Below are 288358 nucleotides of genomic sequence, written 5' to 3'. Positions count from 1 at the left end.
TCAAGATACATAACTCAACATCAAGATATAAAACAAGATGAAGTACTACAAGCCTGTGCAGATACAGTGAAGATAACTTTTATTTCTTCCAAGTGTGATACTTTTCAATGGGTAATTTCTTGCATTTTTGTAATCTGAACCACTGAGTAGAGATATATTTACTTGGAAATGAGTCTCATTAAATAAAAGAACTTATTTTGTAGTGGTATTTATCAATGTATGTGAATCAGTCTTAAGTGCCTACAATTATTGCTGTTACAAAGTATTGAAAATAGATAGTCTGTAAAATTGACTTGGAGATTGGTAAAAAGTATGGAGTGTATTGTGAGATGAGAGGGAGGGAGGGGGAGAGAGAGGGAGGGAAGGGGAAGTGGGATGGCGGGAGAAAATATATTGTATATTTTCTCCAAAGAACAATCTTTTCTCAATCTGCAATATAAACTGCCTTTGAAACTGTAGGGAGGGATGTGGAATTAAAAAGGGATGTTCTGAAATATCAAATTATTGATATGGGGATGTGATTAGTGTGAACCAGTCTTTTGGACCTTTTGAATTCAAGCTGCAGTCTACCTGTATCTCTCAGGGGAGCAAGTCACATTGAATTTGAGTTGACATGCAGAAAATTGAACTGTCAGTCACATAAGGTGAATTTAGTTACCTGTAAAAAACAGTTTAGTTACTCTGCCTGTAGAGAACAAGTGGTGCATAACAAGTGGACCAAGATCAATAATTTATAACATTTGGCATCATTATGTCTGTGTTCTTAGAAGTGCAATTTTGTCATGAAAAGCTTTAGCACCAATGACTAATGCCTAATCACAAGATTAGATTACTGTGGTGCTCTTTCCAAGGGGCTCCCTTTAAATACCACTTGAGAACTGTGGTTGGAGCAGGGCAGCTGCCCGTATACTAGGAGGAGGCATCCATTACAGCTTATTACAGCCATATTACAGCATCTGTAGGTGGCATTGTGTTGACTTTCAGTAGGTGATTCAAAGTTCCAGTTTTAACATTTAAAGCTTTGTTTGGCTTCGCTGTCAGTCATCCTCAGAACTACTGCCTTCCTGTAGTGCCAGTTTACCTTGCATGCTCATTGTGAATAGGGATGTTTAGGGTATCCCATATATATGTGAGAGAAGGGGAGAGGTGTCCTGGAAGTAGTGGTTTCCAGTGGCAGCCCCATTTGGTAGAATAGTGTCAACAGTGGTCTGTTTAGTATTTACTCTTTTATCTACCTTTTTTATATTTATTCATTTCTTTTATTTACAGATAGTCCTCCGCTAACTGTAAGTGGGAGTGGGGACTTTGTTGTTAAGAGACACGGTTGTAAAGTGAAAAATCATGTGATGGTGGGAATGCTGCAAGGTCAGCATGGATGGACCAGTCATAGGTCTCCCCATTCAGCACCATCATAATTTTGAGTGGCTAATGAAAAAGTGTCGCTGAGGACTATCTGTATTTAGATTTTTAAAAAACATTTTAATGTTTGTGAAGATTAAATTTTTCTGGAAGATCTTTGAAATCCAATTGTTGCTGCTATTAATCTGTGTGATGTCAGGATTGTATTTTGTGATTTGCCATTTTTTGGTTACTTTAAATTACTTTAGTAATTGTTCTCCTACTTATTTCTAGTTTATTATGTGCTTGCTTTTAATTGTTTTGCAAAACCCTGAGAATAATCTGGTTACACCAGTCTGTAAATACAAGATATGAATAAACAAATCAGTTTAGTACAGCGGTAGTGTTGTATCTTCTCAAGAGTTACATTCCACTGTGCATGTGTACTATTTGAATTATATTTTGTACTGTCTACAGTCATAGCTAATTGATGTGCTTATTCTTGGGGAAAGGAATGTTGACAGCCTGTGGTGTATAATATTTTTAAAAATGGTCTGCCAATTTCTGGTCCTTTCGGTTTTTTAAAAAAGCTGTGGGGCCTTTCAGCTAAGCTTTTTGTAGTGTTCAGTAACTTGTAAACTAGGCTGAATCATTCTTTTTATGAGATTTGGTCTTAGCCTCTGAAAGCAAGATTTCTCTCCCCCCCCCCCCATTTTACTCCCTAAAGTGTAAGAGAATGGTGGGAAGAAAGTAGAGAGAAGATATATAGAAAAGGGAAGAAATACAAGAAATATACCGGTATGTGTTCATGCAGTTTCTCTGCATGTATGCATTGTGAAAGCACACAGAACAGAAGTAAAAGGGAATATAGATAGCATGTTTGTGAGTATTAAATATGGCAGTAGGTGGTAGATGTCATTCATTTCCCTTTTGTTTTTTTTGCTGTGCTCCTAAATCATGTATTTTGTGACAGGTAGAGAAGCGATGTGTCCCTCAGCGGTTTGAAGGGAGCCTGTGTGAGTGCTTGAAGGAAGAGGGGCAAATCCCAAGATGGATAACGATGGACTGTCGGTGGATGCAAATTAGTGGTCCCTTTAAAGAATCGCTTGATCAGTGGTTCAGGGACTTGTCGGACCCAGTACACAGCACAGATGAGAGAGCTGCAACCTGTCATCTAAGAGTGTTGGATGATGGGCCCACGGTCAGTCCATCTTGAAGGAACTCAAGAATGTGGCAAGTTATAGCCTGTGGAGGGGCTACCCTCTTGGGCCGACACTATGCACAGAAAGCTTTCCACATGGCATCGTAGATTCTATTTGTCCAGGGTCTCCTGACCACTTGAATTGCGTTGATGATCGCTGTGGAAAGGCTTTCTGCAGTCATTGAGCGCCGCTCAGCCTCTAAGCGGTCAACTTGGCCCACTGCGGATCTGGATGAGCTATGGCTCCCTGAGTGAGTGATGACTTGGATGTAGGGACCCGCCATGGGGGAGCGACTGACAGTGACAGGAAATCCGCAAACCATGGGTGGCGCGGCTAGTGAGGTGCTAGGAGAATCAACTCCGCCTGCTCTTCCAACATTTTTCTGATGACCTGTTGGATCAGGGGAAATGGTGGAAACGCATACAGGAGACCTGGAGGCAAGCGACATCGGAGGGTATCTGCCTCTTCCGCGCCCAGAAATGTGTACCTTGCGAAGAACCTGGGTACCTTTCTGTTGTTGCTGGCGGCGAAAAGGTTGATCACTGGCACTCTGAAACTCCTGGTCAGCGCCCGAAAGTGTGATTCATGAATCTCCCATTCTGCTTGATCCACCTGGGATCTTCTCAACCAGTCGGCCGTGATGTTGTCTGTGCCCGGCATGTCTGCCCATATGGAGAGGAGATGTGATTCCGCCCAGCATCCCAGTCACTGGGCCTCCATCATTAGCCGTCTTGATCAGGTCCCGCCTTGTCTGTTTACATGGGCTTTTGCCGTCATGTTGTCAGTGAGGATCAACACGTGTTTTCTGTCGATGGTCGCTTGGAAGTGCAGGAGTCCCAGGCGAATTGCCCTCAGCTCCAGAAAGTTGATGGTCTCTTGTCGTTCTGTGTGGGATTATTGGCCCCATGCTACGTCCTTTTCTGAATGAGCGCCCCAACCTTGTAGGCTGGTGTCAGTGGTTATTGTCACCTGATGGGGCTCCCGGAACAAGAACTCCTTCGCTATGGCGTGCAATGTCCACCAGGTCAGAGAGTTGCTCACCTTCGGAGACAAAAGGATCTTCGCTGATGAGCAGATGCTGTTGTACTTCTGGAATGGTAGGAGCAGTCACTGAAGTGGCCTGCTGTGCAGTCTGGCCCAGGGTACTATTGCAAAGCAAGAAACCACTTTGCCTAGCAATTGAGATAGCAGGAGAAGTTGGACTCGATGCCGTCTCTTTGCTTGTAGGGCTAACTCCCTAAGGCTCTTATGGCACTCCCTGGATAAGAAGATCCTGCCTGTCTGGTGTCTATGAAGGGGCCTGGGTGTACAATGTGTGTGGTCGGTACCAGGTGGCTCTTTTGATAGATTTATCTGAGGACGCTTAGTGTTTCCTCCAGATCCCGATGGGCCTGACTGGGGGACCTGGTCAACAGGAAAATGTCGTCCAGGTAACGCATTATTCTAATGGGGCGCACGCGCAGGTGGGCCGCTATCACGGCTAGCAGCTTGGTAAAAACCCTGGGCGCAGAGGGGAGGCCGAATGGCAGGGTCCGATATTGGTAATGGTTCCCCCGATAGCAAAATCGAAGGAACCGTCACTGTTCGAGACAGATTGGGACATGAAGGTAGGCCTCCGTCAGATCCACCGAAATGAAGAAGTCATCTCTCTAGATGCCGTCTAAGATGGTCAACCCTCTGGAATGACCTCCCCCCCGATATTAGAACCACCACGGACCTCCGCTCCTTCTGACAAAAATTGAAGACTCACCTGTTCCGATTAGCTGGCCTGGCATAATTAAAACTCTTATAACTGTTACCTCCTGGAAATTTACTTTTAACTGGTTTTTTAAGGGTATTGTTTTAAATTTAATTGATTTTAGGGGTTTTAAAGTCATATTTATATTCTTGCTGTACAGTTCTTTTAATTCTTTTAACCTCCTCCATATTCATATTTATATTTATTCATTATTCATCTGTTTATCTATTTAATGAATTTTATTGTGGATGATTTATTTGCTGTGTGGACTGTACACCGCCCCGAGTCCCTTTTGGGAGAGGGGGCGGTCTAGAAGTGCGAAGAAATAAATAATAATAATAATAATAATAATAATAATAATAATAATAATAATAATAATAATAATAATAATAATAATAATAGTGCATCTTGAACTGCCGGTAGACAATGTGGTGGATCAAGGCCTTGAGATCAAGGATCACTCTCCAGCCTACCGAGGCCTTTGGGACAATGAACTGTAGGGAGTAGAACCTTGTCCCTTTTGCTCCTCTGGAACTGGCTGAATGGCCTGGATGTCCAAGAGGTGCTGGATGGCCTGGTCTACTAGGCGCCTCTTTTCACGGTCCTGTGATAAGGGGCACAGGAGGAAACGCCTCAGGGGGTAGGAGAGAAACTCTAGGGAGAGGCCTAATTTTATTGTCTCCCTGACCCAGACATCTGTTGTTACGTCCTCCATCGGTCGGCAAAGAAGGCCAATCAACAGCCAATGAGAAAGTTCTCCATGCAGTCACTTTTGTCTGCGGAAGGGACGGGAGTTTCCCGCACCTCTGAAGGATCTTCTAGGGGGAGGGAAGCATTGGTAACCCCTACCTGTTCTGTTGTTGCAGTCCCTGTCTACCTGAGTAATGTCTGGCCACACAGGAGAACCTGTTTCCCTTGTCCGGGTTCCGAAAGGATGACCTGCAATAGTAGGGAGCAGACCTGTTCTCGGCCTTGAGGAAGATGGAAGGAAAAAATTTTCTCTTAACTTTTGATTCGATAGGTCTGGGCTCCAAAGGGACCCCAAACAATTTGTCCCCTGTGAATGGTCCTGAGGCTAGGCACCACTTATTCTTGGTATCAACCTGCCACGGGCACAACCAAAGTAAGGGCCTGGCCACTATAGGGGACCCAACGGACTTAGCCGCAAACCTGGCCACGTTAAGTGAGAAAATGGAAGAGCCACCTTCAACTTGTTGAGGTCCTGATAGGACCTCGAGTCACTGACTGGGATCCTGTCTCATAGCTGTTGAAGCCACAGGAGGGCGCGGTGAATGCCCTGAACGTGCAGGCGGCTAATTGGTGACCCTTAATGAGGACATGTTCTGATCTTTTATCCTCCGCCTTTAAGGCATCCTCCGTTTACCCAGTGATGGGTAAATGATGGTTGGCTCTCTGGTATGGCAGAAGTCGCCACTGAAGAGTCCTGGCATGCAAGAGTCCTGGTGGTGCCCACGGCATCACCTCAGTGCAGGAGATGAGCTTCCCCAACAAGCTGTAGAGAAGGGCTATGGGAATGTAATGGTCCCTGCAGACCTGCTTAACCATCTTAACCAAATTGGACCTATGGTCTGGAGAGAGGAAAACCTTACCCAGCGGGAATCGATAACTGCCTCCAGATGAAGAATCCTGGTTGGCGGGGAGAAGGAACTCTTCTCAAAGTTGACAGAGAACCCTAAGCGTTGAAGGGTATCTATGACCTGTGAGAGATGCACCCTCGTCTGGCCTGGTGACGCCCCCTGGACGAGGATGTCATCCAAGTAGCATTGTAACCTGATGGGGACCTCCCTCAGGTAGGCGGCCACCATCGCCAGGACTTTGGTGAAAGATTGAGGTGCCGAAGCCAGACCAAAGGGCAGGGCCCTACACTGGTAGTGGACTCCCAGGTACGAGAACCTGAGGAACCGTCTATGCTTCAGGAGGATGGGATTATGGAGGTAAGCCTCCGTTAAACCAATGGAAGCCAAGAAGTCCCCCTCCCGAATGCCTGCCAGAATAGACCTAAGGGAGGCCATCTTGAACCTTCGGTAAACTAAAAACTGATTCAAGAGCTTCAAGTCCAGAATGGCTCCCCAGCCCCCGAAGCTTTTGGCATGAGAAAAAGGTTCGACTAGAACCCCCAGCCCGCCTGGTCCGGCAGAACCAGCTCCACCGCAGCTATGTCAAGCAGGTGTTGTATAGCCTGACGCATCTGCCTGCATTTCTCTATGCGCTGAGCCGGGGAAAACGTGTGGAAGAAGTTTGGGGGGATGGAGAGAAACTCCAAACGAAGCCCAGAAGTAACAGTACTAAGGAGCCAGGTGTCTGAGGAAATTTCCGCCCAGGCGTCATAAAAGAGCGCCAGGCAGCCACCAATGGGTGCGGTCGAAGACGACCTACTTGCCCCAATGGCAAGGGTGACCATCTCCCCCTTGAAAGGGGCGCTTACTCTTGAGATTGGAAACGGGGCCTATCCCTGTTGTAACTCCTCTCGGGCTGCCTCTCTGACCTGGTGTAAGAATACCTGCTCTGCTGTGGCTCCTGCTCCTGAGGTCGATACGAGGGCATGTGGTAGAATGGCGTAGCCTTCTGCTCTGCCTTCTTGGCCGACGTGGGAAGGACTTTCTTTTTATTCTTGTCCTCCAGGAGGATCGGGTCAAGGTAAGTCCCGAAGAGGAAGTCCCCTGTGTAATCGGCCAACACCAGCTGCCATTTAGACTTGTTGTCCACCTGCCACCCCCAGAGCCATAGCAGGCGACGAGAGGTGATGGACGAATCCAGCGTCCTGGAGGCAAACTTCATTGCATTCAAGGTGGTGTCCGCCGAGAACTGCGACACCATTACCAACTTATTCAGGTCTTGGTGAAGGTGAACATCCTCGGTGAATGCGCTCCTGGATCTTCTCCATCCACAGGATAGCAGTACAGATCAAGAAAGACGTGGACGACGACACCTTGATGGCCCAGGCCGAGTGGAACATCTTCCTTAGCGTCATCTCCGCCTTCCTGTCATCTGCCTTCAAGTTGTCAGCCACATCCTTGGCCACCAGGGAAGTAGGGGATGCCAAAGTGACCACAGGAGGATCCACGGTGGGCAGCTGCAAGGTTTGGGAGACATCTGGCTTGATATTATAAAAATGCCAGTCATTGCTGCCTGGATTGGGAAAGGCCGTAGGCTTTTCCCACTGCTTTTTCACCACCTCCAGAAACAGGTGCAGGGCAGGAATCTCCTCCTTGGCAGACTTGGGCCCGGAAAAAACTGGGCCCTCGGGCTTTTTAGCCACAGTCCCTTCCTTAGCCCACTCTTTAGCCCCCTCACCACCCCCCTCGGCTGTGCAGTGGCCCATGCCTTGCGCAGAAGGGATTGGAATAAATTTGTTCGGGGGATCCGGTTTGGAATCCTCCTCATCCTCAGAAAGATCAGGGCCCCTCTGAGCCTTATCCCCTAAAAGTAAACCTCACTGGCCAGGGAGGGAGATACTGGGTGGCTCACGGGACGGGGGGGGGCACCCGAGTAGAACTGGTCGCAGGAATCTTGCCCTTATCAGATGCCAAGGACCGAGCAGCCTATTGCTGCAAACCTGCAGCAATGCCATTTGAAATGGCCCTCTCAGTAAGATTTTGCAACTCCACGGGCAGATCATCCGCCTCCAGGGAATCCCAGCTGGAATTCCCTGGGGCCCTATTCGCTTCAGCTTGGGGAGACAAAGGAGGCCAAGGTGAGGCCTGATCCCTAGGTGCACCCCCCTGCAATGCAGAAACCTCTATGTCCAAATCCTGGTCCTCCAAGTTAAGGGGTGGAGAAGGGGAAACCTCTCTAAAAAATCTCCCTAAGGAAGCTGGGGAGCCAGGAGGAGAAGTAGGCCTGGTCTGCGCCCCCCAAGGGGGATCTTGAACAAGAGGAAGAAGGGCTAAGCCTTGCTGGGCCTGCAGCTTCTATGCCCTAGAGAAGGTCTTTGTGAGGGCCTTATGCCTCCTAAGCTCACCCCTCTGAGTGGCACGAGAGAGGCAGGTGGCAGCAAAGGCCTTTTGCCTCCTGGCAGAGGCAGTAGGGCGCTGCCTTGAAGAGGTGCCCTCCCTAGGGGAAAGTGGAGAACGGGACCTACCAGCACCCTCCGCCATCTTGGATCCATGTGCAATGTACTGATGACCCTCCTTGACACCTCTGCATTATCCTCCCTCACCTCCTCTTCGGCTGCAGCAAACGAAAGAGAAACGATCTGTCCGAGATCTTGCAAGCAGTCCCCAGGTGAACGCCAAGCTCGGCGCGCTCCGGGGACCACCGCAAAAGCTTTTCCAGGCTCTCAGCTGTTTTGAGCCCTCCTGCCGCCGCCACGGCTCTTTCCAGCACGAAACAGCTCTTCACACTCTTCCCAGTGCTCCCTCGATGCCGCGGCTAGATCCTAGCCGTCATTCGCAGCCAGACGATTCTCGAGATCCTCAGAGAGACCGCAGGAGTGGAAATCCCAAACCCGTCAGCCTCCCAGCGTTTCCTCAGCTGTAGCCAGCTCCACGTGGCCGGGTGGCTCAAAATGGCCACCAGCATGGCGAACAAGCCACCCAAACCTCAACAGCAGCCTGCTCCCACCTAGTGGCCAGCCCCAGGCAGCTACAGCCAGGAAACTTACAATCAAGAAGGTAGCAAACTTAGAAGAGAGGCTGGAAAGGTAAGGAGGGTCCAGAAGGCTATAATCATGGAGTCCAATTTTATACGTCTTGTCACTTGCCGGACTGAGATGAACCTGGAGTCAGAAGGGTGGAGCACAGAGGCGTGGCTTCAGCTTCATCACAGTTTCGTGGCCAATTGGGCGTGATTATACCACAACTGGGGACTCCTGTCCCTCACTCCGGAAAATGCCACCATTTTTATATATGAATTAGATGTGTTTTGCAAGGAAAGGGGGAGAATCCAAAACCAAAAATAAGCTCTTAGTTGGCAAGCTGAAATATTTGGAAGCTGTTATTTTTTGCCAAAGAAGGTGTTACAAAGCACTGACCAGAAGGGTATCCAAATTTCTGCGCCTGCCATATTAAGTCCGTTTTATTCTTTTCAATCTGTAAACAAGTACACATAAATGTCAAATATGCATTCAAATTTGGAGAAAGATATTATATTTAACTTTGTACTTTTAGGTTACATATTGAATCATTATGAGTATAGAAAATATTATTCAAAAAGGCATCAAGACACAGCAAAAGACTACCACTCTTTAAAGAATAAGTTTTTTAAATTTTCTCAAGTGCAGTATAAAATCAGAATATATTTAGTGATACTGTTTACTGGAGAAAAGCTCCTGAAAAGGGTACATTGATTTTGAAGTATCATACAACAGTAAATAATTGTATGATACTTGACATTACATGGCTTATGTAGGCTGGTTCTCACATAAGGCTAACACCCAATACAGCATTACATGCCTAAACAGGAAGGAACACACACATAATGCTTGGCATTCTATCCCACCCACCTTTCCTCTTCCCCCATGCAACTGGGAGATGGATAAACTAGAGCTGCGTGGTTTATTTGCAGATTCCTGGTTTGCTTTCTTATATGCAGATTGGAAATTATGATTTTAAAATAATATTCTTTGCTCAATAAATCATCCATGGAAATCTTTTTTGTGGTTTATCTAAGTAAAGAGTTTATAGTTTCACATTCCAATATTGGTTTACCCAAAAATCACAAGCCAAGAATCTGCGGGACTAAAATGAAATCTGCTTTAGTTTGACTGTTGAAATAAATTCCTTTTGGCAGAATAAAAAAGGGGGAGGAATGCTCAAAACAAGAGAGACAGCAGAGCCCTTGAGCTCAACATTTCATGCAAGCACATAAGACTTGTTCAAGGAAACTAAATCATGGCTTAGAATCCACTTAGGAGTTGTGTGCTCGCGCATACCTAGGAATCTTTGGAATTTCTCTACATGTTAATTCTTGATTCTCTCTATAAAGACAGTTTAGAAATGATCCTTCTCGTATACAGTGTAAAGAAAAAAAAGCTATTATATTAATCCACAATATCTATATGTTTAGCCTATACTTTTTCCTTAGAAAGACAGAAAGTCTAGAATGCAATATGTCCAAACTGCTAATTTAATTTTAACTACATCTCATTATACTTCACCCTTGGCATTCAAACATCAGGAGCTTATTCCTCAAATAGTCTTTACATGTTCTTGAAGGGATATTAATATTCCCAAGAGTTAAATCTGCTGGTCAGCAGCATACCTGAAATATTTTATTAAAAGAGTTTTGTACAAACAAATTTTCCCCCTTTTCACCCCCCCCTCCACACAATATAAATCTCATACAAATGCTATACCCCCCCAACCCCCCCGCAAAAATTCACATTCAGATATTATACCAAACACTTTACCCCCTCCTCTCCCCCCATCTTAAAATAGATTACTCATAACCCCTCTCCTCCCAACAAAAACTATATAAATTACTCTTAAATTAATAATAACACATTGATCATTTTCTAAGCTAATTTAACATCTATAACTCTTAATATAAATTTCTCCTAGCCTAACAATGTTTCATTAGTCCCATCTTCTAATTTATTCATACATATATATTGCCCCACCCTCCACCCTAACCCTCCCCCACCTCCCACACAAACCCACCCCCCTGACTTCCGCTGTATACCACTCTAACAATTCCAAACATCCCATATACTATTTACTCAGATCATCTATCGGTCTAAACATTCTTACCTAAAGGCTAGGTAATAACTCCTAGTCTGGTATTTATTCTGTATATAATCAATCCATTTTGCCCATTCCTGTGTGTAATCCTCCTGTTTCTGAGCTTTTAAGAAAGCTGAAATTTTTGCCATTTCAGCGAACCCCGCCACCTTCTGAATCCATTGATCAATTGTCGGCAAAAAATCTTTTTTCCAATGTTGCGCAATCAACCACCTAGCTGCTGTAACCATATACAAGGCCAATTTTGTTTCCCCTTTGGTAAAATCCTTAACTATACCCAATAAAAACATTTGTGGAGTGAATTGTATTCTTTTCTTAAATACATTCTGCATAACCCACCATATTTTTATCCAAAAAGCTTTAACCTTGTTACAAGTCCACCATACATGAAAAAAGGTAGCATCTAGACACCCGCATCTCCAACATTTTGGTTGAACATTTGGGTACATGCATGATAATTTTTTAGGATCTAAATACCATCTGTAAAACATTTTATAAAAATTCTCCCTTAAATTCTGTGACTGTGTAAATTTAACATTCTGAACCCATATTTTTTCCCACGTTTCCAACATAACCACTTCACCAAAATTCTGAGCCCATTTAATCATACAATCCTTAACCAATTCACTTTCTGAGTCTCTTTCTAACAGTACATTATATATTCTTTTAACTTGTTTTGGACCAGTCTCTTTTATCTGCTTAATCAGTTCCACTTCTTTATCCATAAAGCCGACCCTGCGATCTTCTTCCCATCTCTTCTGAAGCTGTATGTAATGTAACCAATTTAAAGTAATTCCTTCTTCCAACAGCTGTTCCAAAGTTTTTAACTTCCATTCGCCCCCATCAGCAATAAGCACATCTTTATATAAACACCCCCCGAGTGACTTAATATTCATAATCCCCATGGTGTCTGCAAGATCCAACCAAAGCGGTATTTTATAATCCCAATTGGGCCGGTGCTTCTTCCATATTCTCATCAAGGCACTACGGAGAACATGGTTGTTGAACACTTTATCCACCCTGTCTTCATAAAAAAGATATGCATGCCATCCCAGAACAAGATCATGGCCTTCTATATTGAGCAATTCCATTTTTGTTTTCCCGAACCAATCTGCTACATGCGTTAATACCGCAGCTTCATAATACAATCGAAGGTTTGGGAGTCTAAGGCCGCCTCTTTCACGTGTATCTTGCATAATCTTCATCTTTACTCTCGGTTTTTTCTCCTTCCAAACAAATTTATTTAATGTTGTTTGCCAATTTAACAATTTAACATACCTGAAATATTAAGCCTATGTTAAAAATCAAGGGAGTGTTTAGTTAATCTGAGCACATCAAACAAGAAGAGAAACAAAACAACTTCAGTCACTTAGCACTCTGCTACTATCCATGTTAATATAATAGGGGGAATGTTTAATATGGAATGTCATAAATCTTTATGCTAAAAATGTTCATATGGGAAAGTATGTGCATAATATTCAAAACCTGCAAATCTGAACACAGGCTACCTGCATTCCTCTCAAGACATTGAAAATTTGAACAGTGAAAAGGACCACATATAACTTTATATGTATCACTCATATTTACACTAATCTATCTTAATTTCCAGTTTGGCTCAGTGGAAGTAGGAATATGAAGTCTGTGACACTGCATCATACACATAGTTTCTTTATTAGATCATTTCAATCACATGGTCCCCGAGGCTTAACATATCCTGAAACCATTTCTCCTCTGGCTGGATGGGGTCACATGGAGAAAGTGATTTACCTCTTTCTAAACTTGGCAGGTGGAACAAAGTGCTCTTTCTAGAGGGATGGGAAGATGAAGCTCACTTCAGCTGCCTCTTTTCTAGGCAATGGATGGGGGATCACGCTGGACTTCTTTTGCCTTTTCTTTGCCTCCAGGGAAGCTGGAGATGCTACCTGATCTGTCAGAAGCAGAAGTCAAGATGTACATAGTGTATATGTCTTCTGCTCATCTACGGTAGCATCAGGATGATGAAGCATATCTTCACTGCCCTGATCAGTTAGTCCTTAATAATGGTACCCATGGAAGACAATAATAGCAGAAGGCAATCAGTCAGCAGAGCAGAGGCCACAACCTTCTTTTAAACATCCCTAAAAGCACTTATGCAAAGTACATTATAATTCTGCAACATCTAAGTAAATTGAGGAACAGTATTTCTCTTACCTCAAATTGATGTCTTATTAGTAATTAGTAATATTTTTGTAGGGCTTCAGACACTTTTTACAGCCAATTATCTTAACTATTAAGTTAGCTACGTAATTCTTGAACATGGAATCTGACCACAGAACTTTCAGAAGCATCATCTTTCAAGAATGAAAGAAAATTTCACGCCATAAGTTTGTTTCCCTCTCTCCCCCCAGCATGCTTTCTTCACTGTGTTATGTATTTGCAAGTCTGAACACAGTGATGTAAGTTGCAATGGCAATCTCTTTCCTAAACATAACAAGGAGAGGGAGAGAGAGAGAGAGAGAGGGCGGGAGGGAGGTAGAGAGAGAGAGAAAGAGAGAGAGAGGGAGAAGGAGAAAGAGACCCTCCTCAACTGTGCAAAGGCTATCGGAGCAGTTAATGTCTAGAGAAAAACAAAGTTTGTGGGGGAAAGGGGAGATTCACTGAGCACCACATCCAACATCTTTTGAATTCAGGGCAATTACCTCTGCATGAAAACATTTTTCTCACTTCAGCAACTGAGCAAAGTAATGTCTCTTGCACAGTAAACTGAAGCATGTTAACTCAAAGGTTCTAAATGTTAAAAAAAATAAATATTGACCCCCCCCTTTTTTTTTGATCCAGCAGCTGAGGGCACAAATCAGACACACAGAAAAGGATATCAAGGAAATATTATTGTTTGAATATGCAAATTTCTGTTTGCAGGGGGCTATATCTAAGAAGAGCAACAGTAATAGCACTTATATACCGTTTCATATTGCTTTACAGCCCTCTCTAAGCAATTTACAGAATTAGCATATTGCCCCCAACAATCTTGTTCCTCCTTTTACCAACCTCAGAAGGATGGAAGTTTGAGTCAACCTGAAGCCAGTCCGGATCTAAGTCAACCTTGAATAGTGGCCAAGACTGAGGTTGAGATGATGATCTAGAGTTGAACCAAGATTTTCTGAATTTAGAGAGGAGAAAGATGAGGGTCCCCTTTTGTTTAAAGTTAAACCATTTCAAAGCTTATTGTACACTCTATTTGTCTACATATCACTTCCATTGCAAAATGAATAGGAAAGAATGTTACTAATTTTTGGCAACTATAGACAGCAGAGATTTGGGGAAATGCAAAAAAGGGGTACAGGCCCACTCAGATTGCCCACTCCTAACCTAACCTAAGAAGAGTTAATGGGTGGAAAGCAAGGTATTTCAGTCTCTTTTTTTCTTTCCTGTGCTGTGCCTTAAAAATCTTTTAACAGAAAAATAAAATAATAAATAAAATAAAATGCAACAGGATTCATGGGAGTCTGGACTGATATTTGTGGACAATATTATGAATGTCTTAAACCAATGCCTACTTTCATTGAGAAAGAAGGTGCCATCTTCTGAATGAGCCCTGACATTATTTTACTAGATGAATATTGAAATCACGCTGCTGTAATTCTAAAGTGCTTCCAAATAAACTAATTTGAGCATGGCTTCTTCATGCAGATGCACCATCAAATATTAAGTCAAGATATCCTTAACAAATGTGACCCCAGAACTTGCACTATATCTACAGGCCTGGAATTGAGTGACTTAATTGAATTTGAGGATGAGAAAAGTGGCCAGTTATCTTTCAGCATTCTTATGTCTTTTATGCAAAATCACACTTTAAGCAGAGTTTTTCAAACTATGTTCTGGGAGAGTCTAAGGGCAAAAACAAAACAAAAAATTCACTAAATCATACAGTCACTAATTTTCTTATTACTAGAATTTTGCCTCTTATTCCAGGATGTACAGTTTATATTTAAACTAACAAATTCTGTAGTCTAAAAAAGTTTGAAAACTCCTACCTTAGAAAGTGATTTTTTTGGTGGCCATTACATCTGCCCACTGGTTTTCGGAACTAGCGGCTCTTTCTATGCATCTAGATCTATGCACCTTTTATTCAGACTGGGTAATCCTAAGAGTGGAGCCAACATTCATTCCTAAGGTGAACTCCATCTTCCACCGCACCCAAGAATTGGTATTATCAAATTTCTGTCCAGATCTGGTGCACCATCTGGAGTGTAGATGAAACACGCTAGATGTTTGAAGGGCACTACGAATTTTCCTTCGCAGAACTTCTCCTTTCCGGCGCACAAAAGTGACGTTCATTTCATTTCAACTGGACACTATGGGCCACAAGGCATCATCTTCTCTACTGGGGTGGTAGATCAGGACTTGCATTGCGAAAGCTTATTCTTCACAAGCTCAGCCTGTTCCAGAGCACATTGCAGCCCACTCAACACATAGCGCAGCCACTTCAGCAGCTTGGGGTGTGCGAACTCCTCTACATGAGATTTTCAGAGCAGCTATGTGGACGTTACCATCATCATTTATTAGACACTAACGGATCGACAGATACGCATCGGCCAATGCGGCATTTGGGAGGAGAGTCTTACAACAGGTTAGAATTAGTCAGCAAATAATGCCCCGGACAGTATCCTACCTGTAATAGTGGACAAGCTCTGGTATGTCCCACACATGGATGCTGTCTCCACTGACACAGGAGAATGGGTGTTGGTTTACCTGATGTGCTCCTTTCTCTGGAAAAGTGGAGACAGCATCCAGCCCCACCCTTAGTGGTCTGGTCCAAAGTTACTTGGAGAGATCATTTCAGCATGTGCAAGTCTGCATGTTAGTCTTCGTCAAAAAAGCTGGTTATGGCAGCAGGAAGAGGTGGGACTTAAACTCTGCAGACTCAGTTCTATTGGATGGCACATAACCCACACATGGATGCTGTCTCCGCTTTTCCAGAGAAAGGGCGTATCAGATAAGCCAACACACATTCTCATGGTTTGTCATATGAAATTCTATTTGATTTTCAAAGATTTAACCAACTTGATGTTTGTATGTGTATGTAGTAAAATGTTCTTATCAGGGTAATCTCTTATCATTTGTATTTCCACTTTGGCTGCCTTCTGTATCATGTAATTCACACTTTTTTATAATCCTGTATTTCTGGTTCCACTCTTTCATATTCCAGTGCTAACCAAAAACCAAAGGTAACATTCCCCCTTTTCTGCCTGGAATTGTTAGTCCCCTCTTATGTCCAATTTCTGAAACCATAAGATTCCAGATCTCTGTTATAAGATAGACAAAACAATTTGCTTCTTATGTAAAGGTAGTTACTTTCTTTAATTATTTCTAAAATCTTAAAGTAAAGCTGTCCTGAGGTCTCCTTGTGAGGAGCAACCATTCAGAACCACATGGATAATAATCTGTCCTTGTCTAGGCTATCTAATATTATAATTTGGAGAGTATTGAAATATTCCAAGGATGCAATTGTAAAATGAGTGGATGTGTCTGCCATAATAAATAGCAGTGTATTAACTTGTGATGATGTTTTGGACATACCTGGAACCTTCAGGAGAGACATAATTTTGGATTTCTTTTAGGATGAAAGTAACTGCCCTTCTGTAAGCTGGATATGTATAATGGGAATGAGCGGATCATGAGGATAGATAAAAGTCTTTGGTTTCATCATTTTCTCTTATCTCCTGAATTTCATTTTGTTGTTCTCTTTTCCTATTAGCAGCTCAAAACAGTAACAAATAGTTTAAACTGAGTTAGAATGTTTCCTGTGGTTTTCTCAGTCCTGCTAATTTTGCTGTTTTGTTGGTTCTTAATTGTCTATGCATCAGTAGAACAGCTGGAGAGTGTAGGGCTGGTACAATGATGTTCTTATTAAGTAGTAATGATAAGTAAGAATATTGATTTACACATTTCATTCTTCTTAGAAATAATTAGGAAAATTTCTAAATTAGGTTATAGGTGGTAAATATAAAAAGATATGTAAACTAGCTTTTGCTCATGTCTACATAAAATCATTGCTGCAGCCGAAGGGGAATTGATAAAAAAAACATTTCAACAAACTTAATTGGCATACAACATTTTTAGTAGTCTGCCTATTTGTATGATCTTTTAAGAATAAGGTTATAATAGTTTACTGTATAACCCTAATAAAAAATTAAAAAGCAGTTTTCATAATTTATGTATTTAATTTTTTTTGTAATTTTTATTTTTAGACAAATATAAACAAACATAAACTCTCTGGTACAGAGAGTCTTCCTGCAGCCAGCCCACAACCATAGAGCGTAGTCCCAGAGCGGCCGCTGCCGAAAGACTCGGCAGCGGATCTCCGGAGTTTGAAAGCCAGTTATGCTTGGAGCAGGGCCGCGGCAGCAGTGGGGCCGCAGCGGTCACAGCGCCCTGGCCTAGCCCTGCAAGGAGAGTTGGGCATGGTGAGGCAGGGAGGCACGCGAGCTGGAGGCAGAACAAGTGCTTGCGCAACCTCTCTTTCTAGCCGGGCAGAGCGCCACATGGCTTAGCGCCTTTGGGATATTACTGGGTTGGTGAGTGGCGCTCTGCCCAGCTGGAAAGGGGCATTGCTGGGCAACTGCTCATGAGCATGGTCACCTCATGGCGGCTTTGTTGCGCTGCTGCGACAGCGCAACACAGCCGTTTGCCCCTGAGGCTGTGCCCTGCTCTTCGGGTACCCGCTCACAATAGAGCAGCCACCTGGCAACCCCAAACCAATAAGCCCCCCCCCCCGATAATAATGCCCAAGCAAAATTTGGGGGGGGGGTCAAAAGAAAATAAGACCCTGTCTTATTTTCGGGGAAACACGGTAGCAGCAAAAAACAATCAAGCAATTGGATTGGATATATATGTGAAAATTATAAAGTGAATTCTTCATTTTATGTTCTTCTACCAAACTATCATTCTGTACTTGGTGGACTTCTGGGTTCTTCAATTAATACTTTTAAAAATAACTCAGCAAGCTTAAAGAAATCTGCCTGACCCATTTTTCAGTCAATCACCATGTTAATTAAGAACTAAATCAATGCCTTAGTAATTCCAAATTTGTATTTCTAAAGAACTGCAAAGTTCCAAATTCAATACAGCATTTTGAGGGAAAAATCAGTGTTTTATATATCCCGATAGCAATATAGAATCAGTTTGATTTAACTGCAAGTTTAAGGGAAGAAAGTACATTTAAATTTACTGATTTATCAGATATAGATTTACTCTAAAATGCTGGATAATTTTCAAAGAAAATAGCAACAAAAAATACCTTCTGTGAGTAAAACTGTAGTGTGAAATGAATGAAGCTAGGAAGCATAGCCATTGGATAACTATGAACTCTTTTCAGTTTTGATACATAAAGTAATTTGGTACTTGCCATTTCTTTATATATCTAAAGAAATAGCATTTTAGAAAAATAGAAAATGTAACTTATAGATGTAAATTTTGAGAAGATAACATTTTACATATTGATTGACACATTCCTTGGAGGATAATGAAAAATAGAACCCTGGTGAACTTTGACACTATTCAGAAATTGAATTTGCCACATCTTTCAAATGGCTGCAATGCATAATATATATGTTTTTGAAAGTAGGCGATTCAGGCATAATTTGATTCACTGTGTCTATAATATAAGTTGGGTTTCAGTTATGAGCACCAAGAAATATTTTTTTTTTCCAGGCCCATGAACAGACTATGTGATTAGAAACAAGTCAGATGATTTGTAAAAATAATGAAGTAAGTCTATGTTTGTATGAATGTCAAATAAGCTTTTATTGAATGCTGAATTGAATTTTGCTGAAATTCAGCCCCAGTTCATTAAAAACAGAAATAATTAAAAATGCATATATGCAAAGTATAATGTCCATTTGTTGCATTTAGTATTATTATTATTATATTGTCCATGAAGAGGTTGTTTTGCCATGTAATTCTTTTAATATCCATGAAACACATTAGGAAGTAATTGCCTCAAAAATAGCATTGATATGATATTTAAATGCTTTTCTTTAAAAAAACAGTAGACATATTTTTGGATTATAGGTATATCAGTAGTTAGCTGTTTAGGGTATTTTGCTGGTCCCCATTTGAAGATGGGCATGCTAAACAAGCCTTATAACACAGACTGGCTCCAATAATACTGTTGTTGCCTCCATTTCCAGCAAGTGCACAAACTCGGCTACAGTCCTCTGAAATAGGAAAAGATAAATAGAGATAAATGCAAGCATCAGCAATGCACTGTTGCTCATTTATCACTGGAGCTGTTTAGAAAAGATGAAAGAAGGATTTAAGGGGTTGGTGAAACTGGATTCCCACGTCCAAACATCTTTTCAAGGACAATATAGTACCCTCAGGATAGCTGGAATGCATGATCGCAGGAGAGAAGACAGAATAGAATATGTTTCCAATTCTAAGGCAATGACCATTGTCATTAGATGAAATGGAATGTTCCGGTGCTAGGGGCAAGCATGCCCACTTTTAGTTCAGTGCAAACAATGTACCCTGATTGTTTTTGTTACTCATTGTTCCAGAAAAATATCTTAAATATAAATATGTGCCCCAGAGGTTCCAGCGACTAGCCAACCTTGCCTGATTTCAGTTGATCAGCCCATGTTAGTATTTGAATGAAGGACTGCTTCAATTTTCCAGAGTTGTAAGCGAGACTGAGTATTTGTGGGAGGTGGGGATCCAGAAAATAACTGCAAAGCATTTTCATATTGTTGTCAGCAAAATTGGATTGTCTTGAGAGTGTCTTTATAATTTGAAACAAAATAATCAAATTCTATACTTGTCTAAACAAGATTTACAGATGTTTCTTTTAAAAATAATTAACCCTGTTAATGTAAGGGTTATTGTAATTATGGCCCTGAGTAGAAACATGGGTTTTAAATTGACTGGACAACCTTTTGGAGACAAGCAGCAGTTAAATTTTTGGTGGGGCTGAATGCACAGAACAATTATATCTGCTTCCCAAAAGGGAACTGCTATACATTTTTGCAATAACATTAGAGGGAGTCCCAGGGAACATATAAAAACATAAGCCTTCAGGCCTGCAGGTTTCTCTTCCCTGTGGCAGTAATACCTACTTAATATTACTTTATAGAAAGAGTCTACCACACCTTTCAATGAATTTCCATAGCTTTCTGCAGTTAAAAACAGTTTGCGGCAGAAAAATATTAATAAATGCTATGGCAGATAACATTCCTAAAGGATGGTCTTTGATTAAAATAAGGAGAAGGTATAATTAAAAATCTCATTGGCAAACCAACCTTCTAAGGGTTCTCCAATAAATAGGCTGCCACCAACACTGAATCTCCTGCCATGACTCTTGGGGAATTTATAGCCTTTCCATTAAGAATTTGTGCCTTCAACCATGCTGCTTTTTTTTTTTTTTTTTTTTTTGGTGATTGCTTAAAGAGGTCCTTGTAGTTTTCTTGGCAAGATTTCAGAGACTATTTGCCCTTTCAGCCTTCCTAGATTGACAAAGTGTAACTGGCCCAAGGGTGGATTTCAAATTTTTTTACTATCGGTTCAGTGTGCGTGGCTAAGTGGGGGGCATGTGACTGAGTAGGCGTGGCCAACTTGAACATTGCTGAAAATTTTTGACAAGGGGGGTGGGTGCCAGGCTGGGGCTCTTCGCTGTCTCCTTGACGGTGCTGGGGGTGAGCCGAGCAGCCGGCTCTTGAAGTGGCAGCTGTAGCTGATGAGCTTGGCCTTGGGCTCTCGCTCTGTCTGCCTGGGACGCACCATCTGCCCAGGAGATGAAGCCCAGGGAGGAAGGTAATGGCCTTTCAGGTGGTACCGCCTGGCATACTTTGGAGGCAACAGACCCAACAGAGGCAAGGGCTCCTCTTGGGGGGGCGGCCATGCTCGCCTGCTCCTGGCCCAAAGCCTCGTGCCCCCCCCGACGGGCCCAGCACGCTTGGCTGGGCGGGGAAGTTGCAAGGCTTTGGGCCAGGAGCAGGCGAGCACAGCCATGGCACCAAGAGGAGCACTTACCTCCATTGCCTCTGAAGGCAGAGGGCAGGTGCGTGGCAGTGGGGAGCAGCGGGCGCTGCTGCTACAGCTGTGAGTGGAAGGCGCTGGGTATCAGGAGCCACACGTCCACTTCGTAGAAGTTGCCCGGCTCCATCGAGTAGCTAAAGTGTACCGTGGCGCATGATTGGAGTCCGGCAGGTATCCAGTGGTGGCAGCACCCGAGGTCGGGATGGATTGGCTGATCTGACTGAGTCATCCTTGCCCGGCTATTTATACCTGCCAGTCGATGGGTGCCCCGTAATATCTGCCTCCTCCCCAGCCCAGCAGTTCCTCCCTGTCCCACCTCTGGCACCACTTCCGGGCCAGCTGCCTGGATGGGCCTTGGGAGGAGGCCATCCCTGCCCAGTTTGCAGCGGCACCAAGAGAGCCATAAGCCTAAAGACGTCCCGGGTGCAAGCTGGGATCTCCTCACCCCCTCAGTTGGGAGCCGCTGGGTGCCGACTGCCCCAATGGAGTCCCTTGGGCCGCTCTTCCGAAAGCCAGGTGGGGCATGAAGGTGCTCTAGCTCTCCACCGCACCACAATGGGAAAACACGGCCCCCACACCCTCCGGATGGAACACCTGAATTGGCCTTTGTGGTCGTTCTCCGGCGGGCATCATTGAAGCTTCCTCCCCTCCAATCGGCCTCCTACAGCCGTCTCATGGCATGCAAGTGGCACAATGCCTGGTTTGCTTCTCAGTCCCCATGGACCCGCTAGTTAACTGTCAGCGGCTGGGGGCAGAAAGCTGCCACTATCTTCGCACATGCGCATGCTTTGGACTTGCAAGTATAATGGTGGTGATGGCAGTTCCTTCTTACTGGCCAACCAGAGCCAAAAGTGCTTTCTCTTCACGTTCTTGCCCAGCTCCTAGAGAGCCACGCTCATGCTGGTGATCCGGAGGGCAAGGGGAACGAGCCGCTGCCTCCTACCTGGGGAGGCAGCTGGGCAAGGGCGATGGCAACAGCAGAGTCTGGCGTTTGGGAAGGTAAGGTTAGCCCGCTCCCAGCCGGGCCCTGCGGTGCCTCCACCAGCTCAGGGCAGCGGACCAGCTGCATCCTGTATGAGCTGAGCCTGCGGGGAGCCCTCCGTGTGTTGCATCCCCCTCCCAGTCTTCACCCGTGCCTCCGCACCATTTTCAGGCACCCAACCTGCTGGGCTGCCCCCCCCCCCGGTGCCTGTTGCAGCTGCAATACTTGCAATTCCCTTGCAATGAGTTAAGGATAGTGCTGTTCTGAATTTTGAAACAGTGATCTTGTTTGGGTCACTGGCTGATTTATAGTAAATAGGGTATTAATAAAGTAAACATATAAAGGGGACAAGCTGGATAATCCAGTTGACCTTCTGTATTTAAACTTTTTTGTTTTAAAATTGAATTGACTTGTTCTAACTCCATTGGTAAAAAAAGGTTTCCCAAGAAAAGCTGTAGAAATATAATTACCTGGAAATGTTTTTATTTTTACTTTTAGTAGATGGAGTCAAAAACATCTGCTATAATTAAAGGGGCAAATCCAACTGAATCCAGCATTTATAATTATAATCCAAAGGCCAGATTCTAGTGACTTCTGCTTTTTTTTTTTTAGATCACTGTATTTGGGACACAGTGAGCGACCTGTGAAATTTGTCTCAAAAATTACTGTGTTTCCCTGAAAATAAGACAGGGTCTTATTTTCTTCCCCCCCCCCAAATTTTTTTGCTTGGGCCTTATTATCGGGGGAGCTTATTGGTTTGGGGTTGCCGGGTAGCTGCTCTCATGCGAGCGGGCGCCCAAAGAGCTGGGCACAGCCTCAGGAGCAAACGGCTGTGTTGCGCTGTCACAGCAGTGCAACAAAGCCGCCATGAGGTGACCACGCTCATGAGCAGCCGCCCAGCAATGCCCCTTTCCACCCGGGCAGAGTGCCCCTCACCGACCCAGTAATATCCCAAAGGCGCTAAGCCGTGTGGCGCTCTGCCTGGCTGGAAAGAGAGGTTGCGCGAGCACTTGTTCTGCCTCCAGTTCGCGTGCCTCCCTACCTCACCATGCCCAACTTTCCCAGCATGGCGGCACCCTAGCCCAGCCCTGCAGGGAGAGCAGCTGCCCGGCAACCCCCCTCCTCCAGCTGGGCACAGGACCACCTACCAACCTAGCAGTATCCCAAAGGCATCAAGCAATGTGAGCGCCTTTGCCCGCCCCCTCTCCCCGGCTCCTGCAGGTTTGCATCTTCGGGATATTGCTAGGTTGATGAATGGCGCTCTGCCTGGCTGGAGGGGGGAGTTGTCCAGGGTGCTTATTATTGGGGGAGGGCATATATTTTTCCCCACAGGAAAAAAAATGGCATGGTCTTATTATTAGGACATGTCGTAATTTCGGGGAAACATGATATGTTTGGACTTTCTCTTTTATTGCTGTCTTGCTGTATGGACCCAATTGAACCCACTATAATAATTTGATGTATTTAACAACAATTGGAATGAACTATTTATTTTGAGTAAAATAGAAAGCTTATATAGCCGAGTCCAATTTCTACCCTTTGGGATATGTAGAAAGAGCATTTTAGGCTCCAGAAGTTTGGAAAACCTAAGTATTTAAAAATTCTGATTTGTTTGGTGGTGTGCCCTCCTATTTGCCAGTTCTGTACCTTGGGAAGTTTGGAAAATACAGATATTTTAGATTTGGAATACTTTATCAGGAGATTCTCATTATTAGAACAAAGCTACCACTTCATTGCTATAGAATAGTAATTTCATACACCATTACCCAGTGTAGGCTGCTTAAACTAGCCACAAGTGAATTTATGTATACATTAAACTGTGCTGGAGGTACCACACAATCCTGTTTTACTTCTGTACTCATTGGTATTTCTTTGGTTTTATGTCCTTGGTCACTGCATCTGACTTTCATTCTTACATCTTTATACATTCTAGATATTAGTAGAAGCAGACTTTTATCAATTGTGCTAGTTTTACATTTGTGCCACGGTCTAATCCTGAAAATCAAGCTGAATGCACCCTTAAAATTAGTGAAAGGCACAAATGCAGATGTTGCAGCACTATAGTATGGTCCCTAATGTAAATCTGTCCTCCCCAAACTTTGTCTGTTTATCACTCAGAATAGATTAAGACCAAGGCCAGCTGTGGAAGTTTATCTGCAGGTATAGTATCAATTTAGACCTGGCAGGAAGGGGATAGAGGTGAAATTAAGATTCGAATACAGAAGCACCCTTTTACAAGTACTCCCCAACACATTTTATAAATGTTTTTTTAGTTAGCAATTACTTTTATTTCCATTTATTTTGTTTAATATTGCTTTCTGCTCTGCTTATCAGACTTGGAATTTTAATTGAATGTTGCTTTTTTTTGTCCACTGGGTTCTGCCTGGACACTCTGTACTCCCTCACACAAAGAAAGGCATTGGGATGGAGAGAGAGTGAATTCTGATGTATAAACATTGCATTGCATACATTATTCAAATAACAAAAATTAAAAGACCTCAAAGGAACTTTAAAAAAAGGTAAAAAGGAACATTTAAGTAAAATTTTAAAAAACTCACCATAGCAGTGGCCAAACACAGGCAAGGGAGAGGAAAAGGGTTTCAAGATCTGTTATTTAGGTATTATTTTGAATGGAACTTCTTGGGAATAAAGATACCAAAACAATATTTAATACATGGCTTTGGCTGTCAACTGTTTCTGTTTTTAGATAACAACTCTGATTAACCATAAGGATAAACCAAAGAAGTCCGATAAGACATTGAAAGCCGTCCAACAGGTGGGCCAAGCGGTTAACCTAGCTGTTGGAAAATTTGTCATGGTGGGTGAAGCTATAGCCAATGAAAACCAAGAGCTGAAAGAAGAAATGAAGGCAGCCTGCATTGAAGCAAAGCAAGCAGGTAGGTGAAGGTTTATGAACCTGAGAAGCAGGGCATCATTTACTATAAAAATACCTGCTGCCTTCTGTTCTCCTGGATTTAGTAAATCCTTCTCATCTTGAATTTACCTGCAACAGAGACTTGCATTTTAATCTCTTAAATGTTTGGAGAAATACCACAGGAGATTATTTTAGTTCAGATATCTCCAGTCTTGTTGAAATTGTATTAACTTCTACTTTTGATCTCTGGAATTCAGTAGGGAAGCATTAACACAAAGAAACTGTGGAATAGTCATGGTTCTCAAAAATATCTGCTGTGATTTAAAACAGTAACTCTAATTATGAATTTGTTCTTTGGAGAATGAATTGCAGTTCCTAATTTCTCAGAATATTGAGTCATGTGAGATAGGTGGTATTCTAGATACTTCATGCTTAAAATGGGTCTGAATTCTTTTTCGTTAGGAGCATTTGGTGATTATAACAGCCTTCTTTCTCAAAATATGAAAGCTTACAGAAGTACTACAGTCTCTGCAGCTGCCGCTCCCCACGCCGTGGTGTTATCCCGGTTGCTCCCCCCCTCCACCTTGCTTATGGACATGATAGATTGGATCAGCAGGGGGTGGCTGAGGCAGCTGGCATGGATATTGATGCTAGCGGAAGATGGCTTCGGTAGTTGGCGTGGGCATGGTTGGAGTGGGGGGGGTCCTTCATTGTGGCCCCCTCCGGTATCACCGCCGTTGCCTGGGCCACCGTACTTGGCCACTTGGCCCCTCCTCCTGTGACACTATGGTCAACGGAGTGCGGCCCTGGCGACGGATATGAGTGCGGCTGGCATGGATGGAGCTTGGCTGTTGGAGTCGTTGAAGTTGGAGCAGCCGCTGCTGTCCTCACTGCCGCCATCACTGGCCGCTTCACCACCTCGCAATCTATCATCTACGATTTTGACAGCTGGCCGTTACTCTTACATACTGTCCTTAACACCGACCATTTCTATGATGGACACAAGCTTCCCGCTACCCCCTTGAACACTGTTGGCTGCCCCCCCCCCCATGGACATGTCATCTCCTTGTTCCATCTCCCCATGATGTCATCCCGTTTGGTTGATACCACACTCTCCTCTATTTTATACTGCGACAGAACTTTACTCCCTTCGGGAACTCCCCCTTTCCCGGGGATGGCCTTCTTCTATCAAGATGCTTCCTTAATGACGGATCTTGGGATCCCGAGAGGTGGCATGCGAAAAAGAGATTTCTTAGGGGTTTTTTACAGGGGTTTTTTAATCAAATTTTAAGGGGGGGCAAGGGGGTTTGATTCGGATGGCTCAGACAGGCTTGGGGGGGAGTCTGCCAGGGCACAGGCCAGAGCTAACTAATGGGCGCGGGTCGGGAGTGCTGGGAAGGGTTGGGATTCCAGGGGAGACATTAAGCCATTCCATTGGGGGGTTTACCATCTCTACTGTTTGTGGGAGAGGCAGATATGGTGGGGCCCCAGGACCAAATTATGTTCAGGGGACGCGGGTTCTCTGTTTAAGAACGATCGTGCTTTCCAACCCTCGGGTGCTCGGGATTACAGGACCCTGGTCTCCAGCTGGGGTTGCTTAACGCCAGATCTGTGGTGCATAAGGCTCCCCTCATTTACGACTTCATACAAGAGGGTAGAGCAGACCTGGCGTGCATTACGGAGACCTGGTTGGGCCATGAGGGGAGTGTTCCCCTTAGTGAACTATGCCCATCAGGCTTCCGGGCGTTTCACCAGCCGAGAGCCCAGGGCACGGGTGGGGGGGTTATTAGGGAAAGTCTCAGACCTCAGGAGGTCACTGTGCCTCAGATAGGCGGGTGTGAGTCCCTTTTTGTGAAATGGGGCCTTGGAGTTCAGGTGGGCCTTTTTTGTTACATACCTGTCTCCCTGCTACGTTTCATTGGTCCTGCCGGAGCTGCTGGATGTGTTAGCTGGATTGACGGTTGATCTCCCCAGGCTTATGATTCTGGGGGATTTCAATCTGCCTTCCATTGGCGAGACATCCAAGTCAGCTCGGGAGTTCATGGCTTCCATGACGGCTATGGACCTAACTCAGTTAATTCAAGACCCCACCCATAATAGGGGACACACGCTTGAGCTGATTTTTGTCTCTGGGCAGTGGATGAATGATCTAGATTTAGGGGATATTTCTATTCAACCCTTGTCATGGTCTGATCATTTCCTCATCAGGCTTGACTTCCATACTGCTACCCCTCGCTGCAGGGAGGCGGAACTAACTAGATGGTTCGGCCCCAGACGCCTGATGGACCCTGAAAGGTTCCTGATGGAGCTTGGGACTTTTCCTGAATCCCTTGCTCACAACTCGACTGAAGCACTAGTGGAAGCCTGGGATAGGGCGGCCACTGGAGCCTTGGATCGCGTTGTGCCTTTGCGGCCTCTGACCCGGTGTTGATCCCGGGTGGCTCCCTGGTTTACCGAGGAACTCCGGGAGATGAAACGCCGGAAAAGAAGCCTAGAGAGTGGTTGGAGGGCCAGCCAGTCTGAATCTGATCAAACACTAGTAAGAATTCATATTAAATCCTACTTAGTGGCAATAAAAGCAGCAAAATGGCAATATTTTTCCGCAGATAACACCTGTTTAGGGTGACCCATTCCTTACTTAACCAAGGAACTTGGAAAGACCCCCTGCAGGGTAGGGCTGAAGAATTTGTTCAGTATCTGCAGGATAAAATTGCTCAGATCCAGACAGGCTTGGACTCTGACTGGGTAGATTCGGGCGAGTCGACGGGGATGAATCTTGTGGAGACAATATGGGATGAGTTTGACCCTCTGACCCCCAAGGGCATGGACAGGATTATGGGGAGACTCAGTGCTGCCACTTGTGTGCTGGACCCGTGTCCCTCTTGGTTAGTTTCGGCTTCCCAGGAGGTGATACGAGGCTGGCTCCAGGCGATTACCAACGCTTCATTGAGAGAGGCATTCTTTCCCACTGCCTTGAAGGAGGCGGTGGTGAGGCCCCTCCTTAAGAAGCCTTTCCTGGACCCAGCTTCTTTAGCCAACTATCATCCAGTCTCCAACCTTCGCTTTGTAGCAAAGGTTGTCGAGAGTGTGGTAGCACGTCAGCTTCCCCAGTACCTGGATGAAGCTGTCTACCTGGATCCGTTTCAGCCAGGTTTCAGGCCTAGGTACAGCACGGAGACGGCATTGGTCGCGTTGGTCGATGATCTCTGGCAGGCCTGGGACGGGCTGCTCCTCTGTCCTAGTCCTATTAGACCTCTAGGCGGCTTTCGATACCATCAACCATGGTATCCTACTGCGACGACTCAGGGGGTTGGAAGTGGGGGGCACCACTTTACGGTGGTTCTCCTCCTACCTCTCGGATCGGTCACAGTTCGTGTTGACTGGAAGGCAGGGATCGACCCCGAGGTCCGTCACTTGTGGGGTGCCCCAGGGGTCGGTTCTCTCACCCCTCCTGTTCAACATATATATGAAACCGCTGGGCGAGATCACCCTTGGTTTTGGGGTACAGTATCATCAATATGCTGATGATACCCAACTTTTCATCTCTACCCCAAACCACCCAAACGATGCCCTCGACATGATGTCCCGATGCCTGGAGGCTGTGCGGATCTGGATGGGGAGGAACAGGCTCAGGCTCAATCCCTCCAAGACTGAGTGGCTGTGATTTCCATCATCCCAATTTGTGCATCTTGTTCCACCTTTGATGATAGGGGAGAAATTTTAGCCCCCTCAGAGAGGGCCCGCAATCTGGGAGTCCTCCTGGACATGCGGCTTAGTTTAGAAGAACACCTGATGGCCGTGACCAGCAGGGCCTTTTACCAGGTTCGCCTGGTACATCAGTTGCGCCCCTTCTTGGATCGGGATGCTCTATGCACAGTCACTCATGCCCTCGTCCTTTCTTGCCTGGACTACTACAACACTCTCTACATGGGGCTGCCCTTGAAGAGCACCCGGAGGCTTCAGCTGGTCCAGAATGCGGCCGCGCAGGTCATCATGTGGGTACCTAGGTGCTCCCATGTTACACCCCTTTTAGGTGGCCTGCACTGGTTGCTGGTTGTTTTCTGGGTGTGGTTCAAGGTACTAATTATGACCTTTAAAGCGTCCATGGCTTAGGCCCAGGGTACCTGTGAGACCACCTACTGCCACCAGTAGCCTCCCATCGTCCAGTGCGATCCTACAGAGTTGGCCTCCTCAGGGTGCCGTCGGCCAGACAGTGTCAGCTAGCGACCCCCAGGGGGAGAGCCTTCTCTGTGGGAGCGCTTTCCCTCTGGAATGAGCTGCCCCCGGAGCTTCGTATAATCCCCGACCTCCGGTCCTTCCGACGCGCCCTAAAAAGTTGGCTTTTCCAGCAAGCCGGCCTGGCCTGTTAATTTTATCTAATTTTTAAAATGTTAGTGTTATATTAATTCGGTTTGTTTCTTGGATTGTTTTTATTTTTTCTTTTAAGTTTTGTAATATCTGTTTTTTAATGCTGTACGCTGCCCTGAGTCCTTTGGGAGAAGGGCGGCATATAAATCCAATAAAACAAACAAACAAACAAACATATTAATTGATAGGGCAATTAAAAAAGATACACCACCGTTCTCCATATTTTGTAAGAATAAGAATGAGTAACTCCAACATAGGTAGTCCTTGACTTACAACAGTTCATTCAATGACCTTTTGAAGTTACAATGGCACTGAAAAAAAATGACATGATAGTTTTTCACACTTACAACCATTGCAGCATCCTTTTGGTCACATGATCAAAATCCGGATACTTGACAACTGGCTCATATTTATGATGGTTGCGTAAATGTCCTGGAGTCACGTGGTCTTCTTTCACGACCTTCTGATAAACAAAAGTCAATGGGGAAGCCAGATTCACTTAAGAACTAACAGTTACTAACCTAACAGTTGCAGTGATTCACTTAACAACAGTGGCAAGAAGACATAAAATGGGTCAAAACTCACTTTTAACAACTGTCTTGTAGAGCAACAGAAAATTTGGGCTCAATTGTGGTGGTAAGTCAAGGACTACCTATATATATATATTAAACACATCTGTAGGTCTATATGTTCTACTCAGTAAATTTCCATACTTCATGAAGCTGTAAGAAGTTTCCTTGGTCCCCAAATCATAGTCACTGAAGAAGATAATGAAAACTAAAGCAGTGACATTGCATATATGTTTTACATTATTAGTTATTATGCCAAAGAATAGCTAGGGATCTAATCTCCAGAAAATGCGGTTTCAGCCTCAAAGATGAGCAAAGGGCTTTTAAGGAAAGCAAGCACTATGACAATGTAGAAGCTTTGTTTTTATTTACTAAACTTATTACTATTAGCCATTCCAGACCAAAAGAAGGAAGCATAAGTTTAAAATGTTTTAAAATAAAGATGAACACGCTTACTTCTTTCTAAAACATAAGCAATGTCCTACTGTATCAGACAGTAGTCCGTTAAGTCCAGCAGTCTCTTTTCATAGAGATTCCCCATTGTGCAAGGAAGCCCATTAGACTCCAGCAGGTGGCCTTCAGAGGCAGTTACAGTGCCATCAAAGTTAATCACTATTGATCCCCATGATTTCCCTGAATTGGCCCAACACTTTTTTGAGTTAAGCTGGTAGCCAGCACCGCATCTTGTGGTAAACATCACCACCATCACATGGTAAGGGTAATGCATAAAATTTAAAATTCTCTTGCTGCATCACTGATGTTGGCCTATATTCTCTTTTGTAAAATATGTTTTTTACCAGTTGATTCTGTATTCGGAGGAAGGCCGAACTAACTACTTTTTGCTTATAGGTGAGACCATTGCACACCTCACAGGCATTGCAACCTTGGATCGTCCAGAATCTGATGGTCAGATAACAATTTTTACAGACAAAACAGGAGTGATAAAGGCTGCAAGGCTCTTGCTTTCCTCAGTTACAAAAGTATTGGTTCTGGCTGACATAATAGTTATTAAGCAAATTATAGCTTCTAGAAACAAGGTAATTATGATTTTGTGAACAGCGATTGTACATTTGCATACAGTTTTATACTGTATATTATGGAAGTGATAATTTAATATTTTTAACTGGCATTGAGTTCAGTCCAAGGTCATTGTGTGTGTTTTTGTCTCTGTGTACATACATACCTTTTCTTATTAATAAGAAACCTAAAGCTAAACTTTAGCCAGATAATACATTATAGATATGTATAGCCATTATGGGAGCAATAAATAAGGCTTTCATCCAGTAATACATAAAGTTAAACTGCATTGTGTATTGAAAGAGTACATAAATAATCTTGACTGTATGGCCATGCAGAATTGGTTGCATCTTAAAATAGAAAACAAGAACTGATTTTGAGAAATTCTAAATTTGTCTTGTCAGTGATCTATCGTTCATGGTTTCTTTTCAACACATTTGACAGGTCCTTATGACAATGGAACAGTTAGAGAAAGTGAGCAGTTTTCAGGAATTTGTGCAAATATTCAGTCAATTTGGAAATGAAATGGTAGAATTTGCCCATTTAACTGGAGAGCGACAAAATGTAAGTGCTAGATAAAAGTCTTATCCGTTCAATGCTTTGTAGAAAACATTAGCAAAATTACTTCATTCTCAATTCTGCCTTCTTACAGAAAAAAATAGTCACCTGGTTAAAAACTTACAATTGGTGTTCATAATGTGCGCATCCAAACTGCAATTTATCAAATATTGTAAGACATAAAAGTACCTCTGAACAGTGAGATCCCATCTGAGCTGTCACGGTTAATAACCATAAAAGGCAGAATACCACTGACTTTAGTAATACTAGGGACTTTTAGTCTCAGCATCTGTCCTAATTGAGCCACAGCAGCAGTGTTTCCTCCCAACTGTGAAGCACTGGCAATCTTGGATGACCCAATATTTGCAAAAGTACAAAAGAAAAAAAAATGAAATATGCTGGGAAACTGCCATCGTTAAATAAAAAACAAAACCCTCACAAAGCCTGAGTAGTATGGAATGCTGACTGACCATCAGTGGGAAAATGTTCATAAATAGATTGCTGGGTTAGCAGAAATTCTTTGTCAACATGTAGACCATAGTGAGAAGTCTGCAAGTAGCTTCCCACTTGAGCACCCAAGTCTGCTTTCCAGAATTTGCCAGCAAACTACTATACTAAAGAAAAGCACCTTGATTTTTGTGCCAAATGAGATGTTTTTCACAGGCATAAGACACTAATGTTGCTTAAACAAAGAGAAAGCCCCACATCTAGTTCCAAAAAGAAACAAAAAAATGGCGTTTCGGATCTTTTGGACATATATTGTTGCCTTGCCCTTTGTTGTTATCTACCTAGAAGAAAGTGGTAGAAAAGTATGTTTACTGGTTTAGTCTAGCAAACAATTTCTTTAATTGTTCTATACTAGCAGACAGCTCCTTTAATTCTGTTGAAACCAAATCTATCTTACATCTAAATTGTTAAATCTTTTGGATTCCTTCTCTGTAACTTCTACATTGTAAAAGAAAATGTTTGTGTTATGTCTGTGGAATGTTTTATTTTGTTAAATCAGAGATATGAGACATACCTCCTTTACTGACTGAAGCTATTTCAGTTGTCATTCTCACTCTATTTGGAATTCTAAGAATTAGGCAAAATTAACATCTTCATCAATGACTATAATAAACACTAATAGTGTTTCCTGCAAAATAAGACCAGATATATATATATTTTTGGACCAAAAGACCCATTAGGTCTTATTTTTCAGGGAATGTCTTATTTTGCGTCTGGCACCCTGCTCCCTCCCACCATCTGCTTGCCTGCGGCCGCAACACCTTACAAGGCTTCCCAGGGCAGATGCACTTTTCACCCGGATGGAGAAATGATGGAGACTCAAAGCTTCGTCTGCTTGCAAATGGGATGCTTTGAAACTGAGCTGAGCTCATTGGGATCGCCGGCCTCCCCCCCACCCGCCCCTGGCCACCTCTGCCAGGCAAATTTTGCAAAGAGGGAGATGAAGCTTTGTCTGCTTGCAAATAGGATCTCCAAGTCTCCCTCATTTCTCCATCCAGGCAAAAAGTATTTGGGCACCTATGGGGCACTTGGGAACGGAACATAAAATCACATTTTTGGTATCTGTCCTTTGTTTTAATAATTAAAAGATATGACATGCTTTGTTTTTCAGTAGATGTTCTGTACCTTCCTTTGCCAAGAATTATTGTTATCCATTAGGATATTTTGCTTTTCTTTCCTTAGGATCTGAAAGATGAAAAGAAGAAAGCTAAAATGGCAGCTGCTAGATCTATTCTTGAGAAATGTACCATGATGCTTCTCACTGCTTCCAAGGTAAATTTTTTCTTTTTGTTATGAGCAAAACAAAAGTTTTGAGAGCCGCTCTCCAGAAAACATGGGACAGCATTGACTAAAGCCACATCAGTCAACATGTCTAGAGATTGGAAAGCTTTCTGAGGGATACCAGAGGAAATGTTGACCAATGCAGTGGCTAATTGACTGATAAGCCGCCTTGGCTGAGTTGCCCAAGGTGGGGCGACACACACACATTAATGGGATTAATGGGTAAATAGCACAGAAAGATCCAAATAGTGTTGATGTATCTATTTACCTGCTTGCTTATTCCTCCCCCTCCTCAAATTATTGATTTTTTCAGACCTGTTTAAGGCATCCTGATTGTGAATCTGCCCGTGTTAACAAAGGAGCAGTGTTCCACAGAATGAGACTAGCTTTGGAACAGGTTATAGAGATTGTAGCAGACACTCGGCCCATTGGAGAAAATGAATCGGGCCCAATGAGTATCTATACTGGCATCAAGGAATTCAAGGTATGAATCAGATGAGGCTTTTTTGGAGACTATTTCTAGGTGCAAGAGGAAAAACATTTCATTGGTTTAGATTAGAACTTTCCAGTGATTTTCAAATACTTCAGTATGTTCAAGACTTTTTAGTGCACTTTGTTCATAATCTATCCAGGATTTTATGAACTAAAAATTGCATGTATATGTATGGTTGAAATATGACAATTCCTAGAGGAGAATGTGTCTGTACCTTGGTGGAGGAGATTCACTCAAAAGGTAGACAATGTTGGATACAACTCACACTATTAGACTAGAAAGTTGACCCAATTTGATGAAACAGAAATATACTCATAGCTCCAATCCAATATGCTGGTAGCTTCTAATTTGTATTAAAAATGGCAAAACTATATATAGGTAGTCCTTGACACGTTCACAATTAAGCCCAAAATTTCAGTGGTTAATTGAGATATTTGTTAAGTGAATTTTGCACCATTTAATGACCTTTCTTATCACAGTTGTTAAGTGAATCCCTGCAGTTGATACGTTTGGAACACGGTTGTTCAGTGAATCTGCCTTCCCCATTGATTTTGCTTGCAAAAGGGGATCATGTGATCTCGGGACAAGCAATGGTCATAAGTATGAGAGAATTGCCAAGCAGCTGAATTTTGATCACATGATCATGGGGCTACTACAAAGGTTGTAAGTGTGAAAAATGGTCATAAGCCACTTTTTTCAGTGCCATTGTTATTTTGAATGGTCACTAAATGAACTGTTAATAAGTCGAGGACTACTTATAATAAATATTACTGTACAACTAACACATGCCATCTGGATGGCTTTTCTATAATATAATCTTAATCTTCTACCTCACGGGAGTAGTACGGATTATTTCTCTTGCAATTTTGCTTGTTTTAACTTTTGAGGGGAGATGGGTGTATGAAAACTTGACAGATCATCTGGGAAGCTGCTTTGCACAAATATCATCTGTTACAGTTCTCTATTCATATCTTGACAAACTTGAACATTGGGCACTATCTAATAAAATGAAATTCAATGGTGAAAAGAGTAAGGTTCTACATTTAGGCAACAAAAATGGAATGCACAGGTACAGTATAGGTGGTACCTTGCTCAGTAGTAGTAACTGTGAAAAGGATCTTGGAGTCCTAGTGGACAACCATTTAAATATGAGCCAGCAGTGTGCAGCAGCTGCCAAAAAAGCCAACACAGTTCTAGGCTACATAAACAGAGGGATAGAATCAAGATCATGTGAAATGTTAATACCACTTCATAATGCCTTGGTAAGGCCACACTTGGAATACTGCATTCAGTTTTGGTCACCACAATGTAGAAAAGATGTGGAGACTCTAGAAAGAGTGCAGAGAAGAGCAACAAAGATGATTAGGGGACTGGAGACTAAAACATATGAAGAACGGTTGCAGGAACTGGGTATGTTTAGCTTAAGAGAAAGAAGGACTAGGGGAGACATGATAGCAGTGTTCCAATATCTCAGAGGTTGCCACAAAGAAGAGGGAGTCAAACTATTTTCCAAGGCACCTGAGGGTCTTTAAGAAGATGTTGGATAGCCATTTGCCTGAAATGGTATAGGGTTTCCTGCCTAGGCAGGGGGTTGGACTAGAAGACCTCCAAGGTCCCTTCCAACTCTACTATTGTATTGTATTGTATTGTATATCAGCCATTTCACATAGATGGTTGGGTAGGATATTGCCATGTGGGAATTGAAATTATCTCACTGAAATCCGTCATCCTTTCCATAAGAAGTGTGTATTCTGAAAAGAATGCAGCACGATGTTGGTGTTCTCTCACCCATGTGTAGGACATTGGTGAGAGAACCCCAATCCTTCACAGTCCTAACCAGCAGTTAGCCCAAACATTGGTAAAACACCCAATTAACTGATATGTGAATCTCAAACGTGAGACACGCATAATCAACATAAAGACACCGAGATGCCATCTTTAATTCAATTAAAAGATATTTCAGTCTTTTTTTTTTTTTTAGTATATCATGCATCCCTTCTCCCTCTTTTCAGAATAAGGTGGAAGGTCTGCGAGAAAACCTTTATCTTCTACCAAGGGAGAACCTTAGAGCATTGCTGCGTCTTGTCCTTGAACTCACCGAAGATTTTACTGATTCTGCTTATACAAGCCATGAAACACGGGGACGCATCTTGGAGCTCTCCAAGCAAGCAAAGTTGGAATTGGAGCAGTTGGTATCAGCCTGGATCAATGCTGTAAGAAACATATTTTTCCCAGCACAACTGTTGGTTTGAGAACTAATACTGGTACTAAATCAATTTATACACCTGCCTGATAACGTGTATCATACTATTGCAGATTCTATCCTTGCCATTTAAAACCGGATTTTATAAATGTTTACCTAAATCAGAACAAAATCTCAATATAATTCTTTTTATAGCTTTTATCCTATCATTAGTAGCCAGATTCAGAAAAAGATATATGTGGTACATATTTCTCCTCTGCTATGCTACTATTGTTTGCTGTTGTAATTTATCCTACGTAGTATTCTTTATAGAGAGTGGGACAATAGCACCTACTACTCTCAGCTAATATGGGTAACGTAAAAATGTTAAACCCAATACATGTGGAGAACTCCTAAAGATTTAAATTTTCTCAAAATGTAGGGAAGAAATTAAATTCATGTAGAACTGAAATACAGGTGAGCCTTTGGATTAAAATTGGGAACCAAATTGCCACTGCCAAGCTAAATGGTCATAAAGTGTTATGCCACGTGACCATTTCACCTAGCCTCAACAGTTCTTACAGCCCCAGTTGTCATTGTTAAGCAGTGACCACAGGGGTCAGTAAGCAAACTGATATCCTGTCAGCTTCTCCATTGACTTTGCTTATGGGAAGCCAGCAGGGAACATTAGAAATTGTGATCATATGTCTGTGGCTCATTGTGATGTGATAATTGTGAGCAGGGCACCAAAAACCTAGATGACAAACATATGACCATGAAAACACTGCCACAGCTGAAACTCTTAAGGACCTGTTATAAGTACCACTTGTTCAGTGCCATCACTAGTTTGAATGGTCATTGAAAAATAGATTGTAACCTATCTGCAATATTGCTTAACCAATTAAATATATTTTATTGGCTTTACAACATACCATATATTAGAGCAGTATATCTATCTGTATGCTAACCTGTGAAGCCATTGTTTATAAATTACAATGGTTGGGTTCATATGTTCTTCTAAATTAAAATGTGCTTTGTTTGGTTTTGGTTAGTATGATATATGAGCACAACTATTACGGTTTGGAAAACTATGTAAGGAAACACTGGATTAGTATGATGTATTAATCCAGCTAAACTTGCCATATTTGTCTTGTCCACATTAAGTATATTAACAATATACTTAAGGACAAATTTTGCTAAATAAGAACAAAATTGATTATTGTCATTAATTATTCATATGGAAACTTATTGAGTTGTCATATTGCACTAAACTATAAACTGGTTTGATTTTAGCACATTGTTCATCACATTGCGTAAATCAGTCAGTTGTTTCTTATTCAACAAACTATGATTAAACCATGGTTCAGCATGATATATGAACTAATGTAGAATTCATGCACCTCTATCTTAGGCATATCTTTTCAAAGCCACATTTCAAGGTTCAGTGAGCCTTATTTCCAGATAAAATGACTATTTTATTTTAAGATTTTATTTAAAAAAGCAAATGGCCTAATGTCATGAATTTGTGGAATTTGAAATTGTTTTTGTTTAGCAAAATCAGAAGAAAAGAGAAGTCACAGAGGACTTGGAAATATCCATTCTAAAAATGTGCCAATGCATGAATGAGCTTCAAAGAGAGGTAAGTTAGAACCCAGTACAAACTGGAATATATTTGAGTTATGTGTAATTTCCTAAAAATGAATTATTATAATCTCAATAGAGATATAATGATATAACAGTTTTTCCAACTGTCTGACTTTGTCATTTAACCAGCACGTTGTTTTGAGTAGAACAAGTCCAGTTTATGAGCTGCATAGATGTGGGTAGGTTGTCAGCCTTTGCTGTGGCCCTCAGAGTCCCCTCCGACCTTGAATATCTGATGGCATAGTTTCCTGCTTAGACTGGAAGAAACAAAATTCTCAAAAAGAGACATAACAATTCACAAGCAAAGAGCATTTCTCAAAGATTACTTTCAAAATCTCTTTCATTCACAGGTGTGAAATGGCTTTCAGCTACAATTCCTAACCCCCCTCCCCTCTTAATGAGTCTTGGTCACCAAACAATGTTCATCCTTGCCCAGGAATGAAGCTGACCTAGAAGAGCACAGGCCTATGGAAAGAACTTGCCTGAAAGCCCTATGCAAGTCAATTTAATCAAAGAAAGCTATAAGTACATGAGATCTTATTTTATAGATCCATATTACCATTAATTCAGGGGACACAGTGGCTCAGTGCCTAAGATGCAGAAAGGTTGGCAGTTCAGCAGTTCGAATCCCTAGTGCCACACACCGGAGTGAGCTCCTGTTACTTGTCCCAGCTTCTGCCAACCTAGCAGTTTGAAAGCATGTAAAAATGCAAGTAGAAAAATAGGAACCACCTTTGGTGGGAAGATAATAGCGTTCCGTGCGCTTTCGCCATTTAGTCATGCCAGCCACATGACCACAAAGACGTCTTCGGACAGCGCTGACTCTTCGGCTTTGAAACGGAGATGAGCACCGTCCCCCAGAGTCAGGAAGGACTAGCATATATGCGCGAGTGGAACCTTTATCGTTACCTTTTTATTACCGCCACATTACTAGGATTTTACCATCATCAATTCCTCCTCTTGCATACACACATTATACCAGTACAGATTCTTTTTTAGTCTAACCAGCATTTTAAGGATCAAGGAAATTGCAGCCCCCAAGTGTGACAGACTGCAGTCTTCAGTAGCTCAGGTTAGGAAGACCCATGCTTAAGCATGTTGAAACTTCTACTTGAGCTGCCTCTGAGTGCCGCCACAACAAGGTCTCCATTTCTCAGAGATTTGGGCACAGAGAGAACTTTCCCAACAAGGGACATTAGTTGGTAGCGTCAAGTGATGAAAACAGGGTTGCAATGGAAGCTTTGTCCCTTTTGTACATTTATCCCATTTTGACAAAAGCATTGGATCTTGCAGATGCCTTTGTTCCCAGCAAGTCTTAATTTTTGCTGAAGACACTGGGATTTGAACATAATAATCTCTACATGCAAAGTATGTATTCTTCTACTGAGCAACAGTCTCTTCCCAAGCTGTAAATGAGTGGGCTTGTTAAAGAAAAGAACAAAAGCAGAGAAGCAGTTTAGCTTTAGAGTACAACAGTTGTGTTACCCACCATTGTTGTTTTTTAGAATTAGAGAGAATTCTACGGCTGATAATTGCATACGTGAAAATTCTCTGAATTTGTGACAAAGCCTCTTATAAGCCTAATTTTCTGCCCCATGTGTTATGTATTACCCTGTAGATTATTTAGAATACTTTTGATTTTATTCCAATTCACCTGGTTCCCTTCTAGAAGAAGAGCAAGGATAAAGTTGGGGTTATCCTTTCTTAATCCTGTTCTTTCTTCTGGCAGATTGGTTGTTTGTAGCAGCAAAGAGTGTTGCAAGAATTATGAACAATGGTATGAACAAACAATGCTGAAGAAGAACACTACAATTATGTGTCAAAATAATCAAAATTCTGCACTAGAAATCTTTTAATTAATTATGAGACCTATTTCAGTGAATTCTTATTCTGCCCGCATTTTCCTTTTTTGCTGGAAGCCTTCAATACACAAAAAACCTACCCTTAACAGAAATGTTATAAATGTTCTTACTCTTCTCAATGCAAGCCTTTTCAGATTTTTATAATGTCACCCACATTTTTTCATCTATATCTTTGCGACCATGAGGGTTAGATACTTGCGATATTTTTTAAATTAATACCGTTGTTCTCAGGAAGCAGTTTTCAAGTCTGTATCCAAGATCTCTGCCTATCAGATAACATAATCATTTGCTGATGTGTAGGACTAACAGGTCTAATAGGATGCCAGCGTCCAGAAGGGAAATGATAAATGGTTTAGTAAATTCAAACTGGAAATGCCTTGCTCTGTAAGCCCTATATTAGTTCATCTTTTTTCTACTTCGAACAACTACTACTTCAGATCAACCATATGTGTTTGAGATTTTTAATACAGATAGTCTTCAACTTACAACAGTTCATTTAGTGACCGTTTGAAGTTACACTGCACTGAAAAAAAGTGATTTATGACCATTTTTCACACTTTGCAGCAACCCCATGGTCAGGTAATCAAAATGCAGACAACTGATTCATATTTATAATGGTTGCAGTATCTCAGGGTCATGTGATTCCCTTTTATGACTTGACAAGCAAAGTCAATGCAAACCAGATTCACTTAACAACCATGTTACTAAGTTAACAACTGCAGCGATTCACTTAACAACTGTGGCAAGAAAGGTCGTAAAATGGAACAAAACTCACTTAACAAATGTCTCACTTAGCAACCTACATTTTGAGCTCAGTTGTGGTCGTAACTGTATACCTTGCCCTATTGAATTTTTTGTTGTTGTTTAACAAAACAATACAGTGTAAACTAAGCCACAGTTACATCAGTTCTTGGTAAGCAGCTTTATCCTCTTCTCTATATAAATGCAGTTAATGGGTTTTGACTATTTATTCCTTATTGTTCATAATATTTTTGAGCTTCATTATATAGTCTACAATATTAGTTCAGAAAAATTTGTTGACCACAAAAAATGTTGAACAGCTCCGTCAAATTCCAAAATAGAAACATCAATGGCTTTTGTGCAGATGTTCTAATTGCCTGGAAATAACTACTACTTGCTCCAAGTTGTTTTGTGTTAATTTTTCCAATATCAAAGCTCCAGATTGCAGCAATATCTGTCGCAGCAGACCTGATAAAGTTTCATTCTGATCACCTTGTTTTGAAATTGCTGAAAGCCTGCGGAGTAGAAGGAAATATAGAAGCTATTGCAGAGCATAGCTATAAGCTCTCTGAACAGAAAGACCAATTGATCGAAGTAAGTTTGGGTTATGTTTAAAAAGACCTAAATTCTGCTTATTTAGGGTACTTCATTGAAATTATCTTTTTTTTTCTTTAATAGCGGTATTAGTAATTGCTTGCTACCATGAAGATTACTGCAGTCGGCTGGGAGATTTGAGTGGCTGATCATGTTCCTTAGATACCCTTTGAATGGTCATATGTGTGCCCCCAGTCTTCTTTCCCTTCAAAACAAATATTGCTGAATTGCAATTTTAATGTGTCAGGAATTACTATTACCATAGGGAATAATCAGATAAGCTGTATTTAGTTTGCATTTGCATTTAATTTTTATACTGGCCCAGCTCACTTCTTTGTCCTTAACCCACCGTATCATTTAAAGACCAACTGCAGCTTGTCCCTTTCACCCAGGGAAGTAAAAGGGAATATCCCCAACTCTGGCAAGAGAACAAATTCACAAAAAATAATAGATTTTTTGAATTGAGGTACTATGTCAATGCTCCTGCTTCATTCTTCAGAACACCCTTCTGGTGAAAGCTGCTTGGAGCCTTGGGGTATCTGTTCTTAAAACCAACAGCTGATTGATTTCTAAAACGCAAGTAGTTGTACCAATCCTACCATATTTTTCATACTATTGATACAAAAGGAGAAATAAGCATGCTTACAGAACAAAATAATCATAACAATAACAGCAACAATAATTTATTAATCTGGTATGTCATAAAATAGCTTTAAAAAAAAGCAAGAAGTAGAATTTCAGGGAGGAGGTTTCCTAGCTTTGACTGCTTCCCTTCAGTCTTTGTCCCAGCCATATATCCCTTTGCTTATTTAGGTCAAGATTGGAGAGACGAGTTCAGATGACAAATGATTGGCAGAGGAATACTTAAGCATCCTCTAGCTTAGATATCAGGCAGGTGTCCAGCTTTCTACCAAGAGTAAACCTGAATCTCTAGATGAATTCCTGTATATTCAAGGCTTTCATTTAATATCCATCTATGTTCCCTAAGAATTCCACAATTCATACACAGGCTTTATGATTATGTTGGATTGTTTTGTTTCTCTGTATAGATATGCCATCTATTGAGACATGTCTCTGGAACAGAGCCACTTGAAATTACTTGTCTCCATGCAGAAGATACTTTTCATGTGACTGGGCCTCAGGTATTTATAATTTTACATGACTATTTGCTCCAGTTGAATTCTGTTTCAAATCCTTTAGTTTCAGGCGCGGGAAATTAGAACTTAAAACTTTGTCCATAATATGTACTGTTCCCATATGGAAATGGGTCAATAGTCCATCAATATTTGAAAATAGATCAGAATTTCATAATGGAAAATGTATATTGGGCGTGGAATAATAGTGTTAAAGTATCTTTTAAGTTCAACATACATACAGACTTCCTAAATACTTAGGTAGAAAAAAAAATCTTCAAAGAAGGTTCTGGATAGGAAATCATGTTTAATAAATAATAATCATGGTTGGCATGATTTATGATGCTAGATTAACAGTAACTGTTCCTGACAGTATAATCAGTAAAATGCTTCTTTAGAGCCATTTCACTCTGTTGGAAGACCTTCTTCCCTACATCAGAAGAATGTTAATAATCCTTTTCAAAATCTTCTTGAAAGTAAGATTTCTTATAATAGTTATATTCTCTCAGCTTACTTTGTTTAAAACAGCCGCTCGCTCAATACAATATATAGCACAATAGTATTCCCTATGAAAGTCTCCTGGTTTTTTTTTTTTTTTTTTTTGTAAAGCTTTGTTAGTAAATGCTATACAGCCTTTTTTTTCAATACAAATGAGAGACAGCTTACCTTTTGTCCTGTGGAGGTGGATGCTGATACACAATTGTATGTGTATAACAAAGCCTGTTTTGTTCCCTTCAGATAATTTCTGCTGCTGAAACTCTGACATTGCATCCTTCCAGTAAAATTGCAAAAGAAAATCTGGATGTATTCTGTGAGGCTTGGGAATCTCAGCTGCATGACATGTCCCTGCTCTTAAGAGAAATCAGTGATGTGTTTGAAGGAAGACGAGGTGAGCAGGTTGTTCCTAAGTACCGACAACCTACTGTCCTTAAATACAAGCTTACACCTTACAGCGCACGCATATTCTGAGCATTCTCGCTGTGAGATGTGATGATCTACATTCTTCCTAAAGCCAACAAACTACAACTTGATCCCACTTAACACTTTTAGCTACTCTATAGGTGTTTTGGGGTTGACTACACTAAAATATATTACCTATGGAGCGAAAACATACAAACAGCCAAAACCCATCAGTAACGTGGCAGATCCTTGGAATGTGTCTACCCTGTTCACACTTCATAGTTATCAATCTAGCAAATATGAGAGTACCTGTGATGTAGGTCAGGAGCACTTCTTAAGTATTTAGATAATAATTCAATCAATCTTTCCTCCTATTTTTCAAGGAGATAATGAATATCATGCTGAGACTGAACCTTTTATGGTTTTAATTTCAGTGGAATCCCGTGAGACCAGAAAGAAGAGTCTCACCTAATTAAAAGCATATTTACTGCTTTTAGTTAAGTGATTTTCAACCTTTGTTTCATTTTTTCTTCTTTTATATGATAATAGAAAAATCTCTGCTTATCAGACCTAAAATTCTTCCCCAATGTCTAAGATCATGTAGGTGCACTTTTGATAGGTCTACATAAATTTGGTGTGTGCTAGATGGCTGCGTTCAGTTGTCTCTTTCATTTATATATTACAAAAAAGGGTGCTAAGCAGCATGTCTAATGATCTCTCTTAAGAATCACAGTACTGCAGTCGAAGGCCACCATTTTAAAGGAATAGAGTTCTTTTTAAAAGAATTTGAAAGGAATAGAACTTATTATACAATAAGGTTATTGTGTAGATCAGCAATACATTTTCAAGTATTCAAGGAAGTGATTCATAATTCAAAGCAGCTAAATTTTTTTGAGGGGGATGATGGAAACATAAAAAGTTCTTCTTTCAGTCTGACCTGAACTGTCTAGTGTTCTTGCAAAAGAAAGAAATCCTTGTATTTTTATTGCTCTCTGCTGACTTCACAATGTAGTGAATTTAGCTATTTGATTTTTAAACTGCTACCATTTCTGCTTGGATGGGATCTTTCTGATGACTGCCCACAACTTTTGGCCTATATTCTGTGGTAAGTCACCTGGTATTTAAAGTGTAGCATTTAGAAAACTATAAAGAGCAAATCTGTTTCTTAACATCCTTGCCTGAGGCACTGTAGCATTATTTGTTGAGAGATTTCTCATTCCTCTGCGTAATTTAATTTTCTTCGGAAGGCTTTTCAGTTTTACAGAAAAGAACACTAAATTCTGCCATTCTTTCTGTGATAGAAATGTTATATTTGCTGAATTGATTCTTTGGAGTATTTTCTTGAACATAATCTCTCAAGACAAAATCATGTACAGTACCAGGCTTGACATTAGAGAAAAATCAGGCAAGTAACAGTAGCTTTTAACTTATAAAGGCATTGCAGAATGCCTAAGGAGACAGTTATACATATCTGATTATGTCCCTCACTTCCTAGCATACTGCTTTTAATGGGGCGAGACCTATTAGACATTGCATGCTGATTTATCCTCATTTTTATCTTCATCTTGAAAGCAAAAATGAGAGACCTCTTGGAAAAATGAGGCCTGTGTATTTGTTTTTGTGGGACGTAGGTATACAGTGCTAAGACCCAGGTATTGTTTATAATGTAGTAAAGATACTTAGGAAAATGATATACAGCAGAGGTCCACAACCTCCGGGCTGCGGACGGACACCGAAACTGGGCAAAGTACCATCCATATGAAACCACACACATACCCAATTCATGAAAAAAATAACCTCCATTACACCGGTCCCTGGCACCCAAAAAGGTTTGGGGCTGCTGTCATAAAGTATTAAATTCAGGGAAATGTTTCCATCTCAGAGAATAATTTGCTGTGCCACATTTTCTGTGATTTGCTAATCTTCTATCAACACGATCCTTAATTTAGTTTCAGAGAATGTTTTTATATTCTGACTGGGTTTAAATAGGCTTGTTAAATTTTCATTTCCAATCTGCTACACCATTAACCATTGGTTATAATCCACAATAAACCAGTAGATTCCTGTAATAAAATAAATCTAAATGCTTAGCGTGATAAACTCAGTGTCTAAATATGTGGGATGGGTTCTGTATACGAGAGAATAAAGCCATGCACCTGGCTTTTTCTTTTTCAGGCAGGAGATCTGTGGGGTACCTATAGGAGATCTGTATTTGTGAATACTTGAACATGGGTATAATTATTACACAAGGACAGCTATCAATGAGATACAGGCCTACTCCTCTCTCTATGCTGATCTTTTCATACATTTAGGCAACTGCCTGAATAAGACTAGAATGACTCGAAGCAAATGAATGCATGGAGGCAGCCAAGAGCAGCAACTGAACCAGAATTAAATGTATGTTGAATAGTGTAAATTGAATTTGAGTTATAAATTCATTATGTAGATAATTTTAATTATTTATAATACAAAGTTTGTATAAATTAAATACTGTAAAAGTCGAAGTTAGCTTGGATGTTTTGTCATCCTGGATATGACCTCACAAATAGACAGTCGTATTTAAAAAAAAAATCATAAGTGTATTAGGAGAATAGGATTCATGTGCTCTTAAAAAAAACAATGTAAAACTTCAACAAGTGCAGTTTCTCTGTGGTATAAGTTGACATCAACCATAAGCCTTCCTTTTTTGCAGGAAGATACATGTGGCTCCTAATGTAATTTCACTGATTAGAGGTTTTTGGTATACTGATTAATTATGTTGGAATCATTGGCTAGAGTAGAGGAGGGAGTAAAGAGCTGGTCTAGCTTGGAGTCATTCTGTAGGAGGAAGACTATTGAAGCCTTTATCTGCCTGTTCCCAAGAGAATGTACTGGTGAGATTAATGTCAAAGGGCAAAGAACCAGAATAATGGCTAAATAGTTTCTTTATTGTTGTTTGTTTATGTTTATTCGTGTCAGAAGCTTCACAATCAAAATAAGGCATACTATATGACAATTTAAAATATAAAATACAAGATTAAAATATATACAAATTAAACAGATACTAGCAACATTAATTGTGTTGTCTCACATTGCCGTGAGGTCCTCAGGTATACACTAATCAGGACACAAAGGGCAAATATACATATGTATTGTTGTCTGCATGTTACCTTAGTTGCAAAGAGCAAAAGCCACTGGATAGTCACATTTGTCTCTGGGTCTTCCCAGAGACACAGTCTATTCAATTATTTCCATACTTCCCAGTTTTCTTTAGACCTGGGTGCCAGCTCCTCCATTGCTTCCATCCAGTGTTGGTTCTTCGTAGCTTTCCATAGGTCCACTCTATGACTTTCTTGTCAAAGGACTTGAAAGGACCCTTCCCGAAGAATGCATGCTGTTAACACATTTGGGCATCCCCTGGATAACATCTTATAACTGGCTAATCCTTTCAATACAGAAGCATCCAAAATTTAGTGAGATGTTCATTCACCTGTTTCGTTATTGTTAAACATATATTTACAACAATCTCGCCAGACTCCCTGCATACCCTTTAATTGTCTAGCCTCAGCCGCTTCCTTCCATGGAGCAACTTCAAGCTACCGTACTTTTCAGAATAAAAGACACAACTTTTTTCTCTCAAAAAAGAGGCTGAAAATCTGGATGTCTTATACACTGAATATAGCATTTTTTGCCTCCCGAAACTCCGCCCCTTCACCAAAATGGCCGTGCATAGCTTTTAGGAGGCTTTCAGAGAGCTCCTGGGGCTGGGGAGGGCAGAAATGAGCAAAAAAGTGGCTTGTTTTTTGCCCCCCCCCCTCCAGCCCCCAGCAGCACTCTATAAGCTTCTTAAAGGCTATCCATGCCCTTTTTTTGACAAAAAAATGGGCCCATTTTTGCAAAAAAATGGCCGTTTTTTGCTCGTTTCCACTCCCCTCCCCCACGGAGCACTCTACAAGCCTCCTAAGGGGTATTCATGGCCTTTTTTGGAAAAAAAACGGGCCCGTTTTCACTAGGTTTGCAGAATGCAAAAACTTTTTTTTAAATTTTCCTCTTGAAAACCTTGCTGCGTCTTATACTCCGGTGCATCTTATACTCTGAAAAATACGGTAGACTGCCTCTGTACTCCCCTGTCTACTCTAGCCGATGATTCCACCACATCAATCCAACTTAGGTAAAAGAGAATTTTTAAAGAGAGAGAATTTACTTACAGAATGATGCATTTTAAGTCCTTGACATCTCAGGGGTGTTTAAGTTTCCTATTTAAATTAATGGGACAGCATATTTAATTAGCTGATACCTTGGCAGGCAATTCGGTTATATTTTTATTAACTAAAGCACATTATTTTCCTAGATATTTTAAAATTTTCAATATCATAGTAATTGATTCTGACTTTTTCTATAGAAAAAAAATGGGACTGCTTTCTTGATAATGGGAGGTATATCTTTAATATTTTGATAAAGAGATAGATGCAGTTAACATATCAGGATGACAGTTGAGCTATGCCCAAGCTAACCCACTCCACTTAACTCCTAAGTTTACACATACTATATTTTTATGGTAACATCATTTTTAAATTGCCATTTTAAAATATTGAGCTTGATATTGGCATTTGATGAATAACTATGTTTTAATGTCTGAGACAATAGCCCTCTGCTTTTGATGATGGTTAAAGACTAAAGAGCAACCAAATGTGCTGGACGCTTTCTAATAAACCAATTTCAGTTTTGCAATGAATCATGTTGGCTCCATTTTGGTTTGTTTTTTCTTCTTCATGGGAAATACAGAAATGTAATGGCTTTAATTCTAAATTGCTTCTATACCTCATCCTGGCCTTCTATAGTGTTCTTCATCTCAATCTTATCCAAATTTCTTACTTTCCTTTTGCCCATATATTAAATAGCTTCATTGCATCTGCAGGTCTTAGACACTCATTGGCTGGCAGAAACCAGGAATAAATTAAGATGGTATGAAATATGTAGCTGTAATTACTTTTACATATTTTCTACTGAATGACTTGGGGTTTAATATTAACTGAAAAAGGACATCGGCAAGTTCAAGGCGGTCATTACTTTTTTGTTCTTTCCCCCCCCCCCCCGTCATAAAACATGAGATTTAAAAACTTGTTCTTTTGGTATTCTAAATATTTTATTTGTGGAGGAGTAGAAGACAGAATGGCTGGACCAGGCAGAAATCTATTTCTTGTTACATGGAAACAGTGTGGGGTCTCTTTTTGAGGTAATAATTAGAAAAAAGGAAGGTGGCATACACTGCCTTATATTCCATCATGTGTGAAACATAATGCATTTCCCCGACTTTTAAAAGAATGAATTTCTATAATAATAATATGTGGCGAAGGGAAAGAGAAGAATGTCAACTTCGATCTTGGCAAATGGTGCACCATCTGGTAAACATGTTTCAATAGAACAGTTGTATTTAAAGATTTTTGGTAACAAGGCTTTTTCTATCTGAAGTTCTATCTAAAGCTATATGAACTATATAGCTATCCTTCATATGCATTAATAAAAACCATTACTTACTTTGCTTGCGGAAATGCAAATTTTGAATTAACCTGGAACATTCAGTTGTCAGATTATTTGGTGATGATACATAAGTCAGATATAATTATATCAGCCTTGTAAATAAACCAACTCCCTATTAGACTTCAAGGGGAAAAAATTGAGAGTTTGCTAAGACCTTGGACACCTATATTTCCCTGCTGTCCATGAATAGGGAGAGGCTTTCTACCTCCACTCTCAGATAGCATGCAAATAAAGTGCTAGTTTTGTATTAGAGGATGAATAGATGCGTGTGCATGTGTGTTAGTGTGTATAAACAAAAATTCCTTTCTCATCCCAGATGGGTAATGTTTGTCTTCTTCACTCTTGGGTGCCTTCTGCATTTTGAGGGTTATGCACATTATCTGTCCTAAACACTGCACTCTTCTGGACATAGAGCTCTGATGCTGTTCCTGGAATCTGTTGGAGTCCCTTTGCTAGCTTAGAAGATACAGACTCAAGTGCTTCTATCACTACTGGGACCAATTTGGCCTTTACTTTCCACATCTAGTCTCTAGTTCCTCCTCAGGCTTCTCCAGCTTCTCGTACTTGTCCCTGATGTTGCTGTCACTTGGTACCACTATATATGACATCTCAACATATATGTACAGACGTGTGTGTGTGTATATATACTATACCCACTCACTTATATACCGTATTTTTCAGAGTATAAGATTCACTGGAGCATAAGACGCACCCAGATTTTGAAGAGGCAATTTTTTTTAAAAAAAAGTAGGTAGGTAGGTAGGCAGAGGGAGAGAGAGAGAAAGAGAGAGAGAGAGAGAGAAATACCGTAGGTAGGTAGGGACTCCCTACTAGGGAGAGAGTGAGTGTAGATAAGTAGGTAGGTAGAGAGATAGAGAGAGAGAAATAGAGAGAAATACAGTAGATAGGGAGAGAGAGTAGGTAGGTTGGTAGGTAGAGGGATAGAGAGAAAAAGAGAGAGAGAAATACAGTAGATAGGTAGGGGGGAGAGAGAGAAATGCAGTAGGTAGGTAGGGGGAGAGAGTGTGTAGATAGGTAGGTAGGTAGAGGGATAGAGAAAGAAATGTAGTTAGGGAGAGAGAGAAAAGGTAGGTTGGTAGGTAGAGGGATAGAGAGAAAAAGAGAGAGAAATGCAGTAGGTAGGTAGGGGGAGAGAGAGTGTAGATAGGTAGGTAGGTAGAGGGATAGAGAGAGAAATATAGTAGTCAGGTAGAGAGAAAGAAAAGGTAGGTTGGTAGGTAGAGGGATAGAGAAAAATAGAGAGAAATACAGTAGATGGGGGGGGGAGAGTAGGTAGGTATATAGGTAGATAGAGGGGGGGAGAGAGAAATACAGTAGGTAGGTAGGGAAAGAGAGAATAGGTAGGTAGGTAGATGTTTCCAGGTGTATTTATCCATGTGCTGGAGAAGGAAATTGCTGACAACCTGTAGCAGCATCTAAAACTTTGTTTCTGCTGGCACAGCACTTAACCAATGTAATTCTCATCAAACACACTAACTAAACAGCTTTCCGAAAGGGGGGAAAAAGTTTTTGCACTTTGCAAACCTCCCCAAAACGGCCCGTTTTTGTTTTGTTTTGTTTTTGACCAAAAAAAGGCATGAATAGCTTTGGGGGACTTGCAGAGTGCTCCTGCGGGGATGGAGGAATCAAAAGCGAGCAAAAAAACGGCCTGTTTTTCTTGAAAACGGGCCTTTTTTTGTCAAAAAAATTGCATGCATAGCCTTATGGAGGCTTATAGAGTGCTGCTGGGGGGGGGGGGAGACACAGCCCATTTTTCACTCATTTCTGCCCTCCCCAGCCCCCAGATCTCTGAAAGCCTCCATAAGGCTATGCACACCCATTTTGGTGACGGGAGCGGGGCTTCAGGAGGCAAAAAATGCTGTATTCGGGGTATAAGACACACCCAGATTTTCAGCCTCTTTAGAGGAAAAAGAGTGTGTCTTATACTCTGAAAAATACAGTATTTATGTACATATACACACATTTCTGTTTGTGTATATGTGTATAATATATAAATATTGTATGTGTATAATATATACATACGGTGTGTGTGTGTGTTGATGTACATGTGTGTGTATTTGAGATTGGAGTGTTGGTTGCTAAGTAATGCATTCATTAAGCCATCACATGACTCGACCCAATTCTATTCCCATTTTAACACAGTTGTTAAGTGAAATTATGCAAGACAATCTGGTTTCCCGAACTGATGTGGCTTGTCAGAAGCTATCTGGGAAAGTTGCAAATTGTGATACTCTCATGGCAAGACGTGATTGTAAATGCAAGCTGGTTGACAGCCCCCCCTCCCCCAATTGCAATCCCATGGCCGTCTATCAAGTTGGCAAGAAGTGTCAGTCTTTGCATTTTTGTGATGATCAAAGAAAAATGGGATTTATTTCTTGACAAACAGTGGGTAGGCTGACCTTAAATTTCTCTGTATTTCTAATCACCTATGATTTTCAAATGGATATTTAAATATCAGAGAAAGTTATTTCAAATTTAAATAGCAAGCTCAGACACTTCTGGATGCCATAATAATTCTCCAAATAATATGACCTTAAGTATTGAATATTAACAAGGACCATTACTAATTATTAGCAGCTATGGAAGTTTACCTGTTTATCTACCTATTGTTAGATGTATGTTTTGAATAGCAATAGCACATCACAGTGCTTTGCAGCCCTCTCTAAGCACTTTTACTAAGTTAGCATATTGCCCCCAACAATCTGGGCCCCCCAGAATGTTTAAACTCTTTTTTCAGGCAACTCAGAATCAATTGATGCTTTGATATTTATTTGAAAACTATTTTGCATAAATTATGATTTGGTATGATGTCTGAAGTGAAAACCATATTTGCAAATGGAATTCAATACTAGAAAACAATGTACGAGAAAAATGAAAGTAGTGAAAGAAGAAAAATGAAGTCAGATAAACATTGGTTGGCTTTTGAAACTGAAAGTTCAAATATTGGTTTTAATATTGAATGCTGGTTGGAATGAACTATGCTTGTGTCTGAATTAACCTGAATTGCCTCATAAAAAATTTGAAAAGTGATTTGGAAAACTTGAAAGATGATTTTGAAATTTTGACTGGTGTGCTGTCTGAATTGACCTGAATTGCATCACAGAGAATTGGAAAAGTGATTCTTATGAAAAAAAATATTGATATCATCTGATCAAAATTGAGCAATTTAAATTCCCATTAATTTCTACAAAACATCTGAAATTTTGGACTTACCTTAAGTATCCACTAGACTGAAATACTGTAGCTGATTTTAGTCCATCATTCAGTATTTTAAAATGAAGGGTAACTCATGCACTCTGACTTGAGACACTTAAAGGAAGATAAATATAATAAAACAAAAACTTAAAAAAACATTAAGTACATATTGGTGTTGATTTCAATGGAAGAAATGTCAGGGCCCTACCAAAAAGCAAATGGTTCCTCATATCATTACAAAATCTGAACTTTACTTCAGGGATTACTTGATTTTCATCATGTACACTAAAGGTTTCTGGTGAATGTGTCAATGCCTTCCATAAGCGCAAATATAGGCAGTATTAAAATTTCCCTTTTACAATGCCATGCATGGCAAAATACTGTACCTGTCTGATCTATGAAGAGGAACCAATAAGGGTAGGTACATTTTTATATTTTTCCAAAACTGGAGAGAAGATTTAAGAAGTACACTACATAATCAATTTTGGTGTATTGTTTTTAGGGGAGAAGCGTGCATACTTGTCACTACCCAAACCAGGGGTAAGTTCATTTTTGTGAGGCTGGTGATTTCTTTATACTTTTCATCAATTGTTCACTCCACATATTCACATTTGTTTAACAAGGTATCCTGGCCTGGTTCAGCTGTAACACTGTAAGGAGGTTTGTATATCACACTAAGTTAAAAGTAAATCAATCACATAACAACATAGCATTGTAGGCGATCAAAGACTAATCTTTCTTGAACACTAACGTTAAAGCTGAATTCTGCAAACATCTCTTTTCCATATTAATAGTTGTATAAGAGTGCTAAGGGAAATGTCTGAATTCTGTATTTATGATAGAAACATAGAATTGGAAGGAGATAAGATGACCAATGTAGGAAATTCACACTACAGTTGCCATCCAGTATTTTATTTCCAGTCTGTTTCATCCCTCAAAACTTCTTCCTTTATTCTTTATTGTAATGTCAACTCTCTGCAACAATGGTAAATAATATATGATCTATTTCAAAGCTTTAAAGATACATCCATCTTAATGCCTAATGGCTATTGTAATTATTACAAAATATCACATAGGGTTTTGATCAAAATTAAAAAGAACCTTTTCCAATTACTTTGTATAGTAGCTTTTGATACAAAAAATGTTTAGCTTTATATATTTTTGTGCTGAGACCTCAGTTCTCTTGTTAGAAAATGCCTGGATCATTGAAATCTGTTTTTAATAAGTTAGATTTTATTACTGTTATAAATAAGGCTATATAAACTCCAAAATGATTTGACAAAAGTGGACCTGCATGAGCACAGTGTTTTTCTATTGAAATGACTTTGAACACATTTAGTTCAGTGTTGCCCAATCCTGGGAACTTTAAAAAGTGTGGATTTCAACTCCCAAAATTCTCCAGCCAGCCATTTCCAAGGTTGAAAAATACTGATCTAGATCATTTTTTCAGTCTTGTTTGCAAACTTGAAAAAGGCTTGAAACAATGCTGATAAAGTAATTGTTATTTCAAATTATGTGGTTTGATCTTCTATGTTCTGCGAACACCCATTAATCAAAATCTACTCTTGTGTTCTCCTATACATGTCAATGGCAGCATATTCACTTGTATGGCATTCATCCATTGCATGTGGAAAGTATTACTGTCCATTTCCTAGGTAAAACTCGTTGTACAGATTTGTGGTCAGAATGTCCTTATGGTGGGAAAGTCTCCAGCCCATGTCCCATCATAAGGACATTTTGACCACAAATCTGTGCAACCACTGTAGCTACATACCCAAATAGTATTGCAGTTCTATTTCTAACATCTTTAAAAATTATACTATATTTTGTAATAGGATACATTTAAAATAATCTCTCCTGAGATTTTAAGGGAAGATAATGCTAATTACAGCACTGAACTATATGAGGATCCTGATGTTGTATGAGGCTCTTTCATATATTTTGAAGGTTTAATACAGGCAACAGCTATGTCGCATAATTACAACAGTAACATAACTCTTGACTATATAATTTTTAAATAGAAATAAGCTCATATAAGCAGAACAATTGCTTTATTCTAATAATGTGCTCAGTTGTCTGGATTCTAGAACCAGAAGGCTGAGCTTATTTCAGAATCAACCCTCTTAGAAATCTATTTTCTCTAGCATACTACTCTTGACTTCAGCTCCTAGTAAATATGTTTAATTTAGATAGGTTTATTTAAAAAATCAAATTCTGTTCTTTAAAAATATTTTTTACAGAAGCATAATGCAAACTTAAAAGCCTTAAAACCAGCCAGACTTGATAATGAGGTAAGATACTTGTTTTATTCATTAACACCAATTTATATGTTGTAATTAGTTTGAGTTACATAATGAACAAAAATGTATATTTTATCTTTTCATTTGCAGGAGCAAACAAAATTTGGAAAATTAGGTTTAGAACTTCATAAGCTAACAACTCGGGTTGATTCTGAAATGGAGAAATGGGAAGACCCAGAAAATGAGATTATAAGATATGGACAAGGTCTATCCAGTATGGCTTATTCCATGTATTTATTTACAAGGTAACAACAAGAGCGGCAGAAGGGGAAGCATTAAAAATTAAAAATGAGAGGGCAAAATAGTTTGTAGAAATGGCCTTGAACCTTTTCTTCGCCATATCAAATCTAGATGATATTGTTTAGTAGGCTAGATGTAAATCCAGATACTACTCAAACAAGTAGTGTAAATCCAAAAATACGATATCTCTCTCTCTCCCCCCTCCCCCCTCCCTATATATATATGTGTGCATATTATCATTTGCCTACATACACATGCACAGACCAAGTGGATAATTTATATGACATTTCAGATGTGTTGGCTTTAGTTAATGGGTAGGGGATTTGGAAAACGTCAGGATGTTGCAAAATTTTGTTAATCTTCCATAAGGTTTTTTAAAAACCCTTAAATTGTACAAGACTATGATATGAGCACAGATTTATATATTTTATTTAACCATTAGGATTTGAAATAAATAAACTATTTTGAGTCCTTATTAGAGTGCAGAGGTGCAAATAAATAGTAATCTGCTTTATATCTTAAAATTCTGCTGCCCCATTTATAAATTTTGGAGCATTTCCTATCATATTAGTATTAGGTATTAGTATTATCTTAACTTATGCATTAGCACGGTTCGTTACCTTCTCATTTTTTAATTTTCTTATCAAAAGCAGGGGAGAAATCCATATATGTACTATTGTGCAAGATATTAGCCTGGTATCAAGAATTTTTTGTTTCACTTCTGTAGAGATCCATACATTTATCAACATATATGTTTTTATTAAGAATTTCAATAACAATAGTAAAAAATTAATACAAATTAAATTTTGAGAAAGAAAAGAAAATGGAAAGAATAAAATGCAAGAAAAAAAGAAAGAAGAAAAAGAAAAGAGAATATAATAAAGAAATATATAAAGAAATGACATCTAGCTTTCATCACAAGTATAAACAAAGTTAGTAATTCTTCATCCTTATAAAGTTAAATCGATTATCTGTTCATCCCATTTCTCATCACTTATTTATAAAAAAAATCCATAAAACATCAACATGGTATTACAAAAGGTCCATCAAGGATTGCCAGAAAATTGCCAATTTTTTTAAAATAATAATATTCTTTGATCAAATAAACGAACTTTATATCCCTTTCTATTGCTTTTAACAGCCTTAATATTTAATCACATATTGTCATAGGATTTGATTTCTTTATCCACCCACACAGATTTCTTCAAGGTTTTAACAAGTATCTTATGTAGTTTCCCTAAGAAAACATTTTCCAGGTTACTCTCCTCTTTATAATTCATATTCAGATATTTCAAACGTTAAAACTTCAGCCAGTTTCTTTTGTATATCCAATTAAATATCTTTGGTATATCCAGTTACATCTCAGTAGAATCATTTCTTTTCTTTTCTGTTCCTCTGCTTACTCAATTTTCCAAAATCATAGTGACATAGTTGTAAATTATTTGTAGATTGTTGTGGAATTTTATTCTTTTTCTTTCCCTTTTAGAGGGGAAGGACTGCTGAAAATTACCCAAGACTTGTTCCACCAGGCAGAGGTAATAAAGCACCGAAAAGAGAATTTAAAACTCTACTTTGAAGTTGCTAATTATTTTCTTCTGTGAATATTCTCTCTTATCAGTCAATTGAAATAAAAGAAATTCTAGTGATGTTGTGCATCCACTTGATTACCTTGTATAGTTATTTGAGGAAACGGTGGACATATTACTATATTTTTTCAGTTTTCTATCATTGATTTATTCTTGACTCTATTCGTCTTTGCAGACTAAGGTTATAAATGGCGACTATATTTAGCATGTATGAGAGCAATAATTATTACCTTTATTTTAAAAATGTTGTAGAGCTATGAATTTCTTGAGACTGAATTATCTAACCCAAAATAAAAAGCAACACATATGTTTATGTGCGTACTGTATGAAACAATCCAGTTCATCAACAGCCACTTTTTCTTTTTCTTGCTTGGAAATGGAAAAAAGAAGGGAGTTTTGTCAACTACATTTGTTCTGAATTTGACTAATTGGATTACAAATTGGGCGTACACACATTTGAGTAATAGAGGTTTTTTTTTTCCTTTAATGATTTTGCATTTAACTTTCTACACTTTTCCTCCTTAGGCCTTTGCTACAGAAGGATTAAAGCTTACTTCAGCTCTCCATATATTTTCCAATCAGGTATGGTACAGCTTCCAAATCTCAAAGACAGTTACTTTTTAAAATGTGTGGACTACCTTGTATAGGTAGTCTTTGAGTTACAACAGTACATTTAGTGACCATCCGAACTTATAATGGCACTGAGAAAAGTGACATGACCATTTTTCATACTAATTACCATTGTCCCATCCCCAGGATCATGTGATTTGCATTCAGATGCTTGATAGCTGGTTCATATTTACGACAGTTGCAGTGTCCCATAGTCATGTGATCCCCTTTTCCAACCTTCTAGTAAACAGAGTCAATGGGGAAGCCAGATTCACTTAACAGCCGCATTACTAACTTAACAACTGCAGTGATTCATTTAACAAATGGGGCAAGAAAAGTAATAAAATGGGGCAAAACTCACTTAACAAATGTCTCACTTAGCAACATAAATTCTGGTCTCATCTGTGGTCGAGGACTACCTGTACCGTAATACAATAGCAGCTATCTGTGCCATTGATTTTTTTCCATAACTTTTGTCGTTATATCGTATGTATTTCATGATTTACATTTCCTGAATTTGATTGATTGCTGTCACCAGGGTGGCAGAGGTTTGTTGTGTTTTGTATTTGTTTTTATTTTTCTAAGTTGCCTGGATTGAGTGTGAGTTGGCGGCCATGTACATTTTATCAATAAAATAAATTAAAAAATAAATCATGTTTAGCCTGCCTACGCAACATCTGTTTCAGCTGGAAGATGATGACAAGCCACTGCTTCTGCAGGAGATTGAGAGGATGGTCTCTGTATGTCAGCAGCTTCAGGTCACAGCTAAAGGCCCTGCACAGGGCAAAACTGCAACTTATCTAAAGGTAAGGTATTTATTATTTTTTAAAAAAGAAAACTTTGCTTTCCTATCTTACTTTGCAGATAATGAAATATTTTAACTGTGTTAAATCTTGAACAGAATACATTGATGATACATGATAGTTGCTAATTTAAGGAGACCTTGAGTTAGTTGGAATGGATGAGAGGACAGTCTGCAGTTATGTTTTGATGCTTGAAGCACAGATTAAAATGAAATATCATTTAACCAGGCAACTCATTAGAAACAAATTTAGTTTATCATAGTGTCCTATTTGGGCTATAGGTACTTTTGGATTCACAAGAAATGAGCACATAAGTATGGGTTACCAAAGCTTTATTCCATAGCAAAACAGTAGAATAAGGGGGGAAATTATATCTAAGAGAAGCAATAGGAGTACTAGCATTACACATAATTTATAAGTTTATAGGATATGTAGTTGGACATATCTGTAATATCCCACTATCACTTCTTATGCCTTATAAATAGATAGATCTATCTACCAATTTAGTAATTAGTGTTTGGCTTCTTCATTCTCATGAGAGACTGGAATCTTCTACCTCCAAGGCACGTATGTTATGTCCCCCTATCTAAAATATTGATTTGTAATTCAGATTTCATGTGCCAAGCATATAGTTCAAGTATTTCTGGTCCTACAGCATCTGGGCCTATAGGTCAGGTTCATGAAGTTTTTGTAACTTGTCTTGCAGGTTACCAAATTCACACAGGATAAAACTACTCATTGCCATGATCAGATACACTTTAGGTGTTTGTAGAAAATATCTTATAATTAGATTCTCTTGAGTCTGCAAATAGGAATGGCAGTTTGCAAAATACTGCAGGATTCGATTAGCAGCATTTTCTATCAGAAAATGGCATGTCTCCCATGCAGTTGGAAGATGTCTTTCCATTTCATTTTTCCAGGCACATATACAAAACATCTTTTTAGCTCTGATATATAGACACTTTTCAAACACTCTCTTCCCCACTAGATATCTGCAGGCCCATATACAAAGGTTGTTTCTAAGTTCCCTGTTTGGATGTAAAGCATCTGTTGGCTTTGCCGGGTTAAGCAGATAGGAATCACAACCAGATGAGCCAATTCTACTTTATTATAAGACTATATAAATAAAATCTTGCAAGTCTGGAAGTACAATTCTCATCTGTCTCCTTTACACCCCCCAAAATTAAGGAGTGTCTTCTCTGAGCCTCTTGCTCCTACCCACTGTTGGGCTGCAGGCTGGACCATCTTTTACTTATCCATTCCCTTGTTAGTGTCCCTTTGCCCAGTCCCTTAAGATCTTTCCCACCTGCGATTACATCATCACGTGGCCTTTTCTTCATTCTGGCAATTGATTAACTTAGAACTCTGACTCTGCCTTTTATTAGAAAGGTATTAAATTACTGTGTTTGTACTTCACCTAAAATACTATTTGGTGCAATACATCCATAGCAGTTATATTATTAACCTCCAGTATATTTCTTTCTTCAGTTATAAATTTTAAAAAATGTTTTCTCAAGCTGAATTGTGAAATTATTTTTGCTTCAATGCACTTACTTTAGGTGGATACCTGTATTCAGAAAGCAAAGTATATTCTGGATATACTTTCCCAAGTTCTGCCACTTAGCTTCAGGTTACTTAGAAAGGTGAGTTGATAATATGTCCAAATATGGGAAAACAAACCATTCCTGGGTAGAGTGCCACTTCTATTTTTATTAATTACTGCTTCTTTTGCAGCACAAAGCAGGAAATGGGTATCTAATGGCCCACTGCTCTTGGAATGGCCAGCATGCAGCGTCAAGAGAAAACAGTGGTCTGGCTAGGAGAACTAACACTTTTGGAATCAAATCCTTGGAACAACATGTAGCAAGCCTCACTGTACTGGAGAACAAATGAATGGAAGATGGACGCATTTCTATATTGGATTTGTACTTAAGTCTCTCCTATATGCTTTCTTTTGAGAAAGGTAAAACCGGGATAGAAAAAGCTGATGTAATCTTTTCACATCTAATAGATGTCATGGTACTTAGCAATTAGCAAAAGGAACAGTCAGATTTAATGGCTGCATATTTTTGTATGGTGTATAACTTTTGGTTCACTATTAATACTGCTATTTTTGTAATCAAGTACATTATGAATGTCTTATTTTTCAAACCCCAAAGATGCTGCTTTGAATGTTCATGCAGATGATCTGGCTAATATCAGATATGCTACATGGAAAACTACTGATGGTGGTTGTTGCTGCTATCCTTTATTTGTTTAACAGCCCTCACTAATGTGAGTCTTGATCCTTGCCAATACCATTTGCTGGGGAAGTCAGTTTTGAAAAAAGCTTAACTGGCTGAGTAGCTGGTCACTCTTTGCCTCTTAAAGTGACTTGCCAAGAAATTCTGTTGCCATAGATAACCACATTTATCTCCTGGTGAGCAAGGAAGGTGAGGAAGAGTACTAGGAGAGAGGACGTCAAAGAAATCCATGTTGCTGCTACCGGATACATAAGTTACGATAAAGCTTTAATGATGATAATTTTTTTTCATTTAAAAACAGTTTTAACAATATTTAAAATTAAAACTAAAGATCAGTAATAGCATTAAAAAAACAACTATATTTAAAAGCTCACTTTTATCTTATTCCCTTTTATCTATATTTTTATATACAATCTTTATAGCGCTATCTAAAGAATCTTTTCAGAAATAGTTCTAAAACTGGTAGGGCCTAATTCCCTAATAAATGTGATTATATTTACAACCTTAAGCATAAACGCTTGAGCTTTCATTTTTAGCATGTTACAGGAAAGCTTTAGACTAATCATTCAAATAAGTTGCAGCTATTAAAAATACTTATTTCAAAGAGGGCATTATCTACTTTGCAAGTTCTTTTCCAAGCTTGTTTGAGATATGTATATATTTTAATGGTCCTATGTTTCAGATTGTAAAGTTATCATTGAATAACTCCTTGCCAGTCTTAAGTACTGTAAACTAAGTACGTTTGAAAATTATATAGCTAATACATTACTTTCATGTCCTTTACATTTTGCTCAGAGGACAACTTGAAGTCACAAGCTAAGATATGATTCTCAATCATATTTGACTATATCATGCAATGTAGGGATTGGGAGGCAGAAAAAGAAAATAAGCACTTCTAATCTTCTTACCTCTTTTTTTCTTCTGTAACTCCAGTCCCATCCTCCACTTCTGTCTGTGGCATTTATATTAATGTTGCAATTGATAAACATATTCTTTCTTAACATTTGGTCCTGTAAAACCTTGAACGTTCACTCTACAAACTTTAAGGCAACACAGGCGTTAATAACTGATGTATCAACTAGTTAATTTATGGGTTCAGTATTGCTGCTCAGCCATATTAAGGCATCATGTGTAGGCTTCATCACTAAAATCCTCAAGAAACAAAATAATAAAAAAGTATTGATTTGTTGAATTGACATTTTCAGATTGGATTTTGGTTAATAAAGTAGAAAGTGAGTATAATGTACCAATGAAATTAAGTAAACAAAGGCTTTTATTGACATAAAGAATAGTACAATATTTTGGCACTACATCCTTAAACCCAATAGTAAAGTTACAGATTGAATTTTGAAGGTCTTAAACACTGACTCTGTTGTCTGAAAATGAACAATTAAGATTATAATCACCCAAAAGTAAAGTATGAAAATCCATAAAGTCACTTTTGTATGGGATATACTGGAAGATGTCTGATGTTTTTCATACTTCTGCTGAGTTCTCTTTCTTTGTATTGCATAATGATGTGGAATTAAAACGTTTTGACATAAATTCTTCATATTCTTCCCTTGTCAGAAGCCCCTGAGTTACTTTTTTGCTTTCTTCAAATTTTGGTAACACAACTGCAATGTAACCCTCTGTGGAAGGCTAAAAAAACAAACACAAACTAAAATATTTGCAAGAAAATTAAAGTAGGGGGCAGAAGGAAAAGAGAACAAAGTTTGAAATCCTGACCTTTTCTTGTAGAAGAGATGGATTCTCCAGAATATTTTCATTCACCTCTATTAGTTTTCCTCTTATACAGCTGCAAAGAATTTTCATTTTATTAAATGCTAGAACAGCATGAGCAACACAATATAAGTAACATCTTACCACCTTACCTATAAATAGTGTACTCTTCTCCATCTGAGCAAAGGATTCGACATAAAGGAGCAAGTTCTGTTAGAAATTGAGCACCCTAGAGGGAAAAGCATACAACCAATTAGGATTCTTGCAAAATGATAACACAATCAGAAACTGATACAATTTAACATTTGAAATTGAATATTTACCATAGTTATACAATTTGGCTCCTTTAATTTGGCAGAACTGATCGGGTATTAAAACTCATATTAAAACCTCAGTCTTATGAAATCCAGAAGGCTTGTAATTAATGTGTGTGTTACTAATTTTCCACATTTATAAAGCTGCCCAATTTCTTGATTCTGAGTAACATACAAATTTAAAAATAAATAGAATAAAAAGATGGTCATTCTGGTGGAACAGATACATCCTGTCACACATCCCATCTTGGCCCAAATCTTGGGGAAATAGCAAGGTCTTCAAGGCTTGCTGAAAGAAGAACAGAGCTAGTGCATTTAAACTTTGAGGTGGGGAGGAGCTTTTGTATTATAGATTGCATACTCCAAATAATTTTAGAAGCTCTTACAAAAACTACTGAAGGGTATTTGAGAGTTTACATTTCCATGTGCTATAAATGCTGAAATCTCACATAATTCCAGCTGCTAATTAATATTTGCCAAGGAAAGATTTCCAATATCTGCAATCATAATCAACTACTGCCTTAGGCATCATATTGTTTCTCAGCAAAACTTGCTTCACAAGATAATACGTATTATAATCTATCCTGGTATATCTGATCCAGCTTTCCAGCTACCTCAAACAACTAAAAGACCAGTATCAGACATGTGACCAATTATTTCCATTGACTTCAATAACTTTATATGATAAGATACCAATGAGAATATGCTTCTCAGGCTATTTTCACTTGAGTTCTAGCTGCACCAGGTCCAGTAAAGTAGAACCTCTGGTCACAACTATAATTCGTTCCATAACTTTGGTCGCAACCCAATTTGGCCCTGACCCAAACTTAATTTTGGAAATTTGGCACTTACAAAAAAAATGGCGCAAAAAAATAAAAAATTTTGAATTTTTTGGTTGGAACCCGATTTGGTCATGGTCAGAAGCGTTCGTGACCAGAGGTTCTACTGTATAGAGAACAGCACCAACTGAATATTGGGACAGCAAAAATCCAGACCATTAGATGGCATCTTTCTGTATTTCTTTGTTGTGTAGTTGTTGTGTCAATTTCTACAGCCCAAATTTATACTTACTTCCAAGCAGTCAATTGAACATGAGTGTAAGAGTGGACATGCCAGAAAAATGGCCATCCTCTTATTGATCTGCTTTTCTTTGAGACTCCACCCTCTTACTTTAAATCAGTCGGCTGATAAAGTGTTTTGCCAACAAGGGGCCTACTGATAGAGTTAAGGAAAAATTTGAGTGTTGGGATATATAACCAATCTTGATACTACAGTTCTTTCACTTTGAGCTAGCCTAATAGATTAAAAAAAAAAACCAATCTAGACTGGAAACTCAGATCTATGTTATAATGAAAATTAAAAGAACCGTACCCGTTTAGACTTTCCAGAAACTTTATTTTGCAGCCTGCTGCAGTTTGCACTAATCTGATAACTAATACTCTTAATTGGTTTTTCTTTTTGAAGAAGAGGATGGGCATCTGCTATAGTGATGACACAGATTCTACAAAACAAGAAGTTCTGTTTATTCAAAGCATTTTTTTCAAAACAAGACTTCCCAGAAGCACCTGCAATATTTAACATTATAATTTAAAAATTAATTTTAAAATGAGAGAGTAAAATAGACCAATAACAATAAGACAAAAATGCAAAGCATGAAATTGAAGCATAGAGAACAGAAAGAGAATAGACGTGAGTGAAATCAATATTTTAGAAAAGCTATTATAATTTATTTTAAGAAAGCTTGAGTTTTGTTTCAATGAAAGGAAAAAAGCCATTGGTGAAGGTAACATTGCTATAATATTTAGATTAACTGAGCTGTCATTTAGATATGCATCTGATTTATGCTTGCAGTTTTCAATCCAGCAAGGCTGCTTAAGTGTGGAAATCAACTGCAAAAGTTATTTTAAATTGCTTTAGTATATAGAAGGAAACCAAAAAAGATTGACTAAAGAAGAACAAAATACCAGTACCTTTACTTAGCATGTATATTTATGATAATTCACAACGTAACTATTTAGTGGTAGGCCAAAACAGGCTATAGCACAGGATAGGGATTAAAAAGGGGAAAGTAAATTGGAAGCATATTCTGTCAGATCAAAACAGAAGATTAGCACTCTGGAGTGGTGAAAAGCTCTCTGACTTTAACCACTGCCTTTTGAAAGTGGTCCCTTTAAAACTAGGTTTGATACCTGACTTGTAAAACATGCTAGATTCTCTTGAATGATAACTGAACACAGAAGCATTTTTGTGTAAATAAGCATGTAACTTTTAAGTCTTACCTGTTAGAATGTTGCAATACGCAATGATCTTCACACTGATTACCTTTTACATCTGGGAAAAGAAGGTTAGCAGTTAATTTTTGTGCAGAGTTCAGGCTGACTAAAAGTACACAAAACGTTCCAAAAAAGTGTTGTAGCCTTTTAATAACAAATAAGCTTAATTTTAGCATAGGTTTGTGTAAACTAGAGGCTACTTTAAGTAACCAAAATGTTGAATCATCTGGCTAATAAATGAATATAACGGGAAGGAGGAAAAAAGTTACCTATAAATAGCAGAGAATTAAAAAATGCAAGAAATAGATGAGCTGACATTAATATAAAATAAGGTGCATGTAGTCATTGTTTAGTGACTATAATTGGGACCAGTAACTCAAATCATTAAGCAAAGTGGTTGACAAGTGAAACCATGATTGAGCTTTTTTCAGCTTTCTGTCTTTATAGAACTGTGAAGGTCATAAAAGTGAGGTTTGATCACAAGTTACTTTTCCATAACTGTCATAACTGCAAACAGTTGTTAAGCAAGGACTACCAGTGTTACCTTGAATCTCAGGCACTTAGTTTACATGGATATGAAGACTTATTCCCTGAATTTGGGAAAGAAAAACACTTTTATGTTTGCAAAGATGACTTTTTCACCCACCCAAAAATACAAACCAAATAAATGTAGGCAAAGCAAAAAATATTTATTTAAGGGGGAATGAGGTCAAGACTTTATAGGGTGTATAGGGTGTAGGAAATAATGGGGATGTGCATAAGTGTACAAGCGTGCCTTCTGTCCCTGTCCTACTGTCTCCATTTCCTTTGACTTTAGCTCCCACAATTCCCCAGCCAACTCCGCCCTACTCTGCTTCATTCCCCCCCCCCCCCCAACAAAAGCAACCCACGCGAAGGGAAAAGCTGGAAGGCAGTTAGGGAAGACGGGTAGAGGCGGAAATCGCTGGTGCTGCAAAACCGTTTCTTTTTTAAAGGTGCAGAGCACTTTCACAGCTCGCCCTTGATCAGAAGAAGGAAGCGGTTGAGGGTCGGGGATGAACTACCTGGTTTGTACCAGCGGGTGAAATACCGTTCCGTCACGCCGGGCACCGTTGCCATGGAAGCCCGGTCCTCCGAAGCCCCCGACTCCATGATTCCAGCCGTGGGCGTGGCGAAAGAGCCGCGCTTGCGCTTCAGCTTTCGCAACGCAGCAACCAGTCGGCTTCGAGGGGGGCCGGACTAAACCAAGTTGGGGGCAAATCAAGTGTTCGCCGTAGAGCTGTACAATTAATAGAGATGAACGCTGGGCTTATGGCAGGAATTTCCGAGCTCAACGAAGAAAACTAGTTTAAATTGTCTTTTCGGGCATAGTAAAATTTGTCCATAGAAGTCAAGGAAGAAACTCAACTGATAAAGGAGATATTTTTAGCTCAGGGCTGAAATGAGAAGTATGCAATAAAATGCAATAATTTACGCCAGCACTACGTTCAGAGATCTCAACTCTTCTAAAATCAAGCTGTTCATAGTGTCCAACTCTTACACCCATTCATCATTATAGGGAAGACTATTGCTTTAATTAGCCTGCTTTTTGTATTTGTATCAATATCTCTGCTTTTTCAGATTTTATTCATGTTAACCATTGCAGTGCAGCCTAAGGATATCATTCATTGATTTCAGGAATAGAACTGCCACCATGAACAATTTTTGATCCAAGGAACATAAATTCTCAAACTAATTCAGTTTTCTCACTGTTGATTTTTAACACCTCATGTCCATCTGCAACTTTGTCATTATCTTTGTTTTCCTGAAAACTCAATCCTACTTTTTACTTTCATCTGTGATTTTTCAGATCATTTTTTCCAGGTCTCCCTTATTTTCAGTCAATAATGTATCACTGGTGTACCTCGAATTATTTATGGTTCTTCCTCTAGTTTTCACTCCCAACTCAGGCAATTTCAGGTCTAATCTTCACATATTATTTCAGCATACAGATTGAACAAAAATGGTGATAAAATACATCCCTGTCTAACTCCCTTTTTGATCCTGAATCAATCTATGTCACCATAGAATGTTATAGTGTTCACACTTGCATCTTGGTCTCTCTGGCCAAATATCCCAATAAATAGTAGACAAATAACACTGTGAGGTAGGTAGGAGTTAAAACATGCATCATGGGGGATTATATTTTTTCCACTGATTTGCAGCAAATAAATAATATTCTTGTCTTCTGCAATCAACACTGTTTATGGGCTTGGTTTATCAATGTGGCTTTCAAATGGATATTTTGAAAGGTTTGTTTCATTTCTTCTGAGATTTGGTCAGCTAGCAATCTGTTCCCCTTCCCGATTAAACAACAACAAAATATGGAATTATAAGAGCTGGTTTTGCCATTTCTCTCATAAATTGCTTTTCTGGAATACTATAGATAGATCTTGTTATCTTTCTGCAACAATTCTAAAACCACCCATTCATATTTTAAAGGATTTTAGCTATAATATGCAAATGAACTCACACTGATACAGCATGACAGAATCTATTTCATTTCTCTGTAGCTAAAAACCAAGTGTTCTAAAAATAAAAAAACCCAAAATCTACATAATTGGAATGTGAATTCTCTATCAATTATACAAATAGCCTGAAGAATGCATGTTTTGCCATCATGAGTTGACTATTTTGGAAGTTTGGTCTGCATATAATTTATGTTTAATTTCCTATTTTTCTTAATATTAAATAATTAACTGATATAACTTACTTTGGAAACACATGTAAACTGTTTTTTTTCAGTCTATGCAAATTTTAATTTTGTTGTTCCTCTTTATATACAATATAAAAATATTCTGAATAATTACAACAAAAGATGTTACTTTCAAGTTTGGAATAAGACATTTCCATGATTCAATTCTGAACAATCATGGTTATTGAGGAACATCCTGCTTAAAACATGGTATGTGTGTGAAGTAATGATTAGCAATGTTGGAAAAATACAATACAATACAATAGCAGAGTTGGAAGGGACCTTGAAGGTCTTCTAGTCCAACCCCCTGCCTAGGCAGGAAACCCTACACCATTTCAGACAAATGGCTATCCATCTACATCTTCTTAAAGACTTCCAGTGTTGAGGCATTCACAACTTCTGGAGGCAAGCTGTTCCCCTGATTAATTCTTCTGTCAGGAAATTTCTCCTCAGTTCTAAGATGCTTCTCTCCTTGATTAGTTTCCACCCATTGCTTCTTGTTCTACCCTCAGGTGCCTTGCAGAATATTTTGACTCCCTCTTCTTTGTGGCAACCCCTGAGATATTGGAACAGTACTATCATGTCTCCCCTAGTCCTTCTTTTCATTAAACTAGACATATCCAGTTCCTGCAACCGTTCATGTTTTAGCCTCCAGTCCCCTAATCACCTTTGTTGCTCTTCTCTGCACTCTTTCTAGAGTCTCCACATCTTTTCTACATCGTGGCGACCAAAACTGAATGACTCTGGCCAGTTATTTTTCTGCTTATAGCAATAGCACTTAGCCTATTGCCCTCAACAATCTGGGCCCTCATTTTAGCGACCTCAGAAGGATGGAACATTAGTCAACCTTGAGCCAATGAGAATCGAACTGCTGGCAGCTGGCACTCAGCTGAAGTAGCCTGCAGTACTGCATTCTAACCACTGCACCACCACAGCTCAAATGGTTATTGTGACATTAAGGAAGTAGAGAAAGCACTGATGTTCACTCCTAAAATTCTTTACAACTCCTTTACCTCCACTGGCCTTAGGAGGTATCTGTACTTTTCTGTGTATCAAAGTAACATGTTGCATCTGCATGTGTGCATTTTGTCCTTAAAAGACTGATCAAATTGTACATGTTACTACATGAAGCTGAGTTAACAAATTGCTTTAATCAGCAAATTTAGTGTTCTGGCAGTTTTCTGAGACATATGTTCTCCAACTTTTTCATAATAGCAGTTTTTTTAAGAATGCAAATCCTTAGAAAGTGAAGAATGTTCTGTCACTTCTTCTATTCTGAGCATATATGGTGTGAAAAAGTTGTTGTGATTCAAATATGCATCATCTATCAAATGGCTGCTGAAGAGTCACATGAACCCAGAGAATTAGACAGAACCTTAATTATTGTAACTATACAGAGCAGAAATCCTCTATTACATATGCTATTCCAGATGTTTAACTCATTAATGAAGGCTGGAATAGACTTCTACTGCCTTGCACTGAATGGAACATATGTAGCTATTTGTTGTTCAGGGATGGTTGCATAGGCATTCTTTTTACACAACAGCAAATTTTAACTTTTCCCACATGCCTTGCCTTCTCCCATATCCCAGTAGGAAGTCAGAATCAAACAGCACACTGGGCACACAACTCCGCACACAATACAGTTGGGATTTAGGAAGTGTTTGTGTCCCTCTAAAACCTCCGCTTACCCATCAACCCCTTCACAGTATAGGTAGGTATTGCTACAGGCAATTGGGGGCATCTTGATAAATACATAAAAATATACTTTGGACATTCATTCAGACCAAGGATCATGTAATTTTAATTGCAAATAAAACATTAGATCTCTTTATTGGAATACATGTTTGCAGTAACATAACTGTTCTCCACCATCTCTACCAAGAAAAAAAGGTGATAATTTTAGATTTTTCTATATCTTTAAAACAACAATAGTTGACGTGTTTGTACCACTTTAACATATTACAAGACAAACTCTAGCAATGCATGCTCTAATCAGATTTGCAATATTATTATTTTTTAGAAGAAAGTTCAAGTTACAAACTAGTTTCATTTTTTCACTATGTTTGGAAAAAGGTAATATTTAATAAGCCAATTTTCTCTCTTTGCCACTGGCAACCCCCTGCAATTTATGAAAGATTATATTATTAAAATCTCTATGACTAATTAATGGGAGGGAAAGTGTCTACAATTAAACTATAGAGACAATATCAATAGTATGAAAAGTAAACAGAACATGCAGCTGAAGCAGTGTACCACTTCAATAAACAAAGAAATTTCAGTTCATGGAAGCAACTGTAATCCTTCAGTAGTTCACCCCTGGATAAAGAAGGCGGGGGGTGTGATTTCACAATTTTCTTCCATCATCCCACACCATTACATCTCTCATCCTCCCTGAAGGATTAGGAGGAACAAGAAACTGGCAAAAATTATTCTACCTCCTGAAGTGCAGCTCTGATATGAATACAATTCTATAAATTTATGCTGAACACAATTTTATGTTCAAACACCGAGATAAGTAACATGATACCAAAACCTAATAGAATTCCTGCGTTTTGTAACAGGAAATATCCCCAGCGGCTACATCCATGATCACTAGCATCATTGTGAAGCATTTCGGGTACCTATGTTTAAAGAAACATACAATAATTTTAAGTCATGCATATCATAAATAATGTTTCTACATATGCAGTGGTTAATGTTGGTAATATTGATCAGCCCTGTTATTATACATATAAAATCTGCTAGAAAACATTGCAGTATATTCCCATCTGTAAAATATGCTCCTATTCTTATTTCCAGACAGCTAAGAATATCTAGATCTAGAATACCTAGATTTTTTTTTATGTCCTTGTAATCCCTTGCATCAGGGTGGAGTCAGGATGACTGAATGGAACTCTAGCATTTACTGGACAGATGCTCTTTCTGATGCCCATGCAGAGTTCACAGCAGACAATTGCTCATTGTAATTCTGGAGAGAAATATCTGCTTCTACCTAGGATCGAACTCACAGCCTCCCGATTGTGAGGTGAGAGCTCTACCTCTAAGCCACCATGCCACTCATATCTAGGAAATTAAGGAACCAAATTCATTTTCTTTATATTTCTATTACTGTTTTTCAGTAAATGACTTAATTTTCCATGCTTCCTGGATCCACTGATCATTATGTTACATTAACAACTATTGTGGCTGATTGCCTGTGATCAAATATGAGTTGAAAGTATTGTGCTTCAACAAATCTTGAAATTCTTCTTAGTATACTATTTCCCACCAATCCCCCAACCCCAATGCGTTAGTTAGAATGAATCCTACCTAGGAATGTATATGTCAATGTTTCATTCTTAAAATGAATCCAGGATAGTCCTCAGAAAATCATAGCAATTGGATGAATGAATACATTTGGCTATAATTGCCAGAATGGCCATGTTATTTGGGTAAAATTTTTAGTAAGCTAATATTATTTCCCCACTCTACTCCCATTCCTCTAATCACTACTTCTATTGGCTAGAGAATAAGCATATTCTGAAGTCAATGCCAGGCTAGTATTCCTATAAGAATATCTCATTGGCATTTCAAAGTATTGGAATGCTATTAATATCTATTAATAAGCATATACTTACCATATCAACAAGAGCAACATACATGAACAGCCCAGCAGTAAGGGCAAAAATCCACATGGAAACATTGTCAGCATAATGGCCAATAAGTATCCCAGTAGCCATTCCAAGGTATGCCAGCATAGCTGAGAGAGCGTTATAAAGAACAGCTTGTTTGACAGTCATACCAGCTTTAAGAAGTACAGCAAAGTCTCCTTCAAAAGAGAGATACAAATGTGTTTATATCAATCATTTATATTAAAATGTAAGCATTTCACACCACGACAGCTGTGTTAAAACATTATGAGTTTTTTTCTTTTAAAAAAATCATTTGCTTTCATATAATCAGGTCCTTCAAAACTTTAGAAGTATGGAGACAGGTGTAAGCATAATTGCTTTTGTCACATTTTATCATTTTTATGTGCTTGTCGATACTCAAATATATACAAACTAGGATTGTATACAGATAGGATGATAAAAAACAGTATCTTTTCATGATTGTTCCCCTCGGCTGTAATACAACATCAAAAACAAGACAGGAGCAACTCATAACACATATCACAGACTTCACAAATCTGAGTTTTTCCATTATTTTAACACATACTTCTACAATTTATATTAATGTGGAATAAAAACATTTTGAAATAATTTGCCATTACAGGTAGGCCTCAAAACCACAGTCAAGCCCAGAATTTCAATTGTAAGTCACTGCAGTCAAAAATCAAAAAAGTGGTCGTAGATTGAGGACTACCTATCTCAAGGGATCTTGAGTTGGAAGTTGACAGCTTAATAAATCAACAATTCAGTATCCAAAAAACAAAAAGTTCATTTCTGAACAGAGATCATTAGTAAATGGGAAGAAACCTGATTTCCAGTATTGTGATGGTTTTATAGAAATGTAGGAATTTGGAATATATTTAGAATACCGTGCATAGTTTTATATGCTCTACAACTTCCAAAAAAAGTGATACCAAGGTACAGAAAAGCCACCCAGAATAATCAGAGAATTAAAACAACTCTCCCATCAGCAAAGTAACAAGTGTCAGAATTAGTTTAGAAAAAGGGGGAAATTTAGAATGTGGAAAATGTGGAGGAAGGGATGAAGAAAGCAAATACAGAAATGTATTTCTCAATCTCTCACAATACCAGAAACCCATAGCATGTAATTAAACAAAATGTAATGATGAACATAAACCTAGCTTAAACCTTAGAAGGTGTACAGAAAAGAAACACAGAAAAATCTATGAAGAACAAGCTTACCAAGCTTACTTATACAAGGGTTTTATGATATATTTAGAAACAGAAGGATAACAGTTGCAAAGGAACAAAAGCAGAGAAGGTTGTAGTTCTGATAAATTTTGTGACTCCACTGTATATGCTTGACAGGTTGCTGTGAGAAACAATTGTTTTCTCTGATCTGAGAAGGCAATTACATTGTGATAAACCTTAACAAAATGGCAGATTACTGTTCAGCATTTAAACAAAAAACAAAATTAATACTAAGGAGTCAGAAATCGGAATTTGGGCTTTATTAGTATTACTGTCACTCTGCAGGCGATATACCAGTTAAAGCATGGAAATTATAGTTTACGTATGTCTAATGTGTCTCTAATACGTATATCTTACCCAATTCATGTGGCAACTCATGACAAAAGACTGCAACAGATGTACTTAAGCCACTGGATAAGCCTTCAGTGAAAGCAGCCCCTAGGAAAAATAAATGAACATTGTTAAAAAGGAATCACACTAAAAAATGCAGGCAAACCCCAAAACAAATTTAAATTAAGAAATATGTTTTCGAATCAGCATTGTATATTGTATAGGTGCTGTATAGCAAGAACCAGGGATTAAATAATACAAGGGAGAACAAGAAATAAATGACTAGTTGTAAAAAATACGCTCCCTATAAAAAAAGTTTAAAAATACACTCATTTTCTGAACAAAAGCTATATACTTTCAGCTAGCCCATTCTTATTCCTATTTCAGTTCTAGTGAAGAGAATCAATTTCCTATCTGTGTACTTGTTTAGAATTTCAATTTAAATGAAGAGCAATTTACAGTTACATAAAAATCACAGAACTATAGCTTTTCATAAGATGCAATCGGATAAAGAGCTAAGACAATAGCAACATGACTACAGATAGTCTTCACTTAACAATAGTAATTGGGACCAGAATTTCTGTTGCTAAGCTTCGCATAACCATACTATTTACCAACAGTCATTCTAGCATCTTCAGTTTCTGTCATTAAGTGAATAACAGCAGCTTAATTGAGTATGTCACATGGCTGCCATTTGTGGCTCACTGCTGGCTTTGCCACCGACTTGGCTTGTAGAAATCCATGAAAGGTCACAAATGGCAATCATGTGAGCACAGAGATGCTATGACTGATGTAAGTATGAAGACTGGTCATAATTACCATTCATTCAACACCATTGTAAGTTTTAATAGTCTTTGGTCTCTCGGCTATGCCAGTCTCAGAGTGCAATCATCGCGGCTGTGCCAATCCAACGGGTAGCCAGCCATATCATTGCAGTGGCTGTGCCGTTAAACTGGGGTAGCCAGCTAAGTCGTAGGAACTTTCTTTCCTCCTAAGAGCTGAGCGTTGCGGCAGCCTTCCATGCCATTCACCGACAAACAGCTGACGGGAACTGTTTCCCTCTCTCGCCGAACAGCTGATAGCCTGAGTGGCTGCAGTGCTCTCCTGAAAATCATGCTGCTCTCTGAAACCCACGCTGTTCCAAAGCCTCATAAACCGTTGAGAATCCTAAGAATTTAACTCTGGCATTTTGCTCTGAAGAGCTTCCTCAAAAACATATCTCTTGGGCTAAGCCTTCATCAAAAACTGGAGAGAGGCGTGGCTACAAACTTTAAAAGGACCCAGTCTCTGGGTAGAAGGGCAGAGTTAAACCATTCTTTGGATTCTCTGCTCAGCTCACTGGAGAATAAGTGGTTGTTAAGAGAGGACTACAGGCAATTTTTATGTACTTTAAAACTAAGGCATCTTGATTCTTGGTTATAACAGGAAAAAGTAACCAATTATTAACAGAGCCTATAGACAGGAAGGCAGACAAATAAGATTCACGTCTACCTAAGCGCTAGCTATGTTTAACAAATGAAACATGCATTTTAATGAATTTGGAATTTCTGAGATATTTATAAATTGGCTGGGAAAATACTCAGAATCGTGACAGGCTTAATTTTAACAAAAATCTTTTTTTATTATTCCTCTTGTGCATTTACAAAAAATGTTGCTGCAATGTTGCTCTCCCATTTACATGTATGAACTAGCAGCGACAGGAAAGCCAATATATAAGCACTCACCAATTGCGAGACCGTCACTGAAGTTATGCAAGCCATCTCCCATTATTACCATCCAAGCTAAGGTAGCTATACCAGCATCTTTCAATTCCTCACGTGAATACCGCTGGCTATGGCTATGTGGGTGATGATTTTGATGGTGATGGTGATGCAAAATATGATGGTAGTCATGGTGATGATGACTGAGATGATCTGATTGCCCTAGAGTGTCATGCAAGTGTGAATGGCATTTGTTTCTGCATCCTCTGGATTCATATTCATGATCAGCTGTCTCTTTGTGGATGGGGGCGATCATGACCTCTTCTTCTTCTTGTACCATAGGTTTCTGAGATAGGAAATTTGGTGGCTCTTGAGAAAGTACCCCCAAATAATTTTCAGGCCCTTGGAGGGGGGAAAAAAAGAAAACAACTCAAATAATTATCCAATTGATAAAAAAAGAAATAATTAGAACAATTGCTATATAGCTAAAAGACTTTAACTGTTTTATTTTCACATGTTTTTACCATGTGAAGTATACCATGCAAGAAAGAATGTTTTGATCTACTTTATGTTTTAGGACAAACCTATAAAAGGCAGACACACTTTAACCATACATTATGCCACATGTTTAGAATCATGTTTAAAAACTGCCCTATGAATAAATACATCTATACCAGAAGGCATGTTGATTTTTTGGGAGGGCAGTAGAATTAGAATTAATACAGTTGCAGAAGCAGAGGCTTTCATGAAAAAACATACTGCTCTATTAGGTGATGTTGGGGTTCCTCTACAAGATACAAAGCAGGGAGGGGCTGAAGCCCTGCCAGTGGACGGGGTGGGGAGGGGGGGAGAAGAGACAACAAGACGACTCAGATCACAAAAGTGAATTGTAACACTATTCCAAATGTTGTTACAATGTATTTTTAAGGAAGTGACAAAAGTAAAATGATTGAAACATACTGATGATTTGGTGTTAAACTTAAAACTGTTAATATCTATGTAAATGTTCATAGTTTTCTATTTTTCCTTTTTGTAAAAGTTGCGAGACCCAGGGGGGCTTCTCCCCCCCCCGCACGATGTAGCTGTCAAAATGTTCCATAACCTTTTACCCTTTTTCCTTTGTAAAATTTTTTAAAACCAATAAAAATTTTAAGAACAAAAAAAAAATACATCTAAACTTCAGGTTCCAACATATACCCATAATAATCAATATAAATACAAACCAGTGGGTTTCCTGTCTCACCTCCTTTTTTCAAAAAAGTGACATTAATGAAAACATAAAAATGATTATAACCTATGTGTTTCATTTGCAGGTGTGTCCACATGCCTGGGATTAAAAAAAAGTGAAGATAATAAGGAGTATCCTGGAACATTCTCATGACTTGATTTTGTCAGGGCCACCATGGCAACCTTTAAAAAAAATCATGATTTTTGTCCATTACAATGGGAACTATTTAGTAACAACTCCCGTTGCATAGTTTCAAAATTCCTGATGTGTCCACCAGCACAAATGGTTCTACATCCTTATCTTGCAGCATATAAAAATTACTTAGCAGTACAAACTGAACAGTCATTTTCAAAACTTACTCCTAAAGGCCAAATCAACTTCTGATGGATCAACATAGCACAGAGATGCCTCACTATATATATATTTTATTTGGCTAACAATTTATAGTATTTATAATAATAACTAGCAGAATCTAGAGACACAAGGACAGTAAACATCAATCATCTCTCTGCAAAATCTCTGGGTGAGGAAAAAAAGAGATGGTGTATAGTAAGAGCCACTTGGTATAGTGGTTAAGGCACAAGTTTAGAAACTGGGAGATCACAAATTTTAGTCCTGCCTCAGACACAAAGCCAGCTGGGTAGGTTCAGGTTTCAGGTTTATTGGACTTATATGCCGCCCTTCTCCCAAAGGACTCAGGGGGCATACAACATAAAAACACATATTACAAAAATTAAAAGAAAGATTAAATAGAATATCCAAAAAAAAACCAGTAGACATTTACAATGATATTTGGGGGATATTTCTATCCAACCCTTGTCATGGTCGGATCATTTCCTCCTTAGGCTTGACTTCCATACTGCCACCCCTCGTTGCAGGGAGGCAGAACTGATTAGATGGTTCTGCCCCAGGCGCATGATGGATCCTGAAAGGTTCCTGATGGAGCTTGGGACTTTTCCTGAATCCCTTGCTCACAGTTCGACCGAAGCCCTAGTGGAAGCTTGGGATAGGGTGGCCACTGGGCCTTGGACCGGCTTGTGCCTTTGCGGCCTCTGACCCAGTGCCGATCCGGGTAGCTCCCTGGTTTACCAAGGAGCTCTGGGAGATGAAATGCCGGAAAAGACGCCTAGAGAGTGATTGGAGGGCCATCCGGTCCGAATCCGACTGAACACTAGTTAGAATTCATATTAAATCCTACTTAGTGGCGATAAAAGTGGCAAAACGGCAACATTTTTCCGCTCTTATCGTGTCCATAGATAACTGCCCAGCCGTCCTGTTTAGGGTGACCCGTTCCTTACTTAATCAAGGAACTGGGGAAGATCTCTTGTAGGGTGGGGCTAAGGAATTTGTTCAATATCTGCAGGATAAAATCGCTCAGATTCGGACAGGCTTGAACTCTGACTGGGTAGATTCGGGCGAGTCGACGGGGATGAATCTTGTGGAAACTATCTGGGATGAATTTGACCTTGTGACTCCTGAAGGCATGGACAGGATTATGGGGGGACTCAGTGCTGCCACTTGTGTGCTGGACACTGCCACTTGTGTGCTGGAACCTCTTGGTTAGTTTCGGCTTCCTGGGAAGTGACACGAGGCTGGCTCCAGGTGATTACCAACGCTTCATTGAGAGAGGGGTTCTTTCCCACTGCCTTGAAGGAGGCGGTGATGAGGCCCCTCCTTAAGATGCCTTCCCTGGACCCAGCCTCTTTAGCCAACTATCGTCCGGTCTCCAACCTTCGCTTTGTAGCATCTGACCATAAACCTGGGGAAATCAACCGTTAATCCGGCTACACATCCAGTAGCTCCGGCAGAGCAGATGAAACGTAGCAGGGAGACAGGTACGTAACAAAAAGGGCCACGTGGACTCCAAGGCCCCACTTCACAAAAAGGGACTCACACCTGCCTATCTGAGGCACAGTGACCTCCTGAGGTCCAAGACTTTCCCTAATAACCACCGCCACCCCCCACCCCTGGCCTGGGCTCTCGGCCGGTGAAATGCCCGGAAGCCTGGTGGGCATAATTCATGGCCCAACCAGTTCTTCGTAATGCATGCCAGGTCTGTTCTCCCCTCTTGTATGAGGTCGTAAATGAGGGGAGACCTGGCATTAAGCGATACCAGCCGGAGACCCATGTCCTGTATGGCAATGAGGGTTGGAGTGCGTGATTGCTCTTAAACAGAAAACCCGCATCCCCCGGACATAATTTGGCCCTAGGCCCCCACCATATCTGCCCCTCCAACATACAGTAGAGATGGCAAACCCCCCAATGGAATGGTTTAATGTCTCTCCCGGAATCCCAACCCTTTCCAGCACTCCCGACCCGCGCCTATTAGTTAGCTCTGGCCTGTGTCCTGGCAGACTCCCTCCCAAGTCTGTCTGAGCCATCCAAATCAACCCCCCCACCCCTTAAAATTTGATTTTAAAAACCCTGTAAAAATCCCCTAAGAAGCCTCTTCTTCGCATGTCACCTCTCGGGATCCCAAGATCCATCATTAAGGAAGCGTCTTGATAAGCAAGAAGGTCATCCCCAGGAAAGGGGGAGTTCCCGAAGGGAGTAAAGTTCTGTCGCGGTATAAAATAGAGGAGAGTGTGGCATCAACCAAAACAACATCACAGGGAGATGGAACGGGGAGATGACATATCCACAGGGAGGGGGGCAGCCGACAGTGTTCAAAGGGGTAGTGGGAGGCGTATGTCCATCATAACCATGGTCGATGTTGAAGAGTAAGGGTAACGGTCAGATATCAAAATCGCAGATGATAAATTCCGGGTTGGTAAAGCAGCCAATGATGGTGGCGGTGAGGACAGCGCAGCAGCAGTGGCTGCTCCAACAGCTGAGCTCTGTCCATACCAGCCACATTCATATCCGCCGCTGGGGCCGCACTCTGTTAACCCAGTCCATAGTGTCACAAGGGGAGGGGCCAAATGGCACAGTACGGTGGCCCAGGCAATGGCGGTGATACCGGTTGGGGCCACAACACAGGAGCCCCCCCGCTCCAACTGCGCCCACGCCAACTACCAAAGCCATCTTCCGCTGGCACCAATACTCATGCCAGCCGCCTCAGCCACTCCTCCGCTAATCCAGTCTATCACGTCCATAAGCAGGGAGGAGCTACCGGGATAATACCATGGCATGGGCAGCAGCAGCAACGGCAGCAGAAACCCCAGGCAGGGAGCTCCGCCGCCGCCCACACCCACGGCGACAGCATAAAAACACTCTCCATTCTCCACCAACCGCCCGGGATAGACCTCAGGCCAATTGGTCTTTCTGCGTTAGAAGCAGGTAATGATACACCATTTCTAAAAAATGCTGCCAAAAGAATGGCAAGGCATTGTCCGGGCACTGACTCCAAGGCCCGAAAAGGAGGGGGGGGATACACAAATAAATGACAATGAAGAGAAGCTCTTATGGAGGAAAAAAGCAGGAATGAAGAAGAGGTTGCAATAAAGAGAAACTAAGATCATGTTTGCCAAAATAGCTCTAGTAGCCTCTAGTGGAGAAATGGAGGAGACTGCTAACAACATTTAAATCATTATAATAATGATGATTGAGGATGAAAAATTATGAAATTAGTTAGGAATATTCCAAACAATTTCTACACCACTTATACATTCTATTACAATTATTGGACTTTCTGGAAGTTTTTTCTTTATAACTGTAGCAGCCATTTTTCAAAACCTGGGACATAAAAGGGAACTTGACTAGATTGTCAAGTACTCAGATGCATATTGGCCACCCTACTTCAAGTTTATCTTCCCTATGTTAATATTTGGAACACGGAAGGAGCTGAAAAAATGAGACTGTGGATAAATGCTAAGTCAACACTGTTTTATGACAACAGCAAAATGTTTCTTAACAGAATGTATCTCATTCATTAATCTATGTAATGAAATGGTTTTTATTAAAGGGAGCGGACAATTCTCATTCACTTTTTAATATATTTGTCAGAGATGAGGAGACAACAGGGAGGTCTTTTAGAACAGAAAAAACATTTATCCTTTTTATATCCAATACTGTATTAGAAAGTGAAATCTATAATGCATTTAAGATTGGAAATAATATCATGTATTTTATTTTTGTTCATTCTTGCTTTGCTTAAACTCTCTAGTGCTCTTAGTACCTACAGGAAAATTGTAGCCTTTTTCAAACTGCAGATAAACACATACAAAACAGAAAAAAAAACATGTTTTGTATACCGGGATTTATATTAATTTTATTCTACTTAAAAATTGAAAGCTTCCAAGCTAATATAGATCTCAAATTCTCTTATATTGCCATAAATACATTTCACAAAGATTTTAGAAGATATTTATACAAAGTTTATTGAAACTTACTATCATCTGCATCTATTTTGTCATCATTTGCTGAAAGTTGAGAGTCATATTTAGACAGCTGTTTCTTGATTTCTGATTCATCGTCATCATTTTTTTTCTAACTCCGAAAAAAAATACAGTGAAATTGTTAACATTTTGGCTATACGTCCCAAATGACACATATATCAGCAGAATACAGAAATAGAATATAGAAAAATATAGACAGTGGAATAGAAAATATGGACAGTGGAATAGAAAAAACTTGAAATGCATGTGAAATTTCTATACTTGTTAGAAAACCCCCCACAGATTTTTGCTATTTTAATATTTCATTCAGTTTCAAAACCTTACATCAGCGAGGAAAAATCAATCTCAAATACACTTAAGGATATATCAGGTTTTTTCCCTTTGAAAAACTTCCTCTATGATGGTGAATTCTAAGTAACTGACACTATTACAGAAAGGTAATATCCAGTGAAAACATAATTCTATAAATTGGTTATAAGCATTACTTTCAAATAGTCTCATAAAGGGAAATTTAAGCAAAACAAAACTGATGAAAACCAGTAGTTTCTTACCTTTTTTTTCTTATCCTTAAATTGTTTAATTAATGTGATCAAGTGCTCAACAAGAAACATAAAATATAATCCTCCAAGGGCCGTAAGTCCTTTCCATGTAGAATCCAAATAAGCGTTCTCTTCTGAACTTTGGAAAACTAGATGCTTTAAAGGAAGATCATTACTGTGTGCCATCAAAGGTTTTTCATGATGATGATGGTGCTTTCCATGAGACTGAATGTGGAAATTTAAAAAGAAAAATAATTTAGACAACATTCCATATAGAAGAAGATGAGATAGGATAACTAGAGAAATAGTGATGTTTGTCAGCCCAAAGCAGGGATCCCCAATCCCCAGTCCATGGACCAGCACCGGCCCACGGCATGCCAAACTGGGCCACACAAACAAGCAAAGCTCCATCTGCAGGATGTAAGTAGCATGCGAAGCCACGCCCCTCTCGTTTGCAGAAAAAGCTCTCTTCACGAAACCGGTCCTTAGCGCCCAAAAGATTGGGGGACACTGGCATATAGACAACAAGGTAGAAAAGGTGAAACTGCACTTTATTGCAATCAGTAACCACCCATAACTAAAACTCACAGACTATGGACTGGGACGACTCTAAAACAATAAACTCAATAATTTCAGACAATACATAAGAATATGGAAATAAGATGAGATTATAGTGTCAAAAGTCCTTGTACTTCTTGCAGAAACTCCAAGAAAAATGGATGTGTGTGGTGGAGGTGGGAGGAACTGTTGCATTAATTTGACCTACAGGATATTGTTTGTGTCATTTTAAAAAAGAGTAATACCTCACCTGTAACATAAAAATTAGTGAAACGTTGATTATAACATCTCATGCTATTCCAGGAATAAGACTCAAATTATATTCAGATGACTGTCCAACTACACATTTAGCACAATAGTTATATTTATAAACTCAATAGCCTCTTTATGCCAGCTATGAAATTTTTCCAAATTATACCAAATGTTTACTTATTTTTAGCCAAAATGTCACACAGGTTCATCTGATCCCTAGAAGATTTATTTGCTTTGAATACAGTAGTCAGCTATGATACTAAACCTTTCAATCGCCTCAAACTGAATGACGCAGAGTAGCTCTTGTACTATTTGGCAAATCTAACCTGACCACAAACCATAATTGGCAACATTAATTGTAAATTCTTTCCAATATTATTGTTTGTGAACCAATGACTATAGTATGTAACCAAGCACAGTTTGAATTAGTTGATACAAGCTAATACAAGGAATATTTATATAGAAAAATATGTGAATTACGGGCCAATGACCCTGGATACGAAACATAAAGGCAAAAATATGAAAAAATCTCAAAAGTTTGGATTTTATAAATGTTCATATTCAACTATCTATTAAACGTCTCGATTTCTGTGCCACAAATATTTAGCCATATAAACTCTGTTACTAAATCAAATTGCTACTGAATGGCCTTGTCACATGTGCAAACTCCGATGCTATAAACATCCCATAATGCTCTTCTCCCAAAATAATTTTTCTTTTCAACCAAAACAGGAGGGGATGATTTTTTTCTCCCACTATAAGCTATGAGAGCTACAAGAAAAAAAGAAAAAGGGGAGGAGAAATGTCTCCTTTGCATACATACACAAAGTTTCACAAAGCAAACTTTTCCTGAGAAATGCACAACACTACAGTTTGCAAAGAATTCTACCTGACAGGTTTTACATTACTATAAATGCTTATAGGTTGAATAAATAGTGAGCAGAAACAGAGACACAAAACAGAATTGAGGAAACCAGGCATAATGGGACCTTCTCAATTTTAATGGCACAAGAGAAGAAATTAAATTGAAGCAAGTATGTGTTTTTCTTACTTCACACCATAGTCAAATCCACCAAAGGGCTGATGAAATAAAGTGACTTTTAAAATACAAATAATAAGGATGATGCCCAAGCAATATTTCCACTAGGAGAGAATAGTGGTTTTTCAGTAGGACTTGAGGTGACTAACTCTCCCTTCCCCCCAGTCCTGCAGTTGCTTCATCCCTTTCCTAACAGCTGGCATAAAACTGTGTGGGTACACTATATTCACATCCTTAGTAGCACATTTACTTTAGCTCTAACCTAGTTAAGAAAAATGCATCTGCACAGGAGATTTAAAAGATGATGGGCAACACAAGGTCATCAGATTAGATGCTTTTGTTTCATTATGATTCCTTTTTCTATTTACAGGCTTCCACTGACCAAAGAGCACTGCTGTGCTTCAATATACACTATTAATAGAAAAAAACAATGTACTTACATGTGGAAGGAGATGTAAAAGAGCATCTCCGCTTAGAGTTCCAACTGCTAATGCCACCAGGAAACTTAAGAGGAACTTGAAAAACACACGATTCATAAGTGGCACCAGTATAACACCCAGTAATGAAAGAAAACTGATAATGGAAATGGATATAAAGCCACCAATCCAAGCTGAAAAGAAAAAAGCTTTTTTATCAAATGATTCAAACATACATTCTTTATTAAATAGCTTTCTTTCATTTTGGCGACTAGCTAAAATAATTTTCTAACCTGAAAAATCAGTAGGATTTTTATATTAGTTTGTTGCCGTTTATAAAAAGACCTATTCCTTGAGATAAAAAAATATATGTTTTGATTCAGATAATTCAGCCAAAATAAAGCCACTCCTGGAATAAGAATGTATTACATCATCAAAAACAAGAAAAAGTAGAAATATTAAATGGAAAATCTGCCATCAAACTTACCAACTTGCAGTGAATATGTTTTTGGAGCTATTTCAGCTTTTTCACTTGCTGCATGAATTATACAGTTTCTACCATCAATCTGATTAATTATAGCTGGACAAAGATAGCTAAATTCTATGGCTGTCAAAGACGCTTGAGTACTTATTCCATGGAAAAGCATCATTTCTGATGTATTAAAGCACTATGGAAAAAAGTTTTAGAAAAATACACACATTAAGAGACATAATTTCAAAACAGCAGCTTTTCTTCAACTGACAAACTTCATGATAAGAAAAAAGTGATTTATTTAAAAAGTTTAAAATGCATCAAAGCTATTACATTGGATTACGTTATAGCATCATAGAGCCACAATATCATCGAAAACATGGCTTGTGCTATAGGAAAACAATAAGTGAATGCATTTTTTTAAAAAAATCTGTCAATTTTTATAAATATTAAAATGAAATCCCTGAAGATTGCATTATTTTTGGTAACTGGGCATCCCCTGGGCAACGGTGTTGTCACCGGCAAATCTTTTCAATTAAAAAGCACCCCTAGGTTCAGTGGTGGATTCCTACCAGTTCAGCCTAACCGGTAGTGGTTTGGCGGCCAGGGTCGCTGGAAACGGCAGCAACCCAGGCCTGCCATTCCCCTGAACCGGTTGTCCGGGCGGTGCTCTAGGCACTGCCATCTTGTTTTTTGGTTCTGCACATGCGCAGAACAATTTTAATTGCACTGTGCATGCGTGCACTGTGCATGATCACACAATGCGCATACGAGCAGACCGACAATAGTGCCTGCCGGAACCCATCCAGGCCTAGGTTACAGACAGACTTTATAAATTTATAAACAAGCAGTAGATAAGTTTTTGCAACATTGATGGGTACATCAAAATTACTAATGTAAGAATACAATCTTCAAAATGTAGAAGTTTAATAACTTTCAGAAATCCAGGTTGGGACTGGCAAAGCTATTCAATACAATTATCTTCTTTCTATTTACGTAATCTATGTAACAAAAAAAAATCTATACTCTTTAACGGTAGTGATAATGATGAATGTTCTTATTCAAGCTATACTTGAATACTTTTCAGGATTTCCATTTTAAAGTTTCACGCATGAATTATAAGCAAAGCATACCACATGGAAACTGCTTTTCTCCATGAGTTAATAAATGATAGGAAATGATAGAAGGTGTTGAAGCCATAGGAACCCTGGGGGCAAGTGACCATGCAATATTGGAATTCAACATTATCCAAACACAAGTAGTAGAACAAAGTCAAACTAGAGTCTTGGACTTTAAGAAAGCTAATTTCAATAAACTTAGAGAGAGCTTGGGAAAAATTCCATGGATGAGAATCCTCGAGGGGAAAACAACTCAAGAAGCTTGGGAAATTTTGAAAAATGAGATTAGAAAAGCCCAGTCTAACACAATACCAATGAAGAAGAAAAACAACAGCTCCCAAAAGAAACCAGCATGGCTGCATAAACAACTATCTGACAAACTGAAAGACAAAAAAAGTAAGTATAAAAAGTGGAAGGAGGGGGACATAACTAAGGCAGAATATCAGCAAATAGCCCGAGCCTGTAAAGATGAAGTGAGGAAAGCTAAGGCTCACAATGAAGAAAGGCTTGCCACAAAAGTAAAAATTAACAAAAAAAGCTTCTTCCAACATGTTAAAAACAAGAAAAAAGTTAAGGAAACAATTGGTCCATTGCTAGGAGAAAGTGGCAAGAAGGCGACAAGCAACAGGGAGAAAGCAGAACTATTTAACTCATGTTTTGCATCTGTCTTTACACAAAGGGATAAAACAGTCCAACCTATCAAAAGCAGCACCACAAAATTAGGAACACAAATTGAAATAGGGAAGAAAATGGTAAGTGAGCACCTGTCTACCCTAGATGAGTTCAAATCACCAGGACCGGATGGATTACACCCCAGAGTTCTGAAGGAACTAGCAGACGAGATCTCAGAACCACTGAATTATATCTTTCAGAGATCCTGGAACACCGGGGAACTACCAGAGGACTGGAAAAGAGCTGATGTGGTTCCCATCTTCAAAAAAGGGAAAAAATTAGATCCAGGAAACTACAGACCTATCAGCCTAACCTCAATACCAGGAAAGATTCTGGAAAAAATAATCAAGCAACGAATTTGCGAACACCTAGAAGCAAACAAAGTAATAGCCAAAAGCCAACATGGATTTGTCAAAAACAGATCATGCCAGACTAATCTTATTGCATTCTTTGATAATGTGACAAAATTAGTGGACCAGAGGAATGCCGTTGATATAGTTTACTTGGACTTCAGTAAGGCTTTTGATAAGGTAGACCATAACCTACTACTAGATAAAGTAGAAGAATGTGGGTTAGACAGCATCACCACCAGATGGATTGGTAACTGGCTGACCAACCGCACTCAACGTGTAGTTCTCAATGGAACTGCATCTACATGGAGGGAAGTATGCAGTGGAGTACCCCAAGGCTCTGTTTTAGGCCCAGTACTCTTCAACATCTTCATCAATGATTTGGATGAGGGAATAAATGGGGAACTCATCAAATTTGCAGATGATACCAAGCTGGCAGGAATAGCCAACACTCCAGAAGATAGGCTTAAGATACAGAAGGATCTTGACAAACTTGAACATTGGGCACTATCTAATAAAATGAAATTCAATGGTGAAAAGAGTAAGGTTCTACATTTAGGCAACAAAAACGGAATGCACAGGTACAGTATAGGTGATACCATACTCAGTAGTAGTAACTGTGAAAGGGATCTTGGAGTCCTAGTGGACAACCATTTAAATATGAGCCAGCAGTGTGCAGCAGCTGCCAAAAAAGCCAACACAGTTCTAGGCTGCATCAACAGAGGGATAGAATCAAGATCACGTGAAGTGTTAATACCACTTTATAATGCCTTGGTAAGGCCACACTTGGAATACTGCATTCAGTTCTGGTCGCCACGATGTAAAAAAGATGTGGAGACTCTAGAAAGAGTGCAGAGAAGAGCAACAAAGATGATTAGGGGACTGGAGACTAAAACATATGAAGAACGGTTGCAGGAACTGGGTATGTTTAGCTTAAGAGAAAGAAGGACTAGGGGAGACATGATAGCATTATTCCAATATCTCAGAGGTTGCCACAAAGAAGAGGGAGTCAAACTATTCTCCAAAGCACCTGAGGGTAGAACAAGAAGCAATGGGTGGAAACTAATCAAGGAGAGAAGCAATTTAGAACTGAGGAGGAATTTCCTGACAGTGAGAACAATTAATCAGTGGAACAGCTTGCCTCCAGAAGTTGTGAATGCCCCAACACTGGAAGTCTTTAAGAAGATGTTGGATAGCTATTTGTCTGAAACGGTATAGGGTTTCCTGCCTAGGCAGGGGGTTGGACTAGAAGACCTCCAAGGTCCCTTCCAACTCTACTATTGTATTGTATTGTATTGTATTGTATTGTATTGTAAATCAGTTATGTAATTTAGTAATTTTATACATACATACACACACACACCTTTGAACCTGTGGATATCTAAACATTTCAGTACACTCAGAAAGATCACAAATTATAGGCATATAAGAATTAATACGTTTAATTTAAATGTGAGCATGACAAGGTTGTAGAAAACTTCATTAGGTTAGGATTAGATCAGATCTCAGTCAATGACAGCAGAATCCCAAATTTGCCAAACTGATTATTCATTTTAAAATGCTTCAGAAATTTATTACAAAGAAAATAAATCCAGCGGTCAAGAACCTTGTTTGTTTTTCAAAGAGCAAGATTAAAAAACTGATGAACAAGGGGAATCTTCAGCATGCAACTCTTTGCATGATTATCATATATGAAAGCATCTGAACCAACTCTTAGATGATATTTTATTTGGAAATGGAATAACACATTGTAGAAGGTCTACAAAGTAAATAGCTAACTAAATTATTAAGGCTTTAAAAGAATAGAATCTTATATCAAATGTGTTTTTTTTAAGCCTCTTCCCAAATATATTTTGTGTAATTTGTTTGCTAATTTTAGAATACAGGCGACCTCCTGTTTCAGACCTCCTCACAAAAACAAGTGGTTCCATTGGTTTTCTATTTAAAAACTTACATCACTGCTGCTTCCTAGAACAGTGCTGGGTTCGGGGCTGACAAAGCCTATGCGTGCTGACAATTCTGCAGTTTCTGAGTGTTGTAGCAAAGGGTTGCCCTCTGTAGTTGTGGTATAAGTAGCTGTTGTTGTAGCAACAGTTGTACTCTTGTTATCCATGGATTCTTGCTGATGGTCCTCCATATTCTCTGTTCTAGACACATCTTTTGCTGGGTTATTCCCAAAACCTTTGCCTCCATCACCTGATTCATCATTAGGACAATAGGTTTTGTCAGAGTTTGTAGCATGATTGTGATGGTGGTGGTAATGATTATGATCTATTCTCTTCACTTTCTCAATGCCTATGCTGTGTAGCAATTTTTTAAATCCTTCAATATTCAATGTATTGTTCTCCCCATAACGAGAGAAGAGATCCTGAAGATGATGTCTCTGTCTACATAAAGCCAAACTAATATTAATACCAGCTGCCTTCTCAGGAGTGAGTTTCTCTGTAGTTTGTGAAATTGTGGCAGGTTCCAAGCTAGGGTAAGAAGCATCACAAAACAAGAATGTGGAAAGTAAGTGAAGAAAACCTATGAAAAGTTTGTTTGCCATAGTAGGTCCTATGAAAAGAAAATGACATAAAATTACTTTTAAAAACTGGCCATGTATATTGTTCAATTCATACAATAGAAAATAAAATGAGTATTCAAAAGAAGCTTCTGCAAATTTAAAATGGTAAATTGCACAAATTTTACTATATGAAATTCTGCTTTTTTTTATTTCAAGCAGTACCAAGTAACCACTTTAAAATAAACCGAAACACTTTGATGCATTCTCATCAATCTAATGTCTTGAGAAGATGAAGCATAAATGTATATTCAACTGTAATAAATTGGAAGAAGGGTCACAGCAGGAGACAGGACAATCAAAAGTAAATGCAAGTGTTTAAGTCAGAGGTGGGTTGCTCCCGGTTTGGCCTGGATCGGTCGAACCAGTAGTAGTGGCAGTGGGAGGCTCTGCCCACCTGCTTCTGTCGCGCACGTACAGGAGCTTGCCCAAACCAATAGTAAAGAAATTGGCAACCCACCTCTGGTTTAAGTCCAAGAATAAGCATTTTATAGTTAATTACCACTAATCATAAAGTGGGATATAATTCTAAAATAAGAATGTCAATCTTTTAATTGAATTGAATTTACGTTTCAAGGTGTTGATCGTCATCTTCAAAGCGCTCCATGGCTCGGGACCTAGTTATTTGCGGGATCGCATTCTACCCCATACATCCCTGCGACCAATCTGCTCTCACAGAGAGGGTCTCCTCCGGGTACCTTCCGCTAAACAGTGCGGGCGGGAGGTGCCTAGGAGTAGGGCCTTCTCTGTGATGGGCCCAACCCTCTGGAACGACCTCCCCCCCGATATTAGAACCACCATTGATCTCCGCTCCTTCCGCAAGAAACTCAAGACCCACCTGTTTCGAGTAGCTGGTCTGGCCTAATTATAATTATAATCGTAATTGTATTTAACATCTATTACTAACTTCCCTGGATGGCTTTTTAAATTTTATATTGGGGTTTTAAACGGGTTTTAAAATTGTTTTTAATTATTTAAATTGGTTTTGGGGTTTTATATACAGACAGTATGTGTGTGTTGTTTTTGTTCAATGTCTCGTGTTATGTTCTGTTGTTTTGATCATGAACAGTCTGTACACCGCCCCGAGTCCCTGCGGGGAGAGGGGGCGGTCTATAAGTTAAATAAACCTGAAACCTGAAACAATAGAGACCAAATAGTAACCGACTGCTACTAGAAATATATTGGGACTTTTGTGAGCATTCCCTGTTTGGTGATGCTGTAGAACTCAGATAAGAGTATAATTCAACCTGTGCCAGTAACCAGATGACCTATTTGCAGCTACATGAATATTATCTGTGTATCTTCTCTACACCTACAATCAATGAACCTTCATTAAAAAGACTGCGTAATTTATCACTTATGGGATAATTTTTTCCTTCCTGATTTCTCATCTTATATTTTTGCACTGACAAATGTCCTAGATGCACTTTCCACACCAAAAATTCAGGGGAAACATTGATTGATATATCAATAATTTAGGGATCATAGATCTTAGAAATTAAGTTTTTATGTTTATTATTCAATTTATATTTTATCATGGATTTGCAAGAAACTTTACTCTCTTTATAACCATTTATATCCTCCCGTTCTTTCCAAACTTACATGGTCCTCCCCATTTCCTCCCATTTTATTCTGACATCCACCCACTAAATTAAGAAGAACTGGATTAAAAAGAACTCGTAATCCACCCTCCCAATAAATTCCATGGCAGGAGAAGACTGAATTTGGGACAGACAGGCAAGTACTGGCCAATCAACCAGACACTGTGTTAGTAGACAAAGGCCAGAAGACAGTGGTGGTGATAAATGTAGCAGTGCCAAGTGACAGCAACATCAGGAGCAAGGAGTATGAGAAGCTGGGAAAGTATCAGGGCCTGAAGGAGGAAGTACAGAGAATGTACAAAATATACAGGTAGTCCTTGACTTACAACAGTTCATTTAGTGACCATTTAAGTTAAACCGGCACTAAAAAAAGTGACTTTTGACCGGTTTCCTCACTTGTGACGGTTTTAGCATTCCCATGGTCATGTGATCAAAATTCACATGTTTGACAACTGGCTCATATTTAGGACAGTTGCAGTGTCCCGGGATCATGTCATCCCTTTTTGCAATCTTCTGATAAGCAAAGACAATGGCGAAGCCAGATTCATTTAACAACAGTTCAACCAATTTAACAGTGATTCACTTAACTCCGGCAAGAACGGTCATAAAATGGGGCAAACTCACTTAATGAATGTTTCACTTAGCAACAGGAATTTTGGGCTCAGTGGCAGTCGTAAGGAGAGGATTCCCTGGTAAAGGCCAAAGCGGTCCCAGTTTGTGGTTGGAGCCTTCAGAGCTGAGACTCCTAAGCTGGGAGAGCGGCTCCAGCAGATCCCAGGAATGACAATCAGAGTTGTCTGCCCTGAACAGTGTAGTGCTAGGATATTTTGGCACGTTGCAGCATGCCATGAGCGGAAAATCCTGCACCTGGCGAAACTCCTCTCCTACACCTTCCTCCTTCTCAGCTATTAAGAAGGCAGCCTGCCCATTATTGTGCAAGAATTGCCTCTCTGATTAAAACCAAAGCAGATCCTGTTTATTCAGACTGATGGCCCCAAGGAAGGCACACAGACAACAATAGCCCTCTCCTTTCCTCCTTCGCTGGCATATAACATCCAGAGATAGACTGCCATGGGACATGGACACTTTGGAAGCTTGACTAACCAACTAAAGCAACTTTCTCCCCCGTTCAACTGGGAGAGGCTGATGAAAAAAGAGAAGTTCACCGATCGCTGCTGATTCTTTAGGACCCTCCAACCATCAAAAGAGCGACTTCCGGACAACTAGCGCCGCCACCCACCCACCCCACCCCAACCTAGACTAACAACCACGAAGCCGCGCTTTCTCACCAACTGCTACGGTCCATTCCGCGCCCGAAACCGCCTTCACTCACAGCCCGGAGAAGGTGAGCAGCAAGCCGGCCTACGGACTAAAGTGGGATGACGTCACTGAAACCAGCCAATCAGAACACGCTTTCTGATCAGCTGGGCGAATAAGAACCAATAAGCATTTCGTAATTCCATCACGGGTCGTCCTTGGAAAGGAGGGCCTTCGTCGAAAGGGGGAAAAAAGCGAAGACAAAAGAGTACTGTACACAAGGCGACCCACGTGGGGAGAACTGCGGCCTCTTGCGCATGCGTGAAGTAGGCGCTTTAACGTGTAGGGAGCCAAGTGATTTCTTGGTGGAAATTTATTAGACAAATTGGTCGGTTTAGCTTTGCGGTTCGCCAGACTCTTCTTTGCACCAGCCGTCGCTCTTAGATATGTATAATACGGGTTTTTCTATCCAGTTGGTAGCGTAACGTTTAACAGCAATTAAACTTTTCTTTTCTTCCATCGAGCGCAGAAAGATCTGTACAGTTTTAGTTAGTGTTTGAACTAACCTTACAGAAAAGGTCAAGTCAGAGGCAATCAGTGATTTATATTGGATCTATCGGAAAGCCTCACTAAGCCGTGACCTAGAATGATCGTGGATCTGACACTTTTGGGGCAACATCTTGATATTAAACAGTAATTCAGTGTATAAATCTTTCTGGACTTTGACGTTAAACCTGAAACATCAGACAAATCACAAGCAGCCAAGAAGCCTAACTGTTGGGGAATCTGACAATTGTTGATTGGTCTGAAATGTGAGCCAAACCACTGTTTCTGTGTCTCTTGAGCTTCTTTGGGAATGACCTCCTCTGAATGACTGTTTTTGACACTTGTCATCCTCAATGCTGTACTAAATACTCAGCTGCGCAGAACTAAGTCAGATATGCACACATTCTCACACTCACTCAACGAAATCTCAGTTAAACTAAATTAGATCAGCTCCTCTGTCTTTGATCATTGTGCCAATGAGTACTGTCTTATTTATGGCTGAGCTGGCCACTGATCAACACTAGTTGCCTTAAAGTCCAGGGTGGAGTGTTTTAGGAGTGAAAAACTGAAGTACTTTATTGCAATCATGGACCATAAGATAGCAAAATACTTCCCCAATTACAATCATTGGGGAAGGTCTTTACTATCCATCTGTGGGAAAACAAGGTGAAAGAATTTTGTAAAATTTAAAGAAATACGATTGGCTAGTATACAGTGCTAATAATACATATCAGAAGGCCTGGAGATCAGCTGATGGCAATTATCTCTGTAAAACTGGCAATAATAAGGAACATTGAACATCGAAGAATATCCGGAAGCTCCAATTGGTGCAAAATGCAGCAGCCGACATGATTTTGTTCAGACCTCAGTGTGCACATGTACCATCTCTCCTGGGGGAGCTGCTGATTTGCTTCCGGGTGCAATTCAAAGTGCTGATTGTCACCTTTAAAGCCCTTCATAGCTTGGGACCAAGTTATCTGAGGGATTGTCTCTTGACAGTCACATCTACCCAACCCATTAGAGCAGGGAGGAAAGGAATGTTACAGATCCCATCCCCTAGGAAGATACATCTGATGGGACCCAGAAGGGCCTTCTCCGTGGTGCCTCCCTCTCTCTGGAACATCATTCTCCCAGAAATTAGAATAGCCCCCACTCTAACACTTTTCCAGTAGACGCTGAAGATGCGGTTCTGCCAGTGAGCTTGGGCAACCCAGAGCGGGATGGAGCCAATTAAATGGTTTGTGTGATGTGTTGTCCCCAGGTATGTGTATGGGGCTACTGTATTATTTTATTAATTTATTATTTGATTGTTTTCTTTTATTAGTTCTATTTTTTATATATGATGTTTTTATAGTCCTGTAAGCTGCCTTGAGTTGCCATGTGCGAATAGGCAGCAATATAAATAAATAAACACGAGCTGCAGTTTTTCAGGAAAAAACAACAACCCATCTCTAACCCCCCTCCCCCCCCATCTCACATAGACACAGGAATGCAGGAAGGAACATATGCATACAAATAGATCACTTATGCCATCTGCTGATGAAATGAAAGGATGGAATCCTGGTGGGACACTGTTACTGATAATCCTTTTCTTTTTCCTTCCATTTTTTCAGCATTATAGATTTCTCTAGAGAACTAGGTCTTTGCATTGTTATCCAAAATATTGATAACTTGGTTATTTGCCTCGAATGAAGACACTGGATTTATTTGTTCTGTTATCTATTAATTTTCCTCACTATTGATGGTATTTTCAGGAATGTTTTCTAACACCAAACTTCAAAAATCATAAACATTCTTTTTATTCTGATTCTTCAAAGTTCAACTGTCACTTCCATAAAGTGTCATGAGGAAAACTGTTCTCTGCACAACTCTGATCTTTATATACACGTTATGATATCTGAATTTTTTCCCATATTATTGATTTTCATTACTAGAGCTTGCAGATCACTTGCGTTTTCAACTATCAGAGTAGGGTCATAAGCATAGCACTAATAATTGATGTTTCTTCCTCCAATAGAATTATTGAGTAAGTGAAATTCTTTACAGATTTGAGCGTTTATTTTTAATCCTCTACCTTTTGGGAAAATCAAGAAAAAGCATTACAGTATCTACAAAAGCCCCCAAAGCATTTCTAGTTGCTATTAAATTTACAAAGTGACATGGGAATAGTTTGACTCAGCTGCAATTAAATCATTCAAGGCCAAAGGTTTAGTTGTTTTGCTTTATGGAATTAAGTTGTGTATCTATAAAAAGATATATAATATAAATTTCTTATATAGTACCAAGCATTCCTCATTCAATCTTTAGTGCCATAATGCAGTTAGAGTGGATCATGTTCCAGAATTTTGTTACAAGGTAAGTTGAAATGAAAAATCAGTAGATATGCACATACTTAACACCAGCAGTCTCCAACCTTTCCACTTTGGCGGTCTGGCATGTGGAGGGGGACGTGTGAGTGGCATGTGCACACACATGCACACAGCTCCATTATTGCAAGTGGTGTGCGCATGTGCCCTCCGCTCACATGAGTAGAGCTTTGTGCATGAGCAGAAGATCTTGCACTTGTGCCTGAAGATCAACTCACGCTAGCAGAGAGCACACAAGCAGGGGGTGCTTCTGCTTACACACGAAGCTCCACGAGTGCAGCTTTACACCCCTTGCTCATGTGAGTGGATTTTTGCATCTGCACTCGCTTGCATAGCCCTGTTTGAAACAGGCCAAGGCCCAGTAGTGGGCCACAGCCTGGGGGTTGGGGACCTTGACTTACACAATACTTAGCAGGACGGTGGCTTTGTTATCTTTTAAACCCTAATTATCTCAGTTCTTGCACTGATATTGGTTCATTCTCATATTTCTGTTCCTTAGAAATGGAAGAAAAACTACAATAATATATGATAATTTTGTGTTTTTACTTCCTAGGATGATTGTACTGTACATAGATCCACATAATAATACTTAAGCATTTGATGAACTACTGTTAGATTAAAAGTTTTAAAGCCATCTGAACCCTGCAGCCAGAACTACATTTTTATTTTTATTTTCAATGTAACAGTTAAAAATCCAGAACATTCATTATCAGACTCAGTATTGCTTAATCTAGCAAATATTTATTATACTAGTATTCCTTTCCATGGATCTGAATTTTTCCTTTTACCTTCATTTTAAGGATTTTATAATAGCTTGCCCTTTTTTGTGTATTTATTTATTTACTTAGTTATTTATCACATTCAAAGACTTCCCATCTCACTCACAGAGCAACTCTTCTTTGCAAATGTTGATCTGGTCTTTTATTTCAGCTGTTTGAACTAGATTGCTTCTAGATTTTGAAGGAGCCAATTCTTTCATCCCTCATGGCAGCCTTCAATGTCTCCCAGACTTTCTTTAATGTCATTTCCAAGGGCAATCCCAAATGCTCTCACATCACTTATTTACACTGCAGGTTAGAAGAGGCTACAGATAACAGTCCTGAATCAGTTATGACTGGATAATGATCAGTAATTTTGATCTTTCTGGTTACTGTTGAAAGACCATCTGTCATTAAAAGCATGGTCATTAATTTATAGTCAGTTCTATTTACAGAATTGCCTTATTAAAAAAAAAAACCTCCTTGTCATCTCAGAGTTTCATTTCTACCAAGCTTCCTAAATGACTTTGAAAGGGCTAAAAGAACAGGGACCAGCCAGCTTTTCGGGTGGCTGATTAAAACTTTTAAAGCCTCATATAGAGGCTTCATTAGCTTTACTGTCTTTAAGCCTTGTGTGCATATTAGCTAAAGGGGGCTAAATTTCTTTTGGATTACAGCAAATATTTTACTATTTTAGCAGGATTAACAGTCTAGTAAAATGCTTCATTGGCACAGAATATTTAGCAATTCAAATAACATGGTTTTCATATAGAGAAAGGGATCTTCAGCAGAAATTTATCTCATTTTTTAAACAAATTACCCAAATTTCATCTTGCATGATTCCTTTAATTCATTAATATGTCCTTATGAAATAAATAGGTAGTTTTTCTTGGATATTTGTCTCTTTAATTAATACTACATTCTAATTATAAGCAGCATTCCAACAAAGTTGGAATCACATCATCATAATCTAATGATACTTGTTGCAAAAATTATTACTAGCTCTCCTAGTCCATTCTTAATCACTATACTCTCAGACTTGATTATCAGTTATAATTAGGGCAACTTTTATACTGTGTATGCATTCCACTACAGCATCTGCAACCTTAGTTAAATGTTGTATCAAGGAGCAATCTCCTACCTTGTTTATAAGAGTAGCTTAACAAGATATATTTTGCCCATCATGCTTTTCACATCACTGTTTGTGAATATTTTAAGTGCTCATTGTTTTTTTCTACTCAGATTCACTAACCACTATGCTGTCAACCAATTGTCGAGTTCAAAGGGTGGGCTGCTAGTTCCAATAAGCACATTAAGCTAAATTAGTTTCATTCACATCAAGAGGCAATTGGCATTCAAATACATTAATTATCAATCTGTATTGTTGTTTTAGGTATACATATGGCATACCTAAATTAGGTATACACTACCTGTATACATATGTATACAGGTAGTGCTCAACTTACGACCACAATTGAGCCCAAAATTTATGACCATGGGGATGCTGTAACAGTCATAAGTGTGAAAAATGGTAATGTCCCTTTTTTCAGTGCTGTTGTAACCTTGAAGTTGTAACTAAACAAACTGTTGTAAGTTGAGGACTACCTATATGCATGAACACATACTTTTATTCTGTCAGTTGTAGCTATAATAATGCCTTTTATACTCAGTTGTAATTAACAGTAAAGCCAAGGCACATGCCATAATTCTGCAGACCTTTCTAGTATAGGTACAGCTCACGATTTACAGCCATATTAGGGGGGGGGGAAGTTTCCTGTTGTAAGTTGTAAGTCGAAGCAGCCATGTGAGCAGAGCCATTTTTACAACTTTTTTTGCAGTGATCGTAAAGTGTGAACCTATTTTTTCCTCAATGGGCTTTTGATGTTGGAAAACAGCAAACAAAACCACAAATTGCATTCCTATGATCTTGGAACTCTGCAACTGGTTTGTAAAGGTGAGCCAGTTGCCAAGTGCCTGAGAGGCAGTCTCATAACCACAGGGAGTGGAACAACATTTTTCAATAGCCAAACGTGCCTTACAGGCCGTAAAAGGGTTCCAGCCCCACTATAATATTAAGTGACTGATTGTAAGTCAAGGACTACCTGTATTGCAAAATCTTGCATTGTCCATTCCTGCCTTCCAGCTTTTTTTCAAACCCTGAAACATCAGCATTAGAGTTGGGTTTGTCACATATTGCATGACCATAATAAATGCTGCTGTGAAACTATAAATCAGCAGCTTCCTATTCCCTGGTGAAAAAAGTAATTGTTGCAACCATTAAATCTGAAATTTGTCAGCTCTCCGCTCCAATTTTTAGAGAGTATACTAAGCCTGTGCTGGAGGAAGAAATGAAACATTGCTCCAGATGGCGGTGGGAAATATTCAAGTGTATTATGGCTTATTTCCATCAAATGATTCCTGCTGTACTTGAGTTTTCTCAGTAAGTAAAATCTCAGACTAGAACCTTCTCAAATGCCAAATGCATTCTTCATGAATGTGTATATGTTTGTGTATAGTCTTTGTGACTTAGAAACAATATTGCTTTTCAAGATTACTGCTTTAACTCCAGAGTTCACCTTTTCCTGCCCAACATTTTAATGATGCTTCATTGTGGAACAGGAGCTTTTTATCATGTCTGACCACTCAAAAAATGTTAATTTGAAAATAAGATTTCTGAGTACCACATTCACAACAAAACGTGTTACTATTGTGAAAGTTATTAATTCTGTTAGCCACATTAGACATCTAATAACAGTGCTCAAATTCTCCTTTAATTTGTATTTAAGTAAATTAAATTTCATTTCCCATTTAAGCATTGGAAAGTATATGTGGGGTTGTTAAATTCCATTTCCATCAACCATCAATGTCTATTAGTATGAGGTTGTGATGAAAAAGGTAGCAGCAAGAGAAAGATCTAATCTGGACTTCAAGGTTAAGCTGGTTTATGGTTGATAAGTGGATGGGAGACCACCAAGAGAGACAAAGGTTATTGTCTAGACTGAAAAGTCAGGAAAAAACCCCAAACATGTCAAAAGAAAACAACTGCAAATTGTTTACAGTTGTTTTGTTGAGAAGAAATCTACATGAATGTTCCTATGAAGTCACCAGAGTTATGCTCACTTTTGCCATTTTAGTCAAACTACATTTGAATCATTATATATTACCCGTGAATATATGCCCTTGAATCACACTTGACTCCTGGCATCTGCCTGGACAAGTACCTGCATTTTCTTGGCAAGATTTTCAGAAATGATTCACCATGCTTACTTCCTAGGGCTGAGAGAGAGAGTGAGTCACTAGTCCAAGGTCAGATTAAACAACCATAGCATGTACAGTATTTCACATGGGTAAAGTCAGATAGGAGACTTTGGTTGTGCCTTTCAAGGTTATTTGGAATTAATTTTGGTTTGGGGACCCCAAGAAAATAGGTCAGTTGATTTGTGGGACTGACCCATGTCCCACCTGGGAAGCTTGAGTAGATATGAGGGGCTAGATCTGGAAGCTGACAAATTCTTTTTTAGAATTAAAGTTACGACTGTTGTCTTGAAGTGGTACATCTGCATTCAGCAAATCTTGACGACTATTTCTTGGTGTTTAAACATCCTGTTTTAGGGGAGGCTGTTGAGAATTATAGGGCTCCAATTACAGATCTCCTTAGAGGAAGTGCATTAACTTTGCCTATTTCAATCCAAATTCAGACCTAAGCATGACATAATAACTGTCTTTGTCATTCTAATGGCTAGCCTTCATCAGGTCATGGATAAGATGAATGCATTTCTTCTTTTCTATATTTGGAAGATATATAAAACTCTTGGTGGTCTTGGATACCATTAATCGTGGTATCTTTCTAAAATATCTGTGAGAGTTGAAAGGTGGGGAAAATACTTTGCAGGAGTCTGGTCTTTCTTGAGTGAGCAATACTAGTCAACAATGAAGGACTTATGAGGTGTCGGAAAGACTCTGACACTCATTCTCTCTCCCACAGAAAATAATTAGGAGAGATTAGATCCAGGGTTCAGTACATCAGTATGTAGATGATACTAAAGGTACCTCACTACCCCACACTGAGCTGCGAAGGCAATGGCAGTAGCCCAATAGAATGCAGTTAAACTGGTCCAATGTCTAGAGACTGTTAGAATCTGGAAGGATGGAAGCAGACTGAATCCCTGCAATATGTACTCTTTGTTAAGCAACCCTTTGGTACTTTACTTTATAATTCTGGATGGGAAGGCAGTTCACCTGAAGGAGAAAGGTTATGACTTGGGAATCCCCCAAATTCATGGCTACTGCTAAATAGGAAAATAGGACTTCTGGCTAGGAGACTTTTGTTCAGTTTTGGCTGGAGTGCCAGTTGTGACTCTGGAGTATGATCTTCTGGCAATGTTACTTCTGTTTTCACACTTTAGTTGCATTAACTACTGCAATGTCATTACAGGTAGTTCTTGACTTGCAACAGTTCATTTAGTGACTGTGTAAAGTTACAACAGCACTGAATAATGACTTATGACCATTTTTCACACTTACAACCTTTGTAGCATCTCCATACTCATGTGATCAAAATTCAGATGCTTACAACTGGTTTATACTGTCCCAGTCATGGGAACACCTTTTGCAATATTCTGACAAACAAAATCAATGGGGAAGCCAGATTCACTTAAAATCATGTTACTAAGTTATCAACTACAACTTAACAACTGTGGCAAGGAAGGTCATACAATGGGGCAAAACTCACTTAACAAATGTCTCACTTAACAACAGAAATTTTGGGCTCAATTGTGGACGTAAGTTGAGAACTACCTGCATATGGTATTGCCTTTGAAAATTGCCAGTTATCAATTGTAAATATTCCATTTGCAATTGTAGGTTCTGGAAGCCAACTTAATAGGCAAGTGAGCGCCATCAATATAATATACCAATGGTGCTGTGGGCACTACACTGTCTGCCAATAGGTTTCAAATTATAATTTGAAATTCTGGCTAACTGATAAATTTACAGTTCTGGCATCTAGGCCTCTGGGTATAGAGGACATACTGGGAGTTTCCTCCTCCCCATGGCAACAAAGAGATTGAGAGCACATTGCTTTTTGAGTTATGACCCTCTCCTATGGAGCAACTTACCAGCAGAGATCCAGATAATGCTCTCCTAATTATGTTCAGGTGGAGGGGCAGCCAAGATAGAGATCTTTTGATGCTTGAAGAATATTGCACTCAGATAGTAATACTTGTGTAGTTTGGGGTGGGTGGGTTATGTTTGTATGGATTTTGTCTGGTTATATACCATCAGGAATCTGTATGAGGACAGCCTGTAAGACTGAAATTTTCTGGAAGCAAAACTCTGGAGAAAGGGGGGGAAAGGCCGGGTAAGGAATGAAGGTTTTTCTCCTTTATTTATTGATATTCTATTTTAGATGCAATTATTATATTATCCCCAGACATTTGTGTGTTGAGAAAGATTGAGCAAACTCATTTATTATCCACAGGATACGTCTTCTACATTCCAAAAACTCAATAAATCTATTATTTGTGATTTTTGGTATGGTCCGTTGGAATAAACTCATTATTACCTTAATGGGAAAGTGCATGATTTGCACAAAAATGATTACTTTCTGCATTTGTATGAAAAAAACAGATAATAACAAAATATGATATCATTTGCAATCCTTAATTTCTCATTAATCATAATTTAGTTGATGCTGAACTGTTATAATATGCAATTTGTCATTATTGGATGGCAGATCTCTCTCTCTTTCTCTCCAACTTCCTAGACAAAGATAGTTTTATTTATTAGATCTGCAGCTGTTTCTGTAGATCTAATTACTATGCAGTTGTCTTTGCATAGTAAAATCATTAATAGTAATTGTTGAAGCCAAGGACTTAGCAATGAATCCAGGACAAGGTACATAACTCTCCTAAAGTAAGAGATTCATCAATCTTTGACTGCCCACTAAAGACCACACTGCAAAAGTGGGTGGAGAAAAGCTAATTTATCAGTTTAAACATGAGACCTCCAATTCATTAATTACTACTCCCATAACCTTTTCCTGTATAAGGCAGTGTTATAAAACATTATTAACCTTGAACAATAGGAGTACCCGGAAAACTGCTGATTGAGCCCAGCCCTCAGTCTCAGAGTTCTCAAGGTCCACTTCAAAATTGCAATTATAGAATGGATGGGACATCTAAATGAGAACCAGACCAGAATTCAGTTCCTACTTGGCAGCTGCTTCTCTGATGTCTACTTGGGTGGAGAAAGCCAGAACAGCTACATCTTCTGAAGGATGATATACCCAGGGATGCATTAGGAAGGATTAGACAGCAAGAGGAGCATATAAAGCTATGCAACTGATGACTGGTCATTGCAGATACAGATCCTCAGCGTAGTATCCTGTATCTAAAATCGGACAGCTCCCTTCCTCTTCAGGAAATCCTCCTCCCAGACCTGTTGGACAGCTCCTCAGCCAGAGCAGCAAGAGAACTGAAGTCACACAGAAAGATACAATCACTCAATTAAGGCCTAGAAAACCCACACAAACACACAAGATTTTTTAATAATTGGATACTTTTTTTAATGAGAAACAATATTAGAGCCATGGTGGCACAGTGGTTAGAATGCAGTACTGCAGGCTACTTCTGCTGACTGCCAGCTGCCGGCTGGCTGCAATATGGCAGTTCGAATCTCATCAGGTTCAAGGTTGACTCAGCCTTCCATCCTTCTGAGGTGGGTAAAATGAGGACCCAGATTGTTGGAGGCAATGTGCTGACTCTGTAAACCGTTTAGAGAGGGCTGTATAGCACTGTGAAGTAGTATATAAGTCCAAATACTATGCTATTACAAAATTCACTATCTAATGTATTTCAGGTGTAAAGTAAAAATTTTATTTATTTATGTGCAATTAAGTGTGAAAACTGGTCATGTCACTTCTTTAAAATGCCATTGTAATTTGGAATGGTCACAAATGATTATAAGAACTACATGGATTTGTTTTTTACTATTATTTCTAATATCTGTGACTCTCATTCTACATTGAGATGAGCTAAATCAAATAAACAGATAAATACCAACCCCTGCAGGAGCTTAGAGATGGGTATATATATTGGTAAAGTTTTGAAGGATCAAATAAAGTTATGGAAAATAAGTTTACCAAAAGAGATTAGCTAGGCCAGACAAAACCTCAATGTATATATGGCATCATGGTGGTTGGATTCTGAGGAAAAGAATATATGGCTGTTATTACGGTGCTTCTGGCTCTGCGAGTGACTTGGGAAACCGAAGTCATTTGACTGCTTATGCTGGAAACAGATCCAACCTAGGTGCTGATCCAGCAAGTCATTTCTTGTGATCTTATGTTCCTAATGCTATTTGTAAACCTCCTACTGACAGGGTTGGAAAAAATTACTTGTAGCAGTTTAACTATTAGCATCAGAATCTTACTATATGCACTCAGGATAATTACAATCAATATAGAGTAGATCAGCTGCAGTATAGGCTTTAGAGTGCATAAGGGAACAGTTTAAAGCCATGTTAGTTAAGCCCACACAATTACTGAATAGAATGGAATCCATCCCAAACCCCCTTCAGTGTGAAAATGAGTGGTGTGAATTATATCTCCAAACATTTAAATGTGCTAAAAGTGAAGATATCTCTAGAAATTGATACATAATGTTTCTTTAAAAAAATTCAACCATAGTAAAAGTTGTTGAGGTCTTTGATTTTTACTCTTTTCTATTGTCTAACTTGAAGATTTTTATGTAGCTGGTGGATGGCTTCCAGAGTACGTATCTATGGGCATGAATTGCTACCCTATTGCTAGCCTAGAAAGAGGTTTGACATTGTTTCAAAGACTTTATTTAGGTATTATATCCAATTGGCTCAAAATAGAAATGCTTATCAAGGCAGGTACTAACTGCTTTCAAACCCAGTTTTCAAACCTGGTTGTCTAGCATTTCTACAGCTTAGTAGAACAGGAAATTCTCCTCGTCTTGGCAAATAGGTACTCCCTCCAGCCCTCCCCCAAACTAGCCATCTCTGCTTTCCATTCAAAGTACACTAAAATATCCCCATCTATTTTTATTTCCACTTATTTATAGCTCTCATTTTGCCTGTTGTGCTAAAACAATAGATATGTCTATGTATCTATTTTATAAGTGTATTATAAGAGTTATATTAGAATTAGTCTTCCATTCTGTTGTCCAACAGGGCAACTCACAAGCAGAACCTGTAATGGTTTGTTCCTGTCCAGGTTCTCAAAAAGTTGATACTGAGAGGTACAATTTATCCATATGGGAATTAATATATAGCTACCTCAATATCTTCCATTTGTAATTCCATTTTAAAATGACTTAGCAGCCATTATGACATCTTGTAATGCAGATGAATAGGACCTTCTGTACTATGGAAAGCAAATTTGGTCAAAATATTTAGTTTTACTGCATGACTCCAATTACAAATGTCAAAAGAAAACTGTCAACACCATGCAATATTGAATATATTTCAACTATCTGGTTCTTCTTATTCTTTAAAATCTAAATAGGTATGTACAATGGATTTGTATAAAAATATTAGGATATTCACATTTTTATACCTTTCTAATAATCATCAATATGAAATTTATGAAATTTGCCATTTTTTCCAATGGCTGCACCATCATTCCCTGAACAATCCATCCTTACAGGGAAAACAATTTAGTGAAAGACTCTTTCCTTGCTTATTCATAATCAGCTCAAACATCATTAAGATATGTGTGAGTTCAGAATTTTTTACACCAGTGACCCTTGTTAAACAATTCATTGCTTTGAACTGTATTTTCTACCCTATTCCCTGGTTTGAATGCTTTCTTTAGGAGCATTTGTTTTTTTGTTTGGGGGCTTTGGTAGCATTTCAATGAGCCATTAATTTAGTGTCACCAGAAAATCTTGTTTTTACAGTATTGATTCTTCTAATGTGAGAATAGCCTCTTTGTCCTCTTTGTTCCTTTTTATACTTTAATACCAGAAGAGGAGCTTTCTTTTTAATCCCATAATTGCAAATTTTGTTTAGAAGTTTGTGGTTGCAGATTTTGTTGAATGCTTTTTTAAAAAGTTGGTTTTGCTAAATCAGTGGCTCTCAACCTGTGGTCCTTGGATGATTAGGAAGTTGCAATGTCATCACAGGGGGTCAATGAAGGCTTGAATAAATTAAGTCTTGGTGGTCCACAAAAGGTATTTAAAGGGGGTCATGGTGAAGAAAAAATTGAGAACCACTGTGCTAAATCATGTAGGTTTCCTCTATTCCCGGCCTCAATATCTTTACAAGCCAGTGCTTAAATAAGTCATTTTATGACCCTACCTCTCTTTCCTTTTAAAACATATAAAATGACTTACATGGTACTGTCAGTAATTTCCCATTTCAAGAAGAGCCAAGAACACACCTATTTCAGTTCACAGGACAGTTATGGATTGAGTACAGAGGTGAGATAAAAATGGAACAACATCTCCAAAGAACTAGCTTCAAACTATTTTCATGCCATGTTCTATTTGTAGCTATCTGGGGAATACCAAATATCCAATAAGTCTTATCTGTTTCCAGTTCCTTGTGGGAATCTCATGTAACACCGGTAATAAGGGAGAGAAAGAAGACTTGCCAGAAATTTAAAATATATTTCTTTTGTATGCTAATATGCAGGGTAGCTATTATTGTAATTACATTAGTGCATGTCCCTCTGGGTTCAAAGGAGCATGATGGAGTTGGTGCCAGCATTTATAGTCTGCAAAGTCAGCTAGCCAGTCAGCCTGGCTATGCTGCAAAATCCATTTGCATTTAATACTTGCTCAATATGGGGAAGGCTGGGCAAATGAACATCTTGTTTGGTTGGGAAATAAGGAAGACAACGAGGAAGAGGGATCTGCAAAGAAGTAAAAAGTGCATGATTTAATATAAGAGATGTAAAGAAAAGGAAGGAGAGCAAAGAGAAAGGAATGGGGAAAGGATGCATCTACTGTATAGGGAGGTCTATGGAGATTATCAGTCATCCTGGTCATGGTTGCACACAGATGCTTTTTCAAAAGGCAACTAGACTTTCTTTGTTTTCCTTGAAGAGGTTTCCCTTGTTCTGGGGGATGTTTGAGAAAAAGGCAGTGGGTTAACAAGTTTTTTTTAAAAAAACATTAAAACATATTACCATAATGCATTTCTGCATGGAAGATGGAGATTATAATGTTCTTAAATTAATTCAATGAAAAAAGAAGCCCACAGAGTAATAAATGTTTTATGGATCCTGAGGTAGAGCATCACTGCCAAGGGAGCTCCTTTAAATAAGCTCCCTTGGAGCTCCTTTAAATGGACGCTAGCACTGAGAAGTTGTGGGGTGATAATTCCAAAAGCTATTTTATTAGGTCCAAAACCTAGTTGAACTTGGCTCAACTTGCTCACTTTATAGAAGAGATTTAGTAAAGAAGGCAAGATATATGAAGTGGTTAGCAGTTGCTTGGAAATACATTTGCTGTTTTTTTTTTTACTGTTTCCTCTATATTCTTTCTCTCACATTAAGGCCAATTGTAAACATGCTTCTCTTTCAGCAAAAATGTATCTCAGCTAAACAGTCAGTCAAACAGTGCTCAAAGATTGTGCAGACAAAACATATTTTTCCAAAGAATTAGTGATTCGAAAGAGGCAGCGATATGGAGTTTGACACCCTTCTCTTATTCTTGCTTCTGCAAAATACATTTTGTCAACTTGACTATTGTTTTTAAAAGCTGTTAGATTAGAAACCATAAAAAGTCTCTGTACATCATAAAAAATGAAGCCTTTCTTTCTTTGCTTCCTACCCCAATGCACAAACAATTACTGGGTTCAGGCATTTCAGTATTACTAAATGGAACTACTTAGGATATTTCTAAGACCAGTCCAAAATGTAGCTGCCCAACAACAGAAATCATGTTTAAAGTCCTTCTATATTACCTCCAATGAATAAATGTAGTTGGTTGGCTATAAGAAAGACCCTTCCCAGTTCTGTAGCCTCACATCTGGAAGGTTCTTTTCAAAGAGATTTAGTTAACACCCAATATCTTATAGGAACGCATGAAAGCATTTCATTCCATTTCTTACAAGAATTTTAGATGTTAGCAATTTAGCTGAAGTATTATGTATCTATGCTAGGCATTTCTATATTTAGTTTTCTAGCCTCTTGTAGGATCATCCTTTACTTCTGTATATAGATAGGCATTGACTTAGGTTTAGTGACTCTCTGAAGTTACAATGGCACTAAAAAAATGACATATGGCTGCTTATCACAATTATGACCATCACAGCATCCCCCCCATCACAAAATCAAAATGTGGGAGCTCGGCAACTGGCATGTATTTATGACAGTTGCAGCATCCCACAGTGATGTGACTTCCCCAGCTGGCTTCTGACAAGCAAAGTTAATAGGGAAGCTGCATTTAACAACTGCAATAATTCGCTTAACCATGGCAAAAAAAGGATAATAAAATTGGATGCAACTCACTTAACAACTGCCTTCCTTAGCAGCAGAAATTCTGGTCAAAATTGTGGTTGTAAGTCAAGGACTATCTATAGGTGATTAATGCAGACATCATATCACTACAGCAGTATCTGGCAGAGGCTATAAATGGGTAATGAGCAAATGGTTTAAGTTCAGATGGTAGCTTTTAAATATATCTATAGCCTGAATTTTATTTTGGCTTTGTTTCTAAGCTATGCAACGTGGCACATTTTCTCTACTTTCAGTTTTTTTCAAGCATCAAATAAAAAGCAAGGAAGAGCCAAAACAAGGTAGCACCAATTCTCTTAAATATGACAGGATACAAAATCACTCCTTCCATTTAATATCTTGTGGTCCTCCTTAATATGGGACATTTTCTTTAAGACTTAGAATAATTGGCTTGTTGATTAATCATATATTTTGAATAGGTTTTGGAGGATATTTCCATTTCAAAGAACATGTCGCTAAAGTGTCTCAAGGATTTCAGCTTTCTGAGAAGTCTAAGCACATGTTTTCTACATCCTTTGGGTTACACAGATGCCCTTTAAATATTACAGGTATGAGATAAAGGGGGGTTCTGCAGTTGTTTTCTGCCCTAATATAACTTCATAGATTTTAGATTCAGAGACAAATATAAATTGTTGCTTTTTTTTTTTATAAAGATGCACATAGCATGCAATGTGATATACTGGGAAAAAAGTCAATAATATAATCTATATGGGAGCCTGCTAGTAATTACAAATCAGAAAAACATGTAAACACAATTAAAGAAAATAGACTTTGAGAATAGCAACAAACATGGTCGGTGAACAAGAAAGAAAGTTTAAAACACATGTGACTATTAAGGATGATAATGGCAGTGATGGTAGTGATGAGTATGTTAATTTTATGAAGCTTCTGAATCACAGATGCCTAATATCTTGGAGTGTTGGACACATCTGGAATATTGAGATTATGTTTAGGCACTCTCACAAATGAGGAGGCCTTTCCATTCACAGAAAAATCAGTCATAGGATAAAAGCTAATTATAAATAACTAAGCTGCTATCTGAGCCCTCTTCAGCTTTCTTTTTCTTCAAGAAACTTTGATCAGCTTTAGCCAGTATTGCTAATGGCATGGAAGGGTGGGAACTGCATGGTTTGGATCAAAACATGAGAACAAAGCAGACCTAATCTTGGAATAGAAAACACATTAGTGACTAGGTGCAGTCAACCCTGGTGACAAGAAAAGGACATAGTTCCATTAATTGGTTGCTGTTATGAGAAAGGTAATTATGATCAATCCAATAGGTTACAACCTTCATAATGGTGATAGTCTTTCTCAGCAACCAATCAATGTAGCTATGTGCTCCTCTTTCTTCCATAACTGGTGAGGAAAGCCTTCATTAATGCATCTACTGTTATTTTGAAATATGTTCCTTCATTCTTTTCAACAATTGAAGTTGAGAAATATCTTTCATTCTTCTTTTTAGATTACATTATTAATGTTCTCATGAAAGTATATCACTTTCCTTCCTATAATATTTCTAAATCGTATTAACTATAATTCTTATTCAGAGCTTCATTCTAACCCATGTTTAGTATGTTCTGTTAATCTTATTTCCTAAAACTTGTCATCTGTGTTATTATTTCTATTGGCTTCAAACATTTTTTGTATTAAATTTAAGGTTATAGTTTTTATCTTTCTAGTGGCTGGCTAAGGCTGCAGGTGGAAAATGCAGTATTCCAAGAAGACCACAAGATGCTACAAATGAGTATTTTTAATTAGGTCTCAGAAAAGAGAATGCAACACTTCCAAATCATATCACAGGCCATATTAATAGTCTAAAGACAATATTATATTTTAATACCCGGTCAAAAGAATAAAAAAAGTGAGAGTGCACAAAATGTTGTAACTTATATGGGGGGGGAGAGAGTAAATTAGACTGAGCACCAAGTCAAACATAGCACAATATTCTTGAGTAAACGTTTTATCCATTTCTATAGAGACAGAAAACTTCCTGAAGCAAAATTGTTTTCTGCTTCAGTATTCTTGGGAGCGCTCCAGGTTTTCGAAATCCCAAGCTTTTTGCAGAGGATTCTGGAATGAATGATACTTGTTTTTCTTACCCAGTCCCTTTCTGTGGCTTCTCTACCATTTTGACCCTTCTCTGTATCCAGCAGCGAGAGAGGCTGGGGATATCTGCCTACATTTGCTTGAGTTGAAATCTCACTGATTTCAATCCAGGAAACCAAATATAGTAAGAGTTGGAGGCATATCTGCTACTGCATTGCTTACATGTTAGTTGTTGATTTAACAATTGTTTAATAAAAAGATTAAACAGCCAATTTAGTGGTTAAGGCATCAGACTAATAACCAGGAGACCAGGAGTTCTAGTCCTACCATAGACACAAAGTCAACTTGGTGACTTTGGGCCAGTCATTTTCTCTCAGTTCTAGAAAGGAAGCAATAGCAAACCACTTCTGAAAACCCTTTCCAAGAAAACTGCAAGGACTTGTCCAGACAGTCTCCCAAAAGTGAAAACAATGGAATGGAAGTAAAATTAAAAAAAAATAAAAGTGTATTTCTTCTCCAGATGAAGAACAAAGGCTATATGGCCATTAATCTGTACACTCTTTTCATCTACACAGGCTTGCTACTGAAAAGCAGAAGGCTCTTGAATTGCTTCAAGAAGCTAAAAGCCGAGACTTCTACAAAATAGGATTTGCCATATTTTTCTCCCATAACATCCTTTTCTACATGATAAATGGAAGATACTCAGTCACTTATGGTCCACTGATTGGGATAATGGGAAAAGAAAGGTCGCATGTTTTATCACTTGGCTGCATCAAAACAGATTGGTATCTATTTTGTGTCTTCCCCAATAACCACTCACCATTTTGGTGAAGAGAACAAAATTGAACTTGGGTCAGGAAAGGCATTTGATCAAATCTCAGCTCAACCACAAATGACATGCGGCAGCCTGCCATAACTTACTGCAGAGGTCCATGCCTCTTGTGCCTGAAAAGAATACTTCCATATTCCATCAACCTCAATCTTATTCTACTGTAGAGAAAAATCAATTTTACAGGCCACAAAACAGTATAGTGTTAAGCAGGCTTAAATCTTCAGTAACTCTTACCATGTTGCAACTCTATTGAATTGTGACCAGCACCTTAAGTATTTAGTTTTAGCACTAATGATGATACTTCAAGTACAGTAATCTTTCTTTATTCCCCGCTACTTGTTCCAAATAAAACCAACATGCGGTGACAGCTGTTGGCAAAACACCCTAAATAATACCTTGTTTGATTGTAATAATACATTTGATTTGAAATCTTGTTTCTAAAAAGTCTTGTGTTCACAGGTCTTTCCCAATTGGACTTAACCATCACACAAACCTCATGGCAATTTCTTTCTTTCTTTCTTTTTGCCATGTCATGTCATTCCCAACTTATGAGGGAAACAATTTTCAATCATACTTATCTGTATCGGACATGATAGAAAAAGCAACAGTAACGTTTCCCCCTTTATTACAACCATCCATGGGCAGCCACAATCTGTTACACTTCTACACTCATTGCCTTGAATGACTGGCAGTGATTTGAGAACAGAAACAAAAAAGGCAGGAAAGAAATCAGCAATGGGAGCAGCACATTTCATGTCACTATTGTGTTCTGGCAACTCAAGGCTTGGTGGACAGGAGTACCTCAGCAATGAGGAAAGGCTCAACCCCCCCCCCCCCCAGAAAAGAAATAAAAAGAAATGAGGTACTCCCTAATGCTGATCATACTTTTGGGGAACCAACCCAACGGTGGAGTTCATTGGCATTTCTGATTTGCCAACATGCATTTCAATTCTCAACGGCTTAATTCTCAGCTAGTTCCAAGGAGGTGATTAAACGCCCCAGTCCTCAGACAAAAATGCGTTTATATTTTCTCTCAATTCCCCTCTTATGAAAGCGGCTAAAACAGCCCCAGTTTTGCTCTTTTCGGCAGTTTTGGAGGGAGATGATTTCGAGGCAGCAGAGAAGCCCTCACTCACACACACACACACACACACACACACACACACCCACGGCAGGCTTCACGTGCGAGGAGAAGCGGCCCGAGCGTGCGTCCTCTTTCTTTGCCGAACAATCCCAGGACCGGCGCGCGACTGAGCAAGGTGCCCCGGGCGCTACTGAAGACGCCGCCCCCGCCGCGCACGGGCAAGTGGTGGCGGTCGGGAAAGAGGGGGCGTGGCGACCTGGAGTCGGACCCCCCTTCTGTCCCGGTCCCGGGGGAGGAGGAGGAGGCTGGCGGCATCGGCATCACGTGGACCCCACTCCCGTCTTCTTCCCCTCCCCCTGCCTCCATCTCCCCCTCCCTTCCCTTTGTTGTAGCCCGAGCGGTAGCGGCGACGCCGGCAGCAGGAGCAGCGGCATAGACGACGACAGCACGAGCAGCGCACAAAGGGGCGCGGGGAGGCAAGGTTACCCCTGCCGGCTCCCGGAAGCCGGAGGAGGGAAAAAAAAACCAGAATCAAACAACCGACAGGAGCGAATTCGGAAAAGAACGAGGCGGCCCGGGATGCGGAGCGTTGGCTGGCAGCAAGGCCGGTGGGTCCGCGCTCCTCCCGGCGGCGCCCATTGAACCTAGAAGGGCCTCCTGTTCCCCTTTACAAGCCCTCGCCATGGCGGCCACCGCCCGGTCCCGGACCTCGCCCGGCTGCAACGACGCCGTGTTCCTGATGCTGGCGGTGGCTCTCTGCATTCTCGGTCCCGTCCGGACGTCCAACCCTCTCTCCGCCGCCGCCGCGCCCGCCGCCGATTGCGCCGGCAAAGGGAAGGCGGGCAGCAACTGCTCAGGTAAGCTGCAGGACCGGCGGGCTGGGCGCTTGGGCGGGGAGTGGGGTGGTGGGTTGGACGGCGCACAAGCGCTCCTGCTGCCCAGGCTGAGCATCCTTCCTCCCTGGCTTCTCGTCCCCGTCTTTCGCGCCCTTAACCGCTCGGGGGTTTTCCACCTCAAGACGCCCATCTCGGCCCGCCACGCCACATGGGCTCCTTCCTTCCTCGTTCTCGTCCATGGACCCCTCCTTCCCTTCCATGCTTAATAACTCAGTAGCCAGCCCCATCTTTGTCTTGCTTGTCAGTCACACTTTTGAAAACCATCACGCCACTTTCCTGCCTGCCTTCTCTCCCCCACGCCCCCACCCCCGAATTCCCCGCGCCAAGTTCCGGTTCCGAAGAGCGAGAGCCGCTGCAATTCGGAGGCACTTTGCTCCGCGTCGACATGCACGGGATTTCAAGCGCTGGGAACGATTTCTGCCTGTTAATGTGCCGCGAAACAGATTCCACGCAGGCTCTGCCTCCTTCCTGCTAGTTTCATCTGATAGATTTGGTTCTGTGTCTCTCTACTACACGGTCTGCAAAATAAAGAAGAGGGGCCGATTGCAGCGCCATCCCAACTCGCCAGGAATCCGCTTGCCCAGCCAGAGCCATCATCAGGTTGTGCAGATGGACATGGATGGAAGCAGTCAAGAGCTTAATTTCAGCCAGTCTGCCTTTGGACCCAAGGTTCAGCCCTGGCCTATAGAACATGATTGTATGTGTGGATTGCACCTGATTGTTCTTAGGTAAATTATAGAGTTGCACCTGAAATTGACCATCTCTTCAGGTGCAATTCTATAACTTACCTAAGAACAAGATGTTATTCAGTAGTCTTCCTTTCTGAATAGACAGGTGGGGATTGTGGGTTAATCTTCAAAATGTTATTCACTATTTCATAGCCCAAACACTATATGTGTATATTCCAAAGTAAGCAAAATTCGCCTGGGCTTACTTTCAGGTATTGTGTACAGGCGGTTTCACTAGCAACATCTTTTTAAATTTGCTTACTTGGAAGTAAATCCCATTGAGTTTAGTGGCACCAAAATCTTATGCACAGGCCTGGGTTCAAGAAGATTTTCTTTTTCTTTTTTTTACTTCAGATGTGTACACTTTTATTGTGGAAGCTAAACACTGCCTGGGTCCAAAATCACACTGTCCTGTAAAATCTCACACATTATCACCCACATCTCTTTTGTATACAAAGAGGTCTCAACACAACCTCCATCCTCTTTCCCTCTTTCCCTTTCACATGCATGCATTTCAGAGCCCCATGTTCCCTCTGACATGAACATGGGAGAATAAATCTGGGAATGTGAACATTGACCTTGTGTGGGCAGTGAGAGGGTCAACAGTTCATGAATTTGGAACAACTGGCCAGGTGATAGGAGTTCATTTCCTATTGCTGGAAGAAAAACTGCAGCTCCGATTTCAAAATTGTACTTTTTTAGTTGTGGCACAGGAAGAGAAAATAATTTATGATCAGGAGGCAACAAAAGGAAAAAAGCACTCAGGAGGTAGCATCTCTTTTGTTTCTCTGCCCTGGATGTATATCAGTCTTATCACTACAGTTACTGCATCCATACTCACCTCTTTTTTCACCTCTGCTTCTGAAAAAGATTGTCTGAGAAACTCCAAATGCGGAGATGTTCCTTCTGCAACCTGTTTAGATAATTGGCCTGCTTCTTGTCATGTTTGCAGAATTAATAAATATAATACAAGCCCCTAGATCAATTCTAGCCTCTGTTATCTAAAAGACTTATTGTAAAATACTTTGTGATGAGAACAAATGTAATTTTTTTTAAAAAAATGCCTTCTCTAAATGGTTACTTTATTTACTTTCAACACCTTACAGAAATCAATGCTGTTTTTTAACCTCACATTTATTCCTTAAAAGTTATCTTTCCAAATTAGTAGTATTTAAACAGATTCAGGAAATGACAAGAAATTAAACATAATTGGGATTGGGTTTCTAAAAATGATAATTTTTCTTAAGCATATTTCTAATTCATTGTTCCTTTTGACTAGTGCTTTGCCTTCCTCAAAGCATTCTAGCTGTCATTTTTGTATGTTTTTCCCCTCCTCATTTGAAGAGCATGGATGATTGCTCTGAAAGGATTGCTAGTAAAAATTACCTGCAACTGCTGGTGCCAAATTCATGAGAGATTCATAAGAGATTCTTCTTTTCAATCTCATTATCTTCTCTGAGAGATGAAGACGGCTGCCACTTTTTAAACAGCTTTGAGCACTTTTTATAGTGCTCTGTTTTGGTACCCTGTCATTGACAGTACATTTCCCTGGCCTTTTCAGGAATGAATTCCAATGTAACTTTTTTTTAAAAAGCAAGCTTGTATGGGATTGCAATCTTAAGATTGCAGCCTTTTTGCTAAAGAGTAAATTCTATAGGTAATATCAGAATTAACCTTAAACATACACGGTATTGGTTTGGGTTGAGTTGACTATCAAAGGAGCAGGCAACTAAGCCCCTAAACAGGTGTAACAATGGAATGATCTATGTTTTAGATTAAAATATTGATGCATAAGGAGGAAGGAAAAGTGGAGAGGCGAAAGAGAATGTGTAACTCTCTTGCAGATTCCTCCAAATTTTTAAGCATAACATGCTTAGAATGTTTGTAAATATTCTGAATCTGGCTCCCTCCCCCCTACTACCTCCCCCCCCCTAAATTACAACCAGAAGAGATTAGTGAGTAGGGAGGAGCAGTTGCAAAGATTACAAGACCTGTAGCATTCAGCATATATCTAAGGTCTAGTAAGAGACTTATTTCTATGTAGACAGGCATAGGCTAATATCTGGAAGTGTTATTATATTGGATTTTTAACTTTAAAAATATTTATATTGCACTATGCCTCCTTTGTCATCTTTGTTATAGACAACTCTGACAATGGTGGTTGATGTGGTTAGCAATTTCTCACAGAAGGAAAAGTCATCCCACAATGTAAATTTCACCTTTGTTTGTTCCTTGATCCTTGCTTGTTGAGTTTCTCATGCTGTGATTATAGACATGTTGATAGACTATTTGAGCAAAGTGTTGCTCTTGCATGCTTTACTTGGTTTTCTTTTGCATCCATATAATGACTTATCATGTTTTGTGCAAAGAAAGATTAGTAGGTTAATTTGCTACTGTCAAATGCCAGTTCGTCTAACCAGCATATATAGCTTGCATGCTGCATGGAGAAGTCAATGAGATTCATTTTAAAAAGTTGACAGACGAAGCAGATTTTTGGACCTGATATTGCTCTATAATGCCTATAAATATAGTAGTGCTGTTTTAAATGAAGAGAAATCACATGCATTCAGCATAAAGAACAATAAAATAAAATTGAACAGTATAACATAAAAGACAAGACTGCAAAGGTTTTGGTTTACTTGCGTAATTGGAGAACATATTCTGCAAATTATAATACTTAGTATGGAAATATCTCCCAAGGGTCTTCTTTATATTCAGAGCTGCTTAATTTGGATACAACACAGACTTTCAAATCTAATTAATTTATCTGGTGTACATTAGGATGCTGTAGCTGATGTTCTTTTCAAAGTATAGTCCCTGCCTTTTTCACTGAGCCGTTTCTGTGTCCAGTAATGACAACCATGTTTCCCACTTTCTTTTTATTTCCTTATGCAGATATTTGATAATAAGTCATACATATGCCCTACAGCTTCCTATAGAATTCTTTCTATTTTCTTTACAGTAATCCAAGTAATCTATTATTCCTTATGTACACTTTCCCCCTTCCTTCTGACTTAATATCTCATTGTACTGGTGATATTTGACAGAATTACAAGGCAGTGCCAGGATTATATTTGCATAATCCATGCTAACATTCTTCTTCCATCAGAATCTCTTGTCCTGGCATGAGCAATTCTAGTGGATCCCTCCCTGGATCATGTTGTTCTATTATTCAGACATCTTTTGTATGGCAATTAAGATACAATGAGTAAGACATTAATTAAGATCTTAATGGGAAAAATCCTTTCAAATAGCATGGCAGTTTCAAATTCTTTCCCTAAGTAGTTTGGTTGAATTAGACTTGGATGATAAAACATCTTATGGAACTTCAAGAGGCAAAATTCCTCCTATTCCTTAACTCCTAGCCATCTTCTGCCTCACAACCAACATTGCTGGAGGAAGCAAGAAGGAGATGGGTTATTTTTCTTCGTTAATCTTATTAACTTACTTTAGGATTGAATAATTTTAGATTATTGCTTAGTCTCATTCCATTCACATCAGTGAATGGAATCTATCTTCCTTGCCTAAAATTTTAGCTGTTCAGTAAATCTAATTTCAAAGTTAACTCCATCCACTGCTTCAGATTCTTGGGTATTGCTATATCATTTATACAGATTTTTCCTTTTACTGAAAATAAAACTTACGTAGAGTTGACAGGTTTTCATTAGTGTTTATTGAAATACAGAACATAGCTTTCCCCAGTTACACATTTTAAAAATGTAGGGATAGGACAGTAAACAAAAATAGTGACAACCTCATGATGACAAATTTCACATTTAAGTAGCTCAGAACAAAGTGTTTTGTATTCTAAAAGCAAGAGGATAACCCAGTTAAATAATTGATCAATAGATCTGATGTAGTTTCAAAGAGAGTGAAGAGCAATGATACATTGTGATTGCACTCATATTAATTTAAATAAATAATGCCCTTCTGCTGATAAAAGTGCTAGCAGCAGCAAGAGTGGGCAATTTCCCTTGCCAGTTGCAGGCTTTGAGAAAACATAGTATTTCTGTTCTCAGACTGAACTTCTGAAATGTAGTTGTAGGGCAAGAGCAGATCCTCTAACTCTTTCTGCTGTAGGGGTTGATTGAGGCCAGGCTAGGCTAATTTCTTTTAGCTGCTATCGCAGTGATGGCTAATCTGTTCCAGACCTAGTGCCCAATGCGCATGCATTCACCTGAAACCCCAAAATACAATACGTGCATGGCCCCTGCATGTGCCCCACCGTGCATGCACACACGGTCCCCTACCCCTATGCATGGCGCGTTCCCCCCCACATATGTGGCCCACCCCAACCCTATGCATGCACGGCAGAGACCCAAAGACCAGCTGGCCAGCAGGAGGCACACATCAATGTGCAGCAGAGCTGAAATGCGGTGATGGCTTGCGTGCCCACAAGGTGCTGCGTGCCACAGATTTGCCATCACAGTGCTATAGTGTTCTTCTCAAGAGGAAGAAAGCATAGAGTGGGGAAAGGGGCAGTGTGACCTCCTTGATTCAGAACAGTTATTCTGCTTTTCAAAAAAAAGTTTCAAGAAGAGGAGGAGCCATGTTGCAATATCACGACATGCGGTCTCGACACTCCGAGACTGCCGTTGACACTTTTACCGCTGGATGGTCCAGCTGGACCTAAACTGTCCCGTAGAGATGGTGACTAGGAAGACAAAGCCTTGCTGGTCTCAGGGACATCGCAAAGTGAAGGTCTTCAAGCTGGCAGTAAACAGGCAGCCCCCAGGCTGATGAAGTTGGGATGCTCCAGAAGGAAGGGAAAAAGAGAAAGTGAGTCCATCTGGTGAGACTTTTTACTATCTTGGAAAAACTGCCCAAAGAAACCTTTAAAAAAAAAAAAAGCTAAATTAGGTCCTCAAGCAAGAATTAAGCTGCAAAATTAATTAACACTGGATTGCATTGGAAAGCCTTTTTTCTCTGTAACTATACTTTGTGGATTGAAATGCTCGTAACATTGTTCATTTCTTCCCTTAAAGTGAACCTTTTCCCCCCCCTCTGCTCTTTGTTACTTTATTTTTTGATTTCTGGACTAAAACCTTCTTTAACAATCCTTCCTATTACTTGTTGCTAAATTTTATTAAAGAACTTTATTTCATTTAAGCCTGGGATAGTGAAAGTGGAAAATAGCAATTAGCCACTCGGAAGTCGGAAGCTGGAGTTTTTGAAACAATGTATCTCTCCTTTTTTTCTCTTTGTTTTCACTGACTTTGTAGCAGAAGGGTTTGTAAATTGTTTATACAAACTGATAAAGAGCCAAAGGCACGAATTGTTTTTACAGGTGTCTGTGAGAACTATTTTGGCAGAGGAGAGAAAGGGGGAAAAACAAAACAAAATAGAACCCTTCTCTTTTGAAGAGCACAAAAAAACCCTTGTGCTTAAATCAACCTAAAATTAAAAAATAAAATAGGCTTGGAAGACTAAAGTGGCAGTGGCTATTAGTTTCTTTTTTTTCTTTTCTTTTTTCTGGAAACATGGATCAATATTCAGAGGAGGAAACTTTAAAATTTCAAAATATTTTGGCTGGAATTCTAAATTTATTGGAAGGATACAGGAGAATCGAGAAGAAGTTGGAAAAACTAGTATTTCTCACATCAAAAGATGAAGGGGCTGGAGCCCCAGAAATTAAAGGCGAGAATGAAGATATAGAAGATAAAAACAAGACAACTGATCATTTTATTAATGGAGCAAATGTGGGTGAAAGTGGAATGAAGGGAACATGGAAGAGGGACTTCGACGAATTGGAGTTCTACCCCAGATTTCAAGATACAAAAGAGGGAAAAAGGGTAATGATGATGGGTTTAGGAAAAGAAACTCTTTCAGAAGCACAATTGATAACCAAAAAAAGAGCTAATTTTAAAAACAATTGGAGGGCAACGAGACTACCTGAGAGATCCTTTAAGCAACAAAGTGCGGGGAGAAATCTATAAAAACCTTATAAAGGAGATAAAAAGAAGACTGACACCACAATTGGCAAGAGAAATAAGACTGTTTTGTTATTGGAAAGACACAGGTTGACAATGAAAGTTCTTAATAAAAAATTAATTAATCTTGGTTGAGCAATAAGTAGGAATTTAGTAATTTTTAGATTGTTTTAGATTGTTATTAAATGTTTATTCGTTAACAATTAAATAACTATAATTACCAATAATGGAATGAAAATGGATACAACTTAATGATATATATTATGTACTGTTAAACTAATAAAAGAAATCTGGATATAGATTGCAATTCTGAACTGGGAAAAAGACCTACAAATTTTACCAACAAACTTCTATTTAGGTTTTGTTATAAAGGTGTAATGTTTTATTCTATTTTGGGAGGGGGGGAGTGATGAGAGGAGTTGGGATATAAATAGTAAAGGACGTTTAGCTAACTATAATAACAACAAGGAAATGTTAATGGATATTATTTAATAATATATGCATGCTCTGGTATTGGTAAAAGCAACTTGGATATAATATTCTAAACAGTGAAAAAAAAGCTTAGAAACTTCATTAATTGATTTTTTACTCAGAATATTCAAAAAATTATAATGTTATTGGAGGATTTTTGAAATAGCTAACAAGTGCCATTATGTGGTTGTGTTTTTAAGTATGAATAAGTTCAGGCAGAAACACGTTCAAATAATTGTAGTCAAATGAGAATTGTGATATATTGATGGTAAGATATATAAAGATCTTTGATTTAAAATGTATCATCTATGATGAACTACAAGTAATGATTATGGAAGAAACCAATCAACATGCTTTCTACAAGATGTATTGAAGGATGATTCTTTTTTTGTGTTTATGTTCAATTAAAATAAAAAAAAATCTTATTAAAAAAAAGTTTCAAAAAGAAGTGGGATGGTGGTGATGGTGATGATGATAATGTAGCTTCATAACCCTGCAAGTTTCAGCAGTGCTGGAACTGAAATGAGGGCATTTGGTGTTTGCTTAGCGCACCCAGCGAGAGCTTCCATCAATGCTGCATGCGGAAGGAAGAAAGTGAATTGTGATACCCCAGTGAATCTTCTATGTCAGATTGGTTCAAGCATAACACCAAGTGATTTATTTGTTTTTGATTTCACCTGGTGGATGACTTCATCCTTTTATCTGGATGAACTACAGTGCAATACTGTAGATGCATTCAGCACTGTTGTTTTCACTAGGTATTGCCCTCCAGGACTGATTACCAAGTTTGCAGGCTCAGTGGATTTTTTTTCCAGTATTCAGGGGGAAGGGGCTCTAAAAATTCTTAATCCTCCCTTTGTCTAATAGAAACAAATAGAAGTAATCATGATCTCCTTAAAATGTATGTTCTTTTATTTTGTGGATTGCTAAATTTAGCTTGGATTGTCTGGTAATGATTGGGTTTACTTGGGAAATTTAAAAAAAAAATATCATTGTTGGAGGTGATAGTTGCATGTTTGAACAAAAATATAAGAAACGCTTGCTGGACCAGATTTAAATCAGTAAGAGCAGTGCTTTTGGTAAGGAGAGGGTAGGAGTTGCTGATACCCAACCTTCTATTTGCTTAATTCTCTTTAAAGATATCCATATTGGTAACTGCTACTATATCTTGCCATAGCAAATGCCATAGCTTAACAATATAAGGAAGTATTTCCTTTTATCTCCATGTTTGGAAACAGATTATGGTACTTTTAAAACCAGAATGGTCTTCTGCTGTTATCCTAGTAACCATATAAATTGGCATACTTTTCAACCTTGCCCATATCCCCCTCCCTCCGGAGTCTTCTGCTAGTTTTCCATTCAAAGGGCTGATAATCTCCCCTCCTGCTTATCTTTAATCTCAATGCAACATCAGATGCTTTTAAACTATTTATTAATTTGTACTGTTTACTCCATATGGACTGTTCATTATGGGAATAGTTCTCTGCCTAATTTGATGAACAATTTTAAACAGCTTGTCTACATGTAGAACAATAAAGTACATCTTCTATCTGAAAAACATTTGTCTTGAAGTTGATAAATATTCCAGTATGAAACAATCATAAAATCTACATGTATTTCAGCACTTCAAATACTACTTTTCCCTCAAAGTCTACTTAAGAGAAACCCAAAAAGCAGCATTCTATAACAATGTATTAATAATGACTTATGGGAAATAGAACTAATGAAGTAGGTCACAGAATAATTAAGTGTTACGGAAGATGAGAAATAAGGGAATCACGAACGTTTCTGACAGATGACACCAATAATTGAAAGATATCATCAATTATTTCAATGGATAAGTAGCCACAAGTAACCACTGTGCTTCTTGGCTGCCTCCAGCTTTTCATGGTTTTAGTATTTATAGAAGTTCAGATGAAATTGCAAACTCTTTCAAGGTTTATATTTTCACTTTGGATTTAAAAGATGAATGAGATGCTCAGGTCCAGGCAGATGTTGTAGAATCATGGAGTCTTCAGGTAGGTCTTACTGTAAGTAACAAGAGAAGGAGACTTTTGGAGAGGGACCATTTATAGATGGACTAGCTGATAATCCGGTGTTGCCCGGGTATTTATAGATGTCGAAGGGTTTGTCTCACAGGGAGCCATTGAGAGGGTCCTTTCCTTGCCCCTTCTACCATGCCCATCATCCCTGCTCTCTCCCTTCTCCCTCCCATGCACTCCTCCTTCCTGCCCTGTCTACGATCCTGGCACTTTGCCCCAAATCCATCAGGCACTTCCCCATTGGTCCACAGGAGGACAAATGTCACGGCTGGCATAGGAAGCTGCGAAGGGATTGACATCACAGACAATTGCCGCTCTAGTATGCCCTACTCGCTTTCCTTAATGGCCCAGGCTATGCTGGAACACACACATACAGATACACATACAGAGAGAGACTAGGGGTGTCTTCCCCCCACCAAGTACTTGTTTCCAGAGGGTAAGTCATCTGTGTACCAATTTTCATTGAAATTTCTCGAGGTGCTCCAAAGTTATGCTGGAACATACAGACAGACAGCCTTTTTAATAATAAATAATAATAAAAATAATATAATAATAATATAATATACAAAATATAAATAATAATAGATAAATGAGGATGCTTTCTTGTTCTCTGATGACTGCTTTTTTCTTTTTTTGAACAAGTTTATTTTATTTTAATTTCATACATATAACCACAAGTATACCATTACATCTGAACAGAATTTTTTTGTATTGTCCATTATCATAGCATTCCCTCAACCCAGAATAGCTATCATTTGCTCTTCTGCTTTCAATACACCATATTGCAGCTTTTTACACCACCGTCCTCTATCCTCCTCCCTATCTCCCTTCTTCCCTCTACCATCCCTCTCTTCTCTACTTCCCCTTCCTCTCTCTGTCTCCTCTCTCCTCTTTCCACTCCTTCTTTCTCCCCTACTTCTCTTCTCCCTTCTATTTCCCTGTCTCCTCTCTTTTTCCTTACCTCTACCTTTCCTTTCCACTCTCTCCAATTAATTTACATGGTGTATTTCAGCATCTGAGCACACCTCATTTAATATTTGCTGGTATTGATAATTACATTCCAATAAACATCTTTCATATTTATGGTTTTACATGCATCCTCTTTTTAATGGTATACATAATTCAGAATTCTATTATTTGTTCCCGTCCTCCCAAAAGCCTATTTTTTGGACAAAGTGTGAGCCTGATTCGAGTTTCCCACTAAACTCATACTAATTTTACATAGTTATATATTATTAAGCACCCCAAATTTTTAACTCTCTCATTAGCGCTTCAGTTGGGAAGGGAAAGAGGGGAAAAAGAAAAGAAAACTACCTGTTCAGTTAACCACACTTATTTCCTTTAAATATCATTACTAGTATTATCTATATATATAATTCCCTTCTTCCTCTCTCCTATCAACTTTCTTTCCTTATTCTTTCCACTTCTTTCTAGTGAGCCTTTTATCGCAGTCTCTAAACTTCTTCTTCTTACCCTTTCTATATCCTTCCAAATCTTTTTTATCCCTTTTTGCTTTGCCATTCGTGTGCCCTCATCAATATTTTCTTTTGTCTCTTCACCCTATTTCCCCTTTTTCTTTTATTATTATGTTTTTTCCCTGTGGTGTGCTTCCTTTCTTCTTTCTTCTATATATCTTTCTGATCCTTTCCCTTTCTTTCTTTCTTTCTTTCTTTCTTTCTTTCTTTCTTTCTTTCTTTCTTTCTTTCTTTCTTTCTCCCCTTTCCTTTCTTTGTTGGGACATGCTCCTCCTTTTCCGTTTTCCCTATTACTCTACCAAACCCCGTGATCTATTTTTTGTTTTCCTTCCCTTCTAATACTTTTTCTATCATCATCTCTTTTCAGCTTTAATGATTCCTGCATGTTTCTCATAATCTCACCTATTTCTTCAAATTCCCAACGTTCCATTACAATATAAAATCCATAATTTCTTCTTGTATATCAGTTCTAGTCCAATTTGAATGTTCCAGTTCCACTCCAACAAAAAGTAAAGTTCCCCCTTTCTTCCACAATTACAGAAGGACAAAGCCAAACAGCCTGTGCAAACAGCCCCTCTCTAGTAGTTCTCATTGTGCCATGTGGCCTCAAAGATGGGTGTTTAAATTTTGCTTTCTCTGTTGCTACAAAATACTTTCTTCTTTCCAATAGCCAGTTCCACTCCTCGATATTTCACTCCAGTATATTTCCAAGGAAAGACAAAAACTTCTTTTTCAATTTTCTCTTTCTTAATTATTTACCTCCAAGTTTAATTGAAACGAATACGTTGAAACAAGTCCAGTCCCCTTAATCTTGATGTTTTAGCTGCCGTTCTTTCCCCCCTCTTCACCTCTCTTTCTGTGAGATTTTGGATTAGTCTATTTAAAAAAACCAAATCTTTCAATTTCAAAGTTTGTAGTTATTCAATCCGTTTCTCATTTCTGCCTCTACAAGGCTTAGAAGAAACAAATTTCTTTGGGTTTTGATCATTTAAACCGCCATATTTTTTTCCTCTTCCATTTCCACAAAGTTCAATTTTTTAATGCTGTTTTTAATATGAAAATTTCTCTTCCAGTTCTGAATTCCAAGTTATTTGTGCCAATAGGTTTTATATCTTCTCACCCATTCTCAACACTTCATCCAGACACCGCTCCTGTACCATTGCTTAGCCCAGTTGTCCCAACTTTGTGGCAGACACTTTACAATGTCCACTGCCCCCGCCGCCAGATCAAAGAGCTAGTCTCTAGCCTTCGAGGAACCAGTTTTGTTCCTCTTGGCGCTTGAGATGCAGCTCTTTCTTCACCTTCCCTATAAGAAGGTTCTGGTCCTAAACACCCACCCTCCTGGCTACGGTTTCTCAGCCTGGTTTTCACGGCATTCTACGGAGCCCGCTATTTCCAGTCTGTCTCGTTGTGGCACTTCCGGTCATCCTCCTGATGATTGCTTTTTTCATCAATACCTCTATCCAGTACTTTGCCTGGAGATACAGCAAGAACTGGTACTTGCTTGAGGAACCCAAGCAAGAAGTGAAAACTAAAGGGGAAGGTGTAAAGTAGGAAAAATGGGATCATGCTTTTTTGGCTACTTGCCAATTATCCTGTTCTTTGGCATTTTCTTATTGCTTAAGAGCCTATGGAATTTCCAGGCCCTTGAAAAGAGAACAATTAACTAATTGCAGTTTATTCTAAAAGGATTTTTTTTATAAAAAACCCATGGAAAAATATCTAAATTAGAAAGATGATTTGAAATAATGTCAAAGACATTTCAAATAAAATATATTTCACTGACACTGGTTGATCAGTGGTTGGTCAGCACTGCTTCTTGTCTTTTTTTAGATAAGATACTTGTTTTTCCTGAAATTCCTCTGTTATAGTCAATAGAGATATTCAATATATATTGAAAGTGTGTTTCATTGTGCAGTCTGAAGTGGTAGACAGAGCATTGATGACACTCTGGGAATTTATAGAACTTCTGCTTGATTCTGGAGAGTAAAAACATTTGCAACTGAAACTTGGATTTAATGGAAATCCCATAAGGGATTGTTCAGTAGTTACAGTTAGGAACATTATTTGCTTGACCTTTTTCAGTTGAGACATTTATAATTATAGCTACTGAAATATCTAAATTCATATCCGAAACATCCATATCCATATCTGAATCCAAATTTGTAATAGTAAACTAGAGGTTTGCTAGAGTTTGTAAGTGGGCATTGGAAGAGTCTTGCTGTTGTGTTTATAAGTATGGCTTTGAAAGACCATGTGCTCACTCAATTGAGTCCAAATGACTTTAGGCAGTTCTTGCCCACAATATAATACATAAAGTGGACATTTCTATATAGCAAAGCCTTATTAAAGACTGTATAGATTTATGGTATACCTTAACTAGTAAACAATAGGCTCTCTGTGCTAACCCAAGAGGGATAATGGAAATTAGCAAGGGCATACAAAAAGATAGGTTTGCCTTTGTTTTGTTAATTACAGCAACATTTTTGACTGGGTAGATTTTGCCAAAACTCAGAACATATTAAGGCCTAATGGGTGTACTGGAACAATTACTCTTCGAAGGGATTTCTCATTCTCCACCTTGTGTTAACTATATGATGTCATGTCCCTCTATCTTTTTTAACAGTTAGAAATCTAGAGAACATCATCATTCCTAAGGTTACAATCCTTTCTAGCCTTTAGAACGGGCATTTGCTTGAAACAGGACTAGAAAGCTAGTGAACGCCAATCTTTTGAGCCTTCAGAACAATGGTGTTTACTAATTTTGCAGCACTCTTCTGTGTGCAGAAGAAAATGCTTCTGCTGGGCTGAAGAAATGGAATCTTTGGGCTCCCAGCCCAGTTTCTGCAGTCACAGTGGAGGGGCTAAGATCCATTCAGCAGGCAGCCCTCAGAAAGGATGTCCTTTCAGCAACTGGCAGCAGCTTGCAACCTTCCTTGCTGGTCTTCCCATTTACTTTTTTGGAAAGATGGCAGAGAATATGGCAAATGCCGACTGCATGATCGTAAGGTACTTGGCAACTGGTCATAAGTGCAAACAGGTTGTCAAGCATCCCAAATGTTGGGTGATGGGGCTGGTGTGATGTTTTAGAATGGCAATGTATATCTTTCTTACATTCATTTAACTTACAAAATTAATATATTTTAAGACTGGGAAGATTGGAAGAGTTGACAACTGATTTAAACACTAATTATGTGAGATACACAGACAACACTTGTTTGTTATCTGAAAGTAAAGAAGACAGGAGTTATGATGACGATGAAAATAAAACAACAAAATGGAAATACGGTATAATGATAAATATTAAGGATGCAATGACAACTTCAACCGCGCACTTTTTGAAGTTACAGTTAATTGTAAAAGAGTGAAGGTGTTACATCAAGCTTTTCTTGAGCACAAGATTAAATAAAATGGATTGTGTTGGAGAAATGCAGAGGGAGGAAGCAATGACAGACAAACCATGAAGGATTGCAATCTTTCAATGAAAACAGTTAAAACAGTGATTATCTACAGCTGTGACTTGACACGGTAAAAAAGGTAGATGCTTTCCATTTCTATTTTTGAAGGGTACCATGAGCTACAAGAATCAATGAATCAGTCCTAGATTACCAAACGGCTGACTATGGCTTTGAAATGCTGATCACTAAGAGAAACTCACATAATTTGGACAAATTATGTTTATAAGCAGTGGGCTAGAGAAAATAACTAAGCTTGGCAAGGTAAAGGAAGTAGAAGAAAAAGACAATAGATAATCAGGATGGATGGAATGAAACACATTAGAAGCAGTGATCGCGAACCATTTCAGCACTGAGTGCTGAAAAGGGAGTGCTTGTCTGGGATGCAATCCGGAAGAGAAGCTGTCCAGTAGGCATGCGAGTGACAGAAAATGACCTTCCTTTTTCTGGCACGTGCATGCGCACCAGCCAGCTAGTCTTCTGGTTAATTGCGCATGCACATGTGATAACCAGCTGGCTAGCGTGCATGCTCATGCTGGAAAACAGAAGACCAGCTCTTCCAGTTTCTGGCGCTGCTACACAGAAAAAGGCCAGCTGATTTTCATGCACACATGCGTGCCAGAAACCCAGAAGAGGAATGGGCGATACTGCATGTGCCAGGTGACATGGCTCCACATACCACTTTGGGCACACGTGCCAAAGGTTCACCATCACACATTACAGTAATGTGGAAGAACTATGAGTTATTATTAAAGAAGTTCAGGATGGTAAGCACTTCTCATAATGTCACAAAGAATTAATTCTGACTTAATGATATTTAACTAACAGAGAACTGGGTAGGTAGAGGAGTTGATTCCAAAAGAGATTTAAATAAATGTTAACACTATTGTTAAAATCAGGAGGATTTAAATTCTTAGTTTTGGCTTGATAATCATATTCTTTACGTTTAGTGAATAGCCTATTCTTCTGTGCTAATTTTCTTTGCTCAGCCATCTGAAAATAGGTTATTCAACTTTTATTTCAGTTTAGATTAATGTAAATCATGCATCTGAAAGGAGGGAATTAGATCAAGAGGGAGGAAGAAAGGGAGATATATGAGATAACTTCCCAAGGCTGAGAAGTTTGAATTTGGTTATTTCCATATGTTCTAATCATGTTCACCAATCTCAATAGTACTTCAATAATTGTTGTCCTTATATAAGTCAGTTTATATTAAAACAATATTTATTTTAAATAGTAATCTACATTATTAGTATTATTAGTATTATTAGTTTGATGATTATCAATTGTCTTTTTATAATCAATCCAGACCATGTGTAAATTGGTTTTCACCTTTTGCAATTCTCCAAAACCATTTTATCTATCTTTTGTACCTCCACTACTCTCATTATCTCTTTTCTGTTTACTGAAAATATGTTACTTCCTTCTAATAATTTTGGATGCTGTTCACTATTATGTCAGTGAGTAATTTAAACATTTTTAGGTAAGTATATTATCAGCTTGTAGTTTCCTGGTATTGTCTCTTATGCTGGATCTTTTTGAATCAGATAAATTTTGCCAGATATTAATAGTTAATGAAGTATTGCATAAAGTATTTCCTTTATGCAATACTTCATTAAGCTGTTGAGTTGAAATTGAAGGTAAGTTACTCAGATATTTGAGCCAAAAGACATGCAATTGATCATTTCCGTGAAATCGTTTTTAATTTTTTTCATCTATTTTTAACCATTTTGCTGTTACTATTAGTTATTAAAGAGCTTTCCAAAACTGGATTGTTTCCTTTTTGTTTGGTTTCCCATTTTCAGAAATTACAGGGCTGTATATATATATAGGCTTGTCTCTGGTCTGATTGAAATAGTTGATTTTGCTTAAATTGGATGATATGCGGTCACAGCATTCAATTTTCCTGCTATTGCTGAGATTGTTGCTTTATGATTTTTGAAGTGTCTCCCATTTTTCTGGTAAGCGATATTGGGCTGAGAGACAGAGTGACTGTCTCTCAGCTGGCATTCATGGCTAAGGTGGACTTGCTCCCTTTGGCTTCCTATTCAGAGACTATTGCGGCTGCAGAGCTTTTGGCCCCATAGGTCATACTCCTAGCTTTTTAGGTCTGCGGGTGCTGGGAGCGCCACAGGCCCTTCTTTCGTCATCTCACCAAGCTTCTACTGCTGCCCTCAGTGTCTTTGCCTTGGGAGCGCTCCGGCATATTTCTCCACGATCATACAGGTGGAGAGTGGAGAAGCCCCTGCCTCATTCACATGCCCATCAAAATTGCTGAGATGGCAGACCAGGCCCCTGAGGAGTTGGAACAATCAGGCCCCTCCACAAGCAAGGCATTTTCCAGACAGGCTGGCAAGGCATCCAGGGAGGCCTTCAAGGGGAACAAACCCTATGCTAGGCAGGGAAAGAAGCAGGGGTCAGGCTCAGATAGGGATGCTCTCTGCTGCCAAAAGGCACTGGGGAAACAATTTAACAAGGCCCAACAACAGGCCCAGGCCTCCAGGCAGGTTTTCCCTAGGGATTCTTTGCCCGAGATCCAGCCCAGACCCAGACATCCCATCAATGAAAGTGAAGGGGAAGGGCAGGAGTTGCCCTCTGATGATTCGAAGGCCATGGCAGGCTCTCCCAGCCCTCAATGGCTAACCATGCTGACCTTTTTGAGTGTCAATCGGAGGTGGAGGAGGACCACTAGCACCCCAGCAGCTCTTAATCCAACCCTCCACCAGGGCCCACCCGACAGAGGATCAGGGACCCGATCTCTCAGCTAAAATGCAGGAGGTCATTGCCAGGGCCATTTTCCAGAGGATTGAAGCAGGCATGGAACAGCGAGCCAAGCGCCCCCGCAGGTCCTGCCCTACCATGGCCCATGCTCCCTCCAGGCAGGCAGGCTCTTCAGGCCCAAAGTCCACCCTCTCACCATTCTTCGCTGGACAGTGAAGATTCTGCCTGGGAGAAGGACATCGTTCCCGACCCTGAGCCTGACTTCTCAGGGGATGAGGGGATTGTTCCTGACAAGCCCGCCTTTGCTGGGTTGTTCAAACATGTCAACTTCAAGACTGTCTTAAATAAGACAAAGGCCTTGACCCATTTAGGGTCTTCCACTCCAGATCAGCAGCTACTGATCCCTCAGATCTCAGTGAGGGCTTCTTCGAGGAACCGGTCCAGCACAGGAAATTGTTCCTATTCCCAAACTATTCCTCAATGTAGTGCAGAGGCAATGGATGCAGCCAGGCACCCTTTCCACTCCCAGTGGTAGTGACAAGAAGCTGTATACCATAGATGTGTGTTTGGAGGATTTATTGAAGTTACCTCCTGTGGATGCGCCAATGGCTATGCTCACATCATCAGTGCTTCCCCCTGAACTCCTGGAGGGGCTCAAGGCAGAAGAGAAGAGAGCAGAGAAAGCCTGCCACAAAACACATCAGGTGGTGGCTTGGGCGATTAAGGACGCCTCTGCATCCTTCCTTTCCAGAACCTCTCTCCTCTGGTTGAGACAGTTACTTACCAAACGTCCGGCTGGGAAAGGCAGATTAAGACAGGATGTCAATAAGATTATTGTGGAGGCAAAATACACAGCTAACGCCACTTTGAACGCCACTAAGTTTGCATCTGGGGCCTTAGCTTCCAACATCACCACCCGTCGCGTCCTATGGCTTAGATATTGGAATGCGGACATGCAGTCAAAGTGGAAGCTGGCCTCTGCTCCATTTAAGGGAGGCAAGCTCTTTGGGGAGCCCTAGACCCAGTCCTTATTGAAAATAAGGGCAAGAAAAAACTTATGCTTTCGGTCACCAAAAAACCTGAGCTTAGGGGTCCCAATTACTATAGGAAGCAGCCCTTTCGGGCCACAGAGCTGACCTCCAACTCAGGCTTCTTTCAGTGCCCCTACTCCCAGAGTACTGACAGGTCCCAGGACCATCAGTCCTTTCGTGACAGAGGCTGCCAACAGAACTTTTCCAAATGTCCCTTTCACGGGGGGTTTGGCTCCAGACCCTTCTGATACTACAAGTGACCACCAGCGGACGGCTCCCATTGGAGGGCTTCTTCAACTGTTCAACGCCCAATGGAAGCAAATCACATCAGACTAGTGGGTTCTGCAAAGGATTCGCATTGCTCTGGTCCTAGAATTCATCTCACCTCCACCTCGCCACTTCATTCGGTGCCCAACCCTCTCTTGCCCAGTGAAGAAGGCTCTCATGGAACAGGAGATTCTTCACCTCAGGGACATCAGGGCCATAGAACCGGTATCGTTGGGTGAGGAAGGGACAGGGTTTTATTCCATACTATTCCTTGTCCCGAAGAGCTCGGGGGGGATGGAGGGGAATACTAGACTTGAAAAAAGCTAAATTACAACCTAGCATACAAGAAATTCAAGATGCAGTCCCTCCAGTCAATTTTGGGCTGTATCAGGCCAGGAGATCTGTTAACGTCCATAGATCTCAAGGAGGCAAATCTCTACGTCCCAATTAGCAAGGCTCACCACAGATTTCTGAGGTTCTTTTATGCGGGCCAACACTATCAATACAAGACTGCCGTTGGGCCTGTCATCGGGCCCCAGAACGTTTACGAAGATCCTTGCAGCAGTAACAGCCTTCCTCAGATCTCATCCAGTGTGGCTGCAATGCTATCTGACGAATACACATCCAGTCGTTGTCCCATCAAAATGCAATGCAAAATCTGCTATACACAATGAGAACCCTTCAAGAGCACGGGTACTCTATCCACCTGGAAAAAAGGCATCTTATACCAGATTACTGCATCTTGGTGCCATCATAGGCACTGTGAACTGTCAGCTCTCCCTGTCTCCAGAACGGATGGCAAGCATCAGGGATCTGGTGCAGCAGGTACAATAGTCACATCAAGCCTCAATTGTGCAGTTGTCCCAGCTCTTAGGCAAAATTATATCCTGCCTATCCATAGTGCTTTGGGCAAGACTTCATTCCTGCCAGCACCAGTGGCATCTCTTACCTCACCAACATGCCAACGCAAGCAACTCACCAGTGTTGATTCTGGTTCCCTCATAGGTTTGTCGATCCCTCAGGTGGTGGCTGTCCGCCACTCTGGCGGAGGGCACTCTCTTCAAAGAACCAGATTGTCTGACCATCACAACAGATGCAAGCCTCTTTTGGCTGGGGGCACACCTGCACAATCAAATTGCACAGGGTAGGTGGTCAGCATCCAAGGTGACACACAGCATCAATTGGCTAGAGTTGAGAGTAGCGAGACTTGCCCTTCTTCAATTCCAAAGTAGCACGTAGGGACCCACGTGATGATTCTCACAGACAATGTAGCAGCCAAGGTGCACATAAACTACCATGGGGGCACCCATTCCAGGTCCCTGATGGCGTAAGCTGACTCCCTGGGAAGGTGGGCATAAAAACACCTGTGCTCGATTCGGGCAGAGCACATCTCCGTGGTAAACAACATCCAAGTGGATTGGCTAAGCAGGGCCACGGTCAACCACTCGGAGTGGCGGATCTGTTCCACCAACTGTCGCAGATGTTCAGTTGAGCACTAGTCAATCTATTCACCACCCCAGAGAACACACACCATTCCAGGTTCTTTTCCAGATTTCAAACCTCACAAGCGGAAGGGTTTGAAGTCAACACACTTCACTGTTGATTGGCCACCAGGTCTGCTATATGTGTTTCCACTGTTGCCTCTTCTCCCCAGGGTGATTCAGAAGATCCTGATGGAGGAAGCAGAGGTCCTACTCGTGGCTCCCTTCTGGCCCATAAGAGCCTGGTTCACTGAACTTGTGAGTCTTTCCGTCGATCCGCCCTGGCGAATTCCCCAGAATGAGGTCTCTCTCAGCCAAGAGGCTTTCCACCACCTGGAGCCCCAGTGGCTACCCTGGCCGTCTGGCACTTGAGAGGGATCTCCTGAGTAAGGGCAGACTCTCCAACAAGGTCATCCAGACCATAGAGGCTTCCAGAAGGCCATCCATGACCAGGATATATGATGCTACCTGGAGGTCCTTCGCCAAATGGTGCACAACGAACCAGGTGAGGGCAACATCGGTTTCTATTCCACAAATATTGGCCTATTTGCAGGACGGGTTAGACCAGGGCCTGGCATCTAACATGCTCAAGTGCCAGGTGGCAGCCTTGTATACGATTCTAGCCCCTGAGGAACATTCATCCCTTCAGCGGCATCCCATCATCCGTAGTTTTCTTCAGGGCGCCATCAACCTGAGGCCCCCAGTCATCCATAGATACTCAATTTGGAAGCTCGAAGTCATTCTACGAGCCCTTATAGGTCCACCATTTGAACCACTGTGGTCGGTCAGTCTGAAAATCTGACATTTAAGACCTCCTCCTTAATTGCCATCACTTCTATGCGGCAAATCTTGGAGTTGGCAGCCCTGTCAGTTAGGGAGGACTTGTGCCTGATTCATTCTGAGAGGGTGATCCTCCACCTGGACCTGGCATTTCTCCCCAAGATCAACTCCTGGTTTCACTGGACCCAGGAGGTTATCCTCCCAGATTTTTGTCCACACCCCAAACATCCAAGAGAAAAAAAATTGCACATGCTCGATGTTCATAAGGCGTTACGAAAATACATCAAACATATGGCAGCATTCAGATAATCTGAATCACTTCGTGTCCCTTCAATCTGCCTCCCAAGGCCTCAAAGTCTCTTCATCTACCATTGGGTGTTGGCTGCATGCATGCATTGCCTTCGCTCCCATCCTGCAATCCAGCCAGTGCCACGCCATATCACCACACATTCTACAAGGAGCGCTGCCACTACCGTGGCCTGGGCGACCCAGGCACTTGTAGAGGAGATTTGCAGGGCGGCAACTTGGACTTCCTTATCTCCGTTTGTTCAAAACTATAAACTGGACAAATTCGCTTCTGCAGATGGGGAGTTTGGGAGATGGGTCTTTCAGGGCATTCATACCAGCGGAGAGACCCTGGACTCAACAGATCCCTGCCCTACTGACATTTAGCTTGGCTATGTCACATGCTTGGACTCTCCAAGCAGTGCACAGGAGAATGATCGTTGGCTTACCTGAAGGGTCGTTCTCTGTGCACTGCGGGAAAGTCCAACCCTGCCCTGGGGTCTTTCTCCGCTTCTCTATACAGACAGTATGGACACTGTTATATGGACATTCATCAGGTCAACATTTCAACGTGCAACAGTTTCACACCTTCATTGAAAAAACTGGAGTCAAGGAGACAAGCCAGACATTGCGACGTAGTCCGAGACAGCCGCTCATTCTTTTACCTGCTGCATGGTCTGTAGGGACCTAAACTGTCCCGGTGAGACGGTGACAGGGAGACAAATCCTTGCTGGTCTCAGGGACACCGTAAAGTCCCTGATTGACCCAAGGGAAGTTCTCCAAGCCGGCGGTAAACAGACAGCCCCCAGGCTGACAAAGTCGGAGACGGCTCCAGAAAGACGGCAGTGAAAGTGAGTCCAGCTGGTGAGATTTTTTTTCTTTGAGAATGATTGTCCAAAGAAATTTTTTAAAAAAGATAAATTAGTCCTTTAAGCAAAAGAATAAAGCGGCGAAATTTATCTTTATTGGACTGCCTTAGAAAGTTTTTTTTCCTCTTCTATGTAACAGCGTTTTGTGGATTGAAGTGATTGGAATCTTCCTGTTTCTCCTCTTAAGTGAATGAATTGATTTTTTCTCTTAATTTGTGCTACCTCTATTTTTTGGCTGATCTAAAACTTTTTTCACTTTAAAAATCCTTTCTCTTTCTGACTATTAAATTTTATTAAAGACACTTAGAGATCTTTGTTCTCCTTAAGCTTGATACGAATAAGAGAAAGTTGAATCTGCCATTCGGAAGCCAGAACTTGGTTTTTTTCTCTTTTTGAAACAAAGTATCCTCTGCTTTATTTTCTCTGAGTTTGTTGACATTGTAACTAGAGGGTTTGCAGCTTATCTGTAGAGACTGATACTGGCTCAAGGACACAAACTGTTTTTCTTGCAGGTGTCCTTGTGGAATATTTTGGACAAGGGAAGGGAAAGAAAAGAAACGATAGAACCCTCATTTCTTTTTTCTTCTTGAAAAAATTAAAAGGATCTTATGTTTAAGCAATTTTAAATCAAAAAAATTATACATAAAAGAGATATTGAAGGCGAGAGTGGCAGTGGATTTCAAACTTTTTCTTTTCTTCTGGGAAATATGCATTCATATACAGATGAAAAAACCCTAAGCTACTAGGATTTTTTGGATGGAATTTTAAAGATATTGGAAGGATTTGAGAGGTTTGATAAGAAGCTAGATAGATTATTTTCTGGCTCAACAAAAGATGAAGGGACTGGGGCCTCAAAAATTAAAGAAGAGAGTGAAGATACAGAAGATAAAGACAAGATAACAGATGAACCTAATAATGGAGCACCTAAGAGTGAAAGTGGAAAGGAGGGAACATGGAAAAGTGAATTTGATTATTACATACTTGAAGATCTGGAGCTCTACCCCCCTTGTCAAGATACGGATTTGATGATGGAATTAAGAAGAGAAACAGCTTTAGAAAGACATTGGATAATTAAAGACATGCCAATTTTAATACTAATTCAAGGGCAACAAGACTATATAAGAGATCTTTCAAGCAAAAAAGTGCGGAGAGAAGTTTTTAAAAACTTTATAAAGGATTTTATAAGAGAATTGACACAACTGGCTAAAGAGATAAGACAGTTTTGTTCCTGGAAAGACACAGGCTGATGATGAAGATTGATAACTCAAAACTTAGTTAACTTTTGGTGATTAATAAGTAGGATTTCTTAGACACTTTTAGAATGTTTTCTTCAAAAATTTTTTTGTTAATTAATAATTCATGATGATGATGATGATGATGATAATAATAATAATAATCTCAATTAGTAAAAATAATTTGGATATAAACTGTAAATTGAGACCTGGAGAAAAGATTTATCAATTGCACTAATATATTTTTGTTTAGATTTTATTATAAAGATGTAATTTTTCTTGGGCACTTATAAACTCTACTAACAAACTTTTGGTTAGACTTTATTGTAAAGATGTAATTTTTCTTGGGTTGTGGGGGAGGAGATGTGATATAAATGACAAAAAAATCTTTTTCTCCTTTTTTTCTTTAGATAACTATAATAACAATAAGAAAATGTTAATGGATAATGTTTAATGATTTTTAAATGTCTTGGCATTGGTAAAAGCAATTAGATATAAGCCTTAGATAGTGAGTTGGAAAAAAAAGGGAATATGCTATAAAAGGGTAATTATTGGAGGTTTATAGGAATAGCTAATGAATGCCAGTAGATGGTTGTGTCTTCAAGTGCAAATGATTATAGATAAAAGCATATTTAAATAATTACAGCTAAATGAGAATGATGGTATATTGATGGTAAAATACATAAAGATCTTCGATTTTAAAATGTAAATTAAAAATATGAAGGATGTATAGTAACACACAAAATTCATTTGTAACCAATCAACATGCTTTCTACAAGATGTAATGAAGAATTTTTTTTGTATTTTTGTTTAATTAAAACAATAAAAAAAAATTCAAAAGAAAAATAAAGAAAAAATTGGAGTCCAGTCAGCACCAGAGGCATGGCTAAAGTTTCAATTTAGTCCCGGGCAGATAGGCTGAATTTAACCCATGCTTGGACTCTCCTGCAGTGCACAGATAATGACCCTTCAGGTAAGCCAATGATAATTTTCAGTACTGGCAGCTTTTGTCTTTCTATGGATCATTCTGCATATGTCATACTTTTTTCTTTCCATTCTCTTTTTTGTAGAGAGAGTCAATTTATAGATTGTTTCAGGACTGACCTGCACTGACTATGCTGTTATTACTACTTCTAAGTTATCATTTCTAAAGTTCATATTAGCTTTTTGCTTATAGGTTATTATAATAACAATTCAAGTACTTTGGCCATCTAATGAGAAGGAAGGACTCTGGAGAAGAGCCTAATGCTGGGAACGATTGAGGGCAAAAGAAGAAGGGGACAAAAGAGAATGAGGTGGCTGGATTGAGTCACTGAAGCAGTAAGCCTGATGTGAAGTTCCCAAGAGATGACCTAATTAATTTACAAGCCTCGAAACAAAGTTCAAACAAAAAACATTCATTTATTACGATCAACATCTTGGCTTGATCTTCTGTGGAGCCTAAACTGGCTTTTGCCTAATTGCATTTGAACTTTACTCCTCTATCTCCTCCCTTCTGTCATGCGTTATAACTCATATTCGCCAATTAGATTGTAGATATATGAAACCCGATTCTAGCCGAAAGTATGCATGGAATCCTCCCTCCAGGGCCAACCTGATAATAGTCATGGCAATGCTTTAGAAGTTGACATCCGGCTCCCCTCACTTCCTGAAAGCAACCTGTGTGACACAAAGACAATTTGAGTACAGGTATATAATTTAGGGATGCGTTCTTCCCCCAGGCTTGCCTGGATTTTCTGCATGGAATTTTGCTATAAGGTGACCAGCCTGGATATTCCTACTTTTTACTCAAGATGCCTCTGATAAGGGGTAGCCCTTCCACTTGATTAAGTATTGGAGTTGTCTTCTGTTCCACCTCGAATCAAGAACTCGTTGAACTTCGCAATGGGTTTGGCGCCCTATGACCATAGGGCCTGGGGGCTCCCGGGTGTAGTGGTCACAGAGTGGATCCAATCACAGGTTTTAAGACACTACTATGAAACGCCGAGTGTATCTTCCTCAGCAACCGAGGCAGTTTCAATTGCACCGTGACTGGGTTGATGATCTTTACTATAGGGAATGGTCCCATAAACTTTGGCCCCAGTTTCTTGTTAGGCAGTTTTAATCTCAAATATTTTGTGGAGAGGTAAACCTTTTCTCCCACTTAGAATGGCCATTGCAGAGCCCAGGGTTTATCTGCCTGTTTCTTATAGGTTCGTGCCGCTTTAGCCAGTGCTGTTTTCACATTTTCCCAAGTTGCTTTCAGCATCGACATCCAATCAGTCAAGCTGAGAAGGGGGGGTCCCTTGGATACTCAGGCATTGGGACAAAGTCCATGCTGCTCACTACTTTGAACGACGTGAGTCCTGTGCTACTGTGAACAGCATTATTGTTCACGACCTCAGCAAAACATAAAAGGTATGCCCAATTGGACTGCTGATAGCACCTCAGGTACTGCTCTATCATGGCATTCAATCTCTCTGCTCCCCCATTAGTGCTCAGATGAAAAGCTGAACAGTCTGGGGGGTTTTCCCGGTTGTCTCTTCATTGTGGCGCAGATGGTGCAACTTTTCACGTAGTGAACTATCCACATCTTTCTTTATGCCAAGCCACCAGAATTGCTTCCGGGCTAAGTGTAAAGTCTTTAGGAACCCAAATCATCCTGCCGCTTTGATGTCGTGACTCCTTTGGAGAACTAAGGTATGTAGGGATTCTGGGAAGTAGAGTTTCATCCCCTTCCATGCAAGGTCATCTCTCTCCATCAAGATGTGTTGGTTGTTTTGGAACCAGGGGTCTGCTAGCAGTTCAGTCTTGAATCTCATGGTTAGGTCGCTTGCAGGTTGGTCTCGCCGGTCATGGCGTTGCCGCCTGGTGGTTACTTGGGCAGCTGTTTGAGTAGAGGGAATGATAGCATCCACTACGTGCTCCCGTTCGCATTTGTACTGAGGCATGCAGGAAAGGACATCAGCTAGAAAGTTCTTCCCACCTGGAATGTGCTTTAAGACAAAATCAAAACGGTTGAAGTATTGAGCCAATCGGACTTATTTGGGATTCCAAGCGCCTCCAGATTTTTGTGGTCAGTCCAGACTTCGAACGGTTTCTGGCTCCCTTCCAACAGGTGTCTCCAGGTTAACAGTGCCCATCTCACTGTGAAAGCCTCCTTTTCCCATCGTCTCTCTGTGTCTGTGAGCTTGAGGGAGGTGTAGGCATAGGGATGTAAGTTTCCTTGGTTGTTTCTTTGGAGTAGCAGTGCTCCCACTGCCATATTGCTGGCATCTGCCTGGATCACGAATGGTTGTTCGGGGTCAGGATGCTTCAGCACTGGCTCATTTGCAAACATTTCTTTTAGTGCTTTGAACGCCTCTTGGCAGGTTAGGTCCCACTGTAGGGGTTGTCCTGGATGAGGTTTCGTTCCTGGGCTCCCTGTCTTCAGGAGGTCTGTCGGGTTTGGCAATCTTCGCAAAGGGAAGGGGATGAATTGCCTGTAGAAGTTTGCGAACCCTAGGAAGCTTTGTAGCTATCTGCAGGTGTGAGGGGTTTGCCAGCTTAGGACAGCTTGCACTTTGGCTGGGTCCATCTCTATTTCCTCATTTGACACTCGGTAACCCAGGTAGTTTAACCGTGCACAGCGGAATTTGCATTTTGATACCTTGATGTACAGGTTGGCTACTAGACATTTTTCCAGTACTTGGCGGACCAAGGGTATGTGGTCATCCATGGTCTCAGTGTAGATAAGGATATCATCTAGGTAGATGAGGACCCCCTTGTAGAGGTACTCGTGCAGCACCTCGTTTATTAACTGCATGAATACCTCTGGGCCCCCCTGCAGTCCAAAAGGCATCACTTTGAATTGAAAGCTCCATAGGGTGCAGTTGAATGCTGTTTTCCACTCATCTCCCTCTCTGATACGTACTCGGTAGTATGCTTCTCTAAGGTCTACTTTGGTGAAGACTTTTACCTTGGCCAGATGAGATAGCATGTCCTTCATGAGGGGGAGGGCAGTATAGGTTGTGTACGCACACCCCACTTATCCCTCGAAAGTCTACACACAACCTCATAGTTCCATCTTTTTTTTTTCTTTGACGAGGACTGGCGCAGCGACCTGTGGCTTGGCTGGCTCAATGAACCCCCTTGCAGGTTTTTGTCTATGTATTTGCACATCTCTTGTATTTTCCGGGGTGTCATGGTGTACAATTTGGGCTTGGGTACTTCTGCGAGGTCCTGATATTCCATTGGAATCAGTTCGGCCTCTGGGATTTTGTCAGATGTGGTTGCCAGTTGTTCTTGTGAGCTCTTTTGGGGGGTTTCCAGCGTGGGTGGTGTTTCTGCTTGCTGGTGTGGGAGGGGTTGGGGGCCCCTTGATATCCTAAGTGTGCGGGTACCGACTTGCCACCAGATGGTCGGTCCCCACATGTCTAGCCAGGAAAGTCCCAGTATGACTGCGTCTGTCATTTTGGGGGCTGTTATGAATCGAATTACTTCCCAGTGATACACTAGTTCTAGCCTCACTGGTTCAGTTATGTGGGTGACATAGGCTTCTCCCATTAGGGGCATGTCGACCTGCTCGAACCGGATCGGGTGGGCCAGTCTTTTTGCTCTAATCCCCAGTTTCAGGACCGTGGTTAGGTTGATCAAGCACCTTGTGCAGCCTGAGTCTATTAGGGCTTGAAAATCCCCCTGGTTTCCTGTTTTTGGGGCTGTGAGGCATATTGGAAAAAGGAAAGGGTGAATTGATTCACTCACCATTGGGTCATTTTCTCTCTAGTCCTCGCTGTCATATGATTCGGATGACTGGTTGTCTTTGCCTGGGGTTCCACCACTTTCGCCTGAGGAGGAAGGGACCTCTGCAGCCTGGAGGGCTTTCCTGGACATGTTGGTGGTCTGTTTGGGTCCTTGTTATAGTCGTGCCCTGGGCGGTGGGTCTGGCCTTGGTTTTGGGGCTGGGCTTGGGCATGTAGCTGCCATGTGGCCCATCCCCTGCATCTGTAGCATTTCAGCGGACTTTGAGGGAGGGCTGGTCTCAGGGCCTGCTGTGGTGCTGTGGTTCCCCACTGGCTGGGTGGTTTCAGGTCAGGTTGACCTCTCTTTTGTGTCCGGTTGCTTTCTCATGTCGTTGGCAGGCAGCCCGCTGTCGACTTTTGTTGCTACTCGGAACCACTCAGAGAGTTGATTTGGGATGTTGCAGTATGCAGTTACCTGGGCAATTTGCCTGTCCAGGCTTGTTCTGAAAAAATGCACAAGCAGCCGCTCTGGTAAAGGGGGTAGCCTTCCTATGACCCTCCTAAATTCATGGATGTGCTCTTTGATGGGGCGGCCCGTCTGCTTTAGGTTGCTGAGTTCCTCTCCTGCATATGGATCCTCCTCTATCTCCTCAAATCTGGCCTCTAGCAGTTGAAGGAAGTCATCTATGTCTTGCAGTTGAGGGGCTCTCCTCATGTGGAGGGCTGCTAGCCATTCCCTTGCTTCTCCCTCTAGATCCTGTGTGATGGTATTCACCATGGCTCTGGGGGATGGGTAGAGGTGCCCATAGCGTTCTAGGTGGATATCAGCTGACTCAAGGAATAGGGCTAGCTGGTCTGAGTCTCCAACCAAACTTTCCCCTAAATTGGGGTGAGTCATTCAGCCCTACTCCTCCAACCTCCTGTTGGCCTCTGTATGCTTGCACCTGATATGGCTGATCATCTTCTTCACCCCTAGTTTGGAGAGAGGGAGGGGGTTGCCTGCTTTTGGCAGCCTGCCTTCTGTGTGGGAGAGGCACTGGTTACTGTTTTGGGCTCCTTCACCTTCTATTGGGAGGGGGAGGGGGGCTGCACTCCAGTCTGCATCTCCTCCCTTCAACAGGATCAGATGTCCCTCCCCTCTCTTTTGGGCGGCATGATGGCCCCTCATCCTGAAGGGTGGCCCGATCAAAATCCTCCCTCAGTTGCTCTTTTGCACTCCCTAGGGATTCCATCTGGGGTTTTGGGAGCCTGGCTTGTTTCCAGTCCCACCTCCAGTCCTCCCTTGCCAGCTTGCTTGAGACCATTCCCTGTATCTGGGAATTGGGATAAGGGAACTCTACTTCAGCTGCCTTAGGGGTTAATTTCCAAAAGTACTCATTCTTCCTTGCTTCTGCTGCTGGGGAAGACATCACAGCGTGGAAGTATGGAGCTCTGATGGGGGGGCTGGCCGACTTCCTCCAGTTGAAATCAGGCTTTCTTCCGATAATCCACCTTCTGCTATGGTTGCCTGATTTTCCCTCCAAGCACCCCAAATATTGGGGGAGTACTCGGAGAGCCCAGGATACATGAAACTCGGAAATCTTGATATATTTTTAAAAGTCAGTTTATGCTCTCTGTGAAGTTCCCAAGAGATGTTGATCTTGGCTTGATCTTCTGTGGAGCCTAAACTGGCCTTCACTTAATTGCGTTTGAACTTTACTCCTCTATCTCCTCCCTTCTGTCATGCGTCATAACTCATATTCTCCAACTATATTGTAGATATATGAAACCCGACTCTAGACGAAGGTATGCATGGAATCCTCCCTCCGGGGCCAACTTGATAATAGTCATGGCAACGCTTTAGAAGTTGACACCTGAGCTTAAATGTACTCCAGGGAATAATAAGAGGACAGGAAGGCCTGGAGGAACGTTGTCCATGGGGTCGTGATGGGTCGGACATGATTTTGTGACTAATAACAATTTGTTTTATCTAATTTTTTTTTTACTATTCTACTATTGTTTTGGGATCTTCCATTTTCTGAATCTTTTCCAGTTCTGCATTCCTGAATATTTTATTTCTGGTAATGAATCTCCTTTGGTTTGCTAATTGTTGTTCAGTGATATTTGAGTCTGGATAATTTTTTTCCCAATGTTCAAGCATTCGCTTTAAGTATTCCCATTTTGTTGGTTCCAATTTATAATAACAGGCCATAATGGCATGATTTTCAAACACATTATGATTTTGTTATTTCTGTGCTTGATGTTCTTCCATTAATCCTGCAATCCCAGCCATAGCTCCTGAGTCCCATTGCCTACTTGTCAACAATTGCCCAGGAACTCTTAACATCTGACATGATTTTAATTGACCTGTATGCTGACCCATCTGGTATAAAATTCTTTTTCTGTTTGCTCACTGTATTCAATGAGTTGATGTATTCATTTAGTCTGACTCTTCCACTAAGACCAGTCTGGCACAAGTAATCCTTCTGGTAGGATACACCATTGCTAACATAGCTCTCAACCTCATCAGAGCATCACAAGCCTCTCCCCCAATTCATGGGGATATCCCTGAAATTGAATAGACGTTATTATATGTGGATAACCTACAGTTAGATTCATTGCCTAAAACGGGGGGAAATTTAATACTTCAAGTCCTAACTAAGGATCTAAGAATTATTAATGTAGCATCCACAAATATAGGCACTTCCAAGCAAGGTAACTTTTTTTAAAAAAATAGGATTTTTCTGGTATATATCATTATTAATTGCTTATTTTTAGCCATATAAATGAATGACATTATTTGTATAATGGAAGAAATCAAGCTTCATGGGAATTCAAGTTGCACACATTGGGTAGTATGCAGACTTACTCATATTTAAACTAGAGTGATGATTATGTTTCCTTGATTCTGATGGGTCGCTACTAATACCTCCCCCCCCCCCGCATCTCACCACACTTCTTTGCTTTCTGAAACTTCAGCAGTGTATTTCAGTAGGAAATATGGAAATATATTGCTACAGATTCCAGCTAAATAGCCATCTTTCATTTTTCTTTCAACAGAGAAAGAGAGTATTTTTGTAGTTTAACTTTTTTTGTGGCATAGCTTGATTGCAGGTTGTTTTTAAATCAGATATATAAAGTGTTGTTTGCAAATAGGCAGATAACCTACACTATATTAGGATAAACAGGCCAGGAGATGCAAATTGTTCAGCTTCTGTGCAAACTGGCAAAAAGAGGCCATACTCGGCTGTTGTGAGAGTTTCAGTGGCAACACAGATGGAGAGAATGGGAGGTTGGGAAAGATTGGGCTATTCCTTTACAATGCCTTTGGCTGTGACCAGTGTAGGCACAAGAAAAATACGAATTGAAATAAGCCTTGGCATATAAAGGGTAGTAATTGGTCAAGATAAACAAGTATAATAAAAGCCCGCTTAAAAGAATATAGAAATGAATGAGTTTATATAGAGAAACTATCCACAGAATTCAATAGTTTATAGATCAAATACCTATCTCAGTGTTGGCAAAACGTTTCGGCACCAAGTGCCAAAATGTGAGTGCACGTGTGTGTGTGTGTGTGTATGTGTGCCAGAAACTGAAAGAGCAGCCGCCCAGTGTGCATGTGTGCACTGGCCAGCTGATCTTTGTGTGCACATGCGCACCAGAAACCAGAAGGCCAGGTGACCATTGCACATGTGCACCGGACGACTACTCTTTCAGTTCTGGCTCTTCCATGTTTGTGAAGACTAGCTGGCTAGCGCATCACAACCCGGAAGAGCAATGGGTGACGGCTCACATGCCATAGGTTCGCCATCATGGACCTATCTGGATCAGATGATACTTTATTGAAGGCAGAAGTATTTTAGAGAAAAACTATATCACATCTCTTGTTAGAGAATTCCTAAGTCCAGAGTCAGCCCCTGAGAAAATCCTCTCTCATGTTCCCACAATACCTCTAATGATGCTGGAACTGAGAAGAACTCAGTGGGAGATTTCATTTTTTCAGCTTAATTTCAAACAGTGCTTAATTTATATAGAACACATGTTTTTAAAAATATGTGTTGTATAGCATCTAGCACACAAGTAATGTACATTGGTGAAATAATGACCGATGTTTTGCATCATGCCAAAAAACCCAAGATAAATCAGTCTTATAATAAAGAAGTCATATGTTTTCTATTACTATCCCCAGTCAGTCATGTGGCTACAGCTTTGGCACTAGCTAAAGTTTCTGAATTCTTAAAAATGGAGTCCTGGACTGAATACATTGCAGTAGTGTGAACAGAATGCAATTAAGTCATTTATCATTATGACCTCATCTGACATTAAACAGGTATGGTTGTGCTCTCCTGGCCGCTATTGAAAAATGACATATATGTTCAAGGCTAAATCCAGGAGCACTGCAAACTTGAGCTTCACTCAAGGGAGGGAACTTGTTCTCGATCTATCTTCAGATGACCAGAAGGACTTCGTCTTGGTGTCCAGATTTAGCTTCAAATTGTGTTCTCAGCCCCTGCTGGCATCAGATATTAATTTTGGGTAGGTTAATGGAATGGAGATATAAAATTGGTTGATGACCTCATGATGCAGAGTTATGGACAACCTCTCCTAAAGTTTCAAACATGTTAATTGCATGGTGGGGGGTGGGCAAACCTTGTAATTCAGTAATATGGGGATCTTGAGGGAGGTCAACAGAATTGAAATGGCAGGTGCAACCAGGGTAATCAAATTGCCCCTGGTTTTCACTTGCATGCAGTGAATACAACACATGTTAAAAAGAGGCAATACTTTGTTCACGGTCACACACATTGTTGACTCCTTGTGGATGCCATTGCTCAGTGGCCACAACACTAAAACTTCTAACCACAGTTTTCTGAAATATTTCATTTAGAGCCACAGTAAATGATAGCCTTCAAATCCCATTTTCCGGAGCAAGGGACAGGAGGCTCCAGTGGATAGGCTCCAGTGGATGGTATTGTCATGCCCATTTGGCCACGAGACTGGGATGAAGCTGAAGACACGCCTCTGCTCCACCCTTTCTTTCCAGTTCATCTCAGTCCGGCTAAATAACGAGACCTAATTTAAACTTCTCCTGATTTTTTATTTTATTTTATTTTTTATTTAAATCTTTAGTCTACTGGAACCTCCTTGCCTCTGCAGTCTCTGTGAATAGCTCTCTGCTCTAGCCTGTGAGTAGCTCTAGGGGTTTTTCCCTTCTAGCCACCAGGGATCGTTACTTTGTATCCCTGGGTTCGGAGAGAGCGCTGGAGGTTGCGGTGGCCATTATGGCACCACAAAACACGTGGTGCTTATTCTGGAGGCTTTTTGGGCGATCGGGAGGCTTGCGGCTTGGGATTCCCAGCCCTAGGGGCCCCCATCACCCCAACTCAAAGGAAAACGGCTTTGGCGGCTGGGATCGAGCCGTGGCAAGCATCGGAGCGCTGAGAAGAGCGCGAAGAATTTTTTTGAATTGTGCGCATGCTGCAGGAGCAGCGGAGAGCACACAGAGCTAAGTGGAGCCGAGGGAGCCTTGGCGGCAGCCCCCAAACACACCAATCTCAGTGCTGAGACAGGGGCTGCCCAGGAGAGGAGGAAGCAGCAATTAGGCCTGCATTTATTCTCCTCTTTTGCCTGTTGCAGCTGAAGAGAGAGAGAGAGAGCCAGGGGACTGTGCAAGGAGGGTGAGTAAGATTTCCTTAATTTCAATCCCCACATGGCCAAGATGGTGGAGGAGGCAGGAAGGTCCCCTTCTTCCCCATGCTCACCAGGGGAGGGCCCATCCACCAGGCAGCGCCCCACTGCCTCTGCCAGGGCCAAAAGGACTCCCATTCCCTGCCCCTCCCCTGCCACCCAGAGGGACGAATTAAGGAGGCACAAAGCCCTTTCAAACACCTTCTCCAGGGCTGAGAAACTAAGGGCCTTACAGGGCAAGCTTAGTGCTTCCCCTCTCCACTCTAGATCTCCCTTGGGGAGTGAGGCCTGCGCTGGAAACCCCCCAGGTTCCCCAGATAACCTAAGAAGTTTGTTTGGGGATAGATCCCCCTCTCCTCCCCTCTCCCTGGAAGACCAGGACATGGAATTGGAGGACCCCTGTGCTAACGTGGATCCCCTAGAGGATCAGCCCCTACCAAGGCCTCCACTAGCTCCCCAGTCTGGGTTAACTTTAAATCTAGAGAATTCCAGCTGGGATTCTATGGATGTGGACAATCTTCCTAAGGGGTTGCAGAATCTCATAGAAAGAGCAATTTCTTCTGGAATTGCACACGGTTTGCAACAGCAGGCTGCTAGGCCCCTAGCACCAGATCAAGGAGGGAAACCTAGAGCCAGCTCTTCTCAAGCTCACCCTCCTTCTGATTCAGTGAGCCGCTCTGCCTCTCCTTCCCTAATTAGCGAAGGCTCAGTAGCTGGGGACAGACCCCAGAGGGATCCTGACCTATCTGAGGATGAGGAGGCTGACAAGCTGGAGCCCCCGGCATTTACTGGTCTCTTTCCCCCTAATATTTTCCGATCTCTTCTACGTAAAGCGTGTGCCACCCCGCAGGTGGAAGAGGAGGGGGGCAGAAGGGACAAAAGGAGGGGCTAAGGAGGGTGCCTCAGAGGGGACAGCAGCTAAGAAACCTCGGGGCCCAGTCTTCTCTGCGCCCAAGGAGGTGAAGGAGGAGATCCCTGCTCCTCACCTTTTCCTGGAAGTGGTGAAAAAACAATGGGAGAAGCCTACTGCCTTCCCTAATCCTGGCAGCAATGACAAGATAATTTTATAACATTGAGCCAGATTTCTCCCAAGCCTTACAGCTACCCACCGTGGACCCACCTGTGGTGGCCCTGGCATCTCCTGCGTCTCTGGTGGCCAAGGACATGGCAGACAACCTTAAGGCAGACGACAAGAAGGCAGAGATGACTCTGAGGAAGACATTCCAGTCCACGGTCTGGGCCATCAAGGCAGCAGCATTGGCTTCCTTCTTCAATCGCACAGCAATCCTGTGGATGGAGAAGATCCAGGAACGCATTCCCCCAGAGGATGTGCGGTTGCATCAGGAATTAAACAAGTTAGTAGCAGTGTCACAGTTTTCGGCTGATGCCACACTAAACGTGATGAAGTTCGCTTCCAGAGCTATGGCGTCGTCCGTGACCTCCCGTCGCCTCCTTTGGCTCCTGGGATGGCAAGCGGACAGCAAGTCCAAGTGGCAGCTGGCCTCGGCCGACTACACGGGGGGCTCCCTCTTTCGTGCCACCATGGAACCGCTCCTCATGGAGGACAAAAATAAGAAAAAGGTTCTACCCACCTCAACGAAGAGGGCGGAGCAAAGGTCCCCCTTCTACCGCAAGCCCTCGTATCGACCACTGGAACCGGAAGCTCAACAGAGCAGGTACTCTTTCCCCAGGTCAGAGAGACAACCTAATCGTAACTTCAATAGGGACAGATCCCGCTTCCAGACACAGAGTAAGCGGCCCTTTCGAGGGGGAGGTGGGCGCCCCTACCGCCAGGGCAAATAGGTTGAATCTGACCCCACCTATTGACGGCCGCCTGGCTCTCTTTTCCGATGCCTGAGCAGAGATTTCCTCAGACGCATGGGTGCTCAGCACAGTCTCTCAGGGTCTTAGGCTAGAATTCGCCTCCATCCCCCCGAGCTATTTCCGCACCTTTCCCCCATCTCAAAATATTGACAAGCGCAGGCGGATGCGTCAGGCTATCAAACATCTGCTTGACATTGCCGCAATAGAACTGGCCCCCCGGAGCAGGTGGGTGGGGAGTTCTATTCAAACTTGTTCCTAGTGCCCAAGGCTTCAGGCGGCTGGAGGGCTATCCTCGATCTGAAGCTCTTGAACCAATATCTAATTTACCGCAAGTTCAAGATGGCATCCTTAAGTCCATCCTGGCGGGCATAAAGGTAGGGGATTTCATGGCATCCATAGACCTCATGGAGGCGTATCTCCATATCCCCATACTCCCCAGCACAGGCGCTTCCTCCGGTTCTCCTTCCTAGGGCGCCATTATCAATACAGGGCCTTGCCCTTTGGGTTGACCTCCACTCCCAGAACATTCACAAAGGTGCTGGTGGTAACAGCAGCGTATCTCAGGGGGTTCCCTATTAGATTGAATTGCTACTGGATGACGTCCTCGTCCAGGGGACATCTCCGTCTCAAACTAGAGCAAATCTTACGCAGGTCATAAACACCCTGCAATGGTTGGGGTTCTCTGTGAACTTCGAAAAGAGTTCCCTCATCCCGTCCACCACGATACTTCATCTAGGGGCGGTGATTGATTCCCATTCAGGGAAGTTTTTTCTCTCCCCAGACCGAAGGTCCAGTTTGGTTAGGATGGTTAAGCAGGTCCGCAGGGACCATTATGTTCCCATAGCCTTTCTCTCCAGCCTGTTGGGGAAACTCATATCCTGCATCGAGGTAGTACCATGGGCACGGTTGCATGCCAGGACCCTGCAGTGGCAACTCCTACCGTTCCAGAGGGCCAACACCAGCAGCTCACCGGCCAAGGTCGAGGCCACCCCTCAGGTACTGATTTCTCTCAGGTGGTGGCTGTCCCCAGCCTTGCTGAAGGGGTGCAAGTTCAGGGACAGGAACGCCTCGTCCTCACCATGGATACCAGTCTCTTCGGCTGGGGGGTGACCCTGGGATCCCAGCTGGCGCAGGGTCGGTGGTCTTGGCAGGAGCTCCAACACAACATCAACTGGTTGGAGCTCTGGGCGGTCCACCTGGTGCTACGGCACTTCCGAAACTCCGTCAAGGGCCACCACATCCTGGCCCTCACTGACAATGTGGCAACCAATGCTCACATCAACCATCAGGGCGGTACACGATCCAAGGTGCTTCAAAACGAGGCAATGGCACTGGGCATCTGGGCGGAGAGACACCTGAGGTTGATCCTGGCGGAACACATCACGGGGATCGACAACCATCAGGCAGACTGGCAGAGTCGAGAGACGGTGGACAACAGAGAGTGGAGTTTGTCCCAGGAGCTGTTCCAGAACATCTGCTGGAGGTTCGGACGGCCAGTACTGGATCTCTTTGCCACCCCGGCCAACGCCCAGCTTCCGCGGTTCTTCTCTCGGTTCCCAGCTTGGGGAATGGAAGGAGTCGATGCCCTTCACACAAGATGGCCAAAGGGGCTGCTGTACGCATTTCCTCCCCTTCTCCTCATCCCTGGGGTAGTTCAGAAACTAGTCAGGGAACAGGCAGAGCTGATCCTAGTGGCCCCCCACTGGCCAAGGAGACCCTGGTTCACGGACCTCAAGACCCTGTTGGCCCGACCTCCCTGGCGTATCCTGGAGGGGGAAATAGAGCTGCACCAAGGGAAACTCAGGCACCCGGAACCACACTGGCTGCAACTAGCCGTGTGGAAGTTGAGCAGGAGCTCCTGAGAGGGGCCCACCTGTCCTTGTGGGTGATTAAGACCATAGAGGCCTCATGCAGGAAATCCACTACGAGAGGCTATGATTCCACATGGTCCGCCTTTGTAACCTGGTGCCAGGGGAATCAGGTGGAGCCCACCTCAGTGTCTCATGGCCTGGATTTCATCCAGGACGGCCTGGATAAAGGGATCGCCAGGGGCACCATGCGCAGGCAGCTAGCTGCCCTTGCCACGATCATCCCAGGCGAGGGTCTGGTCCCCCTCACCCAACTACCCCTTGTAAAGAGGTTCCTTCAGAGGGTCTCCAACCTGTACCCCCCAGTAGTGCACAGATTCCCCACATGGAATCTTCCCACCATCCTATGGGCTCTCATGGGGGAGCCATTTGAGCTGTTGAGGATGGTTAGCCTGAAGCATCTAACCCTTAAGGTGGTGTTTCTTGTTGCGATCATGTCATCTAGACGGGTCTCAGAGCTAGGAGCTCTCTCATCTGGGGGGGGGGGGCTTGTGCATATTCCATAACAACAGGGTAGTCTTGAGGTTGGATCCAGCCTTTCTCCCAAAGGTGAATTCCATTTTCCACCGTTCCCAGGAGGTTATCCTTCCGGATTTCTGCCCAAACCCGAGTAGGGAATGGGAGCAGCCGTGGCACCATTTGGATGTCCGACGGGCCCTGCATATTTACTTAAAGCGGACGGCTTCCTTTCGGAGGTCAGAGGCTCTCTTCCTATCTTTCCAACCTTCGGCCCTGGGTAAAAGAGTTACGTCCTCCACCATTAGCAGGTGGATCTAACCCTAACCCTAGCTATCTCCCTGGCGTACAAATCCCAGAAGCTGCCGGTGCCAGCTGGCATCACGGCTCATTCAACGAGGAGTGCCGCCATTCAGCGGCTTGGGCCTCCCAGGCTCCTATAGATGACATTTGCAGAGCGGCTATGTGGGCCTCCCCATCGCCGTTCATCCATCATTACAGGTTAGATGTGTTCGCATCGGCTGATGTGGCGTTTGGGCTCAGGGTGCTACAGCAAGTTATTGCAGACCATTAGTCCCCTGCCCATGGGATTTAGCTTTGGTAAGTCCCATCCACTGGAGCCTCCTGTCCCTGTCTTCAGAAAATGGCAGTTGGTCTTACCTGAACTGCTATTTTCGGGGCTCGGACAGGAGGCTCCAGTTCCCGCCCTAGGTAATAGAATAAATGGGGTGGTGGGAGTTCTCCTTTGTGACTTGTTTTCAGGTCTCGGGGGAGCTCACTTCGATGAACTGGAGAAGAAGGGGTGGAGCACAGAGGCGAGTCTTCAGCTTCATCCCAGTCTCATGGCCAAATGGGCATGACAATACCATCCACTGGAGCCTATCCACTGGAGCCTCCTGTCCGGGCCCCGAAAATAGCAGTTCAGGTAAGACCAACTGCCATTTTAGCTGGATTATTTCAGTGTATCTATCTATCATCTATCTATCTATCTATCTATCTATCTATCTATCTATCTATCTATCTATCTATCTATCTATCTATCTATCTATCTATCTATCTATCTCTGTGAAAAAACTTACGCAGGAATCATGAAATCTCCAGAACCTTGAAATTTGGCACATATGTTCCTCTTGGCTTCTAGGTGCTCGGTAATAAAGGATTTTTTGAAATGACTCTCAGAGCATTAGTATTTCGTATATTATTATTAACACGCTCTGATGCTAAGGAGTTAGATGTTCTACTCCCCCTCCCAACCTGAAAACTTGGACGTGGGCTTGGCCAGCACATGACTCATCCGGCCTGCTGGCTGGGAGTTCGAAGAGGAGCCTGAGGGAGAAAAGGTGATAAGATAGGTGAGGCTTCTGTAGGGCAAGGCTGAGAGAGAGAGAAGGGGATAGGATAGGGGACGATTCTGTAGGGCAAGGCTGAGGGAGGGAAGGGGATAGGATAGGGGACGATTCTGTAGGGCAAGGCTGAGAGAGAGAGAAGGGGATAGGATAGGGGACGATTCTGTAGGGCAAGGCTGAGGGAGGGAAGGGGATAGGATAGGGGACGATTCTGTAGGGCAAGGCTGAGGGAGGGAAGGGGATAGGATAGGGGAGGATTCTGTAGGGCAAGGCTGAGGGAGGGAAGGGGATAGGATAGGGGACAATTCTGTAGGGAAAGGCTGAGGAAGGGAAGGTGATAGGATAGGGGAGGATTCTGTAGGGCAAGGCTGAGGGAGGGAAGGGGATAGGATAGGGGAGGATTCTGTAGGGAAAGGCTGAGGAAGGGAAGGTGATAGGATAGGGGAGGATTCTGTAGGGCAAGGCTGAGGGAGGGAAGGGGATAGGATAGGGGAGGATTCTGTAGGGAAAGGTGAGGGAGGGAAGGGGATAGGATAGAGGAGGTTTCTGTGGGGCAAGCCTGAGAGACAGAAGGGGATAGGAGAGGTCGATGGTAACTACTCATTAATTTTCAAGCTGTGTTGATTTATCAAGCCTGATCACATAGTTTCGTAGTGGAGCACGGGAATTCAGCTAGCATGGTAATAAAAAGTTAACAATGTTACCAGCGAACTAATAGGAACGCATTTCCTTTAATCTGATCTTAGCCTAGCTTATTCATTAAGGTAGTCAAGGCAGGCTCTGGATCTTAATGAGAGCTAAAATAAATGGAAAGAAATATAGATAATCCCCCAACTCAGATGGAGCTGCACTCCAGTATTTTGTCCAGGTACAGAATATTGGAGAAGTGTTATAGTAAAGAAATCACATGTTCCCCTATAACTGTTACTAGTCATTGATATGTTTATAGAACAGATAATCCTTGATTTACAGCAGTTCATTTAGTGACCATTCGAAGTCGTAATGGCACTAAAAAAGTGACATGGCCATTTTTCACACTTACAATAATTGCAGCATCTCCATGGTCACATGATCAGAATTCAGATGCTGACTCGTATTTATGACATTTGCGATGTCCTGGGGTCATGTGATCATCTTTTGTGACCTTCTAACCAGCAAAATCAATAGGGAAGCCAGATTCACTTATTAACGATATTACTAACTTAACAACTGCAGCGATTTACTTAACAACTGTGGCAAGAAAGGTTGTAAAATGGGGAAAAATTTGCTTACCAAATGTTTTGCTCAGCAAAAGAAATGTTGGGCTAAATTGTCACCACGACAAGTTGAGAAGTTGTATTTGTCCCTAGCTAAAATTTCTGAATATTGGGACGAGCAGGAAAATATTCAGAGTAATGCAGTTGAGGAATTAAAAAAAACACCAAAGTTCACCTCAAGCATCTTTTAGGTCCAAAAGGATTACATCTTAAATTTAGTACTCCTAGCAACTGTGTCATTTTCGTCAGCCTGACTGCTTTTGTAGAGCTGAACAGACTGGTTCTCACGTCTCCATGACTCTTGTCTAATCTTTGGAGAGTCTCGGTTGTCCATAACCAAGGAACTCCAAGCTGATCTTGTGAAAGCATAAACAAGAGGCTTTACAGATGCAGTGCAAATAAAAAGCCTTTCATGTGCAAAAGGAAGACTTCACTGTGTCTCATTAAGTGCTAGAGATGTTTCTGTATGGTAACATTGTATGCCTCTTTATTCTAGATTCCTGTCAGCATTTCTAGGAAGGCAGGAAATCAGCATTTACTGAAAGAAATGGGTAAAAAGAGAAGCCCAAATGACTAATTGAAGACAACTAATTGAGGGCACCTCAGTTCCTGCATACAATTTGTGTTTGGTGGCTAAGAGATGCATTGAAAAAAACCACCTGAGACATGGTGGCAGCAACTTGCATCCGCCATCATTCCCAAATGCAGAATAACATTTGGTGGCTGTAGCCATCATGGGACAAGCATGGATTAATACCAACTTTGATAACTAAACCAAGCCTATGAAAATATAAAAGAGGGTCATTGTATTAATTTCTCATTAAAGTGGTGAAACCTACCTGCCTTGGTGAGATCTTGAAAAAGTAAGCAGGATTGGATCAACTTAGTACTTAAATGGGAAATCACCAGAAATACTGGGACTATAACCTAGACTTGGATTTTCAAAACTACATAGAGGGCTCCATCAAGTCAAACAGGAGGAATATATAACAACATATTTGGGAGTTAGCCTGGCTACAAAATCTGTAAAATCTGATGCCTACTAGAGTAAAAATTATTGGATTGGGGCACAACACCACAGCTGATGAATGTTCTGTTTATTCTAATTTATGGCTCTTGGGCCACATGCAGCTCTGCTAGCTGCCAGACAGCAAATTGGCTGACCAAGTGTTCCTTTGCAGCCCACAAGGATTTTTAATTCATCAGTAACCTTCAGTTGTGCAGGCCTGAATTAGAACAACTAGAGTTGTTAGGTGAAAATTATTTGAATAGCTGAGCTTTATGCAGGAAAAATAAGTATTTTTATTGTTGAATATTCAGTTTGACAGAATAAAGTGTTACGAGAAATTGGTTGGGTGGAAAATTAATTTGCTTTCACCAGATGCAGTAAAATTCACTCATCATGCCTAGTGGCTTTATGTGTAGAGCTCATAAATGAATACACAAGAATATATATATATATATAATGCCACCCACCCTGACATAGGGCCTGTTTCATCAGCTCACCCTGTTGGGGAGCTTGGAGTTTCCTTAAGGATCTAATGGGCAGTTTGGCTGAGGAATTAGTTTAGCCTTGGGAGACCATGGCCTTGGACTAGATTGTTCCTAAGTGGCCTCTTTGTGTGCCAGCTTTGGCTTTCTGAGGAATTCTTGGACATGAAGTACCAGAAAGAACATCAAGAACACCATTGGAGGAAGAAATTGCTTATTGAATAAATTGAAAAAAAATTCAGCTAGTAGTTTTTCAGTCCTTCCTGATCTTTGATCAGGCTTGACCTCTTAAAAATTAGCAAGGAAGGGCATTTTGATTTAGAAGTCCCATAAACTGGCTTTATAGCACTGAAGAACACTCTAGTGGCATGCATGCCTGCATAACCTTCCACCTCCTCAGCCTTCTTCCGCGACCCTTTGTCCTCCATTTCTTGCAATTCTGCATACTTTGGACTGCAGCAGCTTAAACTTGTCTTTCTTTGAGAATGTGATGGATCATTCTGCCAGTCTTTGTAGGCCTTGTTCTTGGTCTGGAGGGCTGCTGAAATGGTTTTGTAGTTTTCATCAAACCAATGTTGACATGCCTGTTGTTTCAGTCTAAATACAGTTGTTGTACTGTGTGTGATGACATCTTTAAACTTTTCAGGACAGGTTCCTAAAAGTTTTTCATTAAATGCATCTTGGAAGCATTGGATCTTTAAGATCACATTGACATACATTGACATAGTTAAGCATGTGCCGGTGTTTGAATCTGGGATCCATCCAGATAGATATGTACTTGCTTGTATTGTGTTAGTGATGCATGGGTTGTGTTGAGAGGCATCAGGATGTTACAATTTAGTTTTCCCATCCCATGCCTGCCAAGGACTCTGTCCCAGTTGTCACTGTCTATCCCTAACATTGAAGTTACCCAGAATAACAAGTTTGTCACTTGTGGGAGTTATTCAAATAATTTGGTCTAGGGCTTGTAAAACCTGATCTTTGTCTGGATATGTGAGAAGCTAGACTCCTCCACCAGAAATATTACCCTTCCCTGAACACTCCATACATATTTAAGTCAATCTAGACTTAGTTGTAATTATATTAAATCCAATAACTGAAATCTTGTCAGTTTGTGTGGGTTACTTGAAACATGACTAGATCTCATCCTAATTTCTGGTATGTTATGAAATGAGGGAAAAGAAAAGCTTTTAGGAAACAGTTGATTATTATGGTTTTTAATCCCTAATTTATTGATCAGAATAAATACATTCCAAATTAGAATTTTGAGTCATCCTGACAAATTGTTCTAGTTTAATTAATACTATCTGCATCGATTATAAATAATATACATTACCGATTGTTGCATTGCCTGCCTGGATTCACAAGACTATCCCTTGGCTTCGTATAAAAGGCATATGAGGAATTCACCCTCTTTCATCTCAAATAGAATCAGCGCTTGGAGAGGCATGACTTCTGTCCCGCAGAGCAAAGGGAGGTGCCATAGCCTGTCCCTCTCCTGAGTAGGAAAACACTCTATTTATTTATTTTTAAAGAGTAGGCAGAAAACTGGGGAAACAGAGAAAGGAATTGCTGTGGCTGAGCTTGGGAAGGGAGTGAAGTATAAAACCTTGCCAACCATTCTGATATCCGATATTTTGTATTATCCTAAGGTGACCAGATTTTAACATTGGTAAAGCCGGACACCATTGACCGGGGGGGGGGGGGTGTTCTTGATTAAAAGTTTGGTCTATATACTTGCACCCCTAACCCTTTAGGGAAAAAACCCCAGGGGTCTTCAAACCTGACAGTTTTAAGACTTGTGGACTTCAACTCCCAGAATTCCTCCTCCAGTCATGTTGCGGCAACATCATCTGCGTGGATCTGCTCCATCTTCAGTTTTTTTCACCGGGGGCAGGGCTACCACTGAAGATGCTGATGAGCCCCCGCCACCACCAGAATAACTGCTGCTGCCTCCTCCTCCTCCTCCAACAGCACCACCACATTTGCTGCCCGACGCTGCGGCTGAGGTGAAGCCGCCAGAGCTCCCGCTGGTGCCCCTGCCCATGGCAGTGGCACGTCGCCCTCCACTCGGAGCACCTGAGCTGGGCCCCAGGTTACCCCTGCCGCCTCGTCCTCCTCCGCTGTGCTTTTGAGCAGCCATGAGGTGTTTTTTTCCTGCTCCCGCCCCCTCCGTTGCCTTCCTACTGGCTCCCGCGGCCTCATGGCTCCTCAAAAGCAAAAAACCATGGCTGCTGAGAAGCCTTCCAAGGCCTTATATTCCCGGTGCAATACCCAGGAATACCCAAAGGGTTGCCAAGATACATGGACATTTTGAACTTGTTAGACCTGAATATTCTGACTTTGCAAAAAAAAACGTTAGCTTAACAGCTCTTAGGTCCTTGATAAGGGCTTGAACTGTTAAGTTTTTACCAGTCCCAGACTGTGAATAGAATTGAAGTTTAAATCTCAAACAACAACAACAACACCTTAACAGCTCTTAGGTCCTTAATTAGGACCTAAACTGTTGTTTTTACCAGTCCCAGGCTGTGAAGTGAACTGAAGATTAAATAATAATAAAATAGTTGACGAACATTTCTGAATATTATCACTTTTACAATATGCTAGTAAGGTAAGACAACTCTTACAACTACTACTTACAACTACTAAATAGAGATTGTGACAGAAAAGTGTAAGTGATCCTCTAAAAACTTTATGTCAAAGGCAAGATTTATCTCAGTGTTTGTACATCTGCATAATGAGAGTCCATTGAATACCACAATTCATTGTCACTGAAAACAGTCATTATAGCTTTCCTGGTGCAGAAAAATACACATTAAGCTGCAGAAGCAACTTTATACATGCCAGCTTGCCCACCTGCAGGCTTATCTTTCCGGTCTGAGTTGATTGCTTCAGCTTTTCCACTGCAGTTGTGTCATTGATCAATTTCACTAGGCTTTCCCCCACCATTCCAGGATGTAAATGTCAGGGCCAGTCAATGAGAATATGCCATTTAGATAACGCTCTTGAAGAGTTACAGATGGGAGACAGTTGAGGAAGTAATAATGGCAATGCATCAGACCAAAAAAGAGAGCAAGACTGATGAACAGGAAGAAAGTGAGACTGAGATAATAAGAAAAGGCATGGAACTGCTACATGCAATAAGGGAAGGAGTAGGAAATGAAAAACTTCTGGAAAGCTACTTTTTAAAAAAAAGTTTGGGTTTTTTAAAAGCTTTAATTAAAAAAGTTCAAAAGAACTTTTCCTTGCCTTGCAAAACAAGCTCCTTTATTAAAAAGGAAACATTCCTTTTTGATAATGCTGGAATTGGAATGCAATTCAGTGAAACTTGGTGGGCAGCAGATCCACTGCCAGCGTGATTAGTTGTCCAGATAAAGCACAAGTTATCCAGTCAGAGATTGTGGTGATGGCCAATTTACTATTACAAACCTTCAGATCAGGGGTGGGTTCCTGCCAGTTCTAACCTCTTCTATAGAAGAGGTTCCACAAATCTACAGTGCCATTTAGAACTGGTTCTAGCTCCCTCCCCCGGCCCGTCCGCACATCATCAAGATGAAGAGCGAGAGGAGGAATTCTGGAAGTTGAAGTCCACGAGTCTTAAAGCTGTCAAGTGTGAACACCCCTGGGGTTTTTTTCTAAAGGGTTAGGGGTGCAAGGGTCTTGTAACTTGACAGCTTTAAGACTTGCACACTTCAATGCCAGAGTTCCTGAGCCAACATGACTGGAGGAGGAATTCTGGGAGTTGAAGTCCACAAGTTTTAAAGCTGTCAAGTTTGAACAGCCCTGGGGGTTTTTTCTAAAGGGTTAGGGGTGCAAGGGTCTTGTAACTTGACAGTTTTAAGACTTGTGTGCTTCAAATGCCAGAGTTTCTGAGCCAACATTTTGGTTGCTAAGCAAGAGGGTTGTTAAGTAAGTTTCACCACATTTTACAAGTTGGCCATGCCCGCCCAGTCACATGGCTGGCAAGCCACTCCCACCTGGTCACATGGCTGGCAGGCCACTCCCACAAAGCAGGCCACACCTACAGAAGAGGTTCTAAAAAAATTTGAGACCCACCACTGCTTCAGATGTATAACCTCAGTACTGATTTTAGATAAGCAAAAAGGGATTCTCCCCCTTGCCCCCCAAGCATTTAAGGTAAAAAACCAGAGTTGGGAAATTTTGGCTTACCTTTTACCTTTATAGAAATTTCCTTCTTGCATAGTATCAATGAAAAACTAAAGAAATTGTTTTACTTTTGCAATAACCACCATCGCTGTTTATCCTTAAGCTTCCACCTCTCATTTCTTTGCTATAAATTCATGTCTCCCAAACTTATATTTAAAAAAAAAATCCATGGGTGCTGAGCTATTCATGCTTATGCTATTTGTGTTGCTAATATTTTCTTATGTGCTTCTTTCAAAAATCATTCTAGATGCTGGCTGATGGCTAAGCTAGTTCAATTATCTGCCTAGCTTAAAGACAGTGTGCATTTGAACAATGTATGATAGGAAAACAGCAGTATAAGAGAGCAATTGGCTTTTGATTTCTTTGAAGTTCCAAAGGCTTCTAATTGACGACTGTTGGAAACAAAATGTTTGACTAGATGGGTTTCTGTTTTGATCTCTTAGCTCCCCTTCCATTAGCCAGATAGATGAATTGAGTGGTTCTCTGGGTTGCTGCAAAAAACCCAAGATTACTTTGAAGATCTATTGTACCAGAGTAATTATTTTCAAACGAGATGAAAACAATAACTTTTCTCATACAGATGGTGATTTTATGTAGATCCTCATTCAAAATAGGCACATTTTAAATACTGAATCCATTTTATCTTTTTTTTCCACAAGAGTCAATGTGTGTTATGATAAACAATGAGAATTGATCAAAATAAGACATAGCCTTATTGATTGATTGAAATACTTTCTACAATCCTGCTGTCTAAATAAGAAAATAATTTGCAATAAAGGAAAGTCCAATTTGCTCTTTTTAGGGCAGCCCTCCCCAAATTATTATCACACTGTTGAATTCAGCACCATGTAACCTGCCTGCCCTTTGTATAAAATCCCAAAATCCCAAACCAAAATAGAACAATTCTTATTTTATGAAATAAAATCCAAATAACTACTCGAATTACGAACTAATGTAATTACAAGGTAAGTGAGGAGGGGGGGTGGAATGGCTCAGCAGCAGCTAAAGACGCTGAACTTGTCAGCTGGAAAACTGACAGTATGGGTTCAAGAATAGAGTGCTGCACGATGGGATGAGCTCCTGTAACTTGCCTCAGCTCCTGCCCACCTAGCAGTTCAATAGCATGCAAATGCAAGTAGAAATAAATAGGTACCACTTCGATGGGAACTAACAGCACCCTGTATGCCTCGGCGTATAGTCATGCTGGCCACATGACCACAGAAGTGTCTTTGGACAATGCTGGCTTCCTTTGCTAAGAAACAGAGATGAGCACCGTTCCCTCAGTTGGAAATGACTGGATAGGGAAAACCGTTACCTTTACCTTACAAAGTAATGTGACTAAAACAGCATAGATAAAGCTTATGCTTAACTTTATGGACAACAATAAACTCATGGACAACAATATCACAGAAATCAGATTTTAAGGAAGATAAAGCAATGGATGAATTCCTTGCTTTATCTTTAGTACTAAATAAGACTTCCCAGGAGCTGAAGTCTCTTAAGTTGTACAATATTTTTCATAACCTGCATGGTATTGCCCGAGTATAAAATTGTAATTTCATGCTCATTCTGTACTCCCATTTATTTATAATTCGTTACTTTGCTATATCGTTATTCTTTGCTGTTTCTCACTCCTAGCTTTCTCAGTGCCCTGTTCACATTGATTTTTGGTAAAATAAACAGTCTGCTTCTATAGGTGATCTGGCCTAATTCCAATTTCAGGTCTAGTCTAGTTAAACTGGAGTACAGATCAATTTGATCTTTAACCTGAATATACACTAGAATGTATTCTTTAGTAAAACCTCTCCCCCAAAATGGATTGTTTTGATCTGTAATTGCTGAATAATGTCTCTTTTTAGTATCTTTTGAGAAGCCAAACTCCCTATAATGTAAAATGTTTTTCAAACTTGGCAACGTTAAGATTCAATTCCCAAAATTCTCTAGTCTGCACACCTTAGAGCTGCCAGGTTTGAAAAACATTGATCTAACACACATGATTATTTGTTTATAAAATCAGCCTTACGTGTTTTTATTCATTTTTTTATTTTTATCCTGTTTTTATTATTTTTATAGATTACTCAAGGTGGTGAACATACCAAATACTCCTTCCTCCTCCTAGTTGTTTCTCAACCTAAACCTGCGAGGTAGGTTGAGTTGAAAAAGAGTGACTGGACCAAAGTCTCCAAGCCGGCTTTCATGCCTAAAATGGGGCTAGAACTCATGGTCTCCCAGTTTCCGCTAGTTTCTGATTAACAATCACTAGACTAAATTGGTCTTACTTATTTCTGTCTTCAGAGTACTGCAGAATTGCTGTCTTGAGAGAAGGACCACCTGGAGTGAAGTTGCTTCCTCCCTCCAATGCTACGTTCTTCCTATTCTTGCTTCTCTGGTACATGCTCAGTGTAGTGTCTTCCTCTGGCTTTGGCAGTGGGTGTCCCAGCCAGCAGTTGAGTTGCAAGCTTGCATCATTTAAAAATATGCATTATTTTCTTATCCTAGAGGCAAATTGGCTATATTACTAGCTGTGTTTGGATGTTACTGAGCCAATAATGGCACTGATAAAGAGCCAATTCCTTAATGTTCCAGTGCCATGGTGAGTCAGGTAATCCACAGGTAGCATCTGACTGGATTAGCTTGTTTTTTAGGCTGATGCGTAGTGGAATGGTGGGTACAGTGTTTTCTGAAAGCAGAAATGGATGTTGCAGAACAACGTACAGTTGTACTGCATACATAATACTCTGTTTCTGGGAGTTGTTAGTGGCTCATATTGACCATGGACCATCCATAAAGGTACTTCATTGGAAACTAAAAGAAGCCTATTGCTGTGTTTAAATATTGCTGCAATAGTTACCATCTGCCCCAGGAATTAACTGGAAAAGACATCTGTGCTTTCCATGCCAATGTAACAGGTGCTGGTTATAGGTGTGTTTTCTTGAGAGCCTCCCTTGACTATGATGCAGATGGATTGAGTGGTTGAACCTACCAACAACTGCTGAAGGCCAGCAGCGTATCACGATTTCCCCCAGCTTTGGGGGCAGATGAGCAGAGCATGAATTGGAAGTTTCAGTTCTGATTCCTGTTTTATTTTTTTATTGTTTAAGTAACTCAGAAGGAAACAGTTGTTATGCATTGCTTGTTTATAGCTTTTGTATGCTGTCCAGAGTCACGTCTGAGTTGGACAACTATATAAATGCTATATATTTATTTATTATAATAAATATGATAATAATAAGCCACTCAGAGTTGCCCTGAGATAATATATTTTATAAATAAATAATTCCATCACTATTAAAGTGGAGTCCTGCAGTAAAAATCAGGGTAGTTTTGAACTCTTTGGTTAATAGTTTGCATCTTTCCTCTTTAAACATTGCTTTGCTCCAATAAATACTAAAAATGTTCCTATAAAATGTGCTTGAACATGATTTCCCTTTGTACATTAGGAGAGAAGGAAATAGCATTACTAAAGAAGCTGTACATAGATTTTGTAATATTTCTATTGAAAATATCTAGCCCTGAACAATAAAACTGGGAATTAAGATATTAAATATATTTGCTTGTGTAAATGGCATTGACATAATAGGAGCTCAGAGGAATTATGAGAGTTGGTTATTTAAAACCTATTTCATTATTTCTTTTAAAACGGAGATTTTCCAGATTACAAAAATGAGTCAACTGGATTGAGATGCAGCTGTAGAAGTTGAATAAATAAAAAATAAATAAATACAAATAGCCTTTTAAAAGAAAATTGAATTCTGTGAATATAATCTGAAACTGGCAATTGGATTTTGGCCTAAGGAAAGCTAGATATTAAAGATAATATACTTTAAAAAAAAATATCCCTGCTTTAATGTGATGTTAGCATGCTGAGTTCATTGAATGCTCGAGGATTTTTTAATATGCTCTGTTGGATACTGTTGGATACTTTGAAGACATTTTGATTCCTATAACGGAAATTTAAATCCTAGTTTAAGGTTTAATGTACATACAGGTAGTCCTCACTTACCAGTGATAATTGGGATTGAGAACTCCAGCACAATGTCACATGACTGTGCAGGCTTACAAGGACATTTCCAGCAGTCCCAGTTGCTATTGTTAGGTGAATCCTGCAAGGTTGCTGGGTCCTGCAATCACTTGATTGCTATTTGTGACCTCTTGTTGGCATCTCTATGGACTTTGCTTGTAGGAAGCCAGCAGTGAACTTCCCAAAGGGTGGTCATGCAACTCCAAGATATTGCAATGTCATGATAGTCAGTTGACAAGCATCCAAATTGTAATAATGTGACATGGGGGTACCGATGGCTGCAACTACTCATGGTCCACCATGAGTACCCCTTGTTTAGAACTGTTGTATCTTCAAACAGTCACTAAATGAATGGACATTTTATGAGGATTACCTGTAGTATATCTGACAGGTACTACTTCCACATATGAGTGTATCCTGATATATTTGGTTTGTGCAACCAAATAGGAGAACTCAAGAAAGGGCTGAAGAATGTATACAGTCCCTGACCTAAGAAGGAACCTTTTCTATGACATAGGGCCCAGTTACATGGAAGACCATCTGCCCAGTCAACTTGATTCATTGGCATTGACATGCTCTACTGCTCCAACTTCCCTTCAATTAAAGAACATCATCTTCCCAAAGCATGCCTTCTCTGTAGCAGTGCCTGCCCTCTGGAATGAGGTCCTCCACTGAGATCTGGATGGCCCCCACTCTGCTGCTGTTTAAAATAGCTGTGGAAACCTTGCTCTTCATTCAGTGCTTTGGCAAGGTAAAGGGTAACCCTTCCTCACACATGCCATCTTTTACCTTTAGTTTATGCATTTTATTGATTAATAGTCTCATTTTTGCGAGCTGCTCAGAGTTATTGAGAGTTGGGTGACATGCAAGTTTGCTAAATTATTATCATTATGGTTTGTCATACAGCCAGCCAGATGTTTAGACTGGATTTGACATCTTTATCCATTTATCGAGAACTTCCCAGGAATTTGGAATAGGCAGATGTTGTTTGATGATGCCAAAAGTATTGTTATAGGATGTAAGCTGTTCCAAGTAAAGCTGCTTTTTGCAATTGATTGATGGTAATTTTGTCACTGTCAAAACCTATGTTGTTCAAGTGGTGCTCCAGATGTTTTCTGACTGCCTCTGTGGCACCTATTACTATCAATACTACCTTTGCTTTCTTTTGCCACAGTTGTTCTACTTCTGTTGGCAGGTCTTTGTATTTTGTGATTTTGTGATCTCCAGTTCTTTCTCTTCTATTTTTCTGTCTCTAAGTCGTGCAATGTCCGCTATCCAGACTTTTTTGCCTTTTCTTGTCAACAGTTGTTCAGTCTGGGATTTTAAGTATCAGGTGCTTGTCTGTTTGAATTCTAAAGTCACAGAGCACTTAACTTTTTCATTTTCTGTTACTTTGACTATTTTGTAACCCCACCAATTCTTGGTTGCAGACAAAAAGTATTTTTTGCAGATCTTCCAATGCCCATTGTTGCTAATTTGACATGCTGTTGTGTGTAGTCAGCCTATGTGATTTTTCTTGTAGCAGCCAGCTAGGTGGTCCATTATTTCTTCAGCTTCTTTGCAGAGGTGGCATTTGCTGTCTATTGCTGTCTTCTCAATTCTGACCGTATGTGTTCATTCTTAAGGCTAGGTCTTGTGCAGATAGAATTAGCCCCGTAGCCGTTTCCAGGTCTTGTTATTTGCTTGGCCTGCAATTTTTTTTCAATGTATTGGTCATGTAATATCTTGCCTTGCCATGTCTCCTTTCTATTCTTACTTTGATCATTCTTGTAGGTCAGTTTGGTCTTTCCAGTAATTCAATAAGCTTTCATGGCATATAAGCTTCAGTGCATCTTCATCACTGTCCTTCAGATATTCTTCCAATGCCCTTTTTTGGTCTTCAACTGTCTGGTGCACTTGCAACATTCCATGTCCACCCATTTTCCTTGGTAAGTAGAGCCTGTCAACATTGAATCATGGATGAAGGGCATGATTCACTGTCATTATTTTTCTGGTCTTCCTATCCAGTCGTACTGGACTTTAATGCACTATTCCAGGCATGGCTGGAACTACCCTGGTGTTGATTCCCTTGATGGTACTTCCTCCAGTGAGATTGGATTTTAAGATCTTCTCCTTCTCAGGATGTATTCACTTCTAACATTCTTTTTGATGCTGTCAGCTTGAAGGATACCTAGGTGTTTGTAGCAATTGTCTTCATCTAGACTCTTAATGTTATTTCCATAGGACATCTTGACTTTTTTATTATTTTTCACTATTTTCCCCCCTGTTGTTGAGGGTGGCACATTTGCCCAATCCAAACTCATTGCAGTATCTTGGCTGTATTTACGGATGGTTCTGAGCAGCCATTCTATTTCAGATGGTGATTTTTTTCATACAACTTCAGATCGTCCGTGTAAAGGAGTGGGACAGCCTGGCAGATATTTTTAATGTTTGATAGCCATGGCCTGAGTTATTCAATATTATTGACAGGAATCAGATGAATGATAAACAATAGTACAGATAGTGAGTCTCCTTCAAAATTTCCTCTTTTGATATTAACTTCTCCCAGCCTATCACCATTGACTAGGAACTGTGTCTTCCATTCTGCCATTAATCTTTGCACAAAGCTTCTGATGTTTCCTATGACTTATGTTATTTCTGGGCATTTGATTATCCACTCACATGGCAATGTATTATTGTTGTTGTTTACTTGACTTACAAGTGAAGATAAACAAAGGCATGAACCTGTTTACACAATCTCCAGTATGTTAAATTGCTTTCAAAGAGACCACACAAGGTCAATGTAGCATCTTCCCAATAATCTTGATAGTAGATATCGGGATTGTCTTTCAGATAATCCTACTTTAGATTTTGGTCTCTCGATTTTCCCCGCATAGATATCTTGCTCAGCTTCCGGTTAGCATTTGTTATTAACTGTTGAAGCAATTTTATTTTTGTTGGTTCATTTCTGATTTACTCTTTGTTTATGCTTCAGGATTGGTATACATTAGCCTCTCGATCTGATTTAAGTAACATCATTTTAAGCAGGAACAGAAACGAAATCTGTTCAAATATAAATGTCTTTGCTTTTTAAAATTCTGCTGGGTCTGTTAGAAAGAAATCATGCAAACAGTGGAGGAGCTAACTGGAAGCTGACAGGAAAAAATAATAGAAGTGTGGGAAGACTCTAGGCCTTTTGGTACCCAAACAAAGTGTTACATGGAATGTTATTGTTGTTGTCAGGGAACACAGGGACATCTCAGAAGTAGCATGAGTAGAATGGATTCTGCTAAAACCAGTGATGGCGAACCTATGGCACGCATGCCACAGGTGGCACGCGGAGCCATTTGTCAGGGCATGCGAGGCACTGCCCTGTCAGCTGGCCAGCGTGCATGCGCGCACTGGCCAACTGAGTTCACCCTTTTTAAAAGCCATTTTCTGCCCTCCCCAGGCTCCAGAGGCTTTATAGGAGCCTGGGGAGGGCGAAAAGAGCCTCCCCCACCCCCCGGAGGCCCTCCAGAGGCTTCCTGAGCTTCCCTGAAGCCTCCGGAGGCTTCCTGAGCTTCCCTGAAGCCTCCGGAGTGCAAAAAACCAGCCCTACGGGCAAACCGGAAGTTCAGCAACAGACTTCCAGTTTTCTCTGAGGTTTGTTTTGACTGCTCTGGAGGCTTCAGGGAAGCCTCCTGAAGGTCCCTGAAGCATTCGGGAGTGCCCAAAACGATCCTCCGAGCAAACCGGAAGTCACTTCCGGTTTGCTCGGAGGTTTGTTTTGACTGCTCCGGAGGCTTCAGGGAAGCGTTCTGAAGGTCCCTGAAGCCTCCAGAGGGCTTCCGGGGGTGGGAGAGGCTGTTTTCACCCTCCCCAGGCTCCTATAAAGCCTCTAGAGCCTGGGGAGGGCGAAAAAAGCATGCAAAAAATGGGGGGGGTCGTGTCTATAGTGTGCGCACTGGGAGGGTCGCACATTGCATTATGGGTGCGGCACACCCGTACACGCCCCCCTGCACTTCCCCACTTATGGCACGTGAGACAAAAAAGGTTCGCCATCGCTGTGCTATACAATACAATACAATAGCAGAGTTGGAAGGGACTTTTGAGGTCTTCTAGTCCAACCCCCTGCCTAGGCAGCAAACCCTATACTGTTTCAGACAAATGGCTATCCAACATCTTCTTAAAGACTTCCACTGTTGGGGCATTCACAACTTCTGGAGACAAGCTGTTTCACTGATTAATTGTTCTAACTGTCAGGAAATTTCTCCTCAGTTCTAAGTTGCTTCTCTCCTTGATTAGTTTCCACCCATTGCTTCTTGTTCTACCCTCAGGTGCCTTGGAGAATAGTTTGACTCCCTCTTCTTTGTGGCAACCCCTGCAAGTAAGCTAGGACGTTGGTCCATCCATGACCAAGGCTTACAGAATTTTTGCAACTTGAAGATAAAATTATGGTACCTGTTCATGTAACAAAAGATAAGATTTTGGACCTAGCCACAGTTTAATTCTATGACCAGATTTAAGTTGGGCCTTTATTTATTGTTTATAAAATAGAAATAATTTTTGTTGGTTATCCTTGGGAGAGTATTCTTATTCTTTCTAAAGTGTGCAGTGTAGTTTGTGATTCTATTCTATGATGTAGGAACAGAGAAAAAGATTATTTTGCTTTTTAATGGCAGTTGTGAAGCATTACTGGGTGCTGCTTATGTTAAAACTGGGAAAGATGTGCCTAATCTTGGGGTAATGAAAAACACACTAAATTTATAAGGAGCATCCAGCAACTAGAGACATGTATCCAAAACATTTCCATTTTTTTTGTGATAATAGCAATAGCACTTAGACTTATATACCATTTCATAATGCTTTATAGCACTCTCTAACCCAGTGGTAGTCAACCTTTTTCTACCTACCACCCACTAATGGATCTTTCTTGATGGAAAAATTTCCTTACCGCCCACCAGTTTTTGCGCAAGTGCGGAATATTTTTTAGAAAGGAGGGTGTTTTTTTAAAAAAGAAATGTACATACATTTATCTTTTTATTTCTACTTTATGCATGTTTATAATGTTTTTAACTTTATAAAGTTTAATTAGAAAACAATAAAGTAAATTGAAATTAGCTTTACTAGTGATTAATGAGATCTTTGAGGCTGATGCTGCGAGACTAAATATTTGATATCTGGTTCGATTTTCGTAAGGAACAAACGAAGATCTCCTCTTTCGGTGCTTTTCCTTTTTATCTCCTTTTTTAAAAAACTTCCTTAGGGCTATGTACAAAAGTAAGGCTGAGCTAGTTAGCCCACTTATTATTATTAGCCAACAACAATTCTCTCCTGCCTTTTCTTTCTCCTATTTTGCAACTGCTCTGCTCCGCTTCTGCCTGTCCCTGCTATCAGTTTCTACTCCTCCCCTTCCTCTTCCCACGTGTTTGCTTGTGCACGCGCTTGTGCTCGCCTGCCCACTCGCACAAAAGGAGGTTTTAACCTCCGAAATCCCTAATGCACGCATTCTCACGCACGTTAGTTCAAAAGGAGGTTTTAACCTCCGAAATCCCTAACGCACGCATTCTCGCACGCCTTAGTTCAAAAGGAGGTTTTAACCTTCTAAATCCCTAACGCACGCATTCTCGCGCACGTTAGTTCAAAAGGAGGTTTCAACCTCCGAAATCCCCACCGCCCACCTGGAATCCCAAAATGCCCACTAGTGGGCAGTAGGGATCAGGTTGACGACCCATGCTCTAAGCAGTTGACAGAGTCAGCATATTGCAGCCAACAATCTGGATCCTTATTTTACCTGTTTTGGAAAGATGGAAGACTGAGTCAGTCAGAATTGAACTCCTGGAGTAAGCAGTGAGTCTGCAATAATGCATTCTAACCCCTGCGCCACCTCAGCTCATAATAGCTGCGGTAGTAATGATTATTTCATCCTGTGGTGAAGGAATAAAAAAAGTGATAGATGAATTCATCTTGTTCAGAATTATTAACTTCAGGTTCCTATCTGGAATCTTTCTTATTACGTAAAGGTGGACCTCTTTTCTTATAGGCTTTTAGAACATTATTGTAGCAAAGGCTTATCCACTTTGAGGATGATTGTGTGGGATGGTGATGAGTGGAGAAAAGATTAGAAATTGATAATCTGTCTGTCAAATCTGATAGGAATTTATTATTATTTCTTACCTTTTTATAACCAGCAACTTTTCCTGTACGCTGCTTGGAGAGTCCAAGCATGGGTTAAACTCAGCCAATCTGCCCAGGACTGAATTGAAACTTTAGCCATATCTCTGGTGTTGCTTTGACTGCCAGATTTTTCAATTCAGTCAAAGCCCAGTGGATGCATTTTATTTTTCTCTCATTACTTTACACATTGCTTGGACTCTCTAATTCCATTTTTTTGCTGTTACCTTAAGATTTTTCCTTCCCATTCCTTTCCTAGAGAGCAGGAGCGGTGAGAAGAGTTTTTATTGCCCTTTTGTTTGTGTTTCTTGTCCTCCCTCACCATTCCCAGCTCCCACGGTGTCCCAGGCTTGCTCAGGCGCTGTGGAGTTCGCAGGCAGCTACCGGTTGAAGCATGGGGTTGGAGTGCCGATGCCCACACGATTGCGCTGTTTGTCTTGCCTGCGCGATCGTGTTCCCAGCAGGGGTTTTCATCGCTGCTGTTTGTGCTTGGAGGAGCCAGCTCCCATAGGAGGGCATCTTCAGCTGTTCCATGCCCAATGAGAACACATCACATTGGACCAGTGGGTCCTACAAACAATTTGCATAGGTCTGACTAGAATTCATTTTACCTCCACCTCGTCACTTCATCCGGTGCCCAGCCCTCTCCTGCCCTGTCAAAAAGGCTCTCATGGAACAGGAGATCCTTGACCTCAGGGAGATCAGGGCCATAGAACTGGTTCCACCCAGTCACAAAGGGACAAGGTTTTATTCCATTCTATTCCTTGTCCCAAAGAACTTGGGGTGTGTGGTTGGAGGGGCATATTAGATCTTAAAAAGCTAAACCATCACATAGCATACAAGAGGTTCAAGATGCAGTCCCCCCAGTCCATCTTGGGCTGCATCAGGCCAGGGGACCTTCTAATGTCCATAGATCTGAAGAAGGCTTACCTGCACGTACCTATCCACAAGGCCCACCACTGATTTCTAAGGTTCTTTTATGCAGGCCAGCACTTTCAGTACAGGGCTCTGCCATTCTGCCTGTCATCGGCCCCCAGAACTTTCCCCAAAATCCTCGCAGCGGTAGCAGCCTACCTCAGGCTCCAATGTTACCTGGATGATATTCTCATCTAGTCATCATCCCGCCAGCAAACAAAGCAAAACCTGCTGTACACGATGAAAATCCTCCGAGACCATGGGCTCTCTGTCAACCTATAAAAAAGCCATCTGGAGTCAACCACCAGATTGCAGCACCTCGGCGGCTGGCCGCAATGGCATCTCTTACCACACCAGTGGGCCAAACAAAGCAACTCACCAGCGTTAAGTCCTTGGGTGTATCGATCCTTTGGATGGTGGATGTCTTCCGCCCTAGCGAAGGGCTCCTTCTTCAGAGAACCAGACCGTTTCACCATTATGACGAACACCAGCCTTTTTGGCTGGGGGGCTCACTTCCACAACCAAATAGCACAAGGCAGGTGGTCAGCAACCGAGTTGACACACAGCATCAACTGGTTGGAGTTGAGGGCGGCGAGATTGGCTCTGCTTCACTTTCAGAGCAGCATCCAGGGACACCACGTGATGATCCTCATGGACAATGTAGCAGCCAAGGCACACATAAACTGCCAGGGAGGCTGAATTCCTGGGAAGGTGGGCAGAAAGACACCTGTGCTCAATTCAGGTGGAGCACATCTCTGGGGTGAACAATATCCAGGAGGATCGGCTGAGCAGGGCCATGGTCGACCATTCGGAGTGGCATCTGCAACTGGACCTGTTCCATCATCTGTCGCAGAGGTTCGGCTGACCGGTAGTCGATCTATTTGCCACCCCGGAGAACGCTCACCTTCCCAGGTTCTTCACATGGTTTCAGGTGGAGGGGGTCAACGCCCTACATTACCCCTGGCCACCATGACTTCTATATGCATTTCCTCCGTTACAACATCTGGAGCCCCAGTGGCTGCAACTAGCCATCTGGCACTTGAGAGAGACCTCCTGAGCAAGGGCAGACTCTCTGCCAAAGTCATCCACAACATGGCATCCGGAAGACCTGCCACGACCAGGATATATGATGCCACCTGGAGGTCCTTTGAAAAATGATGCACAACGTATGAGGTAACGTGGCTACCGTCCTTCAAGTTCTGGACTATTTACAGGATGGACTGGACCAGGGCCTGGTGCCTAACACCCTCGGGCATCAGGTGGCTGCCTTATCCACGATCCTTGCGTGACAGTCACTCGTCACTTGGCCATCACCCCATCATCCATAGTGTCCTGCGATGTGCCACCAACTTGAGACCACTGGTCGTCCATAGGTACCCGTCATGGGAACTTGAGGTCATGTTATGGGCCCTGATAGCCATGCCCTTTGAGCCTCTACGTTCCGCCAGTCTGAAACATCTGACATTTAAGACCGTCTTCTTAATTGCCATCACTTCTGAGCAACGGATCTCGGAGTTAGCACCTCTGTCGGTTCAGGAGGACTTGTGTCTGACATCCTGACAGAGTGGTCCTTCGGCTGCACCCAGCATTTATTCCCAAGATCAACTCCTGGTTTTACTGGGCCTAGGAAGTTGTCGTTCCGGATTTCTGTCTGCATCCCAAACATCCGAGGGAAAAGAGATGGCACATGCTTGACATTCATTGCACCCTACATAGGTACAAGCACATGGCAGCTTTCAGATGTTCTGAGTCGCTTTTCGTGTCCTTTCAACCTGCATCCCAAGGTCGCAAAGTCTCTTCATCTACAATTAGACGTTGGCTGCATGCATGCATTGCCTTTGCTTACATCCTACAATCCAGACCGGTGCCATGCCTTATTACTGCACATTCTACACAGAGTGCTGCTACCACTGCTGCCTGGGCGACCCAGGCACCAATAGAGGAGATTTGCAGGGCAGCTACTTGGACTTCCTTATCTCCTTTCGTTTGGAACTATAAATTGGACAAATTTGCTTCTGCGGAGGGGGCATTTGGGAGGCGAGTCCTACAGGGTATTCATACCAGTGGAGAGACCCTGGACTTTTCAGCTTCCCGCCCTAGTGACATTTAGCTTGGGTATGTCCCATGCTTGGACTCTCCAAGCAGCGTACAAGAAAATAACCATTGGCTTACCTGAAGGGTCATTTTCTGTACGCTGCGAGGAGAGTCCAACTCCACCTTGGGGTCTTTCTCCACTGTCGATTTGTATTTTGGATGATTTTATGGACTTACTTAGACTACCTTTCAACGCGCACAGATCCACACCTTCATTGAAAAATCTGGCAGTCAAGGCAACACCAGAGGCGTGGCTAAAGTTTCAATTCAGTCCTGGGCAGATTGGCTGAGTTTAACCCATGCTTGGACTCTCATCGCAACGTACAGAAAACAACCCTTCAGGTAAGCCAATGGCCATTTCCTGTTAAAATAGAGCTACTGATTACACCTCATGATTATCTTGGCCAAATCCTTGCTGTGTGGGAACTAAAATTGCGTGTAATCTGTCCTGGCACTTCCACACATTCATCGTAATACTGGGAAAGTGCATATCATATTAGAATTCAATGCAGTTCACATTAACACTCGACATGGATCGCGACACGTACGCCAAATGTTTCTAGGTTACTTATTGCTATTAAAATAAATGTTTGATAAAAACCAGATCAGATCAGGCATAACTTTACTTCCTTTCCATATACTACTTTTATGCAGCTTGTTGGGCATGTTCCCAGGGCATTTGATATCTATAACTTATTAAAACTGGGAAATATCAAGCGATGAACTTACCACCTGCAGTGGATTTAGCTAAAATACACTTCATATATGTTCCATGTGTTCAACACCATAATTGTATAGTATTCAAATGCAGATATAAGGGAAGGTACACCTCCCCAGTAATTTTTTATTCTGGCATATGACCGTGGCACTGAATTGTAGCCAAATAGTTAATGCCTGCTACCCTGAAATGGTCTAGTAAGGGGAATGGGCACAGTCTTTCTCTGATGCAGGGCAGGACATTGCTACGAGGTTCAAAAGAAATACTTTGATATAGCTAATTTCAGTGAAACCTCAAATGCTCAACTTTCTCTAGATAATATCTGCAATTTTTATTATACTATCCTACTGCTTTAGTGGCTAATTCATTTTTATAAAGGAGATTGAGCTTTATAAGAGCATATGAATGTCATTTCATCTGATAAAGGGGATATCATAGTCCAAGATTTGCTTTAACAAGGAGGATATTACTGGCTCTTAGCCAAAATGCTTCCCTAGGATACAAGTCTTCTTGATTTCAGAGGGAATCGTGAACATGTATTTTAAGAACACAAATTGAGACTGTAAAGTCTGACACTTACGCCTTCTATTTTCAGAGAAACATCAGACCAAATCAGGCCAAATTATCCCTTCTTTTCAAGAGTAATGGTAATCAAATTCCCTTCCCAGTCTAAATTGGCAAATTTATAAAGGCACTATTTTTATGAACCTGCCAGGAGAAACAAGAGTTTTGTTACATATTAGAATAGATAATCACATCTGGGATTCCCAAGCAAGCTATTGTCTGTCAGAAACAATGAAAGGGTAATTGGTATTGTTTTCATGAACTTTGCACATCAGTCATCATGTACCTTACTCATAACTAAGGTACAGAAGCAATGCACATCAGAGCTACTTCCCTTCCATTTTTGGTGCTTGGTGCTGATATTAAGTAGCATACAGGTGGAACTGTAACTGGTGGAAAAATATCATTTTATGTGTATCATGAAAAACATAAATTTCAGGTCACCTACCTTAGGAAAAAACTAAATGATTTTACCTTCATATAAATCAAAGCTATTATTGCACTTGGAATACTTTGTACAGTTCTGTTTGGCACATCTCAAAAATGTTATTGTAGATTACTTCTGGTTTCCGAAGGCGACGGATGTTGGTCCGCTGCTCGCTTCTCCGGTGGGCTCCTTTTCGGAGCACAAGCGGTCTTGGAGGGACCATCTGCCGTAGGGCGGCTTGCTGGTACCCCCGGATTGGCGGCAGCCATGGGGGAGTTTCCAGCTTCGCCTCAGGAGCCGGGGAGCGTGGGAGGTGCATAGCAGCACCTTCGCTGAATGGATTCCGGAAGAAAGTAACTAATTAGAAGTAGCGGCTGAAGTACTGGAGGTGAGAAGTTCACTCCAATCTCCCTAACCCCTTTTAATTGATGAGCAGCAGCCTTTTGTAAGTTGTGGATTCAATCTATTTGAAGTTGGAAGATTGGAGGGGTTTTTTTTCACCCCTCTCAGGCAAAGCGGCATTTGGACTATCTCTCAATCTCGGAATGGAGAGAGAGAAAAAAAAGTTGAATTAGTCACTTGTACTAACTATGTGAAAAGATTTATATTACAATTGCAAGAGGCGATTGCTGAGTTGCTTTAAAAATTTTATGGAAATTTTTGATGTTCTGCTCCCTGGTTCCCTGTGAAAGGGGGAGTTAAGATGGCCTGCTTCCGTCTTCTTCTTCGCACTTATAAATGAAGTCTGCCTTTTGAAACTACCTTTGAAGAAAGTCTGGCTTTATATTACTATTCCCTCCTGAAGGACTCCTAGAGCTTCTCCTGTTATGTGGTCTTTCTGGATTTGGATTATTTGATTTCTTTTTTCTTGTGACTTCTTGGCTTGGAACTCTGACTGAGGATTAATTTTCACTTTTGGATTTGCCTGTCTTCTCGGACTCGCTCGGCTGCACGCTTCACAGACGCCATTTCTTTTGCAAAAGATTTACAGTCATCTCTGAACTCAGACAAATGGGGCCCAGAAAACCACCTTCAGGCAAGGCAGCTTCACCACCTACATCTTCTACATCCAGCCCTACGACTCAACAGACAAAAATTTCATCATTCTCACAACAAGAAGGGACAGGAGAGCGTTCAAAAGACTTATCTGTTATACAAATGTTCCAGGCTCTTATGCAGGGACAAAATGAGTTGAAAAAAGAGGTGGCAGATTTTAGAGAACAGCTCAAAGCTGTACAGCAGCAAACAATAGAAAATAAACAAAGAATTGATGTGCTGGAGGAGGGTGCGGCCGGGCTGAGGGAGGAGGTTAAAGCAGTCCAGAAGGGGAATATAGAATTGGAAAATTTTATGGTAAAGATAGAACTTGAAAGAATGTCCTTCTTTCTCAGATTCCAGAAACTACCGGAGACAGAAGATGAAGATCTTAAGGATATCATGAGTACAATCTTAGCAGAATATATTAAGAGAGATAAAGAACAGTTGTGGGATATGGATCTGGTTTACAGGATTAACTCAGCATATGCCAGAACACATAATGTTCCAAAGGAAGTACATGTTAAATTTCTCTGTCAACCTATAAAAAAGCTATCTGGAGTCGACCACGAGGGATGAGGTGCTAGGGACCCAAAGGGGGGGACAACTAAAATATAAAGACAAAGAAATTACCATTCTTAAGCAAATTCCGAAAAAAATAAGAGATAAGAGGAGGAAGTATTCCTCCTTATCAAAGAAATTATATAATAAAGGAGTTTGGTTTAGATGGTTATTGCCAGAAGGAATGTTGATCTTCTGGAAGGGAAACAGAATTCGAATTAATACAGTTGTGGAGGCAGAGGCCTTCATTAAAAAACATAGTGCCTCCTAGAGGACGAAAATATAAGAGGTAGTGAAAAAGGCGACAATATACAAGACATGAAGGAGGGAGGGGCCACTGCTCCACCTGGGGACAGGGGGGAGGGAACAATATTGGAAAGACTCAGGTCACAAAAATAAATATATTTGAAATATTATTGTAATTGTTGATACATTAGAAAGTGGCAAAAGAGATAATTGAACACATGGTTGATACAATGTATAATAACATGCTGTTTCTGCTTATCTTTTATCTTTTGTTTTTTCTTTTCTGTAAAAGTTGTGAGAATTGGAGAGATTTCTGCCTCTAGCACGATGGAGTTTCCAAAAAATTTTGTATATCCACTTACCCTTTCCCATAAAATTTTAAAAATCAATAAAATTCTTTTTAAAAATGATATTGTAGAGGTATAATGGAGGAATCAAGATGAGTGTATTTTTCTTCAGAAAATCTTTGTTTTTGTTGGATAAAAATTAACAATGTGAAAATATGACCAGGAAGAATAAACCTAAGCATGGTGGGTAAACATATTTCTTCTTTCTGTGTAATAATAAATCCTGGAAAATTGAATGCCTTGTTTTCTAACCAGTCAAAAAAGTATTTCTTTAACAAGTTTTTTTTGTGGTGGCAAATTTTATGAGAAGCATTGATGTTCTACATCTTAGGTTGGGTTGAATAGTTTGAGATGTGGAGCTCTTGAGCAAAACAAAACAAAACAAAAAGCAGCAAAACCAATATATTTCCTGGTGGCTTATTATCCTTCTTATCATCTGCATAAAACAGAGCTGTTCTAATTAGAATGGAACTGTTATTATCTTTGTAGCTTGATAATATAAGAGCTCAAAATTTTCTCACTGCTTCCAGTCCTTTGGTACTTTTTTCTGAGAGGCAGTGTACATTTTAATCTGAAGATTTTCAGTTCTGCACGCACAAAATTGAGTCTCTGGACTCAGTGCACATGGAATAGTGTATCTATTAGGACTGAATTGTTTAGTGGCATCAGTTCTGCATGCACAAAACTGAGTCTCTTGTCTCAATGCACATGGAATAATGTATCTATTATCTATTTAGTGGCAAGCAGATGTGTGCACATTAGGTCTATGTTATACACAAGATGTACTGTATAAATCAAGTACACAATTTACAAATGTAGTCAGTTGAGGAGGACTTAAACCTAAGAAGCACAGATTTTTAGAGAAATATGTTGTCTTTTCTACAAAAGTATTTTGTGAACTGGAGGCTTCCTTCTTTTAAATAGTCTATCCATAACTCAACAATTATTTCAAGGATTGTGATCATGTATACAATGTGGTCTTCTCCATGATGATTAGATATTTTGACTTGGACAGTTCCATGATTTACTTACAAAACAAAAATCTTAGGAAAAAACACACACACACAAGGGACTTTACAGCCCAAAAAAATATCATTATAGGTTAATATCAGGAAATGCTGAATGGGTAAGAGTTAATAAAATGGACAATAGGTTGGGAATGAGTTGTAAAGCTGAATGTGTATGATACTAATGTTAATTGTCTCCAGCTCCAGTTTAAATTCTACAGTGGGAAGTTGAAAAGAAAACACCTTAGAGAAGACAGTGCTAATCTCTCTCTAACATGCTAAAAAACTGAATCCTATTATCAGGATTTAAGTTCAACTTTATAGGTAGCCCTTGACTTACAATCACAGTTGGGACAGGAATCTTGGTTGTTGAGCTAACTGGTAATTAACCAAAACCTTGAGGATTCTGGCTCAGTTTCTCACCCTGTTAGAGGAGTTCAGCTCCCCTCAAAAGGCAGCTCTTTCAGCCAGCCCTCAGAGACCTAGGGAATCCTTTTCATTAGTCAGCAGCAGAAGCAGCTTACAATCTTCCCTGCTAGCTTCCCCATTGACTTTCTGTGGAAGCTGACACTTGGCAATCAGTTGTAAGTGTGAACAAGTCGCCAAGCATCCAGATTGCAATCACTTGACCCTGATGGTGGTGCAAGATTTTCCGATGGTGTTTCTGAGGCTGTCATTCCAAACCATCATTAAATGAATGGTTATAAGTTGAGGACTATCTCTACCCTCTTATCCAATCACTAATTGAATAATAATGCATTTTTTCCTATGCTCTTGGGTACAGTGCACCCTTAACACTGGATTTAAAGAACTTCTCTGTTCTTTAAAGAATTAAAGAATTGCTCTGCTGCCCTATCTTTACCATATTTAAAAGCTTATTGGCACTCTTATTGTAATTATAAGTTGAAGTTAATTGGATGGGGTTTCATCTACTCATTGTTTTTAACTGCAATTTCAACCTGATTTACAATCCATGCTACTTATAGAAGCCTGGATAATTTTGGTTATCTTTAAAGAGGATGTGGAGAATTTGTTCTGCGCACATGGGATCCCACAGTGATTAAAATAGTGCTATTGCTGCATTAAATTCAGCTTCCAATGGCTACTATGCAGTAAATATAATAATTAGGTTTTTAGCTAGCATATATGTTAACATTTCTAGATCCTCTTTGTATGCTCTGCCTCCCAATACAAGTACTAGTATGAGGCACGATTCCAGCAAGTGTGGGTTGTTCTTTCTTAATCACACAAAAAGGATCGTTTTCATGTGGAGTGTATGAATCAGACTTTTAGAAGGCTTAATACTCTTTGAAAGCTTTGTACTTGAGATCCAACATCATTTTTGCATATTATATGCAATATTTTCACTACAGAAAGAATATTGTTATTGCGATATAAAATTTAGTGATGGTTTTCACATAGTAGCATTATTATTTTTTAATATATCATTTCTAAAGATGGGATGGATGTTGATGGATGGATAGATAGATAGATAAAATACTCTACATGCTTTCATACTCTACATGCTTTCTCCTTGCTTGATCTACTTTTCCATTAACTGAAACATTTCTAAGAACATATTTGGTAGAATCTGCATGTTTGAACTTTTCATGCCTTCGTTATGTCCATAAGGCCAGTAATGATCAAGCTTCTTTTGTGCTACAGTTTTTTTTCATGTGTGAATAAGATGCCGAATTATTCCTCTGACATCTTGTTAATTAGCTTTTTTGTGATTATCCCTTTTTAGTTTAAAAATGGAAAGGAATCATCTGTTTGTGAACACAAACTTGAAATATTTTCTCTGTGGATATTTCATTGAAGAAAATTAATGTGAGCTATAATGGGGTTAGAAAATGTGGAATCAACAAAAAGCAAGCTAATCTGAGATGTATTGGCATTGCAACAGTTTTAAAATCCAAAGAGATAATTAGGAAACAATTAAAATATTAGAATCAAGATGAAGTAATACACACATATATTTCATATAAAGTGTTAAAATCAGGAAACAAAAGACACAAAATCTACTTTACACAACATTAGCTATAATGTATATTCTAGGCCAATAACAACATTGCTCTGAGAATAATGTATATTAATATGAATTTGGACCTACTGCAAACATCCTGCTGAACCAAAATAGGTTCGGGAAGTGGGTCCCATTGATTTAGATTTTCCCCTGCTGATTTATAATTTTACTTGACTGATTAATCAATTAAAGTTTTAGTTCATTAATCCACAGATTTGAGTCTATAGGCCTAGGTTAAAACTAAAATTTCCATTCAATTTCTTTCAGACCTGGTATTTCATTTAAGAAATTTGTGTGGTGCCCACCAACCCTTGAAAGCAAAAGGAAAGCTGATATCAAGTGCAGGAAATCAGAAGTCCAGGCAATATAAATAAATGTAGTTTGTATACTAATGCTGTCTACAAGAATCTGTACTAGTAATGGTTAAAACAAATTCATGGTAGATAAGAATCAATGGAATTCAAGGTGGGTTGGACTTAGATCTCTGGTGAGCGCAGGACTGATGACATATTTGACACCCCGCCCCCTCATTCTCAGTGTGATCATCTCCTAGATTTCCTCAATGGCTGTGTGATTCACATAATGACTACATGATTTGTTTAACAACTGCAATAAAATTGGTGGTAAAATTGAGTCTGGCCATGAGATGACTTGCTTTATGACTACACCGACTTACGACAGAAATTCTGGTTCCAATTGTGGTTGTATACGAAGGACTATCTATGTATACTGTATCATTCTTAAAGTTTTTAAAAAACAAACAAACAATGGTCATCTCCTTTTGGGAGAGGGGGCGGTCTAGAAATACGAAATAAATTATATGTTTAAATTCTACTTTTCCCAAATTTTAAAGATCAGATGCTTCAGACTGGATAAGATGCTAAGTCTAATACTTTGGTTAAAGAATTCTCAGTGAAACGAGATAAGTTGAAGATATAGATGCACCTATTAACAGACCATTGGTGTGTTGTGTGGATAATACTGCTAAAGGTAAAAAGAAAGCAGCCATGACAATAAGAAAAATCCAGGTATTCCATTTTTAACATTTAGCCAACAAAGCATTGGATGCCTAATTAAAATGGCAACTCAGGTGACAGTTCTAAGAAGGGATAAGGTAAATGGCAATTAATCCTGGCTGAGCCAAAGTGGTTTGCATTTTGTGAGGGAAGCCCCGCCTCTCTCCCTCTTGCTGATACCAGATGGACACTTATGTGACCTTGCTATTTCATGACTTCTGGCACTGCTGCTAAGTGAACTGACAGGGGAGCAGACAGTCCCAACCAGGTGGCTGGAATGTGCCATGCTGGCTTTGCGCCTCCTTTGCTGCTCTCAAGAAAACACTTTTTTTTTGGCACTGCACCAAACTGCAGTAGCCAGGAGCTTGGAGGAGTTGCTGTAACAGTTGAACCGGCTTGATGAAGATCGAAGTTTTCTTTCCCTAGACATTCAAGTAGAGATTAGATAGCCATTGTCCTACTAGACGCCACCCAGGGTACGTTTCTGCCCAAGAGCAGTTTAGCCATGAAACGACAGCACCATTGCATAAGAGAAACTACTGAGGCACAGCACTTCTTGAATCTCAGAGGATGTTTTTGCCAAGCCTGCTTTATATCATTTCAAAGTGATTGTGGAATTGGTAGGGGTTGGTGGGGGGGAGATTAGTTGGTTCAATTTTTCCTCACCACCCTTTTCCTGTGTCAAGACATTTTCTCTGAGAAAAGAAAGATCACAGCTATGAAATTTCTACATTTAACTACAAACACAACATTATGTATGTTGGAGAACCATTTTCATTCCCTTCTGCCTCTTTCTATAGCTCCTCTCACTCTGGAACTCATTGATAACAGTGCAAAGAGGTCTTTCATTGGCAGCACACGCACGCACAGACACACAAAATCTGTATTTATTCACAATGAAATGTAGCAATGAGGTCTAAAACTCTTGCTGATAAATGTTCCTATTGTTAAAGCATCATTATTGAATAACAGAATTAGAAGAGACCCTGGGGGTCTTCTAGTCCAACCCCCTATATTACCAGAATATCGCCTGATCCAGTATGAGAGACTGAGGTGTGTGTTTGTGTGTGTGTATGGGGGGGTGTTGGCAGGTAGGTAGGTAGATGGGTGGGTGGGTGGATAGAGAGAGACAGATATATATATATATATATATATATATATATATATATATATATGTATATGTATATGTATATGTATATGTATATGTATATGTATATGTATATGTATATGTATATGTATATGTATATATGTATATATGTATATATGTATATATGTATATATGTATATATTGTGGGTGTGAATGAGAGAGAGGGGGTCTTGGATGGATGGATAGATGATAGATAGATAGATGATAGATAGATAGATGATAGATAGATAGATAGATAGATAGATAGATAGATAGATGATAGACAGACAGACAGACACATTATATAGTTGGACAGACAAATAGATGGATGGAAGGAAGGATGGATTTATGGATGGATGAATGGAGTGGATAGATAGATAGATAGATAGATAGATAGATAGATAGATAGATAGATAGAGAGATGATTGATAAATGTAGTAGGTAGATAGATACATAGATAGGTAGATAGAGTAGAATAGATAGATAGATAGATAGATAGATAGATAGATAGATAGATAGATGATAGATAGATAGATAGATAGATAGATGATGATAGATAGATGATAGATAGATAGATAGATAGATAGATAGATAGATAGATGATGATAGATAGATGGTAGATAGATAGATAGATAGATAGATAGATAGATAGATAGATAGATAGATAGATGATAGTCAGTCAGTCAGTCAGTGCGGCTTCTATGCCACAGTTGATGGATTGAAACTGATAATAATTATATCTTCTACCTACCTGCCTATCTACCTACTGGACAAATATATGGTCATATTAGGTTCTCCAGCACTATCACTCTTTTAATGATAGGGGGTTGGAGAATGCTCTGAAGAAGTTGGGTCTTCTACCCATCTCTGCAGGAAAACAGCCTTCCCAAGTAGACTTTTTCCATATAGAAAGAGTCAAAGAATTTCATCAAAAATGTTCAATTCAATCTGATGTCAGACCTTTGAAGGTGCACTTTTCCAGTAGTGTGGAGGGAGGGGTCACGGCAGGGTTATCGCAGCCTGATTGGTCCATTTGACTGAGAGAAAGCTTCTTAACCTTCGGCTTCTCCCGTTGGTTCCCAGTTTCCTCTCAGTCAAGGTCCAAGACTCAGGTTTGGTTCCTAGTTAGAGAGTTTTATAGCTATTTTAGTATTGGATTTAGTAAAAATTGAACATTCTAAATTTACAGATTTTTTTTTTTTTTTTTTTTTTTTTTTATAGTTGGTCTGCCTTGCAGGGCTGTTGTTACTGCCCTCGGAAGGCTGAGAGACAGGGGGGGGGCGTTCCATGCCTTCCCTCTCCCAAGGGGATCGCCCGGACTGATGCCTGGAGTCTCGGGCGTGCTGGGCGATCCTGTTACCTTCTTTTGCTGCCTAGTTTGCAGCAACACGTTTAAATTGACTGGAGCCGCAGCGCGCTGGGGTTTTTCGGCGCGAAAGCGGCAGATCGGCTTCTTTTCAAGTCGCCTTAATCCCGGGGCCGGTTACAGCTCGCGGCAGAGGCGCGGGAGAGTGTTTATTGCCTACGGGGGTTTTTAGGCTCCCTCTGTGAGTGCTGGCTAGGATCGGGGCGGCGAGCTTGCGAGCGGCCGCCCAGAGGCTCAGGAAGCGTCAGTGGAGGTTGGCGGCCATTTTTTTGGGCGCGCTTTGTCGGAGGACCGCCCAAAGAAGCCGGCGGCCATTTTGACACACGTGGCTGGGCCTGCAGCACGTAGAGGCCGGAGGAACGTGTTGGGGCGAGTGGCAGCGTCGCAGGGAGCCCGGAGCAGGCGTTTCTCACCAGCTAAAGGGCTGTGGCTGCTTATTTCCCTGGTTTTTCGGTCTGTTCACCTGGAGCACGTGAGTGGGGCGATGGCGGAGAGATCAGAGTCCCAGCAGGCCGCACCTTCTCAGGCGGGCGAAGATAGGGCGGATCCCACCCCCACAGTTAGGCCTCGAGCTCCTCGGCCTTGCGCAGAGGAAAGGCCTTCAAGGGCTCTGCAGAGAGATGAGCTCAGGCGATCCAGGGCCATTGAAAAAGTTATTGAAAGGGCTGAGAAAAGACAGGCCCGGGATCCTGGGCCTAGATCCAGATCTCCACGCCCTTTGGCTCCCTGCCCTTCTCCTCCTGTGGCCAGGGGGTTTAGCCCTTCATCTTCATCTGCCTCCTCATGTAGATCTGATAGGAGTCAGGGGCGGGGGGATCCTCGTTCTCCTTCTCCTTCCCGGGGGACTAGAGGGGCAGATAGGGAGGACCCACTGGAGGGTACCTCTGCAGGCCCGAGTAGGGGCAGTAAACGTAGCAGGGCCCATGTGGCGCCAGATTATGATTCAGAGGGCGATGAGGAGGATCTGGAACACCTCCCTGAGAACCTCAAAAGGCTTATTTCCGCGGCCATCTCTAGGGGCATTGCCCAAAGGGACAGGCCGTATCATCATAGTAGGCTTACTCCTTTTGGTAGATCTAGGTCTAGGGCTGCCTCCCCCTCCCTCATGAGTGAAGTCTCCTCAAGGGGGGAGGCAAGGAGGGATGATTGGGGGTTTTCGGAGGAGGAGGATGCGGCCCCCGAGCCGCCTCGTTCCTCAAACCTGTTCCTCCAGGCCATGTTCAAACCTTTGCTTAAGAAGGCTAGGAGGACCACCAAAGTGGGCACTGGGGACCCCACAGTCCCGCCGCCCACTGATCCGGACATGGTCATGTTTTCAGCGACAGCCACCAATAAGGAGGAGATCCCTGCTCCTCCCCTGTTTTTGGAGGTAGCTACTAGTCAGTGGGCCCGTCCTTCTAACTTTTCCCCGCCTGGCAGCAACGACCGTCGCGCCTATAACATGGAAAAGTCGTTTGTGCAGGCTATTCAGCTTCCGAGTATAGATCAGCCCATAGCAGCTTTAGTCTCATCTTCCCCGGTGGTTTCGGGGGACGCGGCAGACAAGCTTAAACCAGAGGACAAGAGGGCGGAGCTCACTTTACGTAAAAATTTCAAGGCCTCAGCATGGGCGGTGCGGGCGGCGGCTGCCGCCTCGTACTTCAACCGTACAACGGTTATGTGGCTTCGCCAGCTTCAGGATCGTATTCCGATCCAAGATGAGCGGGTACACCAGGATTTGGCTAAAATTATGGCAGCGTGTCAGTATTCGGCTGATGCGACCCTAGACGCTGTTAGATTTGGTTCAAGTGCTTTGGCCACCTCTGTGGCCTCTCGTAGACTCCTGTGGCTCAGGAACTGGCAGATGGACTATAAGGCCAAGTGGGATCTAGTAGCTGCCCCCTTTGAGGGTCCAAATTTGTTCGGGCTTCCTTAGACCCGATTTTGGTGGAAAACAAAGATAAAAAGAAGGTTATGCCTACATCCACCAAGAAGGCGGAGTCCCGTAGTCATCCCTATCGCAGGCCCCAGTTCAAGTCTTATGACAGGGATCAGGACCAGGTATCAGCCGCAGTCCAAGCGGCCCTTTCGTGGGGGGGGCGGCCGCCCCTTCCGCAGAGGGAAATGACTCGAACCCGAGTCATCCCATCGGAGGCCGCCTGGCACTGTATGCGGACGAGTGGGATCAGATCACGTCAGATGGTTGGGTCAGGGCGACCGTTCGCCACGGCCTAAGGTTAGAATTCCTCTCCAAACCCCCAAGTTTTTTCAAAGTTTTTCCCCCGGCTCGGGATCCGAAGCGACGTCGCCTCATGGACCTCGCGGTCGCCCATCTTCTAGAAATCAGGGCAGTGGAGGTCGTTCCGGAGCCGGAGAGGGGTCTGGGCTTCTACTCCCACCTGTTCGTAGTTCCAAAATCCTCGGGGGGTTGGAGGGCGATCCTCAATCTGAAACGCCTGAACCGCTACCTAGTATACAGGCGGTTCAAGATGGCGTCCCTGAAATCCATTCTGCAGGGCATTCGGAAGGGGGATTACTTGGCCTCGGTAGATTTGACGGAGGCCTATCTCCACGTCCCCATCCTTCAGTCTCACCGGCGTTATCTCAGGTTCTCTCACCGGGGCAGGCATTACCAGTACCGGGCTCTCCCGTTTGGTCTGGCCTCAGCTCCGCGGACGTTCACCAAAGTCCTGGCAGCACTGGCGGCTTACCTGCGTTCCGTTCCGGTGAGACTTCAGTGCTACTTGGACGACGTCCTGGTTCAGGCAGGGTCCCTATCCAGAGCCAAGTCGGATCTTCGGCTGACGATCCGTTGGCTTCAGGCGTTGGGGTTTTCCGTGAACTTTCCCAAGAGCCACCTGTCCCCATCCAGGCAGATCCTACACCTAGGGACAGTGATAGACTCAGAGTCAGGGAGGGTCCGCCTGTCTCCAGAACGCTTGTCCAGCCTGCGTCAGCTGGTCTCCTCCGTACAAAAAAGACGGTCTGTTTCCATCCTGACCTTGTCTCAACTCCTGGGGAAGATGGTCTCTTGCATAGGGATAGTGCCCTGGGCCCGGCTCCACCTGCGACCTCTCCAGTGGGCCTTAATCCCAGTCCAGTGAAGGATGATGAGCAACTCCTTGCGGCCAGTTCCTCTACCGGTGGAGGTGAGGCTCTCGTTTCGGTGGTGGTTGTCCCCAGCGCTGCAACAGGGGGCCTGTTTTTGGGAGCCCGAGAGAGTCACAGTGACGACGGATGCCAGCCTCTTCGGCTGGGGGGCCGTGATGGACTCCGACGTGACCCAGGGACGTTGGTCTGCCTCGGATCTCCGCCACAACATCAATTGGCTGGAGCTGAAAGCCGCCAGACTTGCCCTCAGGACTTTTCGTCATCACTTGCGGGGGCGCCATGTTCTCCTGCTCACGGACAATGTGGCGGCGAAGGCCCATGTCAATCGCCAAGGGGGCACCCGCTCCCGCGCTCTCTGGCGGGAGGCACAGTTGTTGGGCCTATGGGCGGAGAGGCATTTGGCCTCGATCGTAGCGGAACACATCTCGGGGGTGTCGAATCTCCAGGCGGATTGGCTGAGCCGCACGACTCTGGACGAGGGCGAGTGGCAACTGGGCACGGAGCTGTTCCGGAAGATCTGCATCAGATTCGGCTTGCCGCTGGTGGACCTGTTTGCCTCACCCGAGAACGCCCAGCTGCCGCGTTTCTTCACCCGATTCCAGGCTCCCTCGGCGGAAGGAGCGGACGCCCTCAGGAGCCGGTGGCCTCCGGGCCTTCTTTATGCATTTCCTCCCCTTCCCCTCATTCCCCGAACGATAAGGAAGGTAGTCACAGAGAGGGCTCTCGTTATCCTGCTAGCCCCGTATTGGCCGAGGAGACCATGGTTCGCGGACCTGGTCCAGCAGTCGGTCGTAGATCCATGGAGGATTCCCCCAGGGGAGGTCGTTCTGCGTCAGGGTACCGTGGATCACCCAGAGCCACAGTGGCTTCATCTGACCGCTTGGCTCTTGAACGGGGGATTTTGAGGGGGCGGAGGCTATCATCGGGAGTCATAGCCACCTTGGAGGCGTCTAGGAGGCCTTCCACGGTTAGGATTTACAACGCCACGTGGAAGGCGTTTGCAAAATGGTGTGTTCCACTGGGGTTGGATCCCTCTAGGGCTACCGTCCCGGATGTGTTGGAATTCCTCCAGAAGGGTTTGGAGGACGGCTTGTCGCATAATACTCTCCGGCGACAGGTGGCGGCCTTGGCCACCATTTTGGGGGGGGAAGGTTCTCCGACTCTTTCCCGTTCCCCCCTGATTAAGCGTTTTCTGAAAGGGGCGGCTAATATCCGTCCACCTCCGGTTCATAGATTTCCGACCTGGGATCTGACCTTGGTTCTCCAGGCTCTGACGGGCTCCCCGTTCGAGCCACTTAGGACAATACATATGCGTCTGCTTACCCTTAAGGTGGTGTTTTTGGTGGCCATTACATCGGCCAGGCGCATTTCAGAGTTGGGGGCCCTTCCTTCCCACAGTGACCTGTGTGTAATTCACCAGGACAGGGTGGTCCTTCGTTTAGATCCTTCGTTCATTCCGAAAGTGAATTCACAGTTTCACAGGGCACAGGAAGTCGTGCTCCCGAATTTCTGTCCCAACCCTTCGAGGGAGCAGGAGTTAGTGTGGCATAAGCTAGATGTCCGCCGGGCGGTTCGCATATACTTGAAGCGAACGGAGAGCATTAGGAGGACCGAGGCGTTGTTTGTTTCTTTTCACCCAGGCTCGTTAGGACGCAAGGTGTCTTCTCCCACCATAGGACGGTGGATAAGGTTGGCCATAGTTGAGGCTTATGGGGCTTCCGGGAAGCCCCCCCCATCAGGGATCACTGCTCACTCCACCCGCAGTGCCGCTACTTCTGCGGCCTGGGCCACCAGGGCGCCCTTGGAGGATATTTGTAGGGCGGCTGCCTGGGCTTCCCCCACGCCTTTTATTAGGCATTATCGTTTGGATGTTTATGCCTCGGCTGAGGCATCGTTTGGCCGGAGGGTCCTTCAGAGGGTGGTGGCCGATTCTTCACCTGGGACCCAGTCGGCCCGCCCAGGGACGTAGCGTGGGTATGTCCCTGCCGTGACCCCTCCCTCCACACTACTGGAAAAAGAACGTTGGTCTTACCTGAACGTTTTTTTCTGGAGATGTGGAGGGAGGGGTCACATTCCCGCCCTAGTTAGTTAGACAGGGTCCGGGAGGTGTAGAATCGGGAGGCCCCGGGGGGGCTTGCCCTTGTTTGTGTTTAATTTACAGATGCTGACCGTGACATGGCGGAAACTGGGAACCAACGGGAGAAGCCGAAGGTTAAGAAGCTTTCTCTCAGTCAAATGGACCAATCAGGCTGCGATAACCCTGCCGTGACCCCTCCCTCCACATCTCCAGAAAAAAACGTTCAGGTAAGACCAACGTTCTTTCTCAAAGAACTAGCTCTGCTTCTCCTTACCTGTCTTGAAGGAACAACTCTGAGGAAATGCTGCTTCCAATGGCTGGGATTGGTAGCTTGATTCTCTATCTCTAAGCTAACTCTTGAAACTTGCCTCTTGAACTGAAACTACATTTCCACTCTCTTTGAAGATGTGATTTCAGAAGCAGGTGTTGATGTTACATGAGAGGGATTTCTATTGGTCAAACATTTAAAAATCCATGGCTCTTGTATGACCCTAAGGCAGTGATGGCTAACCTTTTTGTTGTTGGGTGCCAAAAATGAGAGCGCGTGCGCGCGTGCTGGCACCCATAATGCAAAGCGGGCCACACACTGGACCTTGTGTTTGTCTCCGACCAGTGGACGAGTGATCTGGGAATAGGGGATTTAGCCATCACGCCCCTGTCATGGTCAGATCACTCACTTCTCCAGCTGGACTTTCCAGGCGCTACCCCCCGCCGCGGGGAGGCGGAACCAGATTGTCCTAGATGGTTCCGCCCCAGGCGTCTGATGGAACCAGATAGGTTCCAGGTGGAGCTTGGGCCACCTCCTGTAGACCTGTCCCGCTCCCGGGCAGAGGACCTGGTAGCTGCATGGAATAATGCAGCTGCCGGAGCCTTAGACCGGGTTGCGCCTTTGCGGCCTCTCCGGTGGCAACGATCGACCCGGGCTCCCTGGTTTAATGGGGAGCTAAGGGCGATGAAATGCCACAGGAGACGCCTAGAGAGCAAGTGGACATCCTCCCGCTCCAAATCTGACCGAACACAGGTAAGAGCCTACTTAAGGACCTACCTTGTGGCAATAAGAGTGGCCAAACGCCGATATTGTGCCACCCTTATTGCATCCGCAAAGAACCGCCCTGCCGCCCTGTTTTGGGTGACCTGCTCCCTTCTGTCACAGGGGCAGCGGGATCCCCCCTTGCAGGGCAGGGCAGAGGAATTCGGGGAATACCTGCAGGATAAAATCGATCAGATCCGGAGGGAATGGATCCCCTTCAGTGCTCCAGGGGGGGCGTCCGAGGCGAGTCTTGAGAGACCACACTGGGAGGAGTTTGACCCTGTTCTCACCGAAGATTTGGACAGGTTGCGCGGGCGACTGCGAGCCACCACATGTTTACTGGACCCGTGTCCCTCCTGGCTTGTACTGGCATCCTGGGAGGGCTCACGAGGCTGGCTACTGGGACTGGTGAATGCTTTGTTGAGTGAGGGCCTTCTACCAGCCACCTTGAAAGAGGCGGTGGTGAGGCCCCTGCTCAAGAAGCCTTCTCTGGACCCAACGGAGCTAGCAAATTATCGTCCTATCTCCAACCTTCCTTTCTTAGCGAAGGTTGTTGAGAGTGTGGTGGCTCAGCAGTTCCCGCGTCACCTGGAGGAATCTGATTATCTAGACCCGCGCCAGTCCGGCTTCCGACCCGGACACAGCACGGAGACGGCCTTGGTCGCGTTGGCGGATGATCTCTGGAGGGCAAAGGATAGGGGTTGCTCCTCTGTCCTTGTCCTATTAGACCTCTCGGCGGCTTTCGATACCATCGACCATGGTATCCTATTGCGCCGACTGGAGGGGTTGGGGGTAGGAGGCACCGTGTTGCGGTGGTTCCGCTCCTACCTCTCTGGCCGGATGCAATGCGTGTTGGCAGGGGAGCAGAGGTCGACCCCAAGGCCCCTTACTTGTGGGGTCCCGCAGGGGTCGGTCCTCTCGCCTCTCCTGTTCAACACATATATGAAGCCGCTGGGCGAGATCATCTGTGGTTTTGGGGTGGGATACCACCTGTACGCTGACGACACGCAGCTGTACATTTCCACCCCAAACCACCCCAACGAGGCCGTTGAAGTGATGTCCCGGTGTCTGGAAGCCGTACGGGTCTGGATGGGGGACAACAGGCTCAAGCTCAACCCCTCCAAGACAGAGTGGCTGTGGCTTCCGGCTTCCCGGTTCAACCAGTACATCCCATCTCTGGACATCGGGGACGAGCAATTAGCCCCGGTGGAACGGGCGCGCAATTTGGGCGTCCTCCTAGATGCCTGGCTGGCCATGGATGACCATGTGGCAGCCGTGGCGAGGGGGGCGTTCCACCAGGTTCGCCTGGTGTGTCAAATGCGACCCCTTTTGGACCGGGATGCCCTGCGCACAGTCACTCACGCGCTGGTGACGTCCCGCCTGGACTACTGCAATGCTCTCTACATGGGGCTCCCCTTGAGGTGCACCCAGAGATTGCAGTTGGTCCAGAATGCAGCCGCGCGGGCAATTATGGGGAGAACGAGGTTCTCCCATACAACACTCCTGCGCGAGCTGCACTGGCTTCCTGTGGCCTACCGGGTGCGCTTCAAGGTGTTAGTCACCATCTTTAAAGCGCTCCATGGCACAGGGCCTAGTTACTTGCGGGATCGCGTTCTGCCACACACATCCCTGCGACCCATTCGCTCGCACAGAGAGGGACTTCTCTGGGTGCCGTCCTCCAGGGAGTGTCAGAGGGCGGTGCCCAGGAGTAGGGCCTTCTCTGTGGTGGGCCCTACCCTTTGGAATGACCTCCCCCCAGACATTAGGACAACAACTGACCTCCGCTCCTTCCGTATGAAACTTAAGACCCACCTGTTCCGACTAGCCGGCCTGGCTCAATTTAGAGCTTCTCCATCTCTTGGGCATTTTTAATTGTTAATTTTAATTTTTAAATTTTAACTATCATTGGGGTTTTAATTGTTTTAAAGTATTGTATTTATTTATTTATTGTTCCACCTCCTCCATATTGTATTGTATTGTTGTGACGTTGCTAGTGTACGTCGCCCCGAGTCCCCTGGGGGAGAGGGGGCGACTAAGAAGTCAAATTAAATAATAATAATAATAAAAAGCGCCCTCCGCATGTGCACACAACCTCCACCACTACTCTCCCTCCCCATGTGCCGCACTGCTCGCTTCCAAACTGAGCTTGGTATTTCCACCAGGGGAGGCTGTTTTTGCCCTCCCCAGGCTTCAGGAAAGCCTCCGGAGCCTGGCAAGGGCGAAAAATGGGCCCAATGGGCCTACTGGAAGGCCAAAAATAAGGTGGCTGCTGCGCACATGGGCGCTGGAGCTGACGGCTCACGTGCCAGCACATATGGTTCTGTGTGCCACCATCATGGCCCTAAGGTGTTCATCAGATGATGGCCTCTAGACTCATAAGCATTATTTATGATGTGTTATTGAATAATACATAGAAATGCAGAGCTGATATTACCCATTATGAGGATAGGCATATACATCTTTTTTCCCCCCTGAAACTTCTTCCTACAAATTTTTCCTTACATAGATTTACAGAGAAGGTACCATTATGTTGAAAGAGAAGGAAGAAAATAATAAATAAATCACATCCTTCTGCCTTTGGTTGTCTTCTGCAGAAATTCCCTCTCCATCCACAGAATTAGAGAATTGTGTTTTTCAGCACACTGTATATTTTCATTTGTCTTTCTGTGGGATTACTTAAAGTGGTTGGGGGAAAAATCATCCCCCAAATCAAATTAATTTTCCTACTAACATTTTCCCCCTTGATGTTTTCTTTGAAAAAATAATCCTTACCGTTAACAGTCATTATCCGTACTACTAGCAATCACACCTACATGACAAATGATTATTGAATGATTATTGAATGCAATAATAAAAAAAGAAATAGTGGTCTGAAGTTAAGCTAATCTTCTTTGTCTTTCTCTATCAATTTGTCTTTTAGTTCTCATTTAGCAAGAATTAATTTGGCTGGATATACAGAAGGCAAGAGTAGATGATCTGACAAAGTGATCCAGGCAATGGAAATTCTGTGTTGATGTGCAGCAAAAAATTAGAATAGGTGGTAGAATAGTGGTAGATTGATCAGGCACTCTATTGGCACACCGTTTATTTATTTTCTTAGAAATAACTTGGGAATTATATTGAACATTCTTAAATCTAAATTAAGAAACTCTTGAAATCTTCAATTATTACTAATTTAAGTATTTTGGTTCTGATTTCATCCAAAGAATTCTGGGGTTGCAGTTTGTGAGAGATCATTTTCACCTGAGAAGATAATTCCATGTTTAAAGGGGAATGAAGAAAATCGGAATTAGTTTTTGCCCATTTGGGCGGATGTGTCTTAAGACACAGGTGGGGAACTGGCAGCTTGTGAGTCAAATACAACCAGCAGAGTATTTCAGCTCAGCTTGCTGTCAGGGCTCAGGAGTAAATCATAGATCGTTTGACAGATAGCAGCTTAGCTCAGTTCCACTGATGAAAATTCTCAGATACAGTTTGTCTAGTTGCAGTCTTTATTTCAGATGCTGCTAATGCAAAGATATAAAATACTGTTTTTCCCCTGAAGGGTTAAGAGTTAAAGTTTTGTCCTCCTGCTCTTTTGAATTAATGGGTACTTCACACATCATTTGGTGGCCCTGAAGCCAAACAGTTACATATTTACATCAGGGCTGGGATGTCCTGGGAACTGCTGGCTCCTCTCCTACCCATCTAAATCCTCTACCTATTGACTCACCCTCTCCCAGGTCCTACTCATCTGCTTAAGCCTGGACACACAACTCTAGCCTGAACCAGTTTTAGCAGTGTTTTCTGCTTGTGGAGGATGGAGAATTGAGCTTGAATAAATTATATCTTACAATCATTTATTTATATACAAATAAAATATTGCATAGAGTCCTTCTCCAGGGTGCTGTGCTCACAGCATAACCTTTCAGTCTTCCAGCAATACAATCATTGTTGCTGTTTGCATATTTGTTTGTTTGTTTGTTTGTTTCCTGCCTTTATTTTTTTAAAATAATCTTAAGGTGGCACACATATTCAACCCCTCTCTCCTCCTGTTTTTCCTACAACAAAAAATGCCATGAGATGGGTTGAGCTGAGAGAGAGTAACTGGCCCAAAGTCACCCAGTCAGTTTTTCATGTCTTAAGGCAGGATTTGAACTCACAGGAAAACTATTGGCATTGTAATAAGGCAGGGGTGTCAAACTCGATTTCATTGAGGGCTGCATCAGGGTTGTGTTTGACCTTGGGGGTGTGTGGGGGTGTGTGGCCAGCTCAGCACTCGTGTCAAACTCCGCTGGTGACCTGAGCACTCTGCCAGCGAAAACGGATTACCGAGGTCCATTTTCAGCTGCGACGACCTCCTGCAACCTCTGCCAGTGAAAATGGAGCCCAGGAGGGCGCACGCGGTACTCCCAATCTCCGTTTTTACTGGCAGAGGCACCACCAGTCCTTTGCAGTTTCTAGGGCAGGCCTGGAGGTGAGAACTAAGTACCCCATGGGCCAGATTCTGGGCCCTGGGCCTTGAGTTTGACATCCCTGTAATAAGGTATTGGAAGAAATATCAATCTGGTTCAGTTCCAAGTGGGGAGAAAGATACTGGAAACATGGAGGCTGATTGGAAAGATGATTTATTGTTGGACAGGACCATATGGATTTGAGGTCCTAGGCAGCTGACCACATGGAATGGAGAGTGAAAGTTATTTATACCCTCCCTTGAGCCTTGCCCTTGAGCTTCCTGTTCCTGGGTATTCTATTGGCTGCTGTCAGACTCCCATGGGGCTATGCAGGGGTCATAGTGGGGGTGAAATTCAGCAGATTCTGACAGGTTCTGGAGAACTGGTAGCAGAAATTTTGAGTAGTTTGGAGAACCGTACCACCTCTGGCTGGCCCCGAAGTGGGGTAGGAATGAAGATTTTGCAATATCCTTCCCCCAGGAGTGAGGAGGGAATGGAGATTTTGCAGTATCCTTCCCCTGCCATGCGCATCAAACCATACCCATGGGACCGGTAGTAATTTTTTTTGAATTTCACCACTGGGTCATCGCTGAGGTGGTCTGAGCTCCCAGGTTTGGGAGGGTGTTGGGCAATTCCTATTGTGTCTTAATGGCTTTGTCCTGGTTTGGATCTTGAGTGAGGGCTAATCCTATCACCCTGAGGCTGAAGGTTTTTTGCCTTGTAGATAGGATGGCCCAGTCTTTCTTAATGGGCACCAAATATCTGCTGGGGGCAGGGAGCTGGGGCTGAGTTTCTGTCTCCCTTAAGATTTCTATTTCTTTTTTAGGGGAAATATAATATTCTGCCTTTTAAAATATTTCTCAAAATATGTCATTCTTCTAGGAGGGGTGACTTACTTCAAAGGATTCCATACAAAAGGTGCCCCTACAAATATCAGGATATGCAGCAATAGTACAGGTATTCTTAAGAAAAGAATCATAAGAATACCATGGATAGGCATTAAAACAAATAGATCATACAACAAATCAATTCAGATTTGTCAAACCAGATTTGTTGCTGGTGACTAAATACCTATAGAATTTCTGTTTTGAGTAGAAAAAGAGTAGCTGGAAGAATATGTCAATGAAGACTCAATCATCCAGATTGAGGATAACAAAGGGTACCAAATAAATCAATAGGACTTCATTGATGTATTGCAATACAATTTTGGAGAAGCCCCTGAAGTTGGTATGGCAAGAGTTGGTACATTCCAATGATTCTAACTCACTGCCTAACTATTTTTTTTTATTTTGACTTCCTGGATAGGGAGCAAAACCTCTCAGTTTAACAAATTTTGGTCCAGTTGCCATGATTCAACCTTTTAGATTAGATGTAAGAATGTGTAATTCTGCTTCTTAACTCTCATCACCCTTCCACAGTGAAGTATATGGTCAATTTGTTAGAAGAACAATTTAAACCTTGACACTTTTAGTATGTCAAAGCTGTTAACCTTGCATTTCAGACTATGTGTATAACATTTTATAAACCATGAAGAATGCCTGATTTTTCTTTCTTCCTTACCAGTTTAAAGCAGTTCTCTCTATTGGGGACTCCTTTTAATGTATTGTATTTTAATGCTAAGATTAATCAACATTATTTATGACTTTGGGGTGCTTGTTCTTGGCTTGTTTGAATGCAAAAGACCAGTGATTTGTTGTCTTTTGAAAAATGAACAATCGTTTTTGTTTATTTCCAGTTGTTGACTCTTATTGGAGTTTTCCACCACATTTCTCTTTCCACATTTTCAAATATGGTCCCTAAATATGCAAAGGAGCATCTTCACAGATGCTTGGACTCCCATTAGCCAGCAGTTATTCAGGTCTGACTTTAAATGCAGCAATAAGTATGCAGTCTTATCCTTGTTGCTTGAGATGAGATGAGATGAGCTATCCATTAATGGAGAATTGAGAGGAGGAGATGATTGGAACAGATGAGAATAGGAGGTGAAAGGAAATGAAGTGTGATAGGTAATGTGTGATAGATAAACTAGATACCCATTTGGAGAGCAAAATCAGAGGACAAGTAGGAAAGGAAAAATTAGAAGCCTAGATAGAAAAGATAGGAGATTAACATCAGGATATGTACTTGGATGAAAGAATATAGGAGAAACAAAGAAGATGAGATTTTGAGAAGCTAATGACTGTGATCAGAAAATGTATCAATCTGCAAGAATGACAAGATGCACGTAAATAAAAAAATTATCTACCTGGATACCAGCATACCGTTCCCAACCCAAACCTTAATTCACAGACTCAATTTGGTTTTCCACTGGCGCTAGACACTATGAGGTCTATTGTGATTTACCTGAGTTTTGACAGTCTCCTAGTATCTTTTTGATAATCCCACATTGGACACAAAACCTCACAAACTATAATCTCTAGGTAAATTGAAGTTTATTTCAAATTAGTTTAGGAGATTTCGGAAGTAGCCTGCTCCAAAGCCAGTTCACTAGAAGTACAGCTATTCCAGCTGTTTCCAGCAGTAATGCTTCACAGGAGATGTCTGTAGTGCTGCTGCTTGGTGTTCTTTAGGACTTCCTTTAGAATTAGGAAGACCCAGAGGACCAGAGAACATCATCAGACTCTTTCAATTATACTTCAGGATCAAGTGGAAGGCAGATAGTGCGGCATACAGATGGTGAAAAATACATACACATATAAGTCCAATGTACATTTTCAGTTACACTCATTCTGACAGTTGAAGTGATTTAAAATATAATCATATGAGCTGCTAACTTTAAGGGTGCCAAATAAATGCATATATGCTACAAGTATTTGCAAATAAAAGCCTTTGTAAAGATCACAGCTTTGAACTGTCTATCTTCAAGGAACATTTTCAGTATTCATTGCAGAATGTTTTAAAATGCACCTAGTGCTTTAGATATTGCTGAGGTAGTAAACTCATTTGGATAGGTAAGAGAGGATTTATTTGCATGGTAGAATGGTCTTTCATGCCACATTTTAAAAGAAACCCACAGAAAAATAGATGCTAGTGAAAATGGTTCTTGACTAACATTTGACCAACATTTTTCCACACATAAGACACTGTCTTGTGTGGAATAGCATTCATTCATATGCCTCCAGCTCAGGATGAAATACATTTCAGTTCCCATAGGGTATCCACTAAGTACATTATCAGCAGAACACCTATTGCAATTGAATTGAGAGTGGATGGGTGGGAATTAGGCAGTGATAAAAGGCCTTCTATGAGGCTCATTCATTAGTACTGATCTTTCTCTGAGGAATCCCAGAGCCTTGTGGTTCATGGTTTAATAGGGAAAAGGAAGTATATTGGCAACTGCATATTATCTTTAATATTGTATTATACATATATTGGGCATAAATCACAGATCTTAACAAGTTGTGTCAAGTTGATGTAAGCTGCTGCAAGATGCATCTCTTGGTTCTCATTTACTGCAATAGTTAGAAGCTTGTTGACATTCATTTTAGGGTTCCTCCCAACTCCTTGAAATGGAAAAACTATAATCTTGCTTGTAGACTCAGGGAAGTATATGGTGGCAAATGCTGGTAGTATTTTCCTTCGAAAAGCCTTACTATTTGAACAATCATCTTGTTACTTCACATTTGTGGTCTTCCACATCAGCACCAGCTGAGACATCTTGCTGAGAACTGGCAGTCTGGGAAGGGGCAGGGTACATATGATCAGAAATTATTTTCTAAAGGGCAAACAACAAGGCAGCTTTGACTCCGAGCATCATAAATACATAGAGAAAAGAAATAGTTAATATCTTTCCTAGCATCTTTGCTCTGTTTTTCCCCTGACCGGAATTAAATTATCTCTAAACTGCCAACTCCTCTCCAATGTTTACTTCTGGTACACCTGAATAAAAACAAGTTATGATCCATTGATTATGAACAACAAAATGCAAAGCAAGGAGATAGTTTAGCACTATAACTACTCAACAGATTCTATTGACCAAAATTGCAACTTCCTGGGTGCTTTTTATTAAAGTTTTTAAAAAATCTTTCAGTGATTTCTTTATACATATTTCTGTTACATGTATTTCTCCTTAATCAGTACAGCAAAATTAGTTCATATTTTTGAGAACACACAATATACCAGATGTTTAATCTTTTATTTTTCAGAATTAAATGTTAAAGAATTGGATGAGAAAGTATGTGATGAATCATCATGTAAATATGGGGGTGTTTGCAAGGAAGAGGGAGAGAGTTGGAAATGTGTATGCCAATTACAGGTAAGGATTTTTCATATTTATGAATGGACATAAAATGAACTGTTGAGATAATGATAAATATGCCACTCTGAGAATTTGATTCTTGGAAATACATAATGTGGTATAGCATATTCTTTAGAACTGAATTAGAGTCCATTTATTTTTTGACAAAGAGACAAGGAAAAAGACTTTCAAGCATTATGGTCAAACATTTTTGGGAGTTATTTTTATTGCAACTGACTTTGCTAGGCCTTTTTTCATTTTCTTTATTATGATAATTAAATATGAACTTATCTTTTAATATGGAATGTATACTTTTATTGTCTTAATTAATTTTGCACAATAAAAATTTGCAATAATATATTTTTAGAAGCTTAATATAAACATAAAGTGAAGACAATATTCTTTCTTACTGTGATGATACTACAGATAGTCCTTGATTTAAAATAACAATTGAGCCTGGAATCTTTGGTAATTGAGCAGTGTTTATTAAGTGAGATGGTACATGATCGCTTCACTCAGTGATCCCAATATTTTTTGTGGTTGTTAAGCAATCACATTGGTCATTAAGCAGAACATGTCCATGTCCATGTTAGCTCCTTTGTAATTTCAAATGGTCACTGAACAAACAGGTATTAAGCAAGAGCTACCTGTAATTGTGGGAATGTTGTCACATACTTTTATAGACATGCATACCTTGTAATTTGAATCTTTAAATATTGACTTCCATTTTGATTTGTAGATTGATCCCTTTATCTTGTCTCATTCTTCAGATTAGTAGATATAAATTGATTTATTTACATATCATTCTTTACGTTGCAGATTGATCTAGACCCTAATTCTTAAAATGTGTCAAAAATGCCAAGGATATGAGATGTGTGTTTACATGATATCACAGACAATCATATGATAGCATCTTTACAAAACTGCCTTTTTTATTTTCAAAATCCACCAGACATCTGCTGAAGAGTAATTTTCAGAAACCATTTTTTTCACTGAAGTTCTCTTTTAGTGTTATATTGTATCACACAGGCAAAAAGCACAAATTCATAATGGTAAGGTATTTGTGAATGTGTGAATACATTCCTTTTAGTGAAGAAATGGTTTATTTGACAGTTAAATTTATTAACTGTCAAATAAACCATTTAGGAATGTTTTCTATGTGTGCCTGTGGCTGTGTGTTTGTGGTTTATTTTAAATTCTTTTAAGAAATTATTTTAACAAATCCCATGGATTATTTGTAGTTTAATCAGTGTGTAATTTCCAGTTACCGTGTTTAACAAGAATGTTGTTTTCTCGCCAAGTAATTCTATGAATTGGGAGAAAACTTTTTCATCCCCATATTAAAGCAGAAGCTGCTGAAAACTCAGGAATAGGCTGAAGATTTCCCACTGAAAAGCATGGGTGCCTTTTAAAGTTAGGTCTTGTTTGAGAGAAGCTGCTTGCCTGGTGAATTTAACTCTTGGTAATGCATATGCAGAGCTTCTTTCTTTTGTGCTATTCAGTTATCACTTACTTTGGCCTCGATTTACTTTCTTTCTTACATATCTCTTCTGCAAATATCTCTCTCTTTTAAAAAAAAGTGGATCAATTTTATTATTTTTGGCTGTTTCTGTTGGTAAGATGGAAGAGAATGAATGTGTGTATTTTTTGTAAACTTACATGTAAATGATTTGAATAGATGAGGAAGGTAGAATGCTTGATATATGCCAATCAAATAATTTTGTAAAATTATATTATTTTATAGGCTAATGATTTTATTAGTAATTAATTCTAATTGCATCTCTCCTTTACCCACCCTTCTTCTTTTGGAGTGCTTTCAATTCAGTGTTGTCTTCTTTTCAAGTAGACATTTTAAGTCTTGTGAACTTCTGCTGCAGAATTATTTTAGGTTATAATCTATGGATGGATTTACATAAACTTCCTTCCTTCCTTCCTTCCTTCCTTCCTTCCTTCCTTCCTTCCTTCCTTCCTTCCTTCCTTCCTTCCTCCTTCCCTCCTTCCCCCCTCCCTCTTTCTCTATTTCTCTCTCTCTTTCCAGTGTCATACAAATTATATTCCTGTTTGTGGTTCAAATGGAGACACCTATCAAAATGAATGCTTTCTCAGAAGAGCTGCTTGCAAGCATCAAAAAGATATAACAGTGGTTGCTAGAGGGTCATGTTACTCAGGTGAGTTTGTGTCATGATGTCATAATGTACATTTCATTAGTTGCCTGCCTTATGCCTCTCTCCTTCAGTTGGCTATGTCAGCTTAAAGTTGTGGATTTAGATATATTGTTCCAGTGGTTGACACAATGAAACCTGCTTCAGTGTGGCCGAAATGAGTTTGGAAGAAAATATGCAGTGAGTTTTTCTTCTTAGTTTTTGAGGGCTCAGCAGTTAATATTGTAGAGGTTTAAAGATTTTGCAATTTAGATATCCAAAATATGTGCTCTTTAACAGATACAACTTTTTACTTGAAATGGTTAGAAATTTCAAAGAGGAGCAGGGGTTTATTGCTGTTCTTTGAAACAGAAAAGTGGCAATGCTCCCTTTATTAACTTATAGCTATTTAACATTTGATACATTGTTAAAATTGCTAAAACAATCATACTATTAAGTTATAGGATAAGGGAAAACTGAACAAAAGATATAAGTTTTATGCAGAAGAGGTGCTTAGAATATTAATAGACATGCATTAAATTTAATGCAAAGTACAGCTCACTTTATTCATTTTTTGGTCTTGTTTGCTGTCTCAATATTTTATTTATTACATTGGTACTTTTTATATGTCTGTGTTTGTAATAGATGTACAATTTATGATTTTTGCAGGAGAGTAAAAATGTTCAGGATGTTAAACATTCAGTGTATATGAAAGTAGTGGGTTTTGACGATACAGTAAGCAATACTTACAGTACAGTATTTATAGTCATGCAAAATATGTATATTAGACAGAGAAAGAGAGAAGGAGAAGGAGGGAGAGAGGGAGGGAGGGAGGGGGAGAGAGAGAAAGAGAGATATGTGTTCCATTTATTGACCTGACAGGAGACTAATCTAGAGGAATTTGTATGTATAGAATATTAGTCAAAGTCATTTTCAATTATTTTAATCATATTATTGCACTTAAATTTACTCATCAATTATTATTGCACAAATGATGACATTTCATTAAAATATATATTATTTGTGTAAATATTTAGCAGAGTTAAATCCTTTCAAGTTATTACAGGCTTTAGTGTTAGCTATATTCAGTATTTAATTTATGCATGGTTGCAAGATGACTTTAGAGTATTCTTTTTGCTATATGTTTGTAACTTTGTTGGCCTAAAGAGAGAAGTGCTGATTAAAGTTTAAACTTGGCTTTATTTGTATTATTTGTTGAACTATCACCACAATCAATCTTTGATTATAAAATAAAATATTTCCCCATCTATTTTTCATACCGCTTTCATCCTCTTGTGAATTAGATTACAGTTAATCTATTATTAATTTAAGCACCTTTTGAGATGAGAAAAATCAATAGGCTATCAAATGTACTTATCATGATAAAATGCACTTTAATTGAGCTTAATAAAATAAATATTATAAAGAGTCTCTTATATTAGAGAATATAATAAAAAATATTGCTGTCCCTTCCGCCAGTGGATATGGGAAGATAAATAAACCTATTTAGTTGAGGCAGAAAGAAGACTGAAATCTGGTGAGTTATAATTGAAGCAAAGTGGAAATGGGTGTTTACCAGCCTTTCTACTCCCAAAACTAGTTTAAATACTATTTTAATTCTTGAATCGGAAATACACTAACTGGCTGGCATCCATATACTAATGGAATGAACCAAGTAGGCACAGAGTCTCTGATATCCTCCCATGTCTATCATTAATGTATGCTATTTGAATACAAGTCTGATTTTCCTTTTATTTTCTTTCTCTGGCAAAGTTGAGTGGTGTTTGTTAAGCTGCTTTGTTTGGTTCATTTGCAATTTGGATGATAAAATATAATGGATTAAATTCAAATAATATAATTGCCTAAAGGAGAGTAAAATCACAGTTCATTGTAGCTCTTTATTGACTGTGTAGAAGTTTCATCCAGATTTTGTTCAGCCTGGTGCCATCTAATGGGCTGCACTGGCTGGGAGACTGAAAGGATATTTTATAGATGCTATTTCTTCAAAACATTAGGCAGTCTCTCTTCTTTCCTTCCCTGTTATTGTAACTTGGGCTAGCATTCTTTGGATAAGATGGAAACCATTACGCAACCTTGCATGAGGTCGTAGGTATCAAAAATTATAATCCTTTGTAATAACTAAAATTGGCTGGTATCTTACAATGTCTTCAAATTGAAAAAATAGGGATTTTCTGAACCCTGTACATGAACAATGAAGTCTAATGCATGCTGTTAATCTTGTGAGATTTGGCCTTTTTTTAAAATCAATCTGTTTTTAAATTTTTCAGTAGTTCATGAAAATTAAGGGTATTGTGGGTGCCATGGTGTCAGTGCATATTGTCAATTTCTGCTGTAATTGTCTCTGTGTGTGTGTGTCTAGGCTGAATACTTAAAATACTTCTTACTGGTTAATTTACACGATATGCATTTGAGAATTACAGTGTCTTCTACAGAAGAAATGAAAGCAAGCTCAAAAGCTTGCAACTTTCCAAATTCAAATAACAACTAAGGCTGCAAGCCAATTCTTACTATTCATAAGCAGTAAAAGAATGGTGCTTTCCACACACTATATGAGTATTCAATTATTGTCAATAGGCTATGTTCACTTAACAATGAGCACCTTACAGTGGGATGCAATTAATTTTTATTGCTCCCTATTTCTGATGCATAGACAGACTCCGGCAAGGTTTGTTTGATCTCAAAAGTTGTCTCAGAATATGGACAAAATTAGTTCGAACATCCCACTTATAAAAGGTGATGGATGAAAAGTATTTAAAATGCTGCTTAGCACTGTTTGCTTGTTTGATGCAGACAATATTTTTCCTAAGATGTTAAGAGAGATAAAGTGTTATTATTCTTGTTATTTACTTTATTTAACTATTATTGCAATAAGCTTATGAGTTCACAGCATTTGGAATATTTTATTATCACAGCACTTATACTGTTAAAACAAAATTCATTAGTACCTATGACTTCTAGTTGAAAATAGATGTGAGCTATGAGATTTTAATAATGTTCTTGGGAACTTTTTTTGATATTCTTGTTCTTATAGGAAAAGATAGAAATTTTGCAAAGGTTTTAGCTGTGAGAGAAATTTTAAAAGAGGGAAATGCATGATATAACCAAAAACAACTAAATATTCCATGATACCTTAAAGCTACAATGCAAAAATTATTACTTGGTTGATGGCTGCTTGCATCAGTTCTGTGGTCCCAGAATAGATAGGGAGAAAAATTGGCTCTTGGGGGGGAAAAATTGAAATGTGAGGGGAAATAAGGAGTGAATATGTAAGACAATCATTTCTCCCTTTATAAATTTTCAATAACCCACCTAATGTTACTCCAAGATAACACTAAAATTACGTTTTGGTACCACAAAACATTTGAAAACAAAAGCAGGAAGTTTCAAAATACAAGTGTGATTTGGATACATCCCATTATTTTGGAAAATGTGTACAGTTAGTCCTTGACTTATGAACTTAAGTGAGTCTAGAATTACAGTCATAAATGATAGCAGTCATTAAGCAAGTCACCACAATATTTTGGGTTGCAATCATTAAGCAAATCTGCTGGTGGTTAAGTGAACATGGTGATTGTTAACCCATTTTTCTTCAATTGATGGCCTTTTTTTGCTGCAAACCACAAGTAAACTGGAAACCTTTTGCAAAAAATGACAAAAATTGCAGTGATGTGACTGCATGACACTACAAATGGCATTACTGTGAACTGGTTGCAAAGTGCTCAATATGTGATCACATGACCATGGACAGAGTGTAACTGTCAGAACTTCAGAAGCAGTCTGTAAGTAGCTCTGGAGAGGTCTGTTGTAACTTCCAGTAGTCCCTAAGTGTGAACAATCACTAAGACAGGATTACCTGTAGTCTAACTTCACAGGCTCAAACCTTATTTTGAAATCCTGATTAAGCTGGGGATACTATGTATTAACTTCACAGTACAGAACAGTGGCTAAGATGCTGAACTTGTGGATCAGAAAGGTCGTCAGTTCGGTGGTTCGAATGCCTAGTGCCACCTAACAGAGTGAGCTCCCATTTCTTGTCCTAGCTTCTGCCAACCTAGCAGTTTGAAAGCATGTAAGAATGCAAGTAGAAAAATAGGGACAACTTTGGTGGGAAGGTAACAGCGTTCTGTGTGCCTTTGGCGTTTAGTCATGCCGGCCACATGACCACGGAAGTCGTCTTTGGACTGGCTCTTCAGCTTTGAAATGGAGATGAGCACCGCCCCCTAGAATCAGGAACAATTAGCACATATGTGCGAGGGGAACCTTTACCTTTATAGAACACTTGCAATAATTCCTGCTGAGGGTAAGAAATTTGTGTCAGTAGAGGGAGCTTATGATCCTATAGTGTGAATCTGTGATCTGTACCTGGTCATTTTATTACAGTGTACTTAAGGTGCAGGGATACTATCCAGTTTTTTCTATATTGTTATACCTAGCTCCCCACGTAATACCTTTAGCTAAAATATCCCCTTTTTCTTTCTAAAGTCCAGTAATTTACTAAGCAATTTTATTATTTAATTATTAATTTCACATTTAATTGTAGAAGTTATGTCTTACCATTTTCTCACATTCTGAGTTCAAACAGATCTTGCTACAGGATGCCGACTAATTAGATATAGAAAAAGTAAAGCTTTTCTATTCCTTTCAATGCTGTGTTTTTTCCAACTTAACTACAGTAACCCAAATAATTGTTCCCTGGATTGATTTCTGCTAAAGCTGGCTTTTATAATGGAACTGAATTTTCTCTGTCAAAAAGTTATGTTTATTAGAAAGTGCAGTCTTCTGGTTTTCTTATTACAACTGTTAAAGTGAAAAAACCCAACTGTAAATTATTTCTATAATTAAAAGTAAACTTTTAAAAATTGGATGATATGCATTTGATTCTTGTTTGTTTTAAAACACAATTTAATAATAATAATAATAATTTATTAAATTTCTAGACTGCCCCCTCTCCCCGGAGGGACTCGGGGCGGTGTACAGGAAAAAATTAAAAACATACAAACAATCAAACACATAGGTAAAAATCCAATTAAACAACCCCTGTACAATTTATAAAAATTAAAAAACAGACCTTAAAACCAATCTTAAAAATTTAGAAATAGGACTGAGGTGGGATAGGTGGAATTAGGCCAAGCCGGCTAGCTGGAATAGGTGGGTTTTAAGTTTCTGACGGAAGGAGCGGAGATCCGTAGTCATTCTAATGTCGGGGGGAGGTCATTCCAGAGGGTCGGGCCCATCACAGAGAAGGCCCTTCCCCTAGGCGTCGCCCACTGGCACAGCCTAGTGGACAGCACCCGGAGGAGTCCCTCTCTGTGTGAGCGAATCGGCCGGAGGGATGTATGGGGCAGGATACGATCCCGCAAATAACTAGGTCCTGTGCCATGGAGCGCCTTAAAAATGATGGTCAACACCTTGAAGCGCACCCGAAAAACCACAGGTAGCCAGTGTAGCCTGCGCAGGAGAGGTGTTACGTGGGAGTAGCTAGAGACTCCCGAGACTGCCCGCGCGGCCGCATTCTGAACCAGCTGCAGCCTTCGGGTGCATCTCAAGGGGAGCCCCATGTAGAGAGCGTTTTACCAAAGAAAAGGCCAAGACCACACTTAATTTCAAATTAGCATCCCACATTTTGAAGTAATTAAATCTTATTATGGGCTTAGTGCATCCTGAATTTTGTAACATGTACTTAAACTTCAAAAATGCAATGATGACAACATTATTGGGGAGTGCAGGAGGAGTGGCAGCATTGATTTTATTGTTTTAGCATGCCTAATTAAGAATTGCTAGGTGATTTTTCTTGGACTACTGAGAGGAAGATTTTAAGTCATCCCCCCTTTTTTACTTCTGTATTAAACAAATATATATATGGCAGCTATGTAACCAGTGGAATTCTATGTAACAAACAGAAATAAAAATACAATACAATTATCAAAATAAATTGAAAAAAAAAGGAAAGGAAAGTCAAAGTTAAGACCAGGGGTGGGCTGCTACTGATTCGTTTGGGTTCCAGAGAACCCGTAGCTTACATTATGGCCAGTTCGGAGAACCTCCAAATCTCACCCCTGGCTGGCCCCGCTCACCATACCTCCTTCCCTGCCACCACACCACAGCCCTCCCAGGACTGTCCATGCGGCCCATTTTGGATGCGAGGTAAGTGCAGGGCCCATGCGGAGGCTCTAGAAGGGGGGAAAATGGACCTCCTGGTAGGCCTCTGGAGCCCATAGGAGGCAGTTTTCGCCCTCCCAGAGGCTCGAGGAAAGCCTCTGGAGTCTGGGGAAGGCAAAAATGCCCCCCTGACCATGGTGCAGGAGGCCAACTAGGCCATGGCCACCATGGCCACGGTCATCCAGCAACTGAGCAGAGAACCTGTTGCTGAAATTTTTGAAGCCCACCCCTGGTTGAGACCAGGGGTTGAGACCTCTATAAAATGTCATCGCAAACATATTACACACAGAGAGAAACCTATCAGAGCTCCATTAGTCTTTTAAAAGCCGGTTCTTCTAAAAGGCCAGTGGAGCCAGGCTGTCTGTATCCCCAGGGGACATAACAAAGAAGTTGGGCTTCCTAGAGGCCATCAGATGAGGATCAAGAGGATGCAGAGCGCAGTCTGCCAGTGGGGTAGGCAGAAACCCTCATGGAATAAGTAGTCTGGTAGATAACTAGGCCCCATAGTGGGCTTTAAAGATGATAACTATTATATATGTTGAGGCGGCAAGAATGACTGAGGCGAAACGGCAACTTAACATAAACCTTTATTAACACACTAACAGCAACTCCAGAACTAGGCTAAAAAACAGTTCCCGCTTGACAGCTTTTATAGCCCAAGCTGTCAATGGGGCAGCCAATCAGGATAAGCTAATCTTCCTGTTCTGGCTTCGTGGCTTGGCCAATCAGGAACGACCATGCGCGGACACGTCTCATGAAACTGGGACATAACACCTCTTTCCCCCAGGTTGCCGCATGCGTACTCTTGTAGGTATGCAGGGCTCCTGGGGTCTGTCCTGATCATCTTAGCTGCCGGGCGGCCACCGGAGATGGAGGATGTTGTTCCTAGGAAACTCCCTGCGACTGCACGGACCCATTGGCTGGAGATGTCTGCTCTGGACAGTGTCCTGTTTCATCAGGTTAGTCCAGCACCAGGGCTGCTGTTGAATTGTTGTGAACTGGTGTGGGCATGGGAACATCAACTGGCAAACTGGTGGTTTCCACGGGGTCTAACGGAGGCTGATCGGGTTGAGAGTGAAAGAGGCATGTCGCCGTCGCAGCTGGTCCATGTGATGGCACCAAATGCAGCCATCACTCAGGCTGACCCTGTAAGAGCAGGGGCCAGTTAGTTGAATTATGTGTCCAGGAAGCCACCGCGGTTCACCCCTATAGTTTTGCGCAAAGACAGGGTCACCCACTTGAAATGTTCTTACTGGTCTGGTGGGCACCAGTGGCTTATCATTGCTGTAACCCAGGTGCAGACAGTCTAGATTCGTATGTAAACGACGGCCCATTAGGAGCTCGGCAGGGCTGCGATTAGTGGTTTGGCACGGAATCATGTGCTGAACTAACAAGTATTTATCTACCCTGGCTGCCAAATGCCAGGACCCAGCCTAGCAAGGGACTCCTTAACAGATCTTACGGTCTGCTCCGCCATGCCATTACTAGGGGGATGGAAGGGGGTGACCAGAACGTGGCGAATGCCATGCCCGGCTAGGAAGTTCTGGAAGGAAACGGCTGCAAATTGAGGCCCATTATCGGACACTATGGTGTCTGGGAAGCCATGAGTTGCAAAAAGCTTCCTCAACACCTTAATCAAGGCTTCAGAAGTGGTCGATGTCATAATAACTACCTCTACCCACTTTGAGTAGGCATCGACCACTATCAAGAAAATCTGCCCCTGGAGTGGCCCAGCAAAATCCAAACGAACCCTGGACCATGGGGCCTTAGGAACCCCTTAGGGCCCATTCTCTGACCGGAGCGGCTGGAGTCGCTGGACGGGACAGCTGGCACTTTTGGCAGCCCTCAACCCAATGGCTAATAGCCTGATCAAGCCTTGGCCACCATACATAACTCCTTCCCAGGGCCTTCATCCTGACAATGCCAGGATGACCATCGTGGAGACAGTGCAGGACAGAGTCCTGCAATCGAGAAGACATGACAACCCTGTGGCCCTACAGCAAGCACCCATCCTGCACAGACAGTTCATGGTGTCTGTTCCTATAGGGGAGGAATCGAGAGGAAACTGGTTCTGTTGGCCACCCTCGTTTGGCCCAGTCCAGGACTTGAGCCAGCACGGCATTCCTAGCAGATTCCCTGGCAATATCAGCAGCTGAGATAGGGACAGCTAGTTCTTCAACGAGGAGTACTGTCAGGCCCGAGGCAGGGTCAGCTTCAACCCAAGGAAGAAGGCAGAGGCTCAAGGCGCCCGTATGCCCTAACTGTTTCCAGGGCAATAGACCAGCTTATAATTATATGCCGCAAGGAACACGTTCCATTGTGACATCCTTGGGGAAAGAATTGGGGGCATCTGTTTATCCCCAGCTAGTAACCCAAGTAAGGGTGTATGGTCAGTTATAAGTTCAAAGAAGCGACCATACAGGTAGTTGTGAAATCGTTTGATTCCAGCTACCGTGGCAAGGGCTTCTTTGTCTAACTGACTATAATTTCTCTCTGCGGCCGAAAGGGTGCGGGAAAAATAAGCCAGGGGAGACTCAATGCCGTTGGGCAGCCGGTGGCTTAGTACAGCTCCCAATCACAAAGGAGAGGCATCACATGTCAGAGTGAGAGGTAAGTGGTTGCTGTATTGCATCAAAACAGTGTTGGAGGTAAGAAGGGCTTTGACAGCCACGAAGGCGGCGGGCTCCCTGGCTTCCCATTGCCAGGCTGCCTTGTTATCCAATAGTCGATGCAGGGGTTCTATCACAGAGTCTTTATGGGGCAAGAAGATGGCATAGAAATTAAGGAGGCCCAAGAAAGCCTGTAGATGAGTCTTGTTGGTAGGCATTGGCGCCTTCTTAATTGCCTCCAATTTTGAAGGAGTAGGGTGAATTCCCTTAGAATCATTTAAATAGCCTAAGCATTCTACTGAGGGAACCCCCACTTTGCATTTAGACGGTTTGAGTTTCAGGCCAGCTTTCTGAAACTGTGAATGGACAGTCCTCAGCATGGCTAGGAGCTCAGTGCGATTCCTTGCGGAAATCAGCACAACGTCAAAGTAGGGGACAACTCCAGAGATCCCATGGAGCAGTCACTCCATAAGACTCTGGAAAATCCCCGGGGCGACACTTACGCCAAATAGAAGTAATCAACAGCAAAAAGCTCCCCGGTGTGTAACAATGGTCTGCGCTTCTGCAGTGGCATCGTCCATGGGGAACTGTTGGTACGCTTGCGCGAGATCCAATTTGGTGAAAATGGATCCTTGTCCCAACGTGTGGAGCAGATGATGCACCACAGGGACAGGGTATGGATTAGCCTGCAACCCTCTATTTATAGTCAGCGCACAATCTGATAGATCCATCTGACGTCAAAGGAATTACGATGGGTGTCTCTCACTTAGAGTAATCTATTGGCTCTAGGACGCCTTGAGCAATCAATTTGTCCAGCTTGGCGTCTACCTTTGAACAAAGAGCCAAAGGCACCCGTCTCAGTTTAAGGCGTATTTGGAGGAATTTTAGGATCCAAATTAAAACTAATAGGAGTCCCTGTATATTTACCTAGCTGCCCATCAAAAATGGTGGCGAATTCCTCAGCCAGGCTGCCCAGGTCATCAGCAACAGTGGAATTGATGCCAGAAACACCAAGGCCTAAAGCGTCAAACCAGTCCAAACCCAGTAAACTTGGAAGGTTGCCCTGGACTACAATTAGAGGAAGGCGGCTGTTAAAATTAGGAGTGGCCACTTGGAACTTGCCATTGACGACAATTGGAATGACATTGCCCTGATAGTCCCGTAACTGGATGAAACACAGTGACAGGCGCTTCTTGGAGATAGTAGGCATCAGACATTTAATTGTGGCCCAGGAAACAATTGATTTGGCAGAGCCGGTGTCCATCTCCATGCTGCAGGGAGCACCTTCAAGGTGGACACTGAAGTAAATCTTGTTCCCTGATGCCGCATTGGCTTGGCTGACAGCTATGGCAGGTTGCAGTTGGTCGCTGCTAATTGCGAAACAATCTTCCCTTGCTCGGGGTGCCCTAGCAGAAGGCCTGCGGTATGAATATGAATGGCTTGACAGCTGGTTTCTTGAGGGAGGAGCCCGGCAAACCTTGCCCAGATGGCCTTTCTTGCCACACTTGCGGTAGACGGCAGATCTAAAACGGCAGAATGCACGAGCGTGGTTGCCGCCGCACCCGGCACAAGGGCTCAGAGAGGGCTTTTTTTTGGCTCTTCTAGAAGAGGGCATAGTAGACCTTAGGCGGCATACGTCATCTTCCTCAGTCTCAGACAAGGAGTCCTCATCCATGTCCTTATGGTGGACGTTCTCTGACTTGACAGGTGCCCTTGCAGCGTGGAATTTCTGAATTTCTGCTGCGGAATGGTCTGACATTTCAACCGCCCGAGCCTCACCAATAGCCGACTGAAGGTTAAATCAGGGTGAGCCAGTAGATGGCGTTGGAGCCGCAGATTTTGGACCCCACTGACTCCCCACAGGAGAGAGTCATCTAAATTTGGGAAGTCACAGTACAAAGCGGCAGACCTGAGAGAAGTCAGATAATGGTTTACTGACTGACCCCCCTTTTGTATTACCTGCCTGAAGGAATATCTTCTGGTGATACGGGAGGGCCCCGGGCGTAATGCGCCTTCAGTCTTTCCAGCAATGTCTCCCATGGCATGGAGTGAATGGACTGAGGGGCAGACAAAACATCTAGGGGCTGCAGGCATTTAGAAATTTTGCTCGCTTCATGCTCCTAGGAAAACCAGTCATATCGGACTCGAAGCGCTCTATGTAGGCTTCCCACGACTCGGTTGTCGGAGAGAAAACAGCAAAACTGTTTGAAGAAGCCATCCTGAAAAGGACGAGCGGCTGAGGAGATTGCCTCACAGTTAGTGTGTCAGTGACTACGAGGCGCAGTCAGCTGGTCGTGCCTCGGTTCTTAAACTGCGACTTCTCTCTTATTATTCACCTCAGCCTATCCCACCCTTGTCGCCAGTATTATATATGTTGAGGTGGCAAGAATGGCCGAGGTGAAACAGCAACTTAACAGAAACCTTTATTAACACGCTAATGGCAACTCCAGAACTAGGCTAAAGAACAGTTCCCGCTTGACAGCTTTTATACCCCAAGCTGTCAATGGGGCAGCCAATCAGGATGCGCTAATCTTCCCGCTCTGGCTTCGCGGCTTGGCCAATCAGGAATGACCATGCGCGGACACATCTCATGAAACCGGGACATAACAATAACTGACACCTTGAACTCTATCTTACATATACTCATATAGACATACGTTCTTGCTTTTCAGTATTGTTATTAGAGACGTGTGCAGCCAGGACTCAGTGGCTTTCATTTGCAATTTGTTAATGAGAATTGTATATGTGTGTACACACACGCACACACATGCGCACACATGATACGACATGCCATGCCGTTGCCTATGCCTTTTTCCTATGTGCATGCGGTGTGTTTATGCGACATTCCTTACATAGAGCACATAAACTATGAAAGGAATACGTGGATCATTCAGTCACTGTGCAATCGCCAAGCATGTGTTCCTTCCATCTTCTTAAGTGTTGAGAAAGGTGCAGCTCTTTTCCCACTACACTTTATATGTTAAGTTTATATTCTTCCTTGATAGCTATACCATACCAAGGTTGCTTGCAGTGAGACATGATTAAAAAGTAAGAATAAAACAATACAATTAAAATGAAGGAAAAATTTAAAAAGTACAATTACAACCAATCCAGTCAATTAATACGTTGAAAAAAGAAAGAAAAAAGAAAAAAGGGTTTTGACCATTTCCCCAAACATTGGGAAATTGGGGTAAAACGAACCTTCCTGGTAAGAGCATTCTGTAACCTTGAGAACACACAGGAGAAGCCCCACAAGCTTCTGGCAATGAGGGAATCTTTAAAAGGGTCTCTTCTGCTGATCTAAGTAACAGGTTTCTGACATGGGTGTAATACCGGTGTTAGCTGCTGAACTGATAGAGCTATCTCCACCAGTGCAAAACAGCTGTTAGTCAGACAAGCTACAAAATCTAGCTATGTATGAGAACATTTTGCCACATCTTATATTTTAAAGCACAAGATACACTACATCCATTTTGGAAAACGGATTCTGAGAAAATGCTTTGAAAATATCTGTTATGCTATAGATGCTCTTTGCAAAAGCTATCTCAGATCTAAAATTGTACAGTATTGGAAATGTTTCTGAACATCCCACACTGTCTTTATATTCGAACTGGAGCTGTCTTGTGCTTTCTGCCAAGGAGGAAGAAATGAATCCGCCATAAGCAATCAGAATGAACTTTGGAAATACTTTCCCAGGGTTTGTAGGAAAAAGCCTCCCTCTGTCTCCTGCCAAGCAATAGTTTAAGGGCCTATCTTCAACAGTCCTGCTCTGGGCAATTAGGTAGAAACTTTGCTGTTGACATTGAGACTGGAGGCTAATTGCCAGCAGGCATGCAGTAGATTGGAGAGAAAAGGGCTATAAAGAGGACAGGTAGCAGATGGAAATGATGCTGCCAGAAGATTGGGCCTGAGTCTCACTGGGGTTGTAAACTTGGACGGGTAATTTCAGATGGCAGGTGGGGCACATAGAACTGGATGTTCTTTTAATTCAGAGAAAATGAGTAGTTGAGAAGAGTCCTTGTCAAAGGTCTTTCCTGAAATCCTGCTTTTGGTGTACTGCTTTGAAAAAAAGAGGTGGACATTGGATTCTATGAGCCCCTGCACCAGCCTGAGTGCCACAGGCGATGTGTTCTTCAACGCCTCACTAGTCCTGACAGCTTGTTTATTTGTTTAAATTATTAACCGCTGCAGGGCGAATAATTTTCATCTTTTCCTCATCTGATGAAATCCATGCTGCTTTTAACCTCAGGGAAAAAAAAACTGTCGCTGGATTTCCCAGCCATCCCTTGCAATGATGCTACTACCTAGATTGTCATGCCAGCATGAGCATTTCAATTTTTTAAATGTCCAGTTTCCACTTTAGAGTGAACCATGGGACTCTTTTTTATTGATTGTAATTTGTAATTCAAATTTTATGTTGGAAGAAAGAGGTCTACTTACGGAAGTTTTTTACATATGGAAAAAACTGAATTGGCTATGCAGATTTTTTCCTTTCTCCTTTCTCTAATTTAAAACATATTGATCCTTGTTTCATAGGTTAATTGGCCAAATTTAGTGTCATTTAAAAATACAGGTGCAAATCATGTTTAATTATAGGTACTTAATTTAGCTATGAAAGCAAATGTCTGGAACTGGTCTTGCCTATAAAGAATTTTTGGCAGAAGGACTGTAGTGTTTCAATAGTGTTGCAGAATTTTAGGGTGGAGGAAAATGAAAAGCATCTTCATCCAAAGAACACAACTTAGAAAAAAATGATTATGTTTTAAGGATGACAGAATGATTTAGGAAAAAAATAAACCTATTCAGTGAATGGTACAGAAGGGAGCTGAACTTTATTAGGCAATTGAGCTCAACCTATTTAGAAATTTTTTCAGGAGAGGTAAATGCTCTTTGCTTGATATAAAATATAAAGCTTGGTAGCAGTTCAACAAGATATCAGCAATCTGATTATAACTTAAGCTGAAATTGGCCATATAACTAGACTTCTCTGCATTCTTTTTGTTGTCTTGCTTGCACATGGCTTTAAACCTACTTAGTCTCCCATCCTGTCTCCCACAGTGACTAAACAAATAGGTCTGATGAATCCTACAAGAACATCAGATCAATAACTCTTCTCTACTGTGGTTTTCTGGGAAGTGGTATTTAGAGGCTTGCTGTCTCTGAGGCTGATGGGCTAGGATTAGATTCCCAGAATTCCCAGGGGCATGACTAATACTGCATCTTCATTGTGACCAGAACATGAGTTTATTAAGTCTTTTGAGGGCAAATAAAACAGTTCTCCTTTCTTTGCAGAGGAGTAGCCTTTTTAGTCTATAATACCACCCCCACCCCCACCACCCCCAAAACCATGGGTCTTTTAATTCTTGAAAAACTACCAAATTTATTATTTGATCAAGGGCCTCCCTTATTTGTTTCTAGATATAAGAAAGTAATTCTGGTAAAGCAGGGGGGAAGAACCTGAAGATTTCATTCATCATCTTTACTCACAATTTTCCAGGTGATGTGAAGATGATGTAAATCACAAACTAAGAGTTGTTTTCATTGATTTCCAAAAGAAAACTGGAATTGACTCACATGAAGTTAATCAGGTTTAATGTGTAAGAACATTTTCCATGGTACATTTGCTCTGGAGGATTTATCTACGTTCTACAATGTGCAGTGCTTGTTAAAGGTCTTGTATCTCCTCCACTTCACTTGTAGGCTTCCATTTTTAGTAATTGTTTGAAGAAAAAAAGGAGATGAGAAAAGTCTATGCCATTTACATTACTTCAATGCCTGAGTAGTTGCACCAACAAACCTTCATTGAATAGCTAAGGTTAAATCATGATATTCCAGAAACAAATTGTACAGTAATTTTGACAATAAAAATAGCTTGGGCATTAGTGTTGGGTGATTTATTGTCATTATGTGCAGCTTAATTAAGTTCTTTGATATAAACTACCTTTCCTTCAAATATAGAGATCTTTTTGTGTTTCTTATTTCATTAATAGATCACTGTTATACTTCTCTTGTGTTTTTTGCAAGCGGACTCATTTTCATAACACTAAATGCAAGGTAGAGTATTTCTAGAAGGTATTATTTACAATGACAGAAAAATTATAGAGGAAGGATCAAGGTATAAATGGAAAGAAGGAAAAAATAAAATGAGAACAGTTATCTGGGCAATTTCCATTTAAGTCACTTCATAAAAGTTTTAGGAAATAAATTGCAGTCATTTTGTTGGCTAGTTGATGTTTCTTTCCGTCCTCCTTTTTGTTATGGGAGAAAAAAATTGTTCACTACCAACAGAGGTGTCTTGGAAGATATATGTATCTCATATATTGGGGCATTGAACTGTGACACACAAACAAAGCAGTTCTTTATCTGACATTACATTTATTCCATTGGATACATACTATAGTATCTATTAGTCTTATCACCATTATATCTATGGTTTGGTACCACAGTATTTTACTGGTTTGATCAAGAGAGAACAGATTTCACCATGAAAATCAATCTTCTACTGGAATTTCTCACATACACATCCTAATGCTCATTTTTGTTAAGGGGCTAAAATCTAATCAAATGGGAATGAATGGTTAAGTGAAAGCTCTGCCAAAGGTTTCAGTTGCTGGAAGGGAAGGATTGGTTCTGGTTCATCTGGACTAAGTCAGAACTGTTTTAACCGGCATCATATGTCCAGTTGAGCCTGCAATTCCTCTGTAATTTGATACTACATCTGTTGAATAAACCTCTGATTTGTGGCCTTGGCAGGCTATGAAATGGTAGGAAGTTGTTGAAGGTTAATTGTTGAGTGCCTGCTTTTTGGAAGGGTGCAGAGGTAAACATTTATGGGGTTCCAATGGATTAACTTGTTAATGTGTTCGTTTTTACTTTATATATTTTAGAAAAATTACATGGCTCCCCTTCTTACATATTAATTCTGAGCAGCTAAGAACAAAAACAATATTTAAAAATCTCTACAAATCAGACAAAAACAATTAAAACAATAATAATGCTATGATCAAATAGTATATAACACATTCAATTACACAGATCATAATTTAGTCTATAATTTAGTGTTTTTAATTAGACAATTATATTATTGCAAAAGAGCTGAAAGGGAATAAGAACTGTGAACCTTAAGAATGCTTAATTACAGTCTGCACTTTCTATCCTTCACATGTGCATGTTTTCCTCCTACAACAGCTTATCACTCTTCTTTTGGTAAATCATGCCAAGATATGTTTCATTATCAGTTCTCCCACCATTCCCCCCCCACCTTTTAAACAACATAGAGATAGAAATGAATGTGCATTGAAAATACAAAAGGGTAATGATAGATACAATTGAAGGTGACTTCTGAGTTTGAAAAAATGAAGAGTTCTTTGTCTATAACTATGCAATTCTGTTTTCTCTAGAATATATTTCTAAATGTACAATAAAAAGGAAAATGTGCCATCCTGAATAATAGTCTCTCTCTCTCTCTCTCTCTCTCTCTCTCTCTCTCTCTCTCTCTCTCTCTCTCTCTCTCTGTCTCTATCTCTGTCTCCAGATAATGGCTCTGGATCAGGGGAAGGAGGTAAGTATTGATTATTTTGTTCATTTTTATGAATGCTGAAATCTAGCTTGAAATGTTAATACAAGTTTATTTTCCTTTACACAAATTTTCTAGAATCTCATTTTTCTAAAAAACTTTCCTTGGAAAGAATGGTTAAAAGAAAACACTTTTAAATAAGGTTTTAAATAAGATTAAGTGCATGCTTAAATCATTCTGGTTAAACGCATTTTACTTGGGTTATTTGTATATTTGTCAGAGATGGACTTTAATAGTAGAGAATATGCAGTATATCACAGAAATGAGTACACTCTCACATTTTGTAAACATTTAAGTATATCTTTTCATGTGACAACACTGAAGAAATGACACTTGGCTACAATGTAAAGTAGTGAGTATACAGCTTGTATAACAGTGTAAATGTGCTGTCCTCTCAAAATAACGCAACACACAGCATTAATGTCTAAACTGCTGGCAGCAAAAGTGAGAATGCTAGTTGTCTAGCACATAGGGAAATCTACAAAGGACTGAAACGAGTTTCATGGACAGAAGAGCCTTTTTGTGCCAGGATGGTTGGCCTAAAAATTCATAGATTATTCTAGTTTTTGATAATTTGGCTGTACAGGGTACAGAGAAGTATTCTGGCTACATTATTTATAACAGTAAATTGTTGTTTGGGGAAAAATGTAGATGTTTGAGTACATCTGAATGAAGCTTAAGACTTTCTGCAGTTCCTGGGTAAGTGGGTTAAGGACTTCAGCAGAACTTAATTTCTTTTTAGTAAAAAAATAAATAAAAAATAAAAAAAATCCTGGGGAAGAATTATGTTCATATAAGCTTACAATCTGCTGCCTTTATTCTGATCTATAAAAGTAGTCTAAATTATTTTGCCAGCCATGTAGAAGGAGGAGAGAAACAACCCCAAATCTTGTTCTCACTAGCAGTCCTTTGAAACTGGTGGTGATGGGAAGCATTGTTTGTGTAATGATGCCTTGTGCTAATTCTCTTTACTCTTCTTTGTGTTTTGTGCTATGTGAAACAGCAAGATGAGACAAAATTAGAACCATGGGTACAGAGAGGGAGGCTGCTAAACTGATTTGGTAATATTAAATGACAAATAAAGCCAGGTTCACATTCATTTTAGACTATCAGCATAACACATTACATATGAACCAGCCTCTCACAGACTCACAGCTTTGTAAAAGAATGACAGCATGGCTTCCTTCAGATTGTATTTTCCACTCATCTTGTCTTTTTTCCATCTCTCAGCAGAAGCTAAGAAACGTATATGATCAGGCCACCAAGAGTTATTGGAACAAATAGCTAGGATGTGACCCAGCACTCCTATTCTGTGTTTCTTAAGTAGAGTAATGGCTCATTGCCAGCAGTTTAATTCTTGATTCTTTTTATGTAACACTAACCAGAATGAGTGCCTATTTACCTAAATAAACTTTAAATTAGATACTTAAGAACTATCCCAGATTTAATTGAGGACAGATGGCAATTGATCAGTCTAAGCTTTTGAACTGGTAAATTTTATGCTTGCAATACAGATAGTCATGTTAATTATTATTAAAACATTTTTTTTGTGGAGTAGTTGTTGCTGTCTGAGTATGGGTATTTGCTTGCAGATGTTTCATTACCCAACTAGTGACATCATCAGTGCTAGTGAGTAGCTTTGCTCCCTATTTATATACCCTGGTTGCCCTGCCAGTTTTGGTGAGGGTGTAGTTTTCTCCTTAATAGTTCTTTGATTAGGGTATTTCTTTCTGCTTGATTGTCTGGTGTTGATCCCTGCTTATCTGGGTGTAGGCTCATAGAGAGGATGTGTTCTTGTTTCTTTCTTGGCTTTTTTATAGTTTATAAATGTGGTTTGTCTTTATGGATGGCTGATTTGTTGCCATCAGCTTCCAAGAATTCCCTTGTGTTTTTGGATTTAGCTTGGATTTAGATTTAGGACAAATATCAACACTCTCAAGACTAATAGCAGGCCATAAGGCAGTGGTTAGGAAATATAGCACTCTCATACGTAACCATATGTGTATGGATCCAACATGTAGATGACATCTTTGTCATAAAAAAGGAACACTAGAGAAGAAACATGAAACAATCAACAACATCTTTAGAAAGCATTCACAAGGGAAGAAGAAAGAAAACAGCAACACACTACCCATCAACAAAGGAAACAATGGCAAATTGTTTTAAAAAGAGCATTAAAAAGAGCATTAAAAAGAGCATTAAAAAAGGCATTAAAAAGAGCAACTAACATTAACAAAAGTGTTCCATTACTGAAGTAACAATAGTCTTCCTCAATCTGTAAGAACATTATTTAGATTTTATTTATTTATTTATTTTCAGTATTTCTAGACCGCCCCCTCTCCCCGAAGGGACTCGGGGCGGTGTACAGGTGTGTCATTAAAACGAATACAAAAAACGAATATCCCATACCCTTAAAAACAAATTAAACCTCATACAACTGTACAAAAAGTAAAAATTAAAAATTAAATTAAAAACAACTAAAAGTATACCCCTAGAAAATTTTAAAAAATGCAGGCTTGAGGAACTAAAATTGGGAATTAGGAATTAGGCCAGGCCGGCTAGATTGAACAGGTGGGTCTTTAGTTTCTTACGGAAGGAGCGGAGGTCGGTGATAGTCCTGATATCTGGGGAGAGGTCATTCCAAAGGGTCGGGCCCATCACAGAGAAGGCCCTACTCCTGGGCGTCGCCCGCTGGCATTGCCTAGTGGACGGCACCTGGAGGAGTCCCTCTCTGTGAGAGCGAATCGGTCGAAGGGATGTATGGGGCAGGATACGATCCCGCAAATAACTAGGTCCTGTGCCATGGAGCGCTTTAAAGATGATGACCAACACCTTGAAACGCACCCGAAAAGCCACAGGTAGCCAGTGCAGCCCGCGCAGCAAAGGTGTTATGTGGGAGTATCTAGTAGCTCCCACAATTGTCCGCGCGGCCGCATTCTGAACCAACTGCAGCCTTCGGGTGCATCTCAAGGGGAGCCCCATGTAGAGAGCATTACAGTAGTCTAGTCGAGACGTCACAAGCGCATGAGTGACTGTACATAGGGCGTTCCGGTCCAATAGGGGACGCAATTGGCGCACCAGGCGAACCTGGTGGAATGCCCCCCTTGCCACGGCTGTCACATGGTCATCCATTGACAGCCGGGCATCCAGGAGGACACCCAAATTGTGTACCCGATCCATGGGGGCCAGCTGTTCGCCCCCAATGGCCAGTGATGGACGTAACTGGTTGAACCGGGGTGCCGGTAGTCACAGCCACTCCGTCTTGGACGGGTTGAGTTTGAGTCTGTTACTTCCCATCCAGATCCGAACGGCTTCCAAACATCGGGACATCACTTTGATGGCATCGTTGGGGTGGTCCGGGGTAGAGATGTACAGCTGCCTATCGTCAGCGTACAGATGGGGAGTTCCGGTTCCGGCGGCAGCGGCGACGGGCAGCTCTTTGCCCGCTCCGGCTCTCCGGTGGGCTTCCCCACTCCTTGGGGGGCACAGGACACCCCACAGAGGGGTCCTGCCGGAGGGGCGGCATCGCGGGGAGCTCCTGCAGCGGCGGCGGCCGGCGGGAGGTCTCGCGCGCCCAAGGCACCGGGGAGCTAGATCGGAGGGCGCCTCGCGTTTCTGCGCCTCGCGCCTCGCTAAAGCCGTCTGGAGAATGAAGCAATTGAAGGAAGCAGCTGCGGTGCGGTGAGGTTGCTTCTCTCTTCATGCCCTATTTTGCACGAAGAATTAGTTATAAAATAACTTTAAAATAACTTTCGGAGTATTCTGGAGGCGCGGCTGGAGGGAGGGGGTTTCCCCCCCCCCTTGGACAAGCGGCTAGGAATAATTTCGCTCTCAGCCCCCGGGGAAGGAGGAGGGGGGAGAGCCAACGAATGAAGCCTCACCCAGGCTGAGATGATTTTCTTTTCAACTTAATTTTACTTTCTACTGTGATTTGTGGACTTTTGGAACTTTTTTAAAACTTTGTTATGCCTCTGTGCCCAAAACTGGCAGGGCAAGATGGCACACTTCCGTTGTCTTTATGAATTGTGAAACCTGACTCCACCTTTAAAATTCAGGCTTCCGGTCTTTGTCTCCGTGTCTCCCAGAGGAATCTCTTGTGGATTGGTATTTTTTGAACTTTCTAGGGGAAACCTTTCATCTATTGCCAGACTTATTAGAGAGATTCTCTTCTGCCTGGTTCTTCTGCTCCCGGACCTCACCTGGCTACCCTTCTTTTCTAACTGTTTATCTTATATATGGACTGAACTTCTAATGTTATAAAGGATGGCATCCAAAAGACCACCTCCTGGGAAACCTGGCTTTGCCACGTCTGCTCCAACATCTGTAACATCCAGTCCAGCCACACAGTCAAAGATAACAGAACTGATGCAACCTAAGACTATAGAGATGGACTTTCAACAAATGCTTCAACAAATTTTACAGGGCCAGGAGGAAATCAAGAAACAGCTAAGGGAAATGAAAGATGAAATTAAAGAAAATCAAGCCCAAATTTATAAGAACTCACAGAGACTGGATCTTGTGGAAGGGGGGGTGGAGGAGGTGAGGGGGGGGTGGAAGCTGTGCAGAAAGGGAACAAAGATCTTGACATCCAACAGATGAAATTAGAATTTGAGAGAATGTCCTATTATCTTAGATTTCAAAATGTTATAGAAGAAGATGGGGAAAACATAAGGGACATCATGACAAACATTCTGGCTGACTACACACACAAAGAAAAACAACAGATGGGGTGGGATATAGACCTGGTTTATAGAGTGAACTCAACTTATGCTAGAACACACAATGTACCCAGGGAGGTTCACATTAAATTCCTTAGAAAAAGCACAAGAGATGAAATTCTGGGTGTACAAAGGGGGCAAGCATTGACATATCATGATATGGAGATAACCATTCTGAAGCAGATCCCTAAGAAGATTAGAGAAAAAAGAAAAAATTATTCGCACTTAGCGAATAAATTATACCAGAAAGGGGTGTGGTTTAGATGGTTGATGCCTGAAGGTATGCTGATATTCTGGGAGGAGACAAGAATTAGAATTAATTCACCCATAGAGGCGCAGGCCTTTATGGAAAAAAATAAAACACTCCTAGAGAAACCACCAGACACTACAACGGACACGCAGGACACGGGAGGGGCCAGAGCTCTGCCAGTGGAGGGAGATGGGGCAATAGCAAGAAGACTCAGATCACAAAAATAAACAAGAAAATCATATTATTATAAATTGACCGAAAGTGAAAATGGAATTATATTTGGATTTTATACTGTAATGTTTAATTTGATTGAATTTAATAATAGAACTAATATGCTGATTGTAATCAATTATATACTAATGCATTATATATAAATGTATACTATGGGTATGGAGGGAGGGGGGCCTCACACATTTTGCAACTGCCAAAATTTGTATACCTGTCCATTTACCCTTTTCCCTATAAATCTTGAAAAACCAATAAAAAATTTTATTATAAAAGCATACAGATGGTAATCTACCCCGAACCCACGGATGATCTCGCCCAGTGGCTTCATGTATGTGTTGAACAGGAGAGGCGAGAGGACCGACCCCTGTGGCACCCCACAAGTGAGCGGCCTCGGGCTCGACCTCTGCCCCCCTGTCAACACACATTGCGTTCGACCAGAGAGGTAGGAGGAGAACCACCGCAAAACGGTGCCCCTCACCCCCAACCCCTCCAGGCGACGCAATAGGATACCATGGTCGATGGTATCAAAAGCCACCGAGAGATCTAACAGGACCAGGATGGATGAACAGCCCCCATCTCTGGCCCTCCAGAGATCATCCACTAATGCGACCAATGCCGTCTCCGTGCTGTGACCGGGCCGGAAGCCGGACTGGCGTGGATCCAGATAATCAATTTCCTCCAGGTGCCGTGGGAACTGTTGCGCCACCACACTCTCTACAACCTTCGCCAAAAAGGGAAGGTTGGAGACGGGACGGTAATTAACTAAATTAGCTGGGTCCAGGGAAGGCTTTTTGAGTAGGGGCCTCACCACCGCCTCTTTCAAGACGGCCGGCAAGGACCCCTCCCTCAGTAAAGCATTCAGATGAGTACACATACACCCAGAAACCTGAAATAGCAAACAGAATGCCTATTTATTTATTTATTTATTTATTTATTTATTTATTTATTTATTTATTTATTTATTTATTAAATTTATCTGCTGCCCATCTTCCAAGCAAGGCAATTAGGTGACTTATAATCCATAAAAAGATAAAGAGAAAAAGAATTGAAATTTTAAAAACTACACAAAGAACTAGAACAGGGGTATTAAACTTGATATCATTGAGGACTCTATTTTCACTGGCAGAGGGTTGCAGGAGGCCATCACAGGTGAAAACAGGGCTCAGGAGGACCACATGCAGTCCTCCCGAGCTCCATTTTTGCTGGGAGAGGCACCACGGGCTGGTCCTTTGCTGTTCCCAGGGCAGCCCCATTGGCCAGATCTAAGCACCCTGCAGGCTGAATCCGCCCCATGGCCTTGAGTCTGAACTAGAACGAAGGAGATAGATGGAAAGGCCTATACAACAGCTTCCACCAAAATGAATACTCACACATTTATAACAACATGTACTTGACACGTCACCCTTTATAACACAAGCAAATCAAGCTATGAAAAGGTTAACACTATCATACATCAAAAATATTTTAGAAGCAACTAATAGACTATTACAAGCCCACTGCATCATTGTAGCACATAAGCCAACTAAAGTCCTTCAAAACACCTTAGTAAACCAAAAGAGCCAGACTCTAGGAAATCCAGAGGTGGGTTGCTCCTGGTTCGGACCAGTTCGGGAGAACCGGTAGTAGTAATTGGGCGTGGGTCGCTGAACCGGTAGTGACGGCTGGCTGGCCATGCCTCTGAACCGGCTCCCTTGGATGCTCATGAGTGATGAGTGATGTCAAATTGGCCACACCCACTCAGTTACATGCCCCCCGCCTAGCCACACCCACAGAACCGGTAGTAAAAAAAATTGAAACACCCCCCTGAGGGAGTCATCTAAACATTATAGTATAAAGACTGCAATCAGTCATGTTGTAGGACAGACAGCAAAAGAGCAGCAGAATGCATCTGTGAACACTAACTAGCAGTCAGAAGATATGATGAAAACTCCTTAAACTCATAACAGATGCATAGACTTAACCATAGTTTCAACTGGGAAATTGTGAGCACCCAAGACCAAGTTAAGACCAAAAACATTAAGGAATTCCCCAAAACTTAACATTTGGACAAATCGGCTGTCAGTAGACACATGGACATAAACAACATTTAAACAACATTCTAAACAGACAATTAAAAAGGTAAGAAGGAAACAAAAGACCAGAATATATCGCTCTAGCAGCCTATATTCAGATAAGCAAGGATCAACACCTGAATTACAACTATCCCATATCCCCCATCAATACTGGTAGGACACCTACTACTATCTGACAACCCCATCGATACTGGTAGGGCAAGCTACTGTATATAAACAGGGAGTAAATCCCACACTCACTAGTGCTGATAATATTACCTAGTTGGATAATGAAACATTTGCAAGCAAATTGTATTCTCTTCTGTTGGATAATTTGTCTATGGAGATTCTCAATCATCCAGGTCATTGTTGTCCCAAGGCTGCTTTTTCAAGAGGCAAGTCGATTTTCTGATTTTTCTTTCGGCTTTTCTGAGGAAGCTTCTTGGGTGAGAAGCAAAACGTCTTCAAAGAAAAACTAGAAAGTCTAGTTTCCTCTTGAAAAAGCAGCTTTGGGACTATTGATAATTTGTTTTGATTTCCTCATTTCTAAAATCTAGTCATTGTAGAGAAGCTGTGGCAGATTGCTTTTACTGATTAATAAATTGATAAACATCATGTCCTACACAGTTGACTGCCATCTGTCACACTTTGCAGAACTATTCCTCATGATTATTAGTGGATTAGATTTACATATTTCTATGAGTATATATGTCATATAGTGAAACATAGAAATATGTTTTAGATGTTTTAGACATTTGAAAAGGTATATTTTGAAGTGATTTTCTAATTAGAAATAGGACATTATGATCCTCCCAAGTGAAATGTTACGCAATCTATTAGGAATTTATATAGCATAAGGCTTGAAAGTCTGGATTAAAACCAAAAAGCTTCTGTTCAGATTTTGCCATTGCTATTTGACATAATTCGCTCCCCACCCAGGGGGAACTACTGTTTTTTTATATCATGTCCTGATAAAAAGACCATGCCATACTTGCTAGAAGGAATACTAGAATGAATATTTGAATGAATGAATGCACACACACACATGCGCACACAAACACACACACACAAAAACACAGTATAATATTTGTTAATAATAATAAATACTGAAGCATCAGATTTTTTCATTCAATTACAGTGGTGGGGTCGGAAAGGACCATAAGAATGATCTAATGCAGGGGTGTCCAAACTTGGGAACTTTAACCCCTGATCTAATGGGAACTAGAACCCCTGATCTAATGCAACTCTACAATGTCCAGGAAAACTAATTAGATTATCCATGAGAAATGTCTGTCTAGTCTCAACCAGAGATGGAGAACCCATAACCTTCATGGTTCAATTGTTCTGCTACTGTCCAGACATTTGGAGAGTTTTTCCTTATATGTATATATTTAAATATTTAAATGAAATCTAGATCGCTGCAACCTATACCTCTTATTCCTCATCTTAGTGTCTGTGGGCATAAAAAACAATTCTTGTCTGTAGTTTCTTTTTACGAAGATAGCTCTCATGCCTCCTCTAAACTTTCTTTTCTTCAGACCGAAAATCAAAAGTTTCTTCAGCCAACCCCCATAGGACATTTCTTCAAGTTCCTGTGACTTCTTTCTGGCTATTCTCTGAATTCCTCTAACATATTAATAATGTTGTGGGAAGGCTATACTCAAAGTTGTAAGCTATGATTGACTATTCAATGTTGAATAGAGAGAGGAATACACCGCTTTCATGTATCTTTAATGCAGTGCTTGCAATGCAGCTTTCAACTATTTTAGCTCTTCTAGAAGTTGTCCCATCCTGTAGTTCAGCTTCTTGCCAGTCCTTCTCAGATGTTTTCTTTTCAAACCACATTTTCTCCATCTTGTATAGGTGCCCTACGTTTTTCTCCATAAATATAATGCTCAACCTGCATTGTTATTTTCAATCCAGTTTTCAAAGTTGTTCAAATCAACTACATTCTCTTCCAGTTACCTAGATCTTGGCTAGACCTTCCACTTTGTATAATTTGCAAATTGATATGCAATCAATTAATCTCACAATCCAGGTCATTAATAAATATGTTGAATAACTCTGGCTCCAAACTAATTCTTACAGGTTGCAATGGTGACTGCTCTCGAACTTAATGTAGAGCCATTCATGCTGAATGCAATTAATTCTGGATGCAGTTGCCAGCCAGCTGTTGAACCACCTTACTGCATTGTTATCCAAATCAGCAGCTTGTTAATGAGAACACCATGTGAATATTTGTCGAAAGCTCTGTTGAAATCATGGTAGATTATATACACAGTAGTTCCCTTGTCTACTAGAGTAGTTACTCTATCCAAGGCGGAAACAAATTTTGTCACATACTATTTACAAAACATGATGGATCCTAGCAATCACAGCATTAACTTACAGGTGATTACAAATAGCTTACTTTATTGCCTGTTTTAATACATTTCTGGAGATTGTAGTTAGATTCACCGGCTCACAGGTGTCCTCTTTTTTCCTTTTATGAAAAGAGGAGCTACATCTGTTCTTCAATCCTCTGGCACTTTTCCAGTTAGCCAGGACTCCTCAAGGACAATGGACAAGGTTCTGTGGAGCTCTTCTGTTCCTTTGATATTCCAGGATGCATTTATTTCGTAAGGTCCTGGGGATTTGAAGCTAAGCATTTCTTTTTCTTTTTTTACTATAGCATTACTGATATACATCCTTCCCAGTTATTCTTGTGACATTGTTGGCCTTTGACAAAGCTTTGTGCCTGAAGGTTTTGTCTGATCTTTGGAATTCTTTTTCGGTGGCTCGTTATTTAGTTCTGATATTGTAATCAGTGAAATTTAAAAGCAGCACTCTTGAGTTTCTAGATTTTATTTATGAAGATATAGGGTGAACTGAGCAGAGATGTTCTATACAGGTTCTGGCAAGATATGCTCATTTGTCAGAATGCTGGCCAATTACTGGGGGGGAAATGTCAGGAGTACTTCCTTTTAATTATATTAAAACTCAAACAGTGGTAATGCCCAATACTAGTTATATTAAATATTTTTTTAATATTTTGCATTCTTCTTTGATACTCCCTATCTATCAAATATTTATTGCAGACCAATTGTTTGTAAGATTTGTCTGTACCACTTATATAGTTACAAGCAGTGAAATGGAAGTTTATGGTTGCATGCAAGAGACAATCCATTTTTGAAATTAACTACAGGTTCACATGAAAGAAAGAAGAGTATATGACCTTGTGGGGGTGGACAAATAGGGTTGATCATTTATCACTTGGAGTTAGATCAAAGTTTTACAACATGGGCAACATTTAAAATGCCTGGACTTCAACTTCCCTGCATTCCCCAACCAGCTTTATTGGTGAAAAATCTTGGAAGTTGAAGTTCAGACACTTAAAGTTACCAAGTTAGAGAAATACTTGAGTTGGATGTTTGTTTTTAATCAGTTCTGTGTATAAATAAGATGAGTTTTGTCTGTGAGTTGCTAAACACAATTTTGTGGATTCAGATCTTTGCCTCAGATAACATGCAAAGTGTCGGTGCTTTACCCATTAAAGTGGGGTTTTAAAAAACTTTATATTCATATATTATATACTATTAAGTATAAGCATACAGTGTTTCCCTGAAAATAAGACCAATCCCAAAAATAAGCCCTAGCCTGATTTTTAAGTGTACACCTAGTATAAGCCCTATCAAAAACAATAAACCTTAGTGAAGGGGGGATGGTATGGCCAGCACAGGAGGCAATAATCATGATATCTAGCAGCTGCCGCAACCTGCTCAGTGCAGCTGAGTTGATTACCTCTCCAAGCAGCAGGTGGAGGCAGAGGCGGGAAGAGGCATGCAATCTAAATGCACTGTGCCGGCCACAGAAAGCCTAGAGTTGGTGGGCCAGAGCAGCATGTGGCCGCAGGAGACCCATCTACATATTTCTCAGCTTGCCTGCAGCCCATGTGCGCCAAGATCACCTGTCTTCTGCCCCACCCTGCGCCTCTGTCTCTGTTGCTGGTGCTGCCTCATGGACAAGTCTTCTGTGGCCACCCTCCCACTCCAGCCCACCAACTCCCAGCTTTCCTGCAGCCTGCATGGTGCATCCGAATTGTCTGCCTGCCCCCCTCGCCCCTCTGCCTCCATCTGCTGCTTGGCAACTCACCTGGGCGGTGTGGCCTGCACAGCCCCAGGGTATGCGCACCAAGGGACTGGAGAGCTGCAAGTGCAGCTGCTGCCATATACCATCAGTCCCCGTGTGCTTGCTGCCTCTTGTGAGTCCCACCTTGGGGGGTGGGACTCCCAGTTGGGCTGATCACCCATAAATCGTGTTTCCCCCAAAATTAACCTTAGTACTTATTTTGGAGCAAAAAAAAAAGACCGGGTCTTATTTTCAGGGAAACACGGTATAATATAGAATCATAAGCCTGGAAGGGATCTCTAAGGTCTTTTAGTCCAACCCAAACATATATTGATGTTGTATTATAAATTCCTGTTTAAATAAATCAGAGACAGTATTTTTCATGTATTTTTTCTTGCCATCTGCTGACATAACATTCTGGTTTTTCTAGTTTAACAAGCTTGGGGGGGGGGAACTAAACAAACATCCTCATCATGATGAAATCTTATTAATGGATTAATGGCACAGGGGGGAAAACAGATCAGCAATCCATTTTTAAATTCTTATCCATGTTACTATAACATCTAATATAATTTTGTTACAGCCACTGTTGTGTCACAATAGTTTAAAGGATACTTGTTATGTGTACATTTAAGTGCATCTCCCTGTTTAATGAAAAGAAGTTGAACGCATAACTCTCCCAATGTAACCAGTGACATTTAAAATAATTTAGCTTTAGCTCAGTTATGTGCTATATTATTATTACTAGCATAAGAAACTGTTAAAGGGTATGGGCTTTACATAATTCTGAAAAAAATAGGTCTGTTGTTATTTCAAGGTAATAACCTGACATTCACTATATGTCTAGATATTTCAGCTGTACTGGATACACTTCAGTAAAATGTTTTACAGCCATACATCCCTAGGCCTTTATGTTTTTATGAATTGTAGTTCTTCCTAGACTGTTGCTATTTTAAATATTTAGATTCTTTCAGGACCATAGAATATACGGCATGCATATTTTCTATCTATTCAGTGAGTTCTGAATAGGACTTTTTAAAGAATTATTTTATCCAATCTTCAATAATTTACAAGTAATTCAAGATGGCGAACATACACAATTCCATCCTCCTCCTATTTTCCCCACAAGCACTCTTGTCAGGTGGATTGGATTGAGAGAGACTGACTGGACCAAAGTCAAGTCATCAGGTTGGCTTTCATGCCTACAGTGGGACCAGAATTTGTTATAATGATGAGAATAAGTGATAGAATGCAGGTAGGATGACTAATGTTATCTAATTCATGTCTATAGAGAAGTATAATAGGTACTGTACTTTTTGGGGTATAAGACACACTCGCCCCACCCCAAAAGGGTGGAAATGTCGATGCGTCTTATATACTAAATATGGCCATTTTTGGCCTCCCGAAACCCTGCCCCGCGCATCCCATTTTTGCCAAAAACGGGCCTGTTTTTCCCAAAAACAGGGTGCACAGAGGATTTGAGAGGCCTGCAGAGTGCTCCTGGGGGCTGGGGAGGGCAAAAACGGGATGCAGGGGGGGGTTGAGAGGCCAAAAACGGCCCCATTTTTCACAAAAATGGGATGCACAGAGAGTTTGGGAGGGCTGCAGAGTGCCCCTGGGGACCAGGGAGGCAAAAACTGGACACACGGAGGCCAAACACTATTTTTTTTCTTGTTTTCCTGTTCGAAATCTTGGTGCGTCTTATAGTCTGAAAAATACAGTATTTCAAAAATATTTTTCACTCTTTTAGAAATATTCAGTAGATAATATTCTGTTGATGTGACTTTGTTTTAGAGTACGAAGGATCTGGAACAGACATTCATAGAAAACATTCCAAATGTGGAGTTTGCAAGTATAGAGCGGAGTGTGATGAAGATGCAGAAAATGTTGGGTAAGCGACTTTTCCCAAAGCCACAAGCTACCTTCACTCAGTAATTAAGATGGCCACTGATATGAACTGGTCCTAGCTTTTCTTAGCACAGTGCTTTCTTTTGAAGAATTCAGCCTATTTTGAGCTCTGAAAAGCAGTATGTTTCCACTTTAATAGCAACAGTTGTAAGAATGTAGATTTAATGTATTTCTTGATGAAGACACATTCTGTCCATATTATTGTAATTTATTAATATATCACATTATTAAAAAATTAAACTCGTTTTTAAATCATGGAATGATGAAATCAGGAAAAGGGGCTTAAATTACATATTATATAATAGCATTGTATACATATACAATCTTTTTAAGTGTGTCTGACAATTTGAAAAATAGCAACGGTTCTCAGTCTGTGGCTTTTAAGCTGAAAGTTAAAAAGTATTCCTTATGTTATCCATTTTCCTGGGATAAAATCACAAGTGAAATCCAAATTAAGGATGTTTCATGTAGATGTCTTTTCTGTCATAAGGTTGGTGCTAATGGTGATGGTTATGGCATATTATTCCCTCGGTTTAAGTGTTATGGATTTATGCATTATGTATATTTTAGCAACACAGCCCTTCTCTGGGTTCTTATACTAAAGATGAAATTTGAGCTTTTTAACAACTACTTCTTGAAAGGCCTTGTGCCTCTAGAAAGTTTTCTCTGGAGACTTTCTGGAGCAGCCTGAAGGAGGAAAAAGGAATCAGTAGTGAGCATCTCTTGAAGATCTTTGTGAATAGAATAATTTATGAAATAGCCATACACACATACACATGCACACACACATGCACACACACACATATCTGCATATCCATAGGTATATAGATAAAGAAGAAGTGAAATTTAAAGATAATTGCTTGCTGTGCCTGGCCCCAGTGATTGTTTAAAAAAAAAAAAACCCACTTGATGAAAAGCTCTGAGAATAATTAAAGGATGAAGAATTTTATTCCAACTGCCTGCCTATCATTGCAGAACATCAGTTTCCCAAAATCTATTGAAGTATTCAACTATTCTGAGGGAGTCACCTCAAGCGGCATTCTGGGAAGTATTATTCATAGTGCAAACTTGCATTTTTTATTCCCAGCAGTAGTCTGCAATTAGACTGTCAGCTATACCAGAACTCATTGCATTCAGCACAGAGATACAAACAATCACACATTATCATTTCCCCTCCTTTCCTTTAACTTTTATTGGGCTTATTAAGGGAAAGAAGTGACTTTTGAGCAGGTGGTTGTCATGAGCTGCACAGCACAGTTGGAAAATTAACATTTGGATAGATTCAGATGAATACAGTGGGTGACATTACTGTGCATAAATATGCGAACGAATCACAGGGAGAAAATATCACTAACATATCATTCTTCCTTGGTTTCCATTTCAGGTATAAATAAACAACAGATAATATAACTTCTGGGAGAAACAAATGAGGTTATATAAAACATCCCCAAATACGCCGAAGTCTTATAGATTGCATAAACCCACTCGAGTTACAATATCTTAATGTGTATCTCTTAACGGCAAATCTTCTGCTTGGCATAAATCACTATGTTGAGTGATGCTGAGAATCTGATTAGAGGGAGTGAGAACTTGTTCTAAAAGAGGCACAGATAGTTCTTGCACTGGTTACTTCATCAGGAAGAAAAAGAAGCCGATTATTTTAGCTCCCTGTCATAGCTACACAACAACACCCTTTCCATACAACTACACAATTACTCTCTCAACAACGGTTGAGCACACAAAGGAGGATAGATTATATCTTGGCTTCATTGACTAACCACCCTCAACATTTCCCATGTAGGGAATGAACTCAAGAGACAAATATTGCCTACAATGAATATTATTTATTGGTCTGATGTCTATGTTTTCTGGTTACTTCAGGTAAAGAAATAGAGTTTTCCTGGCTCTAATTCAGTTTTCCACTTAGTTTATGGAATCAGACAAAATTTGCAGAAGAGAAGCTTTCAGTGGATGGCAGTGGAAGTGCTCCTTAAACCTTCTTCACCCTGATTTTTAGCCCTTCACTTAGAATCTACACTTGGGTATGGAACCTACTATCAGTAAATCTTTTGAGTGAAAGATTCCTTACCTTTATAGAGTATTTAGTTTCAAATTCTAAGAACAGACAAAACAGAGACTAGATATGAAACTTCAAGCATCACATCTTCCTGCCTCCCCCCCCCCCTTTTAAAAAGCAGACTTTTCCCCCAACATCTATTTCTTCTCTTTCTTACTTCTTTGGATGGACCATCTACCCTCTTTCTAGGATTAGCAAGATGTGAAAGTGACGGCTAAAATGTTCATGTATAAGCTCTTTTGATTTCTATATTATAACAACACAGCTGTACCTATTATAACTAGAAATACTACAGGTAATCCTCAATTTTTAACCACAATTGAGTCCACATTTATGTTGCTAAGTGAGACATTTGTTAAGTAGGTTTTGTCTCATTTTACAACTTTTCTTGCTAGAGTTGTTAAGCAAATCATTGCAGTTGTTAAATTGGTAACATGGTTGTTAAGTGAATCTGGATTCCCCATTGATTTTGCTTGTCAGAAAGTCACAAAAGGGGATCACATGACCCCAGCACTCTGCAACCGTCATGAATATGAACCAGTTGCCAAGCATTTGAATCTTGATCATATGATCAAGGGGATGCTGCAATGGTTGTAAGTATGAAAAACAGTCATAAGCCACTTTTTTCAGTGCTGTTGTAAATTGAACTGTGGTAAGTCAAGGAATATCTATATTATTGTTTCAAAAGTGTTTAATACATTGTGGCATACAGTGTGTGGAAAAAAAGGAAAATTGGGGATCTTTTTCCTTTTTTTGCTCACCAAAAAGTTCTGCCCGTCAATGAGTTTCATACATCAATAGATTGCTTATTTTGGCTGACTCATCTTTTGCTCTAGATAGATTAGAGTTAGGTTATTGATCAATTGTTGACAACTCCCTCTGCAAATGTATGTACCTATCCAAAATCACAAGAAGAACATTATACATCTGCAACGAAAACTTTGCAGATTTTAATAAGGAAAAAGAGCCAAACCCAGTTCCTGCTAGCCAATTATAATAACCTTTGGACCTAAAGAAAACAATGTTGTACAGTCTTAATCATGCATAGAGGAGACATATTGAAACTCTAAGATTTACCTGTTTTTTAGGTGAATGTCTGTGCACCTTATACAGCGAATGCTGCTGAAGTCCCGTCCATCCACCAGCCCCCGCCCTTCAGCCTCTGCCTTCCAGAAATTTGCCTCCTTGCAGTAAACAGCCTGGTCAGCTTCAGTACAGCCTGATTTAGCACAAGCAGCTGATTGGCGGTTGGATCTAACTCCTAGAATACCACCTATCAGCTCTTACAGGCTGCGGGGATTGCCACTGCTTATCCCCACCACCTGGAACGGGCTGAAAATGGGATGCGCGGAGGCCAAAAACGGGGCATGTGGAGGTGGCATTAGGTGGCAGTGGCGATGGGCGCTAATCTTGGTGATGGGCGGTGGTGATCCCTGCAGTCTGGAATAACTGTTAGATGGTATTTTGGGAGGCAGATCCAACTGCTAATCAGCTGCTCATGCTAAATCAGGCTGTGCTGAAAATGACCAGGCTGTTTGCTGCAAGGAGGCAAATTGCTGGGAGGCAGAGGCAGCTTTTTTTTTCTTGTTTTCCTCCCCAAAAGCTAGGTGGGTCTTATAGTCCGGAACATCTTATAGTCCGAAAAATACGGTAATTCATTTTAGTTCTATTGTTTTAAGATGATAACTGCAACTAAAAATTGGATACTTGAGAGTTATATGATCATGCTAAGCCCCCTTTTTTTGATTCAGCAATACAGCTTTGGAATGAAAACCAATTAACAACCTAGAAGTTATAAGGTGCAGGGTAGTCTTTAAGAAACTAGAACTGCAGGAATCTAGGTTTAACATTTGCTCTTAGCCATGGAATATCAGTAGGTTACAAAATCTCTCTCAGTCAATCCATCTTGCAGAATTCTCATTGTAGAATTTTTTTAAAACTTCCATATAAGACATTTTAAGAACCTGGAGGAAACCTTGAGATACAAGTAGTAAATAAGTAAGTAAATAAGTAAATAAATAAATAAATGTAGATTTAAATATGCCAGGTTCATTTAAGGAGATCAGTAGCATATTCTGAAAGGTGATGTAAATGCCATTTTTAAACTTTTAAAATGTTCCTGGGAGAAGTGTGGCTGCTTCCATAGTTGCTCTGTTAATAATTGCAAGAGCTAAATCCTTAGCTCCTCACTTTACATCATATTTCCTTCAAATGTCTGAAAGCTGCAGTGTTGTCCTTATTTTCCCTCAAGAAAAAGGTGATTTTGGGGACAAGCCTTACCACCAGAAACAGAAATGACTGCGGTATTAAGGGCAGGGCTTTTAAATATGAATAAAATGTGATCAGAGATTCAGCCATTGTCCATGCAGATTAAGGAACAAGTTACTTGACAAGTACTTTCCTGTTGTCCTATTTTACACATGCAATTTCCATGTGCATCTAAAATGTGTCAGTTATATTTGGTTTGTTATTTTTCAAGAGCAAGGACGATTCTTTAAAAGTAATTATCTTCCTGTTATAATGTTAACTATCTGAATTTTTATTGCTGAACTAAATACTTTTTGATAGAGATTTGCTGAAACACTACTATAACTTAAGGCCTACTGAGATTTGCTTTCCTTTTTATATCTATATTTCAAAAGCCAGCTGTGTCAACAATAAACTGACTCATCTGTTCAAATGTGGCTTTTTAAAAATAATTCTTTAAGAAACTTTAAGAATTGCCATCATCTTACCCAAGTACATGGACAGGTGACCGTGCAGTATTAATTTGTGATGTGCTTTGTAGATTCTTTGCGCATTTTAAAATGAAACATTGAATTGCCAACCCCAAAATATTCCAAAACTTAAAAGTACAATATCTGATCAGATTTGCAATTCTAGGAATTGGTTATTTCAAGACAGTATATACAGAATGTATACTTGTAGACATAGAAGCAGATACCATAGGTTACTTTGCCCTCGGTGGTCCCAGGTGACAGGTGGTCCCAGGTGACAGCACCTCATGACACCTAACAGAGTCCATGTGTTATACTAAGGATAGTTTCAAAAGACCTGTGTGATATGTGGGTCAGTCTGTGAGGTAAATATAAAACTGCTACTGTATTTGTTTCAGTTATGTTTGGGATGGAATGGGACAACTCAACATGGCCAACTTGCTGTGGCCAACTCACCACTGCTGATTTCCGTGGCCAACTCGCCACTGGATAACTTGCTGTGGGACAATTCAACAATTTTATTTATTTAATTATTTAAAATAACTATAAATTATTTTAATTTTTGTCATTCGCTTTTCATTTTGTCTCTTCTTTATTTAATGATTCTATTCTGTCACTTCTTCGATTTTATGTAACTGTAGCGAGTTGGCCACGGTGAATTGGTTGTGGTGAGATGCCCTACTTAGACCCTGTTTGGGAAGCAAGGGGTAAGAATCAGTCTCATGGATTGCTTGGTCAAGTCTTCATTTGTCTTGTCACTTTTTACAACTGTTTTTGGCTTTTACCTTTGTGAATTGATCTTTCTATCGAGGCAAGGTATAATGTATAGGCTGGGGATGTACACGTTACTGTCAATGTGTGAAATCAGGCTTTTTGTAAAATGCTTTGGAAATCTATAGAACGCCAAAAATGGGATGACAAAGTATGAAAGACTTAATATTTCACACATTTCCTAGGCATGCAAAAGGCAAACCAGTAAAGTATAGGTAGTCCTTGACTTATGACAGTTCAATTAATGACCGTTCAAAGTTACAACAGCACTGAAAAAAGTGACTTATGACCATTTTTCACACTTACTTATGACAGTTGCAGCATCCCCATGGTCACATGATCAAAATTCAGACACTTGGCAACTGATTTACATTTATGACAGTGGCAGAGTCCCAGAATCATGTGATCACCTTTTGCAACCTTCTGGAAAACAATGTCAATGGGGAAACCAGATTCACTTAACAAATGAGTTACTAATTTAAGGACTGCAGTGATTCACTTAACAAATGTGGTGAGAAAAGTCGTAAAATGCGGCAACAGTCACTTCACAAAATCTTTCACTTAGGAACATAAATTTTGGCCTCAATTCAGTGGGGACCATTCTCCAGCTGATGGCGCAGGAGGGTCCAGGAGTGGGTTGTTCAATCCTTATTTGCCCAAGAGATTGAGTCAGAATTTAAGCCACGCCTCCAGCTTCCCCTGCTGATATCCAATTCCGATTCAGTCTTGCCCGAAAAGAGATGTAAACACTTTTGCTGTTAGTGATAATTGGTTTTCTTTTCTAGAATAGTTTTATTTTTTTTCTTCATTTCTTTCAATTAATTTGATGTCGCTCTTGGATGGAAGGTGTTTGAACTTGGCTCACATGTTCTTTCTTTCCACCTGCTTGTGTTAGAGTAGCAAATTGTATGGGCTAGATCCTGCTGGAGGTCCCAGGTTCCTCGCACGCAAGCTACCGGCTGGGCCGGCCATCGGAGTCCATTGTGGCTCCGTTTAACTTGCTTCCGATTACTGGCTCGTGAGCGGGCCAGGGAGGTTCCCTGTGTTGCCGCTGGCTCTCAGGGGCTACAGCGGGCGGACATCGAGGCTGCGGGTGTGAGGAGCACGTGTGCGACACGCCGGCATTCCCGCGTAGCTGCAAACGGTACGGAACGACGGGAGAGCACGATCGGCGCTGACTAAGACTTGTGGAGGACTGCACGGCCAACCGGATGATCTCGGGGCCGTTTGCTCACCCGCACCATTGGTTTTGTCCGGAGGTTTCTCCCTCGTGAGTATGGGGCCCTAGGGGGCGGCCATTTTTGGGAGAGCTTCTTGGGCGACAGCCATCTTGGGAAGGTCCTCGTGGCAGTGGCCATTTTGTTAGTGGCCATGAGGCAGTGGCCATTTTGTTGAACCTCGGGGTGAGTCACATGGTTGGTGGCCATTTTGTTTCCCCTTTTTCTCTGCCACGAGGCTCATTGCGACTGCAGGCTCTGGTGAGGTCAGTCACAGATTAACAACCAGGAGTTTTAACGCTGTGTTGGTTGCTGAACTGGTCAGGTGCAGCCTTGGGCAGAGAGTTTGCTACAAGATCATGGATAATTCCCACAGTGAAAGTAGCTCTGGGGCGACTTCTGCAGCTACTTCAAAGAGCTCCAAGAAGAGAAAGGGTTCCCCCCAGGATCCTCCTCCACTGGTGAAACAAGCTCCCTCAAGGCAAGGGGTTGGAGGGGATGGGGAGAAGACCAAGGAGGGAGGCAGAGATAAGGCCCCTTTGCCTTCGGTATGGTCCACCACCCTCATCTGAGGGTGGCTCCACTTTCTCCATCCCTTTCCCCTTCAAGGATCTCTGGATCCCCAAGGGCCAGTTCTATCTCACCCCCACTCTCAGAGGTGGAGGGCGAGTACCATCCGCCTCCACACATTACACCTGTTCCTGACCCAGGGCAGAGGCATCAGCTGGCACCCAGGCCTGGGCCTAGTCATGACATTGGTGATTTTGAGGACTTGCCTGATAACATTCAATCTCTTATTCATTGAGCCATTGCACATGGCATAGCCCTCCAGGGTCGTCCTTCTGACCAGGCGGATGCAGAGCTGATGGAGGTCAAGCGCAGATGCATCCAGGATCCGGTTGCTCAATCAGACAGGATGCAGAGGGAAGTCTCCCCTTCGCTGAGGAGCGAGGTTTCGTTCCAGGAAGAGGAAGAGCAGAAGGAGATGGAGCTTTCTGATGATAATGGTTTGGCACTGGATACTCCTGCCTTTGCCAGTTTGTTTCCTCCTAATTTGTTCCGTTCCTTGCTCTTTAAAACCAGGAGCACTGCAGCCGATGAAACGGAGGATGGCAAACAGAAGGAGAAGGAGGCCGTGGCTGAGACCTCAACTTCCAAGGCAGCGCCAAAGAAAAAATGTTTCTTTGTGGAACCCGCAGGGCAGAAAGAAGAAATCCCTGCTCCAAAATTGTTTCTGTATGTCATTCAGAAGCAGTGGGCCAAGCCAGGTACTTTCCCCACCCTGGGTGGGAATGACAGACGGTTCTATAATATGGATCCTGATTTCTCCCAGGCAGGTTCCGGAGGTGGATGCCCCTGTGGCCGCCCTGGCATCCCCAACTCCCATGGTGGCAAGTGATGTAGCCAACAATCTGAAGGCAGAAGATAAGAGGACTGAACTGGCATGCGTAAGACCTTCCTGGCAGCAACATGGGCGATCAAGGCCACCTCTTCTGCGTCTTTCTTCAATTGTGCCATGCGGATGTGGCTTGAACAAATGCAGGAGTGTGTCCCGGCGCACGATGTGAGGCTGCTTCAAGACATTAGCAAGGTCATGGCTGCGACTCAGTTTTCGGCAGATGCTACCTTGAACACCACTAAGTTTGCCTCCAGGGCTCTTTCTTCCTCTGTTTCAGCTAGGCAGATGGTGTGGCTTCGAAACTGGCAGGTGGAGGCCAAAGCGAAGTGGAAGCTGGCAGCAGGCCCGTATGAGGGGAAAATGCTGTTTGGTGAGGTTCTGGACCCAATCCTTATTGAGGATAAGAACAAACGTAAGGTTTTGCCTGCCACAAAACGTAAGGTTTTTCACATGGTTCCTGATTCGGGGAGCGGAGGGGAGCAGTGCCCTATGCAGCAGGTGGCCCCCGGGTCTGCTTTATGTGTTCCCCCGCCTCCCAATGATTCCAGGGGTGTTGGGGAAGATAGTGATGGAAGCGGCGGAGATAATCATGGTCGCCCCATACTGGCCACGCAGGCCTTGGTTCACGGACCTTTTAAGTCTGTCCATTGCCAAACCTTGGAGAATCCCGCAGGAGAAGATATCCCTATGCCAGGGGGTCCTGGTCCATCTGGAGCCACAATGGCTCCAGTTGACCACCTGGTATTTGAGAGGGATATCCTGAGAGAGGCTAGTTTTTCCTCATGGGTGATACAAATCATCGTGGCATCCAGACGCCTGGCCACGACCAGGATTTATAATGCCACATGGTCCACTTTTTGTACTTGGTGCCGTAAGGCACATGTGGACCCCAAAGGTCCCTCACTCCAGAATATTCTGGATTTCCTTCAGGATGGGCTCTATAGGGGGTTAGCCCATAACACACTTTGGAGACAAGTCTCGGCCCTGTAGACTGTCCTGGTCTTGGACGGCCGGAAGAGCCTGGGCCATCATCTGGTGGTGAAGAGGTTTCTACGGTGGGTGGCAAATCTTCAGCCCCCGGGAGTTCACAGGTTCCCATCTTGGGATTTGTCCACGGTCCTCCTGGCCCTAGTGGACCCTCCTTTTGAACCACTGAGGATTGTGTCCTTACAGTTCCTTATATTAAAGGTGGTTTTCCTAGTTGCCATCACGTCGGCTAAGAGGATTTCAGAATTAGATGCCCTCTGTGTTGGGGAAGATCTTTGTATTTTCCAGCCTAACACCGTAGGTCTGAGGCTTGATCCCGCTTTTATCCCCAAGATAAACTCCTACTTTCATAGGGCTCAGGAGTTAATTCTGCCGGACTTCTGTCCTAACCGCTCTCATCGACAGGAGAAATCCTGGCACAAGCTGGATGTGCAAAGGGCCTTCCATATTTACATAAAGAGAATGGCGCCCTTCAGAAAAACTGAGGCATTGTTTGTCTTTTTCCAGCCTTCTGCCATGGGTTCACGGTTGTCCTTTTCTACTATTGGACGCTGGTTGCGAGCTTGTATTGCCAGGGCTTATGAGGTGAGGGGCAAGTCGGTGCTGCAGGGGATAATGGCTCATTCAACTAAGAGTGTGGCCACTATGGCTGCATGGAACACTCAGGCTCCGATCGGAGACGTTTGTAGAGCTGCGACGTGGGTTTCCCCTCACCTTTCATTAAGCACTATAGATTGGATGTGTTTGCATCAGCGGAGGCATCGTTTGGGCGTAGGGTGCTGCAAGGAGTACATGCGCCCTCGGATACCACGAACCAGTGAATTCCCACCCTAGGGACTGCCACTTTGGTATGTCCCACTCCTGGACCCTCCTGCACCATCATATGGAGAAGGAACAATGGTCCTACCTGAATGTTCTTCTCAGCGTGGCGCAGGACGGTCCAGGTCCCACCCTAGTTATTGTTTTGGTTAGGTCCGGGTCCCCGGAGGCTACTAATGCTGCGGGCAGGGCCTGTTCTTTCATTTCTCTAGTTGGAGCTGCGCCTCGTCGGAATTGGATATCAGCAGGGGAAGCTGGAGGCGTGGCTTAAATTCTGACTCAGTCTCTTGGGCAAATAAGGATTGAACAACCCACTCCTGGACCGTTCTGTGCCACGCTGAGGAGAACGTTCAGGTAGGATCAACGTTCCATTCAAGCGAACCAGTAGTTGCGACCTGAGCGTGGGCCTGCCCAGCCACAATCTCTTCCTATATTGCTGTACTTTTCACGCCGCGTGCATGTACAGAAGGCGTGCACGAGCAAATTGTTGTGTGTTTAGATGCTGCACGCATGTGTGTATGGCGCGCACGCTCACATTTCCGGTGCTGGGTGAACCAGTTGTTACAGTATGTGACGCCCAGCAACACATACTGCAGCCAAGTTCAAATATAACATCAATATGATTGATGTTATATTTGAACCTGGCTGCAGAATTCCAAGCAACTTTTAGCCAGCCTTAGCAAAATCTATCTCAGAAGGTTGTTGAGCTGGATATTGCCTTGAGTTCCTGGGATGTAAAAAGCAGGTTTACACATATCACAAAGAAACCCACATTTTGTTCAAGGGAAATATTTGTCAAAGCAGATTCTGTTCTGTGATGGTCCAAGCGACGAGCATTGTGTATTCTTCTTTGTTTAGTTAAGGTGAACCTTTCCGAGTGGACATTTGAACAAATATATGCCACTCTGCTTAGTGACCTGTTGTTTCCAATTACCCCTCAATGACACTGACAGGGTTGAATGGCACAGCTGAAAGCTTGTGACTGGACGTATCCATGGCAACCCTTGGGATAGAACATCACCTCTCTCAAGGCCACTTGGGTTGCTTACTGAGAAAAAGAAACCAATATTTCATCACAAGCTGATTTGCTTTTAAAATAGCTAACTGTAGAATTTCACACTGCTGCTGGATAAAGATTTTAGTTGTTATGGGGAAGAAATGCTCTTGACAAATGTATTGTCCCAACCCCATGCTCACTAAGTCCTAGGTGAAATACTCTTTAATTTCTTTTGCATTATTGTGGATAATTTCCAGAGTAATTTGCACCCAGCACACTCCCAATGAGTCCCTCTTACCTGTTACCATGTTCCCCTGAAAATAAGACCCAGTCTTATATTTTTGGGGGCTCCAAAATAAACACCAGGGCTTATTTTTGGGGAAACACACTTTCAGAGTGCTCAGTCTGACTGGGGCCCCTGCTCCCCGGCATGCTTACAAGACGCTTGTGTGTGGGGACCGATGGTATCCGGCAGCAGCTGCAGCCCACCAGTCCCTTAGTCGGTGCACTCTGGGGCTGCGCTAACCATGTAGTGCAGGTAAGTTGATTTCCTGTCCAAGCAGCAGATGGAGGCAGATGCATGGAGGGGTGGGGAGGCAGGTGATCTGTGAGAAACCCGAGAGTAAGTGGACCAGAGCAGAAGGCACCAGAAGCAGATGGAGGCAGAGGTGCGGGGCAGAGCAGAAGGCAGGTGATCATGACATGCAGTGCGGGCTGAATGCAAGCAGAGAGATGCGAAAACAAGCCTCCTGTGGTCTTCCAGCCATTCCGGCCACCGACTCTCGACTTTCCTGCGCTTCATCCGGATCAACTACCTTCCACCCCTAGCCTCTGCCTCCGTCTGCTGCTGGTGCTGCTGCATGAAAACGAGCCTCCTGCAGCCACCAGCCACTCTGTCCCACTGACTCAGCTTTCCTGCAACCTGCACAACATGTCCAGATCACATGCCTCTCCTCGCCTCTGCCTGCTGCTTGGATGGCACCAACTCACCTGAGCTGTGTGGGGTGCGGCTGCTGCTAGACACTGTCTACTCGCACGAGCTCACAGCCTTCTGTGCTGGCCATGCCCAACCCCTTCACTAGGGCTTATTTTGGGAGGTAAGGCTTAGATTTAAAAATCAGACTAGGACTTATTTTCAGAGTAGGTCCTATTTTCAGGAAAACATGATAGAGCAGCAACATACACTATTCAGTACAGCTTACAGGATAGCACCACTCAGTTCAGCTTTTTTAATGTATAATGAATCAATCAATTAATCAAAGGCATAGAACTTTTAAGAGCCACTTGGAAACAGTGAATTAGCATGGACGTTATTAAAGCCTTTGGATAATCTAGCTTTAACCCTTTAACAGCAAAATAAAGATGAAAATAGGATACCAGGTGATCCCTTCTCTATTCTGCATCATTAAACAGTCTGGTTGATGAGGATAATATATCCAACAAGTCCCTCTTGCCTACAAATAGCAAATGGGAGAAAGTTACTGAAATTGTTTATTTTCTTAAAAATTAGTTATAAAATCTGGTAATTTAAAACATATTCCCTCATGTGGAAAACTAAAATAGTGTAGCATTTCAATAATTTTGATGGTGCTGCATGCACATTCTATTTAAAACTGACAAACTGATCCAGTATTCTGCATTTGAGACTTAAAAAGATGCTAAATTTTACAAAGGTGTCAAAATTATTTCTGGCACATCTTTAATTTTCATAATATGTGAAAAATGGAAGCAAAAGTACAGACAAACAATAACATTCAAAGGTTTAAGATCTGAAAAGTGTAATACAAGTATTAAAACTGTTAGATGAAATATATTTACATACAGACCTATTTTGATTTCAAATTCATATGTATGCATAAAGACCAATTGTGCCCCAAAATAATTTTAATATTAGAAATTAATAGTTGGGCCGGTTCCGGCGGCTGACGGCGACGGGCAAGCTTTGCTCGCCCCACGCTTTCCCGGTGGGCTCCCCACTCCTTGGGGGCACAGGACGCCCCGTAGAGGCTCCTGCCGGAGGAGCGGCACCGCGGGGGATCCCCTGGATCGGCGGCCGCCGGGGGCCCCCCCCGCCTTGCTTCAGGCACTGGGGAGCATGATGGGGAGACGCTCCGGCATCTTCGCTGCGAGGCTGACGGAAGAATAAATGAGCAGAAGGACGCGGCTGCGGTGCAGTGAGGTGAAAACTCCCTTCCATTCCCTCTACTAATCTGGAGAAATTGCCAGCAGTTTAAACCTTTCTTTCGGCTTAGCTGGAGAAGCGCGGCTGGAGGGTGGGGGATTCCCCCCCCCTCGGACAGGCGGCTTGAAACAATTTTGCTCTCAGCCCCAGGGGAAGGAGGAGGGGGAGAGCCAACCAATGATGTCACGCTCTTACTAAAAGCGAATTTTGGATTTAACTCTACAATGCAACGATGATCTGAAAATTTTGGAAACTTTGAAAACTTTGATATGCCTCTAAACCCGAAGCTGGCAGGACAAGATGGCACACTTCCGTTGTCTTTATGAACTGTGAAAATTGACTCCACCTTTAAAACTTCAGGCTTCCGGTCTTTGTCTCCGTGCTACTCAGATAAATCTCTTGTTGATTGCTACTTTTTGGACTCCCTGGTCTGAAAAACTTTATCTTACTGCCAGTGTAACTAGAAAAATCACCTTCTGCTTGGACCTTTAATCTCCTGGACTCTCCTGGCTGTCCTACCTATCTGACTTATCACTCTCTGTATTGACTGAACTCTTTATTCTACAAACAATGTCTCGTAAAAAACCACCGCCTGGGAAGCCTGGCTTTGCTGCCTCTGCCCCAACATCTACAACATCCAGTCCTAGTACACAATCAACGATAACAGCTTTGATGCAACCTAGAACTACAGAGACTGAATTCCAACAAATGTTTCAACAACTTCTACAGGGACAAGAGGAAATAAAAAGACAATTAAAAGAGATGAAAGAAGAAATTAAAGAGAACCAGGCCCAAATTAATAAAAACTCACAGAGACTGGATCTTTTGGAGGGTGGGACAGCTGAGATGAGGGAGGGGATGGAAGGGGTGCAGAAGGTGAACAAAGAACTTGACACCCAACAGATGAAAATAGAATTTGAGAGAATGTCCTTTTACCTTAGATTTCAAAATGTGGTGGAGACAGATGATGAAGATATAAGGGACATTATGACAAGTATCTTGGCTGAATGCATTCAGAAAGAGAAACAACAGATGGGATGGGAACTAGATCTGGTTTATAGAGTGAACTCAGCTTATGCTAGAATACACAACGTACCCAGGGAGGTACACATTAAATTTCTCAGAAAAAGTACAAGAGATGAAATTCTGAGTGGACAAAGGGGGCAAGCTTTGAAATACCAAGATAGGGAAATAACCATCCTGAAACAGATCCCCAAGAAAGTGAGGGAGAAAAGAAAAAGCTATTCGCAATTAGCAAAGAAACTATACCAGAAGGGGGTGTGGTTCAGATGGTTGATGCCTGAAGGTATGCTAATTTTCTGGGAGGACACAAGAGTTAGAATTAATACACCCATAGAGGCGCAGGCCTTTATGGAAAAAAATAAAGCACTCCTAGAAAAACCAGATGATCCTACAACAGACATACAGGACACAGGAGGGGTCGGAGCTCTGGCGGCGGGGAGAGATGGGGCAATACCGAGAAAATTCAGATCACAAAAATGAATAAGGAAATCTGCTTGACATAAATTGATCGAAATTATTAATTGAACTCATATGCTGACTATATATTACTATTTAGTAATGAATTTTGTGTAAATGTATATTATGAGTATGGAGGGAGGGGGCACCTACCAAACATCGCAACTGCCAAAATTTGTAACCATTCCACTACCTTTTTCCTTGTTATTTTTCAAAAAAACCAATAAAACTTTGTTTAAAAAAAAAGAAAAAAAGAAATTAATAGTTGAGTAATTGTTGAACAAGATACATACAACTTACAATAAAGCAAAATTTAAGAGGATTGAATGGCTGTGCTGAAAAAAGCTGTTTTTCACTTGATTTGAAACCTCTGCCATTTCACCTATGATACTCATTTACATAAGCAAATTATCGCTTGATAATAGCAATAACCATATATTGAATAAGAGCGAGCTGAATTTGTACTCATTTTAAAGTTTATGCTTTATGTCTTTCTAATTATATTGTGGGGCAAACATCCCAACCCATTATTTTTTTTCTCTGATGGCTTTTTTCTGCACTATTTAAGCTATAAATTCAATGAGAGCACAAATGAATTGTAAGGTATATTAAGAGGAGCATTCACCCAGACAAATGTATTCTAAACTGATCATTTGACTACAGATATCCAACTGGCAGCCTACTAGCTGAACAAGTCCCAGAGCAATTATCCAACCTCTTTACTGTGGCTGACCTAAAATGTTGTCAAGTTATATTAAAATAGGGATTGCACATTCTAATGCTACATCTCCCCCCTGAGTTGTGCATGTCATGCATATTTGCAACTTTCTGTGTTTGTGTGTGTGTCTGTGTCTAATCCCAAAATGAATTGTACAAGACTGATCTTGTACATCCTTCTATAGAGATGTTACAGGTAAAAGTTCTCTTAGTAAGTAAAATGAAACATTGCTGCTGAAAAGGCCACTATCATTTTAAATAAATGATATTTATTTATTTATTTTAAATAAATACAATAGGAAATCATTCTGATCGCATAATCTTCTTTCAAGAATTCATAACCAACCCTGTATGGGAAGGATTTTGAAATAAATTAAAATGAATTTTGAATTAATAATTACTCAATTAAAATGAAATAAGCCGAGGTGGCACAGTGGTTAGAGTGCAGTATTGCAGGCTACTTCAGCTGACTTCTAGCTGCAGTTTGGCAGTTCAAATCTCACCGGCTCAAGGTTGACTCAGCCTTCCATCCTTCTGAGGTGGGTAAAATGAGGATCCAGATTGTTGGGGTCAATATGCTGATTCTGTAAACTGCTTAGAGAGGGCTGTAAAAGCACTATGAAGCAGTATATAAGTCTAAGTGCTATTGCTAAATGAAGTTAGTTACATTAATTAAAGAATTAATATGTCATTGTTAATGGGACGCAGTGGCTCATTGATTAAGATCTGAGCTTGTCGATCAGAAAGGTCAGCAGTTCGGCGGTTCGAATCCCTAGTGCCGTGTAACGGAGTGAGCTCCCATTACTTGTGCCAGCTTCTGCCAACTTAGCAGTTCGAAAGCATGTAAAAATGCAAGTAGAAAAATAGGGACCACTTTGGTGAGGAAGGGAACAGTGTTCCGTGTGCCTTCAGCGTTTAGTCATGCCGGCCACATGACCACGGAGATGTCTTCGGACAGCTCTGGTTCTTCGGCTTTGAAACAGAGATAAGCACCGCCCCCTAGAGTCGGGAATGATTAGCACTTATGTGCAAGGAGAACCTTTGCCTTTACCTTTATGTCATTGTTGCTGGAGATTCCTTTTTTTCCACACCAGTATGACTTTAAAATACAAATAACACAATACTGACTTTGTCTTGATTTATAGGAAGAAACATAACTGAATTTTATTTTATCTTTGTCACAGTGTTTTGCAGCAAAGCCAATATCCGACATACTGTATATTTTGCTGTGGAAGTAGAGATGGTCAAAGATTTAGAGTCTAAGGCATAGCTTCAAAATTACACACACATTACACAAAGGAATACAGGAAAAGACTGAAGTGATTAGGATAATAAATCAGTGGAGCTTAAACTGGTTCTCACTAAACTTTCACACTGATTTCAGTGCAATCTAAATATTGTTAATTTAATGGGATTCAACTGTGTTTATGTACCACATTTCTGTCATGAAGCTGAATCATAAATGATTTACTTGTGGTCTTCAATCCACATAGTACTTAGAAGCAGGATTCCTTAGCTTCAGCAGCTGGACTACATTGTTTGTCCTCAGGTTATACCTTAAATGTAGTAAACATTCAGACTGGAATAATGTCATGTTTTATTTATGAGCATCTAAAGGCCAGATTGGTTGCTGTTAAGAAGTTAAGGTTGTATAAAATGAAACCAAAGGTATGCAGAAGAGCAGTAGGGAAGTGCTGAGGGAAATACATTGGTGGGTTATCACTTTGAGGGATACAACTGATAACCTATATCAGGAGAGATGCTTGACCATCAGAGAGAAAATGTATTTGTCTTCTGTATTTGAGTGACTTCATGGATACACTTTAGATTGGCTTCTCCCATTTATAAATTGAAGTATGTATTTGTGTTAAGTAATGTGATTTCATTTCATATATGTCTTGTAAATAAAACATTTATCTTGAGGAATACTGATGATTTAATTCATGTTTATGTAAAATAGGTGTGTATGCAACATAGACTGTAGTGGCTACAGTTTCAACCCTGTTTGTGCATCTGATGGGAGTTCCTATAATAACCCATGCTTTGTTCGAGAGGCATCTTGCCTGAGGCAGGAACAGATTGACATCAGACACCTTGGACATTGCTCAGGTACCTTCATTTTTCAATAGTGATTATTTCACTAGATGATTGATTAGAAACAATGTTGTTTATATCCAAGATAAGGTTTTCCTTGTGGTTCTGCTTTCATAAAATCACAGAACATAGGCAAAATATTGGCTTTCATTGATAATTAAAATGTTTTGGTTTGTTCTCTTTGAAAAGCACGTGCCCAAGAATATATTGAAATGTTTTTTTCTTGATTGTGGTTTTCTTTTAAAAGTTAAATGAAATACAAAATGTTATACTTGAGGGACTTGTGATCCAGGAAGCAAAATAAACTGTATAACTAATTTAAAAAATAGAGTATGTGCTCTACAAAGGAAAGAAAGGTAGTTTTATTAAAGATTATAACTACAGTAGTAATCGGAAGCACTATTACCATTATGTGAGGTTTCATGTAGTTATTTATTTTAAAGAATTATTCAATATGTGCATCATACATGGCAAGGCTATTTCTTCCTTTTCCCCTGCCCTCTGATGTACAATTTCTTGATGATTCATTGCTTACTTAAGGATTCAGTGCCAACCTGAACAGGTTCTATGTTTTTTTTTTACAATCTAGTACATTTGCTATTAAAATGGCTTTCATGTGTTGGTAATGAATGAAGGTTATCTGATGCATTCCTCATGCTATCAGATGCAGCCAAAAGTTTAATCCTTTGTAAAAAGCGTATAGAAAAAAGTGTTGTAGACAAAAACCTCAGATGTTACAGATAATCTTGGATGCTGTAGTCATTAAGTTGGTTGTATAAAAGACAATGATGTTTCGGAAGATCCTACTCATTTTAGGTTAGATTTAATACTTACATGCACACACACTGTATATATATAATTCAGGTGAAAATGAATAATTTGCTGATTGTATAGTATAGAAAAAATACTTTGATATATTAGCAAGAAACGTATACCTGTAAATTTGATGATCTTTCAATTAAACCATAGTATTTCTCATGTTTGTTCTTCATTCTCTCTCACATATATTAGTATAAATTTTGATTTTATGGCAGTTGGGATGGTCAAAGTTCAAAGTTGGGAAGCATCTTTTTGATTGATTACAACCAAAGCAAATTCAGTGACGTGCGGTGAGCTTTACAGGTGGTGAGGCTGGTGACGTCATCAGCATGAGCCGCGGTCCCCTTCATGTTGACTCAGGAAGGAGGGGAATGGGACTACATCAGCCTCCCTCCTGCGCACGTCCCATTCCCCGCCTTCCTAAGTCAACATGAAGGGGACCACGGAGCGCGCTCCGCAGGACAGCGGTTCACGCTCCGCGATCCCCTTCATGTTGACTCAGGAGTCAGGAAGGAGGGAAATTCCCCTCCTTCCTGACTCCTGAGTCAACATGAAGGGGACCGCAGCTCACGCTGCGCGATCCCTCCTCCACGATCCCTTCAGCCTCCCTCCTGCGCACGTCCCATTCCCCGCCTTTCTAAGTCAACATGAAGGGGACCACAGAGCGCGCTCCGCAGGACCATGGCTCACGCTCCGCGGTCCCCTTCATGTTGACTTAGGAAGGCGGGGAATGGGACATGCGCAGGAGGGAGGCTGAGGCTAGAGGAGCCTCCTGCACACGTGGTCCCATTCCCCTCCTTCCTGACTCCTGAGTCAACATGAAGGGGACCACGGAGCGCTCCCATTCCCAACCACATGTGCAGAAGGCTCCTTAGCGCCTTTTCCCTTTTTTAAAATTTTCATGATGAGAGCGGTGCGGCTCTGCCTCCCCTGCCTCCCCTGACCGCACGTCCCTGCCTAAATTCTAATTCTTTTTTTTAAAAGAATTTTATTGATTTTTAAACATTTATGGGAAAGGGTAAGTGGATATACAAAAATTTTGGCAGCTCCATCGTGCTAGAGGTAGAAATCTCTCCAAATCTCACAACTTTTACAGAAAAGAAAAAACAAAAGATAAAAGATAAGCAAAAACAGCGTCTTGTTATACATTGTATCAACCATGTGTTCAATCATCTCTTTTGCCACTTTCTAATATATCAACAATTACAATGATATTTCAAATACATTTATTTTTGTGACCTGAGTCTTTTCGATATGAATGAATGAATGAATGAATATTTATTTCTTAGCCGCACCCTCTCCCGAAGGACTCGGGGCGGCGTACAATAAAACATATAAAATACATATCTGGACAAAACATACATATAACATAGACGTGTACAAGGAGGAGGTGGGCTGATGGATAAAAACAATTAAAATCACAATATTTAAATATTACTCCCTCCCCCCTGTCTTCAGGCGGAGCTGCAGCCTCTCCCTTCTTCATATCTTATGTATTGTCACCTTTTTCACTACCTCTTATGTTTTCGTCTTCTAGGAGGGCACTATGTTTTTTAATGAAGGCCTCTGCCTCCACAACTGTGTTAATTCCAATTCTGTTTCCCCCCCAGAAGATCAACATTCCTTCTGGCAATAACCATCTAAACCAAACTCCTTCGTTATATAATTTCTTTGATAAGGAGGAATACTTCCTCCTTTTATCTCTTATTTTTTTCAGAATTTGCTTAAGAATGGTAATTTCTTTGTCTTTATATTTTAGTGGTCCCTCCTTTTGGGCCCCTAGCACCTCATCCCTTGTAGTCTTCCTAAAAAATTTAACATGTACTTCCCTTGGAACATTATGTGTTCTGGCATATACTGAGTTGATCCTGTAAACAAGATCCATATCCCACCACAACTGTTCTTTATCTCTCTTAATATATTCTGCTAAGATTGTACTCATAATATCCTTAAGATCTTCATCTTCTGTCTCCGGTAGGTTCTGGAATCTGAAAAAAAAGGACATTCTTTCAAGTTCTATCTTTACCATAAAATTTTCCAACTCTATTCCCCTTCTGGACTGCCTTAACCTCCTGCCCCAGCCCAACCACACCCTCCTCCAGCACACCGATTCTTTGTTTATTTTCTGTTGTTTGCTGCTGTACACCTCTGAGCTCTTCTTTAAAATCTGCCACCTCTTTTTTCAACTCATTTTGTCCCTTCATAAGAGCCTGGAACATTTGGATAACAGATAAATCTTTTGAACTCTCTCCAGTCCCTTCTTGTTGTAAAAATGATGGAATTTTTGTCTGTTGAGTCGTTGGGCTGGATGTAGAGGAGGTAGGTGCCGAGGCTGCCTTGCCCGAAGGTAGTTATCTGGGCCCCATTTGTCTGAGTTCAGAGATGACTGTAAATCTTTTGCAAAAGAAATGTCGTCTGTGGAGCGTGCAGCTGGGTGAGTCTGAGAAGACAGGCAAGTCCAAAAGTGAAAGTTAATCTTTAATCACAGTTCCAAGCCAAAAAAGAAAAAAAAAGAAAAAAGAAAATCAAATAATCCAAATCCAGAAAGACCACATAACAGGAGGAGCTCTAGGAGTCCTTCAGGTGGGAGTAGTAATATAAAGCCAGGAATTTCTTCAAAGGTAGTTTCAAAAGGCAAATTTCATTTATAAGTGCGAAGAAGAAGAGGGAAGCAGGCCATCTTGGCTCCCCCTTTCACAGGGAACCAGGGAGCAGAACATCAAAAGTTTCCATAAAGTTTTTAAAACAGCTCAGCAATCACCTCTTGCAGTTGTAATATAAATCTTTCTCACATAGTGCAAGTGACTGATTCAACATTTGCTCTCTCTCTCCATTCCGAGATTGAGAGATAGTCCAAACGCCGCTTTACCCGAGGGGGGTGAAAGAACCCCCCCTCCAATCTTCCAACTTGAAATAGATTGAATCCACAACTTACAAAAGGCTGCTGCTCATCAATTAAAGAGGGTTAGAGAGATTGGAGCGAATTTTTCACCTCCAGCACTTCAGCCGCTACTTCTGATTAATTGCTTCCTTCCGGAATCCATTCAGCGAAGGTGCAGGCATCCGACTGCTGCGCTATGCACCCCCCTCATTCCCTGGCTCCTGAGGTGAGGCTGGAAACCCCCCACTGCTGCTGCCGATTCCGGAGGTTCCAGCAAGCCGTCCTACGGCAGGCGGTCGCTCCGAGACCACCTGTGCTCCTAAAAGGAGCCCATCGGAAAGCCGAACAGCGGACGCCCAGTGTCCGTCGCCTTTGGAAACCGGAAGCAATCTCCCTAAATTCTAATTCTTTATGTCCAGATAGAACAGAAGAGAAGTCACTGGGAAGATCATATGGGCCAATATGTTAACCACCATTTGAAGTGTACTTGGCCCATGCGTCTTTGATCTTCCCTTTCTCTCCCTCCTCATATGCCATGCTGGAGGCCCATAGTATTGTCAATAGCTAAAGAAAAGTGAGCAAAATGTTAGGTACACACATATAGAATGCAAGCCAACTATTCTATTATATTCTGCCCATTATACAGGAATCTATTGAGACAACTAGCCTTAACCTGGGAACAGATAGACAAAGTATGGGGTTAATTGGTTATTCAGTAGTTGGCAAACCACATTGATTAATCAGTCAAAGTCCACATTCCTTCCTCTTAATCCTTTTGCTTACAAGAAGGTACAATGGAATTTACATGTAAACATCACATTCCATGCAGCAAAATATTAACTAAGTAGAGAGTCACGTATCTATATCATGAAGTGTCCATGAAGTGTCCATGAGGAAAAGCATGCATCTGTAAACCAATCAATAGTTGCCAAGTGTATTTTCTGTCCAATGAGCTTTTGCTATTCTGAGAAGCTTGACAATAAAAGGGAGCCCCAAACAATGCTCTGGGTGGGTGCCCTTCCCATCAGGGTGCTTTCCATCGGGTGGCCTTCCCAGCACAACCTTACGCCTGTCTGCATCTGCTTTTTCTACGTCACCAACACAAAGCTCTATGGAACTAAAAGGTGGGGGGAGGGAGTCTGGATTTTTGCAGTTGTGCAATGATTTGAAGTTAATTCCATGCTAAAGCCCTATCCCACTGCCTGGCTAGCTGTTTCCCAATATCAGAGAAGTCACTGGGAAAATGTTGAAATGGGCAATTGGATATGCTTCCTTTAAACCCAAGGAAATTGGCAGTCCACACAGTGGTGGCTGAGTTAATATAAGGAATGAAAAGAGCTTGGAAGATCAAGCTGGTGAACTGACTGGTTGAATAACCACACTTCAAATGGCTGTTTGGTGTTACGAATAGCATAAGTACAGAAAGGAAGGTGCTGGAAAGATTGGTAGGCAAAGTAGAATTCAGGCCTTGTGGAAGAACAGGGAGAAGATACTCAAATCCCATCACCCTTCTAAATAAGTTGTCTCCAAATTTTGTCTTGGTCTGGGTCAAGCAAAATGCTCTAGGCTTTTCTTCTGCTGCATCAAGGCCAATCTTGGACAGTTGGAATAGCGTTTCTGAAACATAGTATATTTATTTCAGTTTTGTACACACCTCCATTTATTTTCTAGGAAAGACTTCTAGATTTTAATTTAGAATTTGACTATGGCCAGGTTAATGGAAGAAATGTCTCATTGCTAGAAAATTACTTTTTTAACGGTACTTTTAAGCAACTCATTATCCACAACATAGTCAGCACTTCCTTAGGTTCATCTTCCCTCAAGTTTCCTCTCTGATTTCAGGAATAACATTTTCATAAAATTCTATCCATATTATTGCTTCCCTGGAAGATACACAAACACACACTACAACTTTCAGATTGCAGAATTTGTTTCTGAACTCCAAAATAGAAACTCCAGAGACTTCCTCTCATTGTGAGGAGTTCAAAGTATGACAACAACATGAAGGAGACAGCAACACTTTGATTCTCCTAGTTGATGATAGAGCTGTTCCATATCTTCACCGAATGACAAGTATCTGAGGGCTTCAGATGTGTTAATAACTTCTTACGTTGTACTGTATATCAGAATTTGCTTCTGCCTTTGTACATCTTCAGTGATGGAAATGTTTTTATGAAACATCCATGCAGTTATGCATTTCCAAAGCAAAACAGGGAAACAGGTTTGCTCCCAGTTGCTATATTCGGGCTACTACTAATAGTAATATTAACATTTAATATAATGGAAAATGGTATGTACTATCCTGTTAATATAATAAATGTTTATTATACACATAAACATAATAAAAATAAAAATATGCTGTAGGTTTTTGTCTTTTACAGATTACAGAAATGACAGTTAGCTGTGTTTCTTACTCTGCATGATTTATTAATTTCCAGTTAGATACGGGACAAGTCAAAGAACTTAGAGGGTTTTGAATTATCTGTCCTTAATGACCTACAGTCATATCCAACCAACTTCATCAGACATTGGCATACACTTAAAAAATATTTTTGCAATCATAGGAGGTTGAATCATAGTTGATTTGGGATGCCCTTCTGTGCTGATGGAGAACTGTGGAGCATATTACTGTAGGTCTGATTGATCAGGCCTTATGGTTACATTTGTGATTGACAAACAATATCAGGATATTGGGACATTTAAAAAAACCATAAATAATAAAAGAAGTGGAGTTCACATATCCTCCAAGCAGCGTTAGTCTGCTGGATGTTAACATCCAGCTTGAAATGGATGATTCTAAGATAAAATACAGTATGATTATACCTTGGGGGGGGGGGGGGGGGCTTCAAGTCAAAGTTGATTCCTAGAAAGTCTCTTCAGTTTTCTTGGCAAGCTTTCCTAGGACTGAGAAAGAGAGTAACTGGTCCTGCCACACAGTGGTGGGATGTTATTTCTGGTTTTTGTATCTGCTTATGAAATTAAACCTTAATAGATTGAGACAGTAAAAGCAATCCTGGACAATATAATTGTTTTAGCCATGCGAGAGGAATATAATGCATGTCATCTTTTATTAAACTGTTTCCTTTGGTAATTGTATGTTAATAGTTGGTACTTTTTTCTCTTTCTCCCAATAGACTCTGATGATTCCAACTTATTGGGGAAGAAGGATGATGGAATGCAGTATCGGCCAGATGTGAAAGGTGGGGTATTAATGCTTATGTTAGCTTTTATGCTTAAATGCTAGCTATGGTATAGTAACTGAATCTTGCAAGTCGTCTTCCTCCTCCTCCTCCTCCTCCTCCTCCTCCTCCTCCTCCTCTTCTTCATAGTAACTGAATCTTGCAAGTCGTCTTCCTCCTCCTCCTCCTCCTCCTCCTCCTCCTCCTCCTCCTCCTCCTCCTCCTCCTCCTCCTCATATTCCAGTGAATCAGGGAGGTGTTGGCCTGAGCCACTTCTTTTCCAGGACTTAAAGTATGCTTCAGACCACTTTGCCTGGGTAACAATTCTTGCATATTTTTGTCAACGTCACCTCCCCTGCTCTCTACCCCGATGCCCTTCAGTTCTTCTGGGATTTCTTAACTCTCATAATTGTCAGCAACAGCAACTGAGGGCAGCCAAAGGCCAAATTAAAAAAACTACGCGGGATGCAGCTTTTGGAAGACCAGGATAGGTAGAAGGGCAGTGTTTTTTAATCTACCATTTTACATACCATTAGCCATAGTTAATATGCATAATGTATTAAAAGATTACTAATTATATATTAGCTAAATCATACTGGAAAACATAGTACAATATGTAATGCTACATTACAGTGCAATGTAATGCTGGTGTGACATACTTTATACTTACTTAGGATTGGCAAATGTCTTCTATAAAGGACCAGATCCCACCCTCCCACTCTATATGGGTGTAGCTAGCAGGTCTGCAGGCTAATAAATGTGGCAGCTACTGGATGTTCCCAGTCTGTTAGCAAGGAGGCTGCTGATTGGTCACTACTGTTGCCTAGGGTAACCTTTCCCTCAGCCCCACCCCTCACCCTGGAGCTCAGTTGAGGTTCAAATCTGTTGCCCTCCCTTTTGTGCTTTCTTAGCTTGTAGGCTGAACAAAAACGAAAAGCAGGCCTGATTTGGCCAGAGATCATAGTTTGTTGACCCCTTACTACATTAAACTACAATACATATTAGTTCATATAATTATATATTAATTTATTAAATATCAATTACTCTATTAATATGATTATATTCTGAGTGTCTTTATGCCAGTTTTTCCTACTTTACTAGGTAGTTTCTGGAAAAAAAATGAAGGAGGAAAGAGTACATATGCCACTTTGGCACTGAATGAAAGGCAGGATATAAATCATATCACAATAGCTAATTTAAATCGAAGCTACATCTGGCATTCTTCTTTAAATATACATATATTCCTTGCTCTAGAAAATATTTAGTGTGTTGGGGTTTTAATACTTGAATAATCTAGTGCAATAGAAATTATAATAAAAAAGTGTTAAAATAAGTTGCTGTCCCTAATTCATTTCAAAGTAACCCATTTTTGTTCAAACACAATTTTACAAGCACTTCTATTGGCCTTGGAAGTTCTTCACAGTCACATACTTAGAATAAAGAAGCCATTTTTATTTATTCAAGAAAAATTATCAGGTTTCAAATAAACTGATCTTGTATTTCTTTTGCTCCCCCCCCCCTAAACATATCGAAGAATAGAGCTATGAAATGTCTAAGCCCTACATGTATTTCTTATATTAATGCTACACATAATCTTGCAGTTAAGGACAGGAAAGGAAGCTTTCATACATTGTTCTGAGTAATGACTGACTCTGAACAAAATAGATTTCCTGTATTCTGCAGTTGGGTTTTAAAGGTGACTTTTAAAACTGGAGGAAATGGGCAAAAGAAGCTATTTCTGCAGAAAAGCAATTTCTTCCTCCTGTCATTTTCTCTTCTCACACTTTTATTGTTTATTGGAAAAATTATTGTAGAAGAAAAGAGAAAAATATGGAAGCTGTGAAATATTTCTGGGGAATAAAGTGGATTTTTAAGGGGATTCATAAAAACATCTTATTTTTTCATTAATCAAATCGTTATTAACTTTTTGAAGATGTACCAGGAATATTAGAATGTATTTAATTGTTTGGTATATGCTTAGTTTTCGTAAGTTTATCAGAATTGGAAAATTAATCTGACAGATAGCTTATCTGTGCTAGGTTTTAAAATCAGCTGAGGAGGTTCTCCTTAATGTATACTGAATAAAATTTTATCAATTTTGGCATTTTGTTTCTGGCTCTTTCTGGTTTGCCTGACAATTCAATTGGTTAGTTTGCTCCACTGAATTGATTTTTTAAATGCTTATTTATATTTACATTTCATAATGTTGTGCATATACCGTGTTTCCCTGAAAATAAGACAGGGTCTTATTTTCTTTTGACCCCTGAAATAAGCACTTGGCCTTATTTTCGCGGTCTTATTATTTTTGAGGTGCAGAAGGCGGCGAGCGTGGTCACCTTGTGGCTGCTGCTGGGTTGCAATATTTTCGGGGAGGGCTTATTATACGGGGAGTTCTTATTTTCAGGGAAACGGGGTATTAATATGTTTAAGAAAATGATTGTCTTTAACTGTTTAGCCCTTACTGTTGTTTTTACTGTTTAGCTGATGAAATCTTTTTTAATATATTTTTTTAAAAATTGTATTCATATGAATAATTGCATAATGACAGCAATAGGAGGTGTAAAGAGACTGCATGAAGATTGACAGTTTTGCATAAATTACCGTTTATACCATCAACATACTTTAGGGTGCGTTCACGCATTCAAGAGCTAGGGATCAAGTAAAAGAGATTCCGTACAGTCTGCTGTTTTCTGGATGTCTTGGGTGCAGATATGCTACTATTAGTATAGCATATTTGGAAGGTGTCAGGTTGGAAAAGTTTGATATGGAGAAATCAAGAGCACTGGTGAATGTGTTTTTATTGATAATAGTATGCTTTTTTATCTGTGAAATCAATCCATTTTGGAAATTAAAATTTGACTTGTACACAGCAACATCCACAAGATGTGCATGTTGTGATAAAAAAAGTTAATATGGCTACATGGCCTCAATGCATGTAAAAAGGGGGGCAGAACTTCAACCATGTTGCCATGATTACCATCTTGATTTTTTTGACCTTGCTTTTTCTGTAAATCATGGCTTCTTTCTCTGCTTTGCCCTATTTAACATGAACTGCCCTATAGTGGAAAGAATAAAGTAATTCGTTTTTTCTGAAATTTGCAAATCTTTACTTACAGGCTAGCTTGCTTTTTTAATATTTGCAGACTAAGCTTAAAGATTTACATCTTAGCAATACCTTCAGTATGTTGACCCAAAACAGGCTGCCCCTTCAGGCACAGAAACTTGAAGCTTTATTTTAAGCATTTGTAATTAATTGATTATGTGCCATAAAGTCACTATTGTCTCTTCGACCACATAAATACATTTTCTCCAGGAGGATCTTTTCCTGACCTGCTTCTTTAGAGAGTTCCAAACATCTCATCCATTGCCATCATATTTGAGTCTTTTCACCTTTCTGCTGGTCTTCCGCTTTAAAAGCAAGAGGAACGGGGCATCCTTATTATCTTCTGTCTGCTAATTTAATTTATTAAAATTATGAAGACCCCTTCCTCATACCTTTTCCAGCTTTCATAATGCTAACTCTGTGAATGAGTGGTCTGTATGAAGGGAAAAATTCAAAACAAGCCAAATCTATATAAAGTCAATTAAAATAGGGCAAGATGGCACAAAAGAGTACAATATTTTTGGAGCTTTCGATAAGTCTTTATCAAGCAAAGTGTTAACAAAAACAGTTTAGGAGAAAAGAAGGTCCCAAAAATCAGACCAAGTATTTCCGACATGTTGAAGTCAGATGAAGTTTGAAGGCCAGATATAATTGACAGTGGTGCAATCCGTGATTAAAGGATGCCTGCTCTCACTCCAGTTTTGTAATCACAAAGATTGTCCTCTTGCCACATTGGTTTCATTCTGAATAAAAATGAACATTGCGGTAAACTTTCCTCCATCGAAAATTGTCCCATGACTGAAGTGATACACTTCTCTGCAAGGCAATGAAATTTATTTTCTGGGTAGCTAAATAGAACTATTATTTTCAAAAAGTGAGATTTGTAACTACTGTATTTTTCGGAGTATAAGACGCACCAAGATTTTGAACAGATACATTTTTTAAAAAAGTGTTTGCCCTCCCTGGCTCCCAGAAGCATTCTGCAGGCATCCCAAACCATCTGCACGCCCGTTTTTTGTTTTTTGAAAAATGGGACATGCAGAGAGTTTGGGAGGTATGCAAAGTGCCTCCGGGGGTCGGGGAGGGCAAAAATGTGACACATGGGGGCTTGATCTTCTTAAGGAGTAAGGCTTTTATAGATCTCAAATCCACTTTTCTCTACCCCTCCCACGGCAGGGCGGGACTGAACATCTCTCTCTGCACTTTATTTTTTTCCCCTTTCCTCAGACTGCCGGTGATGTGAGCCGCTCGGCCCAAGGAGCAGCAGTTAGCTCGCTGCTTCTCTTCAGCGAGGAGGGAAACACATGCGGGGGCTGCTGAATGGCTGCTGCTGCGTTTGACTGGGAATGGCCCATTGGATGAGGAGGGGTGGGGATCCCTTCCATTTGGATTAATGGTTCCTCGTGGTGGCACTTGAGCAGCAAAAGGGAAGCATAAAGGAAACAACCTCGAAGGCTGCCTTCTTGAATAACCAGGCTTGTTCACAGCCCTCTTTGCAACCCCGCTTCCTTAGTCTTGGGGCAAAAGCAGGTGCCAGGCTCCAGGGAGACTCCCGACCCGGTGCTCCTACATTCCAAAGTTTCCCTTCCATCCCACACTTCTTCCACTAGCCAAGATCCCAACGATGCCAATAGCTTTTTCCAGAGACAAAGTGGAGATCTAGCGTCCTGAGAAAAGCCTTCATGCAAAAGAGATTGGTCTTCTTCCCTTGCTCCACCCTCCCACCCACCCCAAAATCCACCTGGATCTGTCATGCAGCAAAGAGATACGATGGTGGGGCACAATAGCAGCAGTAGCATAAGCACGGCATGACAGATCTGGGGGGATTGGGATGGGGGGTGCAGTAAGGGAAGAGGACCAATCTCCTCTGCACGAAGACTTTTCTCAGGATGCTAGATCTCCACTTTCTCTCCAGAAAAAGCTATTGACATCATCGGGATTTTGGCTAATGGAAGAAGTGCGGGATGGAAAGGAAACTTCGGAATGCAGGAGCACCGGGTCAGGAGACTCCCTGGAGCATGGCACCTGCCGCATTCTGAAGTTTCCTTTCCATCCTGTGTAATATTTAATTAAAAAAACATAAGAATATTTATTTTAGATTTTTTCCCCAAGTTAATTCATTTAATTGAAAATTTAAAAATTTTTTTTTCTTTGTTCTGTATTTTATCTTTGGTGATAAAAGAATAAATATGCTTTTAAAATCTTGTGTTTAAATATAGCTAAAATAGCAGGTAAGGTGACAGCTTTATTCCAGAGATGTAGTATTGTTGCTGAGCAAATGCCTGCAATTTAGATTTAAAGTATTGAGTGACTGTCTTTTATAATTGTTTTAACAATATTCGTAAAACAATAAACTACTCTGCCTTATATTTTTGTTTCATACAAAAGATGCAAGTGATCAAAGGGAAGACATCTATATTGGAAACCATATTCCTTGCTCGGATAGTTTTAGTAGCTACTGCATCCATGGGAAGTGTGAATTCATTTATTCAACACAGAAAGCTTCCTGCCGGTAAGTTAATTAGACTAATAAAAGCACCATTTGAAAATCTACATTTCCTGTATATTATTAAGTATGGTCCTGGGGGACAATAGCCCTAGATAGTTTGATAAGAGGTTCTCTTTGCTCATATCTGGATGGTTTTAGTTAAATCCAATGTTGTGTTTTTGTTATCACTTTGAATTTATAGTATTCTATTATTTTCTACCTTTTTTTACTCCTGCCTGCTGCTATGTAAACAGATTCGATTCCTTATAAAATTGTTTGAGCAAAACTAAGGAAATAATGTAAAGGGGAGATTTCATTTTTTTTCTAAGAATGCCACTTTCTGTCTGTTTGTTGGGCCATTGACATATTTTATAGTCACCACAGCTTTCTCTTCCCCTTTCTCCCAAATTCAGCCACAAGGATGGTCAACAACCTGATGTTTTCACTAAAATTGAGTGGTTCTTTGTTTTTTGAAATTACCAAGGGCTGACTGATGGCATCTGTCAATTACTGGCAGGGAAAGTGACAGAAGATCTGTTCTTCTTCAGTGAAATTATAGATGAGATAGACATAGACGGGTACAAGGACAAATCTCTAGAACTCTTAGTAGTTTGTCAAACCAAAGTAGACAAAAATGTTCTCTAGTAACAGCACTTCCTGTTAATTTTTTTAGCCCAGCCTTCTTAAAGCTACCAAAAGCGTATTAATTTTTACCTGTCTTCTTTAGATCTGCTAGAGGAGAGCGAGTATCAAAAGGTTGGGGTGCAAGGAATTATTATGAATGGTCCTCATCTTGATTCAGCTTGCTGCAGTTCAAGCGGGGTTACTTGCATAAGTGTTCCCCTCCACCACCCTGGTTCACATACTTCTCCCCAGTCCAATTAGGAGCACATACTATGCCTTTCCAGTCTTCTCTTTGCCTGGGGAAACTTTAGTAGCATTGCAGTTGCTACTTTCAAATGGCATAAAGAGATGATAAAAGGTGGTGCTGAAATGTGCCGGAGAGGATAAAGGTATCAGTTGAAAGCTTTGGCTCATTTCTCCAGCATAAATAGACATGGATTGCAGTTTTTTTTAAAGAAAAGAAAGGGGGAAATCATTGTCACAGTTGTATTCATGTTAGATGAAATGTCATTGCTCTTTTTATTGATTAACCTTGAATTAAAGTTGTAACTATCCCTGCAAAAGTTTTAAAAGCAATTGTGATTTTGTATATGGATTGGTCTGTATTGAAAATGTTCAGATTAAATTATTAAAGCGTACATTTTTTTCAGGCTTGGAGAAGTAGTAATAGTCATGTTGATTTAACAATAATTTATTTCCCGTAAAACCAAGAACTGAACCAATGTACACAAGGACCCATACACACTCACCTAGAAGACAATTTTAGAATTAACAAAGACATTAAGGGAGAAGAAATAAATAAGTCTGCCAGTTAGTCTAGCACAAGGGTGTCAAACTTGCATCGTCACAGCAGCATCATGTGACATATCAGGACTCCCCCCTTCGCTAAACCGGGAGGGGGTGGGACTAACATGGGACGTATCCGGCCCGTGGGCCTTGAGTTTGACACCCCTGGTCTAGCATAAATATTTAAATATTGTGGTGATAGGTACACTCTAAAAATAGTTGCTTCTTAGCTTTTGCACTTTATCAGTCTAGGATGTGCTCTTACTTTGTCTTCTTTGGACATTTTGAATTTTATAAATTTCTGTACAATTTACATAGTATATTTCTATAAGTCTTGGTGGAGCTTTGTTAGTATAAAGTAGTGGTTCCCAACGTGAGGCCCATTCCCCACAGGGGGGCAATTTGAACTTTATTTAAACCAAGTTAATGGCCTTTTAGGCTTCCTTCATGTGAGTAGAGTTCACTTTTTGAGTAAAGTAAGAATTATATGTCACCGGGGGGGGGGGCATCAGGATTTTAAAGATGCTTAGGTGGGGCATGGCCAAAAAAAGGTTTGGAACCTCTGGTATAAAGGCTCATGACTTTGAATCTTTCTCATTTGTATGGTGCAATCTACAAAATAATGTGAATGTTAAAAAAATACTCCTTCAATCTTATATGCTTGTATTTTTTTATTTTGAACTGATAAAATAATTATTAGGTAGAATCTCAGAAAACATACTTGAAATATATCATAATTTGTTGGAATATATGCTGAGTTTGCTGACAGTTTACAAGAACAAATTCAACAAATCATTGGAAAAGAGGAACAATGGTGGGTTATATATCCACAACAGAAATTTAGGCAGGAATGGCTTTCTTATATACAACACATTATATAACCCAGCATATTTAGACATTTGGAATATGGTTTGCAGGGAATACATTGTGGAACCAATTAAAAAATAGACAAAAGGATTTGAAAAAATATTAGCAATAATATTCAGTGTTCAGTGTAAAGTATTAATAAATTGCAGTGAACAATTGAGAAAAGGAACAGAAGGGAAGGAGAGAAGATACTACTAACAAGTTTTCCATAATGTTTTTGCTTATGCTTAATAGTTGTTTCTATTGTTATTATCTAATGTAGAGCTTTTTTACTATTTTACTATTCTAACAATGATGTATTTACTATACAACACGCACGCACAGAGTACTGTATATATTATTATATATAAAATACTCCTACGACTTTTACTCTTCTTTTTTAGGTGTGAATCTGGATACACAGGACAACATTGTGAAAAAACAGACTTTAGCATACTTTATGTTGTCCCGAGTAGACAAAAGTTCACTCACGTGCTTATTGCAGCAATAATTGGAGCTGTCCAGATTGCCATTATAGTTGCAATTGTTATGTGTATAACCCGGTAAGTTCAGAGGCACAACATCACAAGAGGTATCTTTTGTTGTTTTATTGGTTTTTATTTTGTTAGGGGCATGATTTGTACTTTCCCACCTACTTTCTTCATGGATTGAGATAATAAGTGCTTTCGTTATTTGAAATGCGCTCTCTCTTTCACTCTCTTTTCATGGAAGTAGGTGTATATGTGTGAAACACTTATATACATTCTGAGTCTATATTTAGTGCACACATGTGTTCTATTATTATCAAGGTAAAATATTTAGGTAAGTATTCTTGATGTAAATGTCACAAGATGCCACAGTCCTAAATCAAACTTGTATATGTAACAACATTTTTGAATTAAAGCTCAGTGCAGAAGGTCTTTCAAAATTATTTACTAAATGTAAAATGGGCACAGGAAGAAAGGGGACAGAGAATTTCTCTAGCAGCCCCTTAGCAATGACAGCTGCATTGCTATTGAAAAAAGCCAAAAGGAAGAATTCTCTCCCTAAGTTTTCTTAGGATTTAATTGAAGCATAGGATGCAAATCACTGGAGATATAATTATATAATGAAAGGTACAGTTATATAAAGAAAATGAGCACGTATCCTTGGTCAGCTTCTAATCAAATAAGTGCAAGAATGACATAGTCCACTTGTGAGAATTTCTTATTTCAAATAATTTTGAAAACAAATATTCTTTCATTGAAATGAATGAAAACTGAGGCGGGGTGGGGGGTGGGGTGATAATTTCTCACTCTGGCACTAACTTGCATCCCCAATAATATATTGGCATTGAGATACAAATACATCAATACTGTATTGGAATTAACCTATTTCCTTTCTGTTCATCTTCCTTTTTGCCTGTCCCCCTTTCTATAACGTTGATCTCAAATTCTGCTAAAATGCTTTACAAGGAGGAATGTTGGCTTCATTCATCTCAGATATTTCTAGGGGTGGAATAAGTGCAGCAAAGAAATAGAAGGGAAATCAGGCTCTGGAATATGATATACATACCAGCCCTTCTTGTTCCTTTAATCCATGCTATGGCTTAAAATACCTCTACAGGATTGCTGCTTGCCCATCCACGCCCATGTCAAAGATAGATTCTCTGTGGCCCTATTTACACTCCCAGGATTAATTCCAATTCCTCATGGTGAAGCAACCATTTGAATCTCTCTTCTGTGTGTGTGAGTCATACTATGTGGTTGGATCTCCATACAATATTCTTTTTGAACAAGAAAACATGAAAGCGTACTGGGCTATCAAGAACATTTTCTCACATATGAGGTTGTAGATGCCTTCTTACCTGACTGAGTTGGGTGGCTATAGGAACTGAATAAATAAATAAATCATAAATACATTTGTCATCTCAATTGCATGGTGTGCAGGAGTGAAGGAGAAGGCCTGTCTGCTGTCAAACAAAGTAGCGACAGTTTTAGTGAGTTTAGAAACTGGGTTTATGTGCCTTTGAGAGTCAGTTGGATGCAGTGGTTAAAGCCCCATGCTAGACACCAGGAAACTATGAGTTCTAGTCCTGCCTTAAGCACAAACCCGGGTGGGTGACTTTGGGCCAGTCCTTCTCACTCAGCCCTAGAAAACAGGCAATGGCAAACCACTTTTGTAAAAAAAACCTTTTCAAGAAACCTACGGGGACTTGTCTAGGCAGCCACTAGGAACCACAGGCTGACCTGAAGGCACACCCACCCACATGTATTTATTCTATAACTCTACATCTTATCTATTCTGTAAAGTTGCTATAAGCAATAAGCTTCCTCATATGGCTTGCATTGTTTTTCAAAAAACTGATCTCACACATCAGTCAACCTGCTGGACAATAACTGTGCTCAAAATAGGTTTCTGCTTTGCATCCCCAAAGCTTTATCCTACAGCATTAACAAAATATAATTCAAAGGTCAGCACTTGCTTGCTTGGCTGGATGACATATCAGGGCCAACATAGGCAATAAATTACCCAACACAAACTGCCTCCAGTTGCTGAAATTAACCCAGAATTAGTGAGTATGAGGGGTCTCCTACAGCTAGAATGGGCTTCATATCAGTTTAGAATTCTCTTAACTTCTCTTCTTTGATAGCTGGTAGTGAATGGCCTGTGTTCTAGCAACAAACTCAGAGTGGGCTTATAAGAAAGAAAGAAATTCAAATAATTTTGAAGTTGTTCAATAAGGCAAAATAAAATTATCTTTAATTTTTCATTCTGCTGATACACTTAAACTCAGGCAGTTTTACAAGCTCATCAGCAATATGGCTTTCCAGGAAAACAGTTAAAAGGATCAGATTTGAGATATACGGAAAATACATGTATTCACCTATAAACTTAAATTTGGGGCATATTTATTAAAAAATAAATCCTACCACGTTATACGAGCTTAATCTCAAGTAAATGTATATAGGATTTCAGTCTTTGATAATAAGTTTTAGGGCTTAATTTCTCATCCTGGCACTTGACCATCAGTACTGTTTGAAACATTGTTTTAGGCAAACAGGGTTATCAAGAGAGAGGGAGAAAGAGCAGAGCTAGTGAGCCATAACTATGGTTAACGATGCCAAGCATGATTCATAGGGGCTTCTTGATTAAATGACTCTTAATCTTCTTCCTGGAATGTCTTCTTTCTCATTCTGCATACCCATTTACAACTCCCCCAGATAATTCCAAGCAAAAGGAAGGAGAGCCTCACTAGTGTCTGACATCAAAGGATTCAGAAAAGTGTGTAATACAGAAATTCCAAATATTAGGAGCTGGCAACAGGTTCTACATTATCATTGCATCGGGTACTCCGTTCAAATGTATTCTTTGTAGAGGTTTTACATTAATTGTACTTACAAAAGAAACACTAATTATCTTCCCTCCACAATAATTAATGTTTAAAAATATTGTTTTCATCTATCACAGACCATAAGGGCTATGACAGTGACATAAGTGGAAGAAATGGGGTAGCATTCTTAGCTGTAGTATTGTGTGTATTTGTTCATTCATTCAGTTAGAATTAACACTTCCTTTCTGTCTATTTGGACACTCAAGCATTATAACTAGGAGGTTTCCTGATTGGAGGAGGAGTAAAATATCTTGGAATGTCTGCAGCTATAAAAAAGAGTGGGGGCTTGGGGCTGTATATGGAGTATGGTTACATTCCCCCCTATTAAATAGATACCAGAGAGTATCTATTCTTTTTTTTTAAAAGAATTTATTTGCTGGTGGAAGCTGCTGCAAACATTTTTCCTGCAATGTTCCTGAGATTCCCAATAGGAGCACTGGTTGCAATGGCTTTTTTGTTGTAGTGTCTGTTATCAACAGTTACTGTATTTTTACTCTAATCAATGCCCAAAGTATATAAGCTACTCGCTTGCTGATTAGAACAGCAGAGAAACCAAATAAATAAATTAATGAATACAGACAGTCAGACATGTCTTAATCACTACCCTGTTGTGGTTGTTACAACTGCACTGATCAAATAACTTTATGACCTGGGCTGGTGTTTAAAGTCATTGCAAATAATTGATCTTCATAGTCATGTGATCAACTATTGGGCGTTTTGCATCAGGTGTTTAAAACCATAACAGTGTTCCAGTGTCACATGATTAATATTTGTGTGCTTTGCAACCAACTTCTGGCAAGCCAAGTCAATGGCTTTAAAATTGCAAGTCATGTTCATGCAATATCTTGTTTAGCAATTTACAGTGGCTCACTTAATGACTCAATGGGAAGTGACAGCATAAGTCTGTCAGAGTCACATGATATTTTCTTTTTTTATATAAAGTTTTTTATTTTTTTGATTTTCATAACATAACCACATGTATACTATTACATAGCCAACATCATATTGTATTATTAAATGTTTACATCAATTAATCAATTATTGGCTCTTCTGCTCTCCATACACCATGTTTGTTCCTTATCCATCACTTTCTTCTCCCTCTCTCCTCCCCCTCCCTACCTCCTTTCTTCCCTCTGTTGCCTTTCTTTTCTCTACTTCCCCTTCCTCTCCTTCTCCTCTCTCCCCTTTCCACTCCTTCTTTCTCTCCTCCCCTTCCCCCCACCCTCTCTCCTATCCCTCTCTTCTTCCCTTACCTCTCCCCTCTGCTTCACACTCTTCATCTCATTTACTTGGTGTATTTCAGCTTCTGAGCGAGCTCCATTTTATGTTGATGGTATTTATACTTCCTTAATTTTAACATACATTTTCCTTCTTTTTTTTAAAAGAGAGAAAAAAAGTATACATATATAGTCATTATACTTTTAAACCCACCCACCCCCCAGCCTCATTTTGGCCAAGATGTAGCCCTGGTTACAATTCCCAGCTATTTTCATCATTATATTTATATAATTATGCATCCTTACATGCCCACACCTTGTGATTCTGGCTTTAAATCTCAATAGTTTCCCATTTTAAGTATATTTCATGTTCCCTCTCCGTTTTTCCATATCTGGGTTTAGGTTACCCTTAATTGTTTATAAGTGGCAATCCTTACTGTTCAATGTTCATTACAATTCCCTTAATCTTCTATATAGAATAACAAGCGGTACACATCTCACTTTGTTCATCATCTTAGAAGTTCTATATATGTCCATGTTTCGTATATTTTGACCCATGCTTAATTGTCCTTCTATTGTCATATTCAATCAATTAGCAACTCAGTTTAATTATCATGTATAAAAGTGAATCACAAACCTCTGCTTTACAATCTCCCCATATCAATTTCATATTTGTCCATATTCCATATATTTAACCTTTATTTAATTATCTTTTCATTATCATAATCAATCAGTTAGCAACTTAATTTTATTGTCATATTTAGGAGTAAACCCCTTATCTCAGCTTTGTGTTTGCCCATATAACAATTTCTAGTTGTCTGATTTTTTTTCCTAGTAAGTCTTTTTCCCCCTTCTCTATTCCTGCCTTCTCCCTTTTCTTTGTTTTGACATGTTCCCCCTCTTCAATTTTCCCCAAACCATCGTCAAAGAAATCTTTTATATTTCCCTTTGTTGGGGCGTAACCTCCTTCTTCAATTTTCCTTATACCACTGTCAACCTCCAAAACATCTTTTGTCTGCTTTTTATTTCCTTTTGTTGAGACACATTCCTCCTTTTCAATTTTCCCCAGACCACTGCCAAACGCAATGGAGTTTTTTGTCTGCTTTTTATTTCCAACCGTTTCTACCCCTTCATTATCTCTCCACCTTTCTTCCTTCCCTTCCTCTTTAAATACCTGCTTCTCTGAATTCAGAATTCTATTTAGTTTTGATTTTAATGATTTATGCATATTTTTTATAATTTCATGTAGTTCTTTAAATTCCCACCTTTCCATAATGTCTAGTTCCAAAGTTACAGTTAATTATACAGTTCTTATTTCAGAGTTCTGGTCCACCTTAAATTTATTTAATTCAGCTGATGTGGAGAAGAACAACGGGAGCCATCTTGGTCTTTTGTTCTTCCTTAATGCCCAGTTACAAAATTTCAGTTAGTTATAGAGTTCTTATTTCAAAGTTCAGGTCCACCTCAAATTTAGCTAATTCAACTAATATGAAAATGGAAGAGAAGCTGGAGCCATCTTGATCTTTTCCAGAAAAAAAGAAAAAAACCTTCGTATTTTTCCAGCTCTTGACCTTGTTATTATTTTTTCCCTTGCCACTATCCACCTTTCATTGGCCACAGTTTCTCAAAATATATCAATTGGAACACACTTGCATACAGACAAACCCGTGTATGTTTTTCCAAGTTCTGATTTATGGCAGTTGGTTAATTAAAACTTAAAGCACAGGCAAGTTTAGTTATCAGTTGTCAGTGAGAAAATAGTGTTTTTTTCCTTGATCTTTCTCCATTATTGCATTTCTCCTCTCATTAATTGGAGTTGCTTAAGGTATATTAGTTGGAAGACATTCGGACGAAGTTAATTCCTTTGGAATGTTTGGTTTCTATTTCAAATCCAGAACCACATTTAGAGTTTGTATTTGAGTGGGTTTGTCACTTCTCTGCTTTCTCCCTTTCTGTCCAAATTGTTTCAAACAAATGTATTTTTGGGGGGCTAGTGTTTCAACCCTCCATTTTTCTTTCTTTCTTTCCTTTTGCCAAAATCAAGATCTGTCTATTAATATTATTTGTACTCTCAAGATTCTTTGCCTTTTCCAAGCTTTGATTTATGACTGTGGGTTAAATGAATTTTCTTACCAGTCTTTCATCTCGACCTCACATCCTGTTCAGTTGCTTTGGCTGGAAGCCAGCTTTTTGTACAGCCATGTTGCCATGCTGTCGCCCCTACTATGATTCAGAGGGCAAATCTCTGACCTGCGAGGGACCTGTTGCCTCCCCCTGGGTCTGATGAGATGCTGCCCCTTCTTCACCCCCCACCTCCAGGAGGGTTCTGATCCAAAAAAGGAGTTGGTTTGTCAGACAGGGTTCATGTGAGGCTCTTCAGAGCTCACATCCTGCATGTCTGTCCAGCTGGAGAACTTCCTGTCGCCTGAGTCACATGATATTTTTGTTAGGAACTGCTTCGCTTAGCAACAGAAATTGCGGGTCACTAAGCCAGGACTACCTCTAATTGCGAAAAAATGCTTTTAAATACTTTGGTTTACTGACTCATTTTTCTCTCCTGCTTGCTTCTGATAACAGGAAATGTCCCCAAAACAACAGAGGACGGCGGCAGAAGCAAAATCTAGGCCACTTTACTTCAGATACGTCATCCAGAATGGTTTAGCGGCATTTTTTTTATACCTACATTGACCATGTGATGTACAATTTTATTAACTTTTTTTAAAACAATGGAAATATTTATTTCAGAGGCCTTATTTTTGGACATTTTAATTATTATTGTTATTATTTTTAGCGTAGCTCTGTCTCGTTTTATTCCAGGAAGCAGCTAACAGCTATGGACTGCTCTAGTAACTTCTCATTTCATGGTTTGAGGAAGATGTTAGTTTATTTCTTGTATTTGTATCCCATGGTTATATTGATAAGACTTGTGCTTTAATCATGGAATGTAAGAATTTTGAAAAGAGAGACATTTCACCAATGGTTATTCAACAAATGAAAATGGAGCCCATCATGTTTCCTAGCAAAAAGGGTAAAGATGTTTACAACATACTTTTCTTACGAGGAACTAGAAGACACTGTGTTTAAATACCGTAGATATTTAAATGTTTTTAAAACTTAGTAATGGATTTTTTTAGACACTGCCAATTGCATGAAATGTGGAGATGTGTTTTTGTGTGTAGTTGTAACATTTAGAATGGGCTGAATCCAGACTACGTTAGCTCTACCTAGCGCTCATAAGAATCAGTGGACGAGTTAATCTAAATTCCCATTGTTTTCAATGAAAACAAATTGTGCAATTAATTTAAAATGCAATCCTATACATCTTTACTCAGAAATAAGTCCCATTCAGTTTAATGGAAATTATTCCCAGGTAAGTATGTAAAGGACTGCCTCTTTAGTCTGGATCCAATCCAAGATATATGGCCCAGGTTTCAGTGCCATCTTCTTCATAAATAGCGGACACTTTATTTTTAAATTGTAAAATAATAATTATAATATACAGTTCATTATTCAAAGAACTGCTCAGCTGAGCAGAGCACATTTGTCCTGGAGAGACAAATATATTGCTTTTTTGTTAAGAATTATGTTAATAATCCACATACCTGATTGGGATGTAGCTGTGTTAGCCACTGTTTGAACAATTTTCATATTTACTACAGTTTTCTAAAGAAGATACCTGTTTTCACATCAGCAAACACAATTGTATAGTCTTTGTGATTAAAATGCAAAAAACAAAAATAGTATAAAAGATTTTGTGCTCTTGTCAAGAATAATTTCAAGAGCTAAGAATGTCTCCAAATAAAGTCTGCTGGTTGTATTTATTATATTAATAGGATGTTAGTAATTGTTTGGAAGATTCAGAGCTAAAATGTAACTAGGGTGTGTTCCAACTGTTTAACATGTAGTTTTAGGCTTTCCAATTCTGCATGTAGGAATAAATAATTTGTTCAATAAAAAGGCTTTTAATATTTCAACTGGAAAACTATGCCAATGCAATGTTTTTCTTTTCTTATTTAATCTGTCCCAAATGTGTTTATTCATTATTGTAAGGCGCAACCTATGTATTTGGAAAGAAAATTGGAAATGTCATTTCAATTGTCAAAAGTCTGTTAGAAAGCATTGATCCTCTCCCTACCACCTGAACACAAGAAAAAATTTAAAATTAAAATAGGAGCAACGTGGATTTTAATAGACTGTGGGTTAGTTCTTTGCAATATTGTTTACTGTTTCTAAATTAACTCAAAGTTTATTGGTTATAGGAATGTGCTTCTTTCAGTGCATGTTCATTTCCCAGTGTGCTGCTTCCTAATTTTAGAGGGTTCATATTACAGGAGGCACTTGAACAATCAGGCGTGGCTATTTTGTGGGTATAAATATTTGACAAGTGTATTGGGGTGGAGTTTCAGACCCTGCTTTTGAACATTCCCTTAAAGACAGCTGTCGAGCAACCTTCTGGCATCAGTGCCAGGATTGTCCCACTGAGGTTTGAACGGCTGTTATATTTCAACTCCCGTAGACTGATCTGAAGACGGGCAGTATGGATCATCGTGCAACCCTGGAAATTGATAAAATCCACCCAAATCGCCAGTCGAGCATCACGGATGATGAAGAAGAGCAAGACGCTGCGTTTACCATTGTCAGAGTCCTGGACAAGGTAGCCACCATAGTAGACAGCGTGCAGGCCAGTCAAAAACGGATTGAGCAGCGCCACAGAGAAATGGAAGACGCCATCAAGACCATTCAGATTGACATTCTAAAGCTGGCTCAGGCCCATGGCAACACAGGATACACAGTTAACAAGCTGTTGGAGAAAACACACAAAGTTAGCGCTCGGGTCAAAGAAGTGAGAGCCCGAGTAGAGAAGCAGAATGTTAATGTGCAGAAGGTGGAGACCAAACAGGAAGAAATGCTGAGGAAAAACAAGTTTCGTGTTGTCATTTACCAGGTAAACTTTTTTTTTTTAAAAAAAAACACCTGCTGTTACCTCCTATTGCAACTTCACACTTTCTGGTTTGCTTAACAATGCAAAGAATGTTTTTTTTAAAAAAAGCCCTCTCCATCTCAAAATGTGTTAATGCTTTGTGGTTTTCCAGCATTGATTTTTTGCTTCTGAATGTGCTGGAGCTTGAATCCACTGGTGGCAAGGCAGGCAGTCTATTATTAGTTCGGGAAGTCTCTCAGCCAGCCAACATGAGATTAAGTGTAGATCAGCGAGACTATGTGTTGCATCTGTGAAAGGCAATCTGAGGCAGGCAGTTGGGTATCATGACTAGTATTCCAGGCGTGACTGTCGTCCCTGTTATTTTTTCAGGGGGTTAAGTAGAGAATTCAGCCTCAGCAATTCTTTGCACAGTATAGTGCTTTCATTAATTATGCGGTATTCCCCCCCCTCCCCTCTAAGAGCTGAGTTGTGTTATCTTTGCTAACCAATTGCCTTTAATATAAGTATCCTATCTCTCTGCTGTTTTTCTATGCAACAGTTTGCTTCCAAATTCCCTTTCCCACAAAGAAACATATTTTTTGTCTAAAACAAAACAAAACAAAATCTGGCACTTAAATGGACATCTCAAAATAAGGTGGGGAAATAAAGTTAATCGCCTTCCAAAATTCAGTGTCAGTTTGGAAAAGAAGTGAATGATTCTTGTGTTAAATTAATTTGTTATTCAGAATGGTTCTGTCCCAATCAAAGTGTTTTTTTGTGCATAACACTGATTTTGTATGCTCTGCCCATATAATTAACATTGTGCTTAGTTGCAGGGGCATTGAAATTGCAAATGCAGTAGTGTGCTTAAGAATCCCAAATCCTGTTAGAGAGTCAGACTCCTTCCTTCTCGTTAAGGTCATCAGGTATTTCATTGTTTTCACTTTTAGCCATTGGACTATTATATTCCTTTCAATGAATAACAACTGAGTGGGAAAATATTGCTGTTTCATTTATCAAAATTCTTGAAGATACATGAAATGCTTTCATTTGTGTGATTTTTTTATACTCTGAGGACATTGACATACCACATTCATTGAAAATTGATGTGCTGCACTAGAAACAAATAGTGGACAGAATCAGAGGTGGGTTGCTCCTGGTTCGGCCTGGATCGGGCGAACTGGTAGTGGCGGTGGCAGGAGGCTCCGCCCACCCAGACGCTTCTGCTCATGTGTGTGCGTACAAGCGAGCTGGTAGTGCCGGGATTTGCAACCCACCTCTGGGCAGACTCCAATCTAAATATCTTTCAGCTACAACTCGTTTGCTGCGATGAGCCCTATTGAACTCATGTTTCTTTCAAAATGAGAATGATAGATGCTTGTGTAAATGCTTCCTTAAAAAAAGAAATTTTTTTTTAGCAGTAAGGACTTTTGGCCAGATTGTTCCTGTGAGTGCACTGAAATCATGAGAATTATTATTTCCAGATAAGCCAGTTTTTAAAAGACATAAGACTTTGGCTGTCATGTTTCAGTATGGAAAAAAAATATCATCCTGCATTACTTTTTGCTTTCATTTTTATTGTGGATGGTATGGTTCACTTATAAAAGCAATAAATTATAGTCTTAGGTACATTTATGTGCCTCTCGCATATATGGGTTTTGATGCTGTAACAGTGGAACTCAATAAATTATGTATATGTATATTAATTCTCTGAATTATGCTAGCATGTGTTGATTATGAAATTTAAAAATGTCATCTCTAGTTATGTCTGTTCTTCATAGAGAAAGATCTAATATTCAGGAAGCAGAATTAATCATCGCTAGATAGGGTATAAATAGCCAAGTGGCTGAATGGTCCCTCGGCTTAGCTAGGCTTAGCAATATGTTTGCATTTTCCATAATGTTTAGCATATGCTCCAACTCAACAAAGCACAAAATTGTACCAAAACACAGAAGAATACTGGACAGAGAGTTGATTAATATCGAAAGCACTTTCACCAAAAGTGATTGATCATCATTGAATATGGAGTTTGGTGGAAACCAGCAAACATCGTCCTTAATTGCCAATTGATTGATAATTCTCTCCTTCCTCCAAGAGATTTAGTTGGACAATTGGTCAATAATCTTACTTCATTGACAAGAATATTGAATGTCACATTGACTTAAATATTATTTAGATTTTTGTATAATGTCTAAGAGTTCAAATTCTTCAGGTTAAATTTTGCTTTGTTGTGATTTTGACAGAAGGCTTGAAAGAAGTTGCTTAGTATTATTGGAGGAAACGACAGTTGAGCTATTAGTTGAGCTATGGTTAATAGCTTCCAAACAAATCAGGATTTAAAAGCCAGTATTAAGCAATAGTTTTATATTCTGCTCTATTTGGGAGACATTGCCCTAATAGATAATAGGAAATTGACTATGACTTTGAAGCATAGTTTTTTGAGTAAAGAAAGGAATACAGTGATTGCATACATATGAATTTCTTCATATAATTTGCTTAGCTGAAAGCAGCCATTTTGTGGGATTTTGTGGAGGATGGATTGATTTGCAGCGAAGTCATGTTTTGTGGCAACAAGAAACTACAGCAGGTCGTTTAATCTTTCCCAGACGTTGAGAGGGAAGGTTATGTTTTCAAATCTGGGTTGGATAAACATGTTTCTTATTTAAATTTAAATTTTTTAAAATTTCAAATCTGGTTAATCTTAACATTGGTTTGTTTCAAAAAAACCTCCCTCAAACTTAAAATAAGTAACAGAACAATTAAGGAATGCCACCTCATTTTCAGGTTGGTGCATAGAATCCTATCACATTACTCCTATCATGTACTTCTATCTATCATGTACTTTATACTTTTGTCAGAAACAAAGGAATTCTGGCTTGTTTATCATGTAATGGTTCAAGAATCAACAAAGTTATCTTTTCTCTGGAAGAACTGAGCCTGGTGAACTAAGCAAATTACATTTTTTCCTCAAAGTCTTGGGTGAAATGTTAGGCAATATCTCTAAATCTTTCAGAATTGGAATTATTTGCTGACCTTTCCTGAACTTCACTTCTCCTGCTGTATGTTCCATTAAAGAGCAAAATACCTTCTAGAAAATACTAGGGATGCGTGATGCACAAACACAAGGACCCAAGTTCATTCTCTGACATTTTCAAATGATGGAGGATAGTTATTAATCTCCAGAACATCCTTGCATCTGGGCTGTAGTCAATGCCCCTTTGCAGGGGGCAGATTCCAGCAGCCTTGAATGAGGCTTAATTTAAATAGTATGGGATCTATCTTCAATCTCTTTGGGATCTGTGAAAGTCAGATTTTAGACTATGTTATGAGCTCCAAATCATATTGGCTAGCCTCATGGATGATCTATGGCAGAGCTTGAATAGGAAGCGTATGATAATACTTATGCTGCCAGATTTCCCTATAGCATCTTTTTGGGTTGTCTGAGATCCCATACTCTGATGATTCTATTTCTTGAGTGAGTGGTTGTAACTGAGGTGGGTGAGGAGAGGCTGGGTCTTAGAGCATGCCAGCTGTTTTAGTATTTTTCCTATTAAAAATCTTTGTGATGTCTCTGAAAGAAGTAAACTGCCAGTCGGAGGTATCCGTGAGGTGATATTACTCAATTGGGAATCTCCACAGCAGGTTGAATGGAGAATGCAATGGTAGTTCTAAACTGCTGGCAGGATGATGGCAGGGTCTGGGGAGAAAGAGGATCAGTTGCACCCTGAGCAAGGTATTGGTTCTTTTAGTCCCACTATAGTCCAGTCTAAAAAGATCAACCCCACAGAAAGCTAAAAGTACCTTTATTGAAACTAAATATAATAATAAACCTTGCAAATCTGATTGTGTTGCAAAGGTAGTTTTCCACTCACAGTCCCAATTGGGACCGAATCTCCATCACTAAATATTGCAATCTTGTCACTAAGCAAGTCATGCTGATTTTACAATTTTTTTTGCCACAGTTGTTAAATGAATCTCATGGCAATTAAGCGAATCCAGTTTCCCCCATTGACTTTGTTGGAAGCTCCTGGAAAAGTTGTTAATGGCAATTCCTAGACCTGGGGCTGCTGCAGCCGTAGTAAATACATATGGGTTGCCACTTTGCTCACATGACCATGGGGATGCTACAACAGTCTTATGTGTGAGGATTGGTTATAAACCACTTTTTTCAGTACTGTTATAACTTTGAATGGTTATTAAATAAATGGTCGCAAAACAAGGACTTGCTTCTCCTTCTTTTGGTTCTGCAACTTTGGGAGATATCTGCCTGAACCACTTCAAAATGTTAACTCGATGTTCTGGACTTAAACCATATTTACTACTTATAACCTTGGCAACAAAGCTTATATATTTCTATCAATGTCATCTTCCTTAGTCTCTACATTTGAGAGGCCTGATGCTTCTGGAATAGTACCAGCTTTGCCTCTCAGTTGACTTGTGGTCCCAAGCAGAATCCAGGGTGATAACCTGTGCTGCTCATGGACTCAACGTCCTACAAGAAGAGCAATTGGAAACCATAGTCTCAGCTTTAGCTGATGTATTAGGAATAGCCTTATCAACTATCTTACTGTAATTCAGGCTTCTGCCTTTCTCAAACACAATCTACTTGTGCAATCTGAGCAAATGCTAAGCCACCTTCCCCATAATAGATCTGATGGGAGCAGTCACAGAAGCAAGCATTCTCTGTGGGAGCTCCCCTCCTTTAGAATATCTTATTTCTTCTCCCTGATGCAAGGAAGTCTCCAAATCTTAGAGCCAGATGCATGAGAATGCTAAGAAATGCAAGGCCCTGGATTTAAGCAGAATTTACTGCCACATTTGCATCTCTCTTTGAGATCTGGAACTATACAAGACTCTCCTAGGGAAAGATGTTTCTCTTTCAGATATAGAGATCAAACAGAATATTTTAAGGACATATTACACTTTTATAAGTAAATCTGCAGCCTTTTGGTGATCTGGACCAGGGGTGGTATACACTTACCTTCCCTATCGGTTTGCAAATGTGAGCATGTGCAGATCCTTCCGTGCATGCACTTTTGACAAAAAAATGGCCTAAATGGGACACCATAGAGCCTGGCATGGGTGGGTGGAGCCACCCGCGATTTCCGCTACCAGTTCAGGCAATCTGGTTTGAAATGGTAGAATACCACTTCTGATCTGAACACTTCTAGAATGTCACCTGTAGAATTCCAAGCCTTGTTGCTCTATTTTTCTCCATAGGCACAATAACCATTGGGTGTCTTTTTGGTTATGATTGTGATAACTTGCCCATCTTTACTCTCCATATATTCTTGAACTTGGTTCTATACCCCAACTCTACAGTTTTCCAGGGTAGCTGTACTGAAAACAACAAAGGTTGAAATAGACAAAACTGTTTTTAATTAATAATGAATGGTCTATCAAAAATTTACTGCCCATAAGGTAGGTGTGTGTGTGAGAGAGAGAGGGGGGGGGGTGAAGAGAGATACGTTTATTTATACTGTAAAAGACTCATTATGCTACATCAGGATTTCTTCTTGACCGTGGTTTAAAACTGGTCTCAAATCTGGGTTATTATTAACTATTGTTAATATCAATAAAGTTTAAGAATATGGTATGGTCTGCACTAACCCCTAACGTGAAAAATTAGAAAGTTATTTGGACAGGGACAGAACAAAAATAATGATTGGCTTTATGCTATTGAATCTTTGTGAATGTTCTGAAAAATTTAGCATAAAGTAGAATGACTGAGGCAACAAATATCTGGAATTTTCTAAATTCACTTTGAGCTATTTTTGAGAAGTGTGATAGAGATGTAACATTGTGCTCTTACTTGTAGGAAGACATTCAGTGTCCATCTTCTCTGACCGTTGTCAAAGACCGGACACAAGAGGAAAGCACAGAAGATGCCTTCTGCCCACCTGATGATCTCTCTTCTGATGAGGAGTATTACATAGAAGAAAGCCGAACAGCCCGTTTTAAGAAATTGGGGATAAGGCGCATCAACATCATCAAAAAAGCATTTTCAAGAGAGAACCTTCAGAAAACAAGGCAAAATTTTGGCAATAAGGTGGATAGGCTTCGTACTCGAATAGTAACACCTGAGAGAAGGGAACGAATAAGGCAATCAGGAGAGAGGCTGAGACAGACTGGGATACGGTTCAAGAAAAACATTGCCAATGTAACACCAATTAAGGAGAATTTGAAAAAGTATAGGAAAACTAAAGAGCAACCAGGGGCTGATGGCCAACAAGGAACCCAAGAATCTGGCACTGAAACAGCAACAGAAAGTAGGGAAGCTGAACCAACCACTGAAGAAATTTCCTACACTGAAGTGATAATGAAAGTGAAGAAGGACAAAGGGGATGGATCAAAACACATTTCTCAGCCAGATGAGAAAGTAATGATTCCTCCTGAGAAGAACCTGATCAAACCAGAGATGAAAGAGGATGCCCTTTTATTGGATCTAAAGCAGCCTGCTTAAATGGCAAACATCTGCTGGTGAGGTGGTGTCACTATGGCAGGGAAAGAGCAATTCCTTTCTTGTTGGAGGTGTAGTCATACTGCCTGAAGATGCCTTGAAGTATTGCATGTTGCAGAAAGTTAGGAGCCCAGCCCAAGGTTTGGTTTCTATTTGGACATGCCAAATTGGTCAGTTGGATTATCTGCCAACCCACCAAACCAAGCAGCATATGTTAAGACATTCTTTTCCTACCTTGGTTGTTCAAATGTATTTTTTTCTAAAACTTCCATTATCCCCATTCTTACTGTGGATTATTGGTACTTTGTAGGGTGCCTGGTTGGAGGAAGTTGTGGTAGGACTCTTTCATCATTTCCCAATATTTTACAGGAAAGTCAGTAATGACAGACTTCTGCTATCCTACATATGCTATCCTACACTGTTTGCCTGATGATTGATAAACTCTTCTGGACAATCTGCAATCACAAGGGAAAATTGTAATCTATATGTAAAGAGATGTGCTTGGATTAAATTACAGAAGAGAACAGATCAATATATATGTGTGTGTATACACACACAAACACATAAACACTCTTCTTTTACATACAGTGGGTGCATCTTTATCACCTGATGATTGTCTACTAATAATAAACCATTTTTAACATGTATGCAAATTGCCATTTACCCTAAACAGGTACATTTCAGCATTAAAAGGTGATAGAAACACCCTCTCCCCGATTTTATGACATTAATTTCTCAACAAGTTTCTTCTCTTTTTATTTTTATGTACAGTAACAACTACAAAAAGTAAATCTCATTATTTGACTTATAAGAGATATCCGGCTGTTGCACAAAGTAGGTGAACTGTGGGCATGAACAAATCCATCAACAGGTAACCATTAACTGTTTCTCCCTCTGCCCCCCATACTTTTATTCAAACAGGGTTCTCCCCCGCAACCCCTTTTATCCATATAGGTTTGTTGGAGAAAGTTGATTATGATAAACTGCAGAGAATCTGATTTCTTTGCAAAATATGGAAAGGCAAAATATGGCGAGAACTCTAGGTAGGAGCTTCAGGGGCTTCACCTTTGCCCCACCTGGAAAAGAACATTAGGATCTTGCTCATAAATAGTGAGTAGCCTGTAGACTGGCCATTCCGTGAATGAAAGGGCTCCTTTCATTTAGGAAGACAGTAGGATTCAGCATAAATGGGTCTCTGGAGGGAGAACATGCAGGAGTCATGGTATCCTAAACCACCAATGCTTTGAGTGGCTTGTTGGTTTATTCAACCAATGTATATTCTATTCTGTTTCAGAGGCTTGTAATCAGATAGTATTGTGTGAGATCCTTTGAATGAAAAAATAAAAATAAGTCTGGAACAGGCCTGTTTGTAAATGTATTCTTTTAGTTGCATCAGTATAATAAGAGAAATTGCCTCAACTTTAGCATATTCATTGCAATGTAAAAAACAACAACCCAGAATTTGTGCTTTTACAGAGCTGCTGCAGAATCTCCAGGTGCTCATTAATGACCTTTAAATAAGGTAATTTTCTGTCAACTCTGGAAGACTTTGCTCAGAATAACCCACTATGATGCAGTTTCTTAATCTGCTTCCATTTTATAGTTTCAACCCTGATGACTTACTTTTTTTCCTAAAATTTGCTATACCCTGCAGATTGTAATGATGTTGAGCTTTGCCAAATGCTCATGCTTTCTGATTATCAAAACTCTGAGACTCATCTACCTCAGTATAAACATGAGATATTATCTTTTTGAGTGTTATAAAATTTATTTTTTTCAATCATATTTAATAGAAAAAATATGCTTATCTTCCGCTCCTTCTCCTGCCCAAAATTTTTCAGGACACTGTTTCCCATGACCAACATATTTGTGGCTTAAAGTTCTGGTATTTTTTAGTTTCTCAAGTACCCGGTAATAGCATTTAACTTTCAGAGCCAAGGAGTAGTAGTTGTAAGGAAGTAATGCTACACTTTACATTTAGTGGTTCAACAATTTCAAAGTGGATTAGTGTTTCCAGATTGAGATGGGTGACTTAACTGCAGTGGAAGGCAGAAAAGGCAGACTGTATAAGGAGAAAGCAGTTTCATATGTACTGTATGTTTCTACACACTGTAAAAATAAGAATGGTACCAAATAAAAAAGAATGTGTAACTCTGTTAGACAGAATGTGTGGTAATTATTTCCCAAACGGCTGACTTCGTGGGTAGTTTAGGTTTCATTAAGGATCAAAGATGTCCCAGGTTATTTTGGTCTTTGCATTTGTTACTTTTGCTTCAGAGAATAGAATGAACTATAAAATATAAAAGGACAAAAAGCAATTCCTTATGTACATATTCCAAATCACAGAAGGAATTTTCATCTTGCGAATGTTGCAGAAATTAATTGCAGCACTGTAATAATTTACTAATTCAGTACACATCAGGATACGTTTATGGATTCTCTTCAACAACCTATTACATCTGGGTTCTGTAGTGGGTTTTTTTAACGTCCTACTTCAGGTGTACTTTAGGACAGTGATGGCTAACCATTTTCCCATCGTGTGCCAAAAGTGGGGAGAGTGCAGGGGGGTCGTGCACAGGCATGCCCACACCCATAATGCTATGTGTGCGATCCTCGCATGCATGCACGCGCGACCCCCCACCCTTTCACCTGCTTTTGGTGCACAATGGACCCATTTTTCACCCTCCTCAGGCTCCAGAGGCTTTCTAGGAGCCTCCAGAGGGCAGAAAATGCCCGAAAAAGAAGGCCGAAGTCAGCTGGCCAGCGCATGCATGCACGGTGGAGCTGACAGGGCAACGTCTCTCATGCCCTAACAAATGGCTCCGTGTGCCACCTGTGGCACACGTGCCATAGGTTTGCCATCACGGCTTTAGGATGTTCTATAGTTAAAGCTATAAGTCCAGACACAAATATTTTCACTGATGTTCGAGTGCAAAATCTAGATCCCCCCATCATCTCTAAAATCAGGACACCTTTTCCAAACATTAGTATGCGCTGCTCCCACTGATCTTCAACTGAAGCAAGGATGGGATGAATAAAAATAGAAGTGTACCACAAATTAAGAAAGGTTGGGGGTGACTTGAAAACATGGCAATCTTTCCCTCTTCCACTTCTTTTTCTATATAAGAAAGCAATTCAGGCAAACCCTATGTAGCCTCACAAGAATTAAGTGTGGCTATTTCTGCTGCTGCTTGAAACGCTGCAGGAATTTCATAGATGGCATCCACTATAGCATCACCTTTCCCCAATATATGCTCAGTTAAACCTTTGGAATCACTTTGCAACTTTTTTTTCAGATTACCAGTGAAACAAAGTGCACAAAAATTCTGCACATGTTCAGTTAAATATTTTAAAAGAGTAGGAGGCTAGTCTTAAATCCATTGGAATTGGGCAGCTACTAAATTTAAATTAAATAAAGTCTACTATAGCCTTACTTTTTGGATATTTTAATTCCGCTTTTAGATTAAAATTATATTGCGTGTGTGTTTTCTCATATTAAGCAACCGATCCAGTTCTAGAATCACTGCCACTGCTTATAGAGCGAAATACAATTGGGCCATGAATTTCCTTATTTTTCAGCTCCTTTGAGGCATAGAAACATCTTTTAAATATGAGCAAAGAACAGCTTTACATCCATTTGCAATTTAAAAATTCTCTGTTACCCCAGCTACAAAAAGATTGCTTTCACAAATATGCAAACATTCAGTACAAGCTAACATGTGGTTGGCATATGCATCAGAGTCTGATTTTTATTATATGAATCAAGCTTTAAAATGTACATGGCTTCAGCGATTAGGCCATTTCATTGGGCAGTTATCATGAAAATTGGTCCTTACAAAACAGTGGTGGGTTTCAAAAAATTTTTAGAACCTCTTTTGTAGGTGTGGCCTTTGTGGGAATGGCTTCCTGGCCATGTGACCGGGTGGGAGTGGCTTGCCAGCCATGTGGCCAAGTGGGAGTGGCTTGCCAGCCATGTGACCAAGTGGGAGTGGCTTGGCAGTCATGTGACTGGGTGGGCGTGGCCAACTTGTAAAATGTGGTGGGACTCACTTAACAATGCTCTTGCTTAGTAACCAAAATGTTGGCTCAGAAACTCTGGCATTTGAAGCACGCAAGTCTTAAAGCTGTCAAGTTACAAGACCCTTGCACCCCTAACCCTTTAGAAAAAAATCCAGGGTTCAAACTTGACAGCTTTAAGACTTGTGGATTTCAACTCCCAGAATTCCTCCTCCAGTCATGTTGGCTCAGGAACTCTGGCATTGAAGTGTGCAAGTCTTAAAGTTACAAGACCCTTGCACCCCTAACCCGTTAGAAAAAAAAACCCCAGGTATGTTCAAACTTCACAGCTTTAAGACTTTAAGGTTTAGATAGGACTCTTAGAGGTGGGCGGGGCGATTGGTGAGCCAGCCAATCAGTGAGCAGTGGGTGAGGGAAGCGTGGTACAGATGGGTGGGGGGAGGAAGGGAGCTGGAACCAGTTCTAAACGGCACGGTAGATTTGTTTAGAACTGGCAGGAACCCACCCTGTTACGAAAGTGAGATTTAAACTAAAATTGGTTCTTACAGTGGCAATGTTGCATACTAACTTAAAACACATAATCAGCTCAAAGCAAAATAGTTTTTTGTCCTAAATCTGAGGAGCTGATGAGCAAGTGCTGATAAGTATTGTCACATAAGAAAATGCATACATGGTCTGATTCAAAACGACCGTTGACTTACCTGAACGGTCCTTCTATGTGCGCTGCGAGGGGAATCCAAGCATGGGTTAACTTTGTTCATTAGCCTAGAGACTGAGTTATGTAAATTAGATGACCACGCCTCCTCTGCCTGGAAAGGTCAGTTTTGTACGAAGGTCAGCCGTAAGAAGATGTGTATCAATTGACAGTCACGACTACAGACCGACAGGTACCAAATGTCACGTCCAGAGTAAGTCAGTCAAAGGAGCCAGAGGCCAAGAGCGCCCGGACCAGCCGAAGCTGCGGGTGGGTTTGGATTCCCCTCGCAGCGCACATAGAAGGACCGTTCAGGTAAGTCAACGGTCGTTCTCCTGTGCGCTGCTTGGGGAATCCAAGCATGGGACATGCCAGAGCAGTGAAACTAAGGGCGGGAGCCAGGCTGGTCAGGGCCCGCAGAGGAGGCGAGCACCTGCTGCAGCACACGTCGCCCAAAAGATGCTTCGGCCGAAGTGTAATGTCTAATAAAGGGTGATGGCGATGACCAGGTAGCCGCCCTGCAAATGTCCTCGACTGATGCTTGAGTAGCCCAGGCCGCCAATGTAGCCGCGCTCCTGGTGGAGTGGGGAGTGATGCGTCTGGGAACCAGCCGGGACGGAGTCGTAAGCGAGCGCAATGCATGCCTTTAGCCAACGTCCTATGGTGTTGGACGACGCCTTCTGTCCCATGGTGGAAGGTTGGAACGAGACAAAAAGTGCTTCTGACTTCCGGAAGGCGGCCGTGCGCTTCACATAGCGACGGAGAGTTCTCCGGACGTCCAGATGATGCCACTGGCGCTCCTGTGGATGGGAGGGATTCGGGCAGAAGTCCGGAAGGATAAGTTCTTGCGCCTTGTGAAACCAGGTGTTGACCTTAGGCAAGAAGGCCGGATCTAGGCGAAGAACAACTCTGTTGGAATGAAAGATGCACAGGTCAGATCTTATTGACAGAGCCGCCAGCTCGGACACCCTCCTGGCAGATGTGATGGCCACCAGAAAGGCAGTCTTAAGAGTCAGCAACCGGAGGCTGATGGTGCGGATGGGCTCAAAGGGTGGAGATGTGAGCGCCTTGAGCACCAGGGGAAGATCCCAGGTAGGGTAGCGATGAACAGTCTGAGGCCTGATGTTAGCTGCGCCTTTCAGAAATGACTTGACCCGAGCGTGCTGAGTCAATGAGCGGGCACAACCGCCACTAATCACGGTGGAGAGGGCCTCGACTTGTCGGCGAAGCGTGTTGGGTGCCAAGCCCTTGTCAAGGCCCATTTGCAGGAAGTCAAGCACCTGTGGCACAGACGCCTTGACTGGGTCTATAGAGGTACAGCGGCACCACCTGCAAAAGGCCTGCCAGGTGGCCTCATAAATACGAGTCGTGGATGGCCGACGGGCCGCTTGGATGGTGTTTATTACCTCGCTGGAGAAATGCAGTACGGTCAGGATAGCCCGCTCACGTGCCACACAGCTAATTGCAGGGTTCGGATGGACGAGAGCCCCCTGGTTGAGCTGGATCTGGCTGCCTGGGATCCTCCAGGGGCGGCCGATTGACAGATGGACTAGATCGGCGTACCATGGGCGTCGGGGCCACATTGGGGCCACAAGGAGGACTTCTGCTTGTTCCGTCAGTATCTTTTGGATGACTAACGGAAGGATCGGTAGAGGTGGAAAGGCGTAAAGAAGGCCAGCCGACCAAGGACTGCAGAGAGCATCGGTGCCTTCCGCCCCCGGGGTCTGGAATCCGGTGTAAAATCGTGGTGTCTGCACATTGTTGGGCTGCGCAAAGAGGTCCACCTCCGGGTTGCTGAAGCGGCGAGAGAGTTCCTGGAAGAGGGCGGGGTGAAGACGCCACTCTGACTGATCCACAGTGGCTCGGCTCAGCCAATCCACCTGTGTGTTGGAAGCCTCGGAGATGTGCTCCGCTCGTAGAGATAACAGTCTGGCTTCCGCCCAGTGGAGAGTCCTCTCTGCCTCCAACATGAGATCCTTGGATCGGGTGCTTCCCTGGCGATTGATGTGGGCCTTGGAGGCCACATTGTCTGTTAGAATCAGTATGTGTTGGTTCGAAATCATGTCCCTGAATTCGAGGAGGGCCAGTCGTATGGCTCGCAACTCTAGCCAATTGATGCTGTTTCTTAGTTCCTGGCTCAACCAACGGGCCTGAGCGACCCTGTCCAAGGCATGAGCTCCCCACCCGAATAGGCTGACATCCGTTGTTATCTGGATGCGGACCGGTTCTTTGAATGAACTCCCCCTGAGAAGTTTGGAGGAAGTCCACCACCGGAGAGACCTGAGTGGTTTGGGTGGCAACCGAACTTTGGCTTGGGAGTGGCTGGTGTGGGCTCTCTGGAAGGGGAGCAAAAACCACTGGAGTGGGCGAGAATGGAACCGGGCCCAGGGAACCACGTCGAAGCATGATATCATCTTCCCGAGTAATTGGGAGAGAGTGGCCAGTGGTATGAGTCTCTGAGAAGATATGCGACTCACCAGTGCGTGAATGCTGCGACGTCTGTCCTGAGACAGGAACACCTCGCATGTCCTTGAATTGATGACTGTGCCCAGATGAAGCAACGACGTGGTCGGCTGCAGGTGGCTTTTGGCAAGGTTCAGAACGAATCCGTGGTTCTGCAGTGTGTCCATTGTGATCTCCAGGTCCTGGATCGCCAGGGCATGAGTTGGCGATAGAAGAAGAATATCGTCCAGGTAACAGTTGATCCGTATGGGAACTGTGCGAAGGGAGGCCGCTACGACTGCCAGGAGGGGCCGATGATAGGCCGAATGGCAGAGCCCGATACTGGAAATGGCGACAGTCGAAGTGAAAGCGTAGGAATCCCCGATGTGCCTGGTGGATTAGCACATGGAGGTACGCTTCCCTGATATCGACTGAGGTCATCAAGTCGCCCTGGCGGATGGAAGCCAAGATGCTCTTGAGGGATTGCATCTTGAACCTTTGGTACTTGATGAAGAGATTGAGCCGTTTCAAATCTAAGATGGCCCGCCATCCTCCCGAGCTCTTGGGCACTAGGAATAATATGGAATAAAATCCTAGCCCTTCTTGACCTTTCGGGACCGGCTCTATGGCTTCTATGCTTAATAGATGTTGTATCTCTGCCTCCATGAGGCGTTTCTTTTCCTGGGACCTGGGAACGGGGCACCTGAGGATCGTCGCGGGGGAATGGAAAGGAATTCTAAAGTGAGTCCCTGCCTCACAATTTGGAGGGCCCAAGCGTCGGATGTGGTCTCCGCCCACTGATGAGCGAAGGCCAGTAGCTGCCCGCCGATGGCCCTTTCCCCGTGCGAGTCACCAGTACCTCCGAAAGGACCGGTTGCCGGCGCCACGAAATGGCCGCCTTGTCTGAGATTGTGACTGATTCTGTTGGCGACCTCTATCCCTGGCCCCCAAGCGGTCTTGGTTCCTGTCTTATGCCTGGCTATAATTCCTGTTATATTGGGAGACATAGGAGGTATTATTGAAGCCCGAGTCACCCACCCGAAATGGCTGACGCCTAGTATATGGCTGCTGTCTTCTGTCAGCTCGCCTGCTGGTGGATGGGAGTACCTTACGTTTATCCCGTGTTTCGATGAGGATTGGATCGAGTACAGGCCCAAACAAGCCCCCCCCTTAAAGGGCGTGGAGGCCAAGCGCCATTTGGAGCGCACGTCCGCTTGCCAATGGCGGAGCCACAGCAGGCGGTGCGAAGCTACGTTGGAGACTACAGCCCGAGATGCAAATTTGGCTGCATTAAGGGTAGCATCCGCTGAGAACTCTAAAGCTGTCATCAGTTTAGTAACATCCTGATGGAGGCGCATCTCCTCGGGGGCAAGCCTACTTTGGAGCTGTCTAAGCCAGACCAGGGATGTGCGATTGAAAAAGGACACCACGGTGGCAGCGCGCAGGGCCCAGGCCGCGGCCTGGTGAGTCTTTTTAATGACCTCAGCCTTGCGGTCCTCCGCTTTCAACCCTTCAGATATCTCCAATGGGATCAATGCTGGTGAAGTCAGAGCCGCAATAGGGGTATCTACAGTGGGAAACTGGAGGAGTTTCCAGTTCTGGGGTAGAGTTGTATAATTTCTTGTCCCCATTACTGGGCGGAGTCACAGCAGTTGGTTGAGTCCACTGCTTTTGGACAATATCCATAAATAATTTAGGAAAGGGAATGACTTCCTGCTCAGAGACCTGTTCTGCAAATAAACGTTCAGTTGCATCCAAGCCTACTTCAGTAGTGGCCTGGGTGGCAGCTCCACCCATATTAGTGGTGGCTTTGGCCTTAAACAACAATGACTTAAAGAGTGTAGGCCGGAATAAACCAGAGGAGGTAGTCTGGTCCTGAACCGGGCCTTCATCATCTGAAAATTCTATATCCAATACTTCCCCTTTTTCCACTAAAGCCGATTCCTCACTATACTCAGAAGGTAAAGGTGAGGAAGGCTCAGCCTGAGGGTTGATCCCTAGGCGCGGCTGGGGCCCTGGGGATATTGGATCTACGATGCAGCTCCGTATCCATGCCTTTGGAAATTGCTGCTGAGATCATGCGGTATAAATCTGGGGGAAGGCCCAGATCCTGGCCCTCTACAGGCCTGAGGCCTGCAGCGGTAGGGGTAAACGTGGCAGAAGGCCCTGCGACTGGGGGATCATGGGCTGAGGCCATGCTTATCTCAGATAGGCCTGGGGGGGAACGGACCCCCAATTCCCCCTCCTCGGAAATGGGTACCTGGGGTAGATGAAGGTCAGGGGACCACCCTTGGTTTCCAGGGGGATGCAGAGAAGAATTGGGGGAAGGCCGCTGAGGCGCTAAGATAGGAGGCGAGCTACTGGCCACACGAGGGGCCTTGGTCACCGCTTTTGCCTTCTCTTTGCGTTTATGGGCCCTATCAGGGGCTGCGGAAGAAGGCCGAGGCCTAATAGAAGAGGCCCTGGTCGTGGCCCTGCCAGGCCTTGGGGAGCCTTCGGTCTCGTTATGGGGTTGGGGAGGATTAGTGGGCTCCACAATACCTCCGGAGGAAGCAGACTCTGCCATAATAAACTCGAGTGAAGAGAAGTGAAAAGGCTCAATCTCCCTGCACAAAGGCTCAGAAGCACTGAAAGTGATCGAAGAGCTCTTGCAACAACCGTCTCACAGCCGAGTGAACAAGGCAATAGAGAAAGCGAGGGAAGGAGCCGTTGACGCAACGTCGCTAATTAGGCGGGAAGAACAGGACCGCCCTCTTGCTTTTTACAAAGCATGCAAAATCAAGCCTTCCAAAATGGCGCCCGCAATTCAGGCGGGACTTTTAAAATTGCCGGTTCGAATTGCCAATGCCTGAAGCAGCCGGCGTTCGCAAACCTCCACAGAGAATCTTCGTCAGCGCAGCATTTAAGCTAGTAGGACGAAGCCTTTCATCAGTAAAGCGGCGCGGCGCGGCGAACCAACACCGGAGCGCTTAAAACAGCTGGGGAGCGGCGGACCGACTCCCGATCGCTATAGTGCTATGGTAGACAGTGCGATCACAGCGCTGTTACTATCAACGTCCGATAGTTTCTGAAATCAAAGGCAGCGCTAAAAGAGCTTGAGCTGACAGCGAACTGCCACTCTCACCCTGTCCCCAATATCACCTCATTCTATGCAAGCAGAAAACAATGAGAATCCAAGAAATCCTGAGTAATTTGTCGATTAGTCTCGAGAGAAAATGGATATACGTCTCTTCAGGCTGGACTGAGTTAAAAAACTGACCTTTCCAGGCAGAGGAGGCGTGGTCATCTAATTTACATAACTCAGTCTCTAGGCTAATGGACAAAGTTAACCCATGCTTGGATTCCCCAAGCAGCGCACAGGAGAATGTGGCAGTGCATAGTTATAGGTGGCCCTAGGTTTACCCCTGTCACACCCGTGTTATACAAGCAGTACTGGCTTCCAGATACCTTCTGGGTACAATTCAAAGTGCTGGTTATTGCCTTTAGAGCCCTACTGTATATGGTGCATTGCCAGGTTATCTGTAGCACTGCCTTTCCCTAGGGACAGCCATCTGCCTTATCAGGTTAGATAGGGTGGACATGTTCCTAGTCTCTTCCCTTAAACTTTGCCACTTAGGAGAACTAGGAAGTGTGTCTTTTCTTTTTTTTAAATAAAGAAATTTTTTTTTATTTTCAAAACAAACACAACACATAAAATCTTTTTTTGCATACTGTAGAAAGTGTATCAGTTGGTTACAAAAGGCTTTCGTACATCTCTTCCACAATCATCAAACATAATTCAGATTACCACAAGTATTTTAACTCAAAAATTTATACATATTTCCATCATCACACCTCCATTTACATTTGACTATAATTGTTTAAACGCCCTTCATCATAAAATATACCAAAATTTAATACATAACCACATACTGGCATTTCATTTACTATTTCTAAAATCCTCCAATGACACTAAATCCTTATGTCCTATTCTAGTTAAACATTCATAATAGTCAATAACAAAATTTTCTAATCCTTCTTTCCAAATCATTATTTGCAATTTACATCATATTTCCTTATGTTGTACCCCTGCCTATATATACCTTATTATCATTATCCCTCCTTTATTTAACTATATCCTGTATTCCCCCTAATATTCAAAACTTAACTATATCTTAGTTCTTTTTTTACTTAATCTTTATATAAAATCCAAGAGGGTTTCTAATCTTCCTTTCATGGGTACCATTCAATATTCATATCCCATTATTGCTAATCATGACACTACACATTGTATACATTATTATCATTATCAATTATTTGTTTAACTATATCTATTATCACTAAATTTCACTAAGTTTAGCTATTTTTAAGTTATACTCTTCTATTAACCTGTATCTTTCCAGTAACAAAACAGTCTCATATCTTCTGGTTTGTGGTATCAGTCCTCTTATCTTCTCTTCAATCAACTTTGTATGGACTCCTCTTAGCAACTCTTTGCTTATAAAATAACTCATGTAATTTTGATGCCCTTCTGTTTCCTTAATCCGCTTATATTTAATTATCAGTGGTGTTATCAAAACTATTGCTAATAAAATTTCTCTCTTTAAATCCATAAATTCTTTTATTTTTTCTTCTTCTGTATCTTGCTATCTGAAGTGAGTTTCCCCTCCATTTAATTCCTCTTTCAATATTCCACTCTTTCCATTTTCAGAAACAAACCAATCATCCTAAATATCAGGAGTTTTAGTTTCTTTATATTCATTTTCCTCTTCGGTTTTTTGAATTTTAATTGCCACTTTATCCATTTGATAAGCCTCTTTAACTTCTCTGTCATATTTTGCTGTCTATTGTACTAAATCATCCAACTTCTTCTCAATCCTCTCACATGTATTTGATAATTTCTGTATTTCTGAGAATATCTTTTGCAGACTTAAAGCCTCTTTCTCCTGTTGAGATTGCACCATTGTTTTCAACTAATAAACACTGCTATTTAAGAAAATCTGTGTGCTTTTCTTATCGCTCTCTGTAAACAAGCAGTAAAACCTTGAAATGCCGAGCTGAGATAATCAATGAAAGTAAAGTGTTTCGTTTCCAACATACAAAGTTTCTAAGCAATACTGTTACAATGTTGCAGTTTTTAAAAAATGTTTTTTTTTTTGTATTTCAAACTGAAAGGAAAGTCCAATTCTTAAATGAGTTTAAAAAAACACCCACAGTAATGAAAGAGGATTTTGAACCATAGGTTACAGAGAGTAATGAAAAAAAAGGAAAATAGAAGAAGGCTTAGTCCATTCGTTTTGAAGGTCTTACATAAATTCCATCCGTGAAGATAACATTAAAAAAAAAAAGATAACTGTCCAAAACCATTCCAAATTTAATTCCGCCGCCTATTTCTTCTGTTCTCCAATTTGAATTTATTTTAAGTTTTTTATAGGCAGTCACTCTTAAAACAGTAAAATTTCCTCATCAGCTGGAAAAACTTTCTCTTTCCATATCCTTCCGTTTTGGAGTTGCCCCGACTTCATCAGCCTCTGGCTGGATTTTTTGTCATTGGCTTGAAGACTTTCTCTTGGATCGATCAGGGACTTTGTGATGTTCCTGAGATCAGCAAGACGTATTCTTCCTGTTCACTGTCTCACCGGGACAGTTTAGGTCCATTTGGACCACCCAGTGGCAAAAGTGTCGACTGTGATCTCAGAGCATTGAGATCGCGCGTCATATCGTCGCGACTTCGACTCCTCCTCCGAAGTGTGTCTTTTCTGTAGCAGCCCCTGTCTTATGGAACACTTTGTGCTCTGAAATTCAACAGGCCACTACCTGCCTAGCCTTCCATAAAGTTTTGAAAACTTTGCTTTCCCCCCAAACCCTGGGGTAGGATGGGGTATCTATATGTCAGAGGTTTCACTTGGTGCCAGGCTTTTCTTTTTAATGTTTATGATTTTGTTTTAATGTGGTTTTATTTTATAACTGATATTGTTTGAATTGTTGAATGGAAGCTGCCCAGAGTTCAGTAAAAGATAGGCAACTATATAAATGTTTAAAATAAAAAATAAAACTTTGCTCTACATCAGAATCTTCACAGTGAAAGAATGCTGATTTCCCCATTTACTAGGCTTAATAATCACAATATGTTAATTGCAAGGCTTAACATCTCATCATAGAATATTTCTTTTTAATCTAAGTACATTTCACACTAGTAAGAGTTATTAAACACTTAATAAACATTAAGCAAACTGGGTTCTAATAAACTACTTCAAAAATCTTTAGAAAATTTCAAGGTGGGCTCTTGGCAACTAAATAAGAGTTGCCAAGTAAAACCTAATAATAAGAAGAGTGTAGAAGTGTGTAAAAAGTGAAAATGAATCCTCTGTGCTTTAAAAATTGGAATATGAATGTTTTCTTTCATACTAAAAGTCTACCTAAATAAAACATGCCGAAATTGAGGAGTAAAATGAAACCCTATTTATTTATATTGCATATTTCAAGACCATCCCTCAAGGGAGCTTTTACAATTTTTAGTAAGACCATAACATTCTGATGGAATGAGAATATTAGGAAAATTAACATACTAGAGACATTTGGAGTTGTAAATTCCAGTATAATATGGGAGCTATCTTCTAAGACCAATGTTCCAGTCAGAATAATATCTTTGAAAATGTAGATTATGATCATGCCTTATCCCCTGCAATATCAAATCCTGGCAACTAAGAGTTAATGCCTTAAAACTGGGCATTCCTAAATTACCTTAAACCCAAAGGCATGCTAGCACAGTTGAAACAGAAATAGTGTTGTCTGCTATTTATACATAGGCAGTCACTTTTTAATTGCAGAAAATTCTCTGAAGATAAAATATTCATTATACAACTACAGCTCGGTCTGAACTCTTGAACTTTTTGCTTCAGCACCATTCATACATGTGTGTGTGTGTGTGTGTGTGTGCGTGCGCGCAAGCATATACTCAATGGTGGGTTGCCAATTTACTACCGGTTCAGGGGCGCATGCACAGAAGCTTCTCGGTGGGTGGGCGGAGCCTCCCGCTGCCGCTACTTCCGGTTCGCCCGATCCGGACCAAACTGGGAGCAACCCACCTCTGGATATACTTCCCTAGAAAGATTTCAGAACCTATTTGAAAAATCTCTCTCCCACTGTGTCCCCCCCCAAAAAGCTAGAGAATGAAAACAATAACGTCTCACCAGTTGGAGTGTTTATTGATCTATGTACATTTGATTCCCCCATCAGTCACCCATATCTACCATATTTATGATAAGCCACTAACAATAGATTGTTTTTCTTCTGTCAGCTAATTGCCAGAGGAAGAGTAGCTAACATAGCTTTGAGTATCCCCCCCACCCCCCGCCCATTTTTGGGAACACAGCATACTATTGAGAAGTTGCTAAGTAAATGTCACCAGCTTTGCAGGCCAACTGTTATATCCTTAGGAATTATTCCTAAAAGCTCCTCAAAGATTTATCAGCTTGTTGACCAAGAAAAGCATCTCTGCAAAGGTATGATTAATTTCCCCTTTCAGCATGATACTTTCACTGATATTACATCTTATCTAGAAGAACTTTCAGGTAGTGATAGAAGTCATTTGCACAGACAAGACTCCATGTAACAAGTAACAGAAAAACAGATGTCCAACCATTGCCAGCAGAAGAAGGATAACAAGTTATGACATACTAAAATGAGAAACAAGTGGGATCAAATGAGTATTATGCAGCAACTCAGGGTTCCCTTTGAC

General features: G+C 41.0%; 5 protein-coding genes across 6 annotated transcripts in view; 3 read left to right on the top strand and 2 right to left on the bottom strand.

Moving 5' to 3' along the window:
- Positions 1–60768, top strand: part of CTNNAL1 (catenin alpha like 1) — a 72622-nt gene extending 11854 nt beyond the window's left edge. For both annotated transcript variants that reach the window (XM_081951836.1, XM_081951837.1), the window contains exons 2-19: positions 24683–24872; positions 30637–30824; positions 31249–31368; positions 33052–33141; positions 33464–33634; positions 35656–35856; positions 37378–37464; positions 40508–40666; positions 41716–41808; positions 42538–42688; positions 51938–51975; positions 53676–53726; positions 53826–53980; positions 55462–55510; positions 56087–56143; positions 56857–56976; positions 58533–58616; positions 58708–60768. In XM_081951836.1, coding sequence (XP_081807962.1) covers positions 24683–24872; positions 30637–30824; positions 31249–31368; positions 33052–33141; positions 33464–33634; positions 35656–35856; positions 37378–37464; positions 40508–40666; positions 41716–41808; positions 42538–42688; positions 51938–51975; positions 53676–53726; positions 53826–53980; positions 55462–55510; positions 56087–56143; positions 56857–56976; positions 58533–58616; positions 58708–58866 — 2163 coding nt within the window. In that variant the 3' untranslated portion in view covers positions 58867–60768. The remainder of the gene's footprint in view (positions 1–24682; positions 24873–30636; positions 30825–31248; positions 31369–33051; positions 33142–33463; positions 33635–35655; positions 35857–37377; positions 37465–40507; positions 40667–41715; positions 41809–42537; positions 42689–51937; positions 51976–53675; positions 53727–53825; positions 53981–55461; positions 55511–56086; positions 56144–56856; positions 56977–58532; positions 58617–58707) is intronic.
- Positions 60472–64735, bottom strand: ABITRAM (actin binding transcription modulator). Its single transcript, XM_081951838.1, has 6 exons — positions 64569–64735; positions 63532–63583; positions 62624–62753; positions 61091–61167; positions 60945–61014; positions 60472–60857 (listed from the first exon to the last, which is right to left on the bottom strand). The coding sequence occupies exons 1-6, from the start codon at positions 64654–64656 to the stop codon at positions 60693–60695; spliced, it is 582 nt and encodes a 193-aa protein (XP_081807964.1). The 5' UTR covers positions 64657–64735; the 3' UTR covers positions 60472–60692.
- Positions 64736–68018: 3283 nt separating this feature from the next.
- Positions 68019–89706, bottom strand: SLC39A6 (solute carrier family 39 member 6). Its single transcript, XM_081951157.1, has 10 exons — positions 89568–89706; positions 86069–86670; positions 81990–82170; positions 81527–81696; positions 79250–79462; positions 78693–78789; positions 73158–73535; positions 71461–71541; positions 69859–70049; positions 68019–68862 (listed from the first exon to the last, which is right to left on the bottom strand). The coding sequence occupies exons 2-10, from the start codon at positions 86660–86662 to the stop codon at positions 68710–68712; spliced, it is 2058 nt and encodes a 685-aa protein (XP_081807283.1). The 5' UTR covers positions 86663–86670; positions 89568–89706; the 3' UTR covers positions 68019–68709.
- Positions 89707–108865: 19159 nt separating this feature from the next.
- TMEFF1 (transmembrane protein with EGF like and two follistatin like domains 1) lies at positions 108866–264821 on the top strand. The gene is made up of 10 exons (XM_081952519.1): positions 108866–109512; positions 193473–193582; positions 195603–195732; positions 212029–212055; positions 225219–225315; positions 242655–242803; positions 249623–249688; positions 255159–255282; positions 257919–258077; positions 264682–264821. The coding sequence occupies exons 1-10, from the start codon at positions 109338–109340 to the stop codon at positions 264764–264766; spliced, it is 1122 nt and encodes a 373-aa protein (XP_081808645.1). The 5' UTR covers positions 108866–109337; the 3' UTR covers positions 264767–264821.
- A 1820-nt stretch (positions 264822–266641) lies between these two features.
- CAVIN4 (caveolae associated protein 4) lies at positions 266642–275641 on the top strand (the record flags this gene model as incomplete). The annotated part of the gene is made up of 2 exons (XM_081952520.1): positions 266642–267049; positions 272844–275641. The coding sequence occupies 2 exons, from the start codon at positions 266642–266644 to the stop codon at positions 273486–273488; spliced, it is 1053 nt and encodes a 350-aa protein (XP_081808646.1). The 3' UTR covers positions 273489–275641.
- Between the last annotated feature and the right edge of the window lie 12717 nt (positions 275642–288358).

This window comes from Natrix helvetica (assembly GCF_964273705.1).
Source record: "Natrix helvetica genome assembly, chromosome: 4".
Taxonomy (NCBI): domain Eukaryota; kingdom Metazoa; phylum Chordata; class Lepidosauria; order Squamata; family Natricidae; genus Natrix; species Natrix helvetica.
This window is presented reverse-complemented; position numbering and strand designations above follow the sequence as displayed.

Bases quoted from the DNA above. Each gene is read 5' to 3' on its own strand.
- ABITRAM (XM_081951838.1), bottom strand. From the start codon at position 64,656: ATGGAGTCGGGGGCTTCGGAGGACCGGGCTTCCATGGCAACGGTGCCC. The intron at 63,584-64,568 runs GTAGTTCATCCC...TTCTTTTCCCAG, and splicing joins CACCCGCTGGTACAAACCAG to ATGTAAAAGGTAATCAGTGT. The intron at 61,015-61,090 runs GTAAGGTGGTAA...AATTCTTTGCAG, and splicing joins GAAGAGTACACTATTTATAG to CTGTATAAGAGGAAAACTAA.
- SLC39A6 (XM_081951157.1), bottom strand. From the start codon at position 86,662: ATGGCAAACAAACTTTTCATAGGTTTTCTTCACTTACTTTCCACATTC. The intron at 81,697-81,989 runs GTAAGTTTGATG...TTTTCTTTTCAG, and splicing joins AACATATTCACTGCAAGTTG to CTTGGATTGGTGGCTTTATA. The intron at 70,050-71,460 runs GTAAGATATACG...TCTCTTTTGAAG, and splicing joins TGAGTTGCCACATGAATTGG to GAGACTTTGCTGTACTTCTT.
- TMEFF1 (XM_081952519.1), top strand. From the start codon at position 109,338: ATGGCGGCCACCGCCCGGTCCCGGACCTCGCCCGGCTGCAACGACGCC. The intron at 212,056-225,218 runs GTAAGTATTGAT...ACTTTGTTTTAG, and splicing joins CTCTGGATCAGGGGAAGGAG to AGTACGAAGGATCTGGAACA. The intron at 225,316-242,654 runs GTAAGCGACTTT...TATGTAAAATAG, and splicing joins GAAGATGCAGAAAATGTTGG to GTGTGTATGCAACATAGACT.